This window comes from Misgurnus anguillicaudatus, chromosome 2 (assembly GCF_027580225.2).
Source record: "Misgurnus anguillicaudatus chromosome 2, ASM2758022v2, whole genome shotgun sequence".
Classification (NCBI taxonomy): Eukaryota; Metazoa; Chordata; class Actinopteri; order Cypriniformes; family Cobitidae; genus Misgurnus; species Misgurnus anguillicaudatus.
In genome coordinates, this window is record NC_073338.2 from 35,520,681 (window position 1) to 35,801,905 (window position 281,225).

Genomic DNA, 281,225 nt, shown 5'->3' on the forward strand with positions numbered 1-281,225 from the left:
ATTTAACTTAGTTGTACTGTTATTGTAAGCAAACATAAGAAAGGTTACCAAGCAACGTAGCATAGACTTAATTGATATTCGGTCAGAATGACAGCAGGCTTGTTCGACTCCATGAGAAGCCGCAAGAAACAACAGAGGACGACGTCAAAGCACCGCGAGAGCAACTCGAGAAATCATGCAGAGGAGCTTGCTTTCAAATCGTTCTCGCGGGATTCTGACGTCATCTGCCTGTCGGTTCCTGAGGCGCCGCACGAAGTCCAACAAGCCTAATGACTTGTTGTCCAGGCAACGCTTGAAAACAATGCTGTGACGGTGCATTTCCGGTGTGTGGGAGAAAACGCATCAAAGCGGTAAGTTTATAGTAAGTTAATTGTTTTGGTTAATTCTACGAAGTATTTCAGTAAATGTACAAAGGGAAACGAATGCACTTATACACGTAGGCCTACTTGGTGACCGATAGATAATTGCCTCATCCTAAAAAGACAATAATTGGTTTTGTTGTTGTGTGGTCACCATTTGGGTTGGGATATGTTTAAGGTCACGCGTTTTATTTATTCAGGGAAATGTCAGATTTAGCTAAAGAGAAGGCCGCCCGTTTGCTGAAGAAGCGTGGAAGTGTGTCTTCCTTTGGCAGTCATGAAGTCAGAGCTATTGGCAAAACCAAAGAGTAAGTTACTCTAACATCAACAAACCCACATAGTAAAAAACAAATTGACTAAATATTTACGAATGTCTTTTCAGTAATGTCTTCAAATATATGAATCAACTATTATAGAGTATGAATCATCCTATTTTACTAGTTCTGTCAGCACTGTGTCCTACATTGATGAGCCTGGTCACCATGATGATCTTCCACGACCAGCAGTGCTAATGGACAACACATATCAGCTCAGTAAGTCTTGACTCTTGACATGCAAAAACTTATCTAGAAACTAATCTTACTTGATACTTCACAGTCATTAACAGACAAAAAATGCTTTCTCTGCAAAGATGAGCATTTATATATGCATTTAAAATTATAGAGATTAAAAATATTAATATATCAGCAATCCTATTTTTAATCATTTGTTTTTGTTCACACTGTAATATATTTTTGTACATTTATGTGCAGCACCATCACGGCGTTTCCCAGTGTTAACAGTTAATGACATTTTGAAGGATGTATTGACCAGTTATCTACAGGAGGAAAAATATGAAGCCGAACTGTGCAGGCAAATGACCAAAACAATCTCTGAGGTCAGGTGATGCGTTTTAGTTTGATCTGAATTTTTACGTGTATTTATAAGTGGTATAACTATTTCCCCAAGGCTTCTATCAACCTAGAAAATGTGAAAAAGAAAAACCCAGTAACTTAGTTTTGGTAAACCATTCTCTGCAAACATGTGAAAAAATAGGTAATTGAAATGTGATGTCAGAATGAGATCTTATTATAATGATACCGCCCCTTAATCTCCACTATCTAACCACAGCACTGCCATTTAGTGTACAGATCAGCTTATTTGCATTTTAAATGACACACACAGAAATGGCACATTGCTCACACCTACAAAGTGGCAATTTTAACATCCTTTAATAAATTATCTAGATGGTATTTTGAGCTGGAACTTCACATGTATACATACTTTGGGGACATCAAAGATTTATTTAACATCTTCAAAGAGTCTTGTGAAATGTCCCCTTTAAAAATGTCATGGGTATTTTTAACAACTAACAAAGTTCAGCCCACATTAAAAAGTACTGTAAAAATCTGAACCCAAAACTTCTAGGTGCACTTGTACACAGTTTTGAACATATAATGCGCCATTTACATTAGGGCGGTCTAGTTTCCGGAAGATAACTGTCCTACATAGTTCAACTCTAACCCTATGAACGTAGTTTGCTTTACTTATAAATTACTGGCAAGGGGGTGTTTGAGTAGGGTTGGAGCAAAACGTATAAGGTTATAAATATGAATACATATTAAAAATGAATAGGCAGCTAATGTCTGTTGTTGTAATTTCAGGTTGTCAAAGCCAGAGTGAAAGACCTGATGATTCCTCGCTATAAGATCATAGTAATCATTAACATTGGTCAGATCAGAGATCAGAGCATACGCATGGGGAGTCGATGTTTGTGGGATGCAGCGCATGATACTTTCTCCTCACACAGTTTCAAAAACAGCTCGCTCTTTGCCAGTGCTAATGTCTTTGGCGTCTACTTTGAATAATACAGTATTTTCACATCATTGAATGTGAACTGTCACATCATTTTGAATGCTGCTGTTTCAGTGGCCTTTAAAATGAAGTTTCAGAGTTACATATGTATTCAATACAAGTCTCATGTTTATATGTACGCATAATAATTCATCTTTCTTTAAAGTTAATAAACCACTTATTTTGTTGCACCTATTAAATCCATTGAGAGTTTGCGTGTTCAATTGCGTTCGATTTCAGAATTGTTTTAATAGAAACAGGTAGGTAAAACATCTATTATAAGCTTACAAACATTGCAGGGTGTAAAGGACTCAAATGCCAATCTTTAATTGGGTTTCTTGCACAACTACATCTTAGATGGCAATACACCTGTCAACATGGAGGGACGTAATGTTCAGATAGTGTTAGACACACCTTACTACAACATAATAAGATAAACTCGTGTAACCAGCTTAAACACAAGCGTCAATATAAATTCGTACATTTAAAAAAGAACAGAGCCTACATGATATGTCACAACAGGTGATAGTTTCTTAGCACAGGAGAGCCAGGTCGCTTTTTTGACAACCAACTTTACAGCACAGTATGGGCAGCATTGAGTAGAGGTCTCTTTCCGTCCGATCCATTTCTTCATTGGCCGTAAATGATTCCACGCCAGTCTGGATTTCATACCCTGCGATGAATCAGTTTATAATGTAAATTTTTATTTCCTTAACAGTTCATAATGTTGAATTAAACAAAGATTTTCTGAAACACACTGAAATTTGAAACTGGACACAATGATTTAAACCCAAATTGCCACAAAACACCAGCAGGTGGCAAACAAGGCCTGGATTTATGTTTGATTTGGTCAGTGGAAGATGCTAGTACCCTATGCTAAGTAACTATAAACATAGTACTGAAACATAATTAGTTAATGTTCTAAAATGTGACATTTAATGTATTTATTCTGACATTTTTTTTTTATAATACAGTTTAATATAATATTAAATGGATATTCTTTTATCATTTACTCACTCTAATGTTGTCACAAACCTTTAGATGTATTTGTTTTGATGAAAACAAAGGAAGATATTTTGAGGATGTTTGTAACCAAACCATCCGTAAGCCCCATTCACTTCCATAGTAGGAAAAAATAATACTGTGGAGGTGAATGGGGCTCACGAACTGTTTGATTTCGAACATTCCTGAAGGTGTCTTCCTTCGTGTTCATCGGAACAAATACATTTATACATGTTTGTAACAACATGAGAGTAAATGATGACAGAATTTTCATTTTATGGGTGAATTATCCCTTTAATTAGTTTAATTGGATGCACCAATACAAAAGTTCTTGATACCGATATTCAGTTACTTAGCATGACATCTACCGATACTGATAGATATTGATAATTTTGCTTTTAACTCCTTGTTTCAAATGATTATGTGATGAAATCCTAGATGTGTTGAGAGTACGAACTGGATTTCTATTGTCATTTTCACACAATTCAAAATCAATCTGCCCTTATCATCGTCTGTTGATCAATCTGGTACAATTATAGGCCGACTCATCAGTGCATTTCTATTAATAAGTTGATGACATTACAGCAATAATTAAAAACTTTAAATATATCAACCGAGTTTGATCCGTATTAGCCGTAATTGATTAAGACCACCTATTGACAATTATAGGAAGATGTATACTGACCCTTTATTTTGTCCTCATTTTGACCCCTCCTCCATCTTGAACCCCCACACGTGTAGACCACAGCCCGAAAAAACTCCCGGCCACAGAGCCTGAGACCTTTCTGAGTCTGGGCCGAATCTCCCCGTACAGAAAACAACAGCAGCAGCGCCAGCAGAACGACCCTCATGTCTGGATAGTATATAAATCTGAGAGAATAGAAATCTAAATCTTGTGTTGAGGTTCTAGATGTATTTTCTTAGGGGACGCTTGCGTTTTCTGATCTAAGAATCTCCCATCTTCATTTATATACAATCCAAAATGATTTATGTGTTATTGACAGTTTTTCCGTGACCTTTAAAATTACCCACAAAACCAAGACAATACCCCGCCACTTCATCGTGAGTTGGTTTTAAAGTAAAACATGATGCTGTAATAGCGTGCCAATTATGTATACAGCTAATTTAACAAATTGACGTTTTTCATAACGTGGGTTCTTTGTTTTAATTGCTACAGCAAAGTGCCCGCGAGAGACGTTTTATAAATCCATGCCCATAAAAGTTCATGTTGTCGATCTGTATGTGTCCCACCAGCATAATGATATGACACCAGTATAATGATGGCACTTACTTCCTCCTAAACCTTCTTAATTTGACCTGAAAGGCTACAATCTGTCGATTTATATGACTAGGAAACACTTTGTTGCCTAGTGCACTGGCACAACATGTAATAAAAACCAGCCTGTAGTATTCGGTGAGGGCTTTCACGTTTATAGATCTATAGATTTTTGAGTTTAAAATACACACTGGCATTTGTTAAATAATCTCCTGTGATTGCTCATAAGACTACAGAATAAAACCAGTGTAAATTATTAAGGTGATTATCAGCAAATGTGCTCAGAAAAGTAACAGGTCCTGCTATTAACAAGTGTTACTTTTAAGGGTGTGACTGTTCTCTAAATAAATATGCTTTAGGGCTTTTTATGAAGCTATCTGAGCTGATCAAATGTGATCTTCGACAGTTCATTACATGCCTCTGTTAACAGAACATCCATGCAGGTCCTATCTGACTTTTTGAAGGCTTTCTTTGTTAAATAACACACAGACAGGGCCTGTAAGCAAAATAGATGCCAATCTATAAAACCTTATTAACACCGTTTAATTTCTACTACTTTATGGATGCTCGTGGTCACATTGAACCTTTAAAAGAGCATGTTGTTCTTGTTTTTAGCTATATGTAAAAAAATATCAAAAAATTGTCAAAATGTGCACCTCTGCTTCTAAAGAGGTCATATTAGTACCCCAAGGGTGCCAAATCTATATCTGTACCTAATGGTACATATTAGGACCTTTTTAAATGGTACACCTCTAGTGAAAGCTTAGGACCATTTGATTCATTTTATCTATGCCAGATTTCAAATAAAGTTTATTACTAGTGGTTGACCGATATGCGTTTTTTTATGGCCAGTGCCAATAAAAAGAAAGCTGTATGGCCGATGTGGCACACATGTAATTACAGTAAAGAAGAGACAAACAGAAAATTGGTACATAAACATTTGTTATGCATAACACTTCTAAATATACTCTTTATTTACTTAAAACATATTTACATAATGTGCATTTGGATCTCACTCACGGTACTGTTTGTAATAAAATATTTATTGTTCCTTACCTTGCATAAACAACCGTGTAATAAGCAGGATAATGTGCTGGCAGCCGGTTGATATCGTGAAATAAGCCCCTTCAGTGTCATACAACAGTGGTTCTCAAACAGGGGGCCGCGAGATTGTGCCAGGGGGGCCCAGTTTTATGACATTTTATAAAATACATTAATTTATTCTGTGTAATTAAACCTATAAAAAATAAGGCTTATAACCAACAGCACTACTTTGTATAATTTAATGTTTTTTTTTTAATTAAAATGTTACGTTTTAGAACTGTTTTTTGTCTTTGGGGGGCCGCAAAGGAATGCACCGTACACAAGGGGGGCCGCACAAGGCTCATACAAGACCCTCTGCTTCATGGCGGGTGCTGATCACACTGTCCGGGCTTATTTATGCAATAACAATCTGTTATTGATGAACAGTTATTGTCAACATTACATTAATGTTTTTATAATTAAATTCCTTTCAATCATGTGATTGGTTAAAGAATGTTGAAACATGTATATTGTTATTTTAAAATTGTTAAATTTAAAAGTATAAATTCTAACATAAATAATTACTAGTCAGGTCTCTTGAAATGTTAAATCATTATGAGTTTCGGACTCTGTATGTCACTTTGAACAGAAATGTGTTGGTGAGTAACTTCATGTAGGAATGAGGGTGGAAACACTGAAATGTTCTTGTAATTCAATAGATGAAATTCCATCTAAACAGGTTCATGCGAGGATATTGTGTGCCCGTACATTTTTTCAGTTCAAGCCCTTTATCCTAGTTTCTCTTTGGACTTTGAGGAGGATAAAATCTGATTAACATGTTCTACAATTTTCATGTTTACGGAGATAACAACGTATAAACCCGAATTAAGAAGACAAAAACATGTGAATCAATGTGAATTTCTGCTTCCGCAAGAAGGTGTATTGAAAACCGGTTTCTATTAACAAGGCCAAGCCCTTGTTTTTGAACAACTGCCACTCTGCATTTTTAGAAAGCCGCACACTGCACAACTCAGCTGACTATCTTGGCAGGTGCTTTAACACATACAGATTAACCTACACTAAATGAGAAACCTTGAACTTAACCTGCTGTGACTTGCCTCGCCAGTTTTGGCACATACAATGTTCATTCCAGTGGCCAAGAATGTTCCTTCCATGTTTTGCAATATTGTACTTTTTATCAATGACATAATTAAAAGAACACAAATATTATTATAGTACACTCATTTATCACTCACTCAGAAGTCAAACTTGTTTCTCTGTTTTGCTCCTTTAAATAAACCAGTTAGTCTATAATAGCTTTTTTACGGCCAATTAAATTTGAATGGTTATTTTTTTTGCCCTCAGAATGGAACAATGTGTACTATGAGCTCACTTTTCTCTCTGTATCTTAACAGATCTCTGTAAGTACCTGCATCAAGGGAAATAGCAATGTATGACATAGTCTCGCGTAGCCATTCATACTGAAGGTCTGGGAACCATGGCCACTTTGAATAGTCAAGGACACATAAAGCAACCAATCATGTTTTGCTTTGTACTGCATCATGTAAAAAAAAAATTCGATTAAGTGTTTTTTGACATGGTCAATTCAACATTGATTCTCAAAGGCCACAAATCGTTTTTTGATTTTATTTATTTCAGCAAAGATTGAACGTAAGATTAACGTTAATCTAATTAGCCTTCTCCACTAGACTTTTTTCAGCAAACATTTTTCATCTTGCATCAAAATTGTATTGTATTTAACATAATTGTATGCATTTGAAAATTAGAGATGGGTTCTGTTTTAATGTACCCAAGTGTACCTCAAAGAGTTTAATATACACTCACCTAAAGCATTATTAGGAACACTTGTTCAATTTCTCATTAATGCAATTATTTAATCAACCAATCACATGGCAGTTGCTTCAATGCATTTAGGGGTGTGGTACTGGTAAAGGCAATCTCCTGAACTCCAAATTGAATGGGAAAGAAAGGTGATTCAAGCCATTTTTGAGCGTGGCATGGTTGTTGGTGCCAGACGGGCCAGTGTGAGTATTTCACAATCTGCTCAGTTACTGGGATTTTCATGCACAATAATTTCTAGGGTTTACAAAGAATGGTGTGAAAATGGATAAACATCCAGTATGTGGCAGTCCTGTGGGTGAAAATGCCTTGTTAGAGGTCAGAGGAGAATGGGCCGACTTATTCAAGCTGATAGAAGAGCAACTTTGACTGAAATAACCACTCGTTACAACCGAGGTATGCAGCAAAGCATTTATGAAGCCACAACACGCACAACCTTGGGGCGGATGGGGTACAACAGCAGAAGACCCCACCGGGTACCACTCATCTCCACTACAAATAGGAAAAAGAGGCTATGATTTGCACAAGCTCACCAAAATTGGACAGTTAAAGACTAAAAAATGTTGCCTGGTCTGATGAGTCTCGATTTCTGTGAGACAATCAGATAGTAGAGTCAGAATTTAGTGTAAACAGAATGAGAACATGGATCTATCATGCCTTGTTACCACTGTGCAGGCTGGTGGTGGTGGTGGTGTAAGGGTGTGGGGGATGTTTTCTTGGCACACTTTAGGCCCCTTAGTGCCAATTGGGCATCGTTTAAATGCCACGGCCTACCTGAGCATTGTTTCTGACCATGTCTATTCCTTTATGACCACCATGTACCCATACTCTGATGGCAACTTTCAGCAGGATAATGCACCATGTCACAAAGCTCGAATCATTTCAAATTGGTTTCTTAAACATGACAATGAGTTGTCACCAGATCTCAACCCAATAGAGCATCTTTTGCCTGGATGCCTGGATGTGCATCCCACAAATCTCCATCAACTGCAAGATGTTATCCTATCAATATGGGCCAACATTTCTTAAGAATGCTTTCAGCACCTTGTTTGAATCAATACCACGTAGAATTAAGGCAGTTCTGAAGGCGTATTAGTATGGTGTTCCTAATAATCCTTTAGGTGAGTGTATAGGTTTGTGGCACTTAATTTCTTTTTATAAATTACCCATGTAAACTTATGCTCACAATCGAGTATAAAATCGAACCGAGAATCTGAAACCGAACCAAGAATCGGCAATCGAATCGAGAATCGAAATTGATCGATTTGATAGCTTGCGAATCGAAATAGAATCGATCTGGAACATCTGAATCGATACCCAGCCCTAATGTTTAGGGACTTTAGAGGCTGAGACTAGGTGCAACAAGGCTATAATCATTTGACAATAATATTCTGTTTACAGGTATGGACGTGGCCTGTAAAAATGCAACATGAAGTTAAAACAACTTTGTTAAGTCAATCCAACCTAATATTTTAAGTTTTGCATTAACTTTATTTCCTATAATCAGTCTGCTTCCCATCTAACGACCTGAGAACAACTTAAAAATCACTTAATAGCTGCTTTAGTATTTCAGTTGTAAAATGCAAAAATGAAATGAGCATACATACATTTATCTGAAAGTAAAAAAAATGTTTTTGTTAAGCTGCAATGGATCTGCATTGTTTAACTGCCTTGATGTTTGTTGGAGAAAGTCACACCAGTGTAAGCTGAGGTTATAGGATAATGGAGAGTTGGCTGACAGGTAAAGGTTAAGTAATCAGATCAGGCTGTTGAAACAGGAGCATATACAAGAAGTGTACTTTAGGTGAGTTAAAGGAAAAATAGAAACTAATTATAGTATAATGTCTGATTTTATAGTCACATGCTAGTTTGAGACATATTAAAATGTTTTGTGAAATAAAATCATAATTTTTTGATGTGCTGATGGATACCCAAATGTACATTTACTAAACCGATATTATGGCAAAAGTGCAAAATGCAGGTAATAACAGCAAAATAAACTTTTTCTAATCTTAAGACAAAGTAAATCCAATATAGACGTGTATGCAGTGTCACAGAGAGTGATTTGTTGTTTAAGACATACACAAGTCTTATAAATTAAGTATATATAAATTAAAATATATAACCAACAAGTAAACATAATTGCATAAAGTGTTAAAATGACATTTTAAATAGTGACCTATATGAGACACAACTATCGTCCGATCCATGTTTTTGCATTTCCTTTGGTGTGTAAGTGTGTACATGTTAACGATATGCAAAAGGTACAAACCCCAAAGTAAACGATGACGCGAGTTGACATAGACAAGACCGAAATTATCATAATTCCTCCTGCTTGGACTCACAGTCTGTAAGTTAACTCCTGTCAGCATTGCATTGTGAGCAAATTTTTTAAACATGGTAAGGGGTGTCATATTTCTGGCTGACATCAGAGGTATTCAGGCCAATCACAACGTACAGATTAGGTGGCCAATTAGTGCTTTTCAAATCGATGAGTTTTGTACAAAATCAATGCGATTGAGAAAGGCAGGATATCAGGAGTGGAAAATAATGTGTTTTTTTAACCACATTGTATTATACCAAATACACAAAATAACGTGGTTTTTAGCAATGAAATAGGTGCACATTAATATTAATTAATTGAGGAAGATATTTTGAGCAATGTTTGTAACCAGTTTTGGAGCAGCTTTGACTTTTGACTTCTGCTTTCTGCTTGATAACAAATATCTTCCTTTGTATTCAGCAGAACAAAGAAATGCATAAAGGTTTGGAACATGATGCCAGTTACATTACTTAAGCACTTTTAAATTACTTAAAAGGTAAATAAATACCATTTTTATTGTACATTGAAGTACTGACCCATTGACCTTTTATTCAGAGCTTTTGAACAGGTGGCCGAAGGGGAAGTTCAGAATACCCATGGAAAATAAATGGATCGTCTACTTTGTTTTAACAGCAAAGTCAGATTTATGTTATGGATCATGAATTCTATGTCAATCCTAATCTCAAACAGCCAACACATTTCTTTTCAAAACACACACGTGTCCAAAGTGCAGTACAGAATGTCTGATAATAGATCCTGGCCTACAATGCAATACAATATCTTACAGCACAATTGAGGCTAGTAAAACAATAGAAACTCAGCTTTTAATGTTTATATTTATTTTATAATATTGCACTTTAAAAGTGACATAGAGTGAATTCATTCAAATATACAGTATATATGTCTTGGTGTAACAGATAAAAAAACTGATTTGGTTGCTTTAAAGACACCTATTTCATTGCTAGTTATTTTGTGTATTTGGTATAATACAATATGTTCGCATGCATGGTTATTATGTTTAAAAAAACATTATTTTCCACATACAGTACATTTTTGTAGCTCCAGATTTCACTCTCTTTCTGAAACGCACGGATTTGAAAAGCTCTGTGTCCCTGATTGGCCAGCTAATCTGTACGTTGTGATTGGCTTGAATACCTTTGACGTCAGCTGGAAACGTGACGCTCCTTACCATGTTTGAAAGATTCGGTTGCTAACAGGAGTTAACTTACAGGCTTTAAATCCAAAGTGGGAGGAATTATGCTAATGTTGGTCTTGTCTACATCACCAATCCCGGGAAGTAAACTGTTGCCTATCCGTGTGTTTGTTGTAGTCCAAGAAAAGGACGATAACTCGCGTCATCGTTTACTTTGGGGTTTGTACTTTTTGCATTTCATTAATATGTACTAATAAACACTTACACACCAAAGGACCTTTTAAAACCTTTTAAAGAGCACCTATTGTCCAATTCACGTTTTTAAATAAAAAATGTGAATCGCACAATAGGTGCTCTTTAAAAGGTATTGTTCTAGACACACTGTAAAAAAATGCAGCATAAAGTTAAAACAACATGGTTTGCAAGTCAATTCAACCTACTGTTTTAAGTTTTGACGAGATAAGTTGACAAATCTTATAAGCTAAATTTTTTAAGTTAAAGTAACATAAAAATATGAGTTGATTTAATATATTTTTACAGTGCACTTATGCTTGTGTTTATTTGACACATTATTTTTTACTAGCTTGCATGCCTGATACAAAAAACCTGTATTACAGCATAGTATGGGTCACCCTTTCTTTGACCTTAAGGTAGTTTAAATCTATATACAGTGTTTCTGACAGCAACCTTATATAAAGACAATAATGTTTGCAATGCATGTTACACAACCTTATGTTGGCATCTACAGGTGTTGGATAAATATGCTCAAAAAGATCAGAGCCTTTTACAGGGTTCCCACGGGTCCTTGAAATCCTTGAAAGTTTGTACATCTGGGGGAAAAATTCAAGGCCTTTGGACGTTTTTGAAAATATGCATACATCATAAAAATTCTAGACTTTTTAAGCACACGTGGTAAACTGTTCGCTTTAAATGCTTATATCTTCTGTATGTGAATGTTGATTCATACCAAAATGCTTTTTTGCATAGTTGTGTTTGACACATGAAAACATCTCGGGTTACGTATGTAACTCTTGTTCCCTGAGAAGGGAACGAAATGCTGCGTCTCCCTTGCTATACTTCCTGCGTCCCCGTAACGCCGTCTTTAGCAATATTTCAGATAGCGATATACTTCCTGGCTCCCACGTAACCCTGTCTTTGTCGTTAAGCCTCACCATTGGTTAAATTTGATATACACATTCAGACGCACTTACCCTTGGAGGCGTCCCCAAAGTGTCACAAAAGGGAACTGTAACAATGTATCTTTAAAGGTAACACAATGTAACATTGCTCTCACTTGAAATGTGTCCCCAAATTTAGTCCTTGAATTTGAGGGTATTGGACCTGGAAAGTCCTTGAAAGGTCCTTGAATTTGAAGTTAACTAAGGTGTGGGAACCCTGCTTTTACATAAAATAATCTGATAATTTGTTAAAAAAATATTGCATTTCCCTGCCCTCCGCAATCTATATAGAACAGATTTTCTTTACATTTTTTGTGTGTGTGTTTGTGAATGCATGATAAGTGGAACATTTTTAAGTTGTTTCCTAAAGCAAGCATTCAAGCATTTTTTACCCAACCAATCAGAGGCCCCCGTTGACTTCCACAGTAGGGGCCTCTGATTTGTTTGGTTACAAACATTCCTCAAAATATCTTTGTGTTTTTCAGAACAAAGTAATTCATACAGGTTTGTAACAACATGAGAGTGAATAAATGGGTGAACCATCCTTTTAAAACAATGCCCTATACCAATTGAGCTGAACTGCTGATCACTACTAAACATGAAGTACCAACCAGCCTCTCTCACACACAGAGTGAATTCATAACAAACACATGTCAGGCAATCACTGAGTAATCTGTAAAGCGTACATCAAGACTTTTCTTGAAACAGCCTCTACATTTTCTGAACTGTGTCTTTGATGTGTGACAGCGATGAGTAAAATGAAATAGCGTTTTCAGTCTGTCACTTTGTCTTTGGCTTTGCCATTTATAGATATACAGTATTAATTCATGTGAGATATGTGTGAAGGCGATATACATCCAAACCACACAACTGGCAACTAGAAATGTTTGATGAATCCATAACAAATGTTTTAAATGGCATATGTTTAGTAACATCAAGAGGAAAATGATTACCCAATTTCTTTCACTCCCATGACCGAAAGCGCAGAAATATGAATATTATGCTTTATCCTTTTTTTTAAAGGTCAAAATTCTCTAGAAAATGACATCGTCCATCTGATTGAGAGTGAAACGCTTGTGACCGTACATTTCTGATAGAACACTTTCCAATTCTAAAGAAAGAGGAAGTGTGTATCTGGAGGGGGTAGTTTCGCAATGAAGTTCAAGAGATACAACATCTCCCCAACTTTTCTCTCTCAGAGAACTTGGTTTTCCAATAAAGAAGGGATACAGAAGTTCATCATTTCAGGAAGAACCACAACACATAAGAGCTCTACATTGTAATTATTGTCTTAGCATTGTATACATTTGTGGGCTTTTTCAGAGTTTTTCCACTTCTTTCTTCTGCTGTATTTTATTTTTTGTGCTTTCTCCTCACTCTCAGAAAAAAAGGTAGAAATGTTGTCACCAGGATGGTAACTTTTAAAAAGGTCCTAATATGTAAAATTTTGGTACAAATATGTACCTATGAGGTATCAGTATATACTTTTAAGGACCAATGTGTATTTTTGAGGTACAACAGTGTACTTTTTTGAAAAGGTACCGCCCCAGTGACAACTTTTGTATCTTCTTGTAAAAAAATTTCTGATGCACAATTTATGTGTGGCACTTGTGACTTGTTTTATATTTGATGATGTCATTATAAAACATATTATTATATGCATCTATTTGATGTTTTATTCAATATATGAATTAATAATCATTTATGACTATAAAAATAAAGTTTGTTTTTACTCATACACTGTAAAAGAAAATCTTTATAAATGACAGTATTACTGGGTATTAATGGCAGCTAGCTGCCAGTAACTTACTGTAGATTTTACATTTAGGTTATTTACTGCCAACAGTTTGTTCAAAGTTAAATGAACATGAAACATTTTCAGTCTTTATCTTTACAGTAAGTTACTGGCAACCAGCTGCATCACTGTAAAAAAAATCCATAGAAATTGCAGCTGGGTTGCCAGTAACTTACCATAGATTTAAATTTATGTTATTTACTGGCAACATTTTGTTCAAAGTTAAATGAACATTTAAAATTTACAAAAGTCTTTGTCTTTACAGAGTAAAACTAAACTAACTGCATCAAGCAAAACATTCTGGGAAACAAAATCTGAAGCAAAATACAGAAAAAGGGTTGATGATGATTTCTGGTTCCCAGAATGCTTTGCTTGCATAAAGACTTGTTAATATTTAGAATTTATTTAACTTTGAACAAACTCTTGCCAGTAAATAACATAAATTTAAATCTACGGTAAATTACCAGCAACCCAGCTGCAATTGTAATTTATACTGAATTTTCTTACAGTGTAATTACAGCTAGTTTTTTGAAGTGTACATTACATCATTTTAAAGATTTCTGTGTGGTAGGTTTCATGTGAATTCAGGCAACAAATCGAAGCTTTACACAATGAAAATATAGGGAAAAAAACTGTATTTTGTTTAATGGTTTTCCGGATAGGGCTTAAGTCTAGTACCAGAATAAAATGAATGTTTGTGCTGTCTTAATTGAAAATATCTTGCACTTACACATCTTAAATAATATCGGAGCCATTATTTTGTATCAACATACACACCAGAAATGTTTTTTGCAAGGTATGTTTGGCCTAATCCTTGCTTAACCTAAACCCTGTCTGGGAAACCGCCCATTAAAGTCTAACCTGAACTTGACCTCTTGTAATACAAATATGATCATCAGACCCAACCGGTGCATTCTTAGAAAGGATGTGTTAATTTTACACATCTTTGTGCGTTAAGCTTTCAACACATTATGTGTAATTTTAACACATTATGTCACATTTTGTGTTGATTTTGTGTTACAATATAACACAAGTTATGTTAAAAGTAACATAAAATATGTTGTTTTAATAATAACACCGAGATGGGTGGATTCTTGGACAGCGCATTTAGTGTGTTGTCCCAGAATCAACACTAATGTGTTGTTTTAACACATTCGTTCTAAGAGTGTGCACGAAACAATTTGTATAGTTAAATAATATATATTACCTTATATAAACATATGATTTAAACGTATTAAAACACCGTTTCTTTGTATACTGTATTTTGACCTATCGACACACTTCTTGACCTCTTTACAGTTTCCCTTTAGGTTCTCTCAGAGTACCTAAATCAAAACTGTGGATTTATAAACTACCCATTTAAAACAATTACTTTGAATACAGTTTGCTACACACATGCCCAGTTTCCAGTACCTCTTTCTTTGAAAAATGTTTTTTAGAGTTGTGTGTGCTGCATTATGGACCTGAATAGAAGCTTTGTTACTGTTAGTGTTAGGTTACACTCATGGTTGAAGCAGTCATGAGCTTAAGTGTTTGTACGTAAGTGCTGGAGATATGACCTCGGTTGACATCTTAATTCTGTGCTGTAATCAATCTCCTTCATCCTTGATCTTGTGATCTTTCTTACAATCTGTAATATTAAATGAACTCAAAATTTCCTAAAGAGAACCTTTCAGTAAAACAAATCAAATAAATTGTTGAAAGTGCCTTTGTTTGCAATCATCTGATCCAAGTGTAATCTTAATTTTTGATATAGTGCCACCACTATCATATACACAGTACTATGCTAAAGTCTTAGGCCACCACCACCACCAGACTTCTTGTTTTACAAGTTTTAATGTCCATCCATATTTATTTTTCAATCTATTTTATTAATATACAAACAGAAAATATGTAAAAAAAATTTTTTTAGTAATTTTCAGGACTAAATGTCTTATTTAGGCATCGTCGGTGTTTAGTTTAATGTGTGCAATGAAAGTGTGCAGGATTCACAAGATAAAAACAAACTCATTGATTTTGTGCAGGTGAAGGGTGAAAGTGACGTAATGTATGGTAACCCATACCTGGAATGTGACCTCTGCATTTAACCCATTCAGGGAGTAGTGAACACTCACCCAGAGCAGTGGGCAGCTATCGCTGCAGTGCCCGGGGAGCCACTGGGGTTAAGGTGCTTTGCTCATTCACAACCTGTCAGCCTTGAGACTCAAACCAGCAACTCTCGGGTTACAAGCCTGACTTTTTAACCATTAGGCCATGACTGATTACGATGAAACAACTAAATATAATATAATGCATACTTAATTTATTTAGGCCTGTATCTTTCCTATAGTACTAATGTACAGTGATGGAAACAATATTATGTTGAGGTACTGAATGTAACCTACATGTAGTTGAACTGTCCAAACTAGCCTGAACAGAAGGTTGAAATTTACTAGCCAGTTAACGTCTGGCCTAAGTGATCCTGTTTGATAAACACCTGACATCATAACAAATCTCATAAGACAAAAATAGCTTGCTTTTTTCACTTTAGTCTAATGAGAGAAAACATAACTGATGTTAATGATTAAACATTTGATCTGTTTACCTACTTTAATCGTCATTACGTAATAGTTTTAATATACTTGTAGCATTTCGAGCAATCAATTCTGCGGAATCTGTAGAGAAATGAAAGAGTGGGAGGTGGCGTGACGTATAATATGACCGCGTTTCTGGAGCAATCCACTAAGCTCGGAGTGTCTGTCACGCAATGTAAATAAGTTTATAGATGAGCGGGTAAATGAAATAAAATACGAATGGTACATTTTGCGTTATTATCTTTAAATGTCTAAACGTTAACTATTAATGATATGCAATTTATAATACCCAATTATTTAGCACTACGCAAGCCGGAAAACACAAAATCTGGATCTCCCCTCTGGTTTGTAAGTGGTACAGTCCACTGGTAAAATTCCGAGAATTGTGAACTGCGTGTTCTCAGAAGAACTCTTCCAAGAACTGTCTACGCTGGACACTTCCAAGAAAATTACACCAGGTGATTATATTCTATCTAGTAAAAGTCTAGACTTATCATGAGATCTGAGCTCTGTAGAAACAAGTTTATTTCACATTGGGCATGTATTTCGTTTTAAACCAAACTAGCGTTACTTTGTTGCGTTTGGATTTGTCTTGTTAATTACGCAACGCGACTTTTGTTGGCCTAATTGCGCGAATAACTAACTTTATTCGTCTCATACGTCACTTTCTCTCTGTTGGACAGAGTTGCATTACTTTCACCATTAAAGACGAAAGCGGTGCTCGTTGGGCTCATTTTAGGATTTCGTAATAAACACGTTTGCGCAACTTTATATGGGTGGGGAAATAAGTTTATTGCTTACAGAACAGACAGTCGGTGATCACCAGATGTGTAATAATTTACATGTGACATCGCAAATACTAGATTAATTAGTTTTACGAGCTTATGTTGTGCCTTACGTGATTTAGGTTGTTGGTCGACTGAACGCGTATAAATGCTTTTCAAAGGTTTACGCAAATGTCCACTAGACATGTGAACGTATTTAATGTTCTGTCACGTCGGCTTCTCCATTCAAGCACGTAAACGTCATCAGATTATTTATAGAGGCATATTGTACTGTAGTGTTTATGTCACCGTAATATTTCTTATACATCACATCATAACGCGTTTTTGAAATTAGGTTTGGTTAATTAAAATGCACAGTCGCGTGTCAACAGGTGAAACATAATTATAATTTACTTAGTGAGATATGCTTAATATGTATCTCTGAATGCTTTGTGAAAAGAGCAAAAAATAGATAAGATTTTTAAATATAGACTTCTGGACCTTAGTCAAAATGTCAAAGTACAGTTATGTAAAATGGTATGAATGTAACAGTAAAAGTTATTAATGTTTAAATGTATGCATAAATGAATGTATGATTTCATAATAAAGCCATTTTTAAATATTATTATATTATAAAATATTTAAGCTGTCAGTAAATAATAAACAAAACTGGAATTAAAAAAATATTTTATTAATTATTTTAGGTAGATTGTGACTGTTTTTAAAAGTCACCTCAATGTCAAAATGTGTCCCAGTTGACCTAAATTCACCTTACCTTTATTGTGTACTAAAAGTCAGTCATACCTTGAATGACAGCAGTTTGCAACAAAGAACTTTGTGGACATCTAGTGTTCATTTGATAATTCGCACAGATACGGGTCTCGGGGACGATCCTACTTTAATTGTTTAGCTGTTAAGGCTAATACAACAAAATGTAAGGCGTGATTCAGTATTTTTATTTTTTTAGATTGGTAGGCTTTTTATGCATTTATTCCCAGTGTTTGACCAGATGTTGAATTTTCTCCGTGCAGGCAGTCAATATGTCAAGTGCAGCAGATGGCTGCATCACGTTCACTCGGCATGCCGGTGATGTGCTGTTTAACTTCAACCGCCTGCGCAGCAGAAACATCCTGACTGACGTCACCATTCTGGTTGGCGGGCAGCAGTTTCAGGCACATAAGACGGTTTTGATGGCATGCAGGTAGTGCAGTTTTTATGTTTTAAAGTACCATTGCAACTTATCAGTAAATTTCAAGCATAACAAGTGATACCGGTTTGTTTGTTTGTTTGTTTTTCCAGCGGCCTCTTTTACTCCATGTTTGCCGATACCCATAAAGCTAACCTGAGCTTGATTAGTTTAGATCCAAACGTGGACCCTGATGGCTTTGACATACTTCTGGAGTTTATGTATACGTCTTGTCTCACCCTTAAAGATAACTTCATTATAGCCACCCTCAACACAGCCACATACCTGCAGATGGACCACGTGATGGACACCTGCCAGAGGTTTATGGACTCCAGGTACGTCCTTAACCGTGAAACATTAAAGCTGCGAATGAAATCACATGATGTGATTTGTAACTAATTTTATTTATTATTTTTTATCACACAGGGGCATCTGTGTGAATCAGACTAGAGTGGAGATGCCAGGCTGTTTAACTCCAGAAGCTCCATTTATCCATAGCAATGCGTTTCCCCGGCCTTCCTCTGTTAACATGAGCTCTTACGGTCCTCCCAGTCTGCACTATGCAGTCAGCACTTCCACTGAAAGCCCTACTCGCTTCTTCAGACATCTTCCTTTCTCCCTGGAGACCTCTGGCACCACAAACCCTCTCTGGCAGATGCCAAAGAGCGGCGTAATAGCCCGTCAGCAGCACTCTGCGCTAGACGTCAGAGTCTCGACTAAGACGGTGACTGCCGGAGGAGCTGTGGAGAGGATCCGTCCGTCGGTGCTTTTCCGTTCAGCTCGGGCTGACGGAGACATAAAGAGAGCTTCAGGGGTGGAGAACATTGAACCTTCACACACCAATGGTCCTGAGAGCCCTCTTAGATCAGACTGCCAACCGAACTCACCCGCAGAGTCTAGCGGCTGTACCCGAGGGGCGGCTTCTCCTCCAACCTCTATCGGTGATCCAAAGGTCCGCAATTGGAAGAAGTACAAGTTCATTGTACTTAACTCCGCTGAAGGAGTTAATGGTCATGGCTCGGAAACTCCATCCCACGTAGTTACCACTAAAAAGAGCAACGAAGAAGAAACTAAAAGTCAGCTCAATATCAACAGCAGGTCGGTGCTACGAAAAATTAGGTGTAGATATTCTTCATGATATAGCAAAGCAAATATTAGCAGAATTTTAATATTAAACATGTTGCTATTTGTTACATTTAGTTCTACAGATGAATACATTCACAAAGAGGAACCCAGCACTTTGACAGAAGATGGCAGTATGGGAGACACAAAATTAGGTAAAAATTGTAGGACACATGAGTTATTTCTATAGCAGGTGTATGTAGATCAATCTGAACAAAGTGATTAAACTTCATGAATATCAGTATCGTAATACAAATCTGAATGGTGTGCATTGTGAACCCAACCTAATATCCGTTTTCAATATTTTTGCAGAAACCGGCAGACTGTACTGCACTGAATGTGATTCAAAAAGTGAATCTGAGATGGAGAAGCATCAGTGGCTACAGGACGGAAAGGCATACAAATGTGACCGCTGCCAAGCCATGTTTCGCTATAAAGCAAACCTGGCAACCCACAAGTCTGTCCACACAGGTATATGATTGCATTTACTGTATACAAGCAAATCAAATTAGGATTCTGCAATCTCCTGCTCTCAAACTTTTATTTCAAAAATAACCAAGCATTTTTTTTATTATTGTAGGGGAGAAACCATACCGATGCAATGTTTGTGGAGCTCAATTCAACAGACCTGCAAATCTCAAGACCCATTCACGCATACACTCAGGAGAAAAACCATACAAATGCGAAACCTGTGGCTCTTGCTTCGTCCAGGTAAAAACTACACAGTGATGGTATAAAATCAGTGTTTTGTAAGTCTCGACTGTGTTTTTCTAAGTTCCTTTTGTCATCACTTGTAGGTGGCTCATCTAAGGGCTCATGTACTGATCCACACTGGAGAGAAGCCGTACCCGTGTGATGTCTGTGGCACACGTTTCCGTCACCTTCAGACGCTGAAGAGTCACCTACGAATACACACAGGAGAGAAACCTTATCATGTGAGCGCTTCTATATATGTTATAATGAAAGTTGCACATTCACCAATAAGTGCTTATGTTTAACTAAATGTTTTCTTTTTTTTTTAGTGTGAGAACTGTGAACTTCACTTCCGTCACAAGAGTCAACTGCGACTGCATCTGCGGCAGAAACACGGGGCCGTCACGAACACCAAAGTCCAGTACCGCAGAACCAGAGCAGACGTGCCTGTCAGCTCACCCATAAGCTCTTGAAAACAACAATGCTGTTTAAAGACTTTATTAAGCTATTTTTAAGAGGTCTATGATAGACTTCTGGTCCATTAGTGGTACTTAAAAAGCCATCAAATAATACAAATGCCTCAATATTATTTCTGTGGTGTCGGTTTGTTTACCCGTACGGTGCATTTAGAAATTGTATCTTAAATATGCAGGATTAGTTCACCAGCATGTTATGCGCTTCTTCATATACTTCCTGTCCGATCTGCAGAAGATGCATGATTTTACACTGATATCACTGTGTGTTTGCAATTTAATAACAATGTAAACTTTGGCTTTCAAGTATTGAAAATTAAGCTCTTGTTGATAGAGACTGCAGTGTCTGACTTTAAGACTGGATTGGGCAATATTTGAACATAAATATATCTTTATTATTTATTTCTCTTTTCAAAGAGTGCTCTTTCTTTTTTTAGCCAAACTGCACTGTGTATAATATGTAATATTGGTATAAAGGATCATTGCTTATGCAATTATGTAAATATTTAATCAAACCTCTGCTATGGGAGCTGTTCAATGTGGTACATTTAAAGAGCTTTACACTGTCGAACAAATATATTGTATTTAGGCACATTTGATACTGTACAACAGTTTTTGGTACTAGAGGGACAGACGTCCTTAAAATTAAATGTTTGATACTAAACAAATGAGGTGTCTGAATATTTATTTGGATAGATTTAACAATAGGCTTGTTGGACTTCGTGCGGCGCCGCAGGAACTGACAGACGGATGATGTCGAACTGCCGCGAGAGCGAGACGAAATTCAACTTCGTATGATTTCTCTAATCGTTCTCGCGGTACTTTGACGTCACTCGGCTGTCAGTTCTTACGGCGCCGCATGAAGTCGAACAAGCCTCTTGTTTTCCTAGGTTGACTGAGTACTGATATTTTTGACTATTTGTATCACAACATTGTAACTCATTTTCTCTAAACAGTAAACAAGGTTCACCAAATAATGGAAGTTGTGCTTGCAACAAACAGGCGTGTGTGTGCGTGTGATGTTTAACATTTACAATTGTATTTTTGAGTTTATTCATAGCACAGTAGAGTGCATCCAAAAAAAAGGGATGCGTTTAGTACACTGAAAAAAATATATTTAATGTACTCAATTTATTTAAGGTAAGTTGTGGCAATCAATTTATTGTTACATTTAAACAACAACAAAAAAGAAAATAAAAAACTTTGTTTAAATGTAGTCAACAGCTTTCAAGCATCAAAGCACTACTCAAACTAGAAATTAAAATTAATAAAATAACTTTTAGTTTAATTAAAAGCCAATTCATCATAATTGAAATCTAGTTTAAAATAATTTAAATCTAATTCAACATTTGATGCAACTACATAATAGCTAATAATTAAAAAAAATCCACTGCCGCAGCTTTAACTGTCTGAAAATTGAATCGCAATAAAGACCCAAGTGGCTTTGTTAATATCACAAAATACAAACTTTTCAAATAAATTTGTTTAGCTAGAATTACACACATTGTGATGCGTTGTACTTTTTGTCCTTTTGTGAAACTGCAAATTATTGTTGCACCTTTTTCCTCAAAATAAAATCTGCAAAATCAAATCGTAAATGGAAAAACATTTGGCATTTTCATATTTGTATGTTTTTTTTATTTTTCATCAGGGGTTAATGTCATCCTTCATATAATGTTTTATGCAATCTGGTGATATGAGACACTGAACACAATCTGAATGCAGAACAGTTATATCAATATGACAAAGGCATTTTATCTATGAATAACCCCAAGACGTTTAATGATCAAGTAAAAGCACGTGCCCTGGTTCCTCTAATCTTAAAATGTATCGCCTGAGCAAAGATCACAAGTGTCTTGAATAAAGCTATACTACCACAACAAGAAAAAGTAAAATTTACAGCTAAAACTCAGTCCACGATTCTTGGTTGGCTGCCAATAGGTTGTCAGACCCAGTTTTTAATTAATATACATTACAAAGATAACTGTATATTTTGTCTAAACATGTCTGGTAAACTACTGAAATAATCTTATTTCCTATTGGTCAGTCGTAATTGTTCATTGGCTTCAGTCATAAGTAAACACGTATACATAGAACAGAAGGGAACAGGTTCTAGACCAATTACCGTTTCATTTTTTTATATACGTTTTAAGCACTTGACTATCCAAACATCGCTCTTACAGATCTAACACATATGCCAGGTAAGACTACCTTCAAGTTAAGAGCCGTCACTTCTATATACTGTTCCTGTAGAAGTGCAATGAATGTTTATTGCTGAAGCTTTTTTAAGTCACTCTTTAGTGTAATTTGCATTATAAAATGTTCGCTATTAAATATAATGTTACATTTTCAGGCCTACAAACACATAGATATACACACACACACAACCCTTTTTTAAAAAAACTATTACATGAGTAAAAACGTATATATTGATACATGTAGAAGGTGTGGCACTGTTAACATCAAGAAACGGACACCTTTGCTGTGGGCACGTAACTTTAACCTTCTTTATCAAGAATTTTCTTCACATCTGCAAATACCTGGAAGAACAAATGAAAGAAACCAGATGAGAAAAGAACTATTTGTACATCTCTATTGCACCGACTAAAAGATGTAACATTTACACAAATATAAAACATAATAAAATGAATGTTAAGAAAAGTAAAATGGTCATTCAACCTTACATGCATGTTTTTATACATTCAAACACAAATCAGGAACTATTTCTTACCTCATCCACTGAGCGTGAAGCATCAATGGTGTGCACCTTGCCCTGCTGCTCATACTGCTCTATAATGGGTCGTGTGGATTGGAGATATGTCTGAATCCTGAACATAAAACACATTTATAACTTAATGAATTAAGGTAAGTTCAACCAACTCACTACAAAAGGGAAGGTGCTGCGATAGCAACTCTTAAATAATAAAATGATTTAAAATTGTACTTAAAGGGACACTCCACTTTTTTATAAATATGCTCATTTGTCAGCTCCCCTAAAGTTAAACAATTTATTTATACCGTTTTGGAATCCATTCAGCTGATCTCCGGGTCTGGCAGTGCCACATTTAGCATAGCTTAGCACAATCCATTGAATCTGATTAGACCATTTGCATTACGCTAAAAAAAATATAACCAAAGAGTTTCAATATTTTTCCTATTTAAAACTTGACTCTTTTTAGTTACATCGTGTACTAAGACCGCCGGAAAATTAAAAGTTGTGATTTTCTAGGCTGATATGGTTAGGAACTATACTCTCATTCTGGTGTAATAATCAAGGACTTTACTGCCGTAACATGGCTGCAGGAGGCGCAATGATATTACGCAACAGCCGAAAATTATTTTCAATAGCAGGGGACTATTTTTGGGCACGGCATAATATCATTGCTAAAAGTGGTACCGCCAGACCCGGAGATCAGCTGAATGGATTTCAAAACTGTAAAAATCCAATGTTTAACTCTAGGGGAGATGGAAAATGAGCCTATTTTCAAGTGGAGTGTCCCTTTAAAGCATAACGTTTTGTTGACTCATTAGACACTAAATAGATTAGACAAAACAGTGGAGTTTATTTTGATACAGTTATTATAGGAAAACTGAATGAAAATTACCTTTTCTCTAAACTTTCTCTGTTATCGTCAGTGCGTCCGCTGCTCTTGCCCCGCTCTAAACATCTGTTGATGCACACCTGAAACACACAGCCTCCTGTGTAAACTGTCCTAAAGACAAAATGTTGTACGCTGCCTCATTTTTAAGTCACTTTTGAAAAAAGTGTCTTCTAAATACTTCAATGTAAGCATGCACTGGAAAATTACACTATGTAGGGACCATGCAGTTTTTAATAGCTTGATTCGTCAATTTTCATTAAACGTTAACCATGTTAAAAATGTTAAGCAGAACAAATGAAGAGTTTCGTTACAAAACGAGATAACCACCGTTTTTTAATTGTTCAGAAATCTCGTTTTTTGGTTGTGCATTCCAATTCATTTCAATGAAACTGCAGTTGGTTTGTTTTGATTTAAACCTCCATAACTTAAAAAATACAGCTAAGTAGCACCATAAAACAAAATAATAACATGATAATAAACATGTTTTGACAAAAATGTTAAAAAATGGATTTATCTTGTTTTGCAACAAAACTCTTCAAATATTATGACAGGGCAATACATCCTCAATAAAATAATGCCACTTCTCACCTCATTGCCGCAGTCGAAAAAAAGGACAAATTTGACATCTGCCTTTTCATCCATGACTTCCTTCCATCCCTGCAGGTTGTCATGGTTACGTGGGAAACCGTCGATAAGAAAGCGAAACTTTTTCTCATCGGTCTTCATGGTCTCATCCATTGCCTGTCAAATACAGATATTAGACAAACGTCTGTCAGTGTAAAAAAATATATAATTGCATTCATTATAAAAGCAAATGCCCACAAAGTATCAATGCAAATGTATTTCTCCAGTTTATAAAACAATAACATTTTTGTGGTATTTGATTCATAATTTATGCCTCCTATTAAACCAGCCTGAACACTCTTTGCACTCTGCTTGACTGATAGGAAACTGCTTACATTTTTTATCAGAACATGTGTTAATTCACACTATTAATATATATTTATCTGTTTTTGTGAATATGCTCACAGGCTATGGTTGCCTTATTTAATCCCCATTAAAAGGTTGCAGAAACTTGAAGAGCAGGCTAGTCAAGCCTAACCACCTTTTTTAGTAAGTCGATGGTGATTTCCACTGGAACTATTTTGCCCTCCTTGATGCAGCTGTCAATGAGTTGACCAGACTTGGAGTCCTTGCGGCTGCGCTCCTCTCTCAGGAGATCCCCAGCGGACAGATGAGTGTAGCTGTAGGTCTATATGAGGATAAGAGGTACACAATTAGGGATTAATATTAATGACGTCAATGCAGTATAGTATAGTTAATACAACTTAAAAGATGTTTCTTTATGACAGCTGGAGTAAAATAGTGATAGCAAATAATACTTGTGGCAAGTGTTTCCTAGATCACTACCAGTCCAAGGTCTGAACACACCTACTCATTCATTATTATTATTATTATTTACTACATTTTAAAGTAACGGTAAACTTAAATTAACACATTACTATTATAATACATTTAAGCAACTTACAGTCAGAGCATGCAAGTTATACATTTTATCAGTATGTGGGTTCAAACCCATGACCTTTGCTCTACCATTTGAGTTACAGCTGAAGTTTTCATACATGTATAAAAGAAGGAAAGTGTAGGAATTGTGTGAGAATAATGTTTATACACCTTCATGATACAAAAAAAAAGAAATAATTGATCTTAAAGTTAAAGTTATAGGCTATGCTTAATGGAAATGGAGCCAGACGCGTGCCCTTAGACCCAGTTTTTTTGACAGCTAAACAATGATTACTTTACTACTGAAAACTAACAGAGGGTGGGGACTGTTTAAACAGAAGTCCTGTTCATAACAGGATACATGAAAATGCCATCTTAAATACTCCAGGAAATTATTACAACTCAAAGCTCATTTTTTTTATTCCAAATGGCACATGAACTGTAAGAGAGCGCATTGTGCACATGCGCTTTTCTTCCATGTTAAATGTTTTAGAGGACATGCGAAAATGCGTGGACATTGTAAGGTGGGGTAAAGCAGGAGGCAGTAATGCCAGTCAAATAAAATCCGTGAATTTCTTCATACAGTGAATCTAACGAATCATTTCAGTCTTACCTCCACATCTCTCTTACCTCCACAATTCTCGCGCATTGTGTCCCCTTCCCCGCGCCAGGCCCGCCCAAAACAAACACAACTTGGGGCTTCATCGTCAGACTAATCCTGTGCACCACCCGTGGAAGTTTCTCCGACAGCCTGTGCAGCAACCCGACAATCATAAACAGCTCAAGATAACAGATACTTTTACTCAGTGAATGACTATCGACCTTTTGGATACAGATACAGAGTTGGTTGAATGACCGGTTGATGCGTGTCAAGGAAGTGTGCCCCACTTCCGCCGTACACGTGTACGGCCAATCAGCGAGCAGATGGCGCGCTGGCGTAATCCAAGTCACGCCCATACTCCGAGCACTCGCCAGAGGGCGCATCCGTCAGCTCGGGCTCGCGCACTAGCATCAGCACCTCGCTGCAACTGAACAGCGACCATATATAAGCACATGTCTGCGATAAGATGCTGCGCTGTGTGTTATTGGGAAAATAATTTTTAAAAAATCACTTTGCTGCATGCTGTTGCGCGAGGACCGCGCGTTTTGTGTTTATCACCATCAGCATCTTTTTATGTTCTCCAGTCTGATTTGCACAGGGTTTCCTCGCTATGGAAGGGATTGGAAACACACAAAGGAAAGACACAAAATTAGCCCAGTTCTGCCTATGAGATGCACTGCTTTTATTTAAATAACTGACCCACGCTTGCTTTATAAACCGGATGCGTTGAATCGTTTGTTTGGACTACATGTCGCTTTTCCGTCCTCGCGCATTTTTTCCAAAGAAGCCGCGTCAACAAAATGTTGGGTAGGTCGTTCACCTGGAGTAAACATAACCATACAATCTTTAGGCAGCACCGGCTCTCTCTTTAGCACTGACATGCCCGCGCCCAGCAGAAACGCCGGGATCAAAGGGCTGCAGATACACAGCCGTGACCTGGAAGGAGGAAGGAAAACGGGCTCACACCGGGTGTCCGATTCGGTGGAGGCCGGATCACATCTGCTGGGGACGAGCATCAAGGGCAGTGCGGCACTCCGGCGCTTCAGGATCAGGCGAAACGGATCATAGATACACCCTTAATGCCAAAACACCGCTGGGTTGCTATTACAGTCATTCATTTGCCTCAAAGATGTACCAAAACATCACACTGGAGCTGTAAATACCGACAAAACATGTCGCATTTGAAGGATTTCTCGAGGATATGTTGAGTTTGTAATGAAGACGAAGATCTGTCAACATTACAAGGGTCGTAAAAAGGGCCAATGAATATATTGCTTAAATACATCCTCATTTTTCCGTCGCTCGCCACATTGACACCCCTAATAAGCAGGACCATGGGTTGCATTCAAAGCATCGCCTGCAAGCCCCGCATCCGAAGGGAGAACATAGTGGTCTATGAGGTGTCAGCCTCCATTGACCAATGCCCGACCATCATTGAAGAAAACTCACCCATTGTGCTTCGATACAAGACCCCATACTTCAGAGCATCGGCTGGGATCGTGATGCCCCCTGTCCCCAGAAACGAAACATGGACTGTGGGGTGGATTCAGGCGTGTACCCAAATGGAGTTCTTTAATACATATGGTGATATTGGCATGTGAGTTACCATTGAACCAAATTGTTACTGTAGTATTTGATCTTCGGGTTAAATAACACACTGATTTTTGTATTGCATTTCTCTTTTGTGGTCTTAATATTTAGACAATATGAGGGTTTGTTATTTACAAAAATCTCAGGGATGTGCCCATAACTGTGGTTTTGAGAAGTAAGTCCTGAACTCAAACCCTATCACTATCCCTAGAAATCCAAACGTAACCATTAACCCTAAAATCATAGAGGACGATAAGTTAATAAAACTGTTGTATAAGACTTAACCCTATAACCTTTTTTAAAACTCAAATGCTGATTGGTTGACCAAGAGGATGGATGTCAAATCCAGAATACATTCTAAATAGTGAAAAACTGTATTAATACTGGACAAAACTGACAATTTAAACTGAAGAGAAGGTTAGAAAGAGAATATTTGAATGGTCAGGAAGTCCTATTGAGTTAAAAACAGCTTCATTAATATTTCATTCACATCCCAGTTTTCTATTAATCACCGTTTAGGCATATTTGTATGAGACACTTTGTTCAGAAAAGGCTCTCTCTCTAACCACCCCATCCCTATTCACTCACCTGCCTTTTGATGTATTAAAGCACAGCCGCTGCTTAGACTCGTACCTCTTTTGTCCTCCCTGACCCCTCACCCACTTTTCTTCTGCAGGTCCAGCTGGGAACTCCCAGAACTTCGTGAAGGACGGGTAAAGGCGATCAGCGATTCAGATGGCGTCAGTTACCCGTGGTACGGTAACACTACCGAAACGGTGACACTCTCAGGCCCCACGTCCAAACCCTCCCGGTTAACGGTGAGCATGAATGACAACTTCTACCCTAGCGTGACGTGGGCAGTGCCCATCAGCAACAGCAACACGCCCATGCTCACGCACATCACGAGAGACCAGAGCTTCATCACTTGGCTGGTGGCGCTAAACGCAGACACCAAAGAACGTATCGTTCTTCAGACTGTGCGCTGGCGGATGCGGGTAGACATTGAAGTGGACCCGTCCATGCCTCTAGGTTCTCGTGCGAAACTCATGGGACGGCCGCACCAAGAACAACCGCACATTCTCAGCAACAATGAACCCATTCCGCCAAACGCGCTGGGCAGGCCCAATGCCAACGATGCCCAGGTGTTAATGTGGAGGCCTAGGAGGGGACAACCACTGGTTGTTATACCACCAAAATAGGGTTGTCTTAACAGTGCCTACAGAACGATAACACCTTAAAGGGTTGATGACTGCATGCACTGTTTGAATCATACGGATTTAGGTGTCCTGCGGATTGCCAGTTTTTTTGGCCTACTTTATTCCGGTTGACTGTTGAATGGGGCATAGCCTGTGTCCAAAATGAAACTGGACTGTTTTTCAAATGCACAGTACTCATTTTATTTAATGACAAGGAATGACCAGTCATGAATCTGAACTGTATTTCGGGATAGATGCTATATAATGCATGAACGAGATTGAATGTTTAGTCCCCTATGACACAAAGTAAACTCAGTTGCAAACAATGAAGAGGGAAATTAACTTTTAATTTATAAGAGATCTCCTTGAAACTACTAGCAAATATCTTTTACATACTATAAGACAAATAGGCCGCATGAAGACATTCACCCGCTGAGGTGGAGTACATGTAATAATGGAAGTGCAGTGGGGCTGTGCAGGTACAATATGTTCATCCAGTCAGATTCATCTTGGCACGGAGTTGAAGTTTGTTTGTACTCACACGCAAGTCCATTTGAGTTTACGCAGTGGGTGCTGCACCATAGGCATATGACAGATTAGTCACATGCTCCATCTGTGGCATTCTCCATGTCTATCTGTCTCTCTGATCTTTCAAGCTGTCTCATCACTCTCCCCTTACCCACTGAGACTCCTTGGGTAATTATGACACAGATGAGATTAAGTTTCCATTACAAATATCAGGTTTACCTTGAACCCCTGAAGTTGTTTGCTTTTCAATATAGGATAAAATGACAGTTGGCCAAAAATGCTGTCCAACCATCTCTGAGTCTCTTGTTGCCCATGTTTATGTTATTTAAAACAAAGATTAATTGCTTTCAAACCATGCAAATGAATTAAATAAATCATGCCCATATGATAAAGCTGAATTATTAATAATGTAATCAAAATTAATATAATACAGTCTTGAATCATGTTTATGAACATTTCTCCTTTTGCCCTGTGGAAGAAGGGAAACAGTATAGGCGGTTTCCCGGATAAGGCGTAAACCTAGTCCAAGACTAAAATGCATGTTTGAGCCGTCTTAACTGAAAAACAGCTTGCATTGACATATCTTAAAATATATCAGTGCCATTTAATCTTAAAATCAGTGGTGGCTGGTGACTGCTCATCCGAGGGGCGCAAATTCATGTGTTCGGAGTGTCGTGTGTTGCCCGTGCTTTCAAAATATGTGTTTGTTGCGTCATGTGCCTCACGTGTTTTGTCAAGGTGGGTGCCTGCTGCTCACGCGTCAAAACCGTTTATGATAAAAGAGACGCTCACGTTCACAAAATACAGGATTCCCACACCTTAGTTAACTTCAAATTCAAGGATCTTTCAAGGACTTTCCAGGTCCAATAACCTCAAGGACTAAATGTGGGGGCACATTTCAAGTGAGGGCAAGGTTACATCGTGTTACCTTTTAAGATACATTCCTTTTGTGGGAACTCGCGCTGCGTCACTGCGGTGACACTTTGGGGACGCCTCCAGGGGTAAGTGCGTCTGAATGTGTATATCAAATTCAACCAATGGTGAGGCTTAACGACAAAGACAGGGTGACGCGGGAGCCAGGAAGTATATCGCTATCTGAAATATTGCCAAAGACGACGTTACAGGGACGCAGGAAGTATGGCAAGGGAGACGCAGCGCCTCATTCCCTTTTCAGGGAACAACAGTTACATACGTAACCCGAGACGTTTTCATGTGTCAAACACAACTATGCAAAAAAGCATTTTGGTATGAATCAACATTTGCATACATAAGATATAAGCATTTAAAGCCAACAGTTTAGCACGTGTGCTTAAAAAGTCTAGAATTTTTAAGATATTTTCCTACACTATACAGGGAATAATATGGATTTTTTTCCAAAAAAACTTCTTGCATAAAATAGATTCAAGCACTTTCAATGACCTGTATCTATGTATGTATATTTACATCGTTCGATTTCAAGGACCCATGGGAACCCTGTTAACAGTAAACTCTGATTACGCATGAGATTATGCGAGTATCTGGCAAACGCTAGCGTCTCTTTTATCATAAACCCTTTGGACGCGTCTGCAGCAGGCACTTGTTTTGACAAGACACGTGATGCACATAGGATCTCTTGGCGCGCAGAACACATATTTTGAAATTACGAACCACACACATGACGGGCTACATACATGTTGTGACGAACTTCGCATCGAGCGCCCACGAAAAAACAAGTCACCAGCCGCCCTGCTCAAGATGCACACCATTATTATTATATATATATATTTTTTTGAAGATATGTTTGTAAAAACTACCTAAATTTCCCAATATAATTTAGACCTACCGTAGGCCTGGATTAATCTAAACTGGGAAACTGCCCCGAAAATATGTGGCTGTTGCTTACTTGAGTTCTGACCATTGTACGTACATAATGTTTGCTTAATTGTCTACAAAATTTCTCAATAGTTTATTGTTTGCATGCTTTTAATTTAGTGAATTGCACTGTTATGTATTGGAGCTTGACTGGTCGACACTGAAAGGGATATTATTGGATCATGGTGACTAAAACCATTGTAGCTTTTCTTTATATGCCTGATGCATCACTTTCCAAGAAAACAATATGGACTTTTTCATTGGAAGGTGATATGCATGCAGTATGTCTAAAGCCTGGAACTCTGATCTGGATGAAGGCAGAATATGAGGTTCCCTCTCAGTTTCTTTAATATGAATCATTCATCACCTCATCTACCTCTATCCTGACCTGTTTTGATCACTTCATATTCTGTATCTCTGTCAAAGCCATATTTCTCCTTGAAACGGACATCTAAATAAAGATATCATTTAAAGTATATGAACCCAACATGTGAAGACTATTGCATGAACACCAGCACTGACTATACAGTACATGTCAAAAATATTATTTTGACATTTCTTGAATGATTTGTTCAATTGAATATTAAAGGTGCAGTGTGTAAATTTAAGCGGCATCTAGTGGTGAGGTTGCGAATTGCAACCAACGGCTCAGTCCAATGCTCACCCCTCGCTTTTGAAATGCATAGAGAAGCTACGGTAGCCGCCACCGGAAAAACGTGTTTACAACTTAGTAAAAAAATGGTCTGTTAAGAGCTTCTGTACAAACATGGCATCATAAAATGGCGACTGCCATGTAAGGGGACCCACGGTGTATGTAGATAAAAACGTCTCATTCTAAGGTAGTAAAAACATAATGGTTCATTATGAAATGTCTTTATACATCACTGATAATATAGTTTTGTGTATTATTTTGACATTTCTGTCAAGAGATCCTTCTAAAAATTACACACTGCACCTTTAAACAGCATTTTAGGGGTTTACAGTCAACCGTGTCATACATTTTGTCACAAATATAAATCCCAGCATAACATTTTTGTCATGTTCATATGGGTTCCCACTGCAAAACTTGTCTATGCAATGAAAGAGAGTTTACTATGAAACATAAAGAAAGATAGCCTACTACAGATAGGAAGAAAACAGATTTTTGATCCTTTCTGCATGACAGTAATTTTTGCATAAATCAATTTTGATGCAACATTTCTATTTCCATTAATTCCCTCAGCTAACAGCAACAAGATCTGACAATTCACTCTGTTTATTCAAGGACTATTAAAACTGCACTGAAGATGCTGCCAGATCTTTTAAGTACCAATTTAGCATTTCCCACACTGGCACTTGATGGAAGTACCCTTCGAAAAAACACGCAGTCTTTACTTTTGATAGTTAAACATCTTTATTACCAAAACATGACAGGACTTACTGAAGGGATACAATCAAGTAAAACAATATATTTAGCAAACAATGAGAAGTGCATTTGTAACATTTGCATAAACTGTAACATTTGTGTAACATCTGTCTCAGAAAACCTCCATTTTAGGTGAAAAATCATTAGGAATGTCAAAGGAGTCAACAAAGACTTTACTTAAACATAACACTGCCACCTGATTGGTCTAGCATAAGATTAATGCACAAGCTGTGTCCCAATTCGAAGGTCCACAAAGAGAATTGAAATGAAACGGTCTAGCATTCGGAGGATCCATAATTTGCGTCACCTGCTGTACGCTCCCACCGCGCCTGTCAGCAGGACACAGCGGAGACGTTTCTGACTTATTATAATAAATATGGAACCAGAAAAACATAAATATCATAAATATATTTTAGAAAATATAACACACTGATGCAGAGTAAACTAACCAACAGTATATAAAGTAAGTTCGGGAGGAGCGTGGTCATGTGATCCAACCAATCAGCGCAAAGAGGTGTCTATAAATAGCAGTCCCGCACCTCTGTCCCATGACAGTTTTTGCCGCATCCCTCCTCCACCCCATCACCTCACTTTCATGATGGCTGCGTCTGAAAACTCAAGGCAGTGACTCGTTGCCTTGCTGCCTCATGAGGAAATGACTTCGGAGGCATGAAGGGAGCTCAGAGAAAGACTTTCGGACACACTTCAAAGGCAGCGTGTTTGAAATATAAACAGAGAGAGCGCCTTTGTGATAACTAATCACATATTTGAAAACTACAATAACAATTTCTCGCTAGAAATGCAATTAAAAGGTGTAAAAAGTGAAAATGTACCTTCATTTACACTAAATTTGTGCTCCAGTCGCTTCCTTGGCCGCCATTTTATTTTTTCGAACTCGACCAGGCTCGACCAATCACATTCTTATTGTAAGCCCACGCATAGGTATCTCAGGAGACAGGAAGTAAACCTAACATTGAATTCGGACATGCCTTGATGCCTTCCTGCCTTGGAAAGCTGCCTCAGAAGGCAGCAATTTAGAGTTTTCGGACGCAGCCTTAGTTTTATTTATCCCAGTTAAAGAGGGGGGAGTACTCTGGGTTCGGGCTAAATTTCTCATTCCCTATCGATTACATGTTAATGCGAACTCAGAAATATACACAACATACACAGAATAATATTTATACAAAACATAACTTATAATACTAAAACAGTGACAAGAAACTGTCACAGTCTTCGAATTGGGACACAGCCATGGTCTCATGCAAACTACGGGTTCCTCCATTGATAATTACACATAACACAGCGGACAATTCAAGGTTTAGGTGTTTGTAGTCCTTAAGGGTGATTTACACTTCTGCGTAGGACCTACGCTGTAGCCTCTACGTTGGTTTCCATTTTTACTTTTCCGTCGTTGTTCACGTCGACATGCAATTACACACGCAGACCACTAGAAGACAATGTCCACTGGTGTATACAGTATCAAGACAAAGCCGAAGAAAAAGCAGCTTCTTGTGTACGCTGTTGAAGAAGCATCAGTAGTGATGGAGGTTAATAGACAGCGATTTTGTTGTATCTCGAGTTAAAGATCATTTCTCAATTTGGCCTATCTTTGTTTTTACCATCACAAGCGGAAAGTCTAGCGGTCTGCATAGAACGGACACATTGTTACATTTATGAAGAGGTGCACGTCGGCACAAACACAAAGTTATGCACATATAAGTTATGCTTATAGGTCCTATGAGGAACTATAAATCACCCTTAAGTCCCTCATGTGGTTCCTATGCTATCCTCCAATAGCATCTCCAAGGTTTTCAATCTTTCTTCTGGACTGCACCTGATGGCGAGCATCTCTGCAGACAGTCTTGAGAATTTTGGTTATTCCTCATGTTCTGTCCAGGATTTTATACTTTGCTGGGGATGACCACCGCAGTTGTTCTTTCATAACCGTAGAGAAACGTAGCAGCAATAACCAGCACTGCCCCCAAGAAGAACACACTACAAGAAAAGCAGGATTTATTTTTCTGAATTTCTTCAATAGGTGTCTCAATCTCAAGAAACTTAATTTGTGCCTTAAATCTTCAGGAATTAGTGTACAGACATTTAGAGTAGCCATACCTGTTTTACTATGTGATTCAAAAAATGGACTTGAACCAAAAGTTAGAGATAAAGACAAACTGTGCATACAATTTCAGAAAAAAGGTACAAGAATATACAAAAGTTGTCACTGGGGTGGTATCTTTTCAAAAAGTACACTTTTGTACCTAAAAGGTTCATATTGGTTCTTCAAATGTGCACATTGGTACTTTAAAGGTATATACTAGTAGCTCACAGGTATGCAACAAAACGGTACATATTATGACCCTTTTAAAGGAAAACACTACCGTTTTTTAATATTTTACTATGTTTTTACCTCAACTTAGATGAATTAATATCTCTCTTTTTTTAATGCATGCACTTTTAATCTTTGTACAGTGCTTCTTGAATGTGTTATCATTTAGCCTAGCCCCATTCATTCCTATGGCTCCAAACAAAAGTTTGATTTTTTGCCACTATACTTACTTGTGTAACTACTCATGTAACAGTCTTTAAATAGGAAAAACATGGAAGTGTTTGGTGGCTTCTAAATTCATCCCTGTTTGGATCCTAAGGAATGAACGGGGCTAGGCTAAATGCCAACACATTCACGAGGCGCTGCACAAAGACCAAGTGCACGCATTGAAAAAAGACAGGAATGTATCAATTCGTCTAAGTTGAGGCAAGAACATAGCAAAACATTAAAAAACTTTTTTCCTTTAAAATGTACCGTCCCAGTAACAACTCTGTACCTTTTGTTCCTAAGAGTGTAGTCATAATGAAATGTTTGTGCATAGGCTATAAAAAAATGAATGTTTAGTTATGATGACAGAAATAAAAAAGAAACTTACTACAATTAAAAATTATGTTAATAATAATAATACATTTTAGATCAATAAAATAATTGATACAATACCTAGTAGGGTCAAAATCCTCCAACCAGAAATAAGAAATGATGGTTGACAGAATGATTGAGATGGATGTGGCAAAGCCCTTCAGAATGTTGTCTGCATATTTGATGACAGCTGCAATGACTAACCCACCCAAAGCCTACAGGAAGTGTGCGGTAGTTTGTTTAACACAAAACAATGACAATTAACCAAGTGACACGTATACATGTGTATGTGAGATCTTGTTTGATTTTGTGGTATGCGAGTAGATCCAAGTAAAATGTACCTGAAGAGCCACAACTGTCCAGGTCACCTTGTTGTACCCTTGAAAGAGTCCATCTACTTGCACTCTTTCACCATCGTACGCGAACACTCCCACAAGTCCAAAAATCAGTCCGAACAAACCTGAGGTGAGGGAAGAAAAACAAGCATGTTTACATACCTCTAAGGAGAACGAGCAAGAGTTTCACAAGCACCACAGAAACCTGAAACTTGTGAACAATGGCTTCCAAACAATTGTCCGATGATTCCTGCAAGGAATAAGAGACACACAAAGGAATTTTCTCTTTCTATAGAGTTGGTATCAGCTAGTTGTGTCCCATAGCGTAAATATAGGTTACAGGACTAAAATTACCTTCTTTTTTTTCTTGTCCAAAAGCATTCGGCAAAAAAGCATTACTGCTTAAAGGAATAGTCTACTCATTTTCAATATTAAACTATGTTATTACCTTAACTAAGAAGAGTTGATACATCCCTCTATCATCTGTGTGCGTGCACGTAAGCGCTGGAGCACGCTGCGACGCTTCGATAGCATTTAGCTTAGCCCCATTCATTCAATGGTACCATTTAGAGATAAAGTTAGAAGTGACCAGACACATCAATGTTTTTCCCATTTAAGACGAGTAGTTATACGAGCAAGTTTGGTGGTACAAAATAAAACGTATCGCTTTTCTAAGCGGATTTAAAAGCGGAACTATATTGTATGGCGTAATAGCACTTTTGGGAGTACTTTAAATGGTCTCTCAGTCTAGTTCTGAAGGCTACACAATCATGGAGAAGACTGCTGACTTGACAGTTGTCCAAAAGACGACCATTGACACGTTGCACAAGGAGGGCAAGACACAAAAGGTCATTGCAAAAGAGGCTGGCCTGGCTGTTCACAGAGCTCTGTGCCCAAGCACATTAATAGAGAGGCGAAGGGAAGGAAAAGATGTGGTAGAAAAAAGTGTAGAAGCAATAGGGATAACTGCACCCTGGAGAGGATTGTGAAACAAAACCCATTCAAAAATGTGGGGGAGATTCACAAAGAGTGTGATTTAAGTCTTTGGACAAGACAAAACAGCTGCAAAATCATTAAGTATCCAACTTGAAACATTGCAAATGATGAAAGTCAGAATGTAAAAATAAAGAAACTGAAGCACACATTAGGGGGCCTTGTGACGCATGGGACAGCCACATTCGGGTTATATTCAGGTCCAAGTACCCAAAAGGGACCCAAGTTTGAATGTGATCCATGGTCCTTTCACATTTGTCTTTCAGGACTTAACTGACTGAAAAATCGACGTGGCGTTTAATGGACTTTGCAAGCAGACCGGTATTTCTGAATGCCTTGAGGCCGGGATTTGAAGCAAAAGTATTTGATGAACATATAATATGTGCAGAGAGTTAATATCAGTTTTGACAAGCGTTTTTTTGCATCTGAGCTGTTTGTGTATTTAATAAATATTTATTTATTAAAAACTGTATTATTTCCATTTTAGGAAATTAACTCATTGTCATTATCATTGTATTCTGTTACATGTATTCATAAAAATTAGCTGACCTAGCTGAATATTACGGACCCAAACGCTCTGCTTGGTCTCTTTGAGGATCTTTTCAAAATAAACGCCAGCAAATCCACTGGAGAAACAGGCCACGAGCACAGCCACCAGTCCCGCAATCTGAGAGCCTGCAGTCAGATTCTTCTCTTGGGAGCTTGATGCAGCATCAGTTGGCCACTGTCCATTCATGTCAAACAGAAACACAGAATCAACACTTCTTACATAGTCTGTGTAAATACGTTGAAACAAAGCCAGCTTACTGTGGTTTGAAACAGACTCGGAAGGAAACAGAAGGAATTTTGGCAGTACATTGCAACATTTGTTAACTGGCAGCATATTGTTATTATCACTGCTGAGTCATACGTGTTTACGTGTCTTGTTTTTACCTGCAGTTTGGGAATGCATTGTTTATACGTTTTAAAACGTGTTTAGGCATCATAGCCAAACTTAAATGTGCCCCATCAAATTGTCAAATCTACTTGTTTATTTATTTATATACATAGTACAGTCACAGACATTCATTTAAATAATATATAGATTAAAAAAATACAGTCACAGGCAGATATAAAAGTCTCTGGGAAATGTAAAGACACTTATAAAGCAAACTTTACAGCAATATAAAATGCAAAAAATAACACACACACACACACACACACACACACACACACACACACACACACACAGTTTACCAGTGCATTATGCTTACCTGGACAAGTGCAATACCAGTCATCAGAATAACTAATGAAAGCCACTGGTAAATCCCAAGTCTTTTACCCAGCATGGACACTGAGAACAGAGCTGTGGTGAGAATTTTCAGCTGGTACGTAACCTGAAAAACCCAAAGAAATGTAAACGAGGCAAAAAAACACTTGTCAATCATAAAAAAGGTGACACATGCAATCCCACTGCAGATCTACCCCTACCTTATTTTTTTAATATGTAGAAGTATGCAGTACTGAATTGTGGAGCTGAATTGTGGAGTTTTTCAAAATTTCTGAGTGGAGGATTATTTGGGCGGGGCTAAAACCGTGGCTCTATGACACACTGGAGCCACCGAGTATGGCCCCAACACATTTGCAAGCAACCATTCAGGTTGTAGCGGTATTTGAAAGTCGAAACAACGTATTTCCCATGAGTGGGTGTGGTTTCAGTGCCGACAGCGGACACGCCCCCAGTGTTTGAGAGCAGACAATTTATTTTATGTACTTGGTAGTGTTTTTATTATACCTGATAAGTAGCAGCATCTAGATTGGAGAGAGCCACATAGAGCAGGTTGTTCTGCAGGGTGTAGATGCCAGAAGGAATGGCCAACTTCAGCGTCAACAGAGGCTTATTGATTATTTCCTCCACCAATACTCGATTCAGGCCACGAATACTACAACCTATGGAGTAGCATACAGCAAAGCATGTAAGAATGACAGCTGTGTGCAAGTGGTACAAGACAAAATCTAATCTACTGCTCTGAGCTGCCCTCAGTGTTTGGTAAATGGTAATACAGTAGTAACAAAAAAGGTGAAAAGAATTTGCATTTGTTAAATTAAATTTCACTTTTTTGAAAATATGCTCATTTTCCTCCTTTGATTTTTACCGTTTTGGAATCCATTCAGCCGATTTCCGGGTCTGGCGGTACCACTTTTAGCATAGCTTAGCATAATCAATTGAATCTGATTAGACCATTAGCATCGCGCTCAAAAATAAGTTTCAAAATTTTTCCTATTTAAAACTTGACTCTTCTGTAGTTATATCGTGTACTAAGACTGACAGAAAATTAAAGTTGCGATTTTCTAGGCCGATATGGCTAGGAACTATACTCTCATTCCGGCATAATAATCAAGGACTTTGCTGCCGTAACATGGGTGCAGCAGCCGTAATGATATTACGCAGCGCTCAAAAATAGTCCTCAGCTATTGAAAGTTACCAAGGTGACTATTTTTGGGCACTGCATAATAATAAAATAATATATTGGTCTTAGTACACAATGTCACAACAGAAGAGTCAAGTTTAAATAGGAAAAATATCGAAACTCTTTTAGCGCGATGCTAATGGTCTAATCAGATTCAATGGATTATGCTAAGCTATGCTAAAAGTGGTACCGCCAGACCTGGAGACCAGCTAAATGGATTCCAAAAAGGTAAAAAAAGTAGCTAAACAAGGTAGCTGGTATCACGTTTAAGTTACAAGGTTTACCAGCTTTGAATTAATAGATGTACTGAGCACAGATAATGTAAAATTCCTGCATTTAGATTGCTACCTCAATACAAATTTCCAAAACCGAACTGTATTTAAAATACCTAACCTTGATATCCACAATCACTATCTTGTGAAAAATACTAAGGACAGCCAGACAATACAGACACCTGAACACCAGGGGGCAGTCAAACAACACTACTATAACCAATAAATGCAATACATGAAAATCAGATTGCAGCACACTATATGACATATTTGTTTTATGCAGAACAAACTCAGCATATCAGCTCAATGAGATTAGATCAGATTTGAATAAACATTAACAGACACATATGAGTGGTGGTTGAAAAACTCACTGTTGTCTTTGAAGACAAGAAGTATGCATGCAACAATCTTAAGAACTTCAGCACACACCACGGCAGAAGACGCCAGGTAACGTGGACCCTCAGATTGCAGCGTCCGAGAATAACGCATAGTTAGCACCAGCGTCGTGGTCTGCAGTACCAGAACCCCGAGGGAGACATACTTCAGACGGGCTGAGGGCGACATGGAGATAGGGGACACCTCAGCTGGTTCATAGACAGGAGCCAAGGACGAGAGTTCCTGTTTAGTCTAAGAGCGAAAAAAGAGATAAAAGATGTGAATAAATTATGTTACTCATTTTCTAATAACTGTACTTCTCAAGTTCACACAGGTTGTATAGGATGTTCACCACAATATCTTTGGAGTTTGGACGTATTCCACACATGTTTGACAACCAAAGGTTGTACTTTTTTATTATTTTTTTGTAATTCAATGACATTTATTCTGAATGTGTGTGCCGAAAATGTCCAAGTACTTTTTGAGATTATTATTTATATTTGTTGCTTTTTATATCTGTATTAAAACTATTTATCATTAGCATTTTTATTTTTCTGTTTTATTTAAATGTGTATTATTTATCTGCATTTATATTTTACATATTATTTATAACCATTTTTATGGTATTACACATAATTCATCTGATTATAATTTCAGAAATTACTAGCCTTGTCTGCTTGTTGATTTTCTGTAATTTAAAAATGTAAAATTTCTACACACAAAGGCAAAAATATAATTTAAATATTAAAAGCAATAACCTTTTGCCTACTCCCTGACATGTTAGACAAACGCATTAATATAAAGCAAGATTAACATCACTTATCATCACACAGCCATAATGTAATACTAATGCATCTCTATTAGTTTACATGCCTTCAAACCATTAGAGCACTACTAACATTGCTAACAGATAATGGACATGTTTGATTATTTACACCTCAAGGGAAACAAGAAATGCTTTATCATGTCAGCACAGCAGCCCATTAAAATTTAAATCTGGCCCTTTACCATTTAAAAATGTCACCAACCTAATATATTGTTTATGGACACTGACATCATCAAGCATTCGTACTGTACACACCATATCCTAATACCACAAATAAATGATACTTACCTCCATCACATGCATCACAACGATATAACTGTTCTGTTTGTGAGATGCATGGTCTCCTTTAGAGCAGTTATATTTCAGAAGTTATTATGTCAGTAGCAGAATGACAGAATGAAACATTCATAATCCTTCAGTAAAAAGCAAAGATTGTAACAGTAGCCACTCCCACTGACACACAGCCGGATGGCAGGAGGATATGATATGGTTTTGAAATCCTATACTATTTGCAAAAAAAACTTACACACTGCCTGCTTCTCTATATCGCACTAGGATTATGAAAATGATTTTTAATCTGAGAGCGTCACATCAACAAAAACATTTATCATACTTGGCAAACAAGTAAAGTTTGGGTGTGATTAAGAATGCTGCAAGCCGAGTGGTGGAGGTGGGGTGTAGCGTACACGAAGAGCACACAGGTTGCCTTATGCAGCGGTAAGGCTGTGGTGGTGGTGGTGAAGGGGGGTGAACTACACAATTGTCCTCTGTGTACGGGGAAAAAACTCAACAGCTCTTGTCTATTGAAATAACACCCCCTACCTACTTGACCAAATGAATCCAGGTAGTGTCTTGCCATAACACCATATTTTGTTTATTAAATCAAAACCGGATTTTTTTTAGGTCACAGCCTGAAAATGAGGGTGAATTTCCTCCTTAGATAACTGATATGGTGTATATTTATTAGCATGAAGGATTGAACTTGTAGAAAGAAGTACAAATCTGTGCATTTAAGAAGAAAGTACTTCTTTCAATTCAGTGTATTTGTAATGTATTTCCTTCAACACATATTGTTTACAAAACAGTTTAAAAAATAATAGTGCCTTCGGCTCTAAGGTGTGGTGTCATTGTGATTATTTTGCTGCTCTCGATCGAGTCAGAGCCTTTCATATTTTTTGTATTTTATAAAAAAATATTATAACACATTCATATATAATAAATTATGTATTCAAAGCTTTAAAAAATTATGCTTCCAAATAAAAGCACTACGTGGGGGGGCAAACTAAAAAGTTTGAAAACCTACTAGATTCACCTGGTTTAGGTATTATTTACCCAAACTCTTATGTGAAATCCCAGTCCCAGATTAAATATGGCATGCCACAGGGATCAGTTCAAGGCCCTATCCTCATGTCGTTATACACGATTTCTCTTGAAGAAATTATCATGTAACATAACATCGATTTTTATTGTTATGATGATCGTGATAGATACCTAGCGTTACATGTTTACAGAAACATTTCAAAAATGCACCACAGTATGATTCAGATCTGTGAACTTTATTCACACATTTATGACCTCAAGAATTGACTGTTGTAACTCCTTGCTGGGGCAGTTGTTATGAATCAATTAAATAAGGTTCAGCCGGTTAAAGAGTAGTTGCAATAGTGCTTACTAGGTCAAAGAAGTATGATCACGTAAGCCCAATTTTAGCAACCTACCTGCGACTACCTGTCAAGTAGCATACATTTTAAAGCCTTAGCATATTTGTCACAGCCAATCCATCACAGACATTGCACTGAAATTCTGGTCTCCCAATTATGCCTTGAATATCAAAATCATGGTGGTAGATCTTTTCCCAGTTTAATGTTGTGAGGTGCACTGGCCAAAATTAATCCACGGCAGTTCATTTGTCTTTATTACATATTTCTTAGCTAAACATTACCATGAGATTTCACAGATGAAATCTCTTGAATATCTCAATTATTTCTCAGACAACAATGAGTTAAAAGAAGAGCAAACTGAAACTTTTGCTTAAAGGAGCATTCCCCTTTTTTCGAAAATATGCTCATTTTCCAGCTCCCCTAGAGTTAAACATTTGATTCTTACCGTTTTGGAATCCATTCAGCCGATCTCCGGGTCTGGGTCATAGCTTAGCATAATCCATTGAATCTGATTAGACCATTAGCATCACGTTCAAAAATGACCAAAGAGTTTTGATATTTTTCCTATTTAGAACTTAACTCTTCCGTAGTTAAATCGTGTACCAAGACCAACAGACAATTAAAAGTTGCGACTTTCCAGGCAGATATGGTTAGGACTATAATCTCATTCTGGCGTAATTATCAAGGACTTTGCTTACAGAAGAGTCAAGTTTAAAATAGGAAAATATAGAAACTCTTTGGTTAATTTTTAGCGCGATGCTAATGGTCTAATCAGATTCAATGAATTATGCTAAGCTATGCTAAAAGTGCTAGCGCCAAACCCAGAGATCAGCTGAATGGATTCCAAAACGGTAAGAATTAACGTTTAACTCTAGGGGAGCTGAAAAATGAGCATATTTTTAAAAAGTGGAATGTCCCTTTTAGTCTCCTGCGTCTCATATAAAGAAAAAGATTCCTTGAAAATTACAGTTAAAATGGTTACACTATAAATGCATAAAATGCCAAACACATGTTTCCAATGTGGCAAGAGAAAGTATGTGAACCCTTTTGGAATTTCATGGTTTTCTGAATAAATTTGTCATAAAATGTAATCTGATCTTCATCTAAGTCAAGGGTATTGATTGAAAAACACAATTAAACAAAAAATTCTGAATTTTCATGTTTCATTCATTCAACATTCAAAAATGCAGTGGAAAAGTAAGTGAACCCGTAAAATTAATAACAGGTTGACTCCCCCGCCTTGGCAGCAATAATTTCAACCAGGCGCTTCCTGTAGCTGTGGATCAGACCTGCACATTGTTGAGGAGGAATTTCAGCCCATTCTTCCTGGCAGAACTGGTTTAGCTCTTTGGCATCTCATGTGTATGGCCCTCTTCAAGTCAATCCATAGCATCTCTATTGGGTCTGGACCTGTTGTGGACTTGGTGTCCTGGGTCCTGTTGCAACACCCACGTACTACACAGTTTCAGTTGTTCACATTATCCTGAAGTATTGTCAGATATATTTGAGAATTCATCTTACCCTCAATGATTGCAAGCTGGCCAGGTCCTGATGCATCAAAGCAGGCCCAAATCATGATGTTTCCTCCACCATACTTTACAGTTTGGATGATGTTTTCATGATGATATGCTGTGCCCTTTCTACACCAGATGTAGCACTGTGTGTTTTTTCCAAATAGTTCAATCTTAGTTTCATCATTCCACAAAACATTTTGCCAATATCGCTGTGGAGTGTCAATGTGCTCTTTTGCAAACTTCAGGCATGCAGCAATGTTCTTTTTAGTAAGCAGTTGCTTCCTTCGTGGTATCCTGCTTGTTCAGTGATTTATATATTGTAACCTCTTGAACCTCATGAGATGTTAGCAAGTTCCAGTGATGCCTTCAAGTCTTTGGCTGTAATTCGGGGTTTCATTTTGACAGGGCGCCCACTTCTTGGTAGAGTAGCAACAGTCCCATAGCATCTTCATTTCTAGATTGTTTGCCTAACTTTAGACTGGTGAATTTCTAAGGTATTTGAAATAACTTTTTAATTCTTTCCAGCTTTATGTAAAGCAACAATTCTTGTTCTTAGCTCCTCTGAAAGCTCTTTTTGGCGAGGCATGTCTCACATAAGCGTGTTCATCTTGTGCAGAGCAAACTCATTTGAGGGGTTTTATCAGTCAAGGTAGTTGTAGTCCACACCTCCAAACATATCTTAACAAGACTCCAGCTAGCTTTTTTGAGGTCATTAACTCAAGGGTTCACATTTTTCCACAAGCACAATGAGGTTTTTTGGTTGTTCTCAATAAGACATGAAAGATAAACATTTTTGTGTAATTATTTTTAGACACATTATGTTTGTCAATACCCTTGACTTAAAGGTGCAGTGTGTAATTTTTAGAAGGATCTCTTGACAGAAATGCAAAATAATATACAAAACTATATTATCAGGGGTGTATAAAGACCTGTTTATAATGAACCGTTATGTTTTTATTACCTTAGAATGAGACGTTTTTATCTACATACACAGAGGGTCCCCTCGCCATTTTGTGACGCCATGTTTCTACAGAAGCCCTTAACGAACAAACTTTTTTACTAAGTTGTCTCCGACGATGACATGTTTTTCCGGTAGCAGCTACTGTAGCTTCTCTATGCATTTCAAAAGCAAGGGATGAGCAGTGGACTGAGCCGTTGGTTGCAATTAGCAACCTCACCACTAGATGCTGCTAAAATTTACACACGGCACCTTTAAATGAAGATCAGATCACATTTTATGACAAATTTATTCAGAAAACCAAGAAATTACGAAAAGTTCACACTTTTTCCTGCCACTGTATATGAGATATTACCTAACAGGATAGAGAACAGAGAAAGAAAAAAGGGAAGAAAGAAGAAAGAGAAGCAGCATTGCAAACTGAAAGCTTGGCCTGTTAGCCTGAATCATAGAGCTCAGTTAAAGCAACACCAAAGAGTTTTTTACCTTAAAATAACGTTTCCAAAAAGTTTCAGTGGTTCATCCACTCAAACAGGGTGAATGGCACTTTCACATTCGCTTTGCAGCCCTCTATCGGCCAAACCGCACTAAAGAAGTTTCCAACCGTCGGGTAGTGGTCCTGTAGTTTGAGTGAAAACTACAAAAACTTGCTTTACGGCAGACCTACAATCCAATCAGAGCCAGCTATGCTGCAGTATTTACGACAGTGGTAATGAACAATTACGCTTCTAACCTGCAGGGGGAGCAAAGAGCAATAAGTCTTTAGTGTTGCTTTAAAGAAGAGCATAGCTCATGGAGACCAGCTTAAAGGAGGATGAGGAAAAAGAAGAAGCGCCCAAGCATCCCCAACATTGTCTTTCTATCTTTTCCTTGACCATGTGACCAAACCCACATGATACATTGAACTGACCAATCAGAAGACCACCTTTAACCCCCACTGTACTGGACAAACCACATCGCTAATAGACTTTGATTACTACCAGTGAGCACAGGAATGCAGATGGTACCGGAAGGCAAGGGGGGTTGTGACAGAATAATAAAATTCCTACCCCCTTAAGATCTTCTGAGCTATGAGGGAGCAATTTTTAGTACCTCTTGCAAGTGTTGTTTTAAAAATTTACAAAACCAAAAAAAAAATTTTTTTTTACAAAATTTACATGCGATCAATGTAAATGTCTCTTTAAAGAATAATTTACACAAAAATAAAAATTTGGTATTGTTTTACATATTCAGGCAATTCAAGTTGAAAGTGATAGATAGAAGTATACTTCCTGAATTTCAAGCCCTGTTTGTTTTTTTAATGAAAATGTAACATTTTTCCTGCATTACATTTTGAACATTCTTACTTCATGAGGTCCCATCTGGGATGTTTACCAAAACATATAAAACTAGAAAGTCTGCATTATCAATCAATGCAGCAGATATTACTTCTGTTGGCCAAGTAGACTATCAGTCACTGCTGATCTAACTGCTTGATCTCATGCTCGACGGTTTGTCAGTATTACAGTTCACACATGCAATATTAAAGCATATGGAAATTGCTTAATTCGTTAGTGTATGTTCAAATGGGTATGGCTGCTTGACTAAACCGATTTTTAAGAACAGCAAACAGGAACCCGAGAGTCACATTTCATTCTGTTCTGATATCTTCATGCTTAAAACATCCCTGTTTACATGGGAGTTGGTGTAATGAACAAATATTGATTCACCTTCACTATCCTTTCCGCAAACCCAAAGGAGGGCGTTGGTGATATCTTTCACTTGAATTTAACCATTAACCTATCAGATAGGAAGCATGTTTAGTGTACAGACAATCCCGAAATCGCAGTATGTACTGAAAAGTACAGTACCTAAATATCAACAGTTAAAGGCAGGGTGCATGATTTCTAAAAACGGTTTGGAAAAGGGAGTCGGACCAACTACCAAAACACACGTGTAGCCAATCAGCAGTAAGGTGCGTGTCTACTAAACGACATCGTTGCCTGGGTTGGGTATGTGTGGCGTGGGTCTATTAAAAAAAGGTCCAGATCCTATTGGGGTAGGGGCGTGTTTGTTTAGGTAATTTCAAATGTCAACATTGCCTTCGTGGACCCTGCCTTTAAGAGTATGTTATGTATCATCATTAAAACAGTATATAGTGGGTGTTGACATTACAAACATACTTTATATGCAAACTTTTCATTGATCACCTCACCTGTGACATACTAACAATAGCCTCTAAAACAGGTATTAAACAAATAAAATGTAAACATGACGAGGAATGCATTTGAAACAGTTTCCACTATTTTATTTTATGAACTTCAATATGGTTGCCCCTCAGGGTAGTAAAGTGTCCATGCATGCTGAGGAATTTTAGCAGAAGCAGTAATAGCGTAATGTTGTGGTGAACATAGGCTGCGTCATCTGGAGGTCACATTTAGGCTGCATACGTCATCAAGTCTTATTTCAGAATATTAACAATTGTAAAGTTGACTATTATTCTTAGTTCATCGCAAAGTGTTTTAATATGCTAATAACTTGCAAATGTAATGCTGAAATAAACCAGGCTTGATGACGTATGCAGCCTGCATATGCGACCTCAGGAGGATGCAGCTTCCGTTTGAGAAACGGTCATCATATGTTCACTCAAAATAGATGTCCTACTACAGGACATTAGAGAAAAGAAACCAACGAAAACTGAAATATAAGGAATAAGTAATAATAAACTTAAAACGACATTGAAAATAACAAGGATTAAGCCTCAAATGCATTCTTCTTTTTTAAGAGTATAAGAGTACCACTGGTTTGTTTTACAAACAACAGAGACCAGACAGCACCGGGACGGTGTGTGAAACGTTTTGAACTTTCAAGCACATGCCTACTTGATTTTTACGAATATTTGCAATATTTTTACGCAGCCCGGAAAATGCTATGGCAATACAAATCGAATTTGTCATGTTAATGAAGCACGCGAGAGAGAGAGAGAGAGAGAGAGAGAGAGAGAGAGAGAGAGAGAGAGAGAGATGTATTAGTTGAGAAAGTAAAGGTTTTACTATACCTGGCTGGCTGGGATGATCTCACACGGTGTAGGGCGGACACAGCGCTGTCTGATGCTGCATGTCTGCTTGCTTCATTCAAGACCTCTCAGTAGTTTCGCAGCACGAGCGAAACAAGCGCTTCCACTCGTGTCGTGTCAGTTTCCTTAAAACTTTCAATTGAGGGCGGCAACCCGCCTTTGAGTGACATCTGATCTGCCGATATACGCGCGTCTTCAAAACTTTTTAGGCATTTCCGATTTCATTCAGACATGCAGCGCTCGGCAGACCAATGGACGTACAAGTATGAGATCAAAGTAGTGCTTTCCGTTCGCTCTCGCGGTATTTTTTAAAACTCCGATCAATCTTCGGAGCGCCGAATTAAGTCGAGTGCATTAACGTGTGTAGGGTTGTTTAGAAAGGATTTGAGCTAGTTATAGAACCTTATAAAATAAAAGTGAATCAAAATACTATCATTTAAGTATAATTCATACACACATATATTATAATTGGAATATCACATTAATTAATATGCTATTACACAAAACTGAACGTATGCATTGTATTGAGATACTACAAGCACCATACATAAATTTAACATTTATACATTTGACAGCTTTCTCCCCAAACGATTTACACACTACATTCAAGGAATACATTTTCTCAGTATGCTATGGGTATTAAACCCATATGACATTCTTACCCCATGATTTTACCAGCATAGTTTTTGCATTTTATTAATTTTATTTGCATAAACATTTTATTTGGTTACAAATTAAATAGTTTTTCGTAAGCAAGCTGACAGTGTGCTCGCGTTTTCTTTCGCCTCGCCACTGAGCGGCAGTGTTCAGCTGCGCAGCTGTACCAACGTCTCATAAACACCGAGAATAAAAATGTGTTTCCGGTAAATAACGTGAGTAGCATGGTAGCCAAAAATCACGTTTTGTAAATTGTAGTCAATTTTATTTGCAAAATGGTTCGAAAATTAAAATTCCACGAGCAGAAGCTCTTGAAGAAAGTTGATTTTATTAACTGGGAGGTTGACAATAATCTTCACGAGGTGAAAGTGTTAAGAAAATACCACATTGAGAGGAGGGAGGACTACACCAAGTGAGTAAAGAAAATCACTGTTAATACGTATATAAAATTGAAATCTTTGATTAAAGCATTGCTTAAGGTATTTTACTTTTAGTACTTTGTTATAAACAAATGAAGTATAAACATCATCCTTTAGCTCACTCGGTAGAGCACTGGTCATTCATCCCTACTGAAAATTCCAGCATAAGCTGGTGAGCTGGTTTTAGCTGGTCTCCCCGCTTGGTTTAGCTGGTGTAGCAAGCTGATCTACCTGTTATGGTCACTTTTTAAGCTGGTCTTGCTGTGTTTTGGTCACCTTTTAAGATGGTCTAGCTGGATTTAGCTAGTCAGGCTGGAAGACCAGCTGACGCACCAGCTTGACCAGATTTGCCAGGCTGGAAAGACCAGCTTAAACCAGCTACTGTCACCTAAACCAGCTTATGCCTGTCTAAGATGGATTTTCTAGTAGGGATGGGGTCGTTTCCAAGGGAACACTGATAAGATGTTTAAATGCACTGTAGATTGCCTTCTGTCAAGGACCACAAAATGTTCAGAAAAAGAAAGTGATGTTAGCTGAAAATGTTCATATGAAAGATAATTGCTGAATCTCAACATTTATTTTTCCTTTTTAGATACAACAAACTTAGTCGAAATATAAGAGAACTTGCGCAGAAAATACGGGACTTGGATGAAAAAGATGGTTTTAGAGCTCAATGCACCACTACTTTCTTGGAGAAAATGTAAGTCTGGATTATTGGGGCAGTGCAACCCTGCGTTGGCTTAACTTTGGTCTAAAGACAACAACAAAACATAGATATTTTGTGTGTTTGTTTTTGCAGCTATGGTGTTGGTTTAATCCCCACCAAACAGAATCTCTCACTCGCAAATGAAGTCAGTGCATCCTCATTCTGCAGGTAAGAAAACTGACAATATAGAGTTGGATGGTATGTTTGTCTGCTTTGCAGTGTGCAGTAAATCTCTCCAAATGAGAAAAAATAATGATCTGTTTATTGATCTGGGGCCGTATTCACAAAGAATTTTAAGGCTAAAAGTAGCTCCTAACGGGCGAATTTAGGAGCAACTCCTAAAAATAATGGGCGTGTCACTCCTAACTTTAGGACTCCTAATTTTTTTCACTAAAAGTAATTCACGAAGCATTTTAGCCCTAAAAGTAGCACCTAAGTCTGGGACAGCTTAAAAGAAGTCGAGAGGACTCCTAACTCACTAAGACCTATTCACAAAGGATCTTAAAATGCCTTAGGTGCTGATCCTCCTTAACATGGACAGTTTCACCAACTCAAAAGCATTGGCTAGACTTAAAAGCACACTTTAATGTAAGCATATTTTTATGACATTTGTTTCATAATTCATTACATTCTTGACAAGCAGGAAGTTTTTAGAATTACATGAAACAATAATGATATTAAATATTTAATATTGTATGCCAACCTGTTGCCATGCTTGCCCGTTTAAAGGCTGCAATCTCAACCCTTGACTGCGATTGTAATGCATACTGTACCACCGCCTCTCGCAGTCGTCCGGGGTCCGCGACACAAGCAGGAATGCTGCATTGATCTGCAAAAAAATCCTCTCCCAGTGATACGCGGGGTTGATCCGAAATGAGCGCGTGCCTGCGGTTATGAGTCATCCAAAAATATTTTTCATGATATTCGGGTCGCGGTCGGTCGGGTCATTTGAAATAAAAATGCCAGTTAACTATTTTAAACAATTACTACTTAAAAAAATGCGGGCCAGGGAGCGGGTCCGGTATAGTTATTTTGTATTTTTTGTGGTCCGAGTTGCGGGCTGGGTTAGTTGAAAACGTTGGTCGGGTGCCGGTTGTTTTGTACAGTACATTGACCCGCGCATCACTGTCTCCCAAGCTTAGTTTTGCTTGATATCTCAGTGCTGAATTTCCCTTTTATTATGTTTCTTTTTTCCAGCACCAACTGGGACAGCAGCAATAACTGATCCTGCATCCAGTTGGGCTTTCTTTTCCGTTTTGGCGAGTTCATAATCCACCGTCATTTATTTATTAGGCTTCTTCAATATATAGGCAACATATCTTGCTTTAAGTAGTCTATTTAGGCTAATAGGATGTAAATTAATCAAGCAAGTGTTAATGCAATGTCATTTTTTATTATTAGGCAAATGGCGGTTTTCATTTGGGTATTATACCTTAATTTAATTTCATTCACGACTTTTCTTTTATATATGCATTTCGATGGCATTACTATTATTATTTTGTGAAGGACACAGACATATTTCGATGTAATTCCATGATTTGGTGCATGTTATGTTCCGCATGACAGCCCTGTCATCTAACAACCAATCACCATGGTCATTGCGAGACAGCTCGTGCATGAGAATTGACGTCATCCGTAGCAACGAAGACTCACTCTTAGTTTAAGAGTTATATTTTTTCCTTACTAAAAGTAGGTCTGAAAGGCGTTGTGAATAACTTTTAAGAGAAAACTCCTAGCTAAAATCTTTTAGTGCGATTTAGGAGTACTCTTAGTGGTAAGATAAAATTCTTTGTGAATACGGCCCCAGAAGGGTTTATGCAAAGTCAGTAGTAGGTAAGAAAATGATTTAAAGGACAAGTTCGGTATTTTACACTTAAAGCCCTGTTTTCAGATACTTACCGAGTGGTCAGGGGTGTTCACTGATATGCTTACACAAAAATCGCTGCAAAAGATGCTTTCCAACAGGTGTTTTACCATTCGTTGTAAACTTGTGGACCTATTTTTCTAAACGCCTCACACCCGTATATTCTTCTGTTGAGAGCTTGAATAATAAACTAAATAAAATATTTTTTATTAAAAACACTCAAATAAAACTTAATTTTGAAGAAACTATGACAGAACATTGAACACATACTAGATTTTTAATGAATTAAATGTTTTTAACAGAAACCTCTAACAGGAATAGCTGCGTGATGAAGTGAAACTAAAGGGTTAATAAACACAAACCGAAGCGCTTTCTATATGACGCACTCTGCATAATATTAAGCCTTTATACAACATAAATGTACAACGTGCATCTATCTGCATGAAATGCAAGACTTCAACTAAGTTTTCAACTAAGTTATCTAAAAAGTTTAAGGTATCTCTTGTCATTTGATGTTTAAATATGAGATGATAACTTTTGACGGCGCTGTACATTTTGCACCTGACTGACTGTATTTCCGAAAATCACGGCATCCTTTTAAACCATAGTGCCTCAGTGATGTGAGGTGTGGCCGGCTTCACGGAATTATCCGTTTGTTTTTGAATCACGCATGGTAATGTAACTGATGGCATACCTCAATCTGCGTAGCTCGACACGACGTCCAACACGCATCTCCAGACCCACGCTGCGTTCCAAACCGCATACTTTCATACTATCCTAGTAGGCAAAAAGCACTACTTCTCGTACTCTTTGCCTACTATATATAGTGTGGAAGTAGGCAATTTGGGACGCAGTGCCAGTCTTTACTACCACATGCGCTTGTAACACTAACCAGACATCCAAATGCCGCCATATCCACAATAAATAAACCCACATGATCATTGTTTTCGTGATCTATCATCAATGCCACGTTCAAGTACTCGTGCCCATCCCTAGCACCTATACAGCTATTTTGAGGGTGGGGCTGATAGAACAAACACCCGAAAATTCTCAGGCCAGCATCATATGTCCAAATTTCAGTTAAAACCGTTCTATTTCATCATAAACAATCTGAAAACAGGGCTTTAAGCGTAAAATACCGAACTTGTCCTTTAAAGGAAAACACCACCGTACACAAGTAGTTACACAAGTAAGTATGGTGGCACAAAATAAGACGTGGCAATTTTTTTTAAGCGTCCGAGGTTTAAGTGCTGCAAACTAAGCGCTTTTCCGCCACACAATACAGTTCTCATTTTTATCTACTTAAAAAATCGCCACGTTTTATTTTGTGCCACCATACTTACTTGTGTAACTATTCATGTAACAGTCTTTAAGTAGGGAAAACTTGGAAGTGTTTGGTGGCTTCTAAATTCATCCCTGTTTGGATCCTAAGGAATGAATGGGGCTAGACTAAATGCTAATACATTCACAACGCACTGTACAAAGATTAAATGCAATCATTGAAAAAAGATAGGCATGTATTAATTTGTCTAAGTTGAGGTAAGAACATAGTAAAATTGAAAAATGGTGGTGTTTTCCTTTTAAAATTGTAAAAATTTTGGTTTTCTGAATATTGTGCTTTTCATTAGGAGACGACTTCCCACAATTATGCTGAAACTGCGCATGGCTCAGAATCTTAAGACAGCCATAACCTTCATTGAGCAGGGGCATATCCTTCAATCATACGTTTACAAACTGAACTGTTAATAATTTCAAGTTCACCGTGCTTTGTTGACACAAAATAAACAGCTATTAAAATTCAGTTTGGTAAAATGTGTGTTTTGGTAAGTAAATAATAACTTATTAGTGTAATTTGTTTTATTTTTATGTAATTAAATGCACTTCTATATCTTCTTTGGTTATGTTGAATGTGTATCTTATACCACGTTTTAATATCCCGAAAAAAAGTTTAGTTTAATTAGCAGTATAATCACATTAAACCCTTTCCTTGACGGAGCATCAGATATTCGAGTCGGGCCTGAACTTGTCACTGATCCGGCATTTCTTGTTACAAGGTATGTTACAGTTATTCCCAGTCAAAAGTTATGTGACACACTGGTAGCTAAAATACATTTTAGACTTTATTGTGCAATATTGTTATAGGAGTATGGAAGACTTTGTCACATGGGTGGACTCATCCAAGATCAAACAACATGTCATGAATTACAATGAGGAGGTATGCATGTCAATGTATAATACATATTCTCATTTATTTATCACAGCCCTTTGCATATCAACTAACACTTCATGATAGCAGAAAACTGTTTGTAATGCTTTACAGTTTATGCTGGATGACACTTTCCTGTTTAGAAATTTGTCTGTATATTAATGAATAATTTATCATTTTCTCCAGAGGGATGATTTTGACCTTGTGGTCTAAATATCCTGCTTCCAATTATACGGAATTGTCTTTAGAGCGGACGTGACGACCAACACAAGAGCAGCTTTTGTTTTATTTTATTTTAAATTAAAAAAATCCTTTGCAGACATAAATGCTCATCTTTGTAAACATGAGTGTGAGTGCATTAAAGTGTGATGGTTTTTTTTGTATTTCAGTGAGTATGTTTAACTTGTAAACAACAAACCTTTGCAATGATTTTGTACTCAATATGTATTACATTTCTTACAATTTACAAATAAATCACGGGCAAATGTTTGTTTTTGACAGCTCAGCTGGGATTTAAAATCTGACACATAAAAGTTTCTTCAACTGCTGTTATGATTTTGCACGAACGTCACAAACACTTTGCATGGCTCAGGAAGACCTCTGTAACGAACATACAGAAAATTTTCTAACAAACGTACATTTATCAATACCTATAACTAACAGTTATAAATTGCTACAATAATATTTAAAGACTATAGCATTGTGAACTTGACAAAACACACTTTTCATAAAGATTGTAAAGTCTCTCAGACAAAACCTTAAGGCCATGGTGAACTATTTGGTGTCCAAACATTTTTTGGACTGAACCCCTGAGAGTTATTGCTTTAATTTATAATTTACATTCACAGCCACCAGAATCGTACATAGACAAGGAGTGTAATGAAAATGACAGAACCGGCGGCTACTTTAGCATAGGTGGACCGTGTGTTGAGATATTTGGCATCGCTGCGGTATTTCTTCGACAGACTGGACAGGTTAGCAGCTTTGGAATCCAAAGCTACAGAGAGAGAAGTGTGACAAAAAACACTCTTTAGTGGCATTTAACAAACAATTTGATAATATGTTCCTCAAATGAAAAGACCAAAGTCTTTACTCACCAGACAAGGCTTCACCACGCTGGAGAACCTCTTCTATATTGGCAACCATAATTCTTTGGACGTCTTGCAACTCTGTATTGATGTTGCCTAAATTTCTTCGTGCCCTGCTGTCAATGTAAGATTTTTTGGCCTTCTGTATGTATGTGTCTTGAGAAAAATGGAAATATTTATTATTTGACTTCTAACCAAAGTGACCTACACTATGTACAAGACAGCCCACTGAAGTAACCAACAAGTCAGGTGTTTTATTCTTCAATAAACATTTGTGGCAACCACCACAACACTCATTAAAGTATTCAAGTATATAATTTAGGGGTGGTTTCTGGGAGAGGGATTATCTTAAAACAGTACTAGGCGTTACTTTAATTAGGAAATATAACTAGTTTTAACAAACATGCCTTACTTGTTTGCATTTTGATGCAAAACAAAGGGCACTGATGTATTTTAAGATATGTCAGTCCAAGTTGTTTTCAGTTTGGACAGTTTATACATTTATTTTAGTCTAGGACTAGACGAATCCCTGTCTGGGAATCCACCCCTTAGGAAATTTCTAGATTGGCTGAGATGTTTCTTACCAAATTCAATAAAAGAGTATGGCCGTGATACTGATGAGACCTTTATCCCATACTGCTCACTGAATTCTCCTTCAAGATCCTCTAGATAAGCAAATGCCAGTTTCTTTGGGAATCCTGCTTCACATAAGGCCAAGTAACACACTCCTTTCTCAATGGCATAGCTGGAGACCAAAATAAGTTTTTGATTTGTGATCACATCCAGACATAAATCAACACATGTGTGTGCGTCTTTTTGGGGTGTGTGTGTAAGTATTAGTACTTACTGAAAGCACATGGTACCTGCTTCTAAAGTACATCGTGCAGGACTCTGTTCATTCAGTTTTCGACAAAGCTGCTTGGCTTGACTCTGATACTTCTGTAGGTCTCGTCCAGACTGTAGAGTCATCACTTTAGTAACTCGTATTTGAAGTATTATACAGTCAAAAAATAGCAATGAAAACAGAGCTGGCATGTATCAGAAACTTCAAAATGCATCCTATGACTAAGAACAGACCTAATCTTTTCGTACTTGAAACTTATTGCAGACTTATTTGGAGCATAGAGACCATTCAAAATCCATTCATACCTGGTCATCATCTTGCATAGATGCAGCAAGTGGCAACCCGTCGGCGACTCGAAAAATCATCGTCAGCAACACCATTTTCCCTGTCTTCTGTCTACTTCAAAGTGAAGCGATGTATTTTTTCACTGTCTGGTAAAAAGTGACACATTTGAACTTACAACAGAGTTCAGATGAGTTGGCCGGAAGAGGGCGTGTTACCTCAAATTCTTTCCGACTTTTGCATTCCAAACGTTCCGTTTTTTTTATTATTATTGATGTCAAGAATAACATTTTCTATAGCGTTCTATAACACATAATAACAAAAATTAAAGCAGTAGTAGGAATAATGAATATATAGGAAAATATAGAAATTGTTATAAACAAAAATTGTATATAAATATATATTTTATTTTTGCATAAGACATGTATGTTATTTTAATATATTTGTTTGTTTATATATCTATCTATTTATTTTTAAGCAATATGCAACAATGTTAATTAACATTTAGCTATGCAGCATTTTAGCTTTTAAAAACCAGTTGGGAATTTAACGAATATAGTATAGTGTTTCTGGAGCCTTGGCTTTGTTGTGTTAGAAATTGTGCATGCATGCATTAGTAAAATGATTAAAAACACTCGTTCATTTAAATGTACTACAAAACCTAGCTATAAAAAGCAAACAGAACACACACTGGCAACCCTAATGCAAACCCTCGGTGACAAACTGTACAGAGGTCAGTAAAACTAGTTCTTATAAAAGAACAATTCTAAAATATATTTAGTGCAGATTTATTTAAACTATGACGTATAAAATCAGCTTGATATGTTTTACTTTTTAATGTGTTTTTGTTGGTTAGCATTTAGGCATGTTAAATCGATTGCGCTCGAGCGCTTCTGTCTGATTAGTTCGATTACTCAGGTCTGCAGAACGATCGTGTTGGCTGATCTTGCTTGTTGAGCGTTCCTCCTGCTGCTGACCAAGAACAGCGCGATAAACCTCTGCATCTGCACTGACGGTAATATCAGCTAAATAAAGTCATTTTTACACTCTTTACTTCTTTTACACTTTGTTTAAATGTGGCATATTCAAGAAATCGAGTGAAATAATGTGTCTGAGTGTTGCCACCATTGTTGTTTTCTACGTTGTGGTCAACAATCACAGCAAAACAAATTGCGAATGGTTTAATTTTGAAAACACATATGTAATTGTTAGTTTTTCTAAGGGATAATAATGATGTCATTATGCGTGTTTCCGCGTTAAGAAGCAGTTTTGTCTCCGCGTAACAGTTAGTTGTTTCGCGAGTGTTTATTATTGTAAACACGTATTTCTAGGCCACATTGTTTGCGTGCTATAATGTTACTTATGAAAGGAGCAATAGACAATAGAGATTTTGTGTTGAATATTATAATTGTTTGCTTTTTTGCAGGCATTATTGGTTCATGTTTTTTTGTACAAACCCATACCCTATTAAGTCATTATCACAGATCGTTTTTGTGTTGTAAGAACAGTTGTCACTTTTTGAGCACAGTGGTTTGTACGTGGTGTGTGTGAGTTAACGGTTTTCACCCAGTAGGGCCAAGCTCAAATCGCGGCGGTGGCGGCTGGTGGTGGCGCTTCCGGCATTAGTGGTGGCAATTCCGGCATCTGGCTCATTTTGAGGCATCTAGTAGTGGCACTTCCGCGCGGCAGTTGCAGCTAGTAGAGGCACTTCCGGCATCTGGCTCATTTTGAGGCATCTAGTAGTGGCACTTCCGCGCGGCAGTGGCAGCTAGTGGTGGCACTTCCGGCATCTGGCTCATTTTGAGGCATCTAGTAGTGGCACTTGAGGCATCTGACTTATTTTGTTTGTGGCACCTCCGGCATCTTAAGGCAGCTAATCGTGGCACTTCCGGCATCGGACTCATTTTGAGGCCGCTAGTCGTGGCACCGTGACTTTTTGAGGCAGCTGACAGTTTTTGTGTCAGTTGGGGGTGGCACCGCGTCGTTTATTTGTGCCGGCTGTTTGCGCGGTTTTTGTGCTGTCATAATGTTTGCGTGCTGGCTGTCGGTCGGCCATGTGTGGGTGTGTTGTCGTGGTTGTGCGCGCGCGCTGGCTGGCGGTCGTTTGTGGGTGCGGGCGTTTCGGGATGCCGCGGTTGCTCTTGGGGTGCCGCCGCTCTGCCCCCCGGAATAGAAATAGTGGAATTCTGGTTTTCTCGCTTTGTTAATCTTATCTTGTTATTTTGGCGGGCGGACTGAGAGGCACGTGGCTAAAATATTTCTAATTTATTTAAACAGTATTTTAAAACCAGGAAGCCCCCCTCTTTTACTAATCTTACAGTATTGCAATTCTCTTGTCTACCGGTAGGTGCCCCCAGGCACAAACGAGAAACACCGCCTATTCTTTTACTGTACTTATTGTGCGAGTTTTTGGTTGTCAATTTTATTTTTAAATATCTTTTTTTGTTCTGCAGATTAAACTAAGTAATACGGAAAAATTATGAAATCATTTTCAGTTTTAGTTTAACCCTTCTATTTTAATTTAGTTTTTACACATCATTTAAATATTTTAATTCATAATTTTTGTACAATGGAAATTCTATTTTGTTCATTTTGTGCCCAAGAAAAACGGCATGAGAAACAATAGATTAGGGATGTGCCCGAAGCCGAATACGTTATTCGTAAGGGCACGGATAATGGCTTTAAAACGAATAACGAATTCATCCGAATAACAGAAAAATATTCGGCCAGACATAATCACGTGTTTACTGGAACAGCACTAAATTATACACCCCTTAAAGCATGTATAATATGTGTGTGAAGTGAATGAGTGCAATCTATAAAATGACATGAATGACATTTTCTGCGTGTCCCTTAGAAACGCGAGCTGTTTTGGAATTAGTTTTAAAACGCTGCTAATATCAAACTTCTTTTAACCCAACTGTAAAAAATGAGCCTTTTATTTTTTTTTATTTTATTTAATTACACAAGACCAGAAAACCTTGATAAATAAAATATTCGTTAATAACTCCGTGTCTCCGTGACTTCGGTCACAGATGATCTTTTACACTGTAAAAAAATCCGTAGAAATTACAATGTTGTTGCAGCTAGGTTGCCGGTAATTTATCGTAGATTTAAATTTATGTTAGTTAATGGCAAGAGTTTGTTCAAAGTTAAATAAATTTAAATATTAACAAGTCTTTATCTTTACAGAAAAAAAACTACACAATAACAGCCTTATGCAAAGCATTCTGGGAACCAGAAATCATCATCAACCTTTTTCTGTTTTTTGCTTAAGAGTTTGTTTCAGAATGTTTTGCTTGATGCTGTTTTTTTTTTAGTTTTGCTCTGTAAAGACGAAGACTTGTGGATGTTAAATGTTCGTTTGACTTTGAACAGAGTGTTGCCAGTAAATAACATAAATTTTAATCTACGGTAAATTACCGGCAACCCAGCTGCAATTTCTACGGATTTCTTTTACAGTGAGCAAGCTTCATTGTCAATCTAGGTGAATATACAATAAATAAGTAAATAGATAAAAATATGAAAATGTAACATTTTAAAAACAAAATTTAAACTGAAGATTATGACATGAATTGCAATTAACATAAAAAATAAAGTAAGTAAATAACAACTGAAACATTTGAATTAAATCTTTCTAATTACCTTATTGTTTAAAATAATTTTGCTTGTTTTGAACTAAGTCAAAACTGACTTAATACAGCATACTGTTATTTGAAATTTTAAACGAATATCTGATTATTTATTTAGATGAAAATTAATAAGGAAGTTTTTTTAAACAATTCGTTCTGTTCGCGCAAACGCTGTAGGCTATGGACATAGTTAATAATGAGCTCAGCAAGTTTGTAGTATAGCTTTCGTAAATTCTTGTCAAAAGAATTTGTTTTTGAACTATTCTGTCAGTGCACGTAGGCTACTTGCGTGTGTGTTGCGTTTTGGATCTATTAGTCAGCGCGAGTCTTGTCGATCTTAATAACCTTTTAACTTAAAACTTATCTCTCTTAATAACTCTTTAAAAACATCAGGCATGTCCTGCATTTTATTTTCAAATTCCTGCATGTTTTTAAACCGAAACCAAGATGTCAGACATGACACGCATCTTAGTATTAACCATTTCACTCTCAGAAAACGTATGTTTAATTAATAGATGTTTAAGTAGTATTTGAATCGCTAAACGAGGGATTAATGTAGGCTACTTATTTTTTCTGAAAACATCCCACTCATTTAGACAGAATGAGTCACATATGTAACTGTGCTGAAAGACACAATAAACGCTTAAAGGTGATTGTTACAGATACAAATACAGATACAAATACTGACTCCGCTGCACACCCCTACAATAGATTACTTTACAATAAATTAAATCAAGACAATAAAATATATAATGTAGGTATACTCTATATGCAGTGAAATACATACAATCACAAAAAAGAAAATTTTATAAATTGTACAGTTGCTCAATAAACAGTATGAACGAGGAAAACAGTGCACAATGAGTAGCCTATAGGTAACAAGAAATTCGAAAATAACAGGAATGTCACTGTAATAACTAATTGTTATATGATTCTGTGCCGGTATAATTACATATAGTTTTGTTACATTATTTTAATATTTTATATATTCTGTTAATTCATATGACACAAACCTGCACATCGTGGTGGTATGCAGAATGAGAATGTTTCTCTTACAGTACATAAAGTGACAAATACCAAGCATTAGTACACATAATGCTCTTTTTGCAACAAATCAATTGTGGATATGAAACATATCTTGGTTGTTTGGTCTGATAAACAAACTGTGACGTTTTTCTTTTACTTATAATATTTTTTAAAAAAGTTTTACATTCACAACACAATAACTAAAAAGAGTCATTCAAAATTTATTTTGAACATTTATTCACACTAAAATCACAGGTGTTAATGTACAGTGCTGCACTGCTGGCCCTGGGGTACATGTGAATCTCCACCCTGTATGGTCAAAGACAAGTAATAACAGTATGGTATTTTTTATTGGAGAAACCTTATATCAGAACTTGATATAGTCTTGGCCCCGGCGTTTCCCGTTTGTGCTTGGGGGCACCTACCGGTAGACAAGAGAATTGCAATACTGTAATAATTGGTAAAAGAGGGGGTTTCCTAGTTTTAAAATACTGTTTAAATAAATTAGAAACATTTAAATAAATTAGAAACGTGCTTCTTAGTCTGCCCGCTAAAATAATAAGATGAACAAAGTGAGAAAACTAGAATTATATTATTTATATTCCGGTGGGCAGAGTGGTGGCATCTCAAGAGTAACCGTGGCATCTCGAAATGCCCGCACCTATAAACGACTGTCAGCCAGCGTGCGCGCACATTCATGACAACACACACACACACACACACACACACACACACACACGCACGCACCACTGATCTATATAAATGACCGGACTGCGCATGACGTCACACTTGTGAAGCCACCGCGCCGCCATGTTGGTATACCCAAACGTTCTATTAAACCAATGGACGTTATCAGATTTTAATGATAAAACATCACTTTACTCTTCTTCGTTTTTATATGTGAAGTTACCCTGTACATTATTACAACAAAAACGTCCAAAGCATGTAAATAGTTATTTACTGAAAGTTGTACATTTTGCGTTTTAATCAGTTATTTCTTTATTACAGTATCAGATCAGCAGACAGACCGCAGCATATTTAGTATTAAGGACAATAAACGTGCTCATTCTGAAATCTAAATACATAATCATGCTTTGTACCGTATGTGCATGCAATAATTTGCTAGTTTTGTAATTATGTTATCTAAACTTACAAGTTACCTGAACTTATTTAGAGAAATAACACTGACCGTCAAAGAATGTCAAACAAAACTTTATTTATACCCGTGTCATTAACAAATGCAACAGACACACTCACCTTAACGGTTTTTTATAAATCCATTATCCTGCCCGATTAAAACATAAACATTGCAAATAACACCAGAATTAACAAATAATTAACGTACACATATCCTAAAAATTAACCTTGTGTAACTGATACGTTGTAAGGGGGGTTAATTTTGATCATGATTTTGAATGGAAGTCAATGACGCTCTCTGCCGGTTGGGTATACCAAGATGGCGGCTCGAACTCTGTGCTGGCTTCACCTCACGCAGTTACGTCAAGCGTTCTATGCGCAATCCAGTCATTTATATAGATCAGTGGCACGCACGCGCGCGCACGCACACACACGCACCTCGCGTGAATTAAATGAGTGCCAGCGAAATGCCATAGTGCCAAGAGTTGTGGCACCTAGTTCCCCATAGTCCCCGAGGCATCTCGAAATGGCCGACTGACAGCCAGCACGACAGCACAAGGACCGCGTAAAACAGCTGGTGCAGATGTGTGACGCTGAAGTGCCACCCCTAAATGACACAAAAACTGTCAGCTGCCTCAAAAAGTCACGGTGCCACCACTAGCGGCCTCAAAATGAGTCCGATGCCGGAAGTGCCACGATTAGCTGCCTTAAGATGCCGGAGGTGCCACAAACAAAATAAGTCAGATGCCTCAAGTGCCACTACTAGATGCCTCAAAATGAGCCAGATGCCGGAAGTGCCACTACTGATGCCGGAAGTGCCACTACTAGCTGCCACTGCCGCGATTTGAGCCTGCTGTCTCTCCTGGAAAGACCAGCTTAAACCAGCTACTGTCACCTAAACCAGCTTATGCCTGTCTAAGATGGATTTTCTAGTAGGGATGGGGTCGTTTCCAAGGGAACACTGATAAGATGTTTAAATGCACTGTAGATTGCCTTCTGTCAAGGACCACAAAATGTTCAGAAAAAGAAAGTGATGTTAGCTGAAAATGTTCATATGAAAGATAATTGCTGAATCTCAACATTTATTTTTCCTTTTTAGATACAACAAACTTAGTCGAAATATAAGAGAACTTGCACAGAAAATACGGGACTTGGATGAAAAAGATGGTTTTAGAGCTCAATGCACCACTACTTTCTTGGAGAAAATGTAAGTCTGGATTTTTGGGGCAGTACAACCCTGCGTTGGCTTAACTTTGGTCTAAAGACAACAACAAAACATAGGTATTTTGTGTGTTTGTTTTTGCAGCTATGGTGTTGGTTTAATCCCCACCAAACAGAATCTCTCACTCGCAAATGAAGTCAGTGCATCCTCATTCTGCAGGTAAGAAAACTGACAATATAGAGTTGGATGGTATGTTTGTCTACTTTGCAGTGTGCAGTAAATCTCTCCAAATGAGAAAAAATAATGATCTGTTTATTGATCTGGGGCCGTATTCACAAAGAATTTTAAGGCTAAAAGTAGCTCCTAACGGGCGAATTTAGGAGCAACTCCTAAAAATAATGGGCGTGTCACTCCTAACTTTAGGACTCCTAATTTTTTTCACTAAAAGTGATTCACGAAGCATTTTAGCCCTAAAAGTAGCACCTAAGTCTGGGACAGCTTAAAAGAAGTCGAGAGGACTCCTAACTCACTAAGACCTATTCACAAAGGATCTTAAAATGCCTTAGGTGCTGATCCTCCTTAACATGGACAGTTTCACCAACTCAAAAGCATTGGCTAGACTTAAAAGCACACTTTAATGTAAGCATATTTTTATGACATTTGTTTCATAATTCATTACATTCTTGACAAGCAGGAAGTTTTTAGAATTACATGAAACAATAATGATATTAAATATTTAATATTGTATGCCAACCTGTTGCCATGCTTGCCCGTTTAAAGGCTGCAATCTCAACCCTTGACTGCGATTGTAATGCATACTGTACCACCGCCTCTCGCAGTCGTCCGGGGTCCGCGACACAAGCAGGAATGCTGCATTGATCTGCAAAAAAATCCTCTCCCAGTGATACGCGGGGTTGATCCGAAATGAGCGCGTGCCTGCGGTTATGAGTCATCCAAAAATATTTTTCATGATATTCGGGTCGCGGTCGGTCGGGTCATTTGAAATAAAAATGCCAGTTAACTATTTTAAACAATTACTACTTAAAAAAATGCGGGCCAGGGAGCGGGTCCGGTATAGTTATTTTGTATTTTTTGTGGTCCGAGTTGCGGGCTGGGTTAGTTGAAAACGTTGGTCGGGTGCCGGTTGTTTTGTACAGTACATTGACCCGCGCATCACTGTCTCCCAAGCTTAGTTTTGCTTGATATCTCAGTGCTGAATTTCCCTTTTATTATGTTTCTTTTTTCCAGCACCAACTGGGACAGCAGCAATAACTGATCCTGCATCCAGTTGGGCTTTCTTTTCCGTTTTGGCGAGTTCATAATCCACCGTCATTTATTTATTAGGCTTCTTCAATATATAGGCAACATATCTTGCTTTAAGTAGTCTATTTAGGCTAATAGGATGTAAATTAATCAAGCAAGTGTTAATGCAATGTCATTTTTTATTATTAGGCAAATGGCGGTTTTCATTTGGGTATTATACCTTAATTTAATTTCATTCACGACTTTTCTTTTATATATGCATTTCGATGGCATTACTATTATTATTTTGTGAAGGACACAGACATATTTCGATGTAATTCCATGATTTGGTGCATGTTATGTTCCGCATGACAGCCCTGTCATCTAACAACCAATCACCATGGTCATTGCGAGACAGCTCGTGCATGAGAATTGACGTCATCCGTAGCAACGAAGACTCACTCTTAGTTTAAGAGTTATATTTTTTCCTTACTAAAAGTAGGTCTGAAAGGCGTTGTGAATAACTTTTAAGAGAAAACTCCTAGCTAAAATCTTTTAGTGCAATTTAGGAGTACTCTTAGTGGTAAGATAAAATTCTTTGTGAATACGGCCCCAGAAGGGTTTATGCAAAGTCAGTAGTAGGTAAGAAAATGATTTAAAGGACAAGTTCGGTATTTTACACTTAAAGCCCTGTTTTCAGATACTTACCGAGTGGTCAGGGGTGTTCACTGATATGCTTACACAAAAATCGCTGCAAAAGATGCTTTCCAACAGGTGTTTTACCATTCGTTGTAAACTTGTGGACCTATTTTTCTAAACGCCTCACACCCGTATATTCTTCTGTTGAGAGCTTGAATAATAAACTAAATAAAATATTTTTTATTAAAAACACTCAAATAAAACTTAATTTTGAAGAAACTATGACAGAACATTGAACACATACTAGATTTTTAATGAATTAAATGTTTTTACAGAAACCTCTAACAGGAATAGCTGCGTGATGAAGTGAAACTAAAGGGTTAATAAACACAAACCGAAGCGCTTTCTATATGACGCACTCTGCATAATATTAAGCCTTTATACAACATAAATGTACAACGTGCATCTATCTGCATGAAATGCAAGACTTCAACTAAGTTTTCAACTAAGTTATCTAAAAAGTTTAAGGTATCTCTTGTCATTTGATGTTTAAATATGAGATGATAACTTTTGACAGCGCTGTACATTTTGCACCTGACTGACTTTATTTCCGAAAATCACGGCATCCTTTTAAACCATAGTGCCTCAGTGATGTGAGGTGTGGCCGGCTTCACGGAATTATCCGTTTGTTTTTGAATCACGCATGGTAATGTAACTGATGGCATACCTCAATCTGCGTAGCTCGACACGACGTCCAACACGCATCTCCAGACCCACGCTGCGTTCCAAACCGCATACTTTCATACTATCCTAGTAGGCAAAAAGCACTACTTCTCGTACTCTTTGCCTACTATATATAGTGTGGAAGTAGGCAATTTGGGACGCAGTGCCAGTCTTTACTACCACATGCGCTTGTAACACTAACCAGACATCCAAATGCCGCCATATCCACAATAAATAAACCCACATGATCATTGTTTTCGTGATCTATCATCAATGCCACGTTCAAGTACTCGTGCCCATCCCTAGCACCTATACAGCTATTTTGAGGGTGGGGCTGATAGAACAAACACCCGAAAATTCTCAGGCCAGCATCATATGTCCAAATTTCAGTTAAAATCGTTCTATTTCATCATAAACAATCTGAAAACAGGGCTTTAAGTGTAAAATCCCGAACTTGTCCTTTAAAGGAAAACACCTCCTTACACAAGTAGTTACACAAGTATGGTGGCACAAAATAAAACGTGGCGATTGTCCGAGGTTTAAGTGCTGCAAACTAAGCGCTTTTCCGCCACACAATACAGTTCTCATTTTTATCTACTTAAAAAATCGGCACGTTTTATTTTGTGCCACCATACTTGCTCGTGTAACTATTCATGTAACAGTCTTTAAGTAGGGAAAACTTGGAAGTGTTTGGTGGCTTCTAAATTCATCCCTGTTTGGATCCTAAGGAATGAATGGGGCTAGACTAAATGCTAATACATTCACAACGCACTGTACAAAGATTAAATGCAATCATTGAAAAAAGATAGGCATGTATTAATTTGTCTAAGTTGAGGTAAGAACATAGTAAAATTGAAAAATGGTGGTGTTTTCCTTTTAAAATTGTAAAAATTTTGGTTTTCTGAATATTGTGCTTTTCATTAGGAGACGACTTCCCACAATTATGCTGAAACTGCGCATGGCTCAGAATCTTAAGACAGCCATAACCTTCATTGAGCAGGGGCGTATCCTTCAATCATACGTTTACAAACTGAACTGTTAATAATTTCAAGTTCACCGTGCTTTGTTGACACAAAATAAACAGCTATTAAAATTCAGTTTGGTAAAATGTGTGTTGTGGTAAGCAAATAATAACTTATCAGTGTAATTTGTTTTATTTTTATGTAATTAAATGCACTTCTATATCTTCTTTGGTTATGTTGAATGTGTATCTTATACCACGTTTTAATATCCCGAAAAAAAGTTTAGTTTAATTAGCAGTATAATCACATTAAACCCTTTCCTTGACGGAGCATCAGATATTCGAGTCGGGCCTGAACTTGTCACTGATCCGGCATTTCTTGTTACAAGGTATGTTACAGTTATTCCCAGTCAAAAGTTATGTGACACACTGGTAGCTAAAATACATTTTAGACTTTATTGTGCAATATTGTTATAGGAGTATGGAAGACTTTGTCACATGGGTGGACTCATCCAAGATCAAACAACATGTCATGAATTACAATGAGGAGGTATGCATGTCAATATATATTCTCATTTATTTATCACAGCCCTTTGCATATCAACTAACACTTCATGATAGCAGAAAACTGTTTGTAATACTTTACAGTTTATGCTGGATGACAATTTTTCCTGTTTAGAAATTTGTCTGCATATTAATGAATAATTTATCATTTTCTCCAGAGGGATGATTTTGACCTTGTGGTCTAAATATCCTGCTTCCAATTATACGGAATTGTCTTTAGAGCGGACGTGACGACCAACACAAGAGCAGCTTTTGTTTTATTTTATTTTAAATTTAAAAAATCCTTTGCAGACATAAATGCTCATCTTTGTAAACATGAGTGTGAGTGCATTAAAGTGTGATATTTTTTTTTTGTATTTCATTGAGTATGTTTAACTTGTAAACAATAAACCTTTGCAATGATTTTGTACTCAATATGTATTACATTTCTTACAATTTACAAATAAATCACAAGCAAATGTTTGTTTTTGACAGCTCAGCTGGGATTTAAAATCTGGCACATAAAAGTTTCTTCAACTGCTGTTATGATTTTGCATGAATGTCACAAACACTTTGCATGGCTCAGTAAGACGTCTGTAACAAACATACAGAAAATTTTCTAACAAACGTACATTTATCACTACCTATAACTAACAGTTATAAATTGCTATAATAATATTTAAAAAGACTATAGCATTGTGAACTTGACAAAACACACTTTTCATAAAGATTGTAAAGTCTCTCAGACAAAACCTTAAGGCCATGGTGAACTATTTGGTGTCCAAACATTTTTTGGACTGAACCCCTGAGAGTTATTGCTTTAATTTATAATTTACATTCACAGCCACCAGAATCGTACATAGACAAGGAGTGTAATGAAAATGACAGAACCGGCAGCTACTTTAGCATAGGTGGACCGTGTGTTGAGATATTTGGCATCGCTGCGGTATTTCTTCGACAGACTGGACAGGTTAGCAGCTTTGGAATCCAAAGCTACAGAGAGAGAAGTGTGACAAAAAACACTCTTTAGTGGCATTTAACAAACAATTTGATAATATGTTCCTCAAATGAAAAGACCAAAGTCTTTACTCACCAGACAAGGCTTCACCACGCTGGAGAACCTCTTCTATATTGGCAACCATAATTCTTTGGACGTCTTGCAACTCTGTATTGATGTTGCCTAAATTTCTTCGTGCCCTGCTGTCAATGTACGATTTTTTGGCCTTCTGTATGTATGTGTCTTGAGAAAAATGGAAATATTTATTATTTGACTTCTAACCAAAGTGACCTACACTATGTACAAGACAGCCCACTGAAGTAACCAACAAGTCAGGTGTTTTATTCTTCAATAAACCTTTGTGGCAACCACCACAACACTCATTAAAGTATTCAAGTATATAATTTAGGGGTGGTTTCTGGGAGAGGGATTATCTTAAAACAGTACTAGGCGTTACTTTAATTAGGAAATATAACTAGTTTTAACAAACATGCCTTACTTGTTTGCATTTTGATGCAAAACAAAGGGCACTGATGTATTTTAAGATATGTCAGTCCAAGTTGTTTTCAGTTTGGACAGCTTATACATTTATTTTAGTCTAGGACTAGTCTAATCCCTGTCTGGGAATCCACCCCTTAGGAAATTTCTAGATTGGCTGAGATGTTTCTTACCAAATTCAATAAAAGAGTATGGCCGTGATACTGATGAGACCTTCATCCCATACTGCTCACTGAATTCTCCTTCAAGATCCTCTAGATAAGCAAATGCCAGTTTTTTTGGGAATCCTGCTTCACATAAGGCCAAGTAACACACTCCTTTCTCAATGGCATAGCTGGAGAAAAAAACAAGTTTTTGATTTGTGATCACACCCAGACATATATCAACCCGTGTGTGTGTGTGTGTGTGTGTGTGTGTGTGTGTGTGTGTGTGTGTGTGTGTGTGTGTGTGTGTGTGTGTGTGTGTGTGTGTGTGTGTTAGTACTTACTGAAAGCACATGGTACCTGCTTCTAAAGTACATCGTGCAGGACTCTGTTCATTCAGTTTTCGACAAAGCTGCTTGGCTTGACTCTGATACTTCTGTAGGTCTCGTCCAGACTGTAGAGTCATCACTTTAGTAACTCGTATTTGAAGTATTATACAGTCAAAAAATAGCAATGAAAACAGAGCTGGCATGTATCAGAAACTTCTAAATGCATCCTATGACTAAGAACAGACCTAATCTTTTCGTACTTGAAACTTATTGCAGACTTATTTGGAGCATAGAGACCATTCAAAATCCATTCATACCTGGTCATCATCTTGCATAGATGCAGCAAGTGGCAACCCGTCGGCGACTCGAAAAATCATCGTCAGCAACACCATTTTCCCTGTCTTCTGTCTACTTCAAAGTGAAGCGATGTATTTTTTCACTGTCTGGTAAAAAGTGACACATTTGAACTTACAACAGAGTTCAGATGAGTTGGCCGGAAGAGGGCGTGTTACCTCAAATTCTTTCCGACTTTTGCATTCCAAACGTTCCGTTTTTTTTATTATTATTGATGTCAAGAATAACATTTTCTATAGCGTTCTATAACACATAATAACAAAAATTAAAGCAGTAGTAGGAATAATGAATATATAGGAAAATATAGAAATTGTTATAAACAAAAATTGTATATAAATATATATTTTATTTTTGCATAAGACATGTATGTTATTTTAATATATTTGTTTGTTTATATATCTATCTATTTATTTTTAAGCAATATGCAACAATGTTAATTAACATTTAGCTATGCAGCATTTTAGCTTTTAAAAACCAGTTGGGAATTTAACGAATATAGTATAGTGTTTCTGGAGCCTTGGCTTTGTTGTGTTAGAAATTGTGCATGCATGCATTAGTAAAATGATTAAAAACACTCGTTCATTTAAATGTACTACAAAACCTAGCTATAAAAAGCAAACAGAACACACACTGGCAACCCTAATGCAAACCCTCGGTGACAAACTGTACAGAGGTCAGTAAAACTAGTTCTTATAAAAGAACAATTCTAAAATATATTTAGTGCAGATTTATTTAAACTATGACGTATAAAATCAGCTTGATATGTTTTACTTTTTAATGTGTTTTTGTTGGTTAGCATTTAGGCATGTTAAATCGATTGCGCTCGAGCGCTTCTGTCTGATTAGTTCGATTACTCAGGTCTGCAGAACGATCGTGTTGGCTGATCTTGCTTGTTGAGCGTTCCTCCTGCTGCTGACCAAGAACAGCGCGATAAACCTCTGCATCTGCACTGACGGTAATATCAGCTAAATAAAGTCATTTTTACACTCTTTACTTCTTTTACACTTTGTTTAAATGTGGCATATTCAAGAAATCGAGTGAAATAATGTGTCTGAGTGTTGCCACCATTGTTGTTTTCTACGTTGTGGTCAACAATCACAGCAAAACAAATTGCGAATGGTTTAATTTTGAAACACATATGTAATTGTTAGTTTTTCTAAGGGATAATAATGATGTCATTATGCGTGTTTCCGCGTTAAGAAGCAGTTTTGTCTCCGCGTAACAGTTAGTTGTTTCGCGAGTGTTTATTATTGTAAACACGTATTTCTAGGCCACATTGTTTGCGTGCTATAATGTTACTTATGAAAGGAGCAATAGACAATAGAGATTTTGTGTTGAATATTATAATTGTTTGCTTTTTTGCAGGCATTATTGGTTCATGTTTTTTTGTACAAACCCATACCCTATTAAGTCATTATCACAGATCGTTTTTGTGTTGTAAGAACAGTTGTCACTTTTTGAGCACAGTGGTTTGTACGTGGTGTGTGTGAGTTAACGGTTTTCACCTCAGCAGGCGATTAGTTCAGCCTCATTGCATTGACTGTGCAGCTCTTTTGATGCCACACAAGGGCCCTTTATGCGCGAGGCTCCAGCTGGACATGCATGTGTGCTCTGATTGGATGATGTTCATAATACAAGAGAATTGACGTTTACAAGTAAATATAAACGTCGCATTTCGATGTTATTTTTAAAAAGATTAATACATTTGTTGGTGGGCATTGAAAAAAATTGTACTTCTTTAAATTGGCCAGTATTTGACAAATGTCAAAGGGGACATATCATGAAAATCTGACTTCTTTCATGTTTAGGTGCTTCGATCAATCTAGAAAACATGAAAAAGTTCAACCCAGTAACTTTGTTTTGGTAAACCATTCTCTGCAAGCATGTGGAAGAATAGCTCATTAATATCTGGCTCCCTTTGTGATGTCAGAAGGGGATAATACCGCCCCTTAATCTGCACTATCCAACCACGGCACTGCCATTTAGTGCAGAGATCAGCTCATTTGCATTTTAAAGGACACCCAAAAAGGTTTTTGCTCACACCTACAAAGTGGCAATTTTAACATGATGTAATAAATTATCTATATGCTTTTTTGAGCGAAAACTTAACATGCGTACTCTGGGGACACCAAAGATTTATTTGACATTTAAAAAAAAAGTCTTGTAAAATGTCTTCATTAAGGTAATGGCAGAATATTGATCCATTTAATATAAAGTGGCTCAAAAAGCTTTTGGAGATTTATGCATTTTTAAATCTACAAATGTCAAAATATAACATGTTAACTGTATCCTGTTTCTGTAAAATATAGTGTAAATTTAGTGCACATAATGCAGTTTTGTATGCTTAGAGACAATGACCTACTACATTTGCCAAAATGTGCAGCATACAAGGAAAACATTTCCCACAATGCAGTGCACCTGACCTTAACCTTAAATTTCCTGTGTAATATGTGATGTCGGCCAGGACCACAACCTGATTTAGTCATTTTAAAAAGCAATGTAACATAATACTCTTTGAACAGGGTCCTATTATGCCCATTTACAAAGTATATACACATCTGTTTCTGGGATCCACTAGAATAGGTTTTCATTAAATGACAATTGTGTGACACTATTTTATTTATAATTTCTTTTTAAAGATCACAGTATTGAGTGAGTTTTTATTAAATAGCAATCTACTATTATTCCAAATTTACTTTATAGACTCTGATATTGTTTGGTTAAAACTCATCACAGGTTGTTAAATGGTTAGTTAGTTAGTTCTGAATAAAGGGCTGGAATAAATTAAGTGATGCCATATGAAATGTCATAAAATGATTTTTAAATGTGTCTTTATGTGTCCATTGTGGGCCATAATTTAAAGGTATTCAATATTTCCACAAAAAGAAAGTATATAAAATCTCTTAGTTGATCTCTAACCTATAAACACAATCTTAGCTTAGTTGATGCCTATATGCGTTTAACCTAACAAACCCTGGCATATTTTTTTATAATTTAGTGTGTATTTTTATCTGACCCCTCTGTTTGCACACACAGACCTCACAACACATCATCATCCACTGCTGAGACTAGTGTCCTATTAACCCAAATTCATATCAGTTGCTCGACACAAGCAGGGTACAAAAATGTGACACACCCAGATATGAAATTTAAGTTCAGTTTACGTCAATGTATGATGTGTTATGCTTCATTTTGTTTAATAGCCAGTGCAGTACGTTTTGCCTGAATGTTTCATGTCAAAAAATTTTCTTAACTGTGATTTTTGTTGCATTTCTTTGCCAATTCCTAACTGTGTATAATCTAGAGTGGTTTGTTTGCTGTTGTCAGGTGCAGTAGAGAGTGCCATGCAGGAAGGTGAGAAGAGGGAGTGAGGCGATGGGCTGCACCTCAGCCAAGCAGTTGTCATCAGTTCCCAGTGATGAAGAGGGTCGGGGCAAGGCTTACAGCAATGGAGATGCCTTCTCTGATGAGTGCACCTGCAGTGTGCTTCCACATATCTTTCACAATCACTTGTTTTCACTATTCAGACAGTGTTTTATTTATAATCAAATTAAGAATTCACTTTAAAAAAAGTACAAACAATGTAAAAAGGTCTGTATATGTACCCTTACACATGGTACCAATATCTACCTTAGAGGTACACTCTTTAGGTACAAAGATGTACTTTTTGAAAGTGACCGCTTTTGTACCTTTTATTGTGAAAGGAATGAAATATTTTTAATAGAATTACATTGAAATTAAATTGAGAATATATTATTGAATTTAATGCTATTAAAAATTCAAAGCAACAAACTGAATTGAAAGAGGGACAGCAACTTTCTCTGTTTTTTATGTCCACTAAATCTGTTGAATAGTTGCATTTACCTCCACCTGATCTGATGATTTGTATTCTCAGATTTAATAACCTGTTTCATATCATATTCTTTTCCCATAAACGTGAAATAAGTGCTCTTAATTTAACACGTTAATTAAGAAATATAACGCTTTAAAATAATTTATGCATTTACCACACCCGATCGAGCCAGTGCTGCATTGTCACAAAAGTTTATCATTTCACATTATTTTAGGCCTAGCCAATTTAAATATTTAAGCACAAGATGACATACCTCAATGCAGTACTTGCGCACTGTTTGAGAAGTTTTGTGTGTGCACACATATAAATTGCGTGCCCAGAAGACCGCACCTCAAGGCTTCAGACAGCATTAAAATATGTGTAAACAGTAAAGACATAAATGCTACTGAGCACTGGAACAGACATATTTACACAAAATTAACAACACTGTAATTATTCTCATAAATACACTCTGTTTTAAGTGAATGCAAGCAATGGAGAAATGAAATGCATGACGTATATTGGATCCGTCTGTGCACTCTTAAAGTGACAGTATAAATCTGCTGTCTGTTTTTAATGTTAGTCAAACAATGGATGAAGAAAAAAAATTGTCTTGACTGATTAACTTTTGTAACTTTAATACGGATAAATTTATATTTGATTATACATTATGCAGTATTGTTACATTCAGTTAATTTCTGTTCCTGAAAACTACAGACCAACCTGAAAAACATGAAAAGCACTATTTTGTTACATTTTATTTAATTAACATGCCAATATTTCTGTGTGACTAAATGCAATCGCATTTAATTGGCAAATCATGTATTTAACAAGATTAAAGCTCACGTAACACACGCTGTTTCTGCATTTCTGATGTTAATCTAGAGTACCTATAGAGTAGTATTACATCCTTTATATCTCCGAAGAGTCTTTAGTTTAATCAGATTTATAAAAGAAAGATTAGCTTTAACGAATCTTTCCGATAACGTACGAAAAAATGGCGGGGTTTTCCAGGGGAAGTGCCCATATAAAGAAGTGATACGTATAGAAACCCCTGAAACGTCAGCTGGACCTGTAATCGAAAAAAAACGAAACTTGTACAAACCCTGGCGAAGTGCATTCGGCACAGGAAAACTCTGCAACACGCCCAAATGCTTTTTAGACACTTTGCCTATGTTTAGCATAAGGAAAAAACTCTATAACTGTGCTGATAAGTCAGAATGCATGACATACCATTGAACCACCACTTTAAAAAAATGTAATTACATCCTAGCCATAGCTAAAATGTATGTAGCTAGTGACCTGAAATAAACTTGCTTATAATTTCTATTAAAATTTTGTATAATTATTAAGCATACCCTATATTAATTTAGAGACCAGCACTTTTGTACTATTAAAAATTGTCTCTATTGTTAGTTGTTATAGTCATTTGAAAAACTGTAATTTGTTTTGGAATATTGTTTTTTTTTTTACAAATGACTTCTGTTAGCTTCCATTATTTTTCAAAATTCATGTGCTTATATAATATTTAACCAAAACCGCAAAACTCCTCCCCTCCTCATAAACGATCTCTCTTTACATCCGTGTCATATGGTATGGCAGGTGGGCGGAAAAAGATCGCTGCAATTAGTAACCTGACCTAACTTCCAACGATACAATCAGTTTTCGATGGACGATGGATTCAAGTCCAGCTCTACCACCACATGGAAAATACGAGAATCGCTACTTCTGTTTCATGGCGACTATAACCTAAACTATCCTCAACCTTGGTAGTGTGCCAAAGAATAACTTAGCAGTCACTTACAGTGACATACAGTACACTAATTACAGGGATGATCCCCCCAGATTCTTTGGGTGCAGTAGAGATGGTTTATTGCTTTGGTGGAGCTCCACCCAACAAAAATGTTTTTGTGTTGTAGATGAGTACAAATTGAAAGAAGTTGAGAAGGTTAAATACATGCATGGAGAAGAGGAGCGCATGAACACACGAAACCAAGAGAACTTGGTAAGAACTTAATAAAGAACTTAATACACACAAAGTGATGTTTGCATTTGTCATATAGTCATTTCACCATACTTGAACATGTTTTTTCTTTGTATTTTAGGAAAAGAGCACATTTTTGCACAAGGGCAGGCATAAAGATGCCACAGGAAATAGTAATAAGATAAGGTGAGCAGGTTTGGTTTCGCTCTTCATTGGCAAAAATGAAATGAGTATTGTGTCTCAGCATAACTTAATTGAAGACCAATGTTCACCAAATTTCGACTCTTCCTCAGTATCCACTCTTCAGAGAGTCAGCAGGAGTTTTTCAAAATGCTGGATGAGAAGATTGAAAAGGTGTGTTACAATGACAAAGCTTGTTACGAGAAGCATTGAGGGACAAGTTTGGTGTTTTGCACTTGGGGGCCTGTTTTCAGATTGTTTGTGGTGAGGTGGAACGGTTTTGACTGAAATTTCGACATGTGATGCTGGCCCGAGAATTTTTGGGTGTTTCTTGTATCAGCCCCCACCTCTACAATGGGTGTATAGGTGCACAGGAACAATCCTTCCTAAGATGCATTAAACTTTCGTTTACAAAGACGTGAAACTCACCGAGTGGTCAGGGGTGTTCACTGATATGCTCACACAAAAATCGCAAAAGATGCTTTCCAACAGGTTTTATCGTAGTTTTGTCCAACTCCATTGACTTGTATTAGATGTGCTGTGAGGTACAGTATTACTCCGCGCCGGGAACTTTGTTTCTATTCTTGCAATTGGCAAAGGTGGATTATCGCCACCAACTGGGCTGGAGTGTCTATTATTCAAGCTCTCAACGGAAGAATATACAGTTGTGAGGCGTTTGGAAAAATAGGTCCAAAAGTTTACAACCAATGCTAAAACACCTGTTGGAAAGCATCTTTTGCAGCGATTTTTGTGTGAGCATATCAGTGAACACCCCTGACCACTCGGTGAGTTTCACGTCTTTGTGGGCGAGGGTTTGGTGCATTTTGGGGGGGATTGTTTCTGTGCACCTGTGCACCCATTGTGGAGGTGGGAGGTGAAGGACAGGCACCCGAGGATTTTCGGGGCAGCCGCATATGTCGAGATTTCAGTCAAAACCATTCTAATTCATCATAAACAGTCTGAAAGCAGGGCTTTAAGTGTAAAATACCAAACTTGTCCTTTAACATTACACTTGCCTTTACTAATCCAAATATTATGGTACATAACTCATCCCTTACCATTTCTGCTGAATCCTAAATCACCTTAATACACCCAAGCTTGCAGTAAATTCATAATTTTCACAATTTTTCCATAGGGACGGGACTACTGTTCGGAGGATGAAGATATGACATAGCATGCTGAGACCCTGACTCGGGCCAACAGCGAGTCAGAACTCCCCCAATGTTCCTTACAACTCCTTTCCATGCCCTCTCACCCCAAGAGTACTAATCTGCAAAAGCATGAGGTTAATAACATGGTCGAAAGTGATGTTTAATTTTCTTATTCCCTAAAGTTTACACACTACACAACTCACCCAGATGTCTTACAGGTCAGTGTTTGATACTCTTGATGTATGATAGGGAGCATGAAAAGGCCTTGTTTAAGGATGTTGGGATTTGGCCCAAGTTTTGAATGGGAAAGCCATTTTCAGACTGTTCCTCAATTCCTTGCCTTACACTACCCATAAGCCTTCTCCAACTCATAGACTAAATACAATGGAGAGAGCAATGCACATAACATCTTGGATTTCGCCTTCTCTTTGTCATGGACATCTGTCAGACACTCACATACTCGTACTACAGCACACGTACCCTAAGGGACGTCGTCTATAGTACCGTGATGCACATGAAGTGGAGACGCACATCAGGAGGGACTTGTCTTTGCTGAGAGACTTAAGTGATGCTGAAACACAGGATGTGAAATCTTATGAACAGAAACACAAGGCCATTTATAGCATTCCAAGTGTTTGTTTTTTTTACTATATCAGCAAAGTGTTTTTCACCCACAAATTTATTATTTGTTGTCTTTGACTTTTTTGAGTCATGTGTTACAAAGCTCAGGACTGTGGTGCTGTGTGTGTCATCAGTATATTTGTTGTTGGATGAGAGCAGTAGTTTCTTTATAGACGGTCTTGGATATGTTGGGTTTATATGCAGCTAAATAATGAATAGATAACAGCATCTAGAGGAGTAATATTTAGTGACTCCAGTTACAGTATCATAATGTAATGTAGTTTTTGATACTCACCTGTTTTACAGAGCAAAATGAGTATCACGTGTTAGCTTGACTTGACATTTACATTCCATTTTTATAAGTTTTGAAGCCAGCCTTCAGAGTTTTACATAGATACATTTTTATTACCAGCAAGTGTTGTTTCCTTTTACAATTTTGACAGGAATGAAAAATGTACCATAATCTTAAGCACCATTTTTTTACAAAGAAACACACAAGCCATTTTTTTTCTTTTTGCACACTAAAGTGGATAATATAACATGTTTGATTATACAAGTTCTCTTTACATTTGGGCCAAACAATATTGCCAAAAATGCATAATGTTTGTAGCTGAACTAAAGGAGGATAAACAAAGGTATCTGGTTTATTAATGCTATCTTTTTTTAGCTCTGTTCCCTTAATGTTAAGTTAGACGTTCCAGTATGTTTTGTTTATGGTCAGTTTACCCTGCACTGTTTAGGTTTTTGGGAATTATGCGGTGTTATTTTACATAACTGACATTTCAAGTCTAAGTAAAGAGGAGCATTTTAATTGTGTCGTCTTTGCCAAATACACTACATCTCTATTGAGGTACAGTAAATGATTTAAAAGAAAATCATACAAATTCAATCCTGCACTCAAAGATAATACCCGTGTATAAATGCATTAGTCATAAATATTAATCCAAAATTAAGAGATCATCATCCTTAATAGATTCTGTCTGTGGGTATCCGTCTTACGTTTGTAACTTCCGTTTACGATGCTGTCGACGGCCTTGATCTTTGATGTCTACTGGAGGATCAGGGGTCAGAAAGCCATCACACAGCTTCTGGTACACCAGACTGGAGTCGGACGCTACGGCACATAAGAGCACCGGGCCACCTCTGTCCAAAATACACCGTAACCTAAAAGATGTTCAATGATTTTTACATCTGTTAGTGGCTTAAAGGAAAACATTTTACTATGTTCTTACCTTAACTTAGAAAACTGCGCGCAGTAACATCATCAAACTAAGTGCTCTTCCGCCATACAATATAGTTCTAATTTTTTATCTGCTTAAAAAATGGTCACGTTTATTTTGTGCCACCATACTTACTTGTGTAAGTACTCATGTGACAAAAAAGGGGAAAACATGGAAGTGTTTGGTGGCTTCTAAATTCATCCCTGTTTGGATCCTAAGGAATGAATGGGGCTAGGCTAAATGCTAACACATTTATGATGCGCGGTGCAAAAATTAGTGCATGCATTGAAAAAGATAGGGATGTATTAATTTGTCTATGTTGAGGTAAGAACATAGTGAAATATTGAAAAATTGTGGTGTTTTCCTTTAAAGGGGCCATGGCATGAAATAAAATATTGAAAAGTTGTGGTATTTTCCTTTAAAGGGGCCATGGCATGAAAATCTGACTTTTCCATGTTTAAGTGCTGTGATTTGATCCCCTGTGCTTCTATCAACCTAGAAAATGTGAAAAAGATCAACCCAGTAACTTTCATATGTCTTATTTGAGGTAAGAACCTAGTAAAATATTGAAAAAAAATAGGTGTTTTCCTTTAATGAACATTTTAAAACTATAATTAGAAAAAAAGACACTGTACAAAAACAATAATGCTAAAATGACAATGTTTAAATGTTAGGTAAGGTTATACTCGTGTGTTTTAGGTGTGTTGCATGCAACGCAGTACAGATGATCGTTATATGACATCAAAGTACCGCGAGAGCGATTCCAAAGCTGTGTTTCAGCGGTACTTTGATGTCATATCCCGCTCGATCTGCTGCGCAACGCCGTATGAATACAATTTTGGCTGTCCCATACTCTCGGTGTTTGATGGTTCTGTGTGAACGTAGTGGGTAGATTATCTGAACCGTGTCTCCATCTTTCTCTCGCCCTTCCAGCAGAACCGCCTGCAACTCTGGACAGGAAACGGGCAGCACCTCTGACCAGCCACGAACTGCAGGATAATAAAGATATGAGCTCCTGTTTTGTTAGTAACGTTACGATCTTTTACTACTGATAAGTTACTCCATTTTGTCACCTTCTGTCAGATCCATGTACACTAGGAAAGCAGCGTATCCTTGAGCACTGTCACCTACGTCCAGACGCATCATGTCTTGGTACTAAGGAGAAAATGAAAGATTTACTTGTGTTCAAAATAACGCAATCGGTTTATAAATGTGGCTCGTCTTACCACGCGGTGCTGCTGGATCCAGTTCGGAACATCTGCACGATTTGCGTCATCCATCACAGTTTTCTACTCTTATTTTGCCATGTTCCATGAAGCGCATATTTAATAATGCATTTCACCAAACAGTTGCTTCCCACGTGCGCACACGATATGCTAACAGTTTACACTTTGCATTCACTTCAGACGTACCTCATGAATATTAATTACGTACTACTGACGTTTCACGGCAACGTCCATTCACTATCTAAATTAATATTTATGAGGCACGTTCATTTGCCCGTATAGGTAAATTTACATACAAACATCTAGCAGCAAATCTGTTAAATGTGTTGGACTTCATGTGGAGCCCCGCAACTAACTGGCGGATGAAATCAAAGTACCGCGAGAGCGATTCGACAAAATCATAAGTCGTCTGCTTCGCATCACTCTCGCGATACTTTGATGTCTTCCGCCTGTATGTTTCAGTGGTCGCAGCATAAAGTAGAACAGCATAATCATAAGGTCACGTGACCTAATAAATATCCATGAACCAAGTCGAGAACGCAGCCGATTGTTATTGTGCCATTTTTAAATGGTTACGGGTGGAAACACCGATGTATTACAATGGGCACAAACTGAGGCAGTTTGATTGATATGAATCTGTTACTTGAAACCATTATTTATAACTTATTTATTTACCCCACACATTTAGGTAATTTCAAAAATTTGAGAAACATAAATAGTTATGAAGATATGTGCATTTGTACATTTCAAATTGGCTATTTTGCATGTCCCAATAAATATATATTTATTACAACATTGATTCTGTCATTTACTTATCATTTACTCACCCTTATAGATTTTCCAACCCTGCATGACTTTCAATGCAGTAAACAGATCTGGCATTCTTCATAAGTTGACTGACAGAACTGACTGATCTAAATTTAATGCAAGTCATAAAAATGAACTATACAAAAGTGTTACAGTAATATCATATATATTACTAAATATTATTAAATATATTTGCTTATGTCCTGAGTCCTTTAGATTTGTCAGACTGCATGAAAATCCTTGAGGAACTGTACAGTTGTGTCCTGGATCTTCACTTCACTGGATTGTATGTTAACCATCTAAAACGACAAAAAAAGATGCATCTCACATGATGTTTTACTCTATTAGTTGAAGTACTCATAAAAATTAGTTTTCATCCACCGTTCACAGTCAGTAGGTCACGTACCAATACTTACATTCTCCTCTTCTGTAAGTAAAACTGCACAAGCCAGTGCACAGCAAAGGGCCACATAACAGCCAGCACTACAGAGGTAGGCGACAAGTCTAATGGCCACCGGGGTAATCTCTTTTAAAACAAAACAAACAAATTGAACTAGTATATGTGTATTTACTCCAATTCATTAATATAAATTTAAAAGAGGTCCATTCATGTAAACTCACCTTATTTTGAGATTTTATGGGCCAACCAGGGATACTTTTAGCCTAAAACAAAACAAAACAAATAATAAACACATGATGAAATTATCAAATATCCAAATAATAACTGGCATTATGGGGCAGTTTCCCAGACAGGGTTATGATTAAGCCAGGACTAGGCCTTTTAAGGACATTTAATTAGTAGTTTTTACTGATGTGTATTTTGAGACAAAACGATTGCACTGATGTATGATAAAGGTCACATTCTTTCTGATACCATTTTTTAAACCCTAGTTAGTGTATAATTTTGCTGTTAGAGCATAAATAATACCTGTAAAATGATAAAGCTCAAAGTTCACTGCCAGTCAATGTATTTTCTTAAACTAAATTCCCCTTCAAAGCCTACAGCGAACGGCCGGTTTGGACTACAGCCCTCTACTTCCTGCTTTAATGATGTCACTAGAACAGTTTTTTTGACTAAACTCCGCCCACAGGAATACGTCAGTCGGCAGCTAAGCTAACGGCAAGCTAAGCTGCTATTGAATCATAACACACTTAACAAACTACACAATCAGAATTTGATACGTGTTTCTGAAGGAGGGACTTCATAGAACAAGGAAGACATCAGCCTGTTTTGAGGACAGTGAAAACAGCGGATAAGTAAATTGTGTGAAAAATACTGCATTTTTTACAAGTGAAACATGAACGCATGTTATATTGCACACTGTAAACACAATCAAAGCTTCAAAAACACAGAAAGAACATGACCTTTAAAGCAACACTAAAGATTTTTTGCTCTTTGCTCCCCCTACAGGTTGAAAGCGGAATTGTCCATTACCACTGTCATAAATAATTTAGCCTACTGCAGCAAAGTTTTTGTAGTTTTGTAGTTTTCACTCAAACTACAGGACCGCGACGGTTGGAAACTTCTTTAGTGCGGTTTTGGCCGATAGAGGGCTGCAAAGCGAATGTGAAAGTGCCGTTCACCCTGTTTCGGACAGATGAACGACATAAACTTTTTCGAGGTAAAAAAACTCTTTGGTGTTGCTTTAAAATATGTCAGTGCAAGATGTTTTTCAATTTAACCAGCTCAAACATGCATTTTAGTCTAGGATGTATGTATGTATGTATGTATGATGCCCATGGACTGCCCAAAAGGCCATATGACTGACAGCTAAAGCAACCAATCATGTTTCGCTTTGTGCTGCGTGTTTAGGGGCGTGAAAATGTCTCCACAATAACCGAGCAGTGTGCAACCAGTAAATCATTCATTCATGAACGTCTCTAAAGGCAATCACGTTAAAATATCTCTTTTAGATTCCACAAATTGCTTCAAGCTAAACTTTTGGACATCTTTTAAAGACATGAGCATTGCATACTTTTAAAAATGCAGCATTTTTATTTAATCTTGATGAAGCATTGTCACCAATGTAAACACAACAGCTTTCTTCTTTATACCAAACCGATCAAAAGCCGTATTGACTTCCATAGTAGGAAAAAGAATAAAAAAATAAGAATTTTTACAAGCCATATTAAGCTCTGTTTTTTGCACAGGTCTACTAAAGGGTTAATGGTGCCACATGGTAATCAACAGTAAAAATGACAAATTTTACCTCTTAGCAAAAGGAAAAACCGCCAACAATCAAGAATGCACGATTATATGGTGTCATGGCTTTGCAATCAAAAAAAATAGTTATAATGGAAGTCAATGGGGCAAAAACAGTAAATGAGGGAGAAAAAATAAAAACTGATGCTGCACAAAAACTAAAAATTTTTTAGCAATCTTTGGCATGCCCAAGACTGTGAAAAAGGTTTAAAAAATCCAGTCCACAAACACTTTTTATATTGAAAATCAGTCAATTTGTGTTTTCCCCCAAAATCAGTGACACCACTTATGAACTTGTCAATTAAAGAGTTAAAATCATGGAAATCTTGTAAACATTTGGTAGTTTTGAACAGTACTGAGGTTGATTAACAGATTTATGAAAAAAAGTCGAAAAATATTAATCTGATACATTTTTACAGCCGTAAAAGTGGCCTTTTTTGTACACAAACAACCCGAAAGGGTAGTGAATGGGAACAACCCACAAGGGTTAATTGAGTTTGAATACATTTTCTTTTTTTTACTCATTGAAGAAATAGCCTTAGCTTGTGATGCAGTCAGTACTTCCAGTATGGTTAGTCTTTTCAGCACATCCTGCATATTGTCCTCTAACTGTGACAGGGCCATGGCGATCTGTGTGTTGAATGCCTGCCTGTCCTTGCTTGCTCCCATCTCCCAGCACTCACCATCCCCTTGGCAACTGTGCTCGGTCAAGTTATCTTGTTCGGCTGGTGTGTTAGTCCCATCTAACAGACAGCCTGAGAGTATAAAACCCAAGTCATTTATATACTTCTAGAAGTAGTTTCCCCACACAGGGTTTAGATTAATCCAGGATTAGGCCTTAGTTATATTAGGACATTTAAGTAGTTTTTACAAACATACCTTACAAAAAACATTGGCACAGATATATGTTAGGAAATGTCAGTACAAGAAGATAAGCCCTGTCCGGGAAACCATCCCCTAATGTTTTAAAACAGTTTAAGCATAATGTGACGTTATAACAGTTTTTCAGTATAGAATCAATATTGCTACATTGTTACATAATACAACACAATACATTATGTAATGACATTATCATGACATGCTAGTACTGTCTTAAGCAGTTTAATTGTTAAGATTAAAGGTTTGTTCAAAACATCACTAACAACATTTTGTATAAGATATTTCTAGCATATTGTGGTATTCACTTGTTTTCTAAGTTTATACAAAAGCTGGGGGAAAATTGGCTATCAAATATTTGCTTGTTGATGTCATTTATTCAGATGTTTCTGAAACATTGACTCAAGCCACACCTCTTCCTCTGCTTACTGACATTCTGTCAGTTTGGACTGTTCCAATTGCTGGTGGGTGGGGGACCGGGGGTGTAACACCCTGTGGTTTTCCATCCTGACTCCCACACTGAGCTTCTCTGTTTCCCCCTTGTTGCTCCTGAATGTTGGCCCCAGCCACACTTATATCTGCCAAATGGACCCTGGGAACTCCTGAACCCTGGGAAGAGCATCACATATTCCCATTTATATTACTCTGACATGACAAACAAATACATTTCTTCCTTTATTTCTGTCTTTTAGTCTCTGGGAAATATCACAGTTGTATTCTTGGACTAACTTTACGTTGGTGGACTGAAACAGATGTTAACTTTGAATAATAAATATTTATGTAGTGGATTTAAAGTCATGGTTAAGGTTATGCCAAGAAACACATAACACTTTCAGAGTTCTTGTGATAAATAATAAGTCCTGAATGAGCCCATAGCAAGATGGATTTGATGTATTTAACCCACCTCAAAAAGAGAGTTGTTATATCATTTATTTTAAAAGACATATGGGCAGTTTCATGAACAGGGTTTAGATTAATAAATAAATAGTTATGTTAGGACATTTAAGTAGTTTTAACAAGCAAACCATACAAAACAAAACAAAACATTACAGGTGTGCATCTTGAGACAAAACAAAGCACTGATATATGTTAAAATGCAAGGTGTGCTTAAATGAAGGCAGCTCAAACATGCATTCGAGTCTGGGACTAGGATAAGCCCTGTCCGGGAAAACACCCCTAGGTCAGTTTTTTAGTTCTCTTTAAGTGAAAGATTCATAAATCAGTAGACAGTACCTTTTCAGGTTTTGTTGGGTGTTCCTTTGAGTCACTGTGCATTTCGTTATCTGATTCATCGGTTTGAGATTTGTATTTGGTAAGAATGTCCTCATCTGTATTGGGCACAATGTCATAACATTAAAATAGTTTTCATGCAGTCAGTTTGTTCAGTTTATTTATGGAAACTGACGTTGTTTTCATTAAAGGGGACATTTCACAAGACTTTTAAGATGTCAAATAAATCTTTGGTGTCCCTAGAGTACACTCCCTGACAAAAGTCTTGTCGCTTATCTATTTTGTAGAAAAACCTGCTATTAACCTGACTTTTAATTAATCAATTGGTGTTAGAAATAGCTCATATTTGGCCTCTTTTGTGTTTGGGAATATAAGAGGTAGCTAAGATTTCTTGGTATTTTAGACTATTGATGTTGCCTTCCACCCTGCAGATTTCTTGCACACCACCATACTGGATGTAACCGGACCATGATTTTTCTGCCACCAAACTTTACTGTTTTCTGGGTGAATCTCGGATCCATGCGGGCTCCAGTAGGTCTCCTGCAATATTTGAGGTGAATGTGGTGTAATTCAACAGAAAAATCATCTGAAAAATCAACCTTCTGCTTTTCCAGCGTCCATTCTTTTAGCAGGCTGTGGGCCTTGGCAAATGTCTTTTGTTTAGTGCTGGCTTCTGTGCACTGATTCGACCATGGAGGCCATTTCGAGACAAAATCCAACAAACTGTTCTGGTTGACACAGGGACTACAGGTGACTAGGTCTCGTGGAGCTCTGCTGCAGTGGAAAATGGGCAGGGTCTGCCTGACCTGGGCTTGTCAAAAACGTCTCCAGTCTCTTCAAATCTTTTTTTATCCTCTGTACTTGACTCCGAGACACACTGAAGGTGTCTGCCACATCAGCAGTGGATCTGGTCTTCAGCCTCTTGATAATGAAAACTTTAGTCTCAGGGTGAATCTTAGGCATGTTTGCAGAGGTCTAGTTGCAGTTGATGTGAAGGTCTAATGTACTGGGGGTCTTTTTATACACACCTGAGACCTAATTGATCCATTATTAGTCACAGATGAAGCTCATATGACAAGGTGACAACATTTATGTCTTTGCAAAAATTGACTCAATGGGCTTTACCAAGCTGTGAATATTAGAATAATTTTTGACAGCTTCGTTTTTCACTGAAACATTATTACGAAATATGTTGGGATTAAAATGAGCCATTTCTTGAAAACAAATCTTGATTAGAAATATATATTTTAGCGGCACTTCAGGTCAATTTGTACATAAGCGACAAGACTTTTGTCAGGGAGTGTACATATGTAATATGATAGATAATTTATTATAACATATTAAAAATGCCACTTTGTAGGTGTGAGCAAAAATGTGCTGTTTTTGGGTGTGTCCTTTTAAATGCAAATGAGCTGATCTCTGTACTAAATGGTCGTGCCGTGGTTGGATAGTGCAGATTAAGGGCCGGTATTATCCCCTTCTGACATCACAAGGGGAGCCAAATTTCAATGAACTATTTTCTCACATGCTTGCAGAGAATGGTTTACCAAAACTAAGTTACTGGGTTGTTCTTTTTCACATTTTCTAGGTTGATAGAAGCACTTGGGACCCACTTATAGACCTTAAACATGGAAAAAGTCAGATTTTTGATATGTCCCCTTTAAAGTACAGATACTGTTAACCTAAAAATAAAATCATTTACTTCCTTTAGAATCTTCTTTTATCCTTTAAGTCCTTTGGACTACCTATGTGGTATTTTTGTGATTTCTGGTTAAGCAATGGCAAAATTTTCATTATTAGGTGAAATATGTTTTTATGCCTTAAAGGATAGTTCACCCAAAAATGAAAATTCAGTCATCGTTTACTCACTCTCATGTTGTCACAAACCAGCACAAATGCACCTGTTCCGACGAACACAAAGAAAGACACCCCGAGGAACGTTTGCAACCAAACCGAGTCCCACCCACTTCAATAGTAGGAAAAAGAATGTTAATGGGACTCACGAACGGTTTGATTACGAACATTCCTCAAAATATCTTTCTTTGTGTTTATCAGAACAAATACATTTATACAGGTTTGAAACAACACAAGAGTGAGCAAACTATTTCTTTAAGAATCTTGTGTTATTCAAATCAAAACTGGTTAGACGATTTTTAAGTAGTTGGTAGTGGGGCCTAAAAGTATTTTAGAAACACATTTTTCTGCAGTCATAAATCATCCAAGAGTTCCTATTAAACATCTATCAGCTTCCATTTAATCTAAACTTGAAAATAAGCCAAAGACATGTTTCATAAAAACGCTAGTTTATAAATCTTTAAATACCACTATGGGAGTTTTCAGATGAGCAGAACTCTAGAGGCTCTGTGCTGGGCTCCAAGCCGTACACCAGCTCCTCTTCCTGCTCCTCAGTGTTTAAAGAACTATGAGTCTCACTGGTCAAAGAGGATACGCTCATCTCCTCACTGACATTTAACATTGGTAAACGTCCCCCTGCTTCTGCCAATGTCCTTAAATCTGCAGAAAAAATAGCTGAAATAAAGTCTTGTGTCTTTAATTTGCAAATTAGTTAAAGCCTGTTTTGTACATTTACCAGCGTCCACCATCTCAACTTCATCTTCTATATGTTCATAAGAACTGTCACTTTCATCTTCTTCTTCTGAAGCAGCATCATCATCATCATCTTCGTCGTCATTAATACTTCCTGTTTAATTTATCAGAATATAACATTTTGATTAAAGGGGGTTGGTCTACGACAAATCCTATGGTTAAAAAATGTGTCAGAACACTAGAACTACTTTATGGCTAAAAGTATGGATGGATGTCCCGTTCTTATTAATGGGCTAGGATATTCTAGCACCTCCAATGAAAGCCAAACTTAATTTTGCACCCTAAAATGATATTTTAGAAAATGCTTGTCATATAATGCAATGACATTTATACAGGTTTAAAGATGCATTGTTGGACTTTTAGAAGGATCTCTTAACAGAAATGCAATATATTATACATAACTATATTATCAGTGGTGTATAAAGGCCTTACATAATAAACTGTATTGTTCTTTATTACCTTAGAATAAGCCCTAATCGGACAAACTGTTCTACAGAGTGTGTTTCATCCCTACATCGAAACAGAGACGACATATACGTAGATGCCTCATGGCCTGCTGGAACGTAATACAGTGTTGCCACCATATTGCTTGGGTCTCCTCAAAATCTTATGATTATTGCAGTTGGGGATACATCTTTCTTAGTAGAAATAAATGTAGGGGAACACACTGGGGACCCATCCAAGATGGCGGCCGCGCTGATACATCAGCTCCAATAGGCAGCGTCAGTCAATGGACGTCTACGTATGTAATGTCTATGTGTCGAACGACATGTTTGTCCTGTGGCAGCTATCGTAGCTTCCCATCGCTTTCGAAATTAAGGGGTGAGCTGTGGACTGAGCTGTTGGTTGCAATTCGCAATCTCACTAATAGATGACGCTAAAAACCCACACTGGACCTTTAAGTATCAAGTGTTTAAATACTTTTTTTGCAAGTTTGCAAATAGAAGAAAATGTGTTTATTTAAAAAAAAAATACCTGTGGATAATGGAGCTGGTTTACTGGATACAGCTTCATCTTCCTCCACTATCTCATAAAATGGGTCAAGAGCATCCATTAAATCTGCCATCCCATCTGTGACCGGAAGGGTTTCAATTATCTATAATAAAACATTTGTAAATCTTTCAGACCTATTTTTATTACTTATATCTGACCATTCCAAAAACCACCTACCAGCTGTATTTCTTGAACATATTCCATCATGGCTTGATCTTTGGACATGTTTCCTAAGGCTTTCCAAGCCTCCCTGCACATGTATTTAATAGACATTTTTTAACAAATTGAAATGAACATAGGCCCTATGTCCAAAATCAAGAGTTGGTAGATAATATTTACCATTTAGCTTTATTAATAGAATCCCAAGAATTGGGTTTAATGGTGTTACATGGTCCTGCTGTGGCTTGTTTGTAGTAACTGTATAACATAAGAATCATATCATCGGAAAGTTCATAGGCACCTGTGTAAAATTTGACAAAAAAATGATTAAATCATGAATAAGTCAACATGTTACTTAAGATTAAATCTCTGTAGCTACATGTTTTTGCAAAGGATACTAAGCAAGCAAACATTACATTTATTTTACAAGATTTTAATATCTATTTATTTAGGTAAAAACAAATAGATAATGCAGGTGGCAGCATATTACCATCTCCAGGCAAACTTCTGATCACTTTGACAGCAGCTTCAAACCTCCTTTGGACAGATTTAGGATCATCCATTGCCCCTGTGGGTCAACACAGTATGAAGTCCCAAAATATTAAGAGTCAACTAGTAATAAGTCACCAATAAGGATAGATGATACTTCAATAAGGCTATAATTGACAGGAATACTACTTGTATGATTTGTGGAATATAACTTACGTGTGCATCTTTTAGAAAGCAATATCTGGGCTTATTTTTACATTTTAAATGCAATTGTAGGACGTTTTGCGATAAACAACTAAGCAAAAAGCACCACACGATACCAAACACTGCTGAAACACTCACCATCTGTGTTTTCTGTCCTCTAATGAAAATACTGTTAGGTTAATTACTACACAACGCGTCCAAGGTATTAGCTGAAACAGAAGCAGTTTGGGTGTTGTAGTTTCGGTTTAATTGTGAATAATAGACCGTTCGGCGCTGTTTGACTACAAGACCCACAATGCCTTGCGACAGCGTATTAAATTGCGGCTTTGAGAAAGGCAGCTGTCCAATAACAATATAGTTTATACAGTTATAAAATATAATTACTGACAATCTTACAATTTACCACATATGTGACTCGTAATAAAATGTATTAATATTATGAATGTATTATTATATAATATAACTAAAAACTACAATATATCTAAAGTCCCTGTCTATATCTTTCTGTTATGTTTTAAATTAAATAGATTTAAATAAAGTACAACTAATCCTTTATTCCAAATCTCCGCTTTGCTTACAATACTCTCGTCAGAATGCTCGTCCGTAACAACGTGGTATTTCACATCGATGTTAAAAGCGCACTCGCTTTCCATTGGCCCTCATCAATCTAGCTGGGTCAAACATCCAATCACAGACCTCAGCGTAGAGCACCGCGAAGTAAAACGTCGTTGTGCCGCAAAAAAGAAGCCAACGGGAATCCCACAATGCCAGGCGAGGGACCTCCTGTCGGAGAGTGAAGCTCCGCTGATTTCAATGAAAGAGGGGGAGAGCAGTAATGCAGAGGGATGTAAGATGGCAGAGCTACAAATGTTGTTAGAGGAAGAGATCCCGGCAGGAAAAAGAGCTCTTGTGGAGAGCTATCAAAACCTTTCAAGGGTCGCGGAATATTGTGAGAATAATTATGTGCAGGTACGAATCGGGGAAATTGTCTTTTTCTTTCATGTATTGTCTGTATCATTGTGGATGTGATTGAAATGTGAGCATTGCCTATGTAGCGTTTCAGAGAGGACCTTCATCAAACGGCGATGGTGGCGCATTGAGGCACGATTGGCGTGATATTTGCCTTTAATCTGAAACCTGAATGTTAGCCTTTGGATGAAATTGCCTTGTTTTAAGGCTCGTGCTCACAATACACGAATTCACTTTCAGAGGGTGTGTCTATGACCACTGTCTCAGAGACGTGCCGCTTTCTGTACGATGGATGGAGATAGGTGGGCTTTAAAAATGATCAAAGAATTTAATGATAAAAACAGATTTATAAAACAATTATGATTTGATGATCCATAGATTTCTTTTATCCATTGATCATGAGCTCCATTAGCATATTGCAGGTCATGTAGCATCAATGTATTCACTGCAAATTTGCAGCCAATACGTCATTTTTAAATTAACACGTAGCATGAACGCTATAGTGTTTTAGTTTTTTTTCCAATAATGTCAGTATGTTTCAGCTGAATTTGGTTTAATTGAATGTCCAAGCGGTGCCATGACTCTCCTGTGTCACAGCATAAATGTGAAGAAAACCCAGCATATCATATTAGGTATTTATTTCAACCTCTAAACGCTATTGAACAACATACAGATTTTTGCAACATCAGCTAAGAGAGGTCAGCTGAACGAAAAACATTTTCTCATAATATTTCAAATGCCCAGTCGATTTACACGGTTTTGCTTTTTAACGTCTATATTTGCGCGTATGCGTATTGCAAATGTGTATTGCATGTAGGACTGAATTGCGTGTCTGAACTCACCAGACGCCTAGACGCGAAATGTCGGTGATGGTGTGAATAAGTTATTGCTGACACACCTGTGTTAATCTGTCTCTCACTGAGCCTAGTCACTCACACCTACAGTCTCAGATCACCACATGTTAGTGTTGCAATATACAAGAGAGTCTATTACAGAATTCTGGAAGCTGTATTTCTTAGCATTATTTGGCCATCTTTTATCAATTTATCTGTTGTTGTTATAATAAAGAATAGTACAGTGTTCATCAGGTTTACTGAAATCTTAGTAATTTAATTTAAAACACTCTACATGTGAAGTAAGAGCATCTCTGTGCTGTCATGGTTTATAAAAACTGCTATGAAAGATGTTTACTGGCAGGAAGTACTTTGAGATTTTTTATGATTTTTTTTATGTATCTTACATATGATGGTGAATAAGCTGTTAGGGATCAAAATCATCAACCAAATGTTTTAATAGTCACTTTAAAATGACAGCAAAGACTTCAACACATTTAAATGTCATGGTTGATGTAGTAGTGTAAAAAAGATTCATTTGTGTGACCATCACATGTGATTTAAATTCTTTTAGAATGCTGTGAAACATTTTATATTTCTAAAATTACTAAAAATGTATATACTGATAAACCGAGGTTACATGTTTTTTTATAGATAGCTATGGTCAGTATAATTGATATATGTGACCCATCAAGCTGAAGTCTCATAACCTAATTATGAGATAGCATCAAAGTTTGATTTTAATAATTAGTTACTATGATTTTAATCTTTGACATGGCCTTACTCTGTCAATATTAAAGATATCAAGGTTATATTTTTACAGAATGTTCTTAACATAATGTAGAATGATTTTAGGTAGAACACAGAAAATCACTAAAAATGCCATTGCTAGTTTTTCAAGGACAGGGTCACACATAAAATTATGGTAAAATATAATAAATAAACAATTACATTTATTCAGGATTTACTCAAAATGCACATTTATGAAGAAGTATTTCATAAATAATTTGGTTAAAGGTTGTATTTGTTAACAATTACTTAAGGCATTAGATAACATGAACTAACAATAAACAATTCTTCTGCAGCATTTATTAATCTTAGTTCATGTTAATTTTGGCATTTATAATGCGTTTATAAAATCAAGCGTTGTAACGCTTAACATTAATTAATCCACCATAACCTAACATGAATAACTCAATTGACATTAACATTAACTTAAAGGAATAGTCCATTTTCTAAAAAAAAATCAAGATAATTTACTCACCACCATGTCATCCAAAATGTTGATGTCTTTCTTTGTTCAGTCGAGAAGAAATTATGTTTTTTGAGGAAAACATTGCAGGATTTTTCTCATTTTATGGACTTTAATAGAGCCCAACACTTAATACTTAACTCAACACTTAACAGTTGTTTTCAACTGAGTTTTTATAAACGCTCATCCCAAATGAGGCATAAGGGTCTTATCTAGCAAAACGATTGTCATTTTTGACGAGAAAAATAAAAAATATGCACTTTTAAACCACAACTTCTCTTCTATATCCGGTCCTGTGATACGCCAGCGCGACCTAACGTAAATGCGTAGTGACGTAGAGAGGTCACGGGTTACATATATGAAACGCACATTTGCGGACCATTGAAAAACAATAAACTGACACAAAGACATTAACTAGTATCATTCGACGTACAACAACGTCGGATCGGTCATCTTTCTCCACACTCGTAAACACTGGGGCGTAGTTTCGCGTTCGTCCTCTGTGACCTCTTGACGTCATATTGCGTGAGGTCACTCTGGCGTATCACAGGACCGGATATAGACGAGAAGTTGTGGTTTAAAAGTGCATATTTTTTATTTTTCTTGTCAAAAATGACAAGCGATTTGCTAGATAAGACCCTTATGCCTCGTTTGGATTGTTTAGAGTCCTTTGAAACTCTGTTGAAAAAAACTGTTAAGTGTTAAGTGTTGGGCTCTATTAAAGTCCATTAAAATGAGAAAAATCCTGCAATGTTTTCCTCAGAAAACGTGGTTTCTTCTCGACTGAACAAAGAGGGACATCAACATTTTGGATGACATGATGGTGAGTAAATTATCTGGATTTTTCTTTTAAGAAAATTGACTATTCCTTTAATACATGTTGAAAATCTATATAGTTTATTGTTTGATTATGTTAGTTAATACATTTGATTTACTTATGTTTACTATTACTAATCAGGCAGGTGGGCATGCTATTAGATGGTCTTATATGCCAAATATTTGCATAAATACATACTGATCAAAATCACCTGAAATACTTAAATATCACACAATTTAAACATTTCTGTGATTTATTGATGTAAAAATGCTTTGTCATCTCACAATATGGAAATACTATGCGTAATTTATGTATACACTTTAAAAATGCTGGGTTATTTTCAACCCAGCATTGGGTCAAGAAGGGATGAACCCATGTTGTATTTGTGATTTAACCTATGCCGGGTTGTTTTAAACGCCTTATTGAGTCAAACCTTTTTAGGGTTAATTGAACAAAACGGCTGGTTTTGTCCCTTTTTGGACCAACGCTGGGTTGAAAATAACCCTGCATTTTTTAGAGAGTATACTCTTTGTATAAAGAAACACTGTTATGAAACCCTAGTTACTTAAAGTTGGTATAGCGGTTACCAAATACCAAATTCTCCAGCCACTTAAACACACAGACGTTCTCATCAAAGGACTAAATGACTCATAGATTTTTCTCTTATGACTTTGGTGGGTCTTTCATTTTTTTTGAGAGGAGCTTTAGAACTCTGGCAGGGTTCTTTGGCACTAGACAGAATTTAGTCATGTCTTACAATGACATCAAGATTTCTTATCCAGAATAGGTCATGTAGGTAGGGTAATAATATGACATAGCAAGGCATTAGTTATTATATGTTCATTGTTCAAAATGTTAATTTGAGAAGTGGTCCATACATTCAGATGTACCGATCATTTTCACACAGTTTCATCATAATTTGGAATTAATTATTTTAATGTCATAATGTGCTTTAATCAAGATTTCATAATTCATTTGGTTTGTTGTTAGCTCTGTTTTGTGGGCAGATGCTGTAGAGTATCACAGCTGGGGCATTTAAGGGTCCATTCTTATTTACCCCACGTGCCGACACACACATGGTCTTTTAGAACAGCTGAGAATACTGATGTGTCGTAACAGGTGGTGTTTAAAGCAGGCCTGATAACAGTGCTGCATGCTTGCTGTACCATGTATAAGAGCGTCTTATATTTATGTTATGCCAAAAGCACGCCTATTTCCTGTATGTTTTACTTTGACATGAAGAGCTGAGATGCAAATCCCTTAAAGTGCATCTGATATGTTTCCTGGTAAATTAGTTTTTTTTATCAGACTCTTACTGGATTCTGCCAACAAATCTTTTTTTCTGAATGGACTGAGACTGGAATTAAGCAAATTTGAGGCAAAGTATCTAATGAATGTATAATACGTACTGAGAGCATTTGGTTAATATCATTATCTCATTTTTAGTCACTCACTTTTGCATCCTAGCTCTTCATATACTATTTGCTACTTGCAGAGTATGAAGTTTATTGCTGTTCACTATGTCACCAAATCAGCCTAAAGACCATAAAAAATTGGACGATTTTTGTCTGTCCCAGACGAAAGATTGCCATTGTGAAACAATCATTGAAATTTCTCTGATCATGGTTCTTCATCTGTGGTCCTATGTCGTACAGTGAGAGGTTAAAAGATGGCCGTTTTCCCGGTCGTGCGTCCAAAAATAGCCTACGATAGTTTTCTGACAGTGTCAGAAATTTTGCATAATCAACGCACAGTTTGTTTGCTGCTACAACCTGCGTACTGGTATTTGTTCACCACCACTAGTGCATGCTGGTAACATTGCACTAACGTGTGACGCAGCCGCTGAAGCTTCCGTGTCATCATTGTACAGTCTACATGCTTGTCGCACCCGAGTTCAAACGACCCATGTCGCACAGTGTGATAAGATATGATCCCACAGGAGTGCAAAAATCCTGCAATGTATTCCGGGCTTAAGGGGTTTCTGTAGCTGGTAGTGTGATGCATGTAACATCAAGGCCACGGGTTTCCTAGGGAATGTAGGACTTAATTAAAAGTATGGGACCCTGAATGCCTTAAAGGGGACATTTCACAAGATTTTTTAAGATGCCGAATAAATCTTTGGTGTCCCCAGAGTACTTATGTAAGTTTTAGTTTAAAATACCATATAGATAATTTATTATACCATGTTAAAACTGCCACTTTGTAGGTGCGTTTTTGGGTGTGTCCTGAGCTGATCTCTGCACTAAATGGCTGTGCCGTGGTTGGATAGTGCAGATTAAGGGGCGGTATTATCCCCGTTCTGACATCACAAGGGGTGTCAAATCAATGACCTATTTTCATACATGCTTGCAGAGAATGGTTTACCAAAACTAAGTTACTGGGTTGATCTTTTTCACATTTTCTAGTTTGATAGAAGCACTGGGGACCCAATTATAGCACTTAAACATGGGAAAAGTCAGATTTTTATGATATGTCCCCTTTAAGGCATTAAATTCCAAATCCATAAATGTAAGCATCAGTATGTGTGCTATTAATTTTAAAGCCTTAAGTCCTACGATTTATGCTTAAACATGGGAAAACTGTATAGGTTCATATTAAAGAAAAAACTAAAATCATATCTAGTAACCAGAATATCAAAGTGATGGGTTATGTTCGTATTTCCTTGAAAAGAATAGACATACCATCCATATACAGGGGTGCAAACTTGTCACCTTTCGGCGAAATTCGCCGTTTTTGATACAAAATAGGTCATTCTTGTGATTCGTCTAGATCCGAGTTTTTGAAAATGAGGTGTGAGGGGGGTCTGCGACATGGTAGCAGTAAATGAAATTATGAAAATCATGTCCAGCTATTGTGGCAACGATGTCAAATTACTAGCCAGTTTGGCGGGTTATGTTTTACAATTTATAGCCACCTCATTTGCTGCCGAAGTTTAAGCAGTCTGCAGATTGAGTGCACATACTTAACTCATAGTATTTTTTCATTTGAGGTTACGCGCCCACGTCACGTTGCTATGCATGTGGTCATAAAGCTTAACATTTGTTCACGCACCGCAGTTTTAAGTTAAGTGATTTTAAGCCGTTGACAACAGTGCTATATGCGCTATATACCTGTTTCTGTTTAAGAGGAGCGTGCAAGCCGCGTATTCGCTTATATAAGAGCGCTTGTGTCTTGTCACCTTTTTCACCCCTGATGAGTTTGCACCCCTGCATATAGAAGCACTATAGAAATATCACTGAACTTTTTTGCACAAGCAAGAACAACTTAAATTTTGTTCAAAATTAGTCAATTTTCTTAAAAAATATAAAAAAGATCAAAGATAATCCAGATAATGTACTCACCACCATATCATCCAAAATGTTGATGTCTTTCTTTGTTCAGTTGAGAAGAAATTATGTTTTTTGAGGAAAACATTACAGGATTTTTCTCATTTTAATGGACTTTAATGGACCCCAACACGTAACAGTTTTAATGCAGTTTAAAATTGCAGTTTCAAAGGACCCTAAACGATCTCAAACAAGGCATAAGGGTCTTATCTACCGAAACGATTGTCATTTTTGGCACGTCACACAGCCGGAGGAAGAAGATAAGTTGTTGTTTAAAAGTGCATATTTTTATTTTTCCTGTCAAAAATGACAATCTATCGCTAGATAAGACCCTTATGCCTCGTTTGAGATTGTTTAGAGTCCTTTGAAACTGCAATTTTAAACTGAATTAAAACTGTTAGGTGTTGAGGTCCATTAAATCCTGAAATGTTTTCCTCAAAAAACATAATTTCTTCTCGACTGAACAAAGAAAGACATCAACATTTTGGATGACATGGTGGTGAGTAAATTCTCTATTAGAAAATGGACTAATCCTTTAATAAGTCAGCTGGCATTAGCAAGGTCAATGTGCCATGAATGTGAAATATTTTTAAATGTTTTAAATTACCACAAATGTAGGATAGGGTTTATACAGTAAATGACTGGTTTCTGTATTGCATCATGCTTGTTGCAATACAATGAAACTGTAGTCTGAGGCTTTTATTTTGTGATCTGTTGATTTCATCAGGTTTTCTCACGTTTGTCTACATGTTCTGCTGTGTTTTATATTTGCAGTTAACTTGTTTTAGTGACCAGTTTAAGTTATCATTTAGCTTACATACAGTACTTATTAAGGAAATGGCAGCAGTTAGGGCTAGGCATTATAGGCATGTTTCATAAAAAGTGTATGTTTGTTTATATAAATGTAATATTTTGACTTTCTATTGTGTTTCGTGGCATATTCTCAAATTTTCTATTCTTTATATTACACCTTGGTTGTTTGAAATGATGTTTCCTCAGATTGAAAACATTTTGAAATAAATATTGTTTCAGATATATTGCAAAGCCATTGCATCAGAACACTTAACCACAGAAACAGTCTGTCTGAAATATCCTGGACTTAATTGCCTTGCTCAATAGAGAACACTATAGTGATGGTCCAGACATTGACCTTTGTGAGGCTCAAAGTAGAGGTTTTGGAACACATTAGGATACTGTGATCTTATTGGCAAAACAATTTCAACATCCAGTATCTTGTTGATTTATCTCACCTCTTTGCAGCTCCTGGGAATCAACAACCTTTCGTTGAATAGCACTTGTTTTTCCAAACAGCAGCTTCATGAACTGATACAATATTTCCTTCATAGAAATTCCAATATGCTTTAGTTTTAAATTATTATTCACAGAGGCATGACAGTTGAAGTTTAGGTTTAGGAAACTTTATTTCAGAAACATAGTCTGACCTTAATATTCCTGCTGTCATTTTTACCTTTGTGTAGGCGCAAGACAAGAGGAAAGCCCTCGAGGAGACCAAAGCCTACACCACCCAGTCTCTGGCGAGCGTGGCCTATCAGATCAATGCCTTAGCCAACAATGTGCTGCAGCTGTTGGATATTCAGGCATCACAGCTGCGTAGGATGGAGTCGTCCATCAACCACATCTCTCAGGTCAGCCCTGCATTATACCACCAACATTAAAAAGAACCAGGTGTTCCTTAATTTGTTTCCCTTGCTTAAAGGGATAGTTCGGCCAAAAACGATATTAAACCCATGATTTACTCACCCCCGGGCTGTCCGAGTTGCGTGTGTCCATCGTTTTTCAGACGGACACATTTTCGGATGTTTTGGAAAATATTTTAGATCTTTCTGTTCATTGAATGTAATGTTACGGGGTCCAACAATAGTCCACGACCTTCAAGTCCAAAAAAGTGCGTCCATCCTTCACAAATTAAATCCAAACGGCTCCAGGATGATAAACAAAGGTCTTCTGTGGGTAATCCGTGCGGTGTTGTTGTAGAAATATCCATATTTAAAATGTTATTAACGTTATAAACTACCTTCCGGTAGCGCCGCCATCTTAGACTCAGGAGAGAGTATTAGCGTAGTGTACGCACTTTTCTTAGTGACGTATGACAAATTCGGAGGGCGGGGGCACAGAGCAGCAGCAGAGAAACTCTGTACGCTGCGTAAGCTCTCATCCTGAATGCGCATCACTCCAAAATGGCGGCGCTACCGGAAGGTAGTATATAACGTTCATAATATTTTAAATATGGATATTTCTACAACAACACCGCACGGATTACCCACAGAAGACCTTTGTTTATCATCCTGGAGCCGTTTGGATTTAATTTGTGAAGGATGGACGCACTTTTTTGGACTTGAAGGTCGTGGACTATTGCTGGACCCCGTAACATTACATTTAATGAACAGAAAGATCTAAAATATTTTCTAAAATATCCGAAAATGTGTTTGTCTGAAAAACGATGGACATATGCAACTCGGACAGCTTGGGGGTGAGTAAATCATGGGTTTAATATCGTTTTTGGCCGAACTATCCCTTTAAAGGCTATAAACACTCGCCAAGCTCCAAATGTAAGTGTAAATTGGATATGCGAATAATGAAACAGGGTTACTGGTCAGTTAGTTACACAACGTAAGAATGATGATCATTACGTTAGTGACGCAAAGGTCGCAGTTTCTTTTCCAGGAACACACATACATGTATAAATTGAAAATAGCTTACAGTGGCTTTAAAGGAAAACACCACCACATTTAAATATTTTACTATGTTCTTACCTCAACTTAGACCAATTAATACATGCCTATCTTTTTTCAATGCGTGCACTTAATCTTTGTATAGCGCGTCGTGAATGTGTTAGCATTTAGCCTAGCCCCATTCATTCCTTAGGATCCAAACAGGGATAAATTTAGAAGCCGCCAAACACTTCCATGTTTTCCCTATTTAAAGACTGTTACATGAGTCCCAGGTAAACAAGTAAGTAAGTATGGTGGCACAAAATATTGGAATACACAGAATATTGTATGGCGGAAGAGCACTTAGTTTGCAGCACTTCGACCTTGGGCGCAGTAATATTGAAGTTTGAGAGAGGGGGAGTAGTCAGGAGTGATGATGTTACTGCCTATCGAGTTCGAAGTGCTGCACCTCATTCAAGCTAAAAACATTTTTGTGATTATATGGGAGTTTTTGCTAAATTTTCATTTTTCCATTAGCCTTATTTTCATTTTGCAATGCCAATTTGCACAATTAAAAGGGTAAGGGAAACTACAAAATGTAGAGGTACTCTACTATAGAATAGACCAATGACTGACACACATTAACTTTCACCCTAGTCAAAAATGTAACTGGGAAGCCAATTTTTGTTGTAAATCGAGAACACATTCCTAATGTTAAACAAGCAAAATGGTGTCCAACCGAATCAAATTCAAGATGTTTCTTCAAAGCGGACTTGAAAATGTGTTGACTGCAGATATGAACAGTAGTTAAATCCTTCCACTGTGATATGATAAAAGTGTATTTAAATATTTACCACCTCCTTACATCCTGTCAAAGTTTTTTTTACATGCTTTTCTAGTTTTTCACTATTCACAAAGGAATAACGTACACTCATTACATTTCTTTTTGGGACTTTGTTATTTTGCATTTGTCTAGTTACAGTATCTATTTACTATTTGTTTATTGGTTCTCTCAGTTTTCCCATGATTCATATTTGCTCACTGAGATCACGCTGATCCGATGTGAAAGAAGCAACAGATGGATAACATCAGCACATTTGGCCATGTGTAAAAATGAGCCTGAATCTCCAGTTGTCCTCAAATGCACATGTTTATTACTGTACCTACACTCTCCCAGACTCTAATCACTTATATTTTTCATAAATAATTCGATTATATAGCCAAGTCTATAGATTATGCAGCTTGTGTGTATCTTTAAAATGAATATGTTGTAAGACATTATTTGTGAAGAAAATTTTAGATACAATGAGCGCTCTCTGTAGATACAGTACATCACATTTGCATCACATTTTTTTCTACAGGGGGAGAGCTTTTATTGAGAGTTGTAATGGAGAGCCATAATGGAAACTGGATCTGATGATTTGCCTTCTATTAAAGTTAAAAGGCTCCTTTAAACTAGTTTGCCACCACTTTTCTCAAATAGGATGTATCTATATCTATAGGATGTATAGATATGGAAGTTAAAACGAGCAAGCAGTCTCACTCTAAGTTAGTAAAAGTGTATTATTAGATCCCATGTTTGGACAGCCCTATCTTATGGATGGTTTTCATACTATAATAAGCAATCTGGTATGGAACACCCACATAAATTGTAATGAATGAAGTCCCGCCCTCAATTCATTTCTATTTAAATATCCTTCGCTCTGAATCACAGAAGTGAAAGATAAGTTGGTGGCCAGCATTTTTACTTTAGGTTTCTGTGAGACACAATGAACAGCTATGCGGTCATATTACAGCAATAGTCTAATCCGGCAAGGATGAAGCATTAAGATACTTTCTAGGTTATATCAGATTATTAGATTTTCAATCACAAATCTTTCAGAGCAAAGAGCTCTTAACTTTAATAGGGAGGCAAAAGAGTTCAGATCAGTTTGTTAATGGATCTTATGGCTGCATTATTTGTATTGTTGTATGCAAACCTTATATTGGCCTAACCTGTGTTATTCTTGTTTTTTTTCTCTTTTGTACTCCAGTATCAGTGCTTCTTCAATTATTCATACACTTAATTAATTTAAAGCAATGCCACTTACTGCCAATAGAAAATCCATAAATACAATTACAGTTCATTGACACCATACAATACATTTCCTATGTTTAGACTGTGGACATTCATAAAGAGAAAGTTGCCAGACGGGAGATCGGGATCCTCACCACTAATAAAAACACATCTCGGACTCACAAGATTATTGCCCCCGGCAACATGGAGCGGCCCGTACGCTACATCAGGAAGCCCATCGATTACACGCTGCTGGATGATGTGGGTCACGGTGTTAAAGTAAGTTTTGCGGCCAGCCTTGACAACTGTTGTATCTTGTGTAGTAGTAAATAATGACTCAAATTTTCATTTTTTGGGTTACTGACTCTTTAAATTCTGCATAGTTATACCAGCACAAACAGCATTACGTACAATTACCTCCAGTTACCTCAAAGTATGTATTTTATTCATTGTGTTAGGGCTTCGTATTTATGTTAATTGTCTGGGAACAAGGGAAAGATCCTGGTGGCCTACAGGAGATGACATTACATTTAAATAGATTTAGTTATTAAATTCTGATACCCGTGTCTGCCCCCTTGATGTAATGTGCAGTCTATGCTTGAGAAAAAGCTTGAGAAGCATCTAAATGCAAAAATGTAAGCATGAATCCATGGCAAGTCATCACAAAGAAAATGTCACTTTAGTCATTTCATTGTTAATTAACAATGGATTCTGAAAACAATGCCATATTTCTGAATGGCACACAGCAACCTGGTGGTACCCATATATACACCAGCAGTATACATTTAACACTGGTGATTTTGCTGTACAAGAGGCCCGGATAAAAGGCAGGATAGGCAGGAATTATCTAAAAAACTTTTTTACACATTTGTTTAAACTGTCTTTATATACCAATACATAATTAAAATATAAGTACTCTGAAAAAGAGAGTATAAAACTCGAGTGTCTGTGGACCTCTCACCACTGTTTTAAACACAGCTAATTATTTCCATTCGGGACGAAACAAATGATTGGCTTGCGCGACTATCACTCTCTCTCGCGACCATGGCACCGCCCCTGTTGCTACGGGATCTGCCCACACATGCGCACACCCGATTGATTTGAACGTGCACGAGACACTCTAGGAAGAGCAAAAGTACGGCAGAGAAAGAGCAATCAAAACGCACAGTACCTGCATATGCAGTCAGCGAAGGCAAATAAGGGAATAAACGAAGAAATCAAACGAGAGTAAATATCGTGTGGCTTTTCCTCGAGTCGACGATGCGGTAGCGGTATTGTCTCCGGAGTGTAGTCCTCATTAGAGTCAACAATGCTTTCATCACGGAAACTCTTACATGCAAAACACCATATATGTTATGAATCTTCCACGAAATTCACCTTCATCACAGTGTAACTGATGGTAATGAAAAAACTTGTTTTAATGCAACCTGTTTTTAGCTTTGTTTTATAAATATAACTAGCTTGTTCGTTACCGAATCAAACTAAATATATTTTAAACTTTACCAGTATCCATATGCTAGCTTAATGGTGAGTACTAAAAGCCATCCTATTTGTTTATATTCATAGTGATAAAGTTAGGTGTATTATTACATGTGATTGTGACATGCTGCTCCCAGCAGAGCCGGTCAGCGTCACACGTTCATGTGTTTTGGGGGCGTGGCTTTAGAAGAAACCCAGAAGGAAGGGGGTGGAGTGAATTGAAGAGAGAGGTCTACAGACACTCGATTTTTATACTCTCTTTTTCAGAGTACTTACATTTTACTTATGTATTGGTATATAAAGACAGTTTAAACAAATTTGTAAAAAAGTCTTTTTAGATAATTCCTGCCTATCCTGCTTTTAAGCAGATTTGAAATTAATGTATTTGATGAACATATAGTACATGCCGAGATCATTCGATCAATATCATTATCTAATATTTTACGGAGGTGGCGTTTACTGGGTTCCTCAATTGCAAATACAGGGGTATTTATACACCGACTAATCAAAGACTACAAAGACCATGAACTAAGGACTACAAAGTGACAAAACAGTGTGTTTCAAAATGAAAGATATGATCATGAAAATACAAAAACACACAAAACACTTACACTTTATGCCCTGTGTGCCATTTGTTTTATAGCATAACAGCTGTCTCTGTGTGTAATTACAATATATTACAATATATTAAAGTAATGCATAAGTCACATCAGACTGCTTTAGATAGCATTATTTAAAAGACAGATGAGGTAATCATTCATGCATGGTATGCAGCGGGATTTTGCATGTTTATGACTGTTATGACAATTTGTGTGTGTGGTGTGACTGCGCGTGTGTAGAGCCCTTCTCGGGTTTCCCTCATTATATTTATGTTATTAAATTATTCATGTCCATCAATGTCAGCTCTGCTGTTATAATGACATCACTTCAGTCATTCTGATGTTATCCCTGTTATGTAGGCATTAGATTGCCCCTAAGATGTAATTGAGATAGACCCGTTTTTATTTTGACCTTTATGTGTCTCTTATTGTGTTGGTGAGATGATGGTGCAGTATCATGACAGTGTCATAATTCACTTGTGCACTAGTAATTTCATTCCCTAGACATGTAGCTGAGGCAGGCCTTCAGGCCATTTGCCAACCGCTCACCCCAGAACCTGTTTTATATGCTTTATCAGATCCGGCTTGAATCACCCTGGCCTTTCTCTTCCCCGTTATTAAACGCCCTGCAGGCCGCGCCCTCATAATGCCTAGGAAACTTAACTCCGTAAATGTTGCTCATTTTGCAATGGCAAACTAATGATAATTATTTATAATTTGAGCTGTTGGGTTATTAAAATGAATTGGTGATACAATAGTGTAGATAAGATTTCTACATCTTACTTTGAGGGCCGTATTTACAAAAGTTTCTTCAAAGATAGCCATATTATAATGTGGCCAAAAAAACAAGGTCCAATTTCTACTTGATTCAACCCTTAAAAAGTACTTCTGCTGGTATAATGTAGTCAGATTCAAATGTTTAGGCTTATTATAAACTAAAGTTAACACATGTAACACAACCTTTTTTTTAAATGTGATACCATAGTATTTTTTGTTCCTCCTTACAAAAATGGTTTAACTACATAATGGTTTCTGCTAAAATTATACCATGGTTACTACAAATGATTAATTTTCATAAGGGTTTTGTTAGTGTAATAGCATCTTTATATATACTGTGATAACAGTTGTTACATTATTCAGAATGTTTAACAGATTATTTTGTGTGCAAAACTATTCATTTAATATACTTTGAATGTTACAGACATACCATTGTTTCTTATTGTATTATGAATAATATTAGGTAGTACAGATAGATCAAATCTTAAACGCAAGTTTCAAGTGTTTGAGAAAATTAGCATGTATTATCTGTCCATTTATGTTGAAAGTAATGATACTCCATAATGACCTACATGTGTCCTATTATCTTTTATTATCTATTAATACAACATACTACTTTGTTAGTAAACAACTGACATGTTGTATTAATAAAACATTAAGTGTAATTAATTATAAATGCACCCTATGTTTAAAAGCATTGTATTTATAATGTTGTTTTCTAGAGTAAATGAGTCTGATTAGAAGATCATTTTGATTGACATTAATAGTGATTACCATTCAGTTGCTTTGACTTCTTAGCTTGTGTCTCGTGATGCTTGTCAGTGAAATTACATGATGTGTGTTTGTGTTCTTAGAGTTTTTTGTTTTACTTATCTTTCACTTTTATATTCAAGCTAAAGTAATTAAATAACGTGATTTATCCCTTTTCTTTCTTAATGCTTTCACTTAGTGGCTTAAAGCAAAGGTAAGTGCACCATTACATGACCCACAATGCTTTGCAGCTCTAGTGTCATCATTTTTCCATTTATGAATTTTTCGACAAATTGCACCCCTTTAATTATAAAACTATAAAAGCCCACATCATGATGCTTTTCGGTAATTTAATGTGTATAAAATATTTTAATATGTTTTCTGTTGCTTTATGTAAAACTAGCTACTGCTGATAGCAGTGAAATTCAGCCTGTCTTCATTTGACAACATTTCAGGAACTCATCACCTCTTTTTGTTGCCATTTTGCTAGTGATGAAATCAGGTCTGTTTGTCCAGACAGTGTAGTCAATATCCACTACATTGGTTGCTATGGTAATGACGTAAGCAGACGTTTTCATAAATCATCATTTTATCCACCTGTTTCTTGACGTAAATGTGGGTGCCGCCATCTTTGAGCTTTCCTGTTTATGACTTCCGGTGAGCCACTAAAGCTAATGGTAGTCTATTGCGTAGGACACAAGTGTGCTGTTTAATGTTTTTTTATGAAATCCAGGAAGACCGACATAATTTGTGCAGTTAGGGGTTGGCATACTAGCTAATACAAACGCAGTAAGTCTCTATAAAACATTTGTTTTAACCATAATCCATGCACGAAAACTGAATGTGTATGTGGTGCACATGCACTCATGATCTGTATTTACAAATCCATCCAGTAAAACATTTCATAGAAACTGCCAGTAAACAATAAATACAATAATTGTTTAAAAACAACTAATATTATGCTAATAAAAATATGCTGATTTATTTATTCTGCTACTATATATTAATACAAAAATGCGATTATAGTACAGAATATATACCGCATAATCTGCTTAGTTAATGTTTATAATAGTTTGAAATGTGTTTGCGCATACTTTTGTTATGTTTTAAATGAAAAAGCAAATACTTTAAAAAGTAAGCAAATAATTTCATAAATGTATGTCTCCACCTAGTGCGTAAGAAGCGATGTAATATTATTTTCATAAAACGAAAACAATACTCAATACATGTAGTAGTTTAATATGTTTATTATGGTTTGTTCAAATAACTTACAATGTTATTTGTACAATGTACAATTCTACTATACTCACACCAGAGGGACAGTTGTGACATTTTAAACCAGCCCCTGAAAAGTTAAAAACACAAGGTCTTGGTAAATTCCATGTAAAAACACTTGACTGACTTTCTCATTGTAAAGATACTGGTATGTCTCTGTGCTTTTTTATTTGCGCATTAAAGACCCGTCACCCCCCATTCAACAACACAAAATGATTGAATATATCTTCATATATCAAGCCACTTCTTAATTTCATCCTCACACTGGTTCATACATGGCAGGTGTAGTAAATATTAACTGTTTAAATCATGTTTTATGCGTGCTCCTACTACACTGTTTTCTACCGGCTGTCTATTGAACCAGAAGTCTCGCACCGGAAAGGAAATACGTCACATCACTTACTTCCGCGTTCGAGAAAAAGGTGAATACCGAGAATAGCTGTCAGTCAGAAAGTGGAAAGAGTCGATCATAAACTTTTTTTGAAGTGCATTACTATGTTTAAAATTGCTTACATGTTCACTACTATCTTACTAGGGACGGCCAAAGCTCCTCTTTTCCTTTAGTGTGAGGCTTTGCTCAATTGTTTTTTTTTTTTTTCTATTTCATCAAACGTCTATTTCATATTTGACTGAGATATGCCAAAAGATCATCAGTTTGCTGTCTATCTTTAACAGAGCCTATTATAATTCATATTTTTCTGGGATAAATAATGCTATATGATGAACACAGCTAATTTGCAGTTGAATTATCAAATGTTATCATAACTGTAAGTACTGTCATAATGTTAGGGGTAATGTACCTGTGGAAATGTGTTTCAGCAAGGGAATAACCAACCAGCTCGTGGAAGTGGTGGAACATTATCCAGGACCAACCCACCTACACAGAAGCCCCCAAGCCCACCCATGGCAGGAAGGGGTACTCTGGGGTAAGATGCCACTATGAAACCAATCACAATATATTAATTTTTCTCTTCTAATGCATTTGTTGTCTTTTGTGACACAAGTTTATATTACTTTTTTTGCAGTTTTCTGTCATTTGTAATGACTTAACTGCATTAAATTGACTTATTTACTTAATGTTTGTGCTTTTTAGACGTAACACTCCATATAAGACCCTTGAGCCTGTCAAACCTCCTGTGGTGCCTAATGACTACATGACCAGCCCGGCTCGACTGGGCAGTCAGAACAGCCCTGGACGCACAGCTTCACTCAGCCAGAGACCCAGAACACACAGGTATCTCACAAATGCACACACATGATGTCACAATACAAACATTTTAGCACGAGAAACGTTGCATTTGGTTTTTAATCACATTTAATTACTATTTTCAGGTTTTCAAAAATCATAATCTTTGATCACTTTTTTTAAAAAACGTATGTTTTAGTAGCTTTTTGTAACTGTAATTCAATTGGCTGGCTCTGTCTTAGTGGTAGCAGTGGGGGCAGTGGCGGTCGTGAGAACAGCACTAATAGTGTGGGAATTCCTCTGGCTGTGCCAACACCCTCCCCTCCTAGTATGGCACCAGGTGAGAATGCATATTTTATCAATTTTTTTCTTACTGTACTTTTAAACAAAGTGTCAAACTTACTTTTAGACATTCAGACTAGGGCTTGACTGTGGTAGACGAATGTGCTATTTAATCTGCTTAACCCTAACAGGTCCCTTGAGGTCAATCTTACCCCCAAGCCACTTTTCTTTAGTTAAAAAACATGGTTACCCTTATCTCAGTGGAAGAAAACTTTGTGACTTTTCTAGACTATCTGTCAATATTCATATAAAAAACTGGACTTGATTTGGATGTCTAAAGATGTGTAAAAGATTTACCAAAAGAGGCCCTTTGGGGTAAAAATGACTCAAATTGAAAATGAATGGGTAAAAAAAAAATCTTTTTATTTGTCAAAAAAAAAATGCATCCAGAATAAATCTGAAAATTTCAACATAGAAAAGTAGGCCTGGTACTAGAGCACAAATGCAATATAGAAAAAACATGCTCAATCACACACACACACACACACACACACACACACACACACAAACACACAAAGTTATGACTGCTACAGAGAGCATTTTTATAGAATTTTGCAACAAAAAAAAAACAGCCACAAATGCAGAACAAAGATGTAAAGTTGTGGGCTCTAATGCTCACACAGGTGCGTGCACACACACACACACACACACACACACACACACAGGCACGCATACACACAAACACACCACACACATACAAACTTACAAAGATGGAGTAACACTTACACACACATAAAGACACAGACATGCAGAAAGACAAGTTACACACACACACACTTACATTCAGTCAAATTTCTGTGGCATTTTGTAAAAACAGCCATTTCAAAATGCATCCAAACTACTAAAATGTCTACTATTTGAAATAATATTTCTAACTTTCTAATGTTTATATATAAAAATTCACAAAATATATCACTAAAGTAGTGATGTGAGCAGTTGGCGACATCCAGTGAAATGAATGGGTCTCTATGGACCTCTGCTGGTCGAAATTATTTATTTCCTAAACCATGGGTCTTCAACCGGGGGTCCGCCGGGACTGCAAGGGGTCCGCCAAATGATGTTTAACCACAAGCTATTTTTTTTGCTTAAAACGTAAAATATATGTTAAAAACGTTACATGTCCCCTTTAAGTTGTGCTCGTGCGTGGCCGCATAGGCGCGCGTTCAGTTTAGCCAGCGGACCAAAATAAAACATCTGAAGGTTATTAATGTCCAATAGGAAGCAGCAGTAGGGACAGAAAAGGCATAAAAAACAGGTAAATCTTATAGGCATGTGTGTCTTTCTTTCAAAATGTTATTTTAGAATCAGCGCGACATGTTGTCTCATCTATATTTCTGAACTTGGACGGCTGTTTCACGCGGTTCAGATTTAAAACGCTAATTCAACAGTCAAATCACACCACACCGCGTCTTCATTATAAGCTGTGACAAAACTATCACTCGCATTTAAAAATGAATGAAACGTGCGCCGTGATGGTGCTTTGTGCAAGATTTATAGTCAGGTTGAAATCCGCCTCTCAAAAAGTTGCCCCAAAGAGATGCGCGCGGACTCGTTGCACGTTGTTCTCCTGAGTCTGATATGAAGCTATGCAGAAAATAAACCTGCGTTACTCAAACTCGTGACAATGATGATACACGAGAAAGGCAACAAACCTCTTAATTATAATGTAGCACAACCTCTATCCCCACCAGAATAGAGAGTCTTTGTGCCATTCACCATGATCAGTCATCTTTATAAACTGAAAGCCCAGGTTCAGGTAAATTCACAGTAAAATGAAAATCTACGCTGCAAATACCTTAAAATAATATTATATTATTATTATTATTATTATATTAATATAAAAAACGAAATCTACTTTAACAAAAAAATTATGCATTTACAACAACAGCATAATAGTGTAATTGTACTGTCTTAATATATTATGGCTGTGTGAAAATATGGTTGGTTTCTATTTATAAAACAGTTCCAGTCCTTGATTCTGATTGGTCAATAGTTGTACTTTACCACACTTTGAGTTGTGCCTAATACGAAAAACAGCCTCTCGTACCTTACTGATCAGTATTACACATTTAGTATCAGGGGGTCCCTGCTCCATGGCTCTCTCATCTAAGGGGTCCCCGACCCAAAAAACGTTGAAGACCCCTGTCCTAAACTGTAAAGGGCGGTTTCCCGGACAGGGATTAGACTAGTCCTAGATTAAAACATTTTTAAGAGCTGTCCAAACTGAAAACAACTTGAACTGACATATCTTAAAATACACCAGTGCCCTTTGTTTTGCCTCAAAATGCACACCAGTAATGTTTTAGTAAGGCATGTTTGTTAAAACTAATTATATTTCCTAATTAAACTAATGTCTAGTCATGGGTTAAGCTAATCTCTGTCCGGGAAACCGCCCCTATGTCTTTTATGTTTTTTTTCTAAACACCAGATGGCCGAATTCAACACATAACATCTATTCTAGATCAATATCTAACAACAATTTAAATCAAATTAAGAGCATAATTAATGTGAATTTTTCATTAAAAAATATTTTACATTCAAGATAATGGTGTAGCTGAAGAATTTTGTGGTAAACAGGTAAAAAAAGTACTTCATATTTCCCAAAACACAGCATTAATGTATAGATGGGAAGTAAACAAAAAAGATGTATTTGTATCATTAAAAATGTATATATTTTTTGTAATCACTCTTTTAATTTCTGGGGTCATATTTACCCCCACAGATTTTATGAGTGTTATATTAAATATAAAAACAAAAAAATTACCTTCAGTGTCTTTTGCTATGTGGAGCATAAATTATAAATAAATTTAATAGGTATTTATTTAATTAAATGATCAAATAGGTGATTATGTGTTCAAGGATTTTCATTTTTTGATTGTATGATCCTACATTGTAAGATTTTTAAATGTTTTCCCCTCTGTTCTTCTTACTGCAGTGGTTCCTCCGGGTCCAGGTTTGGGCCCCATCCCGATGTCTCAGTTTGGGACGATTTCTCGGCAGATCTCCAGACACAATTCCTCTACCACTTCCTCTTCTGCTTCTATGGTGTCAGCTACTGGCACCTACCGGCGCGCCCCTGCCAGCTCATCACAGTTTTCTGTGCCTCAGCCCCACCTGAACGGGGGTCCTACATACCCCCCGAACACAAGTGAGTCCAGTTTCATAAAAAATAAAGTTGTATGATGGCCTCCAAAGGATTAGGCATTTCATGCACAAAAAAATATTACAAACCGATCAAGATGTCAGTTTGGATTTTGTTTTCGAGAGGTTATTGTCAACATCTAGTAACCAATGATCTGCCTGTTTTTCTGCTTTTTAATCTCTTCATGTCACAATAACACACAACACCTCTCACCTTCTGCATGTTTCTATGTCTCTGTGGGCTGTTTGTCTCATATTTGCCTGTCTATGTATGTGTGTGTCTGTTTATGCCTCTAGTGTCTGTCGCTCCACCGCCACCCCCTATGGCGCAGCTGACGCCTCAGATTCCTCTTACTGGTTTTGTAGCCAGAGTTCAGGAGAACAGTGAGTACTGCACACATTAGCATAGAGCTTCGCTCTTCTTGTGCCTGCAAAAGTATATGCCAGTACTTATGGTGTATGTAGTGGTAAATTGCATTCAGTTTACGTACTATATGCAAAAGACCCTATAGCAACCATGGGAAGCATTTTCTTCTAAATGATTCAAATCTAACTAATTTGAGGTTATGGTTTATTTTTATTGCAATGCATACAGTAGTCATTTAAAAGGTTAATGAGGTTTGTTAAGGTTAATTCATATTTGTTTAGTTACAGACAGTCCATCGCCACCACCTCCTCCTCTACCTGAGGACACAACCCTGTTTGAGGAAGCAGCTCCACCCCCTCCACCTCCACCTGTGGATTATGATGAAGAAGATGGGGCCCTTGTGCAATATAATGACCCATATGCTGATGGAGACCCCCATTGGGCCCCAAAATCTTATATGGAGAAAGGTAAGTGTTTTCTCTTTTAACTCTCTCTCTCATTTAAAGGAAAAACATAATACTGTAAAATTATGATGTTATGATTGGAGTAGAGCATTGTGGTACCAGCAGAATAGGTTGTGGGTTTAAATAAAAGCATCTGGCAAATGCATAAATGTAATTTATACAACAGTTCTTTCTGGTTCTCCAATCTGATGCGATATTGTACTGATAACGGCACAGTAACCGCTTCACCTTTCGTATCATTCCGCCACCTAGTGAATGGAGGTCCTAAACAGGCTCATCTCTGAATGGAAAAACACAGACGCCCTGTTTTTAAACACTCTCCGTGTGTCTCATTAGTTCACTAGCTCATAAATCAGTCTGTGAATCCCCAATCGGAAGTTATTATTCTGTCAAAGATCAGCGCTCTTGGATGTTACGTTAAAGTTAATGGGAGTAATGTCTTGTCACATCGTGTGGACACTTGGAAAGAGCAATGTAAACTATTTTTTTCTGGAGCAATATCTCTTCTCAGAACGCGAAAACACCGTGGAACTGCAGGTAAGCACCACAGCTTTCAAATGTGGACATTGATCATTTATTTAATCGCGACGTGACTATTAAAGCATGTTATGAGATATCGCCACTGGTATATTTATAAGCAGCAAGTAGTACTGACAAGAACGAAGTCTAATAATAACCGAGTGCTCGTATCGCGTTAAGATGAAATGGTAAACCAATAGTAACATTATAGAAGTATAGTTTTATTAACTTTTACCTCGCGCCAAAACAATAACAACACAAAAGACACTTAATATGAATAAGAAAGCAAGTAATAGTTTCATCATGACACCAAATACTGCTGATTTGATCTCATTTTTGACCATCAGGCCAACATGAAAGCCAAGGAATCCCTGTCAGAGATGTAGCCCGGAGAGGGCGGTGGTCAGCGGGGCGAGTGAACACTGACGTCCGCTCATGCTTTGGTTCTCATACGTACCAAATCTCACTAAGCAAACGTTCAAACAGGCGCTATCTTTACTAATCGACTGCAGATTTAAATATAATACATATATATTCTCGACTGAACTAATCTTAAAACTACACTTTGTGACCAAGAAATTGTAATATTTAAAAACGGCGAATCCGTCCATTGAGTTAATATGAGATTCAAAGCAGCCGAAAGTGTTGCCTGTCATTCTGGCCGCCCTCAAATCCGTGGCGGAAGAAGTAGTTCTCAAACAAAGAGGCTTTTAAAATTACTCCGTTGTTGTTTTCTAGTTTTCATTTTTCAAACGTGTGCCGTCGAACTGTTGTATAAAAGCAATATCGCTTACGGCCTCGTGCCTCTGGCCTAATCACAGCCGTGATGATATACTCAAGCGATATTGCTTAAGTAATAGCTTACCATGTCTAAATCTCTTTCAGTGGTGGCCATCTATGACTACACAAAAGACAAAGACGATGAGCTCTCCTTCATGGAGGGCGCCATCATCTACATCATCAAGAAAAATGATGACGGATGGTTCGAGGGTGTGTGTAATGGTGTGACCGGACTGTTTCCTGGCAACTACGTTGAATCTATCATGCATTATGCTGACTAATGCTTAATCCCAGAGACAACGCAGCCAATCAGCTACAAACATTGCAAAGTGCATTAGGAAATGACCGAATGTTTGATTTTAGTCCAGTCGGTGATCTATCAAAGCATCTACAATGCTCATTGGATTATGAAAAGAAACAAAAAGAAACTTATTTCTGGTTATGTTGCCTCATATGTTTTGTACATATATTACAGTGAGATGTTGGCTGTAGGCTTTTACTAGTGTTTGTTTTTGTGTGTTTTGTCAGTGTACAGAGACCCGTGTTTGCCAAGAATCAGCTAGGGATAATTCCTTTTTTATTTTAAATTTTTCTTTTTTTTCTGTTTTTAACTCATCTGTCAAGTTCTTCCTTTATGGCAGGAAGAAATGTATGAATGTGATTTCTAAAAATTAGTCAAAAAATAGGAAATCGTAAATTTTTTCTTTTCTTGCATTTTGCCTTCACAATTTGCTAGTATCTTCTATCATTTTACCTCATGACTTTAGGTAGGAATAAAACAGATGCAGTTATATGAAGAGATTGTCCTGTATGTCAAGAACATGCCCAGGTCATATTTTAATAAAAAAAGTAACTAATCGTTTAAATTTTGCATTTAGAAAACGAACATTTGCTGTTTTTCAGAACCATTAGATTTTCTGCATTGTGACATTATTTTAAACTTATAAAAAATATAGTATTCTCACTATTGTTACACAAAAATTATGTTATTAAAAAATTATGTATAAATTATATATAAATGATGATATTTGATGTACTGCTTTTATGCTTAAGAAAAAATATTAGCAGTAATAGAGTGCTGCATGGATGATGTATTTTTATAGGCCAACCCTGGACGTTTGGGGTACACTGGTTTCCTCACTAAAAACCAGTTCATTTTTCCCATAGACTTTTGATTATCGCAAAAAAATAAGCTCTGTGTTTAAAGGTGTAGCGTAGGACTTTTTCGAATTTTAGAAAAGAACCGCCTTCTCCACTTTTTAAAAAAATGCAATTGTGCAACACTCCTGATTGACAACTAGGAGGACCAATAGTCTTGATGATCCACCCAGAAAAAGAAAATCCTCTGCAAAAGCTTTAACAAAAGTTTATGACACTTCAACGTCCAACAAGATGATCTTCACAGAAGATGAAAAATCCAATTTCAGAATAATTATTACAAAAAGATCAGAAGTAAAACATGTAATGGTAAAACAGCGAGTAATGAGAGAATTTAGAGGTGAAATGGGGGCAATTGTTATTCAAATAATGTACCAATGCAAAAAATCTTACTGGGTCTTTAAAAACAATTACATTTTCTTTGTGCAAAATATAATTTCTTGAGGAAATGTGATCTTGACATGTTTTTTTTTTTGTGCAAAATCATGTTTAAACTGTGCCAAGCCGGCCATTGATAGTATTCAGAAAACTGACTGTTGTTGTTTTAAACTACTGAAGTATTGTGAATCCTTATGTTGCACTGACCGAGGGGAACCATTCTCTGACTAAACCAGTCCCTAACATTACCCACAGATTTGTTTCTTAAAGTCAGGTATTGTCATTGTATAATTTATGTAAGAGGACCACACAAAGCAGAGTCTGTCCATTTTTAATGGCCAGTTCAGTAGGTTTGCTAAATTTTGGAGATAATCTGTTGATTTAATGGAAGAATCAAGTTTAGTGTACAGTATGGATGAATGTGAACTCATGGCTGATCTGAAAACTAAGCATGGCACAAACGTTGAGATGTTTCTGGTTTTTCTGGTGTCTGGTTTTACAAAGTGTCTCAAACTGCTGTTGAAGGTAAACAGTGTTTGGTTAGCAGTTTTATTTATTGAATCCAATTAAATATCTGTGAGAATGTAAACTCACAGCTGTCTGAACAATGACCTCTCAATGTTAAGCATTGCGAGGCCTTGTCAAAACATGTGCAAGTGATCTGTAATGTAAATGTCATGTAATTTGCAGACAATCTGCAAATAATATAATCTATAATCGTTTTGTATATATATAATCTGTTCTTCTTTTTATGTACAGTCTCTTTTTATAATAAAGCACTGTCCTGTGCAACACATTGTGTTTTATTAATAATATATTATTACGTAGATACTGGATAATTTAGAGTTTAAAGGCGGGTGCATGATTTTTGAAAAACACTTTGGAAAAGGGAGTCGGGCTGAGTACCAAAACAAACATTTGTAGCCAATCAGCCGTAAGGAGCATATCTACAACCGACATTGTTGCCTGGGTTGCGCTGCTGCGCATGTGTGGGGCGGGTATATCAAAAGAATGTCCAGATTCTATTGGGGTAGCGGCATCTTTATTTAAGTGATTTCAAATGTACACATTGGCTTTGAGAGATCATGCACCCCGCCTTTAAATACACAGAATTAATTATAAATGAATGTTTAAAATGTCATAAAACTGGGGGCCCCTGGCACCGTCTGGCGGGCCCGCCCCCCAGGATGAGAACCACTGCTTTACTGTAGAATAGATGGTTTCTGAATGTATCTAAATGGACAGCAGAGGGTGATGTGGGGTCTAAAATGGAAAGCACATTGTACATCTGTTGGATCCAAAAGAGGAGGTTGACCACAATATCATGGTAGTGAGTTGTCAAGTGTTAGTGAGAACTTCTCTGATGTTGTTTCTCATCTGATACTGATTTCGTTGTTAAAATAAAAGTGTTTTCTTATTGTTCCATCTTCAATAGATCACAACAGGAAATATTTTAAAGACTGTACTGGTTACATTTTAAAATATAGCTGCAAGCAGCGATACCGGGGTCAAGCCAAACATGGCAAAAAATGATTCATACGTGATGACTGTCATGATTTAAGATCTAAGTTTGCATTAGTTTTATGAAAAAATAGCAATTTTTTCATATCTTGAGACCACTAGGGGGCGCTGTGCCAAAACAATAGATGGTGCCTCAGGTCATGACACATACCAAATTTAGTGTAAATACAATAAAGCGATACAGAGATATAGCCTTAGATGGCTTGACCACTAGGGGGCACTGACCAAACAATAAATTGTGACTCAGGTCTTGATTGTGATGACACCCACCAAATTTGGTGTAAATACGATAAAGAGATGCAGAGATATAGCTTCAAATCTCTTGACCACTAGGGGGCACCGGAAAGTTTACAAGTCCTCCCAGAACATGTTGCTGATGAACCATACCAAGTTTCATAACAATACGCAATTGCGTTTCTGAAATACTTGATCTTAAATAAAATTCAAAATGGCCGACACACAAAATGGCCGACCAAAAACCATTTGGTATCGTTTGACTCGGCATGCCTCACGAAATCTAACAAGACCACTATCATAATTTTACATTCAAGTTTGCAGTAGTTATAAGCAAAAATAGACATTTTTTATATCTCGTGACCAGTAGGGGGCAGTGTGACGAAATGGTGCATGCACCCTCAGGTCATCACTGTTATGACATATACCAAGTCTCATATTAATACGCAAAAGTTTTGCGAAGATACAGGCTCAAACACATTTTGGCGTGCTCGCCCTCACATTCTTTGATGCGTTATACGACAACGAATAGGTCTACCGAAAAGCTTTTGATAACTTTTTGTCTAGAGTGTCTCTAGATGATGCATACCAAAAATCAAGCCAATCACACGAGCGCTCTAGGAGGAGTTCGAAAAAGTAGGTGTTCAATATAATTCAAAATGGCCGACAGGAAGTACGTTTGACTCAGACATATTTGGTACAGTCGGACTCGGCATGAGCCAAGGAATCAATAGAGTGAAGTCTTATGTCAGTGTGGCAATTTAATCAAATGATATAAAGATTTTAAACAATTTATTTACATATCCTGACCACTAGGTGGCGCCGTCCTAAAGATTTATAGGTGCGCTCAGAACATGTCACCCATGAACCATGCCAAATTTCGTAACCATACACCATTCGGTTTGTGAAATACTGAACTTAATGAGAAAATTCAAAATGGCCGACACCCAAAATGGCCGACCGAAAACCGTTTGGTATCGTTTGACTCGGCATGCCTCAAGGAATCTAACAAGACCACCTTCATGATTTTAGACTCAAGTTTGAAGTAGTTATAAGCGAAAATATGCATTTTTCGAATCTCGTGACCACTAGGTGGCGTTGTGACGAAACGTTGCAGGCACCCTCAGGTCATGACTGTAATGACATATACCAAGTTTCGTGTCGATACAATAAAGTTTTGCGAAGATAAGGCCTCACGTCCGTTTTGGCGTGCTCGCCGCCATATATGTTGTCAATTTATACGAGAACGCATTGGTCTATCAAAAAGCTTTTGATAACTTTTTGTCTGGGGTGTCTCTAGATGCTACATACCAAAGGACATGCAAATCGGACAAACGGTCTAGGAGGAGTTCGAAAAAGTAGGTTTTACGGAAAAATCAAAATGGCGGAAAGATTTGCATGACACAAATGACATCAACGTATGCAATTGAATCATCATGAGCCAAGGATTCAGAAGAAACAAGAATTTAGTTTCTAGGACTCACGGGTCAGAAGTTATGAGCATGAACATAAGTGGATTTTTGGACTGTTGGTGGCGCTAGAGGGTTTGAGTCAGACACACCAATGTTGCTATAGTAACTTCTAAGACCGTCCTCTACATGTGTGCCAAATTTCATAACTTTCCTATGTACGGTTCTATGGGCTGCCATTGACTTCAATGGCGGAAGAACAAGAAGAAGAATAATATATAAATATAGCTGCAAGCAGCGATACCGGGGTCAAGCCAAACATGGCAAAAAATGATTCATACGTGATGACTGTCATGATTTAAGATCTAAGTTTGCATTAGTTTTATGAAAAAAAAGCAATTTTTTCGTATCTTGAGACCACTAGGTGGCGCTGTGCCGAAACAATAGATGGTGCCTCAGGTCATGACTGTGATGACACATACCATATTTAGTGTAAATACGATAAAGCGATACGAAGATCTAGCCTTAAATGACTTGACCACTAGGGGGCACTGACCAAACAATAAATTGTAACTCAGGCCTTGATTGTGATGACACCCACCAAATTTGTTGTAAATACGATAAAGAGATGCAGAGATATAGCTTCAAATCTCTTGACCACTAGGGGGTGCCGAAAAGTTGACAAGTCCTCCCAGAACATGTTGCTGATGAACCATACCAAGTTTCATAACAATACGCAATTGCGTTTCTGAAATACTTGAACTTAAAGAAAAATTCAAAATGGCCGACACACAAAATGGCCGACCAAAAACCATTTGGTATCGTTTGACTCGCCATGCCTCAAGAAATCTAACAAGACCAGTCTCATAATTTTACATTCAAGTTTGCAGTAGTTATAAGCAAAAATAGACATTTTTTATATCTCGTGACCAGTAGGGGGCAGTGTGACGAAATGGTGCATGCACCCTCAGGTCATCACTGTTATGACATATACCAAGTCTCATATTAATACGCAAAAGTTTTGCGAAGATACAGGCTCAAACACATTTTGGCGTGCTCGCCCTCGCATTCTTTGATGCGTTATACGACAACGGATAGGTCTACCGAAAAGCTTTTGATAACTTTTTGTCTGGAGTGTCTCTAGATGATGCCTACCAAAAATCAAGCCAATCAAAAAAGCGCTCTAGGAGGAGTTCGAAAAAGTAGGTGTTCAATATAATTCAAAATGGCCGACAGGAAGTAGGTTTGACTCAGACATATTTGGTACAGTCGGACTCAGCATGAGCCAAGGAATCAATAGAGTGAAGTCTCATGTCAGTGTGGTAATTTAATCAAATGATATAAAGATTTTAAACAATTTCTTTACATATCCTGACCACTAGGTGGCGCTGTCCTAAAGATTTATAGGTGCGCTCAGAACATGTCACTGATGAACCATGCCAAATTTCGTAGCGATACGCCATTCTGTTTGTGAAATACTGAACTTAATGAGAAAATTCAAAATGGCCGACACCCAAAATGGCCGACCGAAAACCGTTTGGTATCGTTTGACTCGGCATGCCTCAAGGAATCTAACAAGACCACCTTCGTGATTTTAGACTCAAGTTTGAAGTAGTTATAAGCGAAAATAGGCATTTTTCGAATCTCGTGACCACTAGGTGGCGCTGTGACGAAACGTTGCAGGCACCCTCAGGTCATGACTGTAATGACATATACCAAGTTTCGTGTCGATACAATAAAGTTTTGCGACGATAGGGCTTCACGTCTGTTTTGGCGTGCTCGCCGCCATATATGTTGTCACGGTATACGAGAACGCATTGGTCTATCAAAAAGCTTTTGATAACTTTTTGTCTGGGGTGTCTCTAGATGCTACATACCAAAGGACATGCAAATCGGACAAACGCTCTAGGAGGAGTTCGAAAAAGTAGGTTTTACGGAAAATTCAAAATGGCGGAAAGATGTGCATGACACAAATGACATCAATGTGTGCAATTGAATCATCATGAGCCAAGGATTCAGAGGAAACAAGAATTTAGTTTCTAGGACTCACGGGTCAGAAGTTGTGAGCATGAACATAAGTGGATTTTTGGACTGTTGGTGGCGCTAGAGGGTTTGAGTCAGACACACCAATGTTGCTATAGTAACTTCTGAGACTGTCCTCTACATGTGTGCCAAATTTCATAACTTTCCTACGTACGGTTCTATGGGCTGCCATTGACTTCAATGGCGGAAGAACAAGAAACAGAATAAATATAGCTGCAAGCAGCGATACCGGGGTCAAGCCAAACATGGCAAAAAATGATTCATACGTGATGACTGTCATGATTTAAGATCTAAGTTTGCATTAGTTTTATGAAAAAATAACATTTTTTGTATCTTGAGACCACTAGGTGGCGCTTTGCCGAAACAATAGATGGTGCCTCAGGTCATGACTGTGATGACACATACCAAATTTAGTGTAAATACAATAAAGCGATACGGAGATATAGCCTTAAATGACTTGACCACTAGGGGGCACTGACCAAACAATAAATTGTGACTCAGGTCTTGATTGTGATGACACCCACCAAATTTGGTGTAAATACAATAAAGAGATGCAGAGATATAGCCTTTAAATGACTTGACCACTAGGGGGCACTGACCAAAAAATAAATTGTGACTCAGGTCTTGATTGTGATGACACCCACCAAATTTGGTGTAAATACAATAAAGAGATGCAGAGATATAGCCTTAAATGACTTGACCACTAGGGGGCACTGACCAAAAAATAAATTGTGATTCAGGTCTTGATTGTGATGACACCCACCAAATTTTGTGTAAATATGATAAAGAGATGCAGAGATATAGCTTCAAATCTCTTGACCACTAGGGGGCACCGGAAAGTTTACAAGTCCTCCCAGAACATGTTGCTGATGAACCATACCAAGTTTCATAACAATACGCAATTGCGTTTCTGAAATACTTGAACTTAAAGAAAAATTCAAAATGGCCGACACACAAAATGGCCGACCAAAAACCATTTTGTATAGTTTGAATCGCCATGTCTCACGAAATCTAACAAGACCAGTCTCATAATTTTACATTCAAATTTGCAGTAGTTATAAGCAAAAATAGACATTTTTTATATCTCGTGACCAGTAGGGGGCAGTGTGACGAAATGGTGCATGCACCCTCAGGTCATCACTGTTATGACATATACCAAGTCTCATATTAATACACAAAAGTTTTGCGAAGATACAGGCTCAAACACATTTTGGCGTGCTCGCCCTCGCATTCTTTGATGCGTTATACGACAACGGATAGGTCTACCGAAAAGCTTTTGATAACTTTTTATATGGAGTGTCTCTAGATGATGCCTACCAAAAATCAAGCCAATCAAACGAGCGCTCTAGGAGGAGTTCGAAAAAGTAGGTGTTCAATATAATTCAAAATGGCCGACAGGAAGTAGGTTTGACTCAGACATATTTGGTACAGTCGGACTCAGCACGAGCCAAGGAATCAATAGAGTGAAGTCTCATGTCAGTGTGGCAATTTAATCAAATGAAATAAAGATTTTAAACAATTTCTTTACATATCCTGACCACTAGGTGGCGCCGTCCTAAAGATTTATATGTGCGCTCAGAACATGTCTCTGATGAACCATGCCAAATTTCGTAGCGATACGCCATTCTGTTTGTGAAATACTGAACTTAATGGGAAAATTCAAAATGGCCGACACCCAAAATGGCCGACCGAAAACCGTTTGATATCGTTTGACTCGGCATGCCTCAAGGAATCTAACAAGACCAACTTCATGATTTTAGACTCAAGTTTGAAGTAGTTATAAGCAAAAATAGGCATTTTTTGAATCTCGTGACCACTAGGTGGCGCTGTGACGAAATGTTGCAGGCACCCTCAGGTCATGACTGTAATGACATATACCAAGTTTCGTGTCGATACACCAAAGTGTTGCGAAGATACGGCCTCACGTCCGTTTTGGCGTGCTCGCCGCCGTATATGTTGTCACGGTATACGAGAACGCATTGGTCTATCAAAAAGCTTTTGATAACTTTTTGTCAGGGGTGTCTCTAGATGCTAGATACCAAAGGACATGCAAATCGGACAAACGCTCTAGGAGGAGTTCGAAAAAGTAGGTTTTATGGAAAATTCAAAATGGCGGAAAGATGTGCATGACACAAATGACATTAATGTGTGCATTTAAATCATCATGAGCCAAGGATTCAGAGGAAACAAGAATTTAGTTTCTAGGACTCACGGGTCAGAAGTTATGAGCATGAACATAAGTGGATTTTTGGACTGTTGGTGGCGCTAGAGGGTTTGAGTCAGACACACCAAAGTTGCTATAGTAACTTCTGAGACTGTCCTCTACATGTGTGCCAAATTTCATAACTTTCCTACGTACGGTTCTATGGGCTGCCATTGACTTCAATGGCGGAAGAACAAGAAGCAGAATAATAATAAGAAAACTAACAATAACAATAGGTGTCTACGCCACTTCGTGGCTTGACCCCTAATAATAATAAATATAGCTGCAAGCAGCGATACCGGGGTCAAGCCAAACATGGCCAAAATCGATTCATACGTGATGACTGTCATAATTTAAGATCTAAGTTTGCATTAGTTTTATGAAAAAATAGCAATTTTTTGTATCTTGAGACCACTAGGTGGCGCTTTGCCGAAACAATAGATGGTGCCTCAGGTCATGACTGTGATGACACATACCAAATTTAGTGTAAATACAATAAAGCGATACGGAGATATAGCCTTAAATGACTTGACCACTAGGGGGCACTGACCAAACAATAAATTGTGACTCGGGTCTTGATTGTGATGACACCCACCAAATATGGTGTAAATACAATAAAGCGATACGGAGATATAGCCTTAAATGACTTGACCACTGGGGGCACTGACCAAATAATAAATTGTGACTCAGGTCTTGATTGTGATGACACCCACCAAATTTGGTGTAAATACAATAAAGAGATGCAGAGATATAGCCTTAAATGACTTGACCACTAGGGGGCACTGACCAAAAAATTAATTGTGACTCAGGTCTTGATTGTGATGACACCCACCAAATTTGGTGTAAATACAATAAAGAGATGCAGAGATATAGCCTTAAATAACTTGACCACTAGGGGGCACTGACCAAAAAATAAATTGTGACTCAGGTCTTGATTGTGATGACACCCACCAAATTTGGTGTAAATACGATAAAGAGATGCAGAGATATAGCTTCAAATCTCTTGACCACTAGGGGGCACCGGAAAGTTTACAAGTCCTCCCAGAACATGTTGCTGATGAACCATACCAAGTTTCATAACAATACGTAATTGCGTTTCTGAAATACTTGATCTTAAATAAAATTCAAAATGGCCGACACACAAAATGGCCGACCAAAAACCATTTGGTATCGTTTGACTCGGCATGCCTCACGAAATCTAACAAGACCACTATCATAATTTTACATTCAAGTTTGCAGTAGTTATAAGCAAAAATAGACATTTTTTATATCTCGTGACCAGTAGGGGGCAGTGTGACGAAATGGTGCATGCACCCTCAGGTCATCACTGTTATGACATATACCAAGTCTCATATTAATACGCAAAAGTTTTGCGAAGATACAGGCTCAAACACATTTTGGCGTGCTCGCCCTCACATTCTTTGATGCGTTATACGACAACGAATAGGTCTACCGAAAAGCTTTTGATAACTTTTTGTCTAGAGTGTCTCTAGATGATGCATACCAAAAATCAAGCCAATCACACGAGCGCTCTAGGAGGAGTTCGAAAAAGTAGGTGTTCAATATAATTCAAAATGGCCGACAGGAAGTACGTTTGACTCAGACATATTTGGTACAGTCGGACTCGGCATGAGCCAAGGAATCAATAGAGTGAAGTCTTATGTCAGTGTGGCAATTTAATCAAATGATATAAAGATTTTAAACAATTTATTTACATATCCTGACCACTAGGTGGCGCCGTCCTAAAGATTTATAGGTGCGCTCAGAACATGTCACCCATGAACCATGCCAAATTTCGTAACCATACACCATTCGGTTTGTGAAATACTGAACTTAATGAGAAAATTCAAAATGGCCGACACCCAAAATGGCCGACCGAAAACCGTTTGGTATCGTTTGACTCGGCATGCCTCAAGGAATCTAACAAGACCACCTTCATGATTTTAGACTCAAGTTTGAAGTAGTTATAAGCGAAAATATGCATTTTTCGAATCTCGTGACCACTAGGTGGCGTTGTGACGAAACGTTGCAGGCACCCTCAGGTCATGACTGTAATGACATATACCAAGTTTCGTGTCGATACAATAAAGTTTTGCGAAGATATGGCCTCACGTCCGTTTTGGCGTGCTCGCCGCCATATATGTTGTCAATTTATACGAGAACGCATTGGTCTATCAAAAAGCTTTTGATAACTTTTTGTCTGGGGTGTCTCTAGATGCTATATACCAAAGGACATGCAAATCGGACGGACGGTCTAGGAGGAGTTCGAAAAAGTAGGTTTTACGGAAAATTCAAAATGGCGGAAAGATTTGCATGACACAAATGACATCAACGTATGCAATTGAATCATCATGAGCCAAGGATTCAGAAGAAACAAGAATTTAGTTTCTAGGACTCACGGGTCAGAAGTTATGAGCATGAACATAAGTGGATTTTTGGACTGTTGGTGGCGCTAGAGGGTTTGAGTCAGACACACCAATGTTGCTATAGTAACTTCTAAGACCGTCCTCTACATGTGTGCCAAATTTCATAACTTTCCTATGTACGGTTCTATGGGCTGCCATTGACTTTAATGGCGGAAGAACAAGAAGAAGAATAATATATAATAAATATAGCTGCAAGCAGCAATGCCGGGGTCAAGCCAAAACCAGTAGGTGGCGCAATGACAAAATTGTGCATGCAACATCAGGTCATGATTGTGTTACATCTAGCTAGTTTTATGTCTATACACTTTAGTTTAGTGAAGAAACAGTTGTATGACCATAGGGCTGGCTTGTTATCAAAGGTTTTGTTCAATTATAAGGCCATCTAGTGGTGCAAGCATACAATTTTTTTTGTGTAGCCTCAGAATGTGCTCATGCATCAGCGTATCAAATCTGGTGTAAAAATCTCATTTTGTTACGAAGTTACAACCATTTATGTGTAAAAAACACAAAATTTGAAGGACATTTTTCGTTTTTTGCAATTTTCGGCCATTTCTGATGAAAATTTTAATATAACGCCAATAGAACTTTTTGTTCAGAAGGTAAGGTTAGTTTCTTCCTATGGTGTTTTCGAGTCGATCGGAAAAACGCTCGCGGAGATATTCACGCGTGTTTTTTAAGCGCTATTTTGCTGCGCAGGGTTAACCGTAAGGCGAATTCTGGCATGTTTGGTATCGTTGGACTCGGCAACTATTCAGAACACCAAAGAAACAAGTCCCGTGAAAATACGTCAATCGGAGCCAAAGTTATAGGACTATAAAATATTCGTCTGGCCACTAGGTGGCGCTGCGACGAAACTGTGCATGCACCCTCAGTTCCTGACTGGCATCACAAGTACCAAGATTCGTGACAATAGGTCTAAGTTTGACGAAGATACAGCCTAAAATCCGTTTTTTTGCACTCTACGTAATGTTTGTTGACGCGCTATACAACAACGCAATGGTTTATCGAAATTCTTTTGATAACTTTTTGCCGTGAGTGTCTCTAGATGCTGCATACCAATTTTCGTGGAAATCGGACAAAAGCTCTAGGACGAGTTCGAAAAAGTAGGTTTTACGAATAATTCAAAATGGCGGAAAAATTTTCATGACGGAAAATGACGTCATAGGGTCCAATCGAATTGTCTTGAGCCAAGGAATCAGAAGAACCAAGAATTTTGTTTCTAGGCCTCACGGATCAGAAGTTATAAGCAAAAACATAAGTGCAACTTTGGACTGTTGGTGGCGCTAGCGGGTTAGACATAGAGACTCCAAATTTGCTGTGGGGACACATTGGACTGTCCTCTATCAGTGTGCCAAATTTCATAACTTTCCTACGTACGGTTCTATGGGCTGCCATAGACCGCAATGGCGGAAGAAGAACCAGAATAATAATTATTATAATAGGAAAACTAACAAATACAATAGGGGTCTTCGCCCCTTCAGGGCTTGACCCCTAATAATAATAATAAATATAGCTGCAAGCAGCGATACCGGGGTCAAGCCAAACATGGCAAAAAATGATTCATACGTGATGACTGTCATGATTTAAGATCTAAGTTTGCATTAGTTTTATGAAAAAATAGCAATTTTTTCGTATCTTGAGACCACTAGGTGGCGTTGTGTCGAAACAATAGATGGTGCCTCAGGTCATGACTGTGATGACACATACCGAATTAAGTGTAAATACGATAAACCGATACAGAGATATAGCCTCAAATGACTTGACCACTAGGGGGCACTGACCAAACAATAAATTGTAACTCAGGCCTTGATTGTGATGACACCCACCAAATTTGGTGTAAATACGATAAAGAGATGCAGAGATATAGCTTCAAATCTCTTGACCACTAGGGGGCGCCAAAAAGTTTACAAGTCCTCCCAGAACATGTTGCTGATGAACCATACCAAGTTTCATAACAATACGCAATTGCGTTTCTGAAATACTTGAATTTAAAGAAAAAATTCAAAATGGCCGACACACAAAATGGCCGACCAAAAACCATTTGGTATCGTTTGACTCGGTATGCCTCAAGAAATCTAACAAGACCAGTCTCATAATTTTACATTCAAGTTTGCAGTAGTTATAAGCAAAAATAGACATTTTTTATATCTCGTGACCAGTAGGGGGCAGTGTGACGAAATGTTGCATGCACCCTCAGGTCATCACTGTTATGACATATACCAAGTCTCATATTAATACGCAAAAGTTTTGCGAAGATACAGGCTCAAACACATTTTGGCGTGCTCGCCCTCGCATTCTTTGATGCGTTATACAACAACGGATAGGTCTACCGAAAAGCTTTTGATAACTTTTTGTCTGGAGTGTCTTTAGATGATGCATACCAAAAATCAAGCCAATCACACGAGCGCTCTAGGAGGAGTTTGAAAAAGTAGGTGTTCAATATAATTCAAAATGGCTGACAGGAAGTAGGTTTGACTCAGACATATTTGGTACAGTCGGACTCAGCATGAGCCAAGGAATCAATAGAGTGAAGTCTTATGTCATAGTGGCAATTTAATCAAATGCTATAAAGATTTTAAACAATTACTTTACATATCCTGACCACTAGGTGGCGCTGTCCTAAAGATTTACAGGTGCGCTCAGAACATGTCACTGATGAACCATGCCAAATTTCGTATTGATACGTCATTCTGTTTGTGAAATACTGAACTTAATGAGAAAATTCAAAATGGCCGACACCCAAAATGGCCGACCGAAAACCGTTTTTTATCGTTTGACTCGGCATGCCTCAAGGTATCTAACAAGACCACCTTCATGATTTTAGACTCAAGTTTGAAGTAGTTAAAAGCGAAAATAGGCATTTTTCGAAACTCGTGACCACTAGGTGGCGCTGTGACGAAACGTTGCAGGCACCCTCAGGTCATGACTGTTATGACATATACCAAGTTTCGTGTCGATACACATAAGTTTTGCGAAGATACGGCCTCACGTCCGTTGTGGCGTGCTCGCCGCCGTATATGTTGTCACGGTATACGAGAACGCATTGGTCTATCAAAAAGCTTTTGATAACTTTTTGTCAGGGGTGTCTCTAGATGCTAGATACCAAAGGACATGCAAATCGGACAAACGCTCTAGGAGGAGTTCGAAAAAGTAGGTTTTACGGAAAATTCAAAATGGCGGAAAGATGTGCATGACAGAAATGACATCAATGTGTGCAATTGAATCATCATGAGCCAAGGATTCAGAGGAAACAAGAATTTAGTTTCTAGGACTCACGGGTCAGAAGTTATGAGCATGAACATAAGTGGATTTTTGGACTGTTGGTGGCGCTAGAGAGTTTGAGTTAGACACACCAATGTTGCTATAGTAACTTCTAAGACTGTCCTCTACATGTGTGCCAAATTTCATAACTTTCCTATGTACGGTTCTATGGGCTGCCATTGACTTCAATGGCGGAAGAGGAAACATAATAATAATAATAATAATAATAATAATAATAATAAGAAAACTAACAATAACAATAGGGTTCTACGCCCCTTCGGGGCTTGACCCCTAAATATAGCTGCAAGCAGCGATACCGGGGTCAAGCCAAACATGGCAAAAAATGATTCATACGTGATGACTGTCATGATTTAAGATCTAAGTTTGCATTAGTTTTATGAAAAAATAGCAATTTTTTGTATCTTGAGACCACTAGGTGGCACGGTGCAGAAACAATAGATGGTGCCTCAGGTCATGACTGTGATGACACATACCAAATTTAGTGTAAATACGATAAAGCAATACAGAGATATAGCCTTAAATGACTTGACCACTAGGGGGCACTAACCAAACAATAAATTGTGACTCAGGTCTTGATTGTGATGACACCCACCAAATTTGGTGTAAATACAATAAAGAGATGCAGAGATATAGCCTTAAATGACTTGACCACTAGGGGCCACTAACCAAACAATAAATTGTGACTCAGGTCTTGATTGTGATGACACCCACCAAATTTGGTGTAAATACAATAAAGAGATGCAGAAATATAGCCTTAAATGACTTGACCACTAGGGGGCACAAACCAAAAAATAAATTGTGACTCAGGTCTTGATTGTGATGACACCCACCAAATTTGGTGTAAATACGATAAAGAGATGCAGAGATAAAGCTTCAAATCTCTTGACCACTAGGGGGCACCGAAAAGTTTACAAGTCCTCCCAGAACATGTAGGTAATGAACCATACCAAGTTTCATAACAATACACAGTTGCGTTTCTGAAATACTTGAACTTAAAGAAAAATTCAAAATGGCCGACACACAAAATGGCCGACCAAAAACCATGTGGTATCGTTTGACTCTGCATGCCTCACGAAATCTAACAAGACCAGTCTCATAATTTTACATTCAAATTTGCAGTAGTTATAAGCAAAAATAGACATTTTTTATATCTCGTGACCAGTAGGGGGCAGTGTGACGAAATGGTGCATGCACCCTCAGGTCATCACTGTTATGACATATACCAAGTCTCATATTAATACGCAAAAGTTTTGCGAAGATACAGGCTCAAACACATTTTGGCGTGCTCGCCCTCGCATTCTTTGATGCGTTATACGACAACGGATAGGTCTACCGAAAAGCTTTTGATAACTTTTTGTCTAGAGTGTCTCTAGATGATGCATACCAAAAATCAAGCCAATCACACGAGCGCTCTAGGAGGAGTTCGAAAAAGTAGGTGTTCAATATAATTCAAAATGGCCGACAGGAAGTAGGTTTGACTCAGACATATTTTATACCGTCGGACTCAGCATGAGCCAAGGAATCAATTGAGTGAAGTCTTATGTCATAGTGGCAATTTAATCAAATGATATAAAGATTTTAAACAATTTATTTACATATCCTGACCACTAGGTGGCGCCGTCCTAAAGATTTATAGGTGCGCTCAGAACATGTCACCGATGAACCATGCCAAATTTCGTAGCGATACGCCATTCGGTTTGTGAAATACTGAACTTAATGAGAAAATTCAAAATGGCCGACACCCAAAATGGCCGACCGAAAACGGTTTGGTATCGTTTGACTCGGCATGCCTCAAGGAATCTAACAAGACCTCCTTCATGATTTTAGACTCAAGTTTGAAGTAGTTATAAGCGAAAATAGGCATTTTTCGAATCTCGTGACCACTAGGTGGCGCTGTGACGAAACGTTGCAGGCACCCTCAGGTCATGACTGTTATGACATATACCAAGTTTCGTGTCGATACAATAAAGTTTTGCGAAGATACGGCCTCACGTCCGTTTTGGCGTGCTCGCCGCCATATATGTTGTCAATTTATATGAGAACGCATTGGTCTATCAAAAAGCTTTTGATAACTTTTTGTCTTGGGTGTCTCTAGATGCTACATACCAAAGGACATGCAAATCGGACAAACGGTATAGTAGGATTTCGAAAAAGTATGTTTTACGAAAAATTCATAATGGCGGAAAGATGTGCATGACACAAATCACATCAATGTGTGCAATTGAATCATCATGAGCCAATGATTCAGAGGAAACAAGAATTTAGTTTCTAGGACTCACGGGTCAGAAGTTATGAGCATGAACATAAGTGGATTTTTGGACTGTTGGTGGCGCTAGAGGGTTTGAGTCAGACACACCAATGTTGCTATAGTAACTTCTTAGACTGTCCTCTACATGTGTGCCAAATTACATAACTTTCCTACGTACGGTTCTATGGGCTGCCATTGACTTCAATGGAGGAAGAAGGAAGAAGAATAATAATAAGAAAACTAACAGATACAATAGGTGTCTACGCCACTTCGTGGCTTGACCCCTAATAATAAGAAAACTAACAGAAACAATAGGTGTCTACGCCACTTCGTGGCTTGACCCCTAATAATAAGAAAACTAACAATAACAATAGGGTTCTACGCCCCTTCGGGGCTTGACCCCTAATAAATATAGCTGCAAGCAGCGATACCGGGGTCAAGCCAAACATGGCATAAAATGATTCATACGTGATGACTGTCATGATTTAAGATCTAAGTTTGCATTAGTTTTATGAAAAAAAGAGCAATTTTTTGTATCTTGAGACCACTAGGTGGCGCGGTGCAGAAACAATAGATGGTGCCTCAGGTCATGACTGTGATGACACATACCAAATTTAGTGTAAATACGATAAAGCAATACAGAGATATAGCCTTAAATGACTTGACCACTAGGAGGCACTGACCAAACAATAAATTGTGACTCAGGTCTTGATTGTGATGACACCCACCAAATTTGGTGTAAATACAATAAAGAGATGCAGAGATATAGCCTTAAATGACTTGACCACTAGGGGGCACTAACCAAACAATAAATTATGACTCAGGTCTTGATTGTGATGACACCCACCAAATTTGGTGTAAATACAATAAAGATATGCAGAGATATAGCCTTAAATGACTTGACCACTAGGGGGCACTAACCAAACAATAAATTGTGACTCAGGTCTTGATTGTGATGACACCCACCAAATTTGGTGTAAATACGATAAAGAGATGCAGAGATATAGCTTCAAATCTCTTGACCACTAGGGGGCACCGAAAAGTTTACAAGTCCTCCCAGAACATGTAGGTAATGAACCATACCAAGTTTCATAACAATACACAGTTGCGTTTCTGAAATACTTGAACTTAAAGAAAAATTCAAAATGGCCGACACACAAAATGGCCGACCAAAAACCATTTGGTATCGTTTGACTCGCCATGCCTCACGAAATCTAACAAGACCAGTCTCATAATTTTACATTCAAATTTGCAGTAGTTATAAGCAAATATAGACATTTTTTATATCTCGTGACCAGTAGGGGGCAGTGTGACGAAATGGTGCATGCACCCTCAGGTCATCACTGTTATGACATATACCAAGTCTCATATTAATACGCAAAAGTTTTGCGAAGATACAGGCTCAAACACATTTTGGCGTGCTCGCCCTCGCATTCTTTGATGCGTTATACGACAACGGATAGGTCTACCGAAAATCTTTTGATAACTTTTTGTCTAGAGTGTCTCTAGATGATGCATACCAAAAATCAAGCCAATCACACTAGCGCTCTAGGAGGAGTTCGAAAAAGTAGGTGTTCAATATAATTCAAAATGGCCGACAGGAAGTAGGTTTGACTCAGACATATTTGATACCGTCGGACTCAGCATGAGCCAAGGAATCAATAGAGTGAAGTCTTATGTCATAGTGGCAATTTAATCAAATGATATAAAGATTTTAAACAATTTATTTACATATCCTGACCACTAGGTGGCGCCGTCCTAAAGATTTATAGGTGCGCTCAGAACATGTCAGCGATGAACCATGCCAAATTTCGTAGCGATACGCCATTTGGTTTGTGAAATACTGAACTTAATGAGAAAATTCAAAATGGCCGACACCCAAAATGGCCGACCGAAAACGGTTTGGTAACGTTTGACTCGGCATGCCTCAAGGAATCTAACAAGACCTCCTTCATGATTTTAGACTCAAGTTTGAAGTAGTTATAAGCGAAAATAGGCATTTTTCGAATCTCGTGACCACTAGGTGGCGCTGTGACGAAACGTTGCAGGCACCCTCAGGTCATGACTGTTATGACATATACCAAGTTTCGTGTCGATACACAAAAGTTTTGCGAAAATACGGCCTCACGTCCGTTTTGGCGTGCTCGCCGCCATATATGTTGTCAATTTATATGAGAACGCATTGGTCTATCAAAAAACTTTTGATAACTTTTTGTCATGGGTGTCTCTAGATGCTACATACCAAAGGACATGCAAATCGGACAAACGGTCTAGGAGGAGTTCGAAAAAGTAGGTTTTATGGAAAATTCAAAATGGCGGAAAGATGTGCATGACACAAATGACAACAATGTGTGCAATTGAATCATCATGAGCCAAGGATTCAGACGAAACAAGAATTTAGTTTCTAGGACCGATGGGTCAGAAGTTATGAGCATGAACATAAGTGGATATTTGGACTGTTGGTGGCGCTAGAGGGTTTGAGTCAGACACACCAATGTTGCTATAGTAACTTCTGAGACTGTCCTCTACATGTGTGCCAAATTTCATAACTTTCCTACGTACGGTTCTATGGGCTGCCATTGACTTCAATGGCGGAAGAACAAGAAACTGAATAATAATAATAAGAAAACTAACAGAAACAATAGGTGTCTACGCCACTTCGTGGCTTGACCCCTAAATATAGCTGCAAGCAGCAATGCCGGGGTCAAGCCGAAAAGGGCACAAAAGGATGTAAAATTGAGATTGGATAAGCAAATTGAAGAACCTAGGTAAACCTAATAATTTTAGATGAAAAAACAAAAAAGTTATCAACAAAAATAATCTAAGTTCTTGTCTACTGCAATCGTCCTTCTATTATTGACAATCATGAAACATTAGAGCACTGATGGACATGTGAGTGGTGTTTGCAGTGGCAAAACGGGTCACATCATGTTATAACAAGTTTAATAACTCAAAAGAGACCATCCCCGTGTCTCTACAATGTTCTGATGCAGAGATATAGCTTTTGCAAAAACGGTTGATATGGTATTCTCAATGGTTGCTAGGGAGTAAATTGGCAACCACCAGTGATTATAGTCAAAGCCATGAAAGGAATAATCCATGATGACTCATGGTTTTAGATGTGTTGTTGCAGTAGTTTTAGGCAAAAATACCATATTCTATGTCAAAACCAGTAGGTGGCGCAATGAAAAAATTGTGCATGCAACATCAGGTCATGATTGTGTTACATCTAGCTAGTTTTATGACAATACACTTTAGTTTAGTTAAGAAACAGTTGTATGACCATAAGGCTGGCTTGTTATCAAAGGTTTTGTTCAATTATAAGGCCATCTAGTGGTGCAAGCACACAATTTTTTTTGTGTCGCCTCAGAATGGGCTCATGCATCAGCGTATCAAATCTGGTGAAAAAATATGTTTTCGTTACGAAGTTACAACCATTTATGTCTAAAAAACACAAAATTTGAAGGTAATTTTTCGTTTTTTGCAATTTTCGGCCATTTCTGATGAAAATTTTAATATAACGCCAATAGAACTTTTTGTTCAGAAGGTAAGGTTAGTTTCTTCCTATGGTGTTTTCGAGTCGATCGGAAAAATGCTCGCGGAGATATTCACGCGTGTTTTTTAAGCGCTATTTTGCTGCGCAGGGTTAACCGTAAGGCGAATTCTGGCATGTTTGGTATCGTTGGACTCGGCAACTATTCAGAACTCCAAAGAAACAAGTCCCGTGAAAACACTTCAATCGGAGCCAAAGTTATAGGCATGTAAAGCATAAGTCTGACCACTAGGTGGCGCTGTGACGAAACTCTGCATGCACCCTTAGTTCCTGACTGGCATCACAAATACCAAGTGTCATGTCAATAGGCCTAAGTTTCACGAAAATACAGCCTAAAATCTGTTTTTTTGCCCTCTACGTAAAATTCGTTAAGGCGGTATACAAGAACGGATTGATGTATCGAAATTCTTTTGATAACTTTTTGCCATGAGTGTCTCTAGATGATACATACCAATTTTTGTGGAAATCGGACAAAAGCCCTAGGACGAGTTCGAAAAAGTAGAGTTTACGAATAATTCAAAATGGCGGAAAATTTTCATGACGGAAAATGACGTTATAGGGTCCAATCAAATTGTCTTGAGCCAAGGAATCAGAGGGAACAAGAATTTTGTTTCTAGGACTTACGGATCAGAAGTTATAAGCAAAAACATAAGTGTGGGGACACATTGGAGTGTCCTTTATCAGTGTGCCAAATTTCATAACTTTCCTACGTACGGTTCTATGGGCTGCCATAGACCGCAATGGCGGAAGAAGAATAACTAATAATAATAATTATTATAAAAAGAAAACTAACAAATACAATAGGGGTCTTCGCCCCTTCGGGGCTTGACCCCTAAATATAGCTGCAAGCAGCAATGCCGGGGTCAAGCCGAAAAGGGCACAAAAGGATTTAAAATTGAGATTGGATAAGCAGATTGAAGAACCTAGGTAAACCTAATTATTTTAGATGAAAAAACAAAAAAGTTATCAACAAAAATAATCTAAGTTCTTGTCTACTGCAATCGTCCTTTTGTTATTGACAATCATGGAACATTAGAGCACTGAAGGACATGTGAGTGGTGTTTGCAGTGGCAAAACATGGGTCACATTATGTTATAACAAGTTGAATTAGTAAAAAAAGAGACTATCCCCGTGTCTCTACGATGTTCTGATGCAGAGATATAGCTTTTGCAAAAACGTTAAATAAGGTATTCTCAATGGTTGCTAGGGAGTGAATTGGCAACCACCAGTGATCATAGTCAAAGCCATGAAAGGAATAATCCATGATGACTCATGGTTTTAGATGTGTTGTTGCAGTAGTTTTAGGCAAAAATGCCATATTTCCATCTCAGAACCATTAGGTGGCGCAATGACAAAATTGTGCATGCAACATCAGGTCAAGATTGTGTTACATCTAGCTACTTTTATGACTATACACTTTAGTTTAGTGAAGAAACAGTTGTTGGACCATAGGACTGACTTGATATCAAAGATTTTGTTCAATTATAAGGCCATCTAGTGGTGCAAGCATACAATTTTTTTTGTGTGGTCTCAGAATGTGCTCATGCATCAGCGTATCAAATCTGGTGTAAAAATCTCATTTTGTTGCAGAGTTATAACCATTTATGTGTAAAAAAACACCAAATTTAAAGGTAATTTTTCGTTTTTTGCAATTTTCGGCCATTTCTGATGAAAATTTTAATATAACGCCAATAGAACTTTTTGTTCAGAAGGTAAGGTTAGTTTCTTCCTATGGTGTTTTCGAGTCGAACGGAAAAACGCTCGCGGAGATATTCACGCGTGTTTTTTAAGTGCTATTTTGCTGCGCAGGGTTAACCGTAAGGCGAATTCTGGCATGTTTGGTATCGTTGGACTCGGCAACTATTCAGAATTCCAAAGAAACAAGTCCCATGAAAGTACATCAATCACAGCCAAAGTTATAGGCATATAAATCATTCGTCTGGCCACTAGGTGGCGCTGCGACGAAACTGTGCATGCACCCTCAGTTCCTGACTGGCATCACAAGTACCAAGTGTCGTGTCAATAGGCCTAAGTTTGACGAAGATACAGCCTAAAATCTGTTTTTTTGCGCTCTACGTAAACTTCGTTAAGGTGGTATACGACAACGGATTGCTGTATCGAAATTCTTTTGATAACTTTTTGCCATGACTGTCTCACGATGATACATACCAATTTTCGTGGCAATCGGGCAAAAGCTCTAGGACGAGTTCGCAAAAGTAGGTTTCACGAATAATTCAAAATGGCGGAAATTTTTTCATGACGGAAAATGACGACATAGGGTCCATTCGAATCGTCTTGAGCCAAGGAATCAGAGTAAACAAGAATTTCGATTCTAGGACTTACGGGTCAGAAGTTATAAGCAAAAACATAAGTGCAACTTTGGACTGTTGGTGGCGCTAGCGGGTTAGACATAGAGACTCCAAATTGGCTGTGGGGACACATTGTACTGTCCTTTATCAGTGTGCAAAATTTCATAACTTTCCTACGTACGGTTCTATGGGCTGCCATAGACCGCAATGGCGGAAGAAGAATAACTAATAAATATAGCTGCAAGCAGCAATACCGGGGTCAAGCCAAACATGGCAAAAAATGATTCATACGTGATGACTGTCATGATTTAAGATCTAAGTTTGCATTAGTTTTATGAAAAAAATAGCATTTTTTTCGTATCTTGAGACCACAAGGTGGCGCTGTGCCGAAACAATAGATGGTGCCTCAGGTCATGACTGTGATGACACATACCAAATTTAGTGTAAATACGATAAACCGATACGGAGATATAGCCTTAAATGACTTGACCACTAGGGGGCACTGACCAAACAATAAATTGTAACTCAGGCCTTGATTGTGATGACACCCACCAAATTTGGTGTAAATACGATAAAGAGATGCAGAGATATAGCTTCAAATCTCTTGACCACTAGGGGGCGCCGAAAAGTTTACAAGTCCTCCCAGAACATGTTGCTGATGAACCATACCAAGTTTCATTACAATATGCAATTGCGTTTCTGAAATACTTGAACTTAAAGAAAAAATTCAAAATGGCCGACACACAAAATGGCCGACCAAAAACCATTTGGTATCGTTTGACTCGGTATGCCTCAAGAAATCTAACAAGACCAGTCTCATAATTTTACATTCAAGTTTGCAGTGGTTATAAGCAAAAATAGACATTTTTTATATCTCGTGACCAGTAGGGGGCAGTGTGACGAAATGTTGCATGCACCCTCAGGTCATCACTGTTATGACATATACCAAGTCTCATATTAATACGCAAAAGTTTTGCGAAGATACAGGCTCAAACACATTTTGGCGTGCTCGCCCTCGCATTCTTTGATGCGTTATACGACAACGGATAGGTCTACCGAAAAGCTTTTGATAACTTTTTGTCTGGGGTGTCTCTAGATGATGCATACCAAAAATCAAGCCAATCACACGGGCGCTCTAGGAGGAGTTCGAAAAAGTAGGTGTTCAATATAATTCAAAATGGCCGACAGGAAGTAGGATTGACTCAAACATATTTGGTACAGTCAGACTCAGCATGAGCCAAGGAATCAATAGAGTGAAGTCTTATGTCAGTGTGGCAATTTACTCAAAAGATATAAAGATTATAAACAATGTATTTACATGTTCTGACCACTAGGTGGCGCCGTCCTAAAGATTTATAGGTGCGCTCAGAACATGTCACTGATGAACCATGCCAAATTTCGTAGCGATACGCCAATCTGTTTGTGAAATACTGAACTTAATGAGAAAATTCAAAATGGCCGACCCCCAAAATGGTCGACCGAAAACCGTTTGGTATCGTTTGACTCGGCATGCCTCAAGGAATCTAACAAGACCACCTTCATGATTTTAGACTCAAGTTTGAAGTAGTTATAAGTGAAAATAGGCATTTTTCGAATCTCGTGACCACTAGGTGGCGCTGTGACGAAACGTTGCAGGCACCCTCAGGTCATGACTGTAATGACATATACCAAGTTTCGTGTCGATACAATAAAGTGTTGCGAAGATACAGCCTCACGTCCATTTTGGCGTGCTCGCCGCCATATATGTTGTCCATTTATACGAGAACGCATTGGTCTATCAAAAAGCTTTTGATAACTTTTTGTCTGTGATGTCTCTAGATGCTAAATACCAAAGGACATGCAAATCGGACAAACGCTGTAGGAGGAGTTCGAAAAAGTAGGTTTTATGGAAAATTCAAAATGACGGAAAGATGTGCATGACACAAATGACATCAATGTGTGCAATTGAATCATCATGAGCCAAGGATTCAGAGGAAACAAGAATTTAGTTTCTAGGACTCACGGGCCAGAAGTTATAAGCATGGACATAACTGGATTTTTGGACTGTTGGTGGCGCTAGAGGGTTTGAGTCAGACACACCAATGTTGCTATAGTAACTTCTTAGACTGTCCTCTACATGTGTGCCAAATTACATAACTTTCCTACGTACGGTTCTATGGGCTGCCATTGACTTCAATGGCGGAAGAACTAGGATGAATAATAATAAGAAAACTAACAGATACAATAGGTGTCTACGCCACTTCGTGGCTTGACCCCTAATAAATATAGCTGCAAGCAGCGATACCGGGGTCAAGCCAAACATGGCAAAAAATGATTCATACGTGATGACTGTCATGATTTAAGATCTAAGTTTGCATTAGTTTTATGAAAAAAATAGCAATTTTTTTTGTATCTTGAGACCACTAGGTGGCGCTTTGCCGAAACAATAGATGGTGCCTCAGGTCATGACTGTAATGACACATACCAAATTTAGTGTAAATCCAATAAAGCAATACAGAGATATAGCCTTTAATGACTTGACCACCAGGGGGCACTGACCAAACAATAAATTGTGACTCAGGTCTTGATTGTGATGACACCCACCAAATTTGGTGTAAATACGATAAAGAGATGCAGAGATATAGCTTCAAATCTCTTGACCACTAGGGGGCGCCGAAAAGTTTACAAGTCCTCCCAGAACATGTTGCTGATGAACCATACCAAGTTTCATAACAATACGCAATTGCGTTTCTGAAATACTTGAACTTAAAGAAAAAATTCAAAATGGCCGACACACAAAATGGCCGACCAAAAACCATTTGGTATCGTTTGACTCGGCATGCCTTCCGAAATCTAACAAGACCAGTCTCATAATTTTACATTCAAGTTTGCAGTAGTTATAAGCAAAAATAGACATTTTTTATATCTCGTGACCAGTAGGGGGCAGTGTGACGAAACAGTGCATGCACCCTCAGGTCATCACTGTTATGACATATACCAAGTCTCATATTAATACGCAAAAGTTTTGCGAAGATACAGGCTCAAACACATTTTGGCGTGCTCGCCCTCGCATTCTTTGATGCGTTATACGACAACGGATAGGTCTACCGAAAAGCTTTTGATAACTTTTTGTCTGGAGTGTCTCTAGATGATGCGTACCAAAAATCAAGCCAATCACTCGAGCGCTCTAGGAGGAGTTCGAAAAAGTAGGTGTTCAATATAATTCAAAATGGCCGACAGGAAGTAGGTTTGACTCAGGCATATTTGGTACAGTCGGACTCAGCATGAGCCAAGGAATCAATAGAGTGACGTCTTATGTCATAGTGGCAATTTAATCAAATGATATAAAGATTTAAAAATTTTTTTTACATATCCTGACCACTAGGTGGCGCCGTCCTAAAGATTTATTGTTGCGCTCAGAACATGTCACTGATGAACCATGTCAAATTTCGTAGCGATACGCCATTCTGTTTGTGAAATACTGAACTTAATGAGAAAATTCAAAATGGCCGACACCCAAAATGGCCGACCGAAAACCGTTTGGTATCGTTTGACTCGGCATGCCTCAAGGAATCTAACAAGACCACCTTCATGATTTTAGACTCAAGTTTGAAGTAGTTATAAGCGAAAATAGGCATTTTTCGAATCTCGTGACCACTAGGTGGCGCTGTGAGGAAACGTTGCAGGCACCCCCAGGTCATGACTGTTATGACATATACCAAGTTTCGTGTCGATACAATAAAGTTTTGCGAAGATACGGCCTCACGTCCGTTTTGGCGTGCTCGCCGCCATATATGTTGTCAATTTATATGAGAACGCATTGGTCTATAAAAAAGCTTTTGATAACTTTTTGTCTGGGGTGTCTCTAGATGCTACATACCAAAGGACATGCAAATCGGACAAATGGTCTAGGAGGAGTTCGAAAAAGTAGGTTTTACGAAAAATTCAAAATGGCGGAAAGATGTGCATGACACAAATGACATCAATGTGTGCAATTGAATCATCATGAGCCAAGGATTCAGGGGAAACAAGAATTTAGTTTCTAGGACTCACGGGTCAGAAGTTGTGAGCATGAACATAAGTGGATTTTTGGACTGTTGGTGGCGCTAGAGGGTTTGAGTCAGACATGCCAATGTTGCTATAGTAACTTCTGAGACTGTCCTCTACATGTGTGCCAAATTTCATAACTTTCCTATGTACGGTTCTATGGGCTGCCATTGACTTTCGGCGGAAGAACGAGGAAGATAAATAATAATAATAATAAGAAAACTAACAATAACAATAGGGTTCTACGCCCCTTCGGGGCTTGACCCCTAAATATAGCTGCAAGCAGCAATACCGGGGTCAAGCCGAAAAGGGCACAAAAGGATGTAAAATTGAGATGGGATGAGGAGATTGAAGAACCTAGGTAAACCTAATAATTTTAGATGAAAAAACAAAAAAGTTACCAACAAAAATAATCTAAGTTCTTGTGTACTGCAATCGTCCTTCTGTTATTGACAATCATGGAACATTAGAGCACTGAAGGACATGTGAGTGGTGTTTGCAGTGGCAAAACATGGGTCACATTATGTTATAACAAGTTTAATTAGTCAAAAGAGACCATCGCCGTGTCTCTACGATGTTCTGATGCAGAGATATAGCTTTTGCAAAACGGTTAATAAGGTATTCTCAATGGTTGCTAGGAAGTGAATTGGCAACCACCAGTGGTAATAGTCAAAGCCATGAAAGGAATAATCCATGATGACTCATGGTTTTAGATGTGTTGTTGCAGTAGTTTTAGGCAAAAATGCCATATTTCCATCTCAGAACCATTAGGTGGCGCAATGACAAAATTGTGCATGCAACATCAGGTCAAGATTGTGTTACATCTAGCTACTTTTATGACTATACACTTTAGTTTAGTGAAGAAACAGTTGTATGACCATAGGACTGACTTGATATCAAAGATTTTGTTCAATTATAAGGCCATCTAGTGGTGCAAGCATATAATTTTTTTTGTGTGGTCTCAGAATGTGCTCATGCATCAGCGTATCAAATCTGGTGTAAAAATCTCATTTTGTTGCAGAGTTATAACAATTTATGTGTAAAAAACACCAAATTTGAAGTAAATTTTTCGTTTTTTGCAATTTTCGGCCATTTCTGATGGAAATTTTAATATAACGCCAATAGAACTTTTTGTTCAGAAGGTAAGGTTAGTTTCTTCCTATGGTGTTTTCGAGTCGATCGGAAAAACGTTCGTGGAGATATTCGCGTGTGTTTCTTAAGCGCTATTTTGCTGCGCAGGGTTAACCGTAAGGCGAATTCTGGCATGTTTGGTATCGTTGGACTCGGCGACTATTCAGAACTCCAAAGAAACAAGTCCTGTGAAAATACGTCAATCGGAGCCAAAGTTATAGGTGTATAAAACATTTCTCTGGCCACTAGGTGGCGCTGCAACGAAACTGTGCATGCACTCTGAGTTCCTGACTGGCATCAGAAGTACCAAGTGTCGTGTCAATAGGCCTAAGTTTGACGAAGATACAGCCTAAAATCAGTTTTTTTGCGCTCTACGTAAAATTCGTTAAGGCGGTATACAACAACGGATTGCTGTATCGAAATTCTTTTGATAACTTTTTGCCATGAGTGTCTCAAGATGATGCATACCAATTTTCTTAGCAATCGGACAAAAGCTCTAGGACGAGTTCGAAAAAGTAGGTTTTCTTAATAATTCAAAATGGCGGAAAATTATCATAACGGAAAATGACGTCATAGGGTCCAATCGAATCGTCTTGAGCCAAGGAATCAGAGGAAGCAAGAATTTTGTTTCTAGGACTTACGGATCAGAAGTTATAAGTAAAAATATAAGTGCAAATTTGGACTGTTGGTGGCGCTAGCGGGTTCGACATAGAGACTCCAAATTTGCTGTGGGGACACATTGTAGTGTCCTTTATAAGTGTGCCAAATTTCATAACTTTCCTACGTACGGTTCTATGGGCTGCCATAGACCGCAATGGCGGAAGAAGAACCAGAATAACAAATATAGCTGCAAGCAGCGATACCGGGGTCAAGCCAAACATGGCAAAAAATGATTCATACGTGATGACTGTCATGATTTAAGATCTAAGTTTGCATTAGTTTTATGAAAAATATAGCAATTTTTTCGTATCTTGAGACCACTAGGTGGCGCTGTGCCGAAACAATAGATGGTGCCTCAGGTCATGACTGTGATGACACATACCAAATTTAGTGTAAATACGATAAACCGATACGGAGATATAGCCTTAAATGACTTGACCACTAGGGGGCACTGACCAAACAATAAATTGTAACTCAGGCCTTGATTGTGATGACACCCACCAAATTTGTTGTAAATACGATAAAGAGATGCAGAGATATAGCTTCAAATCTCTTGACCACTAGGGGGCGCCGAAAAGTTTACAAGTCCTCTCAGAACATGTTGCTGATGAACCATACCAAGTTTTATAACAATACGCAATTGCGTTTCTGAAATACTTGAACTTAAAGAAAAAATTCAAAATGGCCGACACACAAAATGGCCGACCAAAAACCATTTGGTATCGTTTGACTCGGTATGCCTCAAGAAATCTAACAAGACCAGTCTCATAATTTTACATTCAAGTTTGCAGTAGTTATAAACAAAAATAGACATTTTTTATATCTCGTGACCAGTAGGGGGCAGTGTGACGAAATGTTGCATGCACCTTCAGGTCATCACTGTTATGACATATACCAAGTCTCATATTAATACGCAAAAGTTTTGCGAAGATACAGGCTCAAACACATTTTGGCATGCTCGCCCTCGCATTCTTTGATGCGTTATACGAAAACGGATAGGTCTACCGAAAATCTTTTGATAACTTTTTGTCTAGAGTGTCTCTAGATGATGCATACCAAAAATCAAGCCAATCACACGAGCGCTCTAGGAGGAGTTCGAAAAAGTAGGTGTTCAATATAATTCAAAATGGCCGACAGGAAGTAGGTTTGACTCAGACAAATTTGGTACAGTCAGACTCAGCATTAGCCAAGGAATCAGTAGAGTGAATTCTTATGTCAGTGTGGCAATTTAATTAAATTATATAAATATTTTAAACAATTTATTTACATATCCTGACCACTAGGTGGCGCTGTCCTAAAGATTTATAGGGGCGCTCAGAACATGTCACTGATGAACCATGCCAAATTTCGTAGCAATACGCCATTCTGTTTGTGAAATACTGAACTTAATGAGAAAATTCAAAATGGCCGACACCCAAAATGGCCGACCGAAAACAGTTTGGTATCGTTTGACTCGGCATGCCTCAAGGAATCTAACAAGACCACTTTCGTGATTTTAGACTCAAGTGTGAAGTAGTTATAAGCAAAAATAGGCATTTTTCGAATTTCGTGACCACTAGGTGGCGCTGTGACGAAACGTTGCAGGCAACCTCAAGTCATGACTGTAATGACATATACCAAGTTTCGTCTCGATACAATAATGTTTTGCGAAGATACAGCCTCACGTCCGTTTTGGCGTGCTCGCCGCCATATATGTTGTCAATTTATACGAGAACACATTGGTCTATCAAAAAGCTTTTGATAACTTTTTGTCTGGGGTGTCTCTAGATGCTACATACCAAAGGACATGCAAATCGGACGAACGCTCTAGGAGGAGTTCGAAAAAGTAGGTTTTAAGGAAAATTCAAAATGGCGGAAAGATGTGCATGACAGAAATGACATCAATGTGTGCAATTGAATCATCATAAGCAAAGGATTCAGAGGAAACACGAATTTAGTTTCTAGGACTCACGGGTCAGAAGTTATGAGCATGAACATAAGTGGATTTTTGGACTGTTGGTGGCGCTAGAGGGTTTGAGTCAGACACACCAATGTTGCTATAGTAACTTCTGAGACTGTCCTCTACATGTGTGCCAAATTTCATAACTTTCCTATGTACGGTTCTATGGGCTGCCATTGACTTCAATGGCGGAAGAACAAGAAGATGAATAATAATAATAATAAGAAAACTAACAATAACAATAGGGTTCTACGCCCCTTCGGGGCTTGACCCCTAAATATAGCTGCAAGCAGCGATACCGGGGTCAAGCCAAACATGGCAAAAAATGATTCATACCTGATGACTGTCATGATTTAAGATCTAAGTTTGCATTAGTTTTACAAAAAAATAGCTATTTTTTTGTAACTTGAGACCACTAGGTGGCACTGTGCCGAAACAATAGATGGTGCCTCAGGCCATGACTGTGATGACACATACCAAATTTAATGTAAATACAATAAAGCGATACGGAGATATAGCCTGAAATGACTTGACCACTAGGGGGCACTGACCAAACAATAAATTGTGACTCAGGTCTTGATTGTGATGACACCCACCAAATTTGGTGTAAATACAATAAAGAGATGCAGAGATATAGCCTTAAATGACTTGACCACTAGGGGGCACTGACCAAAAAATAAATTGTGACTCAGGTCTTGATTGTGATGACACCCACCAAATTTGGTGTAAATACGATAAAGAGATGCAGAGATATAGCTTCAAATCTCTTGACCACTAGGGGGCACCGGAAAGTTTACAAGTCCTCCCAGAACATGTTGCTGATGAACCATACCAAGTTTCATAACAATACGCAATTGCGTTTCTGAAATACTTGAACTTAAAAAAAATTCAAAATGGCCGACACACAAAATGGCCGACCAAAAACCATTTGGTATCGTTTGACTCGGCATGCCTCACGAAATCTAAAAAGACTAGTCTCATAATTTTACATTCAAGTTTGCAGTAGTTATAAGCAAAAATAGACATATTTTATATCTCATGACCAGTAGGGGGCAGTGTGACGAAATGGTGCATGCACCCTCAGGTCATCACTGTTATGACATATACCAAGTCTCATATTAATACGCAAAAGTTTTGCGAAGATACAGGCTCAAACACATTTTGGCGTGCTCGCCCTCGCATTCTTTGATGCGTTATACGACAACGGATAGGTCTACTGAAAAGCTTTTGATAACTTTTTGTCTAGAGTGTCTCTAGATGATGCCTACCAAAATTCAAGCCAATCAAACAAGCGCTCTAGGAGGAGTTCGAAAAAGTAGGTCTTCAATATAATTCAAAATGGCCGACAGGAAGTAGGTTTGACTCAGAAATACTTGGTACAGTCGGACTCAGCATGAGCCAAGGAATCAATAGAGTGAAGTCTTATGTAATAGTGGCAATTTAATCAAATGAAATAAAGATTTTAAACAATTTATTTACATATCCTGACCACTAGGTGGCGCCGTCCTAAAGATTTATAGGTGCGCTCAGAACATGTCACTGATGAACCATGCCAAATTTCGTAGCGATACGCCATTCTGTTTGTGAAATACTGAACTTAATGAGAAAATTCAAAATGGCCGACACCCAAAATGGCCGACCGAAAACCGTTTGGTATCGTTTGACTCGGCATGCCTCAAGGAATCTAACAAGACCACCTTCATGATTTTAGACTCAAGTTTGAAGTAGTTATAAGCGAAAATAGGCATTTTTCGAATCTCGTGACCACTAGGTGGCGCTGTGACGAAACGTTGCAGGCACCCTCAGGTCATGACTGTAATGACATATACCAAGTTTCGTGTCGATACACCAAAGTGTTGCGAAGATACGGCCTCACGTCCGTTTTGGCGTGCTCGCCGCCGTATATGTTGTCACGGTATACGAGAACGCATTGGTCTATCAAAAAGCTTTTGATAACTTTTTGTCAGGGGTGTCTATAGATGCTAGATACCAAAGGACATGCAAATCGGACAAACGCTGTAGGAGGAGTTCGAAAAAGTAGGTTTTACGGAAAATTCAAAATGGCGGAAAGATGTGCATGACACAAATGACATCAATGTGTGCATTTGAATCATCATGAGCCAAGGATTCAGAGGAAACAAGAATTTAGTTTCTAGGACTCATGGGTCAGAAGTTATGAGCATGAACATAAGTGGATTTTTGGACTGTTGGTGGCGCTAGAGGGTTTGAGTCAGACACACCAAAGTTGCTATAGTAACTTCTGAGACTGTCCTCTACATGTGTGCCAAATTTCATAACTTTCCTATGTACGGTTCTAGGGGCTGCCATTGACTTCAATGGCGGAAGAGGAAACATAATAATAATAATAATAATAATAATAATAATAAGAAAACTAACAATAACAATAGGGTTCTACGCCCCTTCGGGGCTTGACCCCTAAATATAGCTGCAAGCAGCGATACCGGGGTCAAGCCAAACATGGCAAAAAATGATTCATACCTGATGACTGTCATGATTTAAGATCTAAGTTTGCATTAGTTTTACAAAAAAAATAGCTATTTTTTTGTAACTTGAGACCACTAGGTGGCACTGTGCCGAAACAATAGATGGTGCCTCAGGCCATGACTGTGATGACACATACCAAATTTAATGTAAATACAATAAAGCGATACGGAGATATAGCCTTAAATGACTTGACCACTAGGGGGCACTGACCAAACAATAAATTGTGACTCAGGTCTTGATTGTGATGACACCCACCAAATTTGGTGTAAATACAATAAAGAGATGCAGAGATATAGCCTTAAATGACTTAACCACTAGGGGGCACTGACCAAAAAATAAATTGTGACTCAGGTCTTGATTGTGATGACACCCACCAAATTTGGTGTAAATACGATAAAGAGATGCAGAGATATAGCTTCAAATCTCTTGACCACTAGGGGGCACCGGAAAGTTTACAAGTCCTCCCAGAACATGTTGCTGATGAACCATACCAAGTTTCATAACAATACGCAATTGCGTTTCTGAAATACTTGAACTTAAAAAAAATTCAAAATGGCCGACACACAAAATGGCCGACCAAAAACCATTTGGTATCGTTTGACTCGGCATGCCTCACGAAATCTAAAAAGACTAGTCTCATAATTTTACATTCAAGTTTGCAGTAGTTATAAGCAAAAATAGACATATTTTATATCTCATGACCAGTAGGGGGCAGTGTGACGAAATGGTGCATGCACCCTCAGGTCATCACTGTTATGACATATACCAAGTCTCATATTAATACGCAAAAGTTTTGCGAAGATACAGGCTCAAACACATTTTGGCGTGCTCGCCCTCGCATTCTTTGATGCGTTATACGACAACGGATAGGTCTACTGAAAAGCTTTTGATAACTTTTTGTCTAGAGTGTCTCTAGATGATGCCTACCAAAATTCAAGCCAATCAAACAAGCGCTCTAGGAGGAGTTCGAAAAAGTAGGTCTTCAATATAATTCAAAATGGCCGACAGGAAGTAGGTTTGACTCAGAAATACTTGGTACAGTCGGACTCAGCATGAGCCAAGGAATCAATAGAGTGAAGTCTTATGTAATAGTGGCAATTTAATCAAATGAAATAAAGATTTTAAACAATTTATTTACATATCCTGACCACTAGGTGGCGCCGTCCTAAAGATTTATAGGTGCGCTCAGAACATGTCACTGATGAACCATGCCAAATTTCGTAGCGATACGCCATTCTGTTTGTGAAATACTGAACTTAATGAGAAAATTCAAAATGGCCGACACCCAAAATGGCCGACCGAAAACCGTTTGGTATCGTTTGACTCGGCATGCCTCAAGGAATCTAACAAGACCACCTTCATGATTTTAGACTCAAGTTTGAAGTAGTTATAAGCGAAAATAGGCATTTTTCGAATCTCGTGACCACTAGGTGGCGCTGTTACGAAACGTTGCAGGCACCCTCAGGTCATGACTGTAATGACATATACCAAGTTTCGTGTCGATACACCAAAGTGTTGCGAAGATACGGCCTCACGTCCGTTTTGGCGTGCTCGCCGCCGTATATGTTGTCACGGTATACAAGAACGCATTAGTCTATCAAAAAGCTTTTGATAACTTTTTGTCAGGGGTGTCTATAGATGCTAGATACCAAAGGACATGCAAATCGGACAAACGCTGTATGAGGAGTTCGAAAAAGTAGGTTTTACGGAAAATTCAAAATGGCGGAAAGATGTGCATGACACAAATGACATCAATGTGTGCATTTGAATCATCATGAGCCAAGGATTCAGAGGAAACAAGAATTTAGTTTCTAGGACTCATGGGTCAGAAGTTATGAGCATGAACATAAGTGGATTTTTGGACTGTTGGTGGCGCTAGAGGGTTTGAGTCAGACACACCAAAGTTGCTATAGTAACTTCTGAGACTGTCCTCTACATGTGTGCCAAATTTCATAACTTTCCTATGTACGGTTCTAGGGGCTGCCATTGACTTCAATGGCGGAAGAGGAAACATAATAATAATAATAATAATAATAATAATAAATATAGCTGCAAGCAGCAATGCCGGGGTCAAGCCAAAAAGGGCACAGAAGAAGGTAAACTTGAGTCCGGATGAGCAGTTTAAAAAACCTAGCAAAACCTCCTGATTTCAGACAAATTAATATAACAGTAATCAGCAAAAAAGCTGTGTTCTTATTCAGTGAAATCTCTCCCTCACGTTTTGAGGAGCATTGACAACTAGAACACTGAAGGAAATGTGAGTGGTGCTTGCAGTGGTAATACTCAGCTCACAAAATGTTACTGTGGTGTTAATGAGTCAAAAGAGCCCACCCCCATGTCTCTACGCTGTTCTGATGAAGAGATATAGCTCTTGCAAAAACAGTTGATAAGGTATTCTCATTGGTTGCTAGACAGTAAATTGACATCCACCAGTGATTATAATCCAAGCCATGAAATGAATAATCCATGATGACTTGTGGTTTTAGATGTGTTGTTGCAGTAGTTTTAGGCAAAATTTTCAATTTTCTATCTCAAAACCACTAGGTGGCGCTGTGACAAAATTGTGCATGCAACTTCAGGTCATGATTACGTTACATCGAGCTAGTTTTATGACTATACACTTTAGTTTAGTGAAGAAACAGTTGTATGACCATAGGGCTGGCTTGATATCACAGGTTTTGTTCAATTATAACGCCAACTAGTGGTGCAAGCAAGCAATTTTTTTTGTGTAGCCTCAGACTGTGGTCGTACATCAGCGTATCAAATCTGGTGAAAAAATCTCTTTTCGTTGCGAAGTTATAACCATTTATGTGTAAAAAATACAAAATTTAAAAGGTAATTTTTCGTTTTTTGCATTTTTCGGTCATTTCTGATGAAAATTTTAATATAACGCCAATAGAACTTTTTGTTCAGAAGGTAAGGTTAGTTTCTTCCTATAGTGTTTTTGAGTCGATCAGAATTACGGTCGCGGAGATATTCGCGCGTGTTTTTTAAGCACTATTTTGCCGCACAGGGTTAACCGTAAGGCGAATCCTGGCATGTTTGGTATCGTTGGACTCGGCAACTATTCAAAACTCCAAGGAAACAAGTCCCTTGTAAATATGATGATCATAGCCAAAGTTATAGGCCTATAAAACATTCGTCTGGCCACTAGGTGGCGCTGCAACGAAACTGTGCATGCTCCCTCAGTTCCTGACTGGCATCTCAAGTACCAAGATTTGTGTCAATAGGCCTAAGTTTGGAGAAGATACAGCCTAAAATCTGTTTTTTTGCGCTCTATTTAAAATTTGTTGACGCGCTATACGACAACGGATTGGTTTATCGAAATTCTTTTAATAACTTTTTGCCATGAGTGTCTCAAGATGATACATACCAATTTTCGTGGCAATCGGAGAAAAGCCCTAGGACGAGTTCGAAAAAGTAGGTTTTACGAATAATTCAAAATGGCGGAACAATTTTTATGACGGAAAATAACGACATAGGGTCCAATCGAATCGTCTTGAGCCAAGGAATCAGAGGAAGTAAGAATTTTGTTTCTAGGGCTTACGGATCAGAAGTTATAAGCAAAAACATAAGTGCAACTTTGGACTGTTGGTGGCGCTAGTGGGTTAGACATAGAGACTCCAAATTTGCTGTGGGGACACATTGGACTGTCCTTTATCAGTGTGCCAAATTTCATAACTTTCCTACGTACGGTTCTATGGGCTGCCATAGACCGCAATGGCGGAAGAAGAATAACTAATAATAAATATAGCTGCAAGCAGCAATGCCGGGTCAAGCCGAAAAGGGCACAAAAGGATGTAAAATTGAGATTGGATAAGCAGATTGAAGAACCTAGGTAAATCTAATAATTTTAGATGAAAAAACAAAAAAGTTATCAACAAAATTAATCTAAGTTCTTGTCTACTGCAATCGTCCTTCTGTTATTGACAATCATGGAACATTAGAACACTGAAGGACATGTGAGTGGTGTTTGCAGTGGTCACATCATGTTACAACAAGTTTAATTAGTCAAAAGAGACCATCCCCATGTCTCTACGATGTTCTGATGCAGAGATATAGCTTTTGCAAAAACGGTTGATAAGGTATTCTCAATGGTTGCTAGGGAGTAAATTGGCAACCACCAGTGATTATAGTCAAAGCCATGAAAGGAATAATCCATGATGACTCATGGTTTTAGATGTGTTGTTGCAGTAGTTTTAGGCAAAAATACCATATTCCATCTCAAAACCAGTAGGTGGCGCAATGAAAAAATTGTGCATGCAACATCAGGTCATGATTGTGTTACATCTAGCTAGTTTTATGACTATACACTTTAGTTTAGTTAAGAAACAGTTGTATGACCATAGGGCTGGCTTGTTATCAAAGGTTTTGTTCAATTATAAGGCCATCTAGTGGTGCAAGCATACAATTTTTTTTGTGTGGCCTCAGAATGTGCTCATGCATCATCGTATCAAATCTGGTGAAAAAATCTCTTTTCGTTACAAAGTTACAACCATTTATGTGTAAAAAACACAAAATTTGAAGGTAATTTTTCGTTTTTTGCAATTTTCGGCCATTTCTGATGAAAATTTTAATATAACGCCAATAGAACTTTTTGTTCAGAAGGTAAGGTTAGTTTCTTCCTATGGTGTTTTCGAGTCGATCGGAAAAACGTTCGCGGAGATATTTACGCGTGTTTCTTAAGTGCTATTTTGCTGCGCAGGGTTAACCGTAAGGCGAATTCGGGTATGTTTGGTATCGTTGGACTCGGCAACTATTTAGAACTCAAAGGAAACAAGTCCTGTGAAAATATGTCAATCGGAGCCAAAGTTATAGGCATGTAAAACATAAGTCTGACCACTAGGTGGCGCTGTGACGAAACTCTGCATGCACCCTTAGTTCCTGACTGGCATCACAAATACAAAGTATCGTGTCAATAGGCTTAAGTTTGGCGAAGATACAGCCTCAAATCCGTTTTTTTGAGCTCTACGTAAAATTTGTTGACGCGCTATACGACAACGGATTGGTTTATCAAAATTCTTTTAATAACTTTTTGCCTTGAGTGTCTCTAGATGGTGCATACCGATTTTCAAGGCAATCCGGCAAAAGCTCTAGGACGAGTTCGCAAAAGTAGGTTTTATGAATATTTAAAAATGGCGGGAAAATTTTCATGACGGAAAATGACGTCATAGGGTCCAATCGAATCGTCTTGAGCCAAGGAATCAGAGGAAACAAGAATTTAATTTCTAGGACGTACGGGTCAGAAGTTATAGGCAAAAACATAAGTGCAATTTTGGACTGTTGGTGGCGCTAGTGGGTTAGATATAGAGACTCCAAATTTGCTGTGGGGACACATTGGACTGTCGTTTATCAGTGTGCCAAATTTCATAACTTTCCTACGTACAGTTCTATGGGCTGCCATAGACCGCAATGGCGGAAGAAGAATAACTAATAATAATAATAAAAATATAGCTGCAAGCAGCGATACCGGGGTCAAGCCAAACATGGCAAAAAATGATTCATACGTGATGACTGTCATGATTTAAGATCTAAGTTTGCATTAGTTGTAGGAAAAAAATAGCAATTTTTTCGTATCTTGAGACCACTAGGTGGCGCTGTGCCGAAACAATAGATGGTACCTCAGGTCATGACTGTGATGACACATACCAAATTTAGTGTAAATACAATAAAGCGATACGGAAATATAGCCTTAAATGACTTGACCACTAGGGGGCACTGACCAAACAATAAATTGTGACTCAGGTCTTGATTGTAATGACACCCACCAAATTTGGTGTAAATACGATAAAGAGATGAAGAGATATAGCTTCAAATCTCTTGACCACTAGGGGGCGCCGAAAAGTTTACAAGTCCTCCCAGAACATGTTGCTGATGAACCATACCAAGTTTCATAACAATACGCAATTGTGTTTCTGAAATACTTAAATTTAAAGAAAAAATTCAAAATGTCCGACACACAAAATGGCCGACCAAAAACCATTTGGTATCGTTTGACTCGGCATGCCTCACGAAATATAACAAGACCAGTCTCATAATTTTACATTCAAGTTTGCAGTAGTTATGAGCAAAAATAGACATATTTTATATCTCGTGACCAGTAGGGGGCAGTGTGACGAAATGGTGCATGCACCCTCAGGTCATCACTGTTATGACATATACCAAGTCTCATATTAATACGCAAAAGTTTTGCAAAGATACAGGCTCAAACACATTTTGGCGTGCTCGCCCTCGCATTCTTTGATGCGTTATACGACAACGGATAGGTCTACCGAAAAGCTTTTGATAACTTTTTGTCTGGAGTGTCTCTAGATGATGCATATTAAAAATCAAGCCAATCAAACAAGCGCTCTAGGAGGAGTTCGAAAAAGTAGGTGTTCAATATAATTCAAAATGGCCGACAGGAAGTAGGTTTCACTCTGACATATTTGGTACAGTCGGACTCAGCATGAGCCAAGGAATCAATAGAGTGAAGTCTTATGTCATAGTGGCAATTAAATCAAATGCCATAAAGATTTAAAAAAATGTTTTTTACATATCCTGACCACTAGGTGGCGCCGTCCTAAAGATTTATAGGTGCGCTCAGAACATGTCACTGATGAACCACACCAAATTTCGTAGCGATACGCCATTCTGTTTGTGAAATACTGAACTTAATGAGAAAATTCAAAATGGCCGACACCCAAAATGGCCGCCCGAAAATCGTTTGTTATCGTTTGACTCGGCATGCCTCAAGGAATCTAACAAGACTACCTTCATGATTTTAGACTCAAGTTTGAAGTAGTAATAAGCGAAAATAGGCATTTTTCAAATCTCGTGACCACTAGGTGGCGCTGTGACGAAACGTTGCAGGCACCCTCAGGTCATGACTGTAATGACATATAACAAGTTTCGTGTCGATACACATACGTTTTGTGAAGATACGGCCTCACGTCCGTTTTGGCGTGCTCGCCGCCTTATATGTTGTCACTGTATACGAGAACGCATTGGTCTATCAAAAAGCTTTTGATAACTTTTTGTCTGGGGTGTCTCTAGATGCTACATACCAAAGGACATGCAAATCAGACAAACGCTCTAGGAGGAGTTCGAAAAAGTAGGTTTTACGGAAAATTAAAATGGTGGAAAGATTTTCATGACAGAAATGACATCATAGAGTGGACTCGAATCATCATGAGCCAAGGATTCAGAAGAAACAAGAATTTTGTGTCTAGGACTCACGGGTCAGAAGTTATGAGCACGAACATAAGTTGATTTTTGGACTGTTGGTGGCGCTAGAGGGTTTGAGTTAGACACACCAATGTTGCTATAGTAACTTCTGAGACTGTCCTCTACATGTGTGCCAAATTTCATAACTTTCCTACGTACGGTTCTATGGGCTGCCATTGACTTCAATGGAGGAAGAAGGAAGAAGAATAATAATAAGAAAACTAACAGATACAATAGGTGTCTACGCCACTTCGTGGCTTGACCCCTAAATATAGCTGCAAGCAGCGATACCGGGGTCAAGCCAAACATGGCAAAAAATGATTCATACGTGATGACTGTCATGATTTAAGATCTAAGTTTGCATTAGTTTTATGAAAAAAAGCAATTTTTTCGTATCTTGAGACCACTAGGTGGCACTGTGCCGAAAGTATAGATGGTGCCTCAGGTCATGACTGTGATGACACATACCAAATTTAGTGTAAATACAATAAAGCAATATGGAGATATAGCCTTAAATGACTTGACCACTAGGGGGCACTGACCAAAAAATAAATTGTGACTTAGGTCTTGATTGTGATGACACCCACCAAATTTGGTGTAAATACAATAAAGAGATGCAGAGATATAGCCTTAAATGACTTGACCACTAGGGGGCACTGACCAAAAAATAAATTGTGACTCAGGTCTTGATTGTGATGACACCCACCAAATTTGGTGTAAATACGATAAAGAGATGAAGAGATATAGCTTCAAATCTCTTGACCACTAGGGGGCATCGGAAAGTTTACAAGTCCTCCCAGAACATGTTGCTGATGAACCATACCAAGTTTCACAACAATACGCAATTGCGTTTCTGAAATACTTGAACTTAAAGAAAAAATCAAAATGGCCGACACACAAAATGGCCGACCAAAAACCATTTGGTATCGTTTGACTCTGCATGCCTCACGAACTCTAACAAGACCAGTCTCATAATTTTACATTCAAGTTTGCAGTAGTTATAAGCAAAAATAGACATTTTTTATATCTCGTGACCAGTAGGGGGCAGTGTGACGAAATGGTGCATGCACCCTCAGGTCATCACTGTTATGACATATACCAAGTCTCATATAAATACGCAAACGTTTTGCGAAGATACAGGCTCAAACACATTTTGGCGTGCTCGCCCTCGCATTCTTTGATGCGTGATACGACAACGGATAGGTCTACCGAAAAGCTTTTGATAACTTTTTGTCTAGAGTGTCTCTAGATGATGCCCTAATAAAATTCAAGCCAATCAAAAAAGCGCTCTAGGAGGAGTTCGAAAAAGTAGGTCTTCAATATAATTCAAAATGGCCGACAGGAAGTAGGTTTGACTCAGACATATTTGGTACAGTCGGACTCAGCATGAGCCAAGGAATCAATAGAGTGAAGTCTTATGTCATAGTGGCAATTTAATCAAATGATATAAAGATTTTAAACAATTTATTTACATATCCTGACCACTAGGTGGCGCCGTCCTAAAGATTTATAGGTGCGCTCAGAACATGTCACCGATGAACCATGCCAAATTTCGTAGCGATACGCCATTCGGTTTGTGAAATACTGAACTTAATGAGAAAATTCAAAATGGCCGACACCCAAAATGGCCGACCGAAAACCGTTTGATATCGTTTGACTCTGCATACCTCAAGGAATCTAACAAGACCACCTTCATGATTTTAGACTCAAGTTTGAAGTAGTTATAAGCGAAAATAGGCATTTTTCGAATCTCGTGACCACTAGGTGGCGCTGTGACGAAACATTGCAGGCACCCTCAGGTCATGACTGTTATGACATATACCAAGTTTCGTGTCGATACAATACAGTTTTGCGAAGATACGGCCTCACGTCCGTTTTGGCGTGCTCGCCGCCATATATGTTGTCAATTTATACGAGAACGCATTGGTCTATCAAAAAGCTTTTGATAACTTTTTGTCTGGGGTGTCTCTAGATGCTACATACCAAAGGACATGCAAATCGGACAAACGCTCTAGGAGGAGTTCGAAAAAGTAGGTTTTACGGAAAATTCAAAATGGCGGAAAGATTTGCATGACACAAATGACATCAATGTGTGCAATTGAATCATCATGAGCAAAGGATTCAGGGGAAACAAGAATTTAGTTTCTAGGACTCACGGGTCAGCAGTTATGAGCATGAATATAAGTGGATTTTTGGACTGTTGGTGGCGCTAGAGGGTTTGAGTCAGACACACCAATGTTGCTATAGTAACTTCTAAGACTGTCCTCTACATGTGTGCCAAATTTCATAACTTTCCTACGTACGGTTCTATGGGCTGCCATTGACTTTTGGGTGGAAGAACGAGGAACAAGAATAATAATAAGAATATAGCTGCAAGCAGCGATACCGGGGTCAAGCCAAACATGGCAAAAAATGATTCATACGTGATGACTGTCATGATTTAAGATCTAAGTTTGCATTAGTTTTATGAAAAAAAAGCAATTTTTTCGTATCTTGAGACCATTATGTGGCACTGTGCCGAAAGAATAGATGGTGCCTCAGGTCATGACTGTGATGACACATACCAAATTTAGTGTAAATACAATAAAGCGATACGGAGATATATCCTTAAATGACTTGACCACTAGGGGGCACTGACCAAAAAATAAATTGTGACTCAGGTCTTGATTGTGATGACACCCACCAAATTTGGTGTAAATACAATAAAGAGATTCAGAGATATAGCCTTAAATGACTTGACCACTAGGGGGCACTGACAAAAAAATTATTGTGACTCAGGTCTTGATTTTGATGACACCCACCAAATTTGGTGTAAATACAATAAAGAGATGCAGAGATATAGCTTCAAATCTCTTGACCACTAGGGGGCAGCGGAAAGTTTACAAGTCCTCCCAGAACATGTTGCGGATGAACCATACCAAGTTTCATAACAATACGCAATTGCATTTCTGAAAAACCTGAACTTAAAGAAAAATTCAAAATGGCCGAAACACAAAATGGCCGACCAAAAACCATTTGGTATCGTTTGACTCGCCATGCCTCACGAAATCTAACAAGACCAGTCTCATAATTTTACATTCAAATTTGCAGTAGTTATAAGCAAAAATAGACATTTTTTATATCTTGTGACCAGTTGGGGGCAGTGTGACGAAATAGTGCATGCACCCTCAGGTCATCACTGTCATGACATATACCAAGTCTCATATCAATACGCAAAAGTTTTGCGAAGATAGAGGCTCAAACACATTTTGGCATGCTCAGCCTCGCATTCTTTGATGCGTTATACGACAACGGAGAGGTCTACCGAAAAGCTTTTGATAACTTTTTGTCTGGAGTGTCTCTAGATGATGCATACCAAAAATCAAGCCAATCACACGAGCGCTCTAGGAGGAGTTCGAAAAAGTAGGTGTTCAATATAATTCAAAATGGCCGACAGGACGTAGGTTTGACTCAGACATATTTGGTACAGTCGGACTCAGCATGAGCCAAGGAATCAATAGAGTGAAGTCTTATGTCATAGTGGCAATTTAATCAAATGGAATAAAGATTTTCAAAAAATATTTTACATATTCTGACCACTAGGTGGCGCCGTCCTAAAGATTTATAGGTGCACTCAGAACATGTCACTGATGAACCATGCCAAATTTCGTAGCGATACGCCATTCTGTTTGTGAAATACTGAACTTAATGAGAATATTCAAAATGGCCGACACCCAAAATGGCCGACCGAAAACCGTTTGGTATCGTTTGACTCGGCATGCCTCAAGGAATCTAACAAGACCACCTTCATGATTTTAAACTCAAGTTTGAAGTAGTTATAAGCGAAAATAGGCATTTTTCGAATCTCGTGACCACTAGGTGGCACTGTGACGAAACGTTGCAGGCACCCTCAGGTCATGACTGTTATGACATATACCAAGTTTCGTGTCGATACAGTAAAGTTTTGCGAAGAAAAGGCCTCACGTCCGTTTTGGCGTGCTCGCCGCCATATATGTTGTCAATTTATATGAGAACGCATTGGTCTATCAAAAAGCTTTTGATAACTTTTTGTCTGGGGTGTCTCTAGATGCTACATACCAAAGGACATGCAAATCGGACAAACGCTCTAGGAGGAGTTCGAAAAAGTAGGTTTTACGAAAATTTCAAAATGGCGGAAAGATGTGAATGACACAAATGACATTAATGTGTGCATTTGAATCATCATAAGCCAAGGATTCAGAGGAAACAAGAATTTAGTTTCTAGGACTCACGGGTCAGAAGTTATGAGCATGAACATAAGTGGATTTTTGGACTGTTGGTGGCGCTAGAGGGTTTGAGTCAGACACACCAATGTTGCTATAGTAACTTCTAAGACCGTCCTCTACATGTGTGCCAAATTTCATAACTTTCCTATGTACGGTTCTATGGGCTGCCATTGACTTCAATGGCGGAAGAACAAGAAGAAGAATAATATATAATAATAATAATAATAAGAAAACTAACAATAACAATAGGGTTCTACGCCCCTTCGGGGCTTGACCCCTAAAAACTAACAATAACAATAGGGTTCTACGCCCCTTCGGGGCTTGACCCCTAAATATAGCTGCAAGCAGCGATACCGGGGTCAAGCCAAACATGGCAAAAAATGATTCATACGTGATGACTGTCATGATTTAAGATTTAAGTTTGCATTACTTTTAGGAAAAAAATAGCAATTTTTTCGTATCTTGAGACCACTAGGTGGCGCTGTGCCGAAACAATAGATGGTGCCTCAGGCCATGATTGTGATGACACATACCAAATTTAGTGTAAATACAATAAAGCGATACGGAGATATAGCCTTAAATGACTTGACCACTAGGGGGCACTGACCAAACAATAAATTGTGACTCAGGTCTTGATTGTGATGACACCCACCAAATTTGGTGTAAATACGATAAAGAGATGCAGAGATATAGCTTCAAATCTCTTGACCACTAGGGGGCGCCGAAAAGTTTACAAGTCCTCCCGGAACATGTTGCTGATTAACCATACCAAGTTTCATAACAATACGCAATTGCGTTTATGAAATACTTGAACTTAAAGAAAATATTCAAAATGGCCGACACACAAAATGGCCGACCAAAACCAATTGGTATCGTTTGACTCGGCATGCCTCAAGAAATCTAACAAGACCAGTCTCATAATTTTACATTCAATTTTGCAGTAGTTATAAGCAAAAATAGACATTTTTTATATCTCCTGACCAGTAGGGGGCAGTGTGACGAAATGGTGCATGCACCCTCAGGTCATCACTGTTATGACATATACCAAGTCTCATATTAATACGCAAAAGTTTTGCGAAGATACAGGCTCAAACACATTTTGGCGTGCTCGCCCTCGCATTCTTTGATGTGTTATACGACAACGGGTAGGTCTACCGAAAAGCTTTTGATAACTTTTTGTCTAGAGTGTCTCTAGATGATGCATACCAAAAATCAAGCCAATCACACGAGCGCTCTAGGAGGAGTTCGAAAAAGTAGGTGTTCAATATAATTCAAAATGGCCGACAGGAAGTAGGCTTGACTCAGACATATTTGGTACGGTCTGACTCAGCATGAGCCAAGGAATCAATAGAGTGAAGTCTTATGTCATAGTGGCAATTTAATCAAATGATATAAAGATTTTAAAAAATTTATTTACATATCCTGACCACTAGGTGGCGCCGTCCTAAAGATTTATAGGTGCGCTCAGAACATGTCACCGATGAACCATGCCAAATTTTGTAGCGATACGCCATTCGGTTTGTGAAATACTGAACTTAATGAAAAAATTCAAAATGGCCGACACCCAAAATGGCCGACCGAAAACCGTTTGGTATCATTTGACTCGGCATGCCTCAAGGAATCTAACAAGACCACCTTCATAATTTTAGACTCAAGTTTGAAGTAGTTATAAGCGAAAATAGGCATTTATCGAATCTCGTGACCACTAGGTGGCGCAGTGACGAAACGTTGCAGGCACCCTCAGGTCATGACTGTAATGTCATATACCAAGTTTCGTGTCGATACAATAAAGTGTTGCGAAGATACGGCCTCACGTCCGTTTTGGCGTGCTCGCCGCCATATATGTTGTCAGTTTATACGAGAACGCATTGGTCTATCAAAAAGCTTTTGATAACTTTTTGTCTGGGGTGTCTCTAGATGCTACATACCAAAGGACATGCAAATCGGACGAACGCTCTAGGAGGAGTTCGAAAAAGTAGGTTTTACGGAAAAATCAAAATGGCGGAAAGATTTGCATGACACAAATGACATCAATGTGTGCAATTGAATCATCATGAGCAAAGGATTCAGAGGAAACAAGAATTTAGTTTCTGGGACTCACAGGTCAGAAGTTATGAGCATGAACATAAGTGGATTTTTGGACTGTTGGTGGCGCTAGAGGGTTTGAGTCAGACACACCAATGTTGCTATAGTAACTTCTGAGACTGTCCTCTACATGTGTGCCAAATTTCATAACTTTCCTACGTACGGTTCTATGGGCTGCCATTGACTTCAATGGAGGAAGAAGGAAGAAGAATAATAATAAGAAAACTAACAGAAACAATAGGTGTCTACGCCACTTCGTGGCTTGACCCCTAAATATAGCTGCAAGCAGCAATGCCGGGGTCAAGCCGAAAAGGGCACAAAAGGATGTAAAATTGAGATTGGATAAGCAGATTGAAGAACCTAAGTAAACCTAATAATTTTAGATGAAAAAACAAAAAAGTTATCCACAAAAATAATCTAAGTTCTTGTCTACTGCAATCGTCCTTCTGTTATTGACAATCATGGAACATTAGTGCACTGAAGGACATGTGAGTGGTGTTTGCAGTGGCAAAACATGGGTCACATCATGTTATAACAAGTTTAATTAGTCAAAAGAGACCATCCCCGTGTCTTTACAATGTTCTGATGCAGAGATATAGCTTTTGCAAAAACGGTTAATAAGGTATTCTCAATGGTTGCTAGGGAGTGAATTGGCAACCACCAGTGATCATAGTCAAAGCCATGAAAGGAATAATCCATGATGACTCATGGTTTTAGATGTGTTGTTGCAGTAGTTTTAGGCAAAAATGCCATATTTCCATCTCAGAACCATTAGGTGGCTCAATGACAAAATTGTGCATGCAACATCAGGTCATGATTGTGTTACATCTAGCTAGTTTTATGTCTATACACTTTAGTTTAGTGAAGAAACAGTTGTATGACCATAGGGCTGGCTTGTTATCAAAGGTTTTGTTCAATTATAAGGCCATCTAGTGGTGCAAGAATACAATTTTTTTTGTGTAGCCTCAGAATGTGCTCATGCATCAGCGTTTCAATTCTGGTGAAAAAATATATTTTCGTTACGAAGTTACAACCATTTATGTGCAAAAAACACAAAATTTGAGGGTAATTTTTCGTTTTTTGCAATTTTCGGCCATTTCTGATGAAAATTTTAATATAATGCCAATAGAACTTTTTGTTCAGAAGGTAAGGTTAGTTTCTTTCTATGGTGTTTTCGAGTCGATCGGAAAAACCCTCGCGGAGATATTCACGCGTGTTTTTTAAGCGCTATTTTGCTGCGCAGGGTTAACAGTAAGGCGAATTCTGGCATGTTTGGTATCGTTGGACTCGGCAACTATTCAGAACTCCAAAGAAACAAGTCCCGTGAAAATACGTCAATCGGAGCCAAAGTTATAGGCGTGTAAAGCATAAGTCTGACCACTAGGTGGCGCTGTGACGAAACTCTGCATGCATCCATAGTTCCAGACTGGCATCACAAGTACCATGTGTCGTGTTAATAGGCCTAAGTTTGACGAAGATACAGCCTAAAATCTGTTTTTTTTCGCTCTACGTAAAATTCGTTAAGGCGGTATACGACAACGGATTGGTGTATCGAAATTCTTTTGATAACTTTTTGCCATGAGTGTCTCAAGATGATGCATACCAATTTTCTTAGCAATCGGACAAAAGCTCTAGGACGAGTTCGAAAAAGTAGGTTTTCTTAATAATTCAAAATGGCGGAAAATTATCATAACGGAAAATGACGTCATAGGGTCCAATCGAATCGTCTTGAGCCAAGGAATCAGATGAAGCAAGATTTTTGTTTCTAGGGCTTACGGTTCAGAAGTTATAAACAAAAACATAAGTGCAACTTTGGACTGTTGGTGGCGCTAGCGGGTTAGACATAGGGACTCCAAATTTGCTGTGGGGACACATTGGACTGTCCTTTATCAGTGTGCCAAATTTCATAACTTTCCTACGTACGGTTCTATGGGCTGCCATAGACCGCAATGGCGGAAGAAGAATAACTAATAATAAATATAGCTGCAAGCAGCGATACCGGGGTCAAGCCAAACATGGCAAAAAATGATTCATACGTGATGACTGTCATGATTTAAGATCTAAGTTTGCATTAGTTTTATGAAAAAAATAGCAATTTCTTTGTATCTTGAGACCACTAGGTGGCGCTTTGCCGAAACAATAGATGGTGCCTCAGGTCATGACTGTGATGACACATACCAAATTTAGTGTAAATACGATAAAGCGATACGGAGATATAGCCTTAAATGACTTGACCACTAGGGGGCTCTGACCAAACAATAAATTGTGACTCAGGTCTTGATTGTGATGACACCCACCAAATTTGGTGTAAATACGATAAAGAGATGCAGAGATATAGCTTCAAATCTCTTGACCACTAGGGGTGCCGAAAAGTCTACAAGTCCTCCCAGAACATGTTGCTGATGAACCATACCAAGTTTCATAACAATACGCAATTGCGTTTCTGAAATACTTGAACTTAAAGAAAAATTCAAAATGGCCGACACACAAAATGGCCGACCAAAAACCATTTGGTATCGTTTGACTCGGCATGCCTCACGAAATCTAACAAGACCAGTCTCATAATTTTACATTCAAGTTTGCAGTAGTTATAAGCAAAAATAGAATTTTTTTATATCTCGTGACCAGTAGGGGGCAGTGTGACGAAATGGTGCATGCACCCTCAGGTCTTCACTCTTATGACATATACCAAGTCTCATATTAATACGCAAAAGTTTTGCGAAGATACAGGCTCAAACACATTTTGGCGTGCTCGCCCTCGCATTCTTTGATGCGTTATACGACAACGGATAGGTTTACCGAAAAGCTTTTGATAACTTTTTGTCTAGAGTGTCTCTAGATGATGCCTACCAAAATTCAAGCCAATCAAACAAGCGCTCTAGGAGGAGTTCGAAAAAGTAGGTCTTCAATATAATTCAAAATGGCCGACAGGAAGTAGGTTTGACTCAGACATATTTGGTACAGTCGGACTCAGCATGAGCCAAGGAATCAATAGAGTGAAGTCTTATGTCAGTGTGGCAATTGAATCAAATGCTATAAAGATTTTAAACAATTTCTTAACACATCCTGACCACTAGGTGGCGCCGTCCTAAAGATTTATAGGTGCTATCAGAACATGTCACAGATGAACCATGCCAAATTTCGTAGCGATACGCCATTCTGTTTGTGAAATACTAAACCTAATGAGGAAATTCAAAATGGCCGACACCCAAAATGGCCGACCGAAAAACTTTTGGTACCGTTTGACTCGGCATGCCTCAAGGAATCTAACAAGACCACCTTCATGATTTTAGACTCAACTTTGAAGTAGTTATAAGCGAAAATAGGCATTTTTCGAATCTCGTGACCACTAGGTGGCGCTGTGACGAAACGTTGCAGGCACCCTCAGGTCATGACTGTAATGACATATACCAAGTTTCGTGTCGATACAATAAAGTTTTGCGAAGATACGGCCTCACGTCAGTTTTGGCGTGCTCGCCGCCATATATGTTGGCAATTTGTACGAGAACGCATTGGTCTATCAAAAAGCTTTTGATAACTTTTTGTCTGGGGTGCCTCTAGATGCTACATACCAAAGGACATGAAAATCGGACAAACGGTCTAGGAGGAGTTCGAAAAAGTAGGTTTTGCGGAAAATTCAAAATGGCGGAAAGATGTGCATGACACAAATGACATCAATGTGTGCAATTGAATCATCATGAGCAAAGGATTCAGAGGAAACAAGAATTTAGTTTCTAGGACTCACGGGTCAGAAGTTATGAGCAAGAACATAAGTGGATTTTTGGACTGTTGGTGGCGCTAGAGGGTTTGAGTCAGACACACCAATGTTGCTATAGTAACTTCTGAGACTGTCCTTTACATGTGTGCCAAATTTCATAACTTTCCTATGTACGGTTCTATGGGCTGCCATTGACTTTTGGGTGGAAGAACGAGGAACAAGAATAATAATAAGAAAACTAACAATAACAATAGGGTTCTACGCCCCTTCGGGGCTTGACCCCTAATAATAAATATAGCTGCAAGCAGCGATACCGGGGTCAAGCCAAACATGGCAAAAAATGATTCATACGTGATGACTGTCATGATTTAAGATCTAAGTTTGCATCGTATCTTGAGACCACTAGGTGGCGCTCTGTCGAAACAATAGATGGTGCCTCAGGTCATGACTGTGATGACACATACCAAATTTAATGTAAATACGATAAAGCGATACGGAGATATAGCCTTAAATGACTTGACCACTAGGGGGCTCTGACCAAACAATAAATTGTGACTCAGGTCTTGATTGTGATGACACCCACCAAATTTGGAGTAAATACGATAAAGAGATGCAGAGATATAGCTTCAAATCTCTTGACCACTAGGGGGCGCCGAAAAGTTTACAAGTCCTCCCAGAACATGTTGCTGATGAACCATACCAAGTTTCATAACAATACGCAATTGCGTTTCTGAAATACTTGAACTTAAAGAAAAAATTCAAAATGGCCGACACACAAAATGGCCGACCAAAAACCATTTGGTATCGTTTGACTCGGCATGCCTCATGAACTCTAACAAGACCAGTCTCATAATTTTACATTCAAGTTTGCAGTAGTTATAAGCAAAAATAGACATTTTTTATATCTCGTGACCAGTAGGGGGCAGTGTGACGAAATGGTGCATGCACCCTCAGGTCATCACTGTTATGACATATACCAAGTCTCATATTAATACACAAAAGTTTTGCGAAGATACAGGCTCAAACACATTTTGGCGTGCTCGCCCTCGCATTCTTTGATGCGTTATACGACAACGGATAGGTCTACCGAAAAGCTTTTGATAACTTTTTGTCTAGAGTGTCTCTACATGATGCATACCAAAATTCAAGCCAATCACACGAGCGCTCTAGGAGGAGTTCGAAAAAGTAGGTGTTCAATATAATTCAAAATGGCCGACAGGAAGTAAGTTTGACTCAGACATATTTGGTACAGTCGGACTCAGCACGAGCCAAGGAATCAATAGAGTGAAGTCTCATGTCAGTGTGGCAATATAATCAAATGATATAAAGATTTTAAACAATTTCTTTACATATCCTGACCACTAGGTGGCGCCGTCCTAAAGATTTATAGGTGCGCTCAGAACATGTCTCTGATGAACCATGCCAAATTTCGTAGCGATATGTCATTCTGTTTGTGAAATACTGAACTTAATGGGAAAATTCAAAATGTCCGACACCCAAACTGGCCAACCGAAAACCGTTTGATATCGTTTGACTCGGCATGCCTCAAGGAATCTAACAAGACCACCTTCATGATTTTAGACTCAAGTTTGAAGTAGTTATAAGCGAAAATAGGCATTTTTCGAATCTCGTGACCACTAGGTGGCGCTGTGACGAAATGTTGCAGGCACCCTCAGGTCATGACTGTAATGACATATACCAAGTTTCGTGTCGATACAATGAAGTTATGCGAAGATATGGCCTCACGTCCGTTTTGGCGTGCTCGCCGCCATATATGTTGTCAATTTATACAAGAACGCATTGGTCTATCAAAAAGCTTTTGATAACTTTTTGTCTGGGGTGTCTCTAGATGCTACATACCAAAGGACATGCAAATCGGACGGACGCTCTAGGAGGAGTTCGAAAAAGTAGGTTTTACGGAAAATTCAAAATGGAGGAAAGATTTGCATGACACAAATGACATCAACGTGTGCAATTGAATCATCATGAGCAAAGGATTCAGAGGAAACAGGAATTTAGTTTCTAGGACTCACGGGTCAGAAGTTATGAGCATGAACATAAGTGGATTTTTTGACTGTTGGTGGCGCTAGAGGGTTTGAGTCAGACACACCAATGTTGCTATAGTAACTTCTGAGACTGTCCTCTACATGTGTGCCAAATTTCATAACTTTCCTACTTACGGTTCTATGGGCTGCCATTGACTTCAATGGCGGAAGAGGAAACATAATAATAAATATAGCTGCAAGCAGCGATACCGGGGTCAAGCCAAACATGGCAAAAAATGATTCATACGTGATGACTGTCATGATTTAAGATCTAAGTTTGCATTAGTTTTAGGAAAAAAATAGCAATTTTTTGTATCTTGAGACCCTAGGGGGCGCTGTGCCGAAACAATAGATGGTGCCTCAGGTCATGACTGTGATGACACATACCAAATTTACTGTAAATACGATAAAGCGATAAGGAGATATAGCCTTAAATGACTTGACCACTAGGAGGCACTGACCAAACAATAAATTGTGAGTCAGGTCTTGATTGTGATGACACCCACCAAATTTGGTGTAAATACGATAAAGAGATGCAGAGATATAGCTTCAAATCTCTTGACCACAAGGGGGCGCCGAAAAGTTTACAAGTCCTCTCAGAACATGTTGCTGATGAACCATACCAAGTTTCATAACAATACGCAATTGCGTTTCTGAAACACTTGAACTTAAAGAAAAACTTCAAAATGGCCGACACACAAAATGGCCGACCAAAAACCATTTGGTATCGTTTGACTTGGCATGCTTCACGAAATCTAACAAGACTAGTCTCATAATTTTACATTCAAGTTTGCAGTAGTTATAAGCAAAAATTGACATATTTTATATATCGTGACCAGTAGGGGGCAGTGTGATGAAATGGTGCATGCACCCTCAGGTCATCACTGTTATGACATATACCAAGTCTCATATTAATACGCAAAAGTATTGCGAAGATACAGGCTCAAACACATTTTGTCGTGCTCGCCCTCGCATTCTTTGATGCGTTATACGACAACGGATAGGTCTACCGAAAAGCTTTTGATAACTTTTTGTCTAGAGTGTCTCTAGATGATGCATACCAAAAATCAAGCCAATCACACGAGCGCTCTAGGAGGAGTTCGAAAAAGTAGGTGTTCAATATAATTCAAAATGGCCGACAGGAAGTAGGTTTGACTCAGACATATTTGGTACAGTCGGACTCGGCATGAGCTAAGGAATCAATAGAGTGAAGTCTTATGTCATAGTGGCAATTTAATCAAATGATATAAAGATTTTAAACAATTTCTTTACATATCCTGACCACTAGGTGGCGCCGTTCTAAAGATTTATAGGTGCGCTCAGAACATGTCACTGATGAACCATGCCAAATTTCGTAGCGATAGGCCATTCTGTTTGTGAAATACTGAACTTAATGAGAAAATTCAAAATGGCCGACACCCAAAATGACCGACCGAAAACCGTTTGGTATCGTTTGACTCGGCATGCCTCAAGGAATCTAACAAGACCACCTTCATGATTTTAGACTCAAGTTTGAAGTAGTTATAAGCTAAAATAGGCATTTTTTGAATTTCGTGACCACAAGGTGGCGCTGTGACGAAACGTTGCAGGCACCCTCAGGTCATGACTGTAATGACATATACCAAGTTTCGTGTCGATACAAGAAAGTTTTGCGAAGATACGGCCTCACGTCCTTTTTGGCGTGCTCGCCGCCTTGTATGTTGTCACTGTATACGAGAACGCATTGGTCTATCAAAAAGCTTTTGATAACTTTTTGTCTGGGGTGTCTCTAGATGCTATATACCAAAGGACATGCAAATCGGACGAACGGTCTAGGAGGAGTTCGAAAAAGTAGGTTTTACAGAAAATTCAAAATGGCGGAAAGATGTGCATGACACAAATGACATCAATGTGTGCAATTGGATCATTATGAGCCAAGGATTCAGAGGAAACAAGAATTTAGTTTCTAGGACTCATGGGTCAGAAGTTGTGAGCATGAACATAAGTGGATTTTTGGATTGTTGGTGGCGCTAGAGGGTTTGAGTCAGACACACCACTGTTGCTATAGTAACTTCTGAGACTGTCCTCTACATGTGTGCCAAATTTCATAACTTTCCTATGTACGGTTCTAGGGGCTGCCATTGACTTCAATGGCGGAAGAGGAAACATAATAATAATAATAATAATAATAATAATAAGAAAACTAACAATAACAATAGGGTTCTACGCCCCTTCGGGGCTTGACCCCTAAATATAGCTGCAAGCAGCGATACCGGGGTCAAGCCAAACATGGCAAAAATAATTCATACGTGATGACTGTCATGATTTAAGATCTAACTTTGCATTAGTTTTAGGGAAAAAATAGCAATTTTTTGTATCTTGAGACCACTAGGTGGCGCTTTGCCGAAACAATAGATGGTGCCTCAGGTCATGACTGTGATGACACATACCAAATTTAGTGTAAATACGATAAAGCGATACGAAGATATAGCCTTAAATGACTTGACCACTAGGGGGCACTGACCAAACAATAAATGGTGACTCAGGTCTTGATTGTGATGACACCCACCAAATTTGGTGTAAATACGATAAAGAGATGCAGAGATATAGCTTCAAATCTCTTGACCACTAGGGGGTGCCGAAAAGTTTACAAGTCCTCCCAGAACATGTTGCTGATGAACCATACCAAGTTTCATAACAATACGCAATTGCGTTTCTGAAATACTTGAACTTAAAGAAAAAATTCAAAATGGCCGACACACAAAATGGCCGACCAAAAAACATTTGGTATCATTTGACTCGGCATGCCTCACCAAATCTAACAAGACCAGTCTCATAATTTTACATTCAAGTTTGCAGTAGTTATAAGCAAAAATAGACATGTTTTATATCTCGTGACCAGTAGGGGGCAGTGTGACGAAATGGTGCATGCACCCTCAGGTCATCACTGTTATGACATATACCAAGTCTCATATCAATACGCAAAAGTTTTGCGAAGATACAGGCTCAAACACATTTTGGCGTGCTCGCCCTCGCATTCTTTGATGCGTTATACGACAACGGATAGGTCTACCAAAAATCTTTTGATAACTTTTTGTCTAGAGTGTCTCTAGATGATGCATACCAAAAATCAAGCCAATCACACGAGCGCTCTAGGAGGAGTTCGAAAAAGTAGGTGTTCAATATAATTCAAAATGGCCGACAGGAAGTAGGTTTGACTCAGACATATTTGGTACAGTCGGACTCAGCACGAGCCAAGGAATCAGTAGAGTAAATTCTTATGTCAGTGTGGCAATTTAATCAAATGATATAAATATTTTAAACAATTTATTTACATATCCTGACCACTAGGTGGCGCCGTCCTAAAGATTTATAGGTGCGCTCAGAACATGTCACTGATGAACCATGCCAAATTTCGTAGCAATACGCCATTCTGTTTGTGAAATACTGAACTTAATGAGAAAATTCAAAATGGCCGACAACCAAAATGGCCGACCGAAAACCGTTTGGTATCGTTTGACTCGGCATGCCTCAAGGAATCTAACAAGACCACCTTCATGATTTTAGACTCAAGTTTGAAGTAGTTATAAGCGAAAATAGGCATTTTTCGAATCTCGTGACCACTAGGTGGCGCTGTGACGAAACGTTGCAGGCACCCTCAGGTCAAGACTGTAATGACATATACAAAGTTTCGTGTCGATACACCAAAGTGTTGCAAAGATACGGCCTCACGTCCGTTTTGGCGTGCTCGCCGCCGTATATGTTGTCACGGTATACGAGAACGCATTGGTCTATCAAAAAGCTTTTGATAACTTTTTGTCTGGGGTGTCTCTAGATGCTAGATACCAAAGGACATGCAAATCGGACAAACGCTCTAGGAGGAGTTCGAAAAAGTAGGTTTTACGGAAAATTCAAAATGGCGGAAAGATGTGCATGACACAAATGACATCAATGTGTGCAATTGAATCATCATGAGCCAAGGATTCAAAGGAAACAAGAATTTAGTTTCTAGGACTCACGGGTCAGAAGTTCTGAGCATGAACATAAGTGGATTTTTGGACTGTTGGTGGCGCTAGAGGGTTTGAGTCAGACACACCAATGTTGCTATAGTAACTTCTGAGACTGTCCTTTACATGTGTGCCAAATTTCATAACTTTCCTACGTACGGTTCTAAGGGCTGCCATTGACTTTTGGGTGGAAGAACGAGGAACAAGAATAACAATAATAAGAAAACTAACAATAACAATAGGTGTCTACGCCACTTCGTGGCTTGACCCCTAAAAAGAAAACTAACAAATACAATAGGGTTCTACGCCCCTTCGGGGCTTGACCCCTAAATATAGCTGCAAGCAGCAATACCGGGGTCAAGCCTAAAAGGGCACAAAAGGATGTAAAATTGAGATGGGATGAGGAGATTGAAGAACCTAGGTAAACCTAATAATTTTAGATGAAAAAACAAAAAAGTTACCAACAAAAGAGACCGTCCCCGTGTCTCTACGATGTTCTGATGCAGAGATATAGCTTTTGCAAAAACGGTTTATAAGGTATTCTCATTGGTTGCTAGGGAGTGAATTGGCAACCACCAGTGATCATAGTCAAAGCCATGAAAGGAATAATCAATGATGACTCATGGTTTTAGATGTGTTGTTGCAGTAATTTTAGGCAAAATACCATATTCTCTCTCAAAACCACTAGGTGGCGCAATGAAAAAATTGTGCATGCAACATCAGGTCATGATTGTGTTACATCTAGCTAGTTTTATGACTATACACTTTAGTTTAGTTAAGAAACAGTTGTATGACCGTAGGGCTGGCTTGTTATCAAAGGTTTTATTCAATTATAAGGCCAACTAGTGGTGCAAGCATACAATTTTTTTTGTGTGGTCTCAGAATGTGCTCATACATCAGCGTATCAAATCTGGTGAAAAAATATATTTTCGTTACAAAGTTACAACCATTTATGTGTAAAAAACACAAAATTTGAAGGTAATTTTTCGTTTTTTGCAATTTTCGGCCATTTCTGATGAAAATTTTAATATAACGCCAATAAAACTTTTTGTTCAGAAGGTAAGGTTAGTTTCTTCCTATGGTGTTTTCGAGTCGATCGGAAAAACGCTCGCGGAGATATTCGCGTATGTTTTTTAAACGTTATTTTAATGCACAGGGTTAACCGTACGGCGAATTCTGGCATGTTTGGTATCGTTGGACTCGGCAACTATTCAGAACACCAAAGAAATAAGTCCCGTGAAAATACGTCAATCTGAGCCAAAGTTATAGGCCTATAAAACATTCATCTGGCCACTAGGTGGCGCTGCAACGAAACTGTGCATGCTCCCTCAGTTCCTGACTGCCATCTCAGGTACCAAGATTCGTGACAATAGGTCTAAGTTTGGCGAAGATACAGCCTAAAACCTGTTTTTTTGCACTCTACGTAAAGTTTGTTGACGCGCTATACAACAACGGATTGGTTTACCGAAATTCTTTTAATAACTTTTTGCCGTGAGTGTCTCTAGATGTTGCATACCAATTTTCGTGGCAATCGGGCAAAAACCCTAGGACGAGTTCGCAAAAGTAGGTTTTACGATTAATTCAAAATGGCGGAAAAATTTTCATGACGGAAAATGACGTCATAGGGTCCAGTCGAATCGTCTTGAGCCAAGGAATCAGAGGAAACAAGAATTTCGTTTCTAGAACTTACGGATCAGAAGTTATAAGCAAAAACGTAAGTGCAACTTTGGACTGTTGGTGGCGCTAGCGGGTTTGAGATAGAGACTCCAAAATCGCTATGGATATTATTTGGGTTGCCCTCTGTCAGTGTGCCAAATTTCATAACTTTCCTACGTACGGTTCTATGGGCTGCCATAGACCGCAATGGCGGAAGAAGAAAAATTTACTAACAGAAACAATTGCCAATATAGCTGCAAGCAGCGATACCGGGGTCAAGCCAAACATGGCAAAAAATGATTCATACGTGATGACTGTCATGATTTAAGATCTAAGTTTGCATTAGTTTTATGAAAAAAATAGCAATTTCTTTGTATCTTGAGACCACTAGGTGGCGCTTTGCCGAAACAATAGATGGTGCCTCAGGTCATGACTGTGATGACACATACCAAATTTAGTGTAAATACGATAAAGCGATACGGAGATATAGCCTTAAATGACTTGACCACTAGGGGGCTCTGACCAAACAATAAATTGTGACTCAGGTCTTGATTGTGATGACACCCACCAAATTTGGTGTAAATACGATAAAGAGATGCAGAGATATAACTTCAAATCTCTTGACCACTAGGGGCGCCGAAAAGTCTACAAGTCCTCCCAGAACATGTTGCTGATGAACCATACCAAGTTTCATAACAATACGCAATTGCGTTTCTGAAATACTTGAACTTAAAGAAAAATTCAAAATGGCCGACACACAAAATGGCCGACCAAAAACCATTTGGTATCGTTTGACTCGGCATGCCTCACGAAATCTAACAAGACCAGTCTCATAATTTTACATTCAAGTTTGCAGTAGTTATAAGCAAAAATAGAATTTTTTTATATCTCGTGACCAGTAGGGGGCAGTGTGACGAAATGGTGCATGCACCCTCAGGTCATCACTCTTATGACATATACCAAGTCTCATATTAATACGCAAAAGTTTTGCAAAGATACAGGCTCAAACACATTTTGGCGTGCTCGCCCTCGCATTCTTTGATGCGTTATACGACAACGGATAGGTCTACCGAAAAGCTTTTGATAACTTTTTGTCTAGAGTGTCTCTAGATGATGCCTACCAAAATTCAAGCCAATCAAACAAGCGCTCTAGGAGGAGTTCGAAAAAGTAGGTCTTCAATATAATTCAAAATGGCCGACAGGAAGTAGGTTTGACTCAGACATATTTGGTACAGTCGGACTCAGCATGAGCCAAGGAATCAATAGAGTGAAGTCTTATGTCATAGTGGCAATTTAATCAAATGAAATAAAGATTTTAAACAATTTATTTACATATCCTGACCACTAGGTGGCGCCATCCTAAAGATTTATAGGTGCGCTCAGAACATGTCACTGACGAACCATGCCAAATTTCGTAGCGATACGCCATTCTGTTTGTGAAATACTGAACTTAATGAGAAAATTCAAAATGGCCGACACCCAAAATGGCCGACCGAAAACCGTTTGGTATCGTTTGACTCGGCATGCCTCAAGGAATCTAACAAGACCACCTTCATGATTTTAGACTCAAGTTTGAAGTAGTTATAAGCGAAAATAGGCATTTTTCGAATCTCTTGACCACTAGGTGGCGCTGTGACGAAACGTTGCAGGCACCCTCAGGTCATGACTGTAATGACATATACCAAGTTTCGTGTCGATACACCAAAGTGTTGCGAAGATACGGCCTCACGTCCGTTTTTGCGTGCTCGCCGCCGTATATGTTGTCACGGTATACAAGAACGCATTGGTCTATCAAAAAGCTTTTGATAACTTTTTGTCAGGGGTGTCTATAGATGCTAGATACCAAAGGACATGCAAATCGGACAAACGCTCTAGGAGGAGTTCGAAAAAGTAGGTTTTACGGAAAATTCAAAATGGCGGAAAGATGTGCATGACACAAATGACATCAATGTGTGCATTTGAATCATCATAAGCCAAGGATTCAGAGGAAACAAGAATTTAGTTTCTAGGACTCATGGGTCAGAAGTTATGAGCATGAACATAAGTGGATTTTTGGACTGTTGGTGGCGCTAGAGGGTTTGAGTCAGACACACCAAAGTTGCTATAGTAACTTCTGAGACTGTCCTCTACATGTGTGCCAAATTTCATAACTTTCCTATGTACGGTTCTATGGGCTGCCATTGACTTTTGGCGGAAGAACTAGGAAGAAAAATAATAATAATAATAATAATAATAATAATAATAAGAAAACTAACAATAACAATAGGGTTCTACGCCCCTTCGGGGCTTGACCCCTAATAAGAATATAGCTGCAAGCAGCGATACCGGGGTCAAGCCAAACATGGCAAAAAATGATTCATACGTGATAACTGTCATGATTTAAGATCTAACTTTGCATTAGTTTTAGGGAAAAAATAGCAATTTTTTGTATCTTGAGACCACTAGGTGGCGCTTTGCCGAAACAATAGATGGTGCCTAAGGTCATGACTGTGATGACACATACCAAATTTAGTGTAAATACGATAAAGCGATACGAAGATATAGCCTTTAATGACTTGACCACTAGGGGGCACTGACCAAACAATAAATGGTGACTCAGGTCTTGATTGTGATGACACCCACCAAATTTGGTGTAAATACGATAAAGAGATGCAGAGATATAGCTTCAAATCTCTTGACCACTAGGGGGCGCCAAAAAGTTTACAAGTCCTCCCAGAACATGTTGCTGATGAACCATACCAAGTTTCATAACAATACGCAATTGCGTTTCTGAAATACTTGAACTTAAAGAAAAAATTCAAAATGGCCGACACACAAAATGGCCGACCAAAAACCATTTGGTATCATTTGACTCGGCATGCCTCACCAAATCTAACAAGACCAGTCTCATAATTTTACATTCAAGTTTGCAGTAGTTATAAGCAAAAATAGACATGTTTTATATCTCGTGACCAGTAGGGGGCAGTGTGACGAAATGGTGCATGCACCCTCAGGTCATCACTGTTATGACATATACCAAGTCTCATATCAATACGCAAAAGTTTTGCGAAGATACAGGCTCAAACACATTTTGGCGTGCTCGCCCTCGCATTCTTTGATGCGTTATACGACAACGGATAGGTCTACCGAAAAGCTTTTGATAACTTTTTGTCTAGAGTGTCTCTAGATGATGCATACCAAAAATTAAGCCAATCACACGAGCGTTCTAGGAGGAGTTAGAAAAAGTAGGTGTTCAATATAATTCAAAATGGCCGACAGGAAGTAGGTTTGACTCAGACATATTTGGTACAGTCGGACTCAGCACGAGCCAAGGAATCAGTAGAGTGAATTCTTATGTCAGTGTGGCAATTAAATTAAATTATATAAATATTTTAAACAATTTATTTACATATCCTGACCACTAGGTGGCGCTGTCCTAAAGATTTATAGGGGCGCTCAGAACATGTCACTGATGAATCATGCCAAATTTCGTAGCAATACGCCATTCTGTTTGTGAAATACTGAACTTAATGAGAAAATTCAAAATGGCCGACACCCAAAATGGCCGACCGAAAACAGTTTGGTATCGTTTGACTCGGCATGCCTCAAGGAATCTAACAAGACCACTTTCGTGATTTTAGACTCAAGTGTGAAGTAATTATAAGCAAAAATAGGCATTTTTCGAATTTCGTGACCACTAGGTGGCGCTGTGACAAAACGTTGCAGGCAACCTCAAGTCATGACTGTAATGACATATACCAAGTTTCGTGTCGATACAATAATGTTTTGCGAAGATACAGCCTCACGTCCGTTTTGGCGTGCTCGCCGCCATATATGTTGTCAATTTATACGAGAACACATTGGTCTATCAAAAAGCTTTTGATAACTTTTTGTCTGGGGTGTCTCTAGATGCTACATACCAAAGGACATGCAAATCGGACGAACGTTCTAGGAGGAGTTCGAAAAAGTAGGTTTTAAGGAAAATTCAAAATGGCGGAAAGATGTGCATGACAGAAATGACATCAATGTGTGCAATTGAATCATCATAAGCAAAGGATTCAGAGGAAACAAGAATTTAGTTTCTAGGACTCACGGGTCAGAAGTTATGAGCATGAACATAAGTGGATTTTTGGACTGTTGGTGGCGCTAGAGGGTTTGAGTCAGACACACCAATGTTGCTATAGTAACTTCTGAGACTGTCCTCTACATGTGTGCCAAATTTCATAACTTTCCTATGTACGGTTCTATGGGCTGCCATTGACTTCAATGGCGGAAGAACAAGAAGATGAATAATAATAATAAATATAGCTGCAAGCAGCGATACCGGGGTCAAGCCAAACATGGCAAAAAATGATTCATACGTGATGACTGCCATGATTTAACATCTAAGTTTGCATTAGTTTTATGAAAAAAAGCAATTTTTTTGTATCTTGAGACCACTAGGTGGCACTGTGCCGAAAGAATAGATGGTGCCTCAGGTCATGACTGTGATGACACATACCAAATTTAGTGTAAATACAATAAAGCGATACGGAGGTATAACCTTTAATTGCATTGACCACTAGGGGTCACTGACCAAAAAATAAATTGTGACTCAGGTCTTGATTGTGATGACACCCACCAAATTTGGTGTGAATACAATAAAGAGATGCAGAGATATATCCTTAAATGACTTGACCACTAGGGGGCACTGACCAAAAAATAAATTGTGACTCAGGTCTTGATTGTGATGACACCCACCAAATTTGGTGTAAATACAATAAAGAGATGCAGAGATATAGCCTTAAATGACTTGACCACTAGGGGGCACTGACCAAAAAATAAATTGTGACTCAGGTCTTGATTGTGATGACACCCACCAAATTTGGTGTAAATACGATAAAGAGATGCAGAGATATAGCTTCAAATCTCTTGACCACTAGGGGGCACCAGAAATTTTACAAGTCCTCCCAGAACATGTTGCTGATGAACTATACCAAGTTTCATAACAATACGCAATTGCGTTTCTGAAATACTTGAACTTAAAGAAAAATTCAAAATGGCCGACACACAAAATGGCCGACCAAAAACCATTTGGTATCGTTTGACTCGCCATGCCTCACGAAATCTTACAAGACCAGTCTCATAATTTTACATTCAAATTTGCAGTAGTTATAAGCAAAAATAGACATTTTTATATCTCGTGACCAGTAGGGGGCAGTGTGACGAAATGGTGCATGCACCCTCAGGTCATCACTGTTATGACATATACCAAGTCTCATATTAATACGCAAAAGTTTTGCGAAGATACAGGCTCAAACACATTTTGGCGTGCTCGCCCTCGCATTCTTTGATGCGTTATACGACAACGTATAGGTCTACCGAAAAGCTTTTGATAACTTTTTGTCTAGAGTGTCTCTAGATGATGCATACCAAAAATCAAGCCAATCACACGAGCGCTCTAGGAGGAGTTCGAAAAGTTAGGTGTTCAATATAATTCAAAATGGCCGACAGGAAGTAGGTTTGACTCAGACATATTTGGTACAGTCGGACTCAGCATGAGCCAAGGAATCAATAGAGTGAATTCTTATGTCAGTGTGGCAATTTAATCAAATGATATAAAGATTTTAAACAATTTATTTACATATCCTGACCACTAGGTGGCCCTGTCCTAAAGATTTATAGGTGCGCTCAGAACATGTCACTGATTAACCATGCCAAATTTTGTAGCGATACGCCATTCTGTTTGTGAAATACTGAACTTAATGAGAAAATTCAAAATGGCCGACACCCAAAATGGCCGACCGAAAACCGTTTGGTATCGTTTGACTCGGCATGCCTCAAGGAATCTAACAAGACCACCTTCATGATTTTAGACTTAAGTTTGAAGTAGTTATAAGCGAAAATAGGCATTTTTCGAATCTCGTGACCACTAGGTGGCGCTGTGACGAAACGTTGCAGGCACCCTCAGGTCATGACTGTTATGACATATACCAAGTTTCGTGTCGATACAATAAAGTTTTGCGAAGATATGGCCTCACGTCCGTTTTGGCGTGCTCGCCGTCATATATGTTGTCAATTTATACAAGAACGCATTGGTCTATCAAAAAGCTTTTGATAACTTTTTGTCTGGGGTGTCTCTAGATGCTACATACCAAAGGACATGCAAATCGGATGGACGCTCTAGGAGGAGTTCGAAAAAGTAGGTTTTACGGAAAATTCAAAATGGCGGAAAGATTTGCATGACACAAATGACATCAACGTGTGCAATTGAATCATCATGACCAAAGGATTCAGAGGAAACAGGAAATTAGTTTCTAGGACTCACGGATCAGAAGTTATGAGCATGAATATAAGTGGATTTTTGGACTGTTGGTGGCGCTAGAGGGTTTGAGTCAGACACACCAATGTTGCTATAGTAACTTCTGAGACTGTCCTCTACATGTGTGCCAAATTTCATAACTTTCCTATGTACGGTTCTATGGGCTGCCATTGACTTCAATGGCGGAAGAGGAAACTTAATAATAATAATAAGAAAACTAACAATAACAATAGGTGTCTACGCCACTTCGTGGCTTGACCCCTAATAAGAAAACTAACAATAACAATAGGGTTCTACGCCCCTTCGGGGCTTGACCCCTAAAAACTAACAATAACAATAGGTGTCTACGCCACTTCGTGGCTTGACCCCTAATTAATATAGCTGCAAGCAGCGATACCGGGGTCAAGCCAAACATGGCAAAAAATTATTCATACGTGATGACTGTCATGATTTAAGATCTAAGTTTGCATTAGTTTTATGAAAAAAATAGAAATTTTTTCGTATCTTGAGACCACTAGGTGGGGTTGTGCCGAAACAATAGATGGTGCCTCAGGTCATGACTGTGATGACACATACCAAATTTAGTGTAAATACGATAAAGCGATACAAAGATATAGCCTTAAATGACTGGACCACTAGGGGGCACTGACCAAAGAATAAATTGTGACTCAGGCCTTGATTGTGATGACACACACCAAATTTGGTGTAAATACGATAAAGAGATGCAGAGATATAGCTTCAAATCTCTTGACCACTAGGGGGCGCCGAAAAGTTTACAAGTCCTCTCAGAACATGTTGCTGATGAACCATATCAAGTTTCATAACAATACGCAATTGCGTTTCTGAAATACTTGAACTTAAAGAAAAAATTCAAAATGGCCGACACACAAAATGGCCGACCAAAAACCATTTGGTATCGTTTGACTCGGCATGCCTCACGAAATCTAACAAGACCAGTCTCATAATTTTACATTCAAGTTTGCAGTAGTTATAAGCAAAAATAGACATTTTTTATATCTCATGACCACCAGGGGGCGCTGTGACGAAACGGTGCATGCACCCTTACGTCATTACTGTTATGACATATACCAAGTCTCATATCAATATGCAAAAGTTTTGCGAAGATACAGGCTCAAACACATTTTGGCGTGCTTGCCCTCGCATTCTTTGATGCGTTATACGACAACGGATAGGTCTACCGAAAAGCTTTTGATAAATTTTTGTCTGGAGTGTCTCTAGATGATGCATACCAAAAATCAAGCCAATCACACGAGCGTTCTAGGAGGAGTTCGAAAAAGTAGGTGTTCAATATATTTCAAAATGGCCGACAGGAAGTAGGTTTGACTCAGACATTTTTGGCACAGTCGGACTCAGCATGAGCCAAGGAATCAATAGAGTGAAGTCTTATGTCAGTGTGGCAATTTAATCAAATGATACAAAGATTTTAAAAAATTTCTTTACATATCCTGACCACTAGGTGGCACCGTCCTACAGATTTATAGGTGCGCTCAGAACATGTCACTGATGAACCATACCAAATTTCGTAGCGATACGCCATTCTGTTTGTGAAATACTGAACTTAATGAGAAAATTCAAAATGGCCGACACCCAAAATGGCAGACCGAAAACCGTTTGGTATCGTTTGACTCGGCATGCCTCAAGGAATCTAACAAGACCACCTTTATGATTTTAGACTCAAGTTTGAAGTAGTTATAAGCGAAAATAGGCATTTTTCAAATCTTGTGACCACTAGGTGGCGCTGTGACGAAACGTTGCAGGCACCCTCAGGTCATGACTGTAATGACATATACCAAGTTTCGTGTCGATACAATAAAGTGTTGCAAAGATCCGGCCTCACGTCCAATTTGGCGTGCTCGCCGCCATATATGTTGTCAATTTATATGAGAACGCATTGGTCTATCAAAAAGCTTTTGATAACTTTTTGTCTGGGGTGTCTCTAGATGCTACATACCAAAGGACATGCAAATCGGACGGACGCTCTAGGAGGAGTTCGAAAAAGCAGGTTTTACGGAAAATTCAAAATGGCGGAAAGATGTGCATGACACAAATGACATCAATGTGTGTAATTGAATCATCATGGGCCAAGGATTCAGAGGAAACAAGAATTTAGTTTCTAGGACTCACGAGTCAGAAGTTATGAGCATGAACATAAGTGGATTTTTGGACTGTTGGTGGCGCTAGAGGGTTTGAGTCAGACACACCAATGTTGCTATAGTAACTTCTGAGACTGTCCTCTACATGTGTGCCAAATTTCATAACTTTCCTACGTACGGTTCTATGGGCTGCCATTGACTTCAATGGAGGAAGAAGGAAGAAGAATAATAATAAGAAAACTAACAATAACAATAGGTGTCTACGCCACTTCGTGGCTTGACCCCTAATTATAAAAAGAAAACTAACAAATACAATAGGGGTCTTCGCCCCTTCGGGGCTTGACCCCTAATAATTATTATTATTATAAAAAGAAAACTAACGGATACAATAGGGGTCTTCGCCCCTTCGGGGCTTGACCCCTAATTAAGAAAACTAACAAATACAATAGGGTTCTACGCCCCTTCGGGGCTTGACCCCTAAATATAGCTGCAAGCAGCAATGCCGGGGTCAAGCCGGAAAGGGCACAGAAGGATGTAAAATTGAGATTGGATAAGCAGATTGAAGAACCAAGGTAAACCTAATAATTTTAGATGAAAAAACAAAAAAGTTATCAACAAAAATAATCTAAGTTCTTGTCTACTGCAATCGTCCTTCTGTTATTGACAATCTTTGAACATTAGAGCACTGAATGACATGTGAGTGGTGTTTGCAGTGGCAAAACATGGGTCACATCATGTTATAACAAGTTTAATTAGTCAAAAGAGACCATCCCCGTGTCTCTACGATGTTCTGATGCAGAGATATAGCTTTTGCAAAAACTGTTGATAAGGTATTCTCAATGTTTGCTAGGGAGTGAATTGGCAACCACCAGTGATTATAGTCAAAGCCATGAAAGGAATAATCCATGATGACTTATGGTTTTAGATGTGTTGTTGCAGTAGTTTTAGGCAAAATACCATATTCTATCTCAAAACCAGTAGGTGGCGCAATGAAAAAATTGTGCATGTAACATCAGGTCATGATTGTGTTACATCTAGCTGGTTTCATGACTATACACTTTAATTAAGTTAAGAAACAGTTGTATGACCATAGGGCTGGCTTGTTATCAAATGTTTTGTTCAATTATAAGGCCATCTAGTGGTGCAAGCATACAATTTTTTTTTGTGTAGCCTCAGAATGTGCTCATGCATCAGCGTATCAAATCTGGTGAAAAAATATATTTTCTTTACAAAGTTACAACCATTTATGTGTAAAAAACACAAAATTTTAAGATAATTTTTAGTTTTTTGCAATTTTCGGCCATTTCTGATGAAAATTTTAATATAACGCCAATAGAACTTTTTGTTCAGAAGGTAAGGTTAATTTCTTCCTATGGTGTTTTCGAGTCGATCGGAAAAACGTTCGCGGAGATATTCACGCGTGTTTCTTAAGCGCTATTTTGCTGCGCAGGGTTAACCGTAGGGCGAATTCTGGCATGTTTGGTATCGTTGGACTCGGCAACTATTCATAACTCCAAGAAAATAAGTCCCGTGAAAAAAAGTTGCTCACAGCCAAAGTTATAGGCGTATAAAACATTCGTCTGGCCACTAGGTGGCGCTGCAACGAAACTGTGCATGCACCCTCAGTTCCTGACTGGCATCACAAGTACCAAGTGTCGTGTCAATAGTCCTAAGTTTGATGAAGATACAGCCTAAAACCTGTTATTTTGAGCTCTACGTAAAATTCGTTAAGTTGGTATATGACAACGGATTGCTGTATCGAAATTCTTTTGATAACTTTTTGCCATGAGTGTCCCTAGATGCTGCATACCGATTTTCGTGGCAATCGGGTAAAAACTCTAGGACGAGTTCGCAAAAGTAGGTTTTACGAATGATTCAAAATGGCGGAAAAATTTTCATGACGGAAAATTACGTCATATAATCTAGTCGAATCGCCTTGAGCCAAGGAATCAGAAGAAACAAGAATTTCGTTTCTAGGACTTACGGATCAGAAATTATAAGCAAAAACGTAAGTGCAAATTTGGACTGTTGGTGGCGCTAGTGGGTTTGAAATAGAGACTCCAAAATTGCTATGGATATTATTTGGACTGTCCTCTATTAGTGTGCCAAATTTCATAACTTTCCTACGTACGGTTCTATGGGCTACCATAGACCGCAATGGCGGAAGAAGAAAAATTTACTAACAGAAACAATTGCCAATATAGCTGCAAGCAGCGATACCGGGGTCAAGCCAAACATGGCATAAAATGATTCATACGTGATGACTGTCATGATTTAAGATCTAAGTTTGCATTAGTTTTATGAAAAAAAAGAGCAATTTTTTGCATCTTGAGACCACTAGGTGGCGCGGTGCAGAAACAATAGATGGTGCCTCAGGTCATGACTGTGATGACACATACCAAATTTAGTGTAAATACGATAAAGCAATACAGAGATATAGCCTTAAATGACTTGACCACTAGGGGGCACTAACCAAACAATAAATTGTGACTCAGGTCTTGATTGTGATGACACCCACCAAATTTGGTGTAAATACAATAAAGAGATGCAGAGATATAGCCTTAAATGACTTGACCACTAGGGGGCACTAACCAAACAATAAATTATGACTCAGGTCTTGATTGTGATGACACCCACCAAATTTGGTGTAAATACAATAAAGAGATGCAGAGATATAGCCTTAAATGACTTGACCACTAGGGGGCACTAACCAAACAATAAATTGTGACTCAGGTCTTGATTGTGATGACACCCACCAAATTTGGTGTAAATACGATAAAGAGATGCAGAGATATAGCTTCAAATCTCTTGACCACTAGGGGGCACCGAAAAGTTTACAAGTCCTCCCAGAACATGTAGGTAATGAACCATACCAAGTTTCATAACAATACACAGTTGCGTTTCTGAAATACTTGAACTTAAAGAAAAATTCAAAATGGCCGACACACAAAATGGCCGACCAAGAACCATTTGGTATCGTTTGACTCGGCATGCCTCACGAAATCTAACAAGACCAGTCTCATAATTTTACATTCAAATTTGCAGTAGTTATAAGCAAAAATAGACATTTTTTATATCTCGTGACCAGTAGGGGGCAGTGTGACGAAATGGTGCATGCACCCTCAAGTCATCACTGTTATGACATATACCAAGTCTCATATTAATACGCAAAAGTTTTGCGAAGATACAGGCTCAAACACATTTTGGCGTGCTCGCCCTCGCATTCTTTGATGCGTTATACGACAACGGATAGGTCTACCGAAAATCTTTTGATAACTTTTTGTCTAGAGTGTCTCTAGATGATGCATACCAAAAATCAAGCCAATCACACGAGCGCTCTAGGAGGAGTTCGAAAAAGTAGGTGTTCAATATAATTCAAAATGGCCGACAGGAAGTAGGTTTGACTCAGACATATTTGATACCGTCGGACTCAGCATGAGCCAAGGAATCAATTGAGTGAAGTCTTATGTCATAGTGGCAATTTAATCAAATGATATAAAGATTTAAAACAATTTATTTACATATCCTGACCACTAGGTGGCGCCGTCCTAAAGATTTATAGGTGCGCTCAGAACATGTCACCGATGAACCATGCCAAATTTCGTAGCGATACGCCATTCGGTTTGTGAAATACTGAAATGAATGAGAAAATTCAAAATGGCCGACACCCAAAATGGCCGACCGAAAACGGTTTGGTATCGTTTGACTCGGCATGCCTCAAGGAATTTAACAAGACCTCCTTCATGATTTTAGACTCAAGTTTGAAGTAGTTATAAGCGAAAATAGGCATTTTTCGAATCTCGTGACCACTAGGTGGCGCTGTGACGAAACGTTGCAGGCACCCTCAGGTCATGACTGTTATGACATATACCAAGTTTCGTGTCGATAAACAAAAGTTTTGCCAAGATACGGCCTCACGTCCGTTTTGGCGTGCTCGCCGCCATATATGTTGTCAATTTATATGAGAACGCATTGGTCTATCAAAAAGCTTTTGATAACTTTTTGTCTTGGGTGTCTCTAGATGCTACATACCAAAGGACATGCAAATCGGACAAACGGTCTAGTAGGAGTTCAAAAAAGTAGGTTTTACGAAAAATTCAAAATGGCGGAAAGATGTGCATGACACAAATGACATCAATGTGTGCAATTGAATCATCATGAGCCAAGGATTCAGAGGAAACAAGAATTTAGTTTCTAGGTCTCACGGGTCAGAAGTTGTGAGCATGAACATAAGTGGATTTTTGGACTGTTGGTGGCGCTAGAGGGTTTGAGTCAGACACACCAATGTTGCTATAGTAACTTCTGAGACTGTCCTCTACATGTGTGCCAAATTTCATAACTTTCCTACGTACGGTTCTATGGGCTGCCATTGACTTCAATGGCGGAAGAACAAGATGCAGAATAATAATAAGAAAACTAACAATAACAATAGGGTTCTACGCCCCTTCGGGGCTTGACCCCTAATAATAATAATAAGAAAACTAACAATAACAATAGGGTTCTACGCCCCTTCGGGGCTTGACCCCTAATTACAATAAATGTATTGCTATGGACGGATGGCAAAACCCTACAGCTTCTAAAGGAACTGAAAAGCACCATAAAAGTATAACAAATGTAACCCATATGAGGTCTATAAGATCAATCGGCTCCATAGATCCTTAGATCATGATAAAATATACAATGAATGTGTTAAATGGGCCCTGCCTTAAGACGTGGCATTCACCTTTTTTTTTTTACATTTTAATCAATTTATTTAGGCCATATGTAAAGATTGTAAAAAGTATATTTAAACATTTAAACGCTTGGCTTCTACATGTTACAGGATATTGAATGAAGTTTCTGAAAAAATCTGTTATTACATGTGAAATCTGTAATATTTATCCCATCTAACAGGATTTATTTTTGAAAGGTTGACTTCTTATCAAATTCTGTATTAGCCTGTAATAGTCTCAAGAAACCAGCTAGAACAGCATCAAATACAATACTATATTCTTTTTGCCCTGGCATTCACCTTTTACATGTACACAAGGGTCAGCGTGGTGCAAATTTCGTCACAAAAATTTTGATTTTGTAATTAAGGACAGCTCTTAAAATGGCAGACGCTGTGACCACCAGTACCCTGATTACTGAAGTGCAGTAAGAAGAACAGGTGTAGGTAGAGCTATATTGTAAGGTAGCGTAAAATAGAAACTGTATTTACCTAGACATAGATCAATAATAAGAGTTCTATGGTAATGACATATTATTCATGATGTAAGTAATGCCCCAACATTAAATTACATATTATATTAATTACAATGTTATTATCATGCTAAAAACAAAGTTGTGACTGCTGAGTTAGCACTATATGCTAACTAATGCTATATGCTAGCAATTAGGCTGAAGTTCTACTATTGACGTTACAGTTACATTTTGCAGGTCCATACTGAAAAAACACAAACTTACCACTCAGAAATGTCCATTTCCAATTTTAGAATAATTGATTATTCCTCAAACTCTGTATCTTTGTCTGATAAAGGCTCAAACTTAAGGTCTGTTTACACACACACACAGAGCTACTGAACTGAACTGCTCTAAGAAACAGCCAATCAGAGCAGAGCTCAACATTATTATTCATGACCCTTTCAAATAAGGTAATAATAAACCATTTTATTGTAAGGGCAAATCCTAGGGTTGTAAATCGAAATGTATATACGTTTCTGGATTATTTTTGCACACATGCCTTTTATGTAAATATCAGAGAACAATTTAACAGATTATTTCAATGCATCACGCTTGTGTGATTCTTTTATTATGCTTTGTTTGATTCATTTTTACTTTTACTTTTAAAGCCACAGTCCTCGTTTATTGTAATTGTACAATACAGTGAGTAAATTAATCACTTTTACTGATACTGCTCTGTGCCAAAACTGAAAATTGCTCCCAGTATTTCTCATTTGTTAGTTGTTGTGTGTTAAAGTATTTGCTAAATAGTATAAGGAATTGTTTTTAATTAAAAAAAATTTTTACTTTTGGGTAAACTTTTCCAGCAGACTTCAGTTCATGTCAAATAAAAAAAACTTCAGTCCAAAAAGGCAACATGTACAACAAGCTGGCTGTAAGCTAACACCTTCATGGGCAGTCTGTGTTCAGAATAAAATGACAAGACACTAATTACAAACTCTGATTTCATAAACATGGAATTTTATGCACACATTTCTCATGAAATAATTGTTTACATATATGGAGAAAATGCTTAATAAAGTGGACAATGCATGGACAATGAAATTCAAAAAGTTTAGTCATTTCCAAAAATAAATCTGTATAATGGTAGAAAAGAGACCGCACTCAGAGACTGAATCAAGTATACAAAAACTGTATTCAAGTACCGAATATTACTAACAGGCCATAACAAACACAAGGACAAACGTTTATCTTGGTGTTACGCACCGGGCATGCTATTTGGACATTAGGCACAAACGCCACTTTTCTCACAAAAATAAATCTGTAAAATATAATAAACTTTATTTTTTCATACACTCATACAGAGGGAAAGAATATATTAGCCAATCTTAATGCCAACTTAGGGAGAACAACATCTATTGCTTCCATATGACAGTGAAACTATGGATGTAAACAACAACCAGGTCTGATTTCTTCTGTGTTGCCAAGAGCTCGGCAGCTACATCTGTCTGTTCTACAAGGGATTTTAAAGATCATTAGTTAAGTTACGGTGTTACTGAGCTGCTGTGTACCACATGGTCTAGAATGAAAATTCATTGATATAAATCATGGAAAAATATTATATTACACACAATTAAATTAATGTTTGACTGTATTAGGCTTTTTATTAGAAAGGGCATGAAACAAGCAAAAACAAATCATCCATTCACAGTTAATGATTTGAAAGGTGTGCAGTGAGGAAGCTGCCTCTTGTAGATTTCAACTCCGGCAGCTTTAATTGCCCCCACAGCAGGTTATGGCTGGCAGATGAAAACAAACTTAACGTTATAATTAAAGATGTCGGTTGCAATTAAAGATGCTTGAGTAAAAATAAAAAAATTAACCCTTCACTACACTGCACAAAATGAAAGTCAAATGAAAACCATTTTCATACATTAATACATTTTTCACTTTACTTATATAAAATTACGTATATTTTTACTTATTAATATCATTTTTATTTTACTAATGTATAATAACAATAATACTGTATGTTTAATTTATATGGTGCCTTACCAGAGCTCAAGGACGCTTAAAGGAAAACACCACCATTTTCGATACCTTACTATGTTCCCACCTCAACTTAGACGAATTAATACCTTTTGTGCACTTTTAATCTTTGTACAGCACCTCGTGAATGTGTTAGCATTTAGCCTAACCCCATTCATTCCTTAGGATCCAAACAGGGATGAATTTGGAAGCCACCAAAAATGTCCTTGTTTTCCCTATTTGAGGACTGTTGCATGAGTGGTTACACCAGTAGGTATGGTGGCACAAAATAAAACTTTTGTTTGGAGCCATAGGAATGAATGGGGCTATGTTAACACATTCAAGATGCACTGTACAAAGATTAAAAGTGCACGCATTGAATAAAGATAGGTATGTATTAATTCATCTAAGTTGAGGTAAGAACATAGTAAAATATTGAAAAACTGTGGTGTTTTCCTTTAACACTCAGGAATAATAATAATAACTAGACAAAGTAACATGACAACAACAGTAACTTGTTGTTTTCCAGTCAACCAAATGTGAGTTTTCTTGGAACAACAAAACCATCAATATCTACTGACATAAAAATTATAGAAGCCATAGAAGAATTAACATTTTAAAACATTATAAAGTTTTACCTTAATACATTAGGGCTATTATATTTATACAGTACTATTTGATGCCAAATTTTATGAATCTTAATTTAATCACATTCAATATATGAAATCCAGGCTTCAGTCTCATAATCTAATTTTGAGATTAGGATCATCAAAGTTTGATTTCAATTACTGATTTTAAATTGATTTTCAGTATTAAAGATATCAAGGTTATGTTTTCACATACGTGAAAACAGTAAATGACAAAATGACAAAAATGACTTTAGCTGGGTTCTTACAGACTGGGCCACATATTAACAATTCATTAAATACATAATCACATTTTGAACTTTCATAATATATTATAACATAATATATTATTAGCTTCAAGGAGAAATAAAAACATAAATGAAAAGATTGACAATGATCATAAATAATATCTGTACCCATCAAGTAACATAAAAGCAGCTTTCTTACATGCCACATTTAAGGATCAAGGAGCAGACTTTAAAATGCTTTAAAAATGATTTGTTAAGCCCGACAAAATATCTGGGAGCTCCATGGGTTAACTGAGGGCTGAGAAAAGCTGTTGCCAATTAAGCGTGCTGAATGCCACATATAGACATTTCCTCAGTACTTCCACCACAGGTTGCAGAGCTCATGTTTCGTACTAGACAGACAATATAACTGCTGTGATGATTCAAAATGTTTGTTTTATTTGCTTTGACCGGTAGAAAACAATTGTTTAAACTGACCGTGTGGTCATAGGCTGCATTCTCCCCTCTCATTTTCTGGATTACAAGGAATCGAATTGAAGAGCCTATACTGTTTCTCGTTGGATGGCGATGGCAACTCAAAAGTTTTTATTTTTTGTGTGTTTAATGGTGTGTGGAGGAGATATTGAAAGCACATCTGATATTTGCACCGGACCATACTGCCAGAGGTCATCCAGATTACCAGATCACCAAGGCAGATCACCAGATCACCAAAGCAGATCAGCAGATCACCAAAGCAGATATTCAGTTTATTCGCCAAGACGCCCAGCAGTCCCCTACACCGTAATTCAACCCCAGCACAGCAGGACCGGCAGTCCAAAAGAAAACCCAAGGACCATCACAGCTGAGGTTTTCAACCCACAAGGATGCCCGGGAGGACGCTGTCATGGATCAGCAAGACCAACAAATAATGATACGAAAGAGTGCAGAGGAGCTGATTGTAAACTTCCTGTGCAAAATCGACAAGATCCCAGACAACATCCCTGCGTTGGAGATGCCTGCAACACGGGATCAAATCCTGGAAGAGGCAGACCGTCTTTTGTCCATATGCAGGACAGAGCTGAGCAAGTATTGGGGGAATTTCCGGAGTTTGGAATTAGAGGGGGGTCGTCATCTGGAATACAGTTAACATGTGACATCAAACCAGGTAAGCATGATTGACTTATTTTGTTCAGGGTGTTGGATGTGTGTCTGTATTAGTAATTGTACAATTCCTAATAGTGATATTACATATGCAAACCATGCAGTCATCATGTCCATGCAAATCTGATGGAAAGTTGCCTGCTCCCTCAGAGAGACTATGACTAAATCATGTCAATTTTAAATTGAAGCATGCAAATCCCATTCATATCTGAAGAATGATATTAACAAAACATTTTGTTGATGAACAGACATAAATGAGGTCCAGTCTGAAGATGCCTTAGTGTTGCACTTCCACTTGGGAAAAGGTCAGGAGAAATTGGTGCAACAGATGCAGGGGCAGCAAGCTGAGATTAAACAAATCCAAAGCACGCTGAATGAACAGCGTGGCGCTCTGTTAGCCCAACAGAGGGAAATACTAGACCAGCAGCGGAGGATGTTCGAGCAGATGGAAGAAGTCAAGGCTCAGTACAGCCTGCTTCTGGAAAGTGTCAAACACTTATCTGTCCAAGGCCCACAAGGAGTCATTGAGAGCCATTTAGAGGATCTCCAACCCCAGACGAGAACCTATCCTAAGGAGGCCTTCAACATGCATAAGATGAACATGGATGCTGGTGTGACAGATGCTGACAGACCTCTTCCTGGTTGTGGATCCTGTCAAGCGGATGAGTTTTGTGACTTCAGTGCAGACCAGCCACACTGTGAGAAATGTACGATTTGCCCTTCGGGATTCTTTCTGGTGGCTCAGTGTTCAATTCATGCTGACCGGATATGCCAGGTACGACAAAAAACAAACATTATTAGATTAGTCTATCTATATGGTCAATAATTTTATCAGTTAAAACTTATCTTTGAACATCAAATAGAATATTTAAAAGTTTTACCTGTGACAGTAATTTTTTTAAAACAGCTTGCATGTCACTCACCCTTGCCTGATTTAGTTTACGCAGAACTATGAATATGCAAATTAGTCCCCACCTCTACTCAATGGCTATCCCAAATGGTACAATCCGGACTTGTGGTTCTCCTTAGAGTCCACACTTTGATGACTTTGTGTAGTGCAGACTTTAGCGACCCTTGATGCAATCCACGTGGGCCCTGTCCCAAATGGCGCACCTCATGTGGACCCCCGGTCCCGCGGCCCCAAACTGCGCCCGCCCGCCCAGTCCGCGAGCCCGCAGGGTGCCCCATCTGCCACTTCCATGCTCCAAAGTGTGCTCATCAACGCCCCCTTTGCACCCTTGATGCGGTCACTACAGCAGGCTTCACGCACTTTACCAACCCAGAAGTCCTTGCGAAAGAGCAATCAGACCACGGATGGGAGAGGTTCACACTGATGGGCAACTTCTCTTCCTATTTTCGAGTGACGCTCGAGTCTGTCCCACGTGGACTCGTGGACTCGCGTAAAGGGTCCCTAAGGTTTGCAATACATGATGTCATCAAAGTGTGGACTCTGAGGAGGTCCACAAGTCCGGAGTGTGTCATTTGGGACAGGACCGTGGTTGCACTGGAATCGTCTCATTGCTCTGATTGCTCTTGCACAAGGACTTCTGGGTTGGTAAAGTGCGCAAAGCCTGCTGCAGTGCAGGCTTCCCCAAAGACCGCATCAAGGGGACAAAGGGGGCAATGATGAGCACACTTCGAAGCGTAAAAATGACAGATGGGACACCATACGGACCTGTAGACTAAACGAGCACAAGCAATTTAAGGTCGCGAGACCGAAAGTCCACATGAAGTGTGCAATTTGGGACAGGGCCAATAGCACATGCTTGAACCATAGATATAAATATTCAAATTAGTTCCTGCCTTCACTCTTTTGCACCACCTCGGACCATAAATATATTTGTAAATAAATGCTACATTTGGCAGTTTTAGGCACATAACTGCTAAGTTCGGTTTCACACAATGTATATGCAAACTGTGCGTTTGCAGCACTAATCTTTTAGAGCTAATGCTAACATGTAAGAGCATTCACAGACGCAGCTGTGCTGCAATTGTTTTAGCACAAGTATATGCAGCATCCAAACATAATAGGCTTGTTCGACTCCATGCGCCGCTGCAGGAACCGACAGCCGGATGACGTCAAAGTTCCGCGAGAGCGATTTAAAAGCAAACTCCTTCGTATGATTCTTGAGGCGCCACAAGTCGAACAAGCCTATTGTCTATGACTCGAAATACTGATCCATACGTTCAACTGTGTTGATGTGATTGGTTATATGTTTGTGATGTTGGAAACCAAGGCAATTTTAAACCGTGGGAATAAGACTCAGCAATGGTGTGTTGAATGATGCATTTACACATGGCTTGTCTTAACACCACATAGACATAGACATAAAAAACAATACAATCCTGCAAATGAACAAAAATACAATCTCATATAAAGAACAATACAATCTCAGATGCAATATTTACTGACTTAGATACCTATGCACGCAGCTTTTAGATTTGTCACATCCATAACACAATCTATAATACTGTTTCTTGCTCATAAATCCACACATTAAAGTTATTTTTGGTGCACAAATGTGCAGTGTTCTGCGTAGAAATTTTGCATGTTGAACATTTAGTGTGCTCAGTGTGAGTCAAATAGTTGTTGAGTTTAGTGTAACAAAGACATAACAATTAAAATTGTCCAACAGGACAGAGATGAATGCCTAGAAATCCCAGGCTTGTGTAAAGAACAGAACAAGTGTCTCAACACACCAGGTAAGTCGACTTCCAGACTCGCTTCCAGTCATCCTAAGAAATTAATTGAAGATCATTATTAACTGCCTTTTTCATTCAGGAGGATTTCGCTGCTCGAGCATGTCAGAGAGGGATGCGGCTGCAGGGATGTGTGGACACTCGTATTTTTACAATTCGGACATGGATGAGTGTCAAGCCTGTTCGGAGTGTGATTCTCAGCTTATGGCTTCCCCGTGTTCAGCCATGAGTGATACTGTGTGCTCCAACCCTTTTGAAACCAGACTCTCTCTTGCCTGGTCTGGTGATGTTGACGTGGCCAAAGGTGGCGAGTTTCCCAATATACAACTCCGGATCCGAGGGAACACTGATGGAAACCTTCTTTCCTGCACTGATGGCTTGGTAGTTCTCCATCAACATGGTCTTGTTTGGGTCGACCATAATCTTGCTATGAGACATGGTTGCCGCAGCTTTATCCAAGCGTGTTTACGACTGAACGCCAGCGAGGATGAGAGTCGGGACCTGAGCGGCATGCGTTTGGAGCACCGTGAGGGAAAGTCCCTTCAGAGCACGAGTGTCAGTGGAGCAGCAGCAGTGGAACCGGGGCATACGCTGGTTGTTTTTCTCAAGAGTGCCAGCAACCAATGCAATCAAGAAAATGAAGGTGTGCACCTTCAGAGCAATCTTATATCACCTTTCAGTCTCATCTGGTTGTCCCATGACACGGGTGCAGTTGCCATGACCGCTCAAGCTGTTGCTTCGGCGCACTACCACACCAACTACCGACCTGCCTTCCGTATGGCATCCATCTCTGACCCCTATATGGTCGGACTGACCGATGACAATCGTGGTGTCCGCTTCAGGGAAAGTGGCACAGTGAAGTTTGTCCTTCAACAGTCCTTGTACTCCATGGGTCAAGCTTGTATCTCCGAGGGCTTCTACTTGCTCGCATACGTGAACCATAACGGAAGCAGCGCTGAGCTGACCCGTACGTTCAAGCCTGGTGTTCACTACAGAGACACTTCCATATCATTGTCAGCCGCCACCACAGTGGACTCTGGAGACATGCTTACCTTCGAGATCCTCGCCCCCGCACAGTGCAATGTGCGCTACTTTGGTGATGACTCTGGGATCAGCATGCTTAGTCTGGTGTGGATCCCTTCAGCCGTGTCGACTTCCTTGTCAGCCATTGTGTCCCGGAAAGGTCTCCCCTCTGGTGCAGTGCGCAACAAAGCCTTGTTTTTCCTCCAAACAACTCGGGAAGTACCACAAGTCACACTTGCTGGAACAGGAGCACTCCATCCTCACCGAAACTTCATCTTCAGGGAGGCAGGAACAGCAAGTTTGGCTTTGGATCTGCGGCTCATCCACTCATGCAGTCTGATCAAACTCACTTTGCTCAAACAGGGTGGGACACAGGGGGCTCAGGCTACCCCCATAGCTCAACAGATCGGTGGGCACATGCCAGAAGGAAGCATATGGGGGAGTGTGGGATTGAGGGTATCCTTCCAGGTGCAAAATGGCACGACAGTTTTTGCTACTTTGGATTGCGTGCGCGGACGCATTAACCAAATTGCCTATGATGCGGGAAGCAGCATTACTATTCTCTGGACAGCTGCATGAGCAAAGCATACTTCAGCTAGCATGACATTAAGCATGTTGATGTTAAAATCTCTTATTGCGTTAAACTAAAATGATTTTAGATGCTTTCTTTATTCATCTGTATTAGTATAGTATTTGTTTACCCTACTATGGAAGTCAATGGGTAGCATTAACTATGTACTTACCATCATTTATCAAAATATCTTCATTTGTGTTTTACAGAATATAGAAACTCATACAGGTTTAAAACAACGTGAGGGTGAGTACATTTTTGGGTGACGCTTTTGAAGGATAGCTTAGATAAATTAGTAACAAAGATGAAAAATATTAATACTTTATTTTTATACTGTTATTACTATTGTTGCGCAAATCTGTGGTTGGTTGTTGTATGGCCTGATTTTGAAAATTTTGCAGTACCCGTCCTTTTTTTTGTTGTATTTGCACTTCAGAACATAAAGATTATTAACAATGTTAGTATTTTTCTTTTTAAATGAGGGTACTTTTTACAGCATGCTTCAGTTCTCAATTATTATGTTTAGTAGTAGCTGTACTATTTGTTTTCTTTACTCAAAATAGCAGTTAACTACATATAGCCACTAAACTTTTTTTTACGACTTTTATATTCATTTATGGTTTTGTTTTAAGTTGAGTCAACCCTAAACTTTGCACATCAAAGGCAGAAACGATAATAAATATTTTTTGGTGGTTGGTAGTGGAAATAAAATGCATGTGTCTATACCACACAGAACCAGATGGCTTTGATTTTGCAGTTTAACATGCAAGATGTCTATAAAGTAAGATACCCAGACCTCTGGCCTTGTGTATGAGTATTTCATTTATGTATGGGTGTTGTATTGGCTTATGCTGAAATTATAAATTATCTTGCATTGCTTCACAACCATCACAAGATATCACAAACAATACCAAAAAAAGTATGTCCATGTTTTTGTAAAAAGAGAATCCATCCAAAGAGCAACCATACCTTAAACCCTAGCCAAGACTGAACATAGATTTATAAACTTAGGAAGCATTATCTTGTGGTTTTTAAAGACATTTGGTTAATATTATAAGCATTATTGAAAGCAGGAGATGACGTTCCTCTGAAGTTATTCCATAAGAAGAAACGTGTGGGAGACTGAATTTATCACATGGACGATTGTGAAACACTGAAATATGGCTATACTTTAAAAGCATCACAGAGAGTCTTTGCCATGTAAAGTTTAGTAACATTATTACCCTCTAATATTAAACAGGTGGAAATAAATTCAGTTTAAGTCGTTTTTTACTTCATTTAATGGGTAATTGGTAAATTATGGTTGACCAGATGGTTATCTTATATGAAATAGTCATGCATTTAAGCAATTGTTTAGAGTTTAGTTTGCACCTTTGTGTTTTCTTTGTAGTTATCTTTATTCTCAGAAAAAAGGTACAAAAGCTGTCACCAGGGGCAGTACCCTTTTAAAAAGTACCTAAAGGTACATATTTGTACATAATGGTACATATTAGGACCTTTTTTTAAATGTTAAAAGTCCCAGTGCCAACTTTTATAACTTTGTACCGTCTTTTGAGTGTGTTATTGTCCACTAACAGTGTATCTGAAATCAGAGCGTTATTTGCACTGTCAAGAAGGTTCATAGTAACCTTATGGCCTCCTCACCTACAGCTGTTATATGTAAGTGTCTGGTGAAGCAGCCCTGAAGGTGTTTAGGATTAGAAGATCTGATAGTACTACTATGTTAAAGCCTGTCCATAAAGTAAAACATCTGGAATATTTCATTGGGGGGGGGGGCATAATGCTTTGGATTCTTCAGATTTCCATATAAATGCGTACATATGATGTCTTAAAACAGTTTTCAAACTTTGTAGACTCAAGCACCACCCACCCAGACTCTCAGCCAACTTTGGAACCTCCAATATAAAAAAACTAAAATTAGGGCTGTCACAATGATTAAATAATCGTCTCATTGCGATTGTGTGACCTCATCGCAATGATTTCAGATCACCGCAATGATTGCACATCTCTTTAAAAACACAAGGGGGAGCTGCAACGCCTGTATAAACGAGACAGTATCAGATGGTGCTCCATCAGTGTACGCGATACATTGCAAAGCTATTCAAAACAGTGAAAAAAACAGCATTTAAAGAAATGCTGCAAAACTTTGATGGGCAGTATGAACTGCCACGTAAAATATACATTTCCAAAACAGCAAGTCCAAATTTAGGGAAGTGAAGGATGCTTTTCTTAAGGATCTGTAAGAAATTGATTTTTTTGCAGCCACGACATGTGGCCCAGTACTAATATGACCTTTGTAGTATTAGCTACTATTTAAGGCCTGTTGTATAGTCAGTTTATTTTGATTACATTTTTATTTTCAGTTATTCTTCCGACACTTTATTGTGTTTATTTCTTATGAAGAATTTTCAGTTTTTTAAATATATATTTATTAAATAATTACTTTTAAATATGTTTTATGCGTAACATTTACAGTCAGGTAAACCTTGCAAAATATTTCATTAAAATTATCACAACAATGTGTGATAAAAAAATGTATGAGAATTAAATGGCAAAGCAATAAAACACAATTAATCGTCATAATTGTCAAAGTCCTAAAACAGGCAATTAATCGTCATTATCGCCACAATTTATTAGACAATTAGCCGTCAGCCAAATTTCATAATTGTGACAGCCCTAAGTAGCTAGAATTCTTACTTAAATATTTTCAGTGATAACATTAACTATTATAACCTTGTACATTGCACTAAACAGATTACTTGCTATTCAAATAGTCAAAAATGTCTTGAATTCTGTGTTTTATAGTTCTGTTCACGCCACGGACCCTCAGGGGCCCATGGTCTTAATGTAAAACATTTGTAAAAAAATAAATAAAAGGCTATAGCAAAAGCAAATTAATTTTGTTCTTCAATGTATACTCACTTACAAAACCCCCGCAATTAACAAATGTTTTTAGTCAAACAGAACATGCTTTATTGATAATCATCATTAGTGGGATCTGACATGTTTTTAGCCACATTTCCTGTTGCAATATCTTTAAAAACAGATATTTTAAAGCATTGCAATAATAGGTTCACTACGTTCCTTTAGAATATTAACAATCACAATTGTACAACAACACATACATGCCCAGTAGTTAAAAAGCATTATCGAAGTACCATCTTTGCTCTTAAGCTAGTTGCTCTTAATAGTATAATATGCATTAGCAAGCACTAAGACCTTAGTACTATTATTACCATTATACATTCATGTATTTGATTTATAGGTAACTTGAAAAGATACAAATATAGGTACCAATGTGAACAGAGAGAGAGAGTATTAAAGAATCACCCTTTGTGCACTAGGATTTATCCTGTAAAAGAAACAGTAAAGTATGGGACGCCAAATGTTATGACAGTCTCAAGGCACGTGTGTAGTGAGTTAAGCCGAAGTCAAATTTTCTGTAATATAAACTTTAAAACTGTCAATGATGAACCTCTTTAGCGTTAAGAAAAGGTTCTGACAAGGTTGGATTCTCAAGTTTTCCTTTGTAAAATGCATGTGAATATATTATTGTCAATTACAAATAGATCTGATGTATAAATGAGCTCCTGTGTGCTCTGTGTGTACAAGAAGAGGTGATTCTAGTTATGATTTATACTTTTTATAGGCAGTGTTGTATGAAGTAGAGTTAGTTGTTGACTCTTGGGCTCCACCTGTTGGTGTTTCAGTGTAGTATTTCTATGAGGAGGCGCTTGAAGTCGCCTCCGCAATCTGAGCTCAGGGCATCTTTTAATGTGACGTCATATTTCTCCAAGTACATGTCCTTTATGGTCTCCAAATCCACCTAGAGTCTCAGACCGTGTCACAATGATGCGTATGAGCGTGTCCTCATCTGTTCCCGCGCCTTTCATTGCGGCATTCAGACGACGTGCGAAAAACAGCTGTGGGTTTTTAGCACATCTCACTGTTTAAGCAAAAGAAATCAAAGCATGACAAGCAGAAAATGTTACCAAATATCAAACACATGTGAAATCTTTGTTATGTATATATACATACGGTCACTCCTTTGAACTGCAACATGACTTTCTATTTAATAGAAACATTTGTTATAGTTACCCAAGGCAGTGTAACAGTCCTTTAATGTTCCTGTAGCTTCATTGTCTATAGCATCCAGGATATCTGTTCCAGAAAGCTATGAAAAAGAAACCAGAAACTTAAAGAAAGTTCATCCAAGCATTTCACAAAATAAAGCAGTGTAGCATGACATAAACCACTGTAAGGGCATTTGGCCTTACAGTTTCATATATCTTGAAGGTAGCTTGAAGCTGTAGATAATTCCTGTGAGTGAGGATATGGGTGAAGGTGGTCTCATCTGTTCCAAAGCGACCTTCACCTGCCTGGTGAAAACCACCATCACATTTATTCATTCAATATAATGCCATACTCAGAAAATAGATCTAGAATGGGTCTTACTTCAAACAATGCTGTTGCATCTTGTTCTGCCAGATCTTCATCTACCTCATAAGTTTCATCTCTTTCGGCCTGCAGGTGAAATAATATTATTTACAGCAAAGAATAATATAACGGCTTTAATTAATCCTAAATGTGTAGCACTGTTCATATCTGAACACAAAATGGCTCCCTGAGGGAAGGAATTTAGCACCCATGTTCCAGTGAAGAATAAAGTTGATTGTTTGGAAGGGAAAATGGGAATGGGACAAGAATGGATGACCAGAATAGATTTCCTGTAGCCTAATGTACTATATGCAAATACTGCATTAAAACACATTCATTTGTTGTTATTTGTAAAATAACAGACATCGCCCTTTTACCTGTAGAAGAGAAATCAGAAGATTTCTCACATCTCCGCTAGTGTCACCTTCAATGTCGGCCTCCAGATCACGCTCATGCACTGGCCATCAAATCGAACAAAGATACATAAATAAATGTACAACTCAATACATAAATTCACAATACATTATTCATCCTTTTACTCAAAATCATATAAAAACATTACCTTGCATGTATGCCTCTTTGCTATTCAAAATATCCTGTCAATCAAAAATTATCAATTACTGAAGTGTACATTTGTCAACAGTTTTAACGGGATACTTCAATATTAGTGATGTAATTGGGAACAATTTAAAGGGATAATTCACTTCAAAATGAAAACTCTGTCATCATTTACTTATTCTCGTGTTGTTTTAAACCTGTATGAATTTCTTTTTTCTGATGAGCACAAAAGAAGATACTCCGAGAAATGATGGCAAACACACAGCAGATAGTGACCATTGACTCCCATAGTAGGAAAAAAATCTTTTGGAAGTATTGTGATAAATGATGAAGAAAATATTTTGATAAATGATGGTAAGCACACAGTTGATGGTACCCATTAAATTCCATCATATTTTTTATTCCTACTATTGAAGTCAATGGACATCATGCTGTGTGTTTACCATCACCCCCCAAAATATCCTCCTCCGCGTTCACCAGAAAAAAGAAATCCATACAGGTCCAGAACAACACGAGGACGAGCAAATGATGACAGAACTTTCATTCCGAAGTAAACTATCCCTTCAAAGCTCAACATGGCCACTCTGGTGACGGAAGTCCCGCCTTTCAGTTAAAAGAACCAATCATAAAGAAATACTAAATTATTTGGGGGAGGGGCTTGCGATGTGTGCAAAAAGGTATTTTAGTGCAATTTGAGCATAAGAAACAAACTGCCCTGATGCATTGCAAACCTGGCCACCTGGCACAACTTCCATAAAGGGACTTTTTAGCTATGTATAAACGTGGACTTTATCAGATTCAGAGTTTTTTTAATAAAAAAAAAAAATCTTGTTGGATCTATGATTTCAATTATAGACACCGGTTCAGCATGATTGAATCAAGTTTTCTTAAAATGAAATTACTGCTAATTAATGTTAATTAAAAAAAAAAAAAAACATGTAATTACGTAAAAACGTTTTTTTTCAGTGTTGCAAAATTATGTTTGAGTGACCAGTACACTTATATAATAATGAAAATAACCATTAACCTGATTGGTGCTGGTGCACAAGATCTCCACAAGCACATCCTCGTCTGTGCCTGCTCCTTTCATGGCTTTCCTCAGTTCTTTAGCCAGGAATATGTAAGGTGGGTCCAACATGGCCACGATTGCTTTCTCAAAGGTCCCTGTGAGTTCACTCTTTAATACCTCCTCCAGCTCCTTAACAATATGACCAAAACCAGACACTGACACGGCATATAATATAACTTTCTTTTAATTTGCATGCATTGCTTCAAACTTTAAATAACTGTATTAAGTTATAACCCTGGCAACCTATTTAAATATGGTATCAGAATATAACATGATGCCAAATTATGCTCAATGAAGAACATCTAGGGGTGGTTTCCCGGACAGGGATTAGTTTAAGCAAGGACTAGGCCTCAGTTTAATTAGGAAATATAACTAGTTTAAACAAACATGCCTTATTAAAAACATTACTTGTGTACATTTTAGGCAAATGAAAGGGCACTGATGTAGTTATATTAGTGCAAGTTGTTTTCAGTTTGGACAGCTCTTGCATTTATTTTAGTCTAGGACTAGTCTAAGCCCTGTCCGGGAAACTGCCCCCCTAGGGTTAGGTCCAACACTTCATCTCCCTTTCCATGGGCACAGCACAATGATTGAATGGCGACAGAAACTCTAAACCAACACTAATGGAGTCTAAATCAATATAGCGTAATGCATTGCAAAATTAGAATCCATTTTACTGTAAGTGACCCAAATCTCCATATTTGTGCTAGTCTAATAAAGAGTTTTACAGATAACATTCTTTAGCTATATATAGCTATATATATTGCTAAGATCAGACTCACATCGTCATATTTTTCAAAGTATGCTTGTTTAATCTCCAACCGTTGGGCTGCAGAGCGGTTTGCTAGTATAGAAATGATGGTTTCCTCATCTGTGCCTGTATTAAGAATAAGAGACAACCTCTTCATTAGATTAATGTTTTTTAATGCATTAAAGTAAATTACTTTCACAGGTTAAGATGTAAATATTCTAGATGTACTTAAAATGTGTAGTAGTGCAATGTCACAGCTACAAATAATATAAAAGTAATCATCATATTTATTTGTATCAGTGTTCCAACAACGTTTAGTTTAACATTTAACCTACCCATTCCTTTGCAGGCCTTACGAATTGCTTTGACGTCTGCCATCACATCAAAGTCCTCATAAGGAGTTATTGTTGGCTAAAATAAAATTTAAATAAGGAAAAGCATGTTATGTTAGATCTGTAATGACTATAGTTGACATTCAGGATTTTTATCTAATAAATTGATTTAACCAGTATCTTTTCAAGGGCTTGTGGATTAGCTCACAATGCAGTACAGGGAGGGGAGGGGTTTCTGTATCTAACACATTAGCTGAGTCATGGGATCTCTGGGCAGGGACATGAGTAGCGTATGTCTTCCTCTGCCTCACCCACTGGCCATAATAACAATGTGCACTTATTGATAATAAAGAAGACAGTTACTCTTTATCTTTTTCTCTCTTTGTCAGAGTTTATACAACTGCTTAAATCACAGTAAATACAAATGGTCCTTGCAAACAAAAACACAATTACATAAATAAAATTAAAAAAAATAAATCAATTAATTCGTGCAACATTAAAAACAATTCGTTTCAGAATGTTAATGATAAAACTAACTTTAGCCATTGAAACACAGTGTCATGGTAACCTCATGCGTTGATGACGCTTTTGCGTATAAACATACGTTTGTTTATAGTCTACGCAGTACGTTGCACCTGCAATCATCTGAAAATAATTATTAACGTGTTCTGCAGCGAAATAAATTATTCATTGAGAAAAACAAACTGTAGTTTCGCAGTTTTACTTACTTGAACGTTCCCCATCTTGAGATGCTGATGTTAGTTTGTGAGCGCTCGTCCTCTCTCTCTCTCTCTCCACCCAGCTCGAGCATCTTTTACTCCGCCACAGACCTGACGTCAGAGCAGTCCATAACCAGTAACGTCATACACTTTTAATGTTTTTTTAAAGATTTTTTTCTATGTTGCTTAAAAAAATCAATGCTTAACAGTGCGCAATTTGAAACAAAAAGTAGAACAAAATTGTAGTCATGAAAATAAACTAGGTTAAATATAAACTATATATTTTAGCGTTATAGCCTACTGTTTGTTGACTATACACGTATTAAAACGATATCCTTAAGTTTATCAAATTATACATATTTTAAATATATTAAACAAAGAAAACACACTTCTTTCTTCATTCAATAAGAATGAAACAAATGTGAGTGGGCTGATACAAACTTTGATTTTCAGACCCCTTTGAATTTAGACAACAAAGTCTTTGTTAATTGTCACAACAGCACCAACCTACATGCTCCATGAACAGTGGTTTGACCTTGTGCTCACCAAAATACAAATATTTGTGGCATATTTGGTTTGTCTTTGTTGAGCCAGCTATGCCTCCAGCAGCAGACAATTACATTTATATTTAAAGTTAAAATTAAAGTATTATATGTAAAAAATATATACGTAATACAAATAGTGGAATAAAGCTAAAAGAAGTAAAAATTGAGGAATAGACCTAAATGAAAGCATATTGTAATCCTAATAAACTAAGGCTTGCGGAGCTGTTCTTTATTCGCAAAACGTACAGCAAAAAACATTTGCATACAGATTTACATGCAGGGCAACACATTTCTTCTTATCAAAATAAATACCATAACAGAACATACAAAAACACGTTATTTGGCTAACGTCAAGGTCGTGGGATTGCCAGAGAAAATAAAAACTTAAAATATAAAATGTTAAAATGTATACAGTTGCACAGTAATACCAAATTGCTAATAAAATGTATTTTAGCATTGGATGCGTGGGTGATCGTAATACGCATGCGCAGAACGACCGCGCTGTCAGCTGACTTCCTGGCCGAGGGAAAGACTGCTGCTAGTGTCCCGCTAATCCTTCGGATCCCGAAAAATACCACAGAGAGGAAAGGGTCCATTCCGCGCATATCCGTGCGGACATTAAGGAGGTATGGTCAGATTTGTAACTAAGAATACAAATATTCAATTTCCTTCGATATTTGCCCTGGGGAATATTTTTCAGCATCGAAATTACGAGCGAGACGCGGGTCTCGAGGGAAGGAGGAGTAACGTTAGAGCAGTTCACGAGCCCACTTGCCTGTTAATGGTGTTTGGTGAATTTTAAATAATTAACAACGGTAACAAGATGACCGTGTACACATTTAAAATGTTAGGTGGAAAACATGCACATTTTACGGAGAATGTCGTTCAGATGGCAGACATCTTGTACCAATTATGTCGGTATTATTTGCACGAGACGAACACTTCCTGTTCACCGTCTTTAACATTTAATGAATCCAAATATCATTTGTCGTTACAATGTTTTTACTGCAGACCTTTATAATTACAAATTTCTTCATTTTTATGACCTAACAAATATTTTGTGATCAAAGTAGACATTATATAACTAAATAGCTATGAACAAAAATAAATGTTTTTATTGAGGTATTTATGTGTTCTAGTTTATGTGCTTTAAACATGTGTAAATTCAGTTATGTTATAATCAAGAATGCCTTTTTACTTTAAGTATTGTTATATCTAAACTATTATTTGGGGTGTCTGTTGTACACTTCACCATCCTGGCATTCTTATCTATTACCACTGTGAGGGTGAAATGAAAGTCTTATCAAGGTCACACAGAGGCGTCTATATTCATTTTGTTCTGTATTATAGGAGTGAGAGCCCATCATGGAATGTGAGGTCTGAAGGACAGCCACCATGATCGGAGGACTGTTCATCTACAACCATAAAGGGGAGGTACTTATCTCCCGCGTCTACCGTGATGATATAGGGTGAGTGAATTTCTCATGGGGCGAAGACTGGAAGATCCATTGCAAAACTAGATCATGTCTGTTTGGTGGCTGATGTTTTTAAAAACTATCTTTGGTTTACTGTTTGGTTTAGAGCAACATAGATAAACTTGGAACAAAGATATTTTTAGTGAGAGAGTTGAGATACAGTATTAAACGTAATGCTTTTAGTAATTCTGGAGATCCTTTATTTCATCATGCTGAGCAAGGGTTCAAACTCCATGTCATTGCGGTTATCCTGTAGGCCCGCGAAAGAGGAAAGATGACAGGATGTTCAGAAGCAGGAAAACATACATCCGTTTATTCGTTTTTTCCTTGTTCCATTCCTCATTCCATTCCATCACCACAGCCACCTATAGTTCATTTTCTGTACATATTAATATAAAAACATGATATTTTTAAGGTTAACAACAGTTCAAGGATGATTGTAGTCATCAACAATTAATTAATGTGTGTTTGTATTGCTAATTGTCGATTTACACATGCAGGCCATGCTTCTCTCTTCTTTTCCCTTTTCATTATTTCTTTCATTATTTTCGTCTTTTGTGCTGTTTTTCTCCATTACCATTGTGGCTACTTTAGCAATAGGTAAGCAATCCTACTACAAGCAATGAACCAGAAGCATGTTTGTAGACCCCAGCCAACAAAATCAATTGATCACTTGACGCATGTCACTTTACCCTTGGCAGCAATTTGATGACACCAAAGCAAGGACTGGGCGATATAGCAAACATCAATTTTTCACTATTTTAAGAATATTCAATTTGTATCCCAATAATAAGGTGTTTGCTCTGAGATGGTATACCTTTAGACCAAGTATACAGTACTGAGCAAAAGTCTTAGGCCACCATCACCAGCTTTGTTGTTTAGCAAAGTTTTAATGTCCATCCATATTTATTTTTTACTATTTTTTTAATATACAAACAGAAAATACAGGAAATATGTACACAAAATTAAAAACAAAACAATTTTCAGAATTAAATTTTCAGAATTAAATGTCTTCCTCAGGCATCAGTCAGTATTTAGTGTGAGCTCTCTTGGCACAAAACACATCTTGATCTTTTTTGAGGAGACGTCCTGAAGTAATATGATTAGAATTAGAAATTTAGGATTTAATTTAATTTAGGCTTAAGAGATCCTGCAGCTGCCTGCTACTGCTCAAGTGGAAGGGGAGTTTACTCTAAATACTTGACACTTCAGCTTATACTTTTATACAGTTTTTAATACTACATACACATTTCCTGTATTTTCTGGTTGTATTCTAATAAAGGGACTGAGAAATAATTATAAATGATCACTATACAATTGGAAAAACAACACATTTTATGATAGCATGATGGTGGCCAAAGACTTTTGCACAATCCTGTATTTTAAAATCAAATATCGGGGCGGTTTCTCAGACAGGGCTTATCCTAGTCCCAGACTAAAATGCATGTTTGAGCTGCCTTTTATTTAAAAAGATTTTGCACTGACATATCTTAACATATATCAGTGCCATTGCTTTGTCTCAAGATGCACACCAGTATTGTTTTTTTGTAGGGTATGTTTGTAAAAACTACTTAAATGTCCTAATATTACGAAGGCATAGTTTTGGATTAACCTAAACCCTGTATGGGAAACAGCCCCATAAAGTATAATAAAATACATTGAAATATAGTTAAAAATAGTTGATTTTATTATTAAATTACAGCAGATTCATTGAATTTTCAAAATAATTTGATTATGGAAATGGATTTTTTTAACAATATTAACATTTTCCTAACATTTACTACATTTTACAAAGTTTTACTTGATTTATTTATGCTAATGGACACATAAATAGCCTATTACATTAATAATGTTACTCAGAATGCTGATTATAAAAATAAAGTTGAAATAACTTAAGCTATTACAACTTGATTTTTATAATTTACAGCAACTCCCCATTAGTCAAGGAAGTGGAAATGAATGGTAAATTTAAGTTAATTAAACTTAAAAATTTAAGTGCAACGATTTTGATAGTAATTAATTTGACATAATCAGCAAAATAATATTGCATGTATTGTAAAAATTGTTTAGATGTTGTTAAAGATTGATTAATGTAAAGATTTACTATATATCGCCGAGCCCTAACCTGAGCATGTTACCTGAAGTTGAACCAAATATTGTCAAGATATGCGGGTGCACCAGAAATGTGCTGTCATCATTATCATGAAAAATTGGTTTCTTTTTCTGATTGCATTAAGGCATGGAATGGGATAGTAAGTCTTTCCTAATATCTGGATAATTTGAAATTTTATTGTGAACTTTTTGTATTAACAAAATTGAAGAACTTTTGATAGCCTTGTTGTATATTCTGGAATCACAGTTGCTGACAGAGAATGTTAAGAATTTTAAGAATATCTAACAGGGAATTTGCGCAGAAAAAAATGACCTTGTTAGTGTGGATCTCCTGAAAATATTTTTTTTGTTTATGTTTGACCAGCTAGAGCATTTTCCTGTGTATAGGGCCTTGTAACTTATCTGCAGCTTTGAGGTTCTTAAGGTTTTGTTAAGCAGGGAACATCCAGTCGAGTCTTTATTGCTTAGTCTACAAACTAAAAGAATGTTTATCTTAAAGGGGATTTTTTCTTTCCTCCTCCACAGACGCAATGCCGTGGACGCGTTCCGCGTGAACGTGATCCACGCCCGTCAGCAGGTGCGCTCCCCTGTCACCAACATCGCCCGCACCAGCTTCTTCCACGTCAAACGCTCCAACATCTGGCTGGCTGCCGTTACCAAGCAGAATGTCAACGCTGCTATGGTGTTTGAGTTCCTCTACAAGATGTGTGACGTCATGACGGCCTACTTTGGGAAGATCAGTGAGGAGAATATCAAGAACAACTTTGTGCTCATCTACGAGCTGCTGGATGGTAAGTCTGGATCACTAACATTAGATTTTACCTGCAGACTATATTTTGAGCCATTGTTTGTCTGTGGTAATTGCATCATTTAAAACACTGCACTCCTTAATGGCTCTTTTCCAGGCAGTTTTTTCCTTACCCTTGACTTTCCAGGATGTTATCCATGTGCAGCTGTGTAAATAAATGAAATGTAGAGGAGATCCACTGTATTTGAAATAAGGTTCTTAAAGGCAAGGTGCATGATTTTCAAAAAAACGCTTTGGAAAAGGGAGTCGGGTCGAGTACCAATACACACTTGTAGCCAATCAGCAGTAAGGGGCATATCAAAAGAAGGTCCAGATTCTATTGGGGGAGGGGCGTGTTTGTTTAGGTGATTTAAAATATCAACAATGGCTTTTAGAGATCATGCACCCCGTCTTTAATGCATTCTGGGATAAATCTGTAATAATGTCTTTGTGTGTGTGTTTGCAGAAATCCTGGATTTTGGATACCCCCAGAACTCAGAGACAGGAGCACTTAAGACTTTTATTACCCAGCAGGGTATTAAAGGCCAGGTATGATTTTCAGCTCGAGAACTAAGAAAAAAGTTAATCATGCTGTATCTGTACTGTTTATATTTATGCATATATTTATTATTAGTAATAAATGTTGTTTGTTCTTTTTTTTTGCTGCTATTATGGACCTGTCTGATTGCAGCATCAGGTATTTGCTATTATATTAATTCTTATGTCTGATGCATGCATGTCTGATTCAAAGTATTGATTCATATGTCTGCTTCAGAGTATGATACATAAGCTATATTATGCAAACATTAGTGCTGTTGTACATCATATTAACATGGCTATTCGAAACAAGTTTCAGAGCAAAATTGTCTTGTTGGCCAATCAAATTAGAGGATTGGAACTGTTATACAAGCACACTCTAGTCAAAGAGCTTTATAAGCTGTATTTAACGTTTCTGCATAGACTAAAGAAGAGCAGTCTCAGATCACCAGCCAGGTGACCGGTCAAATCGGGTGGCGCCGCGAAGGCATCAAGTACCGTCGCAATGAGCTCTTCCTGGATGTTTTGGAAAGTGTCAACCTACTTATGTCTCCACAAGGTAAGATGGCATCCACTGAGGTGTGGTTAGAGAGATGTGCTATTAGTACCAACCCATTACTGTTTGTCACCTCAACAGGGCAGGTCCTGAGCGCTCACGTCTCCGGTCGTGTAGTGATGAAAAGCTACCTGAGTGGAATGCCTGAGTGCAAGTTTGGCATGAATGACAAAATTGTGATTGATAAACAGGGCAAAGGAGGAACCACTGATGATCCTGGCAAAAGGTTTGCAAATGTATCATGATTATGTTTTACTTTTCTCTCTTTCATGTTTGCTTTTTGTAAATTATTTGTCTTTTGTCTGAATTTAGTTTTTTTTTAAATCTTTGATTGTAAATTATGTGTTGTGTTATTTATTTTGATTTTTGAAGCTGTCTTTTTGTTGCGTCTCTTTCTTTGTGCTCTACCACAGTGAGTCAGGGGGAAGGTATTGTATCTTTTGTTAAATTTATGTTTTAGATTCTCTCAAATTTCTATCAGCGTTTTACAAACCACATATAATTCACACAATAGTGCCTTTTAGTATTATTTATATATTATTATTATATAAATAATGACATTCTTAGTATTATTTATTTATTTATTATTTATATATTATTTTTTTAGAATTACCTTTTAGTTTTCTTTCATTTAATTTTAGTATGTATTTTTTATATTTCAATGGCTCTATTATCAATTTGATTTAACAGATATTGTAGATAGTATATTATAAATTTAGGGAGATTTTTTCTGTAATTTAAACGGTAAACCTAATTTTCTATACGTGTCTATAGAAGTACTAAACTGCTATCCATCTTTTCTATTGTTTTTAAGATTAATAGCAAATAGCTTTTTTTAAAACAGCAACAAAACTATACAACGTCATTGCAGTTTTGATAAAAGTATTTGGATCAAAATTGACTTTCTTATGACTCAAAATTGCCTCGAATCGAAATATTTTCCACTGTCAAGTCGAAAACAAGTAATAATTGTTTTAAAATAAATGTTATGTTATCTATTTTTACTGTATTCACTAATCCTTGCTTATTTTAGTAAATAAAGTGTGCATATAATGCGGCAATTCTTAATTCAACAATTAAACTCATTGTTTCTGTCTTTGTTTTCTCTATCAGTGGGAAGCAGTCTATAGCCATCGATGACTGCACTTTCCATCAGTGTGTGCGTCTCAGCAAATTCGACTCTGAGCGCAGCATCAGTTTCATCCCTCCTGATGGAGAATATGAGCTTATGAGGTTAGCATCAGGCTTGCTGGACACTAGCATCTGACTCAAACTGAAGACAAAAAGATAACACTTGTGTATCCATGTATGAGGTATCGTACCACTAAGGACATTATTCTGCCGTTCCGTGTCATTCCGCTGGTCCGAGAGGTTGGACGCACAAAGCTGGAGGTGAAAGTTGTCATCAAATCGAATTTCAAGCCCTCGCTCCTGGCACAGAAAATAGAGGTTAGTTCAAAGAGCGTTTCTGAGGTGTTGGTGCCATAGGTACGTATAAAAGCTAGATGTGTTACGGCGGAGTCTCTAATGCCATCACCTGGCGGCCATCTTACCACAGGCAGCTCGCTCACTCGTTGCATTGAGTTTTAATGGTGCAGGTACTTTTAAATGACCATAATTGCTCAATTTTCAATTTTTTTGAAATTTTGTATTTTTTTTGTATTAGTATGCAGTGTCATAGGTACATCTTTGGCGTTTATAACAAGCCAAACTGTTTGAAAATCGGTAGAAAATTAAACAAGTTTAAAAGTACCTCCACCATTAAAACTCAATGCTCCGAGTGAGCGAGCTGCCTGTGGTAAGATGGCCGCCAAATGCGGACGTTTCATTCAATTGGCCAGCAGCGTGGGCGAGACATCTAGCCTTTATACATATCTATGGTTGGTGCACTCACAAAGTCTGTCACGTGTTTCTAGAAAATGTTTGTCGTGACCATCTTATCACTAGTATAGTGATGTTTCAGGTCTATTTGCTGTGTTTATTTTAAACAGGTGCGCATTCCCACCCCTCTGAACACTAGTGGAGTCCAGGTCATCTGTATGAAAGGAAAGGCTAAATACAAGGCCAGCGAGAACGCCATTGTGTGGAAGTAAGTGTTGTCGTCTTTAAGCATTTTTTTAACATTCGGTCCAGTGCGTCTGTGTACAGATGTGTTCATGTTGCACTGTCCTCAGGATCAAACGCATGGCAGGAATGAAGGAATCTCAGATCAGTGCTGAGATTGAGCTGCTGCCCACTAATGATAAGAAGAAGTGGGCCCGTCCCCCCATTTCCATGAACTTTGAGGTGAGTGGACCAGGGTGTCCTTGTACATTTAAAGGGATAGTTTACAAAAAAAATGAAAATTTTGTTTAACACAAGGTATTTTGATGGATGATGGTAAGCACACAGCTGACCCAGTTGTACCCATTGACTTCCATTGTGGAAAAACAAATACTATGGAAGTCAATGGGTATCGTCAACTGTGTGCTTGCCATCTATGGTCAAGGTATCTTGTTTTCGACAAAATAAAGAAACTCATACAGATTTTGAACAACTTGAGGTTGAGTAAATAATGACAAAATTGAGAAATGCCAATCAAATTTTTGGGTGAACTATCCCTTTAATGTAGTGATTTTTTTTTTTGATACAGTACTTTCCATATCCAGCTCAATGAAATAGTTTAATACATGTTTCATGAATGACCTGCCTCTCTCCCAGGTTCCGTTTGCCCCCTCTGGGCTGAAGGTGCGCTACCTGAAGGTATTCGAGTCCAAACTGAACTACAGTGACCACGATGTGATTAAATGGGTGCGTTACATCGGACGCAGCGGAATCTATGAGACTCGCTGCTAATGAGTTACTGAGCAGAGGGACCAGCTTATTTTGTCTTATAAATATACTATGTCTCCCTCCCCTCTCCTTAAAATTTGTGGATAAAAGGCAAATGACAAAAATATGCAAAATGTGAAATGTAGTATCCTTTATCTGTTTGTTGTACAAGTGCTGTAATGAACAGATCCTCTGGAGAGCTGAGACACACTAGATATGTCTGTCTATATTTCAAACCCCAGCTTTGTGATTCGCTGTAGTCAGTCTTATAGGGTCCACTGGACCCCATCCATAATACTATACTTTAGTACTGTCCATTTTGTCTGTGGTATTGGTCATATTCTCAGTATCTTAACTTTCTCTCTCTTCCTGCGTGACTGTTTAGGTCAGTATAAATAAATATATAATGCAAAGAAATAGTGTATGTGTGTATACTTTCTTTCAAGTTTACTTTTGAGACAAGGTGGCACAAAATAAGACCCTTCATTTCTTTACACATTTATTTGTCCTCCTGTTTACGCCATCCTGTACAATCACAAGCTGACAGGACTGGGAAGCCAGTTAACAAAATCCTCTCCTAGTTCCACTTAATTTGTGCAAAGGGAAAGTCAGAGACCGGAAAACACAGACATTACCACCTGAAGCTTCAAACAACTATTTGCAGATAAATCACAGAGTGAAACTTAAAATCAGTGCAAGTCCGGACAGCAGTTTGAGTTTAAATTAATATCAGCACGAAACAAGACAAAAGAGGGCATACTTTATAATCACTGGTAGTATCATCTCAAAACACAATACCAAAACTGGTCTTTGCAGTCCATAGGTATACATAAAAATACATTTGACAGCTATCAGATGTTCTGTGGTGGGCTATCAGTTATGACCGTAAACAAACTTGATCACATTTTTTTTACGTAGATTTAGTCTAACCAGTAATATTCCTGTAGTTAATGTCTTGGGTATTATCAACAGCTCCATTGGTTTGATTTAAACTAAAACTAATTTTACAAAAAACAGTACAGAATAATGTAAAATATTCAAGCTTGAGACCAAAGCCCTTAAAACTGAACTTGGATGATTCTTAAAGGGATAGTTTGCCAAAAAATTTAAATATTGTCATTTACTCATTCATGTTGTTACAAACGTGTATATACTTCCCTGTTCCGATGAACACAAAGGAAGATACCCTGATGAACGCTTGCAACCAAACCGATCAGAGGCCCCATTGACCTCCACTGTATTATTTTTATCTACTGTGGAAGTGAATAGTGCCTCTGATCGGCCCGGCCACAAACACTCCTCAAAACATCTAACTTCGTGTTCATCGGCACAAAGAAACCCATACACGTTTGTAACAACATGAGAGTGAGTGAATTGTCACATGTTAAATTTTTTGTGGTCTATCCCTTTAAGATTTTTAGACCAATCACAGTGAGAGATAAACAGGATTTTTGTGGTCAGGTTGTAACAGTAACAAAAGACTTACATTTTGACCATCTGTGTATGTTAAACATATAGTTTACACAATCTGGTTGGAGCAAAGTCTGTAATCCTGCTCATAAGCATGACACAAATATCCAAAAGTCATTCGATTAAGCAAGCTGTCATTTTAAATTGATTATGCGCTTAAAGTCATGCTTAAAATCTTGCAGTTGTTTAATTTCGACAACTTTTTTTAATTATTAAACACAACACTGACAATGTGTCACATGATAAAAACATTTTCATTTTTTACCTCTTGCACAGACAGGACAACTCATGCCAAACACATGATTGCGCAAATAATGGTTTCGACATTTGCTCGCTAATTTTGCCCATTTCAAGGAAAGGAACATGAACTTAGTAATATCTAACAACTATATAATATAATAAAAACAATAAAATCATTCAAACTGAACTTTAAATGAACAAAAAAAGTATTAATACCATGTATTCTTATTCTGAAATGCAATTAAAACCCCTGTCAATCCTGCATTATTTAAAACGACATGCTAAAGTTTTTAATACGCATCCCATCACTGACACAATGACTTGATGTCACTACATTTTACAATAAGCCTCTAGACTGACAGTGCACACTGGGTGCTTCGTTTTAAATCTTCATATCTTTTAAGTCAGCGAAAATACAGAGGGCGAAACTTATTGAGTGTGTAAGGATTGCTTGGCTTTCGAGGTTCAATCGCCAGTGCTGGAAGACAGGTGCATGGAGTTCAGATGCACTTTAATCTTCATCGTCCTCCTCATCCTCGCTGATGGCCTGTCCACGGGCAGCGAAGTTGTAGCTGGACAGGGCGGCGCTGTGCTCGAAGGAAGGGGATGAGGGAGGGGAGGCCTTGTTGAAGAATGGGAGACGGAAAGTCGGGGAGGGCGAGCGCTCGCGTGTGGGGCTGCTGCTGGGACTTTGCCTCGGACTGATGGCCTGTAACATTCTGCCTTTTCCCTCCTTCAGCATGTGTTTCTGTTAGACAGGAAAGTAAGATTTTGCTTTGGACTCTCATGTAAGCCTGTTTAGCCTTCATCACATAATAGTGGGCTTGAATACAGCAATATGACTCACTTTTACTCCTTTTGTGGGAAACAACATGGGGCTGGATAAAAAAATGACAGAATTTCGGAAAGGTCTTTCGGTTGAATTATTTCTTTAATCACTCACCAATGCTCCCTCTGGTCCAAACATTTGCAGGAAGTTGCCAATGAACTCGCGGGATTTCTCCTCCCATTTCTGGATAAGGTCGATGCTCTTCTCCTCCACTTTCTGCACAAACTCTTTACTCTTTTCTTCCACGTCCTTCACTTTCTTCTTCACCTTGTCAACACGCTCCTGAAGGTTATACTTCTTTTCCTGGTGGTCAGGAAAACACAAAGCAACTCAAAATTGATTGACTAAGAAATTCTTATTAAATTGATCGCTATGTAAATTGTTAAAGAGCGCTCACGTTGATGAAGCTGACGTTGAGCTCTTTAGCCGTGTAGCCACGCTGAAGATTTCGTCTGACGTATACGTCGTAATCTCGCACAATGCGTGTGATGATGTCAGAGGTGGAAATGCCCTCTGTCCTTTGGGTCGGTGCAAACATTCCTGTGGAATCCCAAATTTAAATGTTTTTACAAATTTTTGTAGCCCTTTAAACTCTTTTCCCGCACTTTTTTTTTTAAGTTGGCTGCCAGCATTTTTTGTGTTATTCACAAAACTTTCACAAAATGCCTTCCAGGAAATTTTTCTTCTATAAATATATAAACATACAATATATCAAATGAAAGAACAGACCCTCTGCTTTCAAACAAAACAGAATATAAACATTTCATCCTATCTTCATTTGTTCTCTTTTTATAAACTATTAAATATGGGTAGGTTTCCACAAAAACACAAAATTTTGATCAAAAATCAAATAGTTGCATTTTTGTAGAGGACTTTTGTTAGATATCAGATTCAGAACGATGATGAAAACATAGACAGAGTTTTTTTATGTTTTCAATTAGTTGATGCTTCAGTTTTTATAAGTTAGGTAAGAATGCCACCTAGTGGATAATAGCGAAATAGATTACTGTAAAAATTCGTCAGGGTAGCGTTTTGTGTTAATTAACGAAATAACTCGTCAATGGCGGGGAAAAAGTTAACCTCATTTACTCATACCAAGTTCAATTTGGTAGGGATGCACCGAAATGAAAACGAGGAAACCAAGGCCGAAAACCGAAACACCGAAATAAATTATAATGCCAATTATTAGTACCTTTGCATTTATGGCTATCACTGTGTACTAACTTTACTAGGGGTGTGACGGATCACAAAACTCACGGTTCGGATCACATTACAGTTTTTGAGGCACGGATCAGATTATTTTTCGGATCAGCAAAAAAGGGGTGGGAAAAATCTAATAACAAATAAAGAAATTGCAATCATTTATAAAAAAGAACACATTAAGTAAGGTCTGAAATTAGCATTAGGTACAGAAATCGAATTAAATGAATCATTACACTGTCTTTATTGTATAAATTAAATATCATTATTATTATTTTTAGAGCTACAGAAGTGATTTTCTCTTTGTCTTAAGTCTGTGTTATTAATGTTAATCAAACAACTAAAGTATGCACTACTGAGTGCCCTTAAACACGCACGCGCACAGAGACCGAGGGTGAATCCCAAACACCGCAGGCGCAGCATAAACAGTCCCTCCACATAAAAACGTTACGTTGTTTTTCATTGCTTTATTCAGCAAATGTATGTTAATGGACAGTATGAAACACATAAGCGCAACTCTCTTTAAAGTTTACACATCAAGAGTTCTGATCGATCACGTCTGACACATTCAACCGCGTGTGCCTCTGTGCCTACAAAAAGCTGCTTACTTTAGCGCCTTTTTGCGGTTAAATACGTCAACACAGCAGATGTTGCTTCAGACAGGCATGTGCTGGTTCTGTTTGCATCATCACAACATTACGGCCGTATTGTTTCGGTGATAAAATATGCTCTTTTGGGCCTTTTCCGCCGAAAATTTTTGGTGGCCGAATATTCGGTGCATCCCTACAATTTGGTATACATGACTGTGTTTGCCAGTTGGTCAAGGTCAGCCACTAACTGTTGAGTACTAGTCATACAAACTTTCTTTGCATGTCATTCAAGAAGACCTTGAGTCAAGAATCTTGTTCGATGGCATGAAATTAAACTTTCAACCTTTTTGGTTACCATAACTATTTCCCACAACTACCTCACGCTTTAACAAAAAATTAATCTGTATACAAATAATGCCAATCAAGCCTCAGAAAATACTGTATACTACATGAGTACCAAAATAAAGACCATTTTCTATAGATCTTGTCCTCACCTGCTTCTTTGATGTGCTTATAAACATCATCACTGTCAGCTGATTCATAGGGGATATCGTCATGGGCCACAAAGTCAATCTGGGGTATCAAACGACAAGAAATATTGTATAACTTCTGTACATAATCATATATTCAGCACTGATTTTCTTTTCTATTTAATGCATCACGTCCTTACCCGATGTTTGGTGAGGAACTCTGGTGTAAGGGTCCACGGAGCGTTCCGGACCACTTCATCCACATAACGACAGTGACTAATCGCATCATAACGTTCGTCCTCATTCATGACAGTGAAGCCCTTTAACGTGTGTGTGAGATCATCGCTGCACACTATAGTGAGGAGGAAAAGACATCGGATGCAGCAATGACATTAAGATGAATTCTAGATTTGGTTTGGTATTGGTCTAAATCTGTTTTTTTGTGGAGGGGTCTTGACTCTTAAATAGGGATGGGCGATAATTTGCACGTGTTTGTCATTGCGCATCTCGTCAGTAAAGCCAGCTCCGTGATTAGAAGCAAATCGCCATCAGCTGCCCCCAGACGGAGCGGCACCCACCACACAAAGTCACAGTTCACCTACAATCGGGGCAATCTCGCATTCATTATCGTGGACGTATCGCCTGCGATATGGCCCAGCTTGTCAGTGAACTACGGCTTTGTGTAGTAAATGCTGCTCCATCTGAAAGCAGCTGATGACGATTTACTTCAAATCAAGGAACCCGCTTTTCACTGACGAGATGCGCATGACATCTCATGCAAATTATCACCCATCTCTACTCTTAAACTGTATTAAACATACAATATATGACCCTGGCTGTTTCTCAATATGCGTTCTTCAGCAATCTTGCGTCCTCGCTCTAAGTCATCATTTACCATCGAAGTTCAATTCCAAAAGGACGCATGAAAATACCCGGATGAGTTCTTGATATCGAGGATGCATTCTTGCGTTCTTGGAATTGAGAAACAGCCCCGGTCTGTGAAATCCAGGCTGAAGTCGTATAGGGGTGGTTTCCCAGACAGGGTTTATCCTAGTCCAAGACTAAAATGCATGTTTGAGCTGCCTGTCGGGTTTTCTTGCTGTTGCAATTTCTAATATAGACTTTACCAGCTGTTCATCTAGTTGTTAGCTATAAACTAAACTTACCGCCAACAATGAGGTGTGTGTTGGGAAAAAGGCATTTGGCCTGCATGAGAGCTCGGGCATGTCCTGAATGGAACATGTCGAAGATCCCATCAGCATACACCCGGACAGGCCTGTCAGCTAACAGCAGAAAGAAAGGCATCAGCTTTCATGGCATCAAAGGAACTACTAAATTTAGACGTACTTACAGAGATGGTAATGACTAGGTAATTTTGCATGGATGTTTCTGCTCGATAAAAAGTTTAAATAACATAAAAATTCGTAAAAGCTAAAATGAATGACCAATAAACATACTATTTCCATATGTAACTGACTTGTAGGGTGTAAAAATCCGAATGGGGGAGTGTGGGAGGAGTTATGAATAACTTACGTGGAGTGCCTCTGCGAGCTTCTTCAATGGTGAGACGCTCATATGGCTTATCTTCCATTGATTCAAGTTGGTCTGCGTATGGAGCTGGATATTTCAGACCCTAAAAGGGTAAAAGCATCACAGCCTTTGCTCTCAAGAACAATTACTCATTCATACAGGAACATACAACAAGCACTCTCCTACATCCTACTTACCACTGTGTATCGTTTAAGCTTCAATTGTTTTTCTCCCTCTTCTGCCTCCCCATTGGACCCTTCTCTCTTTCTTTTCCTGGACAAACGTCCTGAGCCATGAGCCTCCATTTCGGCTCTACCAGATATTACAGACAGAGCAATATAAAAGATGTCATATTGATAATTAAAGGGGACATTTCACAAATTTTTAAGATGACAAATACATCTTTGTTGTCTCCAGAGTACATATGTGAAGTTTTAGCTCAAAATACTATATAGATAATTTATTATGCATGTTCAAATTGTCACTTTGTAGGTGTGAGTAAAAATGAGCCGTTTTTGGGCGTGTCCTTTTAAATGCAAATGAGCTGATCGCTGTACTAAATGGCAGTGCCGTGGTTGGATAGTGCAGATTAAGGGGCGGTATTATCCCCTTCTGACATCACAAGTGGAGCCAAATTTCATTGACCTATTTTTTCACATGCTTGCAGAGAATGGTTTACCAAAATTAAGTTACTGGGTTGATCTTTTTCACATTTTCTAGGTTGATACAAGCACTTTGTACCCAATTACAGCACTTAAACATGAAAAATGTCAGATCTTGATGATATGTCCACTTTAAGTGACATGGAATGTAGTATATGAAATAAAAAAAAATCTTAATGATTTGACATTGAAGTATTTTATGCAATATTTGTGTTCAGTAACAGCTATAATGTATTATAGTTTTAAGGGAAAAAAACATTCATTTAATAAGAATGTGTTTATCTGTCTTATCTGATAATCTAACAATGCAAAACTTTCCTTAATGGTCCTAAAGTAGGCTTTCACATAAGTCTATTACAAAAATGTGACCCTGGCCCACAAAATGATGAATTTTGTGTGTTTGGTTTGTTAGGATAGGACAACATTTGGCCGAGAAACAACTATTTGAACATCTGGAATCTGAGGTGCCAAAAATCGCAAATATTTAGAAAATCGCCTTTACATTAGTCCTTAACAACACATATTACTAATGAAAAATAAATTTTTATATACATTTACGATAGGAAATTTACAAAATAGTTTAATAGAACATGATCTTGACTTAATATTCTAATAATTTTTGGAATAAAAACTATAATTTTGATCCATACAATGTATTGTTGGCTATTGCTACAAATATACCCACAGTGTTGGGGGTAACACATTACAAGTAATGTGCATTACGTAATAATATTACTTTTCTGAAGTAACGAGTAAAGTAACGCATTACTTTTTAAATGTACAAATTAATATTTGAGTTTGACGTTTTTGTGATAAAATATGCAATTTCTTTTCAGTCATAAAAAACACCTGCAAGGCCTGAAAGAGATCAAGCCTCAGCCAAGCAAAAGTAACGCAAAATAACTAAAAAGTAACGCAAGCATTACTTTCCATGAAAAGTAACTAAGTAATGCAATTAGTTACTTTTTTGGGAGTAACTTAATATTGTAATGCATTACTTTTAAAAGTAACTTTCTATATACCCGTGCTACTTATGACTGGTTTTGTGTTCCACTGTCACAAATAAAATAGTTCAACAAAACTCTGTTAAAGAGCAACATGGTAAGGTCAGGGAAGTGCATAGGAAACCCTTAGTTAAATTCTTCCTCATTCCAATCATTCCATTGTCTGTGGATGTTCAATTGTCCAAGCACAAAGCCTTGACTCTTATCAGTCATGTACAAGGTGAACAGAATACATGAGTGAATCATGCTAAGGGTGAGGAATGTGGCCTGGACACAACGTAGCATTCCTACGACACACTTCAAACTGGCACAACACCCTGGGAGATCTGGGAGTTATAAGCAAACTAAACTAAAGTAGTATCATGTTTCAGAGCACACACTGGGAGGATTGCTGCTGACCCAGATAAAATCAGCAATAAACACAATTCCTCTGTTTCAGGCTGTTATTCAGGAGCATAAAGTCATAATGACTTCTCCCAAGGGCTGTAGCATGCATACTATTCACAGAAATCCCAGCTGGTACCAAAGGCACATATACTGCAAGTGCAACAAGAATAGTAATTGGGTTAGTGACAAGGGGGGCAAATGTTACAGTGCTGTCTATTTCATCCAAACAAAAATTGGCACAATGAGGACAGGTTAATAAAGTTCAGGTTAAGAAGATCAGAGATATACAAAAACATATGAAGTGAATGAATGATAAGTTACATGGGAGAGTCGCATCAAGTCCAAGTGGTTCAACTATTTAAGCAGGCAGCTTTTTGATCTTACCATGTTATTAATTTGCTCGTACGACAATTTAGAAAGTGTTATGAGTTGTTATAGGCCAGGAATATGTAAAACAAGTACAACAAAATCACTAGCTGGTTTTGTCTATCTTAGAGATACGTACGTATAACACATGAACACAGTCATTAGCTTATTAACCTTACCCTGTTTGTTTAGATGGTGTTTAAGGCGATATCTTAGGTGCTGTTGACAGGTCGAAGTTTGGTTGTAGTTGGGAGTGTCTCGGGATTTAAATGGCTCAATGTGGGCGATATGAGCTTTTCCGATTTGACAGAAGCTAAAAACACGTCTGGATCAACTTAATTCATTTTCAAGATGGCAGCAAGTAATGTAGTTTCAAAATAAAAGTCCCATTTTTGTCCCTGCACAGGAAAAGAAATATAAATAAAGAAAAAAATTCACATTGATTTGAAATGTACTTCTCATTTACACTGAATTAGTTTGTGAAGAAATTGTGCCTATTAATTTTTTTCAAAAGATTTTTTTACATTTTTTTTACTGCAGTACAAGCTAGTTTTAATAGCATCTCTAAGTTGCATTTTATGATTAGTTGAAAGAATGTACAGAAATGTGCAAAGTTATAAATTATGAAAAGGGTGGTCTGGAAAAGCTAATACAAAACAGTTTTAATTTTTTTTTAATATCTACATAATTTATACATTTCTATTTTGTTATTTTATAGTTTTGATAACATTTCTTAATTAAAACAGAATGCTAATAATTTAGTCTTGATTTGCTAGTGGTATTGTGAATAAACATTTTTTGGGTCATAGGGTTATTTTACTCAGGCACATTCAAAGGCGCCTACACTGGGTCTTTATCATCCGTTTAAGGAGTTCTGGGTTCTGCTTCTCGAACGTCCACGTGGAGAAGTAAGCGAGTGTAAAATGACGCTTATCATGGGCTCCTAAAATGGGAAAAGGCCAATGCAGGCTAGTGCAAATAAATATGCCATTGGGTAAGTTTATTATTTAATTTAAATGTTTTTTTTATTTATATATTTAGTAAGATAAGTTATTTGAATAAGTCTGGTTATGAAACGCAATGTTCCCGCATGTGTGACTTAACAACAGCCTGCTGAAAGTTTTATAGTGTCACATTAACAGCAATAGTCGACCTGTTGCCTAACGTTACATATTGTAGTTACGTAAGAGACTTGCAGTTAATCTTTCTGTTGCCACATAAAAAGTAATTGCCTGTGATCTTAAATATGTCCCAATAGTTCATTTCATTGAATACATAAGTTCATTGTAAGATTTTAAATATTTTGCAATCATCATCCGAGAGTTTTTGTATGATAACTCATGTGTTAATAATTGTTTTACTTTTTTTGCAGTAAAACCATAAAACATGTAGCATGTTAAAAACATGCTGAGAACACGAGGACCAGGAGCATGTGTGTTCTTGAACGGCAGGTGTGACCCTTTTGTGAACTGCAATTTTCTTAGCATTTACATGAACACCCCTGGTTCAGCTGTTTAATAAAAAAAAAAACTTTTTATTTACAAAATTACACTTTTAAGAAACTGAACATTTAATGTAACCATGGATAACATGGAATATCATTCATTTATTTGTGATATTATACATTCACTTTTTGTAACTTGTTGGGTGAGAGTGCATTTATAATGGTTAAAATATGGAGGTGGTGCTCTTACATTGGCATTACTGTGACTCAGTCATGTGGTAAAATGTCTCACCCAGTCCCAGATAATCTGTGATGTTAAAGGTGATGTGAATCAGAATCTTGCCTTTGTGTTGCTCATTCATTTTTCTTTTAGATGAATGTAGTGTCAACTAAGGCGCACAGTAAATTTTGCAATAGCCAGTTTTGTGAGAGGACATGCCTGTTGTTCTTCTTGCTAGTGCTATGCCAAGAACAAATAATAAATTGTAATGGCCAATATGCATGGAAAAGTCTTTTTAGCTGGCTGGTTTTTTTTGACACCATTTTATCATTTCAGGTGACCTGAATGCCGTTAAAAGCTGCAAAAGCAGCATGAACTGGATCCAGTGACCTTTTGGTATGCATCTAAAAAATGGTATCAATTAAATATGTTGCTTGAATTTAAGTCTCAATGTTTGAGTTGTAATAATTGCAGAAAAAAATTATGCCTGTCTTGGACAGTAATGCCTTTAAGTGTTGCCTGTTCATTGTTTATCAAATGAATGCGGTGTCATCTAAGGCATACAGTAATACATAAGATGGCTGCTGGAGGGTGTTTCCCCTGAACCTTCCAGAAGGTCTGTGTTATGGACATGATGATGCATTGTGATGCAGATTTTGATAATACATTGTTCATGATATATTGCAAATAAACAATCCATTATGCTTTGCATCCATAAATAATGGTTTTCTCTGCTCTTTAACAGATGCTGTACTCCGTGTATGTGTTTAGATGATCTTCAATTTGTTTTATATTTTGTAAATAAAATCTATTGCTTTACCTTTATTCACTTTGTGTTTTAATGTTTTCTTATCAGTCTTTTTGTTTGGTGCACGGTATAAGTAAAGTGAAATGTAAATTTTCTTTTCAATAGGACTCCTATTAATAAAATGACACACTAGTCAACAAGTGGATCAAAATCTTTCATAAAAGTTGTCTTTAAGTTTTTAACAATAGACATTCTTGTCTAAGGATAACTTTTTTGATCCAAAGTTTAAATGTTGATTAGTGTATATGCAAGTATTTTAAAGAAAATTGTCAGCCTTTTATATATGTGGTTGTCTTTAATTTTATAAATACATTTATACAAATGTAAAAGTGGCCAAATGTGTGGTTACATGGATAATGTAATGTAACTGTGAATAAAACTTTTAAACTTTAATAATCTATTGTCAACTAATTCTAAAAAACAATAAACAAAGTATAAATACATTTTTTTAGAAAAAAAAGCACAAGAATACAACAAAAAGAAGTAGGGAACATAAAAGACGCATCATAACGTCTTGCTATTTAAATGTCTTTTCCCCCACACATTAACCTTTTTCACACCTACCACCCCTCTCCACTAGAAGGAGCACGTTTCCCCGGGTAGTATGCTTCAATGAAAGCTACACAAAACCCTCCGTAAGGAGACCAGGCAAGCTCTCCGAGAAACCAGGGCATTCCTGACCGAAATAATCCTTATAATCACACATTTTACTCATTATTCTCCGTTCTCCTGAGGCAGAATACAGTACAATAATAGTATGGGCCGATAATCACCTTGGAAACGCGTCACTAAATGGAATATTTGCGCTGATACAGAAGATTCCTGGGAAGTCCGAAGGAAGGCGAGGAAAGAAAGAAAGGGATAAACAAAAAAAGTCAACTGGCGGGTGAAAGCGACTGGAACCCAATTCTGGAGGGGCATCTGGGGAACCCGTGCGCTGGATGACCACCGTTCACTTCTCCCCAGCGGTCTGCAATGGGGGAGACTAAAGTTATCTACCATCTCGACGACCAGGAAACTCCATACCTGGTCAAACTGCCCATCCCTGCCGTAAGGGTGACCCTTTTGGACCTAAAAAATGCGCTCAAGAAACCAAACTACAAGTTTTTCTTTAAATCTATGGACGATGACTTTGGGTGAGCGTTTTGCACGTCAGTTTTCTTTGTACTTGTTCACGCATTGAAACGGTTTACGTAAAATTCCAGCTAGTCGCGCACGTTTTCTTCCCTTGTTTGGGATTACTAATCAACTGGCATGATCATTCACAAACCGATATAATATCGCTTATAAGTTGTGGTGTTGGCTCTTGTGTGTGAAACGAGTCAAATGTGAAGCGTGGGAACGAGGTTCAGCAGAGGTGAAACTTGGATCCTGGTAAATTATCGACGGCATCCATTTTAAGATTGGATTACTCTCAAATATGGCTTTTGGCCTGACGGCACAAGCCTGGGTGTAACGTTAGTTAGTTTTGATTATGGTTGGAGACCACAAATATCATATCTGGAGTTGGTTAGTGTCTTCGTAAATTTCCTCGTCGTCGTCAGTCTAAATTACCATGACTACACAAAAAACAATCGGTGGGTTTCAAGGGTTTCTTTACGCTTATTGTGATTAGATCTGGTTCCTAAAGTTTTTCTTTTTCCCTTTCACAAGCCTCCTCCACCTCTAAACATTTACGAGCGAGTATCGCCGAAACTAAACAATTTAACGTAAGACGTTGAGTCATTTCCCACCCTATAATTCGAGCATATCAAAGAAGTACAGCAGACAATCGCTTCGAATGTGCTCAAATGTGGTTTGCGCATGCGCAGTTTATTTGCCATATGTCCCCACAATCAAGGATTCTCATCCAAATGAGTTTTTTAACATTAGTTTCACAACGTTAACGCTTTTGAAACTGTAATGACGTGGTCTTTTTTATTAGGGATCAGCACACCTTTCCCAACCTTTCCATTTAGACAAAATGCCTTGTGGAGCCTGCACGAACTCTTTGACCTCCTCTTAGGCCTTCAGTTAAAGTCACTATAAACATACATGTAGACAACTAAAACATGTGTTAGGGTAACTAGTCTGTCATATTTCAGGCGTATTTACTTTTTGTCTGTCACAGCAGAACTATGTGTGCTGCATCACTGTGACACCTCTAATTATGTATACTATGTTGCTAAAATTTGAAAATGGTTAATTGCTAAAACTAGTTATTCAGATAGAAAGAGCTTGAAAAAAGCTTTTAAATGAGACCAAAATCATGTTTATGGGTTCAAGAATAACAAAATACTGGCCATTTGAAACTCGAAAATCATCACTTTATTTTGTCCCATGTTTTCCATTAAAATTCAAGAAAATGTGTGACCGAATCATGAAAACTTTTTTAATTTTTGAGATATTGACCTGAATTTTTAAGGATAAACTGTTTGCCATATCTTCTACATATTCTACTTCTGAAAAGTCAGATATTAAAAAAAAACAAACCACTATTTACACGAAATAACACTCTTTATTCAGTCTATATACAGACATCTACTACATGGCTATACGTCTGCTTCACATTCTTTGTCCATTCAAGCAGTTTTTTGGGGGTGGTAAAACTCCCGTGGTCGTCGTTCAAATTTATTACAATTTTCGTTCACTTGTAGTTTAGCAATTAAACTAAACGTCTTTATAATTTCAAGACTGTCTTTAATCAACTTCAGCAAAAACAACGACGATTTTACAAACAACAGACTTTGGCGAGCCAGTTAAAACATGAAAGGTCGTGACTGAAAACAAGAAGGTACCTATGGTTCTTCCGGTGGTGTTTACAATAAAAACTCGCCATCAACAAACCAACAGAAGCATTAAGTCAGCCGCGACAGCGGAGTTAGCAAAATACCTACTTTAATAACTTTAAACAATAGTATTAACAAACTATTACAATATATACAAGGTCCTTTAAGATCCTGCACTTTTCACAAATCTGCATAAATCTTTATATTAAAAATGAGGGTCAAAGAGGGTCAAACTGTCGACTTATGTTTTAGGTGTCCTAAAGAAATCATCTTTTCTAATTTCTTGCTGTAGATATTGCTGTTGTTTCAGTTGTTACACATTATTTTAAAGTAAACAGCCTAAAAAATGCTAAACAACAGTTCAGGCACAGAGAATGCGTACTGAAAAAAAAGGGTTCTGAGGAACAAAGGCTTTGGGTTTCAAATAAACGAGGGGGAGTTGGCCTAAATAATGACAGTTTATTTTGGGTGAACTGTCCCTTTATGGTAGTAATGGACTGGTTGTTAAAGTTGTTAATGAAAGTTTTGCTGAGAAATTGTTATAGCCTGGGGTCCTCCAGTCCCATCCAAGTGTGGTCTCTGGGTCTGAAAAAAACTTAAAAACATTTGCAAATTGCAATATATAGGTTCAGATTATACATTTACATATACATTCATTAAAGTTAGGTTGCTATTGTATGTGATCCTATCTGTTAATCACCATCAAGTAGCCTGATTTTTCCTTCTTTATCAATGAAAGTAGTTATAGAGTCAGTGTTACGTTTATCTTTAATTAAACCCGAGCTGTAGTTTGTGAATAAATAAGTAACATTGTTGCCTGGTGTTCTTGTCCTGTCTGTCTGTTGCATTAGGAGAAAGAATGTTGACTTGGAACAACTGCAGGCAGTCACTGTGGAATGCCCTGAACGCTTCAACACTGGCAGCTTTACAACCTTCCCCAATGAAATATGTTGTAGTTTGATCGTCCCCTTTGCCTCCCTTAAACCCTTCTCCAAAAGTTCATTAAAAGCATAATGATTTGAGTCTTTGAAAGACAAGCAGCTCAGATTTGTGCCATATGTAAGCGAATAGCTCAACTGAATGTGTCAATTGATGTTTTAGCTCTCTGTCAAAGAGCTTGCCATACACATTTTTAAATATGATGATTGGATTAGAGATTTTGGCAATGAATTGAAGATTTGAATGAATCGCTGTTTCAAACTGGGACAATTTAAAGCAATATGGACAGCATTTATAGCATCAAGTTATTTTGATTCTTCAGTTTGTATAAGGTAGTAGTTTATGTTAATTACTCCTGGGAAGTCGATTTGTGTTGGGGTGTGACTTGCTGTACTACACCTATTTTTATAGCTGAATTGCATTTTGCAAATAGTTTTCTCCGTTACTCATGCAGTGTTAGTTTACAACAAATATTTGTGCACCGCTGGACCTTTTAAAATACATATTTTACCATATTAAAACCAGTAGTGACCAGTATGTGAGAACCTAAAATGTAAGACCTCGTGTATTTAGTGTCGCTTTAAACTTGGTTGTAAATTTCTTTTTTTGATCATTCGAAACAAACGTCTTTTACAAAGGATTGTTGGAATTTTTTTACTGCTGTAACAACAAAATTTATGACTTCAGGATCTCATCCTGCGAATTCTCAATCGGTTCAGACCTTTGTGTATTCTTTGAACACATGTGTGCACATGCTTATCTGATTTACGCTTCCCTGATCCAACCCTTTTTTTTCTTTTATCTAATAGCATTGTCTTATTTATGTATTCTAATTTATTCCCACATCGAAAGCCATCTTCTACACAAGCTGTAATTGTGGAATAGACCTGACTAATTCATTTCCTTTCATCTCTTGCTTTCTTGTTTATCTCTAGGGTGGTCAAGGAGGAAATCACGGACGACAATGCAAAGCTTCCCTGTTACAACGGCCGTGTGATTTGCTGGGTGAGAACAGAAACGCACATATTGTCCGGCTCTGCACCCAAATTCCCCTGTGTTCCCTGCATAATAAATCAGCCTTTTAATTCGCCCCATTCTTAAGTGCCGCCGCTGCTTTATTTCTGTTTTTCAATGGGCTGCCTGTCATGACTACTTAAAGTTCACCCCAGTTTGATGCAGAGTTGGAAAAAATCTGTTTTATGAGAGAGCTCATTTATATTTAAATGAAATGCGTCCAGAATGAACATCTTATTCAGTTCTTACAGGAGCACACATACATTTGAACTCAGATTAATACGTTGGCATTTGGTGAGATAGTTACTAATGGTTTTGTTCCTGAACAGAAGATTAGATTAAATAAGCAAGTTTTGCAGATTGGTGTTGGTCATACTATTTAACATTCTCATGACATTCGGATAACAGGGAATGTTTAAGAACGTGAATACTGAATGTAACCTGTTGTCAGCTAGACACATTGTGGCTCATGCAATCTTTTTCAAAGTTCTCACTATCTTGAAGGAATGTTTGTGAAACAGTTTGGGTATTTGGCATTTTTATACAGTGCAAAAAAGAGGATTCTGAGGAATACAGTGACACCAAAAAACTATGAGCATCCTTGTGTTAGGCATAGTTACAGCACAAGAAATAAAGCTCAATATATTTCAAGCAGAGCATGTCACAGAAAGTAATGTAGGTTTTAAATTATTAAATATTGTAAACAAGAGAATTTGAATACTTTATGCTTGTCAAACATTAGGGGAATGTGTCCATAATTTGTGTTATATACTACTCTTTGGTTTTCCGGTGTCCATAAGAGTTTTTAAAAAGTCTAGTAGGTGTTTCTTTAGTACTCGGTGCTTAAAGGGACACTCCACTTTTTAAAAATATATATGCTAATTCTCCGGTTCCCCTGGAGTTAAGCATTTGATTTTTGCCGTTTTGGGGTCCATTCGGCTGATCTCCGGATCTGGCGGTGACACTTTTAGCATAGCTTAGCACAATCCATTTATTCTGATTAGACCATTAGCAAAGAGTTTTGATATTTTTCCTATTTAAAACTTGACTCTTCTGCAATGATATTACGCAGCAGCCAAAAATAGTCCCCTTAGTAACTTTCAATAGCCGGGGACTATTTTCGGGCAGTGCGTAATATCGTTGCGCCTCCTGCAGCCATGTTACGGCAGCAAAGACCTTGATTATTACGCTAGTTTGAGAGTATAGTTCCTAGCCATATCTGCCTAGAAAATCGCAAATTTAAATTTTCTGTCAGTCTTAGTACACAATGTAACTACAGAAGAGTCAAGCTTTAAATTGGAAAAATATCGAAACTCTTCGGATATTTTTTAGCGCTATGCTAATGGTGTAATCCGATTCAATGGATTGTGCTAAGCTACGCTGGGGGTGGTGCCGCCAGACCCGCGGGTCGGCTGGATGGATTCCAGAACGGTAGAAGTCGGATGTTTAACTCAAGGGGAGCTGGAAAGTATATTGTTTTTTAAAAGTGGAGTGTCCCTTTAAGTTTGAACTGGGATGTGGCTTAACTCTAGAGGAACGAATGTGAGAAGTATGGACCTCAAAGTTTACTCATGTATTTGTTTATGTGTAGCCATCCACATCTGGTTACTGTTATCTACAGATGTGTGTTCTCTGTGTCAATAGCTCGTGTCATCAGATGGCTCCCACTCAGATGGATGTTCGGTAGCAGAGAGCCAGTCCGACAGGCCGCCGTCTTACGAGAGAAGCCAAGGCATTGGGGATTCAAGACCACCATCCTTTCAGTAAGCATAAGCAATTCATTGGGTTCTATGAATGATTATATATTCACAAAACAGCAGTAACATTTTAAACGTGTTTCTGTGATCTTTAACCTTCTCGCGTAGTCCAAAGGCTGCAGGCAGCCGGCATGGTGTGGATGATGAGACCGAGACTGATTCAGTGGTGTCGCACAGGAGAGAGAGAGACCGGTCACGCAGGAAACACTCACATGAACATTCAGGTACGTCTCACCGTCTTCCTCTGCCTTGATGGTAGTGAAATGTTAAAATTTTGTGGTGTTTTGCAATAGTCATATTACTATTGCTAGCAATGCCAGGGTCGTGGGTTTGATTCCTAGAGATTGCATTTTCTAATAAAGCGGAAAGACTGAATGCACTGTTAGATTGGGATTAAAGCATTTGTAAAATGCATTACATCTAAATGTAGTGTTCATATAAGGTTTGCGGTTTTAAACAAATGTGGCCCTGCCTGTTAAAACCCATCTAAAGTAATTTTAGTAATTTATGTTTTTTACATAAAATCATCCTACATAAGGTAAAGATTATTTTTTGTAAAAACGTACCCTTGATATCTTTAATATCAACAGAGTAAGACCATGGCAAAGATTGAAATCAATGAGTGAAATCAAGCTTTCTAATCTAAATCTAATCTCAAAATTAGCTTGAACCTTTATCCTGGATTTCACAGACAGGGTCACAATTTGTTGAAAGGTATTAAAGGAAAACACCACAGTTTTTCAATATTTTACTATGTTCTTACCTTAACTTAGACAAATTAATACATGCCTATCTTATTTCAATGCATGCACTTAATCTTTGTACAGCGCGCCGTGAATTTGTTAGCATTTAGCCTAGCCCCATTTATTCCTTAGGATCCAAACAGAGATGAATTTAGAAGCCACCAAACACTTCCATGTTTTTCCTATTTAAAGACTGTTACATGAGTAAGTATGGTGGCACAAAATAAAATGTGGCGATTTTTTTTAAGCAGATAAAATGAGAACTATATTGTATGGCGAAAGACCACTTAGTCTGCAGCACTTCTACCTCCCAGTAATATTGACAGAATTTTTAGTGAAAGGGGGAGTTGGATCCTAAGGAATGAATGGGGCTGGGCTAAATGCTAACACATTCACGAGGCACTGTACAGAGATTAAGTGCACGCATTCAAAAAAAAAGGGGTATGTATTAATTCATCTAATTTGACATAAGAACATAAAAAATTTATCAACGGTGGTGTTTTCCTTTAAACTGCATAAATCGTCACATGCACTTTGTATTACTAGCATAAACAATACCTCAAATCATAGTTTCTTGAAGAGAGCCGTGCTGCTGTTAAACAATTTGACTTTGCATATTTTACGATAACACAAGCGGAAAAAGTCACACATTAAGAGGAACCCAAGTCAAACCGAGGGGCAAAAATATAATAAATACTTAGGGATGCTCCAGTGAACAGTCACGCACAGTTGCATAGCATTGTGTCTACAATCGAACAAAACATCTTGGTTATCGCAAAGCAATGACCTGGCAACTATCCAAAACACCACATCAACGTGGCAGTGAGTTTTGCTCAGGCATTCACCCTTTGCACTCCTAAAAAATTACTTAAAAACTCAGCTCTTCAGAAATATCCTCCTTTGAGGGATTGGATAGACTTTTCATTTCTGCCAACAGTATTATTGTGCAATTTGTTGTGCAACCAGTGAAGTTGAAAATTAATGATCATTCATATTATGTAGGTGGAAGACAGAACGGATACTCGCGGAGCGGCAGAGGAATGGATCTGGGAGGTTATGACATCGGTGACAGCCGTTCGTCCCTCATGAGCAGTGAACTGGAATCAAGCAGCTGTTTTGACTCGGATGACGGATCCACCAGCCGGTGAGTCTCGCAGCATTCATTTTCGCAAACCGCTCCGAAAAACCAGTACACTGTTAGCTGAATAAAGGAAAAGATTGCCCAAATATGAAAATTCTCTTAATGTACTCGCCCTTGTGCCATCTTAGATAAAATCATACTTTTTTTTTTTGTTTCTGTTCAACTGAAGAAACAAAGTTTTAGAACAAGCCACGACTGTTTAATAGGTTTTTTATTACGTTTTTGGACAGTATCTTTTAATAAGAGTGCTTTTTCAATATTAGTTACATTTCTAAAACTAAGTGTTTTTCATCATTTTTGGTGCTGTTAATGGTTTGTTTCTGTCATACTCGTTGGTACTCATTTGACTTATTCATCGAGTCATGTCATTTTTCATGCACCGAATGCCTCAGAAAGCTCATTTTATTATATTTGTTCCTCAGTTTCAGCAGCGTAACAGAGCAAAGTGGCTCTTCTCGGCTCATTAGGCGACATCGCAGACGGAGACGCAGACCCAAAGCCCAAGAAATGGAGAGAGTGAGACACTAGAACAGATTTAAACACTTTAAACAGATCAGTAAAATATGTAATATATATTTGAAACTGACTTTGTCTCTTTCTGTCATTTGTTATTCAGTCTTCATCTTTCAGTAGCATCACTGATTCCACCATGTCACTTAATATCATCACTGTCACTTTAAATATGGGTGAGTCTGCGTTAAAAGATTTTTAATTATGTCATGTTTAATTAAAGGTGCAGTGTGTAAATTTTAGGGGCATCTAGTGGTGAGGTTGCGAATTGCAACCAACGGCTCAGTCCACTGCTCACCCCTCGCTTTAGAAACACATAGAGAAGCTACGGTAGCGCCACCGGACAAACATGCCATCGTCGGAGACAACTTAGTAAAAAAGTTTGTCCGTTAAGGGCTTCTGTAGAAACATGGCGGCACAAAATGGCGACTTCCATGTAAGGGGACCCTCGGTGTATGTAGATAAAAACGTCTCATTCTAAGGTAATAAACACATAACGGTTCATTATGAAAGGTTTTTATACACCCCAGATAATATAGTTTAGTATATTATTTTGCATTTCTGTCAAGAGATCCTTCTAAAAATTACACACTGCACCTTTAAGGTGAAGTTATTTACAATATGCTTTATTGGTTTGATTGCTACAAGATTGAAAGGACACACATGTTCATCTGTGTACCTGTAGACAGAGACCAGCTTCACTGGTTTATTGCCTAGCATCCAGACTTAAAACTGTATTTTTATCATTGAAGAAAAAAAAATCACACGCGCATATTAGTGGGCTTGGCTTATGTTGAACTTTCTCTCACTTTGTCTTTTTCAGAAAAGTACAACTTTTTAGGCATCAGTATAGTGGGTCAGAGTAATGAGCGAGGTGATGGAGGAATCTACATTGGTTCCATAATGAAGGGCGGAGCAGTGGCGGCCGACGGGCGGATCGAACCCGGTGACATGCTGCTGCAGGTGAGGGCGAGATGGTGACGTGTTCACTCCAGCAGAAGAATCCCACAGGGAAACTCTCCAAATTATTGGGATTGTTGTATATGTGGTTGTGTCAGGTCAGATTATCATTTCCCTTCACAGGTCAATGACATTAACTTTGAAAACATGTGCAATGACGACGCCGTACGAGTGCTGAGGGAGATCGTGCATAAGCCCGGGTGAGTCACTTTATGTTCCCATTCGCTCTTTTGAGTGGTGCAGGTTTTTCATATGGCACGTTAAGCATCAAAAACTATAATGTGTGTGTTAACTTTGCCTTTGTTACCGTTTGCAGGCCCGTTTCGCTCACTGTTGCCAAATGCTGGGACCCAAACCCTAACAGTTGCTTTGCTTTGCCCAGGAGTGAGTTTTAATTTTTGGCTCTCGTTTACAGACACATAAGCACCTTAACACCATGATACCGATGTAAAATATGAAACTGTATGGTAAAAGTGTTACTAATTGTGACCCTGGAGTAGGTAGCATAGGAATATTTGTAGCAAAAGCCAAAAAAATATTGCAATGGGTCAAAATTATAGATTTTTCTTTTATGCCAAAAATCATTAGGATATTAAAGGGGACATTTCACAAAACTTTTTAAGATGTCAAATAAATCTTTGGTGTCCCCAGAGTATGTACGTGAAGTTTTAGCTCAAAATATCATATAGATAATTTTTTATATCGTGTTAAAATTGCCACTTTGTAGGTTTGATCAAAAATGTGCCGTTTTGGGGTGTGTCCATTAAAATGCAAATGAGCTGGTCTCTGCACTAAATGACAGTGCCATGGTTGGATAGTGCAGATTAAAGGGCGGTATTATCCCCTTTTGACATCACAGGAGGAGCCAAATTTCAATTACCTATTTTTTCATATGGTTGCAGAGAATGGTTTACCAAAATTAAGTTACTGGGTTGATCTTTTTCACGTTTGCTAGGTTGACTAGAGCACTGGGGACCCAATTATAGCACTTAAACATGAAAAAAGTCATTTTTTGTGGTATGTCCTCTTTAAGTAAAGATATTTTGTAAATTTCTCACTGTAAATATATCAAAACTTTATATTTGTGAGGATTGTAAGGACTTAATTTGGACAACTTTAAAGTTGATTTTCATAATATTTTGATTTTTTGCACCCCCAGATTCCAGATTTTCAAATAGTTGTATATCGGCCAAATGTTGTTTTATTCTAACATCCTTATCATACATCAATGGAAAGCTTATTTATTCACCTTTCAGATGTTTCATAAATCTCAATTTTCAATAATTGACCCTTATAACCGATTTTGTGATCCAAGGTCACAATTATTCTGCAATCAGGACACAAAATGTATATCTGATGGTGTGCTACTTGAGTGGTTTGAAGCAGCTTTTCCATGCAGCTTTTTTGACTACTGGTTGCCTTTGTTCCCAGGTGAGCCCATCCGGCCGATTGACCCTGCAGCCTGGGTGTCCCATACAGCAGCCATGACGGGTGTCTACCCGCCCTATGGCATGAGCCCTTCCATGAGCACCGTCACTTCCACTAGCTCCTCGATCTCCAGCTCCATCCCAGAGACAGAGAGTAAGACATCGGCTCTCCAAACATACAACTGCACACAACTTTATTACAAGTACTACTTGCTATAGCAAACTACATATTGCAAATTGCTTATACTTGGATTAGTAGGCAACCACTTATTGTGTAGTCAAGGATTACTCAGATTTTTTAAGAATAACAATCTAGTTTCGCAATATAACCTTTACCTATGTGAAAGTTCAGTCCCAATCTGACCCTAACTGTTTTTCTTCACCTGGCAGGATTTGATGACTACCACCTGTCCGTCCACAGCGACATGGCAACAGTTGCAAAAGCAATGGCCTGCTTAGACTCAGGTCTGGAGGTTCGAGACAGGATGTGGCTGAAGATCACTATAGCCAATGCTTTCATAGGTCAAGATAAGAATAGTTTTTTGGTTTGATTTGCATTTGTGTTGGAGAATATTTATTAAAGGGGCCATGGCACAAGATTTTTTTTAAATGTCAAATAAATCTTTGGTGTCCCCAGAGCACATATGTGAAGTTTTAGCTCAAAATACCATATAAATAATTTATTATAGCATGTTAAAATTGCCACTTTGTAGGTGTGTGCAAAAATGTGCCATTTTGTGTGTGTCCTTTAAAATGCAAATGAGCGGATGAAATTCAAACACTGATCACAATGATGGTGGTTTGTTGCAATTAAAACTCATTTGTGCTTTTCTCTGCACTAAATGACAGTGCTGTGGTTGGATAGTGCAGATTAAGGGGTGGTATTATTATAATAAGAGCTCCTTATGACATCATAAGGAGAGCCACATTTCAACTACCTATTTTTTCATGTGCTTGTAGAAAATGGTTTACCAAAACTAAGTTACTGGGTTGATCTTTTTCACATTTTCTAAGTTGATAGAAACACTGGGGAGCCAATCATAGCACTTAAACATGGAAAAAGTCAGATTTTCATGCCATGGGCCCTTTAATAGCTGCATCATCAGGTGTATAACTTAAGTATGTTGGCTTATAGGCTCTGATGTGGTCGACTGGCTGTTTCATCATGTGGAGGGCTTTGCAGATCGCCGTGAAGCACGCAAGTACGCCAGCAACCTGCTAAAGGCCGGCTTCATCCGCCACACTGTCAACAAAATCACCTTCTCCGAACAGTGCTACTACATCTTTGGAGATCTTTCTGGCAGTAAGTCAGACATTTAGCTCAACTAGCACAGTCTAGGTTATGGGTTTATTTCTCAGGTAGCACCTGAATTGAACAAATGTTTGAACTTTAAATGCAATGTAAGTAGCTTTGGATAAACGCATCTGCCAAAAGTTACAAATGAAGAGTTTGGTTCCAAAACACAATAAATCCATTTTGACTAATTTCGGTAAAAAAGTGTTTTCTATACCAAGAAAGTGACAAGATGAAAACCACTATTTTCTGTTACAAACTTTCACATAGCATATTTAGGTTATAATAACATTAAAAATTCAAATCCATAATTTGATTTTCAAAGATTTATTATAAAAACGAATTATTTTTTCCACAAAATGCAATAAATAAATGTTTTTTTTCCAAAATGCTATAAATCTATTGAATAAGTATATAAATGTGCATTCATCTTTACCATGTTATTTTCATTTAGTTGACTAGTGCTATACACTGATAAAAAACATTAATGTCATTAACCAAAACACTTACTTTGTCATATTAAGAACACTGTCATTGCTGCGGTTATACTTGGGACGTCGTCGCTTAAAATTTTTCACAGCGATCAGCTGTATAATGTTTTGGCTTTGAGTAAAATAATGTAAAGTTTTTCATAAGATCCCCTGTGGTCAATGTGTTAGCATGACAGAAGCTTGATGCTGTCGGGAGAACAAGCAAACGGCTCCCGAGTGCCTTGCGCGTAAATTATTAGATTTTGATGGCTTACATTTCTTTCTCTCCACAGAAAACAACCACATGTTTAGCAATGCCATTAAAATATTATTTTGTTTTTGTTTGTTTGTTAATCACGAAGTACAAAGTAGAGGAAAACTAGGATTTTGTGTACTCAACGCGCCGCCATCGTTTGTTTACAATGCGTGGAATGGTGCGCTGTGATTTGGTGAGCAGATTTATTGCATTCTGCAGAAAAGGAGGAGTGGCGTTCATTGCGTTTTGGGAAAAAAGATGACAGAATAACATGGCAGATATTGTATTTGCATAAAATTAAGAATTTACTTTTAAATACTAACCTGATATAATACTGCTTTTGGCAGTAACTCTTTTTTTTATGGCGTTTATTGCATTTTGGAACCAAACACTTCAAATTTTGGGGGTGACTGATAGATTACACTTGATACTTGAGCATTGTATATTTGAATTAAACAATTGCATTCTTTCACCAAGCTCGTGAGGTTTTTAAATCCAGTTTTATATTCCAGTTGTTGAATTCATGATCACCACCTGGTTCATACAGGCCAATGTAAACAAATGATAGAAAGGTCTTTTTCTCTTCGATTATGTGGCTGTATAAATATTTAAGGAGCTATGTTTAGCATAGTCATGTTTGAAAATCGGACACAATATACAGAGCATAGCCAACTGTTCACAGCCCAGTATGTTTATATTCTCTCCGCCCACTAAAAGCCAAGTACTGTGTTTGTCATCTGTTACCATTACTGTACAATCCATTGCACAGAATATACACATAGATGAGAGACTGTTTAAATGTTATTTTTTTTGTCCTGACACTTCTCCTGACTTTTGTTTCAGATATGGCACACCTCTCTCTCCAGGACCATGATGGGTCCAGTGGGGCGTCTGATCAGGACACTCTGGCTCCATTGCTTCATCCCACTGAAGCTCCTTGGCCCACAGCATTTCCTTACCATTATCCACCATCCCATTCTCAACCGGATCCAGCTCACAGCTTTTGTGAAGCAGGTGGAGGCAGTGCAGGCAGCCAGCACAGTGAAGGTAAGAGAGACTTGTGTGTTGTGTTGTGCTGTTACTGTTAGCAGGGCTTTCGATGTTAACCCTTAATATTATTGCTATAACTTAACAATTTAACATACCTGTGTTAAAATTGGTAGGTTTTCTATTGGTGCTACATCCATGAGTAATAATTTAAATCATACCATTTGAAGTCATTACGAATGTTTCTTGGCTTGTGAAGTTACAGCTTATGTTATCGTTTATAGGGAGCAGTGGTTCAAACTGCAGCTGGAGCAGGAATGAGGGAAAGACAGCAGCCGGAGACTTCAGGGTGGGAGGGGGAAGCCAACTGGGTGAAGTACACGACTTCGATTTTCGCAGGGAACGAGCCCCCAGCGAACGCTCGGCAGCGCCTCCAAGTGAGGGCAGCGTGCGAAGCTCACGATCTCACAGCTACAGCCTTAAGCAGGGATCGGCAAGGGGCGCCCCGGGGTCCCCATCCGGCCGTCACCTCGGCAACATTCCCCCTGAACTCACCGGCTCTCGCCGCTCGTGCAACACAGCCAACGGGGAGTTCTTTGTTGACATCATGTGACTTTATGCGACTGTTTAGAGCAGAAGTGCCCAAACTGTTTTGCCTTATGGATTACAAAAACCGTGGCCTACTAGTGCAACCAATTAGAATTAGGATTAGTGCTGAGCTAAAAAGATCAGCAGCTTGTGAGCCCCCAACATTAGTTGGGTCTTAGAAATTAGCATACTTAAGCGACATCGGTTTTTGCATACAATAACAGACATTTCACAAAATCACCTCAGAATAGACATTATTGGATATGTATTGTTATCGAGAAAATGTAAATATATCTTCTTCTTCTTTTGGGCAAAAAAAGAGGGAAAAAGCAATAATTCAGTGGGATTCAGTTACAAACACTATATGGGTGTGAGGATGAATGTAGTCCAACCAAGGACGTAAATATCAATTTTCAATGCGCAATTTCTTTTGTCCTCTGCCCTGTTTTAATGTGTATTAGGTTCTTTTTTGCCATTTTACATTTTTTACTCTCTTAACTTTCTTGTGCAGATATTACATTGTTCATGGACATAGTTTTTACTGGGAATATATTTTTCAGTGTTTGTCAGCAATATTGCATTGGGAGAATTTTGAAGTACCATGCTGAGGAGATTTCTTTTTTTAATTTATAAATATAGTTTTATTGTGACAGGATTGGCATACATATGTGTGTGTGTGTTGAGTCCTTTTTGAACTCTAAGATTTAATCTGGAATCCAGATGTTTCTGCGTTTGTGTGTCTGTCCACATCTGCTTCCATTATTTGTTTGCTAATAAGGTTCACCAACCACTCTGAATGTCGTCAACAATTTAGAGCCCACAAAGACCATCTGTCAAATACTGAATGGTATGTGTCAGTGTTGTTTAGGGACAATTGGATTTAAAAGCTAGAGGATGGTTGTTCAGCACAGACGCAAAGTATATATCATCTAAAACCAGAGCAAAAAAAGATGACAACACATCAGTCAATAACCAAAGTAATCAGCTCAAGGTAGTAACTAATGACTATAAGCATATATGATTTTTTTAAACCTCAAAACTGACAAAAAGCTTAAGAAATTACTAGAGAAAACCTATCTGTTCAATTATAAAATACACTACAAAATATGACCAGCTTAACCCACCCTGCTGAAAAAAACAATTAAACCATTACAGAAAATTCTAATGGTTTCCATTAAAATACCATTAGCTTTTACCATTAAAACCACTACACTGTAGTGTGTTTTGGGCCATATTCCATTAGAACCAATAAAATTCCCAATAAAACAAATAGGATTTCTGTGATGGTGTCTATTGTTTTTTTTTAGCATGGCAATTTATTAACCATGGCTTTTCTTTTATAATTGATGCCAAATATGTGAAAATAACAGGGCCGCTGGTTAACAATTGCACATGTTATCCGTAACTTTTTTTCAATCTAAAGGAAAATATTCGAATGCAATACTACGTCATATTTATAAGGTGTATTTAACAATCAAATAATGTAATAGCTGAACTAACATCTGGTATTTTACCAGAAGGGGGCAGCGTTACTCAAGCATTTAGGAGTGTTCGACTTTTCGCGGCGCTGCGAAACCGATCAGCGTATGACATCAAAGTATCGCGAATGGAACGCTGTTTTCGATTAATTCTCGCGGGACTTTGATGTCATACGCTGCATCGGTCTGCGCAGAACCGCTAGTTTTTCTGAACTGATTGGCCGTTTCTCTAACGGAAGGCTGCTCACTGCGAAGGTCATATGCAGGCTGCATACGTCATCAAGGTTGGCTTATTTCAGTTAACTGAGCATTACATTCGCAAGTCAGAAGCATATTACAACTATTTACGATTAACTAAGTATAATTGTAAACTTTATAATGGTTAATATTATGAAATAAGGCAGTGTTATGACGTAGGCAGCCTACAAATTTGAGAAACGGCCATTAATGCAATTTAAAGAGTTGTGTATGAAATTAAATATTGGTCGATAGGAAAACAACCAGCAGAACAAAATCAGTGTTACTATTAAATTTTGAATAAAATTGCCAAGTAAAACTGCTGTGTCCCTAAAGTTGTTATAAACTTTAAAATCTACCATTTCTGATGTAATTTAAAGGTGCAGTGTGTAATTTTTAAAAGGATCTCTTGACAGAAATGCAAAATAATATACAAAACTATATTATTAGGGGTGTATAAAGACCTTTTTATAATGAAAATATTATGTGTTATGTGTTTATTACCTTAGAATGAGATGTTTTTATCTACATACACCGAGGGTCCCCTTACATGGTAGTCGCCATTTTGTACCACCATGTTTCTACAGAAGCCCTTAACTTTTTTTACTAAACTGTCTCAGACGATAACATGTTTTTCCGGTGCCGGCTACCACCTCTTCTCTATGCGTTTCAAAAGCGAGGGGTGAGCAGTGGACTGAGCCGTTGGTTGCAATTTGCAATCTCACCACTAGATGCTGCTCAAATTTACACACTGCACCTTTAAATAATCACATAATATTTCCCCCCATAAACATCCTAAAAGAATCTCCAAAGGTCAAATTTAAAGGGTTAAAACACTGACTACACAACAAACCAAAAAACCCTGGAAAAGAATAAAATACTTTCTGAACATAGCTTTCCATTCAGTTTTATTTGCAGGGACACAAGCAAAAGGGAGGGGATAAATTTGGGTTGTAGATTATTTCAGACAAATAAAAATTAAACATTTGTAAACCAGCACTGCACATATTTCCATCTTTTAGGTATTAGGAACACAAAACGATGGTTAGGACAAGGCAGACCGTAGCTTAAAATTCATTCAGTCCAATGTCGCATTGTTGATGATAGCATCTTTACCTTAGACATTTAATAATTTAAATAAAATTAAAAATTCTGTTGACTTCAGATTCACAATATGTGGGTGAAAAATAATGACAGAATCTTTATTTTTGTCATTTTACCAGAGTTAAAACTAACCAGCAAATATTTTTTCTTGTTTTTTATTCCATTTAAGGAAAGCACCACCATTTTTCAATATTTTACTATGTTCTTACATCATCTGAGACGAATACATACCTATCTTTTATCAATGCGTATACTCAATCTTTGTACAATGCTTCATGAATGTGTTAGCATTCGACCTCGGGCGCCATAATATTGACGAAGTTTAAGCAAGAGTAGTCAGGAGCAGTGTTGGGGAAAGTTACTTTTAAAAGTAATGCATTACAATATTAAGTTACTCCCCAAAAAAGTAACTAATTGCATTACTTAGTTACTTTTCATGAAAAGTAATGCTTACGTTACTTTTAGTTACTTTTGCGTTACTTTTTCGTGGCTAAAGCTTGATCTCTTTCAGGCCTTGCAGTTGTTTTTATGACTGAAAATTTCTGCATTCAGAAATTGCATATTTCATCACAAAAAATGTTTGGCTCTGACCTGCCATCTCTGTTTCTGACTCAAACTGTTTCCACACAGGCACAAAGAGTGCATACGTTTAGTTTAATTCAGTACATATTTTTTAATCAAATAATTAAACTAAAAAAGTAACTTGAGTTACTTTTTTGAAAAAGTAACTCAAATATTAATGTGTACATTTAAAAAGTAATGCGTTACTTTACTCGTTACTTCAGAAAAGTAATATTATTACGTAACTCAAGTTACTTGTAATGCGTTACCCCCAACACTGGTCAGTAGTGATGATGTTACTGCACGCCGAGGTCAAAGTGCTGCAAACTAAGTGCTCTTCCGCCATACAATATAGTTCTCATTTTTTATCCACTTAAAAAAAACACCATGTTTTATTTTGTGCCCCCATACTTACACGTGTAACTACTCATGTAACAGTCTTTAAATAAGGAAAACATGGGAGTATTTGGTGGCTTCTAAATTCATCCCTGTTTGGATCCTAAGGAATGAATGGGGCTAGGCTAAATGCTAACACATTCACGCCGAGCTGTACAAAGATTACGTGCACGTACTGAAAAATAACAGGTATGTATTAATTCATCTAAGTTGAGGCAAGAACATAGTAAAATATTGAAAAACTGTGGTGTTTTCCTTTAAAATATTATATGCCTTAAGAACACAAAATATAACAGTTTATATAGCCCACTTTCATGCTGTTTTATGCTCTTTTGAGCTTGACAGATGTGGTCAAAATAAAGTCATTTTATGGACAATAGCTGCAAGTTTTAAGTGTGTTTGAACAGTCAAGAACAACATGGAGGTACATAAAAACAACACAAGTTTTCATTTTAGGGTGAACTGCTCCTTTAAAATCCATCATAAACTGCTGCCGAAGTAGATGTAAGTAAATATAAATAAGAAACGAATCAAAAGTTAATGTGTTAGCACTGATGTGTGACACTAGTTCCATTAATGGGTGTGCTCAGCATTAGCCATGTTTTGCACAGATGTGGCGGAGTCCAGACCCAGTAGGGTGCCCAAGTATGACTGCTCTCTGTGGTCCAGCATCTGATCCGGCCTCACTGGGTGCACTATATTAGTCGGCTGAGGTGTCAGTGTGTACTTTTCTAAGAAAACTAAATCTGTGGCTGGCTGGTATCCAGTCTGCTGCTGCTGGCTTACAGCTGGAAGGACACCATGTGGCGCCCCGTGCACTGCCAGATCAGCTACTTCAGTCATCTGCACAGGAACCAGCGTTACAGGAACACACACATCAACCGATACACTCTGCAGCACAGTCTTAGCCGTGTTGTGGTACGCTTTGGGTGTTTCGTTTGGTGGCAGGGGCTCGGGCAGTTTGCTAGGAGAGGCTGGAGTCAGGTTTTGTTGCTGCTGGTCTAGCATGCGGGCGCTGTGCACATGGTCTACATGGTACTTGAGCTTGTCCTTGCGCTTGAAGGTGGCACTGCAGTGTGGGCAGTTAAATGGGCGTACGTCTGAGTGGATGACCATGTGTTTGGTCAAAGTCTTCTTGATGCGGAAGGTCTGGTTACAGATCATGCAGCGATGGGGTTTCTCACCTGAGGAGACCCAAATATTAATGGAGAAATACATTGTGTTTGTTTGTAATAGCATGATGGAGTACTTTTTGCATATTAAAAGTGAGGCTAAAACTAAACAAACAAACACATCTTTGTTTAGGTCAAACAAGTAGCCCCACCCAAACCAACCCAAAAGTGGACGCCAGTACAAAATGACTGAAGTGCCTTTTGTTGCCACTAGTGCTGCTGTAAATACACATTTGAGTTTTAAAGTTTTGATGTACTGTACCTGAATGCGTTCTTAAATGCGACATGAGGTTGGTCTTGCCCCTGAACTCTTTCTTGCATACCTGACACTGATGCACTACTGCTTTGTACCTGACAAATGATGAGTTAATGATCATGAATCACAACGTGAGCATTACATATATAGTGAATTTACAGAGAGTCTTGTACAGGTGGATTTAAAAATTGTAAATGTTAACATGCCTTCTCCAGATCTTTTCTCCCAGGTGAATACTTTTATAATGGACGGTCAGGTGATCAGCACGGCGGAAACATTTTCCGCATTCCTCACATTGATGAGCCCTCTCCTCTAAACACAACATGTTATATGACTATTATCATACATGCTCTCTACTTCATAAACATGAAAAAAAAGAATTTTATTATAAAAAGTTCTGGTATTGGTCTGGACTGGGATCTTAGAAGGTCCGGTTTTGACTTGACTCTGCTTTTAAAGTTTAACTTCAGTTAAAGGATTAGTCCATTTTCTTAATAAAAATTCAGATAATTTACTCACCACCATGTCATCCAAAATGTTGATGTCTTTCTTTGTTCAGTCGAATAGAAATTATGTTTTTTTGAGGAAAACATTCCAGGATTTTTCTAATTTTAATGGACTTTAATGGACCCCAACACTTAACAGTTTTAAGCAGTTTCAAATTGCAGTTTCAAATGACTCTAAACAATCCCAAACAAGGCATAAGGGTCTTATCTAGCAAAACGATTGTCATTTTTGGCAAGAAAAATAAAAAATATGCATTTTTCAACCACAGGTTTTAAATTGCATTAAAACTGTTAAGTGTTGGGGTCCATTAAAGTACATTAAAATAAAAAAATCCTGGAATGTTTTCCCCTCTCGACTGAACAAAGAACACATCAACATTTTGGGTGACATGGTGGTAAGTAAATTATCTGGGTTTTTTTATAAGAAAATTGACTAATCCTTTTAGTTGCTGCATTATAAGCTGCATATGTAAACAGCTAAAAAAATAAAGTTTTCAAAACTTTTGACTGAACTTGCAATCTGCAGTTTATTTGAACCTTTTCTTAATTCTAAAAACATACCTGTGTGAATTTTTTTGTGTTTCTTTAAATGATCATGGCGAATGAAAGACTTGCCGCATTCGTCACATTCATAGCGCTTGTCATCATGGTGAACTCGAAGATGTAGCCTAAAAGAGACACATAATACAAATGTAAATCCTTACGTCTGCCACTAAAACACCTTTCATATTCTGCTGATGTCGCAAATCCCTTTTGTTTTTAAAATTTCATGTTGACTTTTAAAGGCGGGGTGCATGATCTCTGAAAGCCAATGTTGATATTTGAAATCACCTAAACAAACAAGCCCCTACCCAAATACTATATGGACCTTCTTTAGATAGACCCACCCCACACATACGCAACCCAGGCAACGATGTCGGTTAGTAGACACGTTTTGGTACTCGGCCCGAGTCCTTTTTCCAAAGTGTTTTTCAAATGTCGTGCACCCCGCCTTTAAGTAATATTTCAGCAAAAACAGTCTAATAAAGATTAGGCAAACAAAATTAGGTTCAAGTTTGATTCGTTTTAAGCAAATTTTATTACTGTTTTTGGTACATGAAAATACATTTCCGGTTGAGAATGAAACCCACCAAAAAGTTTTTCAACAGTTTATTCTTTTACAGATGTATTTTAAATACAGTATGTACAGCAGCTCGAAAGCCTCACAGACCTGTAGGAGCTCCCATGACGAAAGCTCTGTCCACAGATGCTGCACAGGTGAGGTTTCTCCCCACTGTGGATCCTCATATGCTCTCTAAGAGTTGTCCTAAAAAAATAAATAAAAGAAAAGCTTGTATTTGAATAGATCTCATTTGCAGACTAATTTACATCAAATCAAATTTGCATGTAGTTTTAGTAATATCGAAATTTTAACTGCTTACCTCTCTCGAACTGATTTGCCACATAGATAGCAGGTCCACTTTCTCTTCCCACCATGTGTACACTCAATGTGACGTTTACGGTTGCCAGTGTCATTAAACTGTCGACCACAGATCTCACAAGGGAAGGGCCCTACAGAATCACATTTTTATTAATGCAACATTCTGGGATGGAAATTAAACTCTATGAATAGCATTTATGGCATATAATACAATGCTCATAATACTTGACGTTAATTCATTTAGCAGAAAGTTTTATCCAAAGCGACTTAACAAATGAGGAAGCATTTAACATTTAGTCCAAGTAGTCAACAATAAGCATAGTCAAAGATATGTTTACTGTGCTGTACGGCTATGTTTTTAAAGGAATAGTTCACCCAAAAATGAAAACTCTGTCATCATTTACTCATTCTCATGTTGTTACAAACCTGTATAAATTTCTTTGTTCTGAAAAGCACAAAGGAAGATATTTTGAGGAATGTTTGTACCGTAACAAAACTGATCAGAGGCTCGATTGACTTCCATATTCTTTGGTTACAAAAATTCCTCAAAATATCTTCATTTGTTTTCACTAGAAAAAAAAACATTTATACAAGTTTGTAGCAACATGATGATGAGTAAATGATGACATAAACTTCATTTTTGGGTGAACTACACTGATCTATATAAATGACTGGATTGCGTGTAGAACGCTTAACGTAACAGCTACACGGTCAGTGTTATTTCTCTAAATAAGTTTAGGTAACTTGTAAGTTAAGATAACATAAAACCAGCAAATTATTGCATGCACATACGGTACAAAGTATGATTACTTATTTAGATTTCAAAATGAGCACGTTTATCATTAATATTAAATATGCTGCGGTTTGTCTGCTGATCTGATACTGTAATGAAGATGAATGTATAATAACTGATTAAAAACTAAAATGTACAACTTTCAGTAAATAAGTATGTACATGCTTAGGACGTTTGTGTTGTAATAATGTACAGGGTAACTTCAGATATAAAAACGAAGACTAGTAAAGTGATGTTTTATCATTAAAATCTGATCGCGTCCATTGATTTAAAGGAATAGTCTACTCATTTTCAATATTAAAATATGTTAATACCTTAACTAAGAATTGTTGATACATCCTTCTATCATCTGTGTGCGTGCACGTAAGCGCTGGAGCGCGCTGCGACGCTTCGATAGCATTTAGCTTAGCCCCATTCATTCAATAGTGCCATTTGGGGATAAAGTTAGAAGTGACCAAACACATCAACGTTTTTCCTATTTAAGACGAGTAGTTATACGAGCAAGTTTGGTGGTACACAATAAAACGTAGCGCTTCTCTAAGCGGATTTAAAAGAGGAACTATATTGTATGGCGTAATAGCACTTTTGGGAGTACTTCGACTCGGTGCAGTAACACCCTCCCTCTCCCATTATGAGAGTGAGAAGGGGAGCGGACTTTTCAGGCGAGTCGAAGTACTCCCAAAAGTGCTATTACGCCATAAAATATAGTTCCTCTTTTAAATCCACTTAGAAAAGCGCTACGTTTTATTTTGTACCACCAAACTTGCTCGTATAACTACTCGTCTTAAATAGGAAAAACGTTGATGTGTTTGGTCACTTTTAACTTTATCTCTAAATGGTACCATTGAATGAATGGGGCTGGGCTGGGTGCTGTCGAGGCGTCGCGGCGCGCTCCGGCGCTTGCGTGCATGCATACAGATGATAGAAGGATGTATCAACAATTCTTAGTGAAGGTAATAACATATTTTAATATAGAAAATGAGTAGACTATTCCTTTAATAGAATGTTTGGGTATACCAACATGGCGGCGCGGTGGCTTCACAGTTGTGACGTCATGCGCAATCCAGTCATTTATATAGATCAGTGGTGAACTATCACTTGCAATACACTTATAATGGAAATCTGCATGTGAGAAGTTACTTACTAATTTCTATAGGTGGACTTTCTTTACGTAAACATAAGCTTTCTAGAAATCCAGATTGACCAGTTTTACGTGGTCATGATAAGAATGAGACATTTTAACAACTTCAAATTCGTGTGCATTCATCTGTACTGAACCCAAAACACTTCTTTTGAACTAAAAATGCTCAAAGTTCAACAACCATAGATTTAGCCACAGACAGTAGTAAATCATCTGTACCTAAATGAAACTTTTCTTGGTGTTTCAAGCGAGCAAACCGTGACTTAAAGTAGTCATCACAGTAGGCACACTTGAAAGGCTTGTCCTGTGAATGTAAAATCATGTGTTCCTCCAGATGGGGGCGACGAGTGAAAGACTTGTGGCAGATCTACAAAACAAATGATACTGCCAGTCAAACATAAAGCCATCATCAGCTTTAAATGAAACCTGAATGTCTATGCATTTCATCCAGAATGTTTTTCTAATTAAAGGTGAATGCAAAAGATTTTTGTTAGAGGATGGATAAAAAATATACAGTTATGCATTCGGCAGATGCTTTTATCCAAGGCAACCTTTGACCTGTGTACTTAATGTGATTGTAAAAAATAGCAAGGACAATCACTCACATCACATTTCCAGCCTTCACTCTTCTTCTTCTTTTGAGTAAGAAACTCCTGCAGGTGGTCAGGATGAAATCTATTAGCAGAAACAGGAGCTTTACTTATACCACATACTGATAGGTAGGAAAATATTTTATCAGCAAAGATTTAACAACAGTGCACTATTTGAATGATCAGCTCATTGAAAGATGGTATAACAAATTTTAAAGAAAAGAAAGACCAAAGAGAACTTTAGCATTGTTATTGTTATGCACATCCCCAACAAAAAAGTTCAGAAGTTTTTCTTTGCAATTTCCATTATTCCTAGATGTGCTCATTAGATTGTTATTACTGTGATATAGACTGTGGTGAATTTTTTTTTTGTAATTGTACGTTTATGTGGTGTTTTTAATATGCTTTAAGTGTTGAGTAGGGATGCTCCGATCGATCGGCGGATAATGCTTGCTATGCTTCTCAATGAATTACGATGAAATGCCAATACATCCAAAAGCCAGGGGGCGCTCTTGTGCAGAAACTCAAAATGCGCTGTAGACGAAGAACAATACACACGCAACTATGATGACATTCAGCTCCAGGAAATGTCTTAAGGATATATTTATATTGCTGTTCTTCAAAACTTTTCAGGTATTTTCATGATAATAAAGAATATGTTTAATAATTATGTTTGACGAGTGTTGCTTTATCAAATGCATGTTATGAACGACTCAAACTAACAGTGATTTTAGATCGATAAGGACTTACTGATCAAAAGCCGTAGTACACGAAGTAGCTGTGAATAAGGCTATATCCACACGAAGCCGCTGCATTCCCTATCCGATCGTTTTTTTTCCTTGCTCTAAAAAAATAATCCGTAAACACGAAACCACTGAAACCGACTGAAAGCGGTGTAGTATATATGCCGGACCAGTATGGGGCGCTGTAATTCTGCCACAGATATACACTATACACACAGAAGAAGACTTTGAGCATGCGCATAACCAATGTATGGTGTTGTCCATTATCGCTTATTGGTCACCACAATTGCATAGAAGCAATAGATTTTGCTGTAATAAAGCTAGTAGGCTTTAGTAGCTTCTGTAGCACGAACACAATCACGTAGTCCGCCGTTATTGTTGTTGCTGTTACGTGTAACGCTTCCGACACGTGATGTGATGACGTTTTCGCTTCACAAAATATACGAATTGGCTGTACAGACGAAACCGCAAGGGTGTCGGTTTCAGATTTTTCCACTTTAGGACCTGGGCCCGGTTGCATAAAGCACCTTAAGTGTAATTTTCCCTTAAGTTGTTTCCTTTAAACTTAAGGGTGTTGCAGAAAAACCCTTAAGTTTTTTCTGTTGTGTCTCCATGGCAACAATAGCATTTTATAACAACAAACTGGGGTCACTGTCATGAAACACTTAACGATAACTCTTACCTAAGAGAACCGTTTAAGGGATTATATGCAAAACTCTTTAATTATTATCTTACAGAAGTTAAGGGGAATTTACCCCTTAAGTGTCACACTTAAGGAAAAAACTTAAGGTGCTTTATGCAACCGGGCCCAGGTTTCAAAAAATAGCGGATTCAGTCTCCCAAAACGCCGGATCCGTGTGGATGAAACGCCAATACGATAACAAATTTATACGTATGCAGTGATACGCGTCTCCGTGTGGACAGCCCCTAAGATCGGCTGTCCGATTCAGAATTGTGATCGGCCACGTATTTTTAGTGGAGGTCGGCATTGATTGGAGCATCCCTAGTGTTGAGGGTACAATACAATTTCTAAACTTACTGACTGTATTGGAAAAATAAGCAAAAATGGCATGTGCATAATAATTTGGAACGCGGTATACATCTAAGGTCCGAGGTTGTGCAAAAGAGTAGAGGCGGAAATTAATTTGCATAAATATGTCCGAGCTGGGCGATTGAGTAAAGTGAGAACTAATTTGCATATTCATAGATTCACGTAAACTAAATGAGGGAAGGTTGTAGTTACATTTAAGCTACCATATTTTTCGGTCTATAAGCCGCGTTTTTTCATAACTTGGCTGGTGCTACGTCTTATAGTCAGGTGCGCCTTGTAAGACAGCATGAATTAATTTTGACATTTATGAGGCAAGAGACATCATTACCGTCTAAAGCCGCGAGAGTCCACCATATGCTGCTTCTGTAATTATGTAATTCAATGGATTCAGTAATGTGGAATGACGAGTATGCGAACTACACGCTAGTTGGCTTGTTCGGTTAATTTAGCCTGCTCAACCTTCCAGGTAAGTTCTGTATGCTATGGTTTATAGTATAAATAACTGATAATATTACATCTATTCAGCCTGCTGTTCTGTCTGCTATTGTTTAGTTGAATAACTTGCCTTTCCAGATTAAATGTCTGTTCCTCGGCTTGGATTCTGTGAAATAATTTTCTAAAACGCGACGTATAGTCCACTGTGACTTATATATGTTATTTCGTCTTGATGCACTTTTGAATGATGCGGATTATACTCCGGAGCGACTTATAGTCCGGAAAGTACACTATTATAAAGCATGAAGAAATTAATGTCACAGGAAAAACGTTTACATATGCTACTATGATGCTCAAAACTGAGTTTTAAGTGATAAAATTATTGACAACAGGGGGACTTAAATTCAACTTAAAGGGATAGTTCATCTTAAAATGAAATTTTTATGTTTATCATCATCTTGTTCTTTTGAGTGCTATGGTGGATTGCAATCATGACTTATCACGTGCATACTGCCACCTACTGTATCGGGTGCACAACATCCACTGCAGTCATGATTGCAATCCACCATAAAACTCATAAGGACAAGAAGATGATGTGCGCTCATTGCCGTTGGACATAGTGGTGTATCAGAGGTAAAAAATGATATAAATACTATTCAGTTTTTCGCACAAACCGATCGTTTTGTGCCTTAGAACATCAGCGTGTCGTCACTAGCTGCAGGGTTTAATTTGGGTTAGTCTTTGCATGATTTTTTACTCTCACAGATTTTGTTTCCATTTACATGCATTACACGACTGACAGACTGAAACGGTTGGAGTTAAAAATCTACATTTGTGTTCTACTGAAGTCACCCATATCTTGAATGCTGATATTAAACATAAACATTTCATTTGAAGATGAACTATCCCTTTAAATTAGAGTACTGCCATTATGCATAAGTACTTATGCATGACAAAAATAATCAATTATTACTTTGTTTCAATCAACTGTAATGAAGAAGAGGGGGTTTTATACTTATGATAACTGGGGAGTGTCTGCTTAATTGTCTTAATGCGTGATGTCACAGTCTAAAAATATTTACCCTTTTCTTTACAGGTTTTGTAAGATCCTCTCACCTTTTCACATGTCTGCCGAGAGTCTTCCTGCTGGCATGAAGCTTGTTGCAGAAGGGACATTTGTGGTCTTTTTTCTGGACGGGCGCATCACCTTCGTGTTTCTTCTTGTGCACAGTGAGGTTTGATTTGGTGGAGTAGCACTGAAAACAGATGTCACACTGGAAAGGCTTTTCTCCAGTGTGCACTCTGGTGTGACTTTCATATTTACCTACAAAGTGAAGAAAAAACAAATGAATGACTCATACAGAGATATCTGGACAGTGTTGACTCACCTATCACCTAGGGCTCACCTATGCGATCAAAGGTCTTGTCACATTTGGGACACTTAAGAGTCTTTTTATTAGCGCTCTCGATCATGACAGGAGCCAGTCCTTCTGGAAACACGTGACTGGTGGTTTCTGTCACTTGACCTTGGTTCTCAACAGGATTGCTGAATCCTGGTTCTGCCTCCTTTTGGGGATCAACTTGGTCCATAGTCTTACTGAGTTCATCCGTTGGTTCCTCCCCTTGCTTCTCACTTGCATCTTCACACTCTGCATCCTCGATTTCCAAGGCTGATGGTTCTTCTTGGACTTCCTTACTGCTTTGTTCTCCCTGCTCATTCTGTGGCGGCTCTTCTTCACTTTCATCATCCTCTTCCTCCTCCTCCTCCTCAAAAGTGGCTGCATCATCCTTTGTTGTTTTTTCACTGGGGTTTCCTTGCAGCATGTGACTATTTTCATTTTCCTGGTTCTCAAATTTAACCGGTGTCTTTCTTTGACGGGAAGATCTTCGGGTAGTGATCACCGTATTTTGATCTTCCTCAGCACTATGTCTCTTGGCCAGGTGATTCTCCAAAGACTTTCTGTAGCAGAAAGAGCGACTGCAAAAGGAGCACTGCGCACAGACTGAACTTTGGACATCTTTTTGAACATTTGTGGTCTTCTGTGGAACCTGCTGGACATCACTTTCTTCATAAACATGAGCTGGTGTCCCCCACTTTGCTAAAAGATTTACAGCTTCTATCATATCCAGAAAGCAGGCGGCCTCAGCCAAAGCAGGGATCTGGTTTTCCAAAACCTCAAATTCAGAAGTGTATAGAAAGTTAAGCAAGTGCCCAAAAATGGATCCTTCTATGTTATCAATGGTAACTTGGTGCATTTCAGGATTTTCGCTAAATCTGGCATGAAAATAGTTACTGCCAAAAGCCAAAACCACCTTGTGGGCATTATACATCATTCCACTGACCGTGACAGTTGTGTCACAGAATGATGGCATCTTCTGGCGGTCTTCATTCAAGAACTTTAAGAAGCAGCTATCACTTTGTGATATTCTTAGATGCCTTTTCTCTTGTGAAGAATCACTGTCCACTGGGCCTGGAGATGTCATTGTCTCTTGGGTCGGCTGTGTTTTTGTGATGATGACATCCTTTACTTTTGACTGCTGGGGTGAAATTATTTTCCTCTTCATGTTTGCAGTATCCAGCAAAATGTTTCCCTTTCAATGCTAAAAAACAGTTAATGCAGTATTAATGCACTGTTCTAATTAAATACTGTTACAATAATATACAATGAGGCCTACATTGAACATCTTTAGAAGACTCTAGGTGGAAGAAGAGATGAATGCAGAATAAAATATTTAAGGAAAAATTGACGGGCCATTGAATTATTCAAAAATAATGCACACCCAGGGTGTTAATGCGGCACATTGGTAAGACATTTCTCTGGTGGTTATTTTAAGACATTTGACAGGTTAGGTGTGCTTTTATCAAAAAATAATGTATACCCATGAAACATTTATCAAACAATCAGAATAAAGCATCGAAAAGCCCCGTAGTAGACAGTTTCATCGGACGCAAGTGTGACGCGATACACTTCATGTGTGTTCAAAGTACTTTGTTGTTATTTAGTCTTAGCGGAGTTTACCGGAAGTTACGTGTTGACCACGGACCCTACTTGTTTATGTTGTTACTGCTGAAACCGTCTATATGCAATATCTCGGATATAATAAAGATGCTATTTGTAATATCCTCAAATTATGCGGCGTTCATGCAGTCTAAAATTGTAATTATACTAAAATAATTTATAATTAATTATTTCGTATTAAATCAGAACAAAGCATTTTAATATTGGTCTTTTGGACCCCACTGAAAATTCTACAAATGTTAAAGCACACCTGGGTTTATGCAACAGAAAAATGTTGTATAAAACGGTTTGTAATTCTTATACTAAACTGTATTCTATATTTTCTATACCAAGTTTAAACATGTCACAGACTTCAACTTATAGATGTGGCGTTGGTGACATGCACTCTTTACCTTTAGGGAAAAACATTCATGTATTTTGACGTATGTCAACAATCTAAGGACCTGGAGCGAAATAAACAAAGTGACTAAAGCATTCCCACATGTTTAACGTTCGTGACACTGTAACACAAGATTTCTCAATCTAGTAGGACAATGCAAATCTGACTGTGCTACCCCTTGCGGTCCCCCATCATGTCAAGCGCACACAGGCCCCCTCCAGAACAGGAGTGCGTTGACAAACGACCCTAAAATGCCCCTTGGAAAGCTGCAAACATCGCCTTTTTTTCTCGTTTCCAGTCTTACCTGTTATGCGATTAAACGTCGTGGGATGGTTTGACGAGGCCGGCTATTTTTGCTTTTGTGTATAAAAACAAAACGTATGTTTTTTTTCTGAATAAAAGACGCATAGTTGCTTTTTCTCATCGCTGGTGCGTCAACATTCTCAATAAGCTGCATCATCATTGGCTGAAAGCAAATGTTCTTCCTTTTCCATTGGTCAAAACGTGTGGCCTATTTAGGCTTTCTAAAATAACCTTTGACTATAACCTGTAGTTAAATCAACGTTATTATATAGATTTTACGTTGCTAGTTAAAGTTAACCAGTAAATGAATATAAAAATTGTACTCTGTGACACATTAGAGTGGAATAAGTGTCGCGTCATTGGAATACATGTTGCATTATGGGTAATGTAGTCGCATTATGGGTTTGCCATTGTTGGAGGAAGAACTAAAATACATTTAATAAAACGTTGGTTCAGTATGCACATGAATAAAAATTAGTCGCCAGATTTATTATATATTTATATGTTAATCAAAACGTCTTATATTAACTATTTAATTATTTGACTCCATTTAAATACATAGTCTAACGTTACATAAAACATGTATATTATGTACAGTATATACAGATGCATGCATACAATACTAATGCAAACATTTGACACACCTAATTGTTTATTATTGTTATTTTCCACATTTTAAAATAATGACCATTCATCAACACTATGAAAAAACAAAAATAAAAAACACTGTTTCCATTCTTCTGCAGTCTGATCTTTATTTAACAGAAAGGTGTCCTGACTGTCTTATGTAACATCATAGCTGTATTTGATGTCCATAAAGTGAGCATGAGCTCTCTCAGATTAGCTGTTAGGACAGTCCCTGGCCTAGCACCAGTTCATTAGACATGTAAGTGCATTACTATAATCCCCAAGCTTGCTGTGAACCCACTGTGAATCTAGTACTAAACACAGATGAATGAAGAGACAAGGAAGTGTCTGGTGGTAATGTTGTTTTACAAAGCTGAACTGTTCACTGCAAAGCCAGTTACAGACCTCCAGTGTGTCTGCCTCATATGACTGATCATGTCTAGAGCGAGCACATCTCTCTGGATTATACTGTTGCTATGTGCAGGTAATCATTTATTAAGATCTTGTAGGATACTTAGGTTAGAAATATGCATCTGCTTAAAACAAGAAAAATGCATTGGTATAAGAATAATAAAATTAATAGATTTTTTTTATTTGCTTCTCAGTTAAATGTATCTTGTTTTATTGACATTTCAAATATTTACTGAGAAAGAAGACAAACGTTATTAAGACAATTTGTGAAAAATGGAAGTAGAGATCAACTGTGTATATTTTCCCCAAACAACAGATTTTTTAAAGGTATTTTAACCTGAACAATAAAAAAATATTATGCATATTACAACTTTTACTTATTATAGCATCATAGGCATCTTTTATATTGACTGACCATTACCAAATATAGTAAATGCACAATGCTTGACCTAATGTTCATCCATGACATTAAATTGCCAAAAGATAATGCAATAATTAGTCACGTTTCTTTTCTGCTTCAGGGGTTTACAGTGAGAAGAATATTAATGGGTGTTATAAAAACCCGTGCATGAACAGTGGGGTATGCGAGAATCAGGAGGGAAAATACAAATGTCACTGTTCCCAAGAAAGACAAAACGGTCACCTTTATGGAGGTCCAAACTGTACTGTACTGCTGCTGGGGTGTGAACGGCACTGGTGCCAGAATGGTGCCACATGTTCTCCATACTTGAACGAAGGACGACACAGATATAGCTGTATCTGTCCTGAGGGTTTCACTGGAACAAAGTGCCAGTCCTCCACAACCTTCTCTTTTGAGGAAAACGGTTTCATGCAAGTCCGGACCCCCCTCACTAACGTTTTCGAACCCTTGAACGTCACACTGAGTTTTCGCACATTACAGACAAATGCCACCCTGCTCCAATGCCAAGTTGAAGATCAGCTTTTAACGCTGGAATTAGTGAATGGAACACTGCGCCATACACTACAAAGAGACCAGGACACAGAAGTGATTCTTATAGAGCTCCCTTTGATGGTCTCCGATGGCCAGTGGCACACAGTGAAGGCCTCGCTGCATGACAATGTCCTTGGGTTGAGTCTTAAAGATCTGTCCTGCCCTGCTGTCACCTGTAACATAGAACTACAAATAGACAGAGCAGAGCCCGAACTGGGTTCAGGTCTTTCTGAGTCGACTGTGATCCAAAACATCTACATAGGTGGAACAAGAGAGCAGGAGACCGCTTCAAACTTTCTGGGATGCATGCAAGATGTTTGGATAAATTCCCACGTGGTGGTGCCAGGATCGGGGCCTCTGGCACCTATTAAGCAATTTAATGTTGTACAAGACTGCAGTGATGGAGACCAGTGCAAGAAAAACCCATGCCAGAACAGAGGCAGATGTATCAAGACAGGATGGAGGAGCTTTAGCTGCGAATGTCATCGGCCGTATGAGGGCGAGCAATGTTTAGATGGTATGATTCGCTTATGAACTACTTTACCTGGCTTGTACCAGTTTTGCTAGATTATAACCAGAGTCATATACAGTGTGCCAGAAAAGTAAGACACTTGACAAGGTATGAAAGTTATTGAGATAGATGACAAAGTATCAAATAAAATGGCATTTGTAAAACATGCCAGTTTCTTTTAGAGCTATTGATGACAACAAAACATTTGTCAATGTGATTTTAAAGGAAGATGGTTCCCATGGCATTTTCCTTGCATAGTAAACAAAGATTTACTAGATTTTGCTTTAAAGGTTCACATTTTTGGAGTATTTACCACATTATAAAAACATTGACCGATAAATTCAAATGCTGTCTGACTCTGACATATTTACCAAAAAAAAAAAAAAACATTTTACGCATAAGCATGCATTTACCATTAATAGTACCTTTATGTTATAAGTGTGTCCTGTAAAAACTATTTTTGGGAAGCCACTTTAGGATGTGCAAATAATTGTATTATTTTCTACAAGAATAATTCTTAAAGTAATTAAGAATGAATGTTCATGCCTCCTGTTTGCCATTTATCTCTAAACATATTTGAAAAGACTGCTGAGGAAGAGCATCTAAATTTAGATCCCATGAGAGAGACAAATTTAGTGTCAAGACGTAAAATGGGATTACAGTGCAGGCCAGGTATATGTGCACATGCAAATGACATGCAGGAGAAAGGATAACACCGCCACACCTGAATAGTGGATTAAAGCAACGTGGTTTAATCCACAATCTAAATAAAACAAGCCCTGTCAAGAAAGAAATCAATGATTTAAATGTATCTTATATCACTCAGGAAGCAAAACAAATATTTGCTCATACTCAAGAAAAAAAAAAAAAAAAAAAAAAAAAATATATATATATATATATATATATATATATATATATATATATATTGTTAAATAACAATGTCTTTACTTGTGAGACATTGATTTAACTCTGGTCTTAGAGAAAAAAGACTAAAAGAAAATAGACTGAAACAAATTATGTAACAATATTCACAACTCTAAATTGTTGTTTATTACCTTGAGTCAATAAATGGAAAATCTTGATCTAAATCTATTACATCAAGATTTTATTTTGTCATAACTGACTCATTATCATTCAATTCAATTTAAATCAAATCAAATTTGTTTAAAGCACTTTTGATAGTGTTGCATGGCCTCAAAGTGGCTTTACATGATTACACTGTAAAACGTTTCTGTAGAAATTACAGTATTAGGGCGCAGTCACACCAAAAGCGCTTTAAACGCTTGCAAACGCAAGGCGCGACGCACTGCCTTTTTTAAAAAAAGAGCAGTGCGGCGCGGCTTTTCATGTTGCTAAGCAACCACCGAGTCAGCTGTCTTGTCAATCAAATATTGAAGCGTGAGCGCTCTTTTGCTGTTAACTGTCATATTAGCAGAAACTTTAAAAAGAGGACGCTTGCTCTGACCTTGTTTGAGGGTGAGAGATGCATAAACACGCAGGAGAGAGTGAGCGAGTGGAGTCCGGTTCTTCAAAGCAACTGTAAACTTCACTGACCACAACGTAAGGCCCGCCTCTCCCCTCATTCGATTGGACAATGGAAGACGCGAATGACGTCAGGCGCTTTCTCCGCTCTCAGCGCTCCTTCAAAAACGCGTGCGCGACAGGCGGCAGAAAACCGCAAGGCGCTCGGCGCGCATAAACAGCGCGCAAACGCGCCCTGCCCATAGAATATCATTCAAAAAAGGCGCCTGCAACTGCCATAAACGCTTTTGGTGTGACTGAGCCCTTACTGGGTATTACTGGCAACTAGCTGCAGTAACTTACTGTAGATTTTACATTTATGTTATTTACTGCCAACAGTTTGTACCAAATTAAATCAACATGAAATATTTTCAGTCTTTATCTTCTACAGTAAGTTACTGGCAACTAGCTGCATAATTACAGCAAATTTTTTACAGTGTAGAATATAATAGAATCATCATTACTCTTTATCCAATTTTTTTGTTGTGGTCAAATTATAAACTACACTGTAAAAATTATATCAACATATATTTGTATGGTACTTTAACTTAACAAATTAAGTTAAACAGTTTCAGCTTGTTTTATAAGTTGTCGAATTTGCTGTAGTTATGCAGCAGTTTGCCAGTTACTTACTGTAAATTTAAATGTATTTATTATTGGCAACAGTCTGTTAAAAAAATGAAGAATAAACATTAACAAGTCTTTGTCTTCACAGAATAAACTTATAAAAACAGCCTCATGCAAAGCATTCATGGGACCCGGAAATCCTCTTCAACCTTTTTCAGTTTTTTTCTGATTTGGTTCCCAGAAATGCTTTGCATGATGCTGTTATTTGATAGTTTTTCCCCTTAAAGACAAAGTCCTGTTAATGTTCAATTATCTTTGAAAAAACTGTTGCCTGTACTGACAAACTTCTGCCTGTAATACTGTAATTTCTACAAATTTGGTAACACTGTACAATTAGGTTCATTATAACATTAGTAAACTACTTAGTTAACATGAAATAAAAATGAACTGCACTTTTATTAATCTTTGTTAAGGTTCATTTGAAAGTTGAAAGTTTTGGGGTACAATATTATACCATAAAGACCTATTGTGTACTTTAAGTACCAATTTTGTAATGTAGGCGTACCTTTCATTGTACCTTAATAAGTACACAATAGATCCTTATACAGTAATGTTATAATAATGAACTAAGATTTACAAGTCATTTCAACTTACTATTATTAATCTTGACACTGTAAAAAATACTTTGCTGCCTTAAAATTTTTTTGTTAAATCAACTTAGATTTACAAGTCATGTCAACAGAGATAAGTTGTCACAACTTATAAAATATAGTTGAGAAAAATCAACTTTTTTATATAAGTTATAACAACTCATCTGTAGTTATAACAACGCATCTCTAGTCAAGATAAATAATAGTAAGTTGAAATGACTTGTAAATCCGAGTTGATTCAACAAAAAATTTTAAGGCAGCAAAGTATTTTTTACAGTGTAGAGATAAGATGTTATAACAGATGAGTTTTTATTACTTATAAAATATAGTTGAAAAATATCAACTTATAAGTTGTAGCAACTCATCTCTTGTCAATAATAGTAAGTTGATATGACTTGTAAATCTGAGTTGATTCAACAACAAAAATTTAAGCCAGCAAAGATTTTTTACAGTGTATTAACTAACATTAACAAAAATTAATAAGTACTGTATAAATGTATTGCTCATTTTTGTTCATGTTGGTTCATACATTAACTAATGTTAACTAATGAACCTTATTACAAAGTGTTACCAAACATTTTAACAGTGAATCACATTCACAAGTCAAAACTTAAAATAGTGAATTGACTTGCAAAACCAAATTGTTTTAACTTCATGCTACCTTTCTTTTACAGTGTAGCTTGTTCTGCATTATATTATCAAACACTTACACAAAAGCATTGAAATAATCAGTATTGTATTAGTCATATGAAACAATTATGGTTGATCTGTATTATAATACTTATGTTTATTTTTACACATCTTAGAGTATGTCACCGCAAGGTTTGGAAGTGAAGATCTGGAGAGCTACGCTATGTTCACAGTTGAAGACAACCCGGGTGTGAGTTTTACTCTATCCATGTTTGTGCGCACACGCCGCTCCCAAGGTTTGCTCCTGATCCTCTCCAACAGCACCACTCAATATCTTCGTGTCTGGCTGGAAGGTGGAAAAGTCAAAGTTCAAATCAACAACTTTGAAAGCTTGCTTGGATGGGAAACGGTCAGCGACGGTCACTTTCATCTCATAACGGTGCTCGTGGAACCAGAATCCCTAACCCTGTTCCTGTCTGCCAAAAGCCAAGGTCGCATTCCCATCCGACGTGTTCACATTCAGGCTGGAGATGCAGTACATGTGGGGGGTTTGCCCAGCCGGCAGGCATCCCTGGTGTTTGGGGGCTACTTAAAGGGCTGTATCCAAGACCTGCGTTTAAATACCAGACGCCTGCAGTTCTACCCTATCACCGTCCCAGTAAGCTCCTACAGGCTTGAAAACATGTTGAAGGTCACGCGTGGCTGTACTGGTGACGATTCCTGCAGTGTAAGCACCTGATAGCATCTACCGTAGATTCATGATGTTGGTTTCACATAGCCAGATATTTGGCATAATATTTGAAACTATTTATGTCCAGTTTGACAAGATGAAGTTAGCTAACTGATGTGTGAAAGAAACGGTCACTTATTGTTTTATGTAATATTTAGGCATGGGTGTCTGAAATAGTTACATTTTTATAGAATTTTTTTTTTTAAATAATGACTGCTTTATAAACAAATACAAAACAATTTACAAGTGGATCATTATTTCATTAATTTTAATTTCTCTTTTTTCAAAAAATGATTGTGAATGTCTTTTCTAGAACAATCCATGTTTGAATGGAGGTGTGTGTTACTCCATGTGGGATGACTTCACCTGCAGCTGTCCACCCAACACAGCAGGGCAGCGCTGTGAGGAAGTCAGGTGGTGTGAGCTGTCTCCATGTCCATCCACTGCCATATGTCAAGCAGACAGTCAGGGCTTTGATTGTAAGTATATGTGTATGTGTGCTTAAGAAACAAATAGGGGTTGTGTCTTTGCAGCAGTGCATCTGTAGCACATTAATCCAGACTCGGTTTAGTTATGTAATTACAATTTGTCATGTGTAGCTATACTACAGGGGATTTATGTAAGCTCTGAAAGATTATCCTTTGTTGGATTTACCGTGTCATATGCATGCTTGCACAGAGACTGTCGGGTTTGTCAATGACAGAAACACATGTTTTAGGACGTTAGTGATAATTCAGGGTATTGAAATATACAGGCCTTTTTTTATAAAAAGTGGTGTGATAAAACAGATAATGGGTCTACACAGGTGCTCTACAGCAGGGGTTTTCAAACTGGGGCTCCTAGGTTCTTTTTGGGAGCAAGGGCTACCACAATGGATAAAACAATCTGGAGGGCTACTCTTTGATATAGTCTACTCAAAACGTTTTTATTTTATTTATTTTACTTGTTGATATGTATTATTTAAGTTTGCAATTTGCTGTCTTAATAATATCACAATTACTATTTATTTGACACAGTTTAAATGTTTCTCTACACCAAATATGGATGTATAATTTAGGAAAGTGGTCCCTTGCTAAAGGTTCATTATACACTCAACTAAAGGATTAGTAGGAACACCATACTAATACTGTGTTTGACCCCCTTTCGCCTTCAGAACTGGCTTAATTCTACGTGGCATTGATTCAACAAGGTGCTGAAAGCATTTTTTAGAAATGTTGCCCCATATTGATAGGATAGCATCTTGCAGTTAATGGAGATTTGTAGGATGCACATCCAGGGCATGAAGCTCCTGTTCCACCACATCTTAAAGATGCTCTATTGGGTTGAGATCTGGTGACTGTGGGGGCTATTTTAGTACAGTGAACTCGTTGTCATGTTCAAGAAACCAATTTGAAAGGATTCGAGCTTTGTCACATGGTGAATTATCCTGCTGGAAGTAGCCATCAGAGGATGGGTACATGGTGGTCATAAAGGGATGGACATGGTCAGAAACAATGCTCAGTTAGGCCGTAGCATTTAAACAATGCCCAATTGGCACTAAGGGGCATAAAGTGTGCCAAGAAAACATCCCCCACATCATTACACCATTGCATTAATGAGAAATTGAACAGGTGTTAATAATAATCCTTTAGGTGAGTGTATATGGAGGTCCCTGCTACCATACCCCTGTTTTACTGTGCATTCACGCGCTATTTGTGCGTAGTTGGACCCTTAAACATTTTGATTTTACTCGCTTCATTCGCTCATGAAAGTCGCACGTGAAATTTTAATCATTCGAAACATTCATGCGGAAATTCGCGTCATGGGAGGGGCTTACTCAATTTGAGAAAACTTACCAAATTGTTCAACCTCCTCACTCACTTTCTTCCAAACAGATTTAATTCCTGTAAAAGTATGAAGATGTCTCGTCTAGCGATAATGATTGTCCACCATTGTTGTTTTGTTTTTCTGCCTCTGCACACTTCTTGTAATCAGGTCACTGCTAAAGCAAGCTCCTGATTGGTTAACGCGCGGTGCAAAAAATCCGCCAAAGTTCCGATTTTTAACTCACGCGGATCAAGCGGCAATGCTCAATTCGCATTTACCGCAGGATACCTATTCGCTTCTTTGCTTTTACTTAAAGGGACATCCCACTCAGGCATTGCCCGAAAATAGTCCCCTTAGTTACTTTCAATAGCAGGGGACTATTTTCGGGCACTGCGTAATATTACTACACCGGCTGTTGCCATGTTACATCAGCAAAGTCCTTGAGAGTACAGTTCCTAGCAATATCTGCCTAGAAAATCGCAACTTTTAATTTTCCGTCGGTCTTAGTACACGATGTAACTACAGAAGTGTCAAGTTTTAAATAGGAAAAATATCAAAACTCTTTGGGGTTTTTTAGCGCAATGCTAATGCATTGATCAGATTCAATGGATTGTGCTAAGCTATGCTAAAAGTGCTAGCTCTAGACCTGGATATAAGCTGAATGGATTCCAAAACGGTAAGAATCAAATGTTTAATTCTGGGGGAGCTGGAAAATGAGCATATTTGCAAAAAAAGGCAGAATGTGCCTTTAACATCTAAATCACTCGCGCTTGCCGCCTCTTTCGCGCCTGGTTTGAACGCACCATTATAGCACTTAAAATTGTCCCTTATGATTACGAGCCAGTGAACCATGTTTAGTGCTATTTTAGAGTGCCTCTAAGATTCAGTCCTTTAGATGTGAGATCAGATAAAACCCATCTGGCCACCACAAGTTGACCTGAATTCCAGATATGAAGCAGGGTTTCCACTATAGCTAATAGCACATTTTGCATGCTGTTGGCAGTTAGTCAACATTTTTTGACTAAACTAATCAGAACTGAAGGAAATGTGGTGTTATGAAGAAAATTTTATGTTATTATGATGTAATGTTGGACAGGAAGAATGTGTTCCTGGGAACACATAAGGACATCAATTGTAGATGTAAATGTAATGTCAAACAGTAAAATGGGAAGATATATACATCAAACTGAGAGAAGTATGGAAACATGGATAAAGTCAGATTTTCATTATATGTCCCCTTTAAAGGTGCTGGAAGCAATTTAATAATTTTGCTCATTTCACACCATGTTGTCCAAAGACATGTCAGGCAACATGTGGCATTTAAAAAAAACTGTTCAAAAGTATTTAATAAATACCTACATTTATTGACAATTATTTACATTTATTTCGCTTATTAACCCACTCTTGGCTGTCGGTTGCTAAGCAATGTAGTATGCCACATTAATATAGCTTAATCTCTTACATGTGTGTGTTTATTTACATTTTGCAAACCATGTAAAAACATATTTAATTAGAAGTTAAGGTATGAATTAGAGCTCCAAATTCTACTTAAATGGATAGTTCACTAAAAAGTAAGAAAAAATTGTTATAATTTACCCCTCGAGTTTTTCAATACCTGTACAAATTTCTTTCTTCTGCTAAACACAAAATAAGATATTTTAAAAAATGTTAATAGCCAAACAAATCTGGGGCACCATTCACTTCTATGGTGTTATTCATTCCTACTATGGAAGTCAATAGTGCCCAGATCTCCTTGGTTACTCCTTGCTAACTTTCTTCAAAAATCTTTGTATTAATCAAAACAATGAAATGTATAGAAGTTTGGAACAACAAAAGATAAAGGTGTTCTAAGCAAATTCATGTGTTTTAGACCATAAAACATTTTTGTTATACAGCAAACATCTCCTCACTATCTGCTTGCTGCCTGATCACACTGTAAAAAAACACGATCTCTGTAGACAGCCCAGGCTCTACAAACTTCAATATAAATACAGTGGCCAAACCTAGCACCACGAAACAAAACAAAGTGTTCCAGCCAATAAACGACAAGAAGGATTTGGGGGTGGGCGTTGCGCGCGTTCATGAAAGCACGGAAGGGAGGGGGAGGAGTTAGCTACGCTCCGTTTGTTTGAAAACAGTTCAAACATCAACAAAAAGTGATCTCTCGCAGATTCACCTAGAGCGCCTTTAAAGGGATAGTTCACCCAACAATGAAAATTCTGCTCACTCTCATGTTGTTACAAACCTATATAAATTTCGTTGTTTTGATGAACACAAAGGAAGACATTTTGAAACATATTTGTAACCAAACCGTTCGTGGACCCCATTTATTTCCATAGTATGTTTTTTCCTACTATGATGACAAATAGTAAATGATGACAGAATTTTAAAGGGTTTTCTTTTAACTCTTTAACCCAATACACCTGGTAAAATCAAAGATTTCTTAGATACATAAAAATCTTGAAAATTAATGTTTCTTTTCTGACTCTTTTGCAGGTGTGGCCAATGTGAGCCTGCATGCTAAAAGTCCCATAATCACATACCGCGGCAATGGAAAAATATGGCGAACCCTCAGTAACATTTCCATACACTTCAGAAGTAGGCAACAGAATGGTACTCTACTGCATGCTGAGCAGGAGTCTCAGTTCATTACAATTTCAATCCAGGACGGAAGACTGGTTTTAGAGCTGCGAGGAGATAAAGGAACCTCTCACATACGTGTGCAAAGCTTTGACCTGGTAAATGATGGCCGGTGGCACAAAGCAGATTTTAGCATGGACAGCCCAGCAATACAGACATCCAGATGGAGAATGGTTCTGGATGAGCACTGGGAAAATCCTTCCGTCTCATTTACCACCTCAGCAGATCTGGATTTTCTTAAAGAAAGGGTGGACATCTTCTTGGGAGGCTTAGGATTTGATTCTGGGAGTAACCTAGCTGGATGTCTTGGTTTGGTGAAAATCGGAGGCCTTGTGTTGTCCTATTACAGCGATGCAGAGATTAACTTACCCAGACCCCAGACAGAGCAATTTTTGAGAACTTCTGGGTCTCCGTATTTGGGATGCTGGGGCTCTAATGTCTGCAAACCAGATCCTTGCCAGAATGGTGGAGTTTGTGAAGATCTTTTTAACATTTTCAATTGCCGCTGCCCAGCTGATTGGGAAGGCCACAGATGTGAATTGAGTGCAAACAGTTGCGCCTCAAACCCTTGTGTTCATGGAACGTGCCGAATGGTTACAGGAAGATACGAATGTTCATGTGATGTAGGCTACACCGGTCAACACTGTGAAGTGGAGGTGGACGTATGCGCCCACCACAAATGCAGTAATGGTGGGACATGTGTCAGAGGTCTGAAACGATACGCTTGCCTCTGCCCCAGGAACACAACAGGACCCTTCTGCAGGTGAATTCATTACTAAATGACTCTAAGATCTTAAAAAAAAATGTAAATCTGAAATACATTTTTACATTTTAAATGTATTCCACTTTGTATTTTAGAGAGCGAGTGCCTGAATTTCCATGGTATATCAACAGATTTCCGTAAGTTAAACTTTCTGTATATATGCACTGTAAAAAATGTCTGTAGAAATATTAATGGGTATTACTGGCAACTAGCTGCCAGTAACATACTGTAGATTTTACATTTGTGTTGTTTGCTGGCAACATTTTGTTCAGGGTTGGATGAACACGAGACATTTTTTGACTTTGTCTTCTGCGGTAGGTTGCTGGCAACCAGTTGCAAAATTACAGCACATTTTTTAGAGTGTGCTGTAAGTGACTTTTTTAACATCCTCTAGCCCCTTTTTCCAAAATCTTGCCCTCTATCCGGTGTCATTAAACTCAAACATGTCGGGGCGGTTTCCCGGACAGGGTTTATATTAAAGGGGACATATTATGAGATTTTTTTTAAGATGTAAACTAAGTCTAAAATAGGTCTGAGCAAAAGTGTGCCGTTTTGGGTGTGTCATTTAAAATGCAAATGAGCGGATGAAGTGCAACCACTGATCACAATGATGGTGGTTTGTTGCAATTGAAACTCAATTGTGCTGTGAAATATTTTATCTCTCTCTTTCTCTCCATACTAAATGGTTGTGCTGTGGTTGGAGAGTGCAGATAAAGGGGGCGGTATTACCTTAGACTGACATCACAATAAGGGCCAAATGACAATGACCTATTTTTTCACATGCTTGCAGAAAATGGTTTACCAAAACTAAGTTATTGGGTTGATCTTTTTAACATTTTCTAGGTTGATAGAAGCACTGGGGACACAATTATAGCACTTAAACATGGAAAAAGTCAGATTTTCATAATATGTCCCCTTTAATTCAGGAATAGGCCTTAGTTATATTAGGACATTAAATCAGATTTTACAAACAAACATTAAACAAAACATTAATGGTGTGCATCTTGAGACAAAAAAATGACACGGGTCAATGACTATTTTGTGTCCGTATGATTCAATTAATGGAAAAAGGTTCAAATTCTAAATAATTTTGCAGATTACTTGCATGCATTGTCTTTTTTTGAGGACCAAGTCTAAAATTTCTGGTTTTATTTCATTTCAAAGGATATTTGGGGGATAATTGCAAAAATGTCAATGTGGTGTTACCGGTCTGTCAATTGGTATAAGTAGCATTTTTTAAAATATAAATATATTCATAAAAAAGTGAAATAAAATATAATCATCTAGTTTAGTGTAATATGACTTTTTACATACATTTTTAAATAATTTGTCAAAGTTTATTTAGAAAACAGAGCTGTTTTCAGCATGTCAAGATAAATATTACAAAAACGCATTAAAATTTACATTTAGAAATAACTTATAAACTTATATTTCATTTTTTTTGTAATGATTATGCCATCAAGGTGAATAAAATATAAAATATTTCTCATTCTTTGGCGCAATTGGCAGTTATACCATTTGACATTTTCAGGTCCATTCAGTCTTAACTTTCATAAAAATTGTGCAAATGTATTTTTTTATTGCATAAAATCAACATAAATACATTATGTGCATTGAAATAAACCTAATGCATGCTTTTAAAACAAGGTTTTTTTAAAGCTTTTTGAATTTCTCATCTTGCCAAACCATTTTTGTCACTGACTCATATGTTAAGATATGTCAGTAATGCGTGTTGCAGTTGCATATTGTTTACTGTTTAACTGTGGCCCGGTTAGCTTACATACTTGCTTAAATGAATGTAAAAATGTTAGTGTTCGTCGTCTTTTTATACTTTTGATTAATGTATGATATTGATGTCAATCAATGATATTGATGTCAGTTTTCAAACTCTAATATCTTGTCTGTAAGTCCCGTTAGCACTAGGTCAATGCATGTTGCACTATTGTTGGAAGGTACGGAGACTCTGTCAGTTGACCAATCAGAGCAAAGAAGGATATCGAAAGGTGTGGTTTAGGCAGACTGAATCATTGAATTGCTTTGCACAAATCGTTTGGGGATCCCTGAAAAAATAGGGTAATGTTAAATTTATAATTTAAGAAAATTACATGCATTTAAACATGTTGTTGAGGGCCTCCTTAACAGCATTAGGAAATTGGACCTGACTGGCTCTTTAATGTATGTTCCTGTAGTGTATTGCTTTTCAAAACTGTAATTTATTATGGCTTTACATGTAAAAATTAGTTTATAAGAAGTCATTTCCTTTTATGATGTGTTTTGTCTAGATACCCTAAACTTCCCGTGTCTGTGTGTGGTAATGAGAAGTGGAACTACAGCTGTTTTAATGGTGGCAATTGCTCCTCTGTGGAGGATACATGTAACTGTCTACCAGGATTCATCGGACAATGGTAAGAATATTAATGGTTATATAGTAGTGTTTTAATATATATATAAATATAGTGAGGAATACCTCACTATATGCCTTTTAAATCAAAATGTTTGCAGTCTCTTAAAATATATTTTTGTTGATCCTGAGCATTTATGGATAGCATTTATCTTTTATGTCAAAAATTAGGAAATGCATTATTTATTTTAATATTTACAGTATCTTTTGTTGATTTGCTATTACTGTATATCTATCCGAAAATTTAAATTTTTGCATAAGAGCAAAAGTTTTTAAAGGCAAAGAAGTTACAGCAAACACTGTACTTTTATTTTAAAAAATTATAAAAGTGCTGTTAGCAATTTCCTAATTTTGCTCATTTGAACCACACACCCTCTATTCAAAAGTTTGTCCTTCAAGGTAAACGGACAAAGTTCAGTTTGGTACCACAGTGAATGTGAATAACTTACCTGGAATCACTTCAAATATGATGTAATCATAAACTACTGTATTACCAACCAGGGAAATTCATAGTGATGTTAAATAAAACAAAATTAACAACGGATTTTAAACAGAAGCTTTGTTCCAAAAGCTGTGCAGCTTCCTTGCAAATAGTACACTCTTTAAGGCAACATCCTCGTTGAAATCGTAGCCAAGTGATTTGAAGTGCTTTAACCTCCTACCCGAGTTTTGGTTCGTCTTTTTTAGGTTTCCTTCATCTATTTTGGGGTTATTAAGAACCATAAACATAATAACCAAATATTTTTAATTGAACATGAAGCAGTGTAATTGTCCACATTTGTGTACAACATGTTACAGTTAGACAGCATTAGTATTGTGGTGCAAACAAAAAAATTGATGTTCACGTATGTGGACATCCAGGTCTTAAGAGGTTAAATATATGATAACTAATCCACACAACACAAATGTGATGCAAGCAGGAGTCACAGCCAAAACGTACAGTTGATTCCAAAAAGAGTCTGGCCAAAGTCCCTTTAGTTCATTCAGCAACTGAATGGCTCTTTAAACTGTAAACAGTACCCGCATTCCTATAGTCAGTCACCATAAAGCATTATGATTTCTCCCACTTGTTTTTCTCTGAAGACTCTTTCTCCTCCCACTTATACTGTCTTGCACATTACTATATGTAGATAAGCTAACAGGATACATTGATAAACAAAATATATAGAGCATACATATGAAGAGAAGCCCTCTAAGTACATCTGATATGTTTTCTAAATGAGCTTTTTTATCAGACTTTTATGGATTCTGCCAACAAACTGGTATTTCTGAATGACCTTAAGCAGATTTGAAGCAAAAGTATTTGATGAACGTAAACGTGCCAAGAGCTTTCCTTTAATATCATATCTGTTTTATGATTAATGAATCTCAAAGAGAGCACCGTATGGTTAGGCAGGCCTACTTGAACAAACATAGTGCATGCAGGAGATTTTGGTCATTGGACTTTTTGCAATTGGGTTAGAGTATACCCAAAGCACTCTTGCAAATGCATATCACAAGCTCCTACAAAGGTTGGGTTTAAATTAAACTACGGACATTTTTGGTTTTACCCAACCTTGGGTTGAAACAACCATTTTGTTTAGCATGTGAAAAAATGAAGAGTTGATCCATATGGCCAAATAGGGTTTCCCTGGAGTCTGTATGTCCATCTGAAATGCTGCTTGTTTTTTAACAGGTGTGAGTTGGATCTGGATGAATGCGCCTCTGACCCGTGCCTGAACGGAGGCTTCTGCCGTAACCTGATCAACAGGTTTCAGTGCTTGTGTGAGATGAGCTTTGCAGGTGACCACTGTCAGATTGACGTCAGTGACTTCTACATCTATGTGTTCCTGCTCCTGTGGCAGAATATCTTCCAGCTGTTGTCATACCTCATACTGCGTTTAGATGATGATCCAGAGATCGAATGGAACGCGTTCAATGATGACTAGAGCTCAAATCAGAGCTTCTTCTCAGAAACATAGGAAGACTTCGTAACGTATGCTGAATGGACACAATTTAAATATTTGTAGAGGTTTTTTTAGATGGTCATAATTGCATAACCAGGAGTAAGGAGGAGAAAATGTAATTGTCATTGAAAACCCATTCCTGTCATTGAAAACCTATTCCGGTCGACAATTTTGCATCTAATAACACAAAAAGGCTTTGTGTGCCTTTTTTTCTTATGTCTTTTTTTCGAAATGTTCTTAAAATCATTATTCTACGTTTTAAAAAAAATTTTGGTTAATCATAGTGTGACACCCATGTGTTTATAGTGCTGATATTAAGCTATTTATATTTGTCCATCATGTAATGTTGTTTGTCAGCTGGTGAGCCTAAAAATGTATTAAAATATTTTTATATTTACATGTATGCATTAAGTTGATGATTTACAATGGATACAAGGTATATATTATTCACACTATTTACACTAGCTCCGCTTACCAATGTCTGGTTGGAGCACTAAAAAATGCTCTAAGAGTGTATGGCTGGTGGAACTGGGTTTTGATGCGATATCACTTATTCGAATCTGCCATTTGCCGACCTCAACCTCTCCCAATCGCATATCGTCATAAAATTATTTTTTTTTTATAAAAAAATAAGAAAATGTTTGAAAAGTGGAAATAAAGACCCTTAAAATAATCATTTATGCAGTGGCAGCAGGTGACTTCTTTTTTCGAAGGTGCTCGATGTGAAGTTCGTCACAACATGTATGTAGCCCGTCATGTGTGTGGTTCCTTATCTCAAAATATGTGTTCGGTGCGTCGAGTGAACCTGTGTGCATCATGTTTTGTCAAAATAAGTGCAACCTGCAGATGGTTCTAAAGGAGTTATGATAAAAGAGACGCTCACGTTTGCCAGATACTCGCATAATCTCATGCATTATCAGAGTTTACTATTAAGGTAGTGTCTTCGTATTTTGTGAACGTGAGCGTCTCTTTTATCATAAACGGTTTTGACGCGTGCAGCAGACACTTATTTTGACAAAACACGTGAGCGTCTTTTTTATCATTAAACCCTTTAGGCACGTCTGCAGCAGGCACTTAGTATTTTGACATGACACATGATGCACATGGTTCACATGACGCAACAAACACATATTTTGAATTTGCGCCCCTCGGAGAAGTCACTGGTGCAAATAATATCTGCCAATATAGATAGCATCTAAGTATTTTTTTAAAGCTACTTGCTGCAATTTGATCATTTTATTTATTAAATAAAACTTATTTTCACCTACTATAAATAGCATATTGCTAAGAAACTTTCGATTTCGGCACTTAGTGTAAATTAAAAATATATATACAGTGAGGAAAATAAGTATTTGAACACCCTGCTATTTTGCAAGTTCTCCCACTTAGAAATCATGGAGGGGTCTGAAATTGTCATTGTAGGTGCATGTCCACTGTGAGAGACATAATCTAAAAAAAATTATTAATTAATTAATATTTGGTATAGTAGCCTTTGTTTGGAATTACAGAGGTCAAACGTTTCCTGTAGTTTTTCACCAGGTTTGCACACACTGCAGGAGGGATTTTGGCCCACTCCTCCACAATGCTCTAACTGAGGGAAGGAGGTTGTTTCCAAAAATCTCGCCCAGGTCATCCTCTCCTTAATACAGTGCAGCCGCCCTGTCCCATGTGCAGAAAAACACCCCCAAAGCATGATGCTACCACCCCCATGCTTCACAGTAGGGATGGTGTTCTTGGGATGATACTCATCATTCTTCTTCCTCCAAACACGTTTAGTGGAATTATGACCAAAAAGTTCACATGACTTTCTCCCATGACTCCTCTGAATCATTCAAATGGTCACTGGCAAACTTAAGATGGGCCTGGACATGTGCTGGTTTAAGCAGGGGAACCTTCCGTGCCATGCATGATTTAAAACTATGACGTCTTAGTGAATTACCAACAATAAATAATAGCTACTCCCATGTAGTTCTGGGCTGATTTCTCACCTTTCTTAGGATCATTGAGACCCCACGAGGTGAGATCTTGCATGGAGCCCCAGTCCGAAGGGAGATTTACAGTCATGTTTAGCTTCTTCTATTTTCTAATTATTGCTCCAACAGTGGACCTTTTTTTCACCAAGCTGCTTGGCAATTTCCCCGTAGCCCTTTCCAGCCTTGTGGAGGTGTACAATTTTGTCTCTAGTGTCTTTGGACAGCTCTTTGGTTTCGGCCATGTTAGTAGTTGGATTCTTGGGGTATGGGGTGGACAGGTGTCTTTATGCAGCTAACGACCTCAAACAGGTGCATCTAAATTAGCATAATAAATGGAGTGGAGGTGGACATTTTAAAGGCAGACTAACAGGTCTTTGAGGGTCAGAATTCTAGCTGATAGACAGGTGTTCAAATACTTATTTGCAGCTGTATCATACAAATAAATAGTTAAAAAATCATACATAATCTGCGATGACAATTTCAGACCCCTCCATGATTTCTAAGTAGGAGAACTTGCAAAATAGCAGGGTGTTCAAATACTTATTTTCTTCACTGTATCTAACGCATTTTGCACTTGTAAATAGCTGCTGCCTATATTTTTTATCAGTGGGTGTTACCATGAGGCACAGGAATGTTAAATGCTTTACATTTGCATTTTACCAAATTAAGTTACAAACTTCTCTATCCAGCAACGTATTTTATTTTAGATGTCAGAATAGCAATTCTAAAAAAGATAACTATTTAATACAATTTTTAAATGAAGGGATAAAGAAATGTTGACATAATTTGCATAATTACATTGGACACCAAAAGTACAGTAATTGTTTCTGTGGTGTCTGCAATGCTAAGGCAAATAGAGTCACTTGAGAAAAACAAGTTTACATTAAGGTATGTTTGCTTTTCAATATTGGGTTTTTGATAAGCACCAGAAAACAGTTTTCTCACTAGAAGTTGCTTTTTTATGATAAAAACATAAAAAACTACTTTTCCAGCTAATTTATTTGAGTAATAAAAAGTGGCATAATTTCATTTTTTAAAATTGCAAAATCTGAATAGCAACTGAGCGTTTTCAATCAGGTACCATACAGTTGACTTGCCCACTAAGGACATGATCAAAGTCTAAAATCACCCTTGCTTCCCCAAACTAAATTTCAGTGGAACACCCACTCGATTTGAGCAGTTTCATTTACTTTGGCATTGAAAGATGGTTCACTGGTGTCGTTTGCGTAACAGAAATCAGAATGTCCACATTTACATTGCGTGCAAAGTGCAAGGTATATATACACAACAAACCAAACGTAGTCACTTTTCGTCTGCATATTCACGTTAGGAGTTCAGGTTTTGCTTTGCAGCATGAAGCTCTGGGCTACACTCGCTGTTCTTGGGCTCCTGGTAATGGGGACATGGGCGCAAGGGTTGATGCCCACCATCGGCTTACCTCCCTGTGATTCCCCAGAGGCTGAAGCAGCGGCTCTGGTGGCAGAGAAATTTCTCAACGCTCAGCACACTCACGGTTACAAATATGCTCTGAATCAAATTGACAAAATTAAGATCATTTCCAGGGTAAGACAATGTCAACATTTTGTGCGCATCAGTATATACTTTTATCATCTTAAGTATTATTTGTGAAACGTGCAAGGTAAATTTAACTGTTGATATGACAGTTGTGTGCCATTTTTGGTCTGTATTTCAAATTATTATTTTACAATATATCTAATTCAAAATACCTTTAAATATGTAATACATATGCACATTTTAATACATCCACAAACAGAGCTGTAAGATATAAATGTGTCTTTGTAGCCCGATCAACCAGACACTTATCTCTTGGAGTTGGACTTTCTGGAAACTACGTGTCACGTCTTAGATCCGACCCCAGTGAGCCAATGCCCAGTCAGACAGAAGCGTCAAACGGTGAGGTCAATTAAGCAGCATTACTTTCATTCTGTATAATTAATATAGTAATAAACTAAAATCGTCATCTACTTCAAGGCAGTTGAGGCAGAATGTGATTTTGCCCTCCAAAACACAACTCAAGGCCTGTCTGTTGTGTCATTCAAGTGCAAAACTGAATTAGGTAGGAGAACAGAAATGCATTGTAAAAACATATTTTTTCATTTGTTCACAGTAAGAAAAAGACATCTGCATTTTGTTCTCTGTTGTTTCTAGAGTCATTTGAAGACATATGCCTCGGCTGTCCCCAGCTTATTGCTTTAAATGATACAGATGGTGTCCAGCTCATCGAAGCCTCCTTAGATGACTTTAATAAAAATCACACCTTTAACACAAAATTTGCACTTTTTGAAATCGGACGAATAGCATCCCAGGTAAAATATATTAGACATAAAAAGATTTCTTAAGAATATATGTGGCTCTAACCAAATATTTATCTGTGCAGGTTGTTTCGGGAGGGAACAGATACTTTGCAGAATACGCCATTATTGACACAAACTGTACAAGTCATGATGATGATAACTGCATCCCCCAGAATCACGCCACTGCTGTAAGCATCCTTAAAATAGTATTACTTTTGCTGTTGTGTAGTTGTGTTAATGTTTGTGGGATTTGTTTGTGTCCAAAGTCAACCTAAATGGACCCCGTAATCGTTTCCTAATCCTGATCTTACTGTTTACAGTTACATTTTTGTAATCTTTTAAAGTGAACAAAGTAAATGTTAGCAGTGTCTGATTCAAATTTCTCATCACTTTTAGATACATGGCTTCTGTCAGGCTGAAGGTTCTGCCAATCTCAACCAAGTCACCTGCAAAATCTTCGATACAGTAAATAAATAAATCCACCTTTCACTGACTTTTAAACTATAATCCAATATTGTACACAAAAATAAAGTTTTCTGTACCACTAAAAGCATAAAACATTATGCAAACATAATAACTCTACAATAAACTAATTGCAATGTTGTTAAGTGCTGTTAGTGGCACAGAAATTACACATCTCACTCTTGACCTACTTGAAACTGGGTCGCTTACGTTAAAAATATTCCTTTATTCATGACAGACCCAAGCAGCCAACGCCACAGTGCCAGTCCAACCACCTCTACATGCACACACCTCTGGACCTCATTATGATCCAGCCGTCCACAGCTCCAAACATCACAAGGTGACGCGGCTGCACGACCCTGCGGCCACTGGCCTGCTCTCTGCAGAATCTGCTGAATCAGCAGAGTTAGTCGTGCCAAAGGCAGCACCTGTTGTAAAGAGGGAGGTTGCTTCAGAACCTGCAAATGCACCAGCGGCAGACGCACCAGCGGCAGACGCACCAGCGGCAGATGCACCAGCACCAGATGCACCAGCACCAGATGCACCAGCGCCAGATGTACCACACATTCAACCAGAGCCACTGCTCATTGTGCTTGTCTGTCCAGGGAAAAAGAAACATTTCTGAACCAAGCTATTTAGATAACAATATTGCGCCATGTTATAGCGAGCTGTATGCTGAACTTATAACTGCAGTCTGTCAGAGGTAAACATTTTATATCAGAGCAGGTAAATGTATAAGAAAGGATCGCCGTAATATATGTGTCAAACAGTAACATCATGTAAATTAAAACTATGTGTGATGTAATAAAATGTTTATCTTGATCAAATCAAGCTAAGAGTCAAGAAAAAAACACAGCATTTAAGTGTGATATTTTTCATCAATGATTTATATTTACCCTGATTTTATCTGAAGGAAATTCAAAATATACTTTTTGTACCCATTTGATTGAAATTAAAATACATGAACACCATAACTTATTTAATTTCAGGCCACTGAACATCCTGCATTGTGAAAGAACCTCTGAATCCTCAAAAAATGTAATAAAATGTATAGGATACAAAGGCGTTTATTTAGTTAGAATTTTATCCGTTTTACCTTTCAACTTTATAAAGTTCAAGAAAATGTACACAAAAATTAACAAAATTAAAGTGTGGCCTTTGGATATAAAAGCAAATTATTACTTTACATGATGCACTTCTTAATCAGTTTCTAAATATTTTCTTATGGTTAAAGTTCAAATGCAGCCTTCCAACCATATTTCTTTTAAACCACCTACTTGATAAAACAAAAATATGCTCTGCAATACAATTAATTTTTGAAGAATTGGGTATGCCTGAATTTTAAAAGGACACTCCACTTTTTATTAAATGGGCTCATTTTTGGAACCCATTCAGCCAATCCACGGGTCTGGCGCTACCACTTTTAGCATAATCCATTGAATCTGATTAGACCATTAGCATTGCGCTAAAAATAAACAAAAAGTTTCAATATTTTTCCTATTTAAAACATGTATTTTCTGTAGTTACATTGTGTACCAAGACTGACAGAAAATCAAAAGTTGCGATTTTCTAGGCAGATATGGCTAGGAACTATACTCTCATTTTGGCGTAATAATCAAGGACTTTGCTGCTGTAACATGGCTGCAGGAGGCACAATAATATTACGCAGCAGCCAACAATAGCCCCCTTAGCAACTTTCAATAGCAGGGGACCACTTTCAGGCACTGCGTAATATCATTGCGCCTTCTGCAGCCCTGTTACGGCAGCAAAGTCCTTTATTATTACACCAAAATGAGTGTATAGTTCCTCGCAATATTTGCCTTAAAAAAAATGCAAATTAATTTTCTGTCGGTCTTAATAGACAATGTAACTACAGAAGAGTCAAGTTTTAAATAGGAAAAATATCAAAACTCTTTGGTTATTTTTGAGCGTGATGCTAAATGGTCTAATCAGATTCAATGGATTATGTTAAGCTATGCTAAAAGTGGTAGCGCCACACCCAGAGATCGGCTAAATGGATTCCAAAACGGTAAAAGGGTCCCTTTAAAGAGTTATGTACCTACATACTTGAGTAAATTGATAAAAATTGTTTTATTTACAGAAAACTTTGTACTCCACAACTTCTATTTTTTAAATTTGATGTCCTTTTGAAGCCACTGGCGGGTCTGCAGAGTATAAGTGGTTAAAGAAAAGTCAGTAACATCTCTTCACTTATAAACTTTTATTAGTTAGCGCTGCTTCAGTTTTTTCAAGTGCCTAAAGATAGACTGCAGTGGACCCATCGGAGGACCTTAAAAAGAACAAACACAATGCACAATGTTTACAATTCACTATATTGCAGCATATCAACATTTTCAGTTCTCACACCCCCTCAAAGAATGTTCTAGATGTGAAGTGAAAGTAACGCATTTGCCAATGTATTGTAACCCATACTTGAAATGTGACCTCTGCATTTAAAGAGCAACTATGGTCTGATTCACGATTTTACATTTTCTTTGGTGTGTAAGGGTGTCTTACATATTAATGATATGCAAGTTACAAACCCCAAAGTAAACAATGACGCGAGTTATTGTTTCCAATGTAAATCTCTTTTCTGGGACTACAACAAACACACGGATTGTTGGCAACATTTGAACTTCCTGGGCCTGTTGACGTAGAGAAGACCAACATTATCATAATTCGTACCGCTTCGAACTCACCCTGTAAGTTAACTTCTGTAGCATTGCGACTGAATATTTAAACATGGTAAGGAGCATTACAACACAACTGTCTAATTACTAGGCTATGACTGCCCCTTGTCTCCCTATATAAAAACCTGATTCAACTAATCCCTATAACAAGTCCTCTTGTTGAACTTCATGTGGTGCTGCACAGTACTGCAAGAGCATTTTGAAAGCATTCAGAGTAGTCTACTCGCAAATTATACCCGCAGTATTGCAATGTCACACGGCAATCAGGTGAACAAGCCTAATGTTATAGATGTCCATATAATAAACACATAAAAAAGCTGATGAATGGAATGAGGTGTTTTGTATATGGAGACATTCTGGAAGAGGGTGTGAAAACTGGAATTGTTAAACACTGGAGCAAACCAAGATAACTGGTCAACTTACCATCTGGTTGATGGGTAGAGCGTACAGCTTTCTCTTTTGACTGAACAACAGGAACCCAATAACTGTTAAATGGTCCTGTCCCTCTAAAAATTGAAGGTTCTCCATTTTGAGGGTCGTACAGCTGAGTTAGCGTTGGGACAGATTTGCGAATCTGCATTGAGCGATAAACATTCAACTGTTTTGGAGAGTTAATGTCATGAGTCGTTGTGGGTTGAGGCGGTGTGGTTGACTGCTGCAGTGGATTCCGATCATTAATTAATGGAAGACGTCTTGATGTTTGTTTTAAGGAGATTTCTGCAGGAGCATCAGACATGGGAAGTGCATATGAACCTTGATACCAGTAATTCTTAGGTACATTGTCATAAGCTGGAGGCATTGTGGGGTTTGAAGAAACCTCATGCTCACTTTGAAAAAATGGTTCAACATTGTTTGGACCAACAAACATGGGCATATGATGTCCCCATTGGGAAACATACTGCTGCGTCTCAGCCTGGTAAATGGCAGGATTTAGGGTTTGAACAGGCTCTGCAATTGGTGCATTTTGTAAAGATCCAGAAAGCCGCTTGGTAGGCTCCTGTGATAATGCGATAGATGGAACAATTGCAGGTTTCGGTTTCATTGCAAACTGAGGTGAGGCGGCATCTGATGGCAATGTCCTAAAAACGTAAGGATACACTGTAGGTCTTGCCCAAAGCTTTGAACTATCATGGGTAGACTTGATGAAGGGACTCTCAAATGGTACCAAATCTTGCACTGCTGATGGCACAACTACACTTTCTGAAAAATATGGGCTATAATAACCAGTGCCCTTAATAAATGGAAATATGGCAGAGGCTGAACTGGAGGGTTGAACAAGAGGGGACTGAATTTCTGCTGTAATTTTAGTAAGACTAGAGCCATGATAAGGCGCAGGAAAAGGATGACCAAAATGGTGATGGCTGTGATGGTGGTAGGATACTGAAGGGGGCCCAGGGCAACATGTTGGACAGTGAAAAGAATGTGCACAAGATAAATTAAATTGAACTTTGGGAGCCTTTGTAGGGGTAGGGGCGTGAATAACTTTATCATGAATTTTGCAAGGTGCAGGGCTGGGGGAAGTGTCTGGAGCAAAATCAAAGTGCATGCTAGGAGGGCCCTTAACAGGGGAATCAGGATGCTTGGAAGGTGGCTTTGCAGCTTTAGTATGTGAAGGGGACACTGTAGTAACCTGCGGTACTTTTGTAGGAACAGGTGGAATTTCTAAACTAGGCTGTGGGAAGGGTTCATACAATGGAACATGAAGGAATTTAACTGGTTCTGCCTTTCTTGTAGGGCTGGGTATGGGTTGTGCAGACTCCGGTTTAGAGGGTTTTGATTGAGGTGGCATATCAGGTTTTGGCCAGAATTGGGGAGGATAAAGCCAGTGGGGGACTTGATAGGCCTCTAAGGGGGTATCAACAACGTCAGGTTTTCTTGGATACACCGGTTTGCTAGGAGGATACATGGGCACCCATTTCACAAAAGGGGCCACAGGTGTGACTTTCACATGAGGAATACTTGTAGGTTTCAATCGGGGATCCATGGGAATTTGAGGGGGTTTAGGAGCCTTAGTTGGAGGCAGAACAGGTTTTACTGGGTATTTTGGCTGTAAACTCTGAGTGGGCTTGGGGTACCATGGGTACCAAATTTGAGGTGGTTTGGGGTCATAAGGTTTTGGTTGAACAGGCGACTGGGTAACAGGCAAAGGGGCAACAACTTTAGGATACTGAGGAACAACTGATGGTGGGACAATAGGTTGAAAAATTAGAAAAGGGTATTTAGGAGGTACAGGCTTAAAATATGGCTGCATGGTTGAACTTGTTGTGACTGTTGGCTGAGAAGTTGTACTGCTAGCGGTGGTGGCGGGAGCAAGAGTTGGCAAAACAGGAGTGTGTGGTATAGAAGTATCAGACTCGATCATAGGAAGACTAAGTGATAATGCTGGACAAGATAGATTAAACGCTCTCTCTGCTGCCATGCTGAGCGTGAACATCCCATCCTGTAATTGAAAACGGAAAATAAGTAAATTCATAATGAGTAAAATTGCCAATTCAAGTAAGAAACACACACCTTTGCTTCAGTGCATGGCATATATGGGGCATGAATGGCAACACTGTCTGGATGCGACACCAAGCTATATCCACATTTAGCTGATGCTTTCATTAAAGAAAGCCATTCATTCATCACTGAAAGAACAAAGCAGAATCACAAAAAATTTTGATGCGTGATGTATATCATTTTGTAAACAAACTTGAACCCATTCGTTACCTTTGACCTTCAGCGTCATAGATGTGTCTCTTGGTAGCTTCACAATCATGCCGTTAGTGTAGCAAGACACAGCTGGGGTACTTTGTGCCAAGGTCGGTGAAGAACAAGACATTTTTATAGGCAGTCCCCACCAAAGTAACGGAAGTATGTGCATGTCTCTCTAAAGACAGAAGGGTGAGTTCACATCAAATAACGTGCTGTATTTTATTTCAGTTCAAATAAAGGCACGCACCTCATGAGATACATAACATCCATTAAATGGTATGATGAAAACAAAGTCCCTCCACGTTCTTAGCAATGTATGGCCACATTCGGAAGGCAACTGTGACAAAGGAAGCGGCGAAATGCCTCCTAGATATGATTAAGAACAAAAATATTTGCAAAGCAAACAAAATCTGAGGACCAATAATTTTACATTAGTGGAGGAGCAGACCTCGGTCAATAAGAAAGTTGGACCCTAAAGACGCAGCACTTCCATGAACTATTAGTTTCATCAAATCTCCATCACAATCAACCTTTGGTCTCATTCCAAGTAGCCTATCCACTGCTGGCACGTGCAAGGTGTTCAGACCGTAATCCTGCCCCCAAAGTGGTTGCATATTCATCCAGCCTTTTATAAGAACGTAAAAAAGAGGGGAAAAATTAATTTGTCACTTATCACCATGAAAGAAAAACATTGACTTAAACTTAATTTAAATTTAAAATTAAACTTAAATTGATTTTATTCAATTCTTATACCATTGACAGATGTTTTTGTTTGTTTTAAACATAAACCTCTTGATTTACATATATTTTAGTAAAATAAATTATATCAGACTTAATATCAACATTTTGCTTAACAGGTAAATGCATCTCAATTTAAGAATTCTTAGATATTTATACTGGAAAATAAGACAAATATACTAAGTAAGATAATAATTTTTTGTAGAGCAGCTACCTTGAAGCAGATAATATCCTAAGGTAAGTTAATGGTTATCCATTAATGTTTTTTAACAGAAAAACAACATTCTTGGAAATATTTACCTTAACTAATCTCGCTTTAACTCTGAAATGTATGCATTGGGGAATTGTATTGCTTAAATAAAAAACAGGTCCTGCATTACCTGCATCACCTGAATGATATGCGTTCTCGTAGTTGTGGGGTCGATTGGGAGAGTTGAGGTCACCATCAATGTTATAATTTGAAGGTTGAGAAATGAGAAGACGCCCAACTTGTGCTGTAGATTTTGTATCATGTGACTCCATTGCTCTTTTGTTAAAAGAGCCCACTGAATTAAATCGTTTGTGTCCTTTAAATGTCTCAAAACTGCTTACGTTAATAAAGTTAAGCCAAATTAAAAGTATACACGTCAGGGTATCTTGGAACGCCATTCGACTAGACGGTTTTGCATACACACCGCGCCACACCACTGTAGCGTGTCGCAAAAACCCGCCAAATTACAAGGGCTTGAAATATAAAGGCTCGTGCGAGTACAATCAGTGCACGTCCACTGGCAAATCTGAGACACCTGTTAAGTATGGCAACCTAACAAAGAAATCGGCCGTTTCTCAAACGGAAGGCTGCATCCTTCAGAGGTCACAGTTGTAGGCTGCTTACGGCATCAAGACTGTAGGCTTGTTCGACTTCATGAGGCGCCGCAAGAATCGACAGCCGGATGACGTCAAAGTTCCGCGAGAGCGATTTAAAAGCAGACTCCTCCGTATGATTTCGCAAATCGTTCTCGCGGTACCTTGACGTCATCCGGCTGTCGACTCCCGCGGCGCCGCACAAAGTCGAACAAGCCTTGTCTTATTTCAGAAAATTATAAAGTTTACTATTCTACTAATTAATCGTTAATTGTTGCAATATGCTTATGACTTGCGAATGTAATGCTTAGTGAACTGAATAAACCAGGCTTGATGACGTATGCAGCATGCAGACTTTTTTAATTTAAGAACAAAGAACATTAAATACATAAGAATAAAAATAATAAAATAACAACAACATGGGCATATTTTATAATCAATCAATAAAAGAAAAAGTTTCAAAAATTGTATACAGTCATTTAGCTTTTTTATTTCTAAGACTTTTAATAGTTTCAACATAATTTCTTATTTCTGTTCTAAGTAATATGCTGATGGGTTTGCTTATGTAAAATGTATCATAAATAATCAATAAGTTGATCAATAAGTCTTTCTCCACACTTTTTTTTATAATACAAAAATATATCCTTACCAGCTAATCAAATTTTTAATTTTGTGAGTTTGAATATCAAGTATTCCACGTGAATCAGGAAGACTGAGTAAATATACATTGATAAAATAAATGTTTTATGGATTCTACTTCCAATTTGCAAAAAATACTAGAAACCTCCATATATCTAAAGAATTTGGGGACTATTGTTTCACAGGATAAATTAAAGGCGGGGTGCATGATTTTTGAATAACACTTTGGAAAAGGGAGTCGGCCGAGTACCAAAACACACTTGTAGCCAATCAACAGTAAGGTGCGTGTCTACTAACCGAAATGTTGCCTGGGTTGCGTATGTGTGGGGCGGGTCTATCAAAAGAAGGTCCAGATTCTATTGGGGTAGGGCATGTTTGTTTAGGTGATTTCAAATGTTAACATTGGCTTTCAGAAATCATGCACCTTGTCTTTAAAGGAGACATTTCACAAGACATTTTTAAAATGTAAAATAAGTAAGATAGGATTTTTTTGGGCCGATACCGATTTAAACAGAAAACTTCTGTCCAATACCGATGCCAATATTATATACTTGTATACAATACTATACAGTTGGTCTATTAGCTAGTTTATTTCTGTATCAAATAATTTTTACTGAACATGGATTGGATCTAATTAACATTCAACTGACCAACATAATAAGAGAGACACAAATTAAGCTAAAACAAATATAATAAGACAGCATGACAACTTTCAAAGGTGGTTTTTGCTATTCAGCATTTATTTTATTGGATTTTTTAATGGATTTCTTTATGCAGTTAATTAATAAACAATCGGTATCAGCCTTTCTCGTGCTATTGCCGATATGCCGATGGTTTCAAATTCATCAAAAATCAGCCGATAAATATCGGCGGCCGATACATCGGTGCATCACTAAAACTAAGTATTTGGTGTCCCCAGAATGCATATGTGAAGTTATAGCTCAAAATACCCCACAGCTAATTTATTATAGCATGTTAAAATTGCCACTAGGTGCAAGGAAAAATATGCCTTTTGGGTGTGTCCTTTAAAATGCAAATGAGCTGATGAAATACCAAAATCACTGATCACAATGATGGTGGTTTGTTGAAATTGAAACTCAATTTTTGGTGTCAATAACTCTCTCTCTCTGCACTAGATGGCAGTGCTGTGGTTGGATAGTGCAGATTTGGGCTAGTAGGCTAGTATTATTATAACAAGATTCTCTTCTGACATCACAAGGGGAACCGAATTTCAATGACCCAATTTTACAATAATTAATAATTAAAGAGGTGACCATCATAACTGCCTCACCATCTATAAAATAAAGATTTGTTTTTATAATATTCTTGTTATACCAAATAACAGAGAAAAGAATGTTTATATATGAGCATCCAAGATAATCAAACCTGTTTATAGAGACTTGACAGTTTTAATGGAACCTTGTTTATATCAAAAT

At 37.8% G+C, this 281,225-nt stretch overlaps 22 protein-coding genes, 1 long non-coding RNA gene and 2 other non-coding genes across 40 annotated transcripts; 14 read left to right on the top strand and 11 right to left on the bottom strand.

Annotated features, from left to right (window-relative positions):
- The first annotated feature begins 204 nt into the window (after window positions 1–204).
- dynlt5 (dynein light chain Tctex-type family member 5) lies at window positions 205–2,392 on the top strand. Its single transcript, XM_055202940.2, has 5 exons — window positions 205–350; window positions 560–667; window positions 801–892; window positions 1,112–1,236; window positions 2,003–2,392. The coding sequence occupies exons 2-5, from the start codon at window positions 564–566 to the stop codon at window positions 2,204–2,206; spliced, it is 525 nt and encodes a 174-aa protein (XP_055058915.2). The 5' UTR covers window positions 205–350; window positions 560–563; the 3' UTR covers window positions 2,207–2,392.
- Window positions 2,393–2,495: 103 nt separating this feature from the next.
- On the bottom strand, window positions 2,496–4,191 carry insl5b (insulin-like 5b). Its single transcript, XM_055202941.2, has 2 exons — window positions 3,880–4,191; window positions 2,496–2,865 (listed from the first exon to the last, which is right to left on the bottom strand). The coding sequence occupies exons 1-2, from the start codon at window positions 4,043–4,045 to the stop codon at window positions 2,726–2,728; spliced, it is 306 nt and encodes a 101-aa protein (XP_055058916.2). The 5' UTR covers window positions 4,046–4,191; the 3' UTR covers window positions 2,496–2,725.
- A 12,486-nt stretch (window positions 4,192–16,677) lies between these two features.
- Window positions 16,678–21,281, top strand: bcl6ab (BCL6A transcription repressor b). Its single transcript, XM_055202939.2, has 9 exons — window positions 16,678–16,833; window positions 18,171–18,340; window positions 18,439–18,660; window positions 18,752–19,423; window positions 19,526–19,602; window positions 19,760–19,918; window positions 20,028–20,158; window positions 20,245–20,382; window positions 20,470–21,281. The coding sequence occupies exons 2-9, from the start codon at window positions 18,180–18,182 to the stop codon at window positions 20,611–20,613; spliced, it is 1,704 nt and encodes a 567-aa protein (XP_055058914.2). The 5' UTR covers window positions 16,678–16,833; window positions 18,171–18,179; the 3' UTR covers window positions 20,614–21,281.
- Window positions 21,282–22,491: 1,210 nt separating this feature from the next.
- Window positions 22,492–26,679, bottom strand: cmpk (cytidylate kinase). 5 transcript variants are annotated; one of them, XM_055202949.2, is made up of 7 exons: window positions 26,541–26,679; window positions 26,332–26,469; window positions 25,321–25,467; window positions 24,804–24,956; window positions 24,219–24,295; window positions 23,345–23,441; window positions 22,492–23,153 (listed from the first exon to the last, which is right to left on the bottom strand). In XM_055202949.2, the coding sequence occupies exons 2-7, from the start codon at window positions 26,365–26,367 to the stop codon at window positions 23,112–23,114; spliced, it is 552 nt and encodes a 183-aa protein (XP_055058924.2). In that variant the 5' UTR covers window positions 26,368–26,469; window positions 26,541–26,679; the 3' UTR covers window positions 22,492–23,111. The 5 variants fall into 5 exon arrangements, 4 of the variants coding, with proteins under 4 accessions (XP_055058924.2, XP_055058922.2, XP_055058920.2 ...); XM_055202947.2 differs by having other exon boundaries at window positions 26,349–26,469; window positions 26,541–26,675; XM_055202945.2 differs by having other exon boundaries at window positions 26,349–26,619.
- A 24-nt stretch (window positions 26,680–26,703) lies between these two features.
- fam78ba (family with sequence similarity 78 member Ba) lies at window positions 26,704–30,025 on the top strand. Its single transcript, XM_055202950.2, has 2 exons — window positions 26,704–27,916; window positions 28,586–30,025. The coding sequence occupies exons 1-2, from the start codon at window positions 27,582–27,584 to the stop codon at window positions 29,106–29,108; spliced, it is 858 nt and encodes a 285-aa protein (XP_055058925.1). The 5' UTR covers window positions 26,704–27,581; the 3' UTR covers window positions 29,109–30,025.
- A 1,890-nt stretch (window positions 30,026–31,915) lies between these two features.
- slc35a3b (solute carrier family 35 member A3b) lies at window positions 31,916–48,579 on the bottom strand. Of its 3 annotated transcripts, none has more exons than XM_055202943.2 (8): window positions 48,223–48,579; window positions 40,219–40,474; window positions 38,900–39,054; window positions 38,379–38,501; window positions 37,675–37,849; window positions 36,139–36,257; window positions 35,879–36,012; window positions 31,916–34,884 (listed from the first exon to the last, which is right to left on the bottom strand). In XM_055202943.2, the coding sequence occupies exons 2-8, from the start codon at window positions 40,409–40,411 to the stop codon at window positions 34,791–34,793; spliced, it is 993 nt and encodes a 330-aa protein (XP_055058918.1). In that variant the 5' UTR covers window positions 40,412–40,474; window positions 48,223–48,579; the 3' UTR covers window positions 31,916–34,790. The 3 variants fall into 3 exon arrangements, with proteins under 3 accessions (XP_055058918.1, XP_055058917.2, XP_073710596.1); XM_055202942.2 differs by lacking the exon at window positions 48,223–48,579 and adding an exon at window positions 41,337–41,603; XM_073854495.1 differs by having other exon boundaries at window positions 31,917–34,884; window positions 48,219–48,575.
- Window positions 48,580–49,054: 475 nt separating this feature from the next.
- Window positions 49,055–67,790, top strand: imp3 (IMP U3 small nucleolar ribonucleoprotein 3). 2 transcript variants are annotated; one of them, XM_073854518.1, is made up of 7 exons: window positions 49,055–49,305; window positions 49,905–50,012; window positions 50,112–50,186; window positions 53,511–53,590; window positions 53,885–53,936; window positions 54,025–54,097; window positions 54,275–54,471. In XM_073854518.1, the coding sequence occupies exons 1-7, from the start codon at window positions 49,169–49,171 to the stop codon at window positions 54,299–54,301; spliced, it is 552 nt and encodes a 183-aa protein (XP_073710619.1). In that variant the 5' UTR covers window positions 49,055–49,168; the 3' UTR covers window positions 54,302–54,471. The 2 variants fall into 2 exon arrangements, with proteins under 2 accessions (XP_073710619.1, XP_055058927.1); XM_055202952.2 differs by lacking the exons at window positions 49,905–50,012; window positions 50,112–50,186; window positions 53,511–53,590; ... (1 more) ...; window positions 54,025–54,097; window positions 54,275–54,471 and adding exons at window positions 63,197–63,304; window positions 63,404–63,478; window positions 66,788–66,867; ... (1 more) ...; window positions 67,302–67,374; window positions 67,547–67,790 and having other exon boundaries at window positions 49,061–49,305.
- On the bottom strand, window positions 54,811–56,481 carry LOC141350079 (vesicle-trafficking protein SEC22b-A). Its single transcript, XM_073854507.1, has 5 exons — window positions 56,326–56,481; window positions 56,024–56,133; window positions 55,761–55,921; window positions 55,186–55,332; window positions 54,811–55,085 (listed from the first exon to the last, which is right to left on the bottom strand). The coding sequence occupies exons 1-5, from the start codon at window positions 56,398–56,400 to the stop codon at window positions 54,931–54,933; spliced, it is 648 nt and encodes a 215-aa protein (XP_073710608.1). The 5' UTR covers window positions 56,401–56,481; the 3' UTR covers window positions 54,811–54,930.
- On the bottom strand, window positions 67,629–69,870 carry LOC129442713 (vesicle-trafficking protein SEC22b-A). Its single transcript, XM_055202951.2, has 5 exons — window positions 69,652–69,870; window positions 69,350–69,459; window positions 69,036–69,196; window positions 68,461–68,607; window positions 67,629–68,360 (listed from the first exon to the last, which is right to left on the bottom strand). The coding sequence occupies exons 1-5, from the start codon at window positions 69,724–69,726 to the stop codon at window positions 68,206–68,208; spliced, it is 648 nt and encodes a 215-aa protein (XP_055058926.2). The 5' UTR covers window positions 69,727–69,870; the 3' UTR covers window positions 67,629–68,205.
- A 617-nt stretch (window positions 69,871–70,487) lies between these two features.
- LOC129442716 (uncharacterized protein C1orf21 homolog) lies at window positions 70,488–78,267 on the top strand. The gene is made up of 6 exons (XM_073854531.1): window positions 70,488–70,643; window positions 73,016–73,153; window positions 75,439–75,525; window positions 75,626–75,690; window positions 75,798–75,858; window positions 76,820–78,267. Exons 2-6 carry the CDS (start codon window positions 73,064–73,066, stop codon window positions 76,856–76,858), a joined length of 342 nt encoding a protein of 113 aa, XP_073710632.1. The 5' UTR covers window positions 70,488–70,643; window positions 73,016–73,063; the 3' UTR covers window positions 76,859–78,267.
- tsen15 (TSEN15 tRNA splicing endonuclease subunit) lies at window positions 75,686–80,324 on the bottom strand. 2 transcript variants are annotated; one of them, XM_055202954.2, is made up of 5 exons: window positions 79,903–80,324; window positions 79,750–79,831; window positions 79,530–79,665; window positions 78,456–78,620; window positions 75,686–75,837 (listed from the first exon to the last, which is right to left on the bottom strand). In XM_055202954.2, the coding sequence occupies exons 1-5, from the start codon at window positions 79,954–79,956 to the stop codon at window positions 75,816–75,818; spliced, it is 459 nt and encodes a 152-aa protein (XP_055058929.2). In that variant the 5' UTR covers window positions 79,957–80,324; the 3' UTR covers window positions 75,686–75,815. The 2 variants fall into 2 exon arrangements, with proteins under 2 accessions (XP_055058929.2, XP_055058931.2); XM_055202956.2 differs by lacking the exon at window positions 75,686–75,837 and having other exon boundaries at window positions 77,838–78,620; window positions 79,903–80,268.
- Window positions 80,325–80,808: 484 nt separating this feature from the next.
- On the bottom strand, window positions 80,809–89,688 carry acbd5b (acyl-CoA binding domain containing 5b). 5 transcript variants are annotated; one of them, XM_055202961.2, is made up of 13 exons: window positions 89,609–89,688; window positions 89,268–89,345; window positions 88,958–89,078; window positions 88,796–88,868; window positions 88,601–88,721; window positions 87,609–87,719; window positions 87,341–87,532; window positions 85,022–85,116; window positions 84,202–84,397; window positions 83,456–83,655; window positions 81,331–81,372; window positions 81,126–81,235; window positions 80,809–81,008 (listed from the first exon to the last, which is right to left on the bottom strand). In XM_055202961.2, exons 2-13 carry the CDS (start codon window positions 89,338–89,340, stop codon window positions 80,981–80,983), a joined length of 1,362 nt encoding a protein of 453 aa, XP_055058936.2. In that variant the 5' UTR covers window positions 89,341–89,345; window positions 89,609–89,688; the 3' UTR covers window positions 80,809–80,980. The 5 variants fall into 5 exon arrangements, with proteins under 5 accessions (XP_055058936.2, XP_055058933.2, XP_055058937.2 ...); XM_055202958.2 differs by having other exon boundaries at window positions 83,456–83,667; window positions 89,609–89,687; XM_055202962.2 differs by having other exon boundaries at window positions 81,116–81,235; window positions 83,456–83,667; window positions 89,609–89,686.
- Window positions 89,689–90,130: 442 nt separating this feature from the next.
- On the top strand, window positions 90,131–115,404 carry abi1b (abl-interactor 1b). 4 transcript variants are annotated; one of them, XM_055202963.2, is made up of 11 exons: window positions 90,137–90,439; window positions 98,146–98,313; window positions 101,498–101,674; window positions 105,200–105,214; window positions 107,095–107,201; window positions 107,369–107,509; window positions 107,704–107,801; window positions 110,739–110,951; window positions 111,242–111,328; window positions 111,593–111,778; window positions 113,180–115,404. In XM_055202963.2, exons 1-11 carry the CDS (start codon window positions 90,284–90,286, stop codon window positions 113,353–113,355), a joined length of 1,524 nt encoding a protein of 507 aa, XP_055058938.1. In that variant the 5' UTR covers window positions 90,137–90,283; the 3' UTR covers window positions 113,356–115,404. The 4 variants fall into 4 exon arrangements, with proteins under 4 accessions (XP_055058940.1, XP_055058942.1, XP_055058938.1 ...); XM_055202965.2 differs by lacking the exon at window positions 111,242–111,328 and having other exon boundaries at window positions 90,131–90,439; XM_055202964.2 differs by lacking the exon at window positions 105,200–105,214 and having other exon boundaries at window positions 90,141–90,439.
- Window positions 115,405–187,436: 72,032 nt separating this feature from the next.
- LOC129442722 (uncharacterized) lies at window positions 187,437–195,449 on the top strand. Its single transcript, XM_055202968.2, has 4 exons — window positions 187,437–188,642; window positions 188,887–189,413; window positions 191,275–191,341; window positions 191,421–195,449. The coding sequence occupies exons 1-4, from the start codon at window positions 188,060–188,062 to the stop codon at window positions 192,938–192,940; spliced, it is 2,697 nt and encodes an 898-aa protein (XP_055058943.2). The 5' UTR covers window positions 187,437–188,059; the 3' UTR covers window positions 192,941–195,449.
- Window positions 195,450–195,539: 90 nt separating this feature from the next.
- anxa13l (annexin A13, like) lies at window positions 195,540–200,951 on the bottom strand. Its single transcript, XM_073854536.1, is given in 11 exon segments — window positions 195,540–196,758; window positions 196,760–196,878; window positions 197,031–197,106; window positions 197,210–197,311; window positions 197,388–197,456; window positions 197,747–197,826; window positions 197,932–197,965; window positions 198,955–199,125; window positions 199,779–199,873; window positions 200,083–200,158; window positions 200,808–200,951. Coding segments are annotated over 11 exon segments (957 nt in total). The 5' UTR covers window positions 200,823–200,951; the 3' UTR covers window positions 195,540–196,638.
- An 859-nt stretch (window positions 200,952–201,810) lies between these two features.
- ap2m1a (adaptor related protein complex 2 subunit mu 1a) lies at window positions 201,811–210,038 on the top strand. The gene is made up of 13 exons (XM_055202972.2): window positions 201,811–201,969; window positions 202,694–202,812; window positions 205,456–205,721; window positions 206,184–206,266; window positions 206,409–206,414; window positions 206,678–206,813; window positions 206,892–207,036; window positions 207,224–207,238; window positions 207,924–208,043; window positions 208,124–208,259; window positions 208,802–208,899; window positions 208,985–209,096; window positions 209,511–210,038. Exons 2-13 carry the CDS (start codon window positions 202,739–202,741, stop codon window positions 209,643–209,645), a joined length of 1,326 nt encoding a protein of 441 aa, XP_055058947.1. The 5' UTR covers window positions 201,811–201,969; window positions 202,694–202,738; the 3' UTR covers window positions 209,646–210,038.
- Window positions 210,039–210,358: 320 nt separating this feature from the next.
- pcyt1aa (phosphate cytidylyltransferase 1A, choline a) lies at window positions 210,359–218,729 on the bottom strand. Its single transcript, XM_055202971.2, has 9 exons — window positions 218,549–218,729; window positions 216,148–216,262; window positions 215,954–216,053; window positions 215,587–215,703; window positions 214,621–214,772; window positions 214,445–214,523; window positions 212,558–212,700; window positions 212,275–212,463; window positions 210,359–212,079 (listed from the first exon to the last, which is right to left on the bottom strand). The coding sequence occupies exons 2-9, from the start codon at window positions 216,253–216,255 to the stop codon at window positions 211,843–211,845; spliced, it is 1,125 nt and encodes a 374-aa protein (XP_055058946.1). The 5' UTR covers window positions 216,256–216,262; window positions 218,549–218,729; the 3' UTR covers window positions 210,359–211,842.
- Window positions 218,730–219,203: 474 nt separating this feature from the next.
- On the top strand, window positions 219,204–220,858 carry LOC129442726 (uncharacterized). The gene is made up of 3 exons (XR_012358049.1): window positions 219,204–219,363; window positions 219,742–219,820; window positions 220,370–220,858. It is a non-coding gene; the product is annotated as an uncharacterized lncRNA (long non-coding RNA).
- Window positions 220,154–220,290, top strand: LOC129443529 (small nucleolar RNA SNORA13). Its single transcript, XR_008644192.2, has one exon. It is a non-coding gene; the product is annotated as a small nucleolar RNA SNORA13 (small nucleolar RNA).
- Window positions 220,537–220,668, top strand: LOC129443531 (small nucleolar RNA SNORA13). Its single transcript, XR_008644193.1, has one exon. It is a non-coding gene; the product is annotated as a small nucleolar RNA SNORA13 (small nucleolar RNA).
- A 576-nt stretch (window positions 220,859–221,434) lies between the features above and the next one.
- On the top strand, window positions 221,435–236,362 carry dvl3a (dishevelled segment polarity protein 3a). Its single transcript, XM_055202973.2, has 15 exons — window positions 221,435–221,977; window positions 225,484–225,553; window positions 227,207–227,325; window positions 227,428–227,543; window positions 229,065–229,206; window positions 229,626–229,719; window positions 229,820–229,889; window positions 230,537–230,676; window positions 230,797–230,873; window positions 230,990–231,057; window positions 232,105–232,254; window positions 232,491–232,622; window positions 233,236–233,403; window positions 234,964–235,167; window positions 235,392–236,362. Exons 1-15 carry the CDS (start codon window positions 221,817–221,819, stop codon window positions 235,718–235,720), a joined length of 2,040 nt encoding a protein of 679 aa, XP_055058948.1. The 5' UTR covers window positions 221,435–221,816; the 3' UTR covers window positions 235,721–236,362.
- A 1,939-nt stretch (window positions 236,363–238,301) lies between these two features.
- Window positions 238,302–251,567, bottom strand: zbtb41 (zinc finger and BTB domain containing 41). The gene is made up of 11 exons (XM_055202974.2): window positions 251,282–251,567; window positions 248,985–250,179; window positions 248,695–248,902; window positions 245,365–245,434; window positions 244,979–245,126; window positions 242,827–242,956; window positions 242,616–242,711; window positions 241,967–242,073; window positions 241,106–241,211; window positions 240,906–240,994; window positions 238,302–240,655 (listed from the first exon to the last, which is right to left on the bottom strand). Exons 2-11 carry the CDS (start codon window positions 250,141–250,143, stop codon window positions 240,045–240,047), a joined length of 2,724 nt encoding a protein of 907 aa, XP_055058949.2. The 5' UTR covers window positions 250,144–250,179; window positions 251,282–251,567; the 3' UTR covers window positions 238,302–240,044.
- Window positions 251,568–252,097: 530 nt separating this feature from the next.
- On the top strand, window positions 252,098–268,147 carry LOC129442730 (protein crumbs homolog 1). Its single transcript, XM_055202975.2, has 8 exons — window positions 252,098–252,391; window positions 252,840–253,787; window positions 257,326–257,876; window positions 258,193–258,358; window positions 262,182–263,088; window positions 263,184–263,225; window positions 265,371–265,493; window positions 267,165–268,147. The coding sequence occupies exons 1-8, from the start codon at window positions 252,343–252,345 to the stop codon at window positions 267,415–267,417; spliced, it is 3,039 nt and encodes a 1,012-aa protein (XP_055058950.2). The 5' UTR covers window positions 252,098–252,342; the 3' UTR covers window positions 267,418–268,147.
- Window positions 268,148–270,701: 2,554 nt separating this feature from the next.
- On the top strand, window positions 270,702–272,903 carry ahsg2 (alpha-2-HS-glycoprotein 2). Its single transcript, XM_055202976.2, has 7 exons — window positions 270,702–270,971; window positions 271,212–271,322; window positions 271,401–271,485; window positions 271,578–271,735; window positions 271,807–271,911; window positions 272,120–272,188; window positions 272,424–272,903. Exons 1-7 carry the CDS (start codon window positions 270,762–270,764, stop codon window positions 272,808–272,810), a joined length of 1,125 nt encoding a protein of 374 aa, XP_055058951.2. The 5' UTR covers window positions 270,702–270,761; the 3' UTR covers window positions 272,811–272,903.
- Window positions 272,904–274,391: 1,488 nt separating this feature from the next.
- Window positions 274,392–279,036, bottom strand: LOC129442732 (uncharacterized). The gene is made up of 7 exons (XM_055202981.2): window positions 278,688–279,036; window positions 278,018–278,194; window positions 277,817–277,935; window positions 277,585–277,744; window positions 277,387–277,502; window positions 275,299–277,315; window positions 274,392–274,475 (listed from the first exon to the last, which is right to left on the bottom strand). Exons 1-7 carry the CDS (start codon window positions 278,953–278,955, stop codon window positions 274,414–274,416), a joined length of 2,919 nt encoding a protein of 972 aa, XP_055058956.2. The 5' UTR covers window positions 278,956–279,036; the 3' UTR covers window positions 274,392–274,413.
- Window positions 279,037–281,225: the final 2,189 nt, after the last annotated feature.

Coding starts and splice junctions, on each gene's coding strand:
- dynlt5 (XM_055202940.2), top strand. CDS start 564: ATGTCAGATTTAGCTAAAGAGAAGGCCGCCCGTTTGCTGAAGAAGCGT. Junction 668..800: donor GCTATTGGCAAAACCAAAGA/GTAAGTTACTCT, acceptor CTATTTTACTAG/TTCTGTCAGCACTGTGTCCT. Junction 1,237..2,002: donor TGACCAAAACAATCTCTGAG/GTCAGGTGATGC, acceptor TTGTAATTTCAG/GTTGTCAAAGCCAGAGTGAA.
- insl5b (XM_055202941.2), bottom strand. CDS start 4,045: ATGAGGGTCGTTCTGCTGGCGCTGCTGCTGTTGTTTTCTGTACGGGGA. Junction 2,866..3,879: donor AAATGAGGACAAAATAAAGG/GTCAGTATACAT, acceptor GATTCATCGCAG/GGTATGAAATCCAGACTGGC.
- bcl6ab (XM_055202939.2), top strand. CDS start 18,180: ATGTCAAGTGCAGCAGATGGCTGCATCACGTTCACTCGGCATGCCGGT. Junction 18,661..18,751: donor CAGAGGTTTATGGACTCCAG/GTACGTCCTTAA, acceptor TTTATCACACAG/GGGCATCTGTGTGAATCAGA. Junction 20,383..20,469: donor CAGGAGAGAAACCTTATCAT/GTGAGCGCTTCT, acceptor TTTTTTTTTTAG/TGTGAGAACTGTGAACTTCA.
- cmpk (XM_055202945.2), bottom strand. CDS start 26,492: ATGATTGTCGGGTTGCTGCACAGGCTGTCGGAGAAACTTCCACGGGTG. Junction 24,957..25,320: donor CCATCGACTTACTAAAAAAG/GTGGTTAGGCTT, acceptor TGTATTTGACAG/GCAATGGATGAGACCATGAA. Junction 23,154..23,344: donor CTTCACGCTCAGTGGATGAG/GTAAGAAATAGT, acceptor TTGTTCTTCCAG/GTATTTGCAGATGTGAAGAA.
- fam78ba (XM_055202950.2), top strand. CDS start 27,582: ATGAATATATTGCTTAAATACATCCTCATTTTTCCGTCGCTCGCCACA. Junction 27,917..28,585: donor ACATATGGTGATATTGGCAT/GTGAGTTACCAT, acceptor TTTCTTCTGCAG/GTCCAGCTGGGAACTCCCAG.
- slc35a3b (XM_055202942.2), bottom strand. Junction 36,013..36,138: donor GGACAGTTGTGGCTCTTCAG/GTACATTTTACT, acceptor CACTTCCTGTAG/GCTTTGGGTGGGTTAGTCAT. Junction 34,885..35,878: donor GAGGATTTTGACCCTACTAG/GTATTGTATCAA, acceptor CTTTTCTTGTAG/TGTGTTCTTCTTGGGGGCAG.
- imp3 (XM_073854518.1), top strand. CDS start 49,169: ATGGTTCGAAAATTAAAATTCCACGAGCAGAAGCTCTTGAAGAAAGTT. Junction 49,306..49,904: donor AGGAGGGAGGACTACACCAA/GTGAGTAAAGAA, acceptor TTTCCTTTTTAG/ATACAACAAACTTAGTCGAA. Junction 54,098..54,274: donor TCATGAATTACAATGAGGAG/GTATGCATGTCA, acceptor CATTTTCTCCAG/AGGGATGATTTTGACCTTGT.
- LOC141350079 (XM_073854507.1), bottom strand. CDS start 56,400: ATGGTGTTGCTGACGATGATTTTTCGAGTCGCCGACGGGTTGCCACTT. Junction 55,333..55,760: donor ATACTCTTTTATTGAATTTG/GTAAGAAACATC, acceptor ATTTTTCTCAAG/ACACATACATACAGAAGGCC. Junction 55,086..55,185: donor GCGTGGTGAAGCCTTGTCTG/GTGAGTAAAGAC, acceptor CTCTCTCTGTAG/CTTTGGATTCCAAAGCTGCT.
- LOC129442713 (XM_055202951.2), bottom strand. CDS start 69,726: ATGGTGTTGCTGACGATGATTTTTCGAGTCGCCGACGGGTTGCCACTT. Junction 69,197..69,349: donor GCAGGTACCATGTGCTTTCA/GTAAGTACTAAC, acceptor TTTTTTCTCCAG/CTATGCCATTGAGAAAGGAG. Junction 68,608..69,035: donor ATACTCTTTTATTGAATTTG/GTAAGAAACATC, acceptor ATTTTTCTCAAG/ACACATACATACAGAAGGCC.
- LOC129442716 (XM_073854531.1), top strand. CDS start 73,064: ATGGGCTGCACCTCAGCCAAGCAGTTGTCATCAGTTCCCAGTGATGAA. Junction 75,526..75,625: donor CACGAAACCAAGAGAACTTG/GTAAGAACTTAA, acceptor TTTGTATTTTAG/GAAAAGAGCACATTTTTGCA. Junction 75,859..76,819: donor TGGATGAGAAGATTGAAAAG/GTGTGTTACAAT, acceptor ATTTTTCCATAG/GGACGGGACTACTGTTCGGA.
- tsen15 (XM_055202954.2), bottom strand. CDS start 79,956: ATGGATGACGCAAATCGTGCAGATGTTCCGAACTGGATCCAGCAGCAC. Junction 79,666..79,749: donor GTACATGGATCTGACAGAAG/GTGACAAAATGG, acceptor ATTATCCTGCAG/TTCGTGGCTGGTCAGAGGTG. Junction 75,838..78,455: donor CGTAAACGGAAGTTACAAAC/GTAAGACGGATA, acceptor CTTCTCATCCAG/CATTTTGAAAAACTCCTGCT.
- acbd5b (XM_055202958.2), bottom strand. CDS start 89,340: ATGGATGATCCTAAATCTGTCCAAAGGAGGTTTGAAGCTGCTGTCAAA. Junction 87,533..87,608: donor AGTTGAGATGGTGGACGCTG/GTAAATGTACAA, acceptor TTTTTTCTGCAG/ATTTAAGGACATTGGCAGAA. Junction 81,236..81,330: donor CCATAAAATCTCAAAATAAG/GTGAGTTTACAT, acceptor TTGTTTTAAAAG/AGATTACCCCGGTGGCCATT.
- abi1b (XM_055202963.2), top strand. CDS start 90,284: ATGAAAGAGGGGGAGAGCAGTAATGCAGAGGGATGTAAGATGGCAGAG. Junction 98,314..101,497: donor CCATCAACCACATCTCTCAG/GTCAGCCCTGCA, acceptor TCCTATGTTTAG/ACTGTGGACATTCATAAAGA. Junction 107,510..107,703: donor CAGAGACCCAGAACACACAG/GTATCTCACAAA, acceptor GCTCTGTCTTAG/TGGTAGCAGTGGGGGCAGTG.
- LOC129442722 (XM_055202968.2), top strand. CDS start 188,060: ATGGCGATGGCAACTCAAAAGTTTTTATTTTTTGTGTGTTTAATGGTG. Junction 188,643..188,886: donor AACATGTGACATCAAACCAG/GTAAGCATGATT, acceptor GTTGATGAACAG/ACATAAATGAGGTCCAGTCT. Junction 189,414..191,274: donor ATGCTGACCGGATATGCCAG/GTACGACAAAAA, acceptor ATTGTCCAACAG/GACAGAGATGAATGCCTAGA.
- ap2m1a (XM_055202972.2), top strand. CDS start 202,739: ATGATCGGAGGACTGTTCATCTACAACCATAAAGGGGAGGTACTTATC. Junction 202,813..205,455: donor GTCTACCGTGATGATATAGG/GTGAGTGAATTT, acceptor CCTCCTCCACAG/ACGCAATGCCGTGGACGCGT. Junction 209,097..209,510: donor CCATTTCCATGAACTTTGAG/GTGAGTGGACCA, acceptor CCTCTCTCCCAG/GTTCCGTTTGCCCCCTCTGG.
- pcyt1aa (XM_055202971.2), bottom strand. CDS start 216,255: ATGGAGGCTCATGGCTCAGGACGTTTGTCCAGGAAAAGAAAGAGAGAA. Junction 216,054..216,147: donor AGCTTAAACGATACACAGTG/GTAAGTAGGATG, acceptor TTACCCTTTTAG/GGTCTGAAATATCCAGCTCC. Junction 214,773..215,586: donor CACACACCTCATTGTTGGCG/GTAAGTTTAGTT, acceptor TCCTCACTATAG/TGTGCAGCGATGATCTCACA.
- dvl3a (XM_055202973.2), top strand. CDS start 221,817: ATGGGGGAGACTAAAGTTATCTACCATCTCGACGACCAGGAAACTCCA. Junction 229,207..229,625: donor GATGACGGATCCACCAGCCG/GTGAGTCTCGCA, acceptor TTTGTTCCTCAG/TTTCAGCAGCGTAACAGAGC. Junction 235,168..235,391: donor AGGCAGCCAGCACAGTGAAG/GTAAGAGAGACT, acceptor TATCGTTTATAG/GGAGCAGTGGTTCAAACTGC.
- zbtb41 (XM_055202974.2), bottom strand. CDS start 250,143: ATGAAGAGGAAAATAATTTCACCCCAGCAGTCAAAAGTAAAGGATGTC. Junction 242,957..244,978: donor CCAAGAAAAGTTTCATTTAG/GTACAGATGATT, acceptor GTGATTCTGTAG/GGCCCTTCCCTTGTGAGATC. Junction 240,995..241,105: donor GGAGAAAAGATCTGGAGAAG/GCATGTTAACAT, acceptor ATCATTTGTCAG/GTACAAAGCAGTAGTGCATC.
- LOC129442730 (XM_055202975.2), top strand. CDS start 252,343: ATGTCTAGAGCGAGCACATCTCTCTGGATTATACTGTTGCTATGTGCA. Junction 257,877..258,192: donor CTGGTGACGATTCCTGCAGT/GTAAGCACCTGA, acceptor TGTCTTTTCTAG/AACAATCCATGTTTGAATGG. Junction 263,089..263,183: donor ACAACAGGACCCTTCTGCAG/GTGAATTCATTA, acceptor TTTGTATTTTAG/AGAGCGAGTGCCTGAATTTC.
- ahsg2 (XM_055202976.2), top strand. CDS start 270,762: ATGAAGCTCTGGGCTACACTCGCTGTTCTTGGGCTCCTGGTAATGGGG. Junction 271,323..271,400: donor TCAGACAGAAGCGTCAAACG/GTGAGGTCAATT, acceptor ATCTACTTCAAG/GCAGTTGAGGCAGAATGTGA. Junction 272,189..272,423: donor CCTGCAAAATCTTCGATACA/GTAAATAAATAA, acceptor TATTCATGACAG/ACCCAAGCAGCCAACGCCAC.
- LOC129442732 (XM_055202981.2), bottom strand. CDS start 278,955: ATGGCGTTCCAAGATACCCTGACGTGTATACTTTTAATTTGGCTTAAC. Junction 277,936..278,017: donor CAACTTTCTTATTGACCGAG/GTCTGCTCCTCC, acceptor AATCATATCTAG/GAGGCATTTCGCCGCTTCCT. Junction 277,316..277,386: donor TGCCATGCACTGAAGCAAAG/GTGTGTGTTTCT, acceptor TTTCAATTACAG/GATGGGATGTTCACGCTCAG.